Source organism: Callorhinchus milii, unplaced genomic scaffold (genome assembly GCF_018977255.1).
Source record: "Callorhinchus milii isolate IMCB2004 unplaced genomic scaffold, IMCB_Cmil_1.0 Scaffold5, whole genome shotgun sequence".
NCBI lineage: Eukaryota > Metazoa > Chordata > Chondrichthyes > Chimaeriformes > Callorhinchidae > Callorhinchus > Callorhinchus milii.
The window spans coordinates 45,731,093-45,950,438 of NW_024704746.1; the positions used below are offsets into that span (position 1 = coordinate 45,731,093).

Sequence of the window (219,346 nt, forward strand, 5' to 3'; positions counted from 1 at the left end):
CATGCCCAAGCAGGAGATTCCTTTTCCCCAGGTAGAATCATCCAACCTCTTCCCTGCTTTCTACTCCACTCTCATCCATCGTGGAGTCCCATGGTTAGAGCACTCACCTTGCAAGCGAGAGGATTGGGTTTGATTCCCGGCGAAATGTTGGGCAAGTTTCCTTACTCCACCCGCCTGTTTACTAGCTGTAAGTAGGAACCTGGTTAGTAGTTGATTGGTGGATCGCTTTTCCGGGGTAATAACCCCCTCCAAAAAAATAATAATAATTTGGTCACTCAGTCCACAACTTTGTGGGACGAACTCTCGTGGTCATGGCACTCAGTGCTGTACAGCCTCTTTCCTGGCACCCACAGCGAGACCCACATGGAGTGCACCTGGAGGATCATCAACTCAATGAAGGAGGCCCTTTGACTCCTGAAACCTGGTAGTCTTCCGGCAGAACGAGGTGAGAGACGGCCTGCCTCAGGCTTGGGCATGCTAGGATAAGGAACTTCGTGCTAAGGGCCACACTGAAGCGCAGCCATGGCAAAGGACAGATGGGGCCTGACCCCAGCCGGAGCTGCTCCTGTGCTAGCCGTGCCCACATCGGCATCACATCCCCATGCGCTAGGGCCCCTACCAGTGAGAGGGATACATTAGGGCGCAATCACCGGGTAACTCATGAGCACACCCAAAACTGAATAAACATCTATGTAACCATGTAAATGTACAAAAGGATATAAGATGTAACCAAAGAGCTTCCTGAAAATGTATGCATATCTGCCTTCCCTTATAAAGGGGGGAGTGGCAGTGAGTGAGGTAAAGGCTCACCAACCTGTAAAATGATGGCAGAGCCGAGACTAGCCCATCTGTGTAACTGCTCCCTGTAGATAAAAGGAACAGAACCCAGGCAGGGACGCCGCAGTGACGGGCGAGACTGGTTTGGGTTGTTTAGTGTATGGTTTTGTGTTTGCGATGTCTCTGGATGTTTATTATGTGTGTACGCGCAGTGCACATTGGGGCGTCATCTGAAATCGGCAAGTGTGCATCAGGATGCGCGGGCATGCACATGGATGCAGTGCACATGGGCGTTTCCTACCTGTTTTAAAGGGAGTGTCCCAAAAACATGTGTACATATCCTGTGTGCTGTGATCCTGTCCGCACTCCCCACTAAGAGGGGAGAGAATAGGGAGGGGAATACAAGACCCCATTTGTAACTGCGCCCTACAAAGGGTAGCAGAACCCCAATGTGGGGAAGCCTAGGTCCCTCCACCAAAATGGAGTGGGCCGGGTTTGTTGCGTCCTGTAACGAGGTAATAATATGTTGCGTCTTTTCTTCTGTGACGGGTGCTGATACTTTCTGAGATAAAAAAGTTTTGAGTATTGTTGTTATGTAACAGAATGTTAGAATTGAGTCCACCCTCTTGCGGTAGTTTTGCCTGAGCCAGGCAGGTCCACAGTACTCCAGGGCACTGCTGATGACGCTCCTGTTTATCAGCAGGATTTGGAAGGGTGGGCCAGTTACTGGGGGCAGGAACTCTTCCGGCTCAGCTCCTGTTAACTCTGCAAGCCAGGCTTTCCCCGATGCTTGTCCAGAAGTGACCACCCTACCCATTGGGGCTTTAATAATAATAATAATGTATAATAATATTAATAATAATAATATTAATAGTAATGTAATGTGAATTTGTGGAGTCCTGTAGCTCAGTGGTTAGAGCACTCGCTTTGCAAGCGAGAGACCTGAGTTCAATTCCAGGCAGAGAGCGAAACCTTGGGCAAGTTTCCTTACTCCACACAGAGCCTAATAATAATCCCTCCAAAACCAAAAACAATAATAAATTGGTCATTTTCAATCTATGACTGTTTGTGGGACATTGCTGTGCGCAATTGGCTGTCGCGTTCGCCCACAAATATACAGTTAATTCACTTTACAGTGTGTTCTGTGAAGCTGTGAAGCGCTTTGGGACGTCCTCCCGACGTGAAAAGCGCTATATCAAATGCAAGGATTATTATTATTATGTAATTCTACGTAAAATAAAATGACCACTCTTTGGTTAAACTAAAGTAACCAGCGTACGTTTATCTATATGAAGATGTGTGAAAATGATTCTCATTTGTGAACAAAATACAATCACTACACTTTATAGCAAATCATGTTAAGTGCTTTGAAACATCTCCCCAATTTGAAAGATTGTGGTCAAATGCAAGGATTCTTATTATAATTCTTCACACCACCCATGGGGGAATTCTACTCTGAAATGTCAAGAAACAGAATGTATTGCAGTGTTTTGGCAGTAACACGCTTTGTTAATGGCAGGATTCACTGTTTGCCTTTCCAATTGTTAATATCATATTTGTTATTTCATTACTATGGGAGAAAAAAATGTAATGGCTTTGTTGCAAAAGAAAAGTATCATTCCAATATGATGGAACCTTAGGGAATGCAATATTTGGTTTAGTGTTATAAACTTAATTAAACCCACTTTGGAATTTGTCAGCCATTCTACTCTGCTGAGAAAAAGAACAAGCCAGGGAAAGCTGGTTAGCAATCAAATCTATTCCTCCCTCATTTTATAATAATAATCCTTGCATTTTTATATAGAGCCTTATCGCATTGTTGAGATGTCTCAAAGTGCTTCACAGAATATACAATAAAATTACATTTGTATGGTGTCTTTCATGTCGGGAGGACGTCCCAAGGTGCTGGTCAGTCAGGGATTTGGATAAGAGCATTAATATACTATAATGTGAATTTATTCTATATTTTGTGGGCAAAACATGGCAGCTAATTGAGCAGAGCAGTGTCCCACAGTCGCGGATTGAATGACCAATTATTTTTGCACATGTGGTAAGATATTAAAGCTTATTGTTAGTAGTAGATTACACCTTTTGTGTAAATTAATCTTGATGCTCGCCATGTGAACAATGTGAAACTAAACATTGAAGAAAGAGAATAGAAACTCAAGACCAGATTAACCAATAAACCAGTTAAGCAATACCTTAGGGCCCTGAGGTTTGAGGCCCCCACGCCCCCGACTAGGATTGATACCTTTATCTTCCGGCTGTGCCTCTCTTCCGGTCGGTCTCTGTGCTGCCTCATATGAGGGAGTGCTGAAAGTGATGGGAAGAGAGGCGGTGTGGGATATATAAAATATAAAATGTAATTTTGTTGTTGTTGTAATCATTTTGATCATGTAATTGACATTGTTTGAAACTATGAAGCCATGCAAGGAAGTATTTTAAAAAGGTATTGTTGCATATTTTGAGGGCCCCCAAATGTGATCTGGTTTAGGGCCCCCAAGGTCCTTAACCTGGCCCTGGCGAGATTGTTAAAGTAATGTGAATATGTGGCACAAACGTCAACAAACTGGTTAAAAGCACTTTGAGCATCAAGGGCATGGGTGCTGTCTTTCAACTGCTGATCACAAAGGTGTGCAAAACTAATCATTGCCAGCAGCTCAATTGGACAGCCTAGGAAGGCAGAATACATGGAAGGCATTTGACTCGTAGCAAATACGAGAGGTAGGGAAGAAGCTCATTTGAAACCATGGTACAATAGTCTTAACCCAATAAATAATCCTTGCCTGTCAATTACCTGAGCAATGACTTGAGAAGCAGTGCGGGGGGGATTTGAAATTCATCAGGTGTGCACGTTCTGGTCCAACACTTGTCGGAACAGTCCCCTTTAGCCTAGTTTAGCCTAGGACCACCTTCCTCCATTGCCCGCCCCCGACTGTACCTTACCCCAGACACAGCTGAAACACTCATCGATGCATTCGTCACCTCCCGCTACGTCTATTCAAATGCCGGCATTGCCAGTTTCCCAAGCTACACCATCCACAAAATCCAGCTGATCCAAAACTCTGTGACCCGCATACTCACCCCATTAAACTAGTTCTAACCAGACTCCACTGGCTCCCTATCTCTGAACAGATCGGTTTCAAGATCTTCGCACTCGTCTTCAAATCCCTTCATGTCCCAGCACCTCCCTACCTCTCTGATCGGCTTACTCCCCAGCCCATTACCCGCTGCCTCCGCTCAACTGGCTCTGGCCTGACTCATGTCCCTTGTGCCCTCTGTTTCACCATCAGTGGCCGCGCTTTCAGCCACTATGCCCCGAAACTCTGGAACACTCTTCCTCTATCCCTATTGAACACTGTTCCTCTATCCTCTACTGAAGCGCTCCAGAACTCTACCCCGGGTGAAGTGCCCTATATAAATGCAAGCTGCTGTTGTTACAATCCTTCCCCATCTTCAACCATGACTATGGTCATCTCCCCCCAGTTCGGCGCTGTGCTCCATCACTGTCAAGCGCTCTGGGACACTACCCTGAGTGAGGGGCACTATATAAATGCGAGTTTATGTGAGTGCCCCTCCCTCCCCACCTTCGGTCACCTCCCTTCTCCCTCTTCCCTTGGCTCGTTGTCAGACTCCGCTGCTGCGACGCGCTACAGGATGCTACCCCGCATTAAGGGCGCTATATAAATGCAAGTTGTTTTGTTGGGTTTGCTTCTCGATCAACACTGATGCAGCTGAATCCATTCTTCATTCACTAGAATGAGGATAAGTGTGCATGTGAGAGAGACCCTGAGCAGCTTCCAGACACCCCGCAGGCTTGTGCTGCATTGAGGGGCTATGTTTTGGGTCCGGGCCCGAAAGGTTGACTCACTTTCCTTTCTCCATAGATGCTGCCTGACCTGCTGAGTTTTCCCCGGCTCTCTCGCTGTTTTTTTGTTTCAGATTTCCATCATCTGCAGTATTTCGTTCTGAATTATTAACAGTACTGTGCATCGTTTTACGTTATTAGCTTTGCCTGCAGGGGGAGTATGGACAGGCTGTGTGACCAGGAGCAGAGCATCGGAAAGACGCCCGCTAACTATCTATCTATCTATCTAGCTATCTATCTAACCAACCAACCAACCAACCTCTGCCTTGTGTCCAGCTCCCCCACACCCTGATCCCGGCCGAGACCGGTTGTCTTGTCTCCCCCCTCCACCGGCTCCTCGGAGGAAACCAGTTATTGGTTAAAACTGATAATAATAATAATAATAATTTGATATAGCGCTTTTCACGTCGGGAGGACGTCCCAAAGCGCTTCACAGAACACACTGTAAAGTGAATTGACTGTATATTTGTGGGCGAACGCGGCAGCCAATTGCGCACAGCAATGTCCCGCAAACAGTCGTAGATTGAAAATGACCAATTTATTATTGTTTTGGGGTTTTGGAGGGAATATTATTAGGCTCTGTGTGGAGTAAGGAAACTTGCCCAAGGTTTCGCCCTCTGCCTGGAATTGAACTCAGGTCTCTCACTTGCAAAGCGAGTGCTCTAACCACTGAGCTACAGGACTCCACAAAAAGATATATATATATATCTATAACTACACAACACACACACACACACACACAGTATATTCATTTTCTTGTAGAATTCCAACCCCTTCTCTCTGAGAAAGCACGAGTGACATTTGTGGTCTGGGGGTTTTTTTTTACAAAAAAATGACAACAAAACCAGGTGAGGGGCGAAAGCCGACGCTGAGTCGTGTCCGAGTCGGCAACGAGCAGCTGAGTTTTCCTTCCCCCCCCACCCACCACCGGTTAGCTTTCCTGTCACCGGGCTCTCCCCCAACCCACCGTTCCTCTCTCACAACACCTCACCCGGCCTCCGCTGACCCTCGGTTGGGCACATGGTCTTCACGTCTCCCGACAACACCTCCGAGCGTTTCGCCATTGGCCGGTTCACTTCCCTCTCCTCTCCTCTCCTCCCTCCTACCTGCCCGCAGCTCCCCCCGTCCCGTCATTTCCGCCTGTCAGTCCCGAAACCTGCGGCTGTCGCCTATTGTGGCGGAAAACAAACAAAACTGACCCCCCCCTCCCCTCCCCCCCCACACCCGCCAAAAAAAAAAAGGCGCCCGGAGCGTCGCCTCGCCTCGCGTCGCGGCCCAACCGCCACCGAACGTTGCGGCCCTCGGCGTTCGGAAGCCACTAACGGTCGAGGCTCGAGCATCGCCGCGAGCAGAGGTGAGGGCGAGTGCGCGCGAGCGCGGCACAGCGCAGCGCAGCGCAACGGCCGCCAAGGACGGCTGAGAGGGTCCAGCGGACGGCCGTCGCGCCCGCAAGGCAGTTCGTTATACCGTGTGTGTGCGTGTGTGTGTGTGTGTTTTTTTTTGAAATATCACGTGAGTACAGAACGGTAAGTCTGCGCGCAGAAATGGCTGTGGAGTTCAAATGGTTAAGAAGCCCTGAGGTAACTGACTCGCGAGAGAGAGAGAAAAAAAAACCGCCTGTCAACTCACTCGGCTTCTCTCTTTGCCTTGTGCCCCCGCGCGCTGTTAACTCACAGCTGACTGTCAGGGTGAACAGGGCCCCTGGAAAAAAAAAGTGGGTTGCGCTCACTCCTGGGAGTAAGTTTGTATTCTCTCTCTCTCTCTCTCTCTGTTCCCTCTCTCACGCCTCAACGAGGTTGGAGTTTTTTCTCTCTCTCTCTCTGTGCGCGGCTGTCTGGGAGGACGGGTCTCAGTCGGGCTTTCTTTCTGTCAACTTATCGTACAACTTGTGTCTTCGCAACAACTGTTTATTGGAAGCAGGTGCAGCCCACAACGAGCTTCGAGGCACTTATAGTCCAGTACTTTGGGAAATAAACAAACAAGTCTTTGCTTCCACTCTCGTGTTCATTGGAGGGAGTCAGTGCCAAGTTGGGTTGTGCGGTTTCTTAACTTTTTTAAAAAAATTTTTTTTAAAAAAAAGCCTGAAAGCGTGTGCGTTTTTCACAAAATGGAGCACAGCAGACGAGATGATCTACGGGTTTTTTTTAAAAAAAATGTTGTAATGTGTAATACATTCTGAATGTCTAGGAAGCAGAGGACTTTAGGCTGCACTTTCCACAAATTGAACCAAGAGCGTGGTCAAAGCACGTGCTGAACATTGCCCTCTGTGAGGTTTGTTGTCCCTCCAGTGCAAATAATATGTGGCACCGGGCACTGTTACACATCTGAACCACTAATTGTTGTTCCCCAATAAGAATAAACAGTCTCTTTCTTACTTAACTTGGTGGTTCAGCTCCTGTGTTTCATGTTGCACTCCAGTTTGGATTAGTATTTCACTGTATTCGTTTGTTGGCTGGCTTTGTATTTTTTTAAAAAAACAATCTTGTTCAGTCATCTGTTAGCACATGGTTTTCTGATTAATTTCCATAACTGCCTTTTTCCATTTTTGAGGAAGTTCCTCCTTGTTTCAGTTTCCATTGGAATTTTCTAGAACCTCAATTTTCCAGCCCATCATCTCAGTTCTCCATGTGGGACTTGTAGGGAAAGGCACTACTCTATACTCCCAGATAAGAGCCAAGTTAGATGATTTCATTTTCTCCATATAGCTTATGCCTACCTTCTAAGAACTGTGTCTCTCTTTTAAATGCCCCAGGTGGTTCTGCCTGTATGGGATTTTTTTAGGCAGCTAGTACTGCCCTACCCGCAGGGTTTTGGCTTGCAGGGTTAACGGGAGCTGAGTGGGAAGAATCTGCCTCCATTGACTGACTGCCTTCCAAGGCCTGCCGATGAGCCAAGCTGGTCGGCCTGTCATCAGCAGTGTCCTGAAGTAATGCGGACCCACTTAACTCAAGAACTGGACTACCGATAAATAAATAAATAATTTGGTCACTCAATCCACGACTGTTTGTAGGACACTGCTATGAGCAATTGGCTGCACGATTCACCCACAAAATATAGTCGATTCACTTTACAGTATATTCTGTGAAGTGCTTTGAGACGTCTCGAAGACGTGATAAGGCGCTATATCAAATGCCAGTATTATTATTGCCGAGACCACCATCACAGAGGATTGGTTTGATTTTTGACATTCCATTGCCAAACATGTCACCCTGGAACCAGTACAGCTCTAAGGAAATCTTGCTTGTTAGTTGGCCATTTGACATCTGACAAATGTGGGTTTGAACCCTCACTGGGTGGATGGGAGTACCGGGAACTCCTGCGAGCTTTCTGGTGGTCAACTCAGCTCAGCTTGAAATGTGTGAGACCATTGCCACCATCTTCTTGCCCACAGCTTGGATTCGCATCCCTTCCCCTTGAGCGATGGTTTTACCAATTGGAGGTGTGGGGCTCGAGCAGCAACTGCTTGCCTCTCTGCAAACCAATCGAAACAATAAAAGTCATACGCAATGCAGATATGATATAGATGTTTTAGATGATGAGAGGGTAAACTAACCATATGATAGAGATCTATAGAATATTCCCACTTCTACCCTGTCCCTTCTCCACACATCCACAAATGACAGACAAGCAATATATGCACATCTTTCACATCTATGCACGGAGTCATGAATAAGTGTAACACACCAAATGAGAGTAGTAATGCAGTAATGCTTAACTCTGAAATCTGAGCATCATAGAAACGTGGAGAAGTGATAATATTGTCCTGTGTGTTTTCAAATAATTAATATAAGTAAATGTTTAACATTTTAACAAACTAAATAAACAAATGAGATATGATGTGCATGTTTGTAAATATAGCAGATTAAATTATACTGGGCCAGTCAATTATATAAAAGAAGTTGCAATCATACATTGTTTGTAGAAAAGAGTTACAAGTTGGGTATTATTTCTTGGAAATAGCAGACTTCAAGCAAATATAAATACTAAGCAAAACTCTCCCTAGTTATTGGTTTGTCTTTTAGTCCATACAAAGAAGGTTCAGTTTCCTGTATTACTTAATTTACAACAGTGCACAGTATCTTCAAATTCCAATGGTGTTCTGTTTGATCTGAATACTTTCATATTTGCTTAAATAATTCCTTTGGTATTTGATTATTTATTGAACTCAGATTCATTTCCCTGAAGAAACATAGGTTGGCATTTTCAGTGTTCCTGAACTGAATGTCCCAAAATTCTTTCCTGATTTCCTCATTACTAATTCTGTTTTAATGGTGTTTCCACATGCTCTTACCACAGCTCCTCCATAGAATTACTCATCTCAGCTGGTTTGTCTTTTTGGCTCCAAAAGTGCCCCTTTGATCCAGGTTTCTCCACTGCATCATTTTATTTCCAGCAATTATGACAACATGGGAATATTTTCTTACAGAATCATATCTGTTTTTGCCAGGGTTACCATTGATTTCTTACTTTCTGAAGCTTCTCAAAGGCATTAGATGCCACAACTATTGACTCTTGAAGCAATAGTTCAAATTACAAATGTAATATCAAAAGATTTTTCTGGAGACCTTGGCAGACTATAGTGCATGATAAGGTTGTGTTCTTACTTGATACGTTTAATCTGAAAATCTGCTGAGGAAGGATCAATGGTTCACACCCCTATTCGAATTGCTGTTCTTGCTTGTCAAACAAATTGTGGTGAAGAATTTTGCGGTTAATCACAAGGATTGCTGCTGATCTCATCGTTGTCGTTTTTTTGTTGAAAGCAAGCGTGCCATTTGTCAATCTTTGCTAATGTCTCACCTTGGTCTCTTTATTACACTTGTATCTAGTCATGTTGCACATTAACAACAACGGTTTTAACTTTTTGAAGTTCTTCACCTAGCAGAATAATAATAATCCTTGCATTTGACATAGCGCTTTTCATGTCTTCTAGACGTCCCAAAGAGCTTCACAGAATATACTGTAAAGTGAATTGACTGTATATTTGTGGGCGAAACGCGGTAGCCAATTGTGCACAGCAGTGTCACACAAACAGTCGTGGATTGAGTGACCAAATTATTTTTTTTAAGGATTGTTATCCCTGAAAAAGCGATCCACTAATCGACTAACAACTGGGTTCCAACTTACTGCTAGGTAAACAAAGGCGTGTGGAGTAAGGAAACTTGCCCAACATTTCGCTCTGCCAAGAATTGAACCCAGGTCTCTCACTTGCAAGGCGAGCGCTCTAACCACTAAACTACAGGACTCCACAATGTTAATTTTACATGCGTTTCTGAGATGTGTATTATAAAATTGTAAAGTGCCTGTTTACAACAACATACGTACATTGTGCAAAAAATTGTGATAGATTAAAAGATCCAAATAATAACTACTCATGTCATTTGAAACATTGTGTTCTGTTTCCTTGAAGTTGTATCAAACTGTATATAAAGAAGAAACAGCCCGTGACTGGCCTGCTGCATTGTTAATAGGATAAAGACATAACAAGCTCATTCTTGCCTTTATCTCCAGAAGGGGGAAGCTTTGATTTATAAATGTAGGTCGTACTCAAGCATTGAATGTATGCTGCTGTACTTTGTGTGTTCCTCAACAGTTATTTGTAGGAAAGTATTGTGTTTTGCATTAAGAAAATCATTTCCCCTCCATTTTAAAGAATTTTCCTTTGGTGTTGCTATTTGAAGAAATTATTTTCAAAAGTTCTTGGTATTTTAGTAAACGGTTAAGTTCACAAGTACTTTGTACTTCCATGGTTCAGCCTTTTCCCAGAAGAACTGTGTTGCATAACCTTCTAAGAGTAATCTTAAACTATGCCGCATATGCAGCTTTACCATGCAGGTTATCCTTATTCCTTGGGTTTGGTCACTCTGGCCTCCAGTATCATCTTTTCACAGTACATTCAAAAGGCCTTTGTCAGGGGCCAACCATCAGCACAATACTTAAGTGCTAATTGGAGATAGGTCACTAACCTTATGTACTATCTCACTTGTATCTCAGGAATACTCTCTCTGCTCCATAGGGATTTCTGCAGTTCAACAAAAACACTTCCAATCGCAGAAAGTAATAATTTTCATTTGCCTGTCATGGCAGAGAACCAACCGTTAGTTGATCACAACTTATCACTGCTTTGCTTCCTCATATTCTGGACAGAATTTCCCATTCCCCAAATAAAATTAGTCTCTCACACCATTGCTGTTTGTCAGCTATTGCTGTGGGAAGTTGGCTACTGCATTTCACCCACGAAACACTTTACACCAGGATCTTGAACTATATCTGTGTGATGGGAAGCCAGCGAAGTCTGGTGAGGATGGGGGTGATCGAGTCATGGAGCCTAGTGCAGGAGAGGACACGGGCTGCAGAGTTCTGTATGATCTGCATCCCATGGAAGGAGGAGTTGGGGACTTTACAGTATATCCTGTGAAAAAAAATCTCAACGACGTGTATCAAATGCAAAGATTATTATTAATATTATTTCTAAATTCTAGTTTTTAATTCAGCCAACTAATTTTCATTTCATTCCTAAAGTTTTAAATGACTCGAATATGAAAATTCAAAAACAATATCTGCTGGATAGAAAGCACTCATTCATTTCTAAAACCATGTGAAATATAACCTTCAAAGTGGAGTTCAAGTTCAGGAACAGTGTCTCTCCAGAATGTGTTTAATTTACATGCTTATCATAATAGAGAATTATACGTGCAAAAGTAAAAATGCCAATTTGTTCATATTGTGTATAAAGTGCATTGATAAATATATTGTGGATGACAGTATTGTGTTTGCTATAAAGAGGATAATTGTAAGGAAAATTCAGTTGACGGTGGAAAGATGGAATTCTCAAGTCTGGAATTTATCCCGTTTCTTGTACATGTGAATAGCCTTTGTCTCTAGACTCTGTGCAGGGTCATTACATTTCAAGATAATGTTAACTAGGTGGGTATATAAGGAGAGACAGGTTGATCATATGCTCAAGATCAGTCCAGGATTATCCTGAAGTTCGATGAGGATAAATGGAATATACTGAACATTGGAAATAAAAATAGAAAGCACATGCTCACAATGGATGGGATGACACACAAGCTCCTTCAAGCATAATATCTTTTACTGCGTGCTCAATGCTAAATTAGTTCAGTATAACATATAACTTAATATTGCAAGGAAAAGGTAAACTAATGTATTCAGTAATTAATGTGTTGACTTTGAATGTGGTTTTGAAATATGACTGCCCACTCCAATGAGGACTTATAATGTTTGTCAGAATTTTTTGAAGAAAGAACTTTTGTACAATAAGAAATAATAATCCTTGCATTTGATATAGCACTTTTCACGTCTTCTTGACGTTTCAAAGCCTTTCACAGAATATACTGTAAAGTGAATTCAGTGTATGTTTGTGGGCAAAACGCAGCAGCCAATTGCGCACAGCAGTGTCCTACAAACAGTCGTGGATTGAAGTGACCAATTATTGTTTTTTTCTTGAGGGAGTATCATCAGGTATGTGGAATAAGGAAACTTGAACAAGGTTTTTCCCGGCCAGGAATCGAACCCAGGTCTTTTGCTTGCAAGATGAGTGCTCTAACCACTGAGCTACTAGACTCCAATAAGAGTGTTTTGGCATTTAAGTGGTTAGGCAGGTTTTTCTGCCTTTGCATTTTTAACATTGGAAGTTTTTCTCAAAAACAAATTTTCAGTATTTCAAAAATGACCTTTAAGCTTCTTTCTCTTTGTTCTGGGAAGACTTGTTCAACCTTTTCCCTTTGCTTTCCTTCCCTCCCCTTCCGAGCAATCCAAATAGTACTCTTGTGCACATTCTATTGATTCAAATATTGGGATTTTCAGATCAATAGTATTACACAATTTTGCCTGCTTCCATGCTTCACATCCAGGTTCCAAAGGTGAAACAACAATAGTGTGAGCTATTTGTGCACCCAGAACCTCAACTGTTTTGAATTCCAATAGACTTGTATGTGATGATTTTCTTATTGATTTTTGAACTGTTCAGAGGTAAGATGATCATAACCATTGAAGTTAATTCTTAGAAATTCTTTACAATGGATGAGTTAAATTGTATTTGAACACAGTTCTGTTTGTCTAAAAATTTTAGTGCAGCTCTACAGCAAACTATTTTAACCAACGGTTCGTGATGCACATGACATACTAAAGATGCCACGCCATCAGATTGTAAATATGTCGCTTGTGATAAGTCACTTTGAGTAAAACTGAAAATCCAAATTGTTATTTTTCTTGTACTATTGAAACGTTGATTTTGAACACAGGGTCGTTTAAAAATTTGTAGAGTTGATGGGTTGAGGTTGTGAATGAAGCAACAAGTGGAATCAATTTATTTTTTTAAAGAAGACTAATTTCATCATCAGGGGTTAGTCAGCTTTTGAAAGAAGACATCAGACTAACTATTTTCATGCAGACATTTTAAAAGTTTGGTTGTTTTGCACATTTAATGCTATTTCATAAGAGACCTGAAACAGTACAGGGCAAAGGGGATGCCACTATCATTGCTGGACTTAGTTGAGACCATGTTTGTCATCACATTGTTTTCATATGTGAAAACAAACTTGTCACATTTCTGATTGTGTAATGTCAAAGGCACCATTGGAACACACTTGTCACTTTATGATTTTTAGCAGAAAAAGATAAGTATAACAAGTAAATCAATTTGTTGCGTCATCAACTGGCTTGATTATGTGCAAAGACCATGGACAAATTATCTGACTGGTCTCTCCTTTTCAAAGAAACTGATATTTCTCAATGTGTTTGTTTTTCTCCCAATTCTCAATCTCAGAGAAAATAGAAAAAAATGAGGAGCACCGAATAGATTGAAATTGACTTCCTAAACCATGGTACCAAGATCTTGGAGTTGGATTGTGCCTGTCCAATTCCTGCCCTGTGAGAAAGACTTCTCTCCCAAGGGTCCTGGTTAGATTCATTTGGAATCTAGTTTTGCAACTGACAGTTTGACTTTTGAATGGTGAAGATTGAAAGGTGAAAGCTACTGTTTGTAGCAAATATACTCATTGTTCCTATATAAATCATAATCAGTATAAAGCAGGCATGTAATAAATAGACTGTTGCCTGGAGCAAAATGTTCTTAAGAAATTCAAGCCAAGGCCACAGAAACTGAATGGCAAATTGTGCCACTATAAATTTCACTATGCAGAGAAACAATGTTCTGTAGCATTAAGATACAATACTCCCCTACCCACTCAGGAGACAGAACATATTTGGCAATGGCTATGCTGAACACTTGCAATGTTTGCTTTTCCATGAACAAAAGGAATTGGATTTTATGTAAATCCATAGTGTGAATTATATTAAGATAAATGGACTAAAAATTCTGTACAGATTCTTGTAATTTAATTCATGGATGGAAAAATGAATGGATTAGCAACTTCAAAATTGCAGTAGCATTTTGCTGGAGTGTGCTGTGGACATTTATTTAATGACTTTTGTTTATGTTGGAGAATATAATTTTAGAAAATCTGTAGTAATTGAATGAGAATCTTCCATGTGTAGGGCTTGGGAAGTTGGTTTGTGTTGAGGTCATATGAAATTCCAAATTAAAGGGATTGCTAACTTTTATAAGTACATTGTTTCTCATAAAATTGAGGATTATTTTGTGGTCTTAATTGATGCTGTAGTACTATGCACTACTTTTCATGACCTTTCCAATGAAACAATGGTATACCACTGGTAACCTGTCTCCTCTGTTGTAACAGAAAACACCTATTTAGATTTCCTGGTAGTATCTATCATGTTATTAGCAGCGAAACTGGAAGAAGTGTTTTTTTTTTGCTGATCTCGTGCTATCTAATGTATTGGAATAATTCTAAATAAAATTTGATACAGTGATGGGAGAATTCATAAATTGCAGGAATGAGCTTCAGTGGGTCCTTCTTGCATTTTTTTTGTTCATACGAGTTGTTCATAAATAAAGCTCTTCTATCAGGACAATTTATTGTGAAATAAAAATTCTATGTCAATACAACTTCTATAATTTAATCATTAATTAGGTCAAATACAAGTTAGTAATTCATTTACTGTGTGATCTTACCTTAAGGTATACATGTGACGAGCACGCTTCACATTTCTACTAACTATTCCCAAATTAAATTGAAACTATTTTAATTGATGGAAAGTGCAATAATTGGCAGCTTGAAGCTATACATTTACTATCTTGTATTTTCTAATTTGTTCCAAAATTTGATTTAGTGGACGCCAGCTTGCTTCATATCCCCTGCCCCAAAATCTGGTGATCAGGCTTTCAGTGTGTCTGCCCCTACTCTCTGGAACTCCATCCTGGACTGCCATTAACTAACTCTCCCTTCCCCTGCCTCCTCCAGGTCTGCCGCAAGACCTCCCTATTTCACTGCACTTTTGACCATTTTTCTTCCCATCCCCAGTTCGGGTGCAAACCTTAGACTGGAGTGCCTTGGAATCTTTCCCCATTGTGAAAGACGCTATATAAATGTTGTTTTGTGTATTGCCAAGAACCAAACATGTGCATGAGGAATTGGTACCAGTCTAAACCTGTTATTTATGGAGTTGATCTCTTTCCTATCCTAGGTGAGTAATTTGTTGATATCAACTGCAGACAAGCTTGTGACTGTTGTATTTTTCTCTATTTGACACTAATGGTGGTTACATTTTTCTCTTTTTCCCACCCTCTCAATCTATTGTATTCTCTGTGTTCTGAACATCTTTTCACACATATGTATCCATATGCTTATGGTGGTACCTCGGTCTGAACTGGCAGCTGCAATCAGAATGCCCCTATGGATTGCATTGCTGAGCCCAGATTACAATACCAGATCTCAGCACAAACCAGGTATTTGAAGCAATTAGTTCAGTGTTGTGGAAAAGCAGTCATCCATTTGCAAATTGTATTCTGTAAGCTCTCTAAGTTTGGCCTGGGTGAACTGAAAGAACTATTTTCATGTTGCAATTCTTTGGCATACAGTTGTATCATTGCAGACTCATAGCCTGTCCCTTTACCAACCCCCACTTGTTTGTTCCAAGTGAACCTGTTCACCCTTATCAGATTAAATAAACTCATTCACCCTGACATGTCACTCCCAGCTATTTTCTTTAACTCTTTCAGCACAAAGTCCATTGCAGCTATCAAATGTTTTCTGTTCTTTAACATCTGCAAAAATAATTTACTGTAGTTCAGTTAGATAACAGATTTTCTCCTGAAATAACTAAAAGTAGATTACAAATATGAAGCTGTAGATTGCAAGTTAATTTTTAGAATGTTACATGCAACACTGTTCAGATTCAAATCATTTTCTTGGAATGGGGAACCCATCGTGGAGATTAGAAGCATTTCATATTATTCTCAGTGTTGGTTTACGAGTCAGAATAATAATAATAATAATCCTTGCATTTGATATAGCGCTTTTCACGTCGGGAGGACGTCCCAAAGCGCTTCACAGAACACACTGTAAAGTGAATTGACTGTACATTTGTGGGCGAACGCGGCAGCCAATTGCGCACAGCAATGTCCCACAAACAGTCGTAGATTGAAAATGACCAATTTTATTATTGTTTTTGGTTTTTGGAGGGATTATTATTATTAGGCGTGTGGAGCAAGGTTTCGCCCTGCCTGGAATTGAACTCAGGTCTCTCACTTGCAAAGCGAGTGCTCTAACCACTGAGCTACAGGACTCCACATGAGAGTGATGCAAAATCTTGGAAGCATTTTTGTTGAATTGGAATGGATCCAACTAGTTTTTCTTCAAGTCCCCAGATCATGTGCCATACTCCTGATTGTCTTATATGAAACTTTCACAAATTTGTAATGAATATTGACTTAATTTTTGAGAATTCTTCGTTCTGCTTCTGGAGTAACTGGCATAATTCCAATCTTTTTTTTATCACAGGATTCCCTTGAGTAACTTTTTAAAATTGGCCTTTAAACAATTTAACAATATATAACGTAAGTTGTAAGAATACCAGTCATTTCGAAAGTACTGCTGGTTATTTCAGATTCACAGTGCCATAATGCTATGGATTGCAATCTTGTTTAATAGGGTTTGCGGTTGAGCTAGTCCTGCACAAATTATTGAACACAGTGACTCACGATTACAAATTGTTCTTTGATTTCTAACCCCACATCCCCTCCCAGTCTTAGTAATTCATATTTAGAAGTGCCGCTGTTTGTGATAGTGGCTTGGCGGGGGAAGGTAATTTCGATATGTTACCTCAACAGACTTTTTTAATTTAGCTCAGAGGTAACTATGAAATGTGCATGAAAATATAAGTTCCTTTTTTGAGTTGGTGGACTGTATTCTGCATATTTTAACCTGGGTATCAGAGAGAAATGATGCTTAGAGTTTGATGTGAAAGGTGCTGCATAATATGCAAGTATTGTTATAATACCCTCCATCATGTCTACAATTTATTGGAACTGCTGTATTATTGCTTGCCCAACATTTTCTTGTAGGCCTCTCAAGTTCTAAATACTGTATGTCATTTGATGTACTTGAACATCTACTTGTATTTTTGTTATGTTGGAATTGTTATGGATTGGTGGCCAAGCAATGGTTAAAAATAATGAAGGGAGGGGGAAAAAAAGTCAGCTGAGATTGCCGATGTAGCCTTTTTTAGAAGTGTGGAATATATGAAATGCCATATGTCTCTTTGAAAGGTCACTCAAACAGTGTGACAAAAGTGTTTAATTGCTAAGCACTGAGGCAATGATTGAAGTTTTTCCGTTTCCTGATGATTATTAGACCTTGTGAATAAACTACCAGTGATCTTTGAATTATCTGGGCCTGATGGTACATTGCATTGGACACCAATCTTTTCCCTCGGCAACATGTTTTTNGAGTTTATTCCTGACTGATGGGAGATCTGTTGGCTGCAAGGGGCCTACATGGAATCAGTCTGGCAGTTTTTATTGGAAGTGTGCTCATAGCACAAAAATGTCACTAATTCTCTTTCTGCAAAAAATGGTGTCTGGGCAAAACTGGGCTAGCTGCTTAAACCTACAAGTGCTCCCTGTGAACCGTGCTGTAAAGCTTTTTTTGCATAATTTTAGGAACTGGTTTATTTCAACCATATATACACATTTGCACAAGCAAAGTCCCAAACAGCCGTAAACTGAAAGACCAATTAATCTGGAGGAATATTGGCCATGCTACTGAGACATTCCCTTCAAATTCTACACATGTAGAAGGTTTTATAATTACTTGTGCCATGTTAAGACTGCACTGTAATGCTTTGTTCAAATATTTATTATTACAAATAATGGTACATAAATGGGGAAGCATCCTGGAACAGAATCGAAAAGTATCTTACAGAAACCAACAAAGGGATATGAAAATCTTTTAAAGCATCAAAAAAAAATTTTTTAACAACACAGAACTAACAGAATAATAAATTATAATTCTTGCATCTGGTATAGAATCTGTCATGTCTGGAGTATGTCTTGAAGCGCTTCACAGGATTTACTGCAAAGCGGACTGCTTTGTATGTGAATGTGGCAGCCAATTTGTGCACAGCAACAGAACAAACTAATGAATAATTTTTTATGTTTTGAAATATTTTCATATAATTTTTATTTGAATTGAATTTTAAAGAGTGTTTTAAACAACAAATCTCAATACTAACATTTTAAAGGAAAATGCTAAGGTTACAGCTGTGAAAGAAAATAGGCTAAAAATCGTGTGAGAGCAATGGGATGTCACAGTAGTTATCTAAGCTGATGGTTACTTAGGGGCTCACGGTTTATTCATGTATACATTGCAGTTTTTTTAAATTTAAAATCATTTGCGTGGTGGGGAATCTTCATTGAGTAGTGTGGGGGTGAAGAGAGGTTGTAAAGTGTTTTCCAACTTGTCATTTTGTATTCACACTTGATTGATTGATTGAAATTTACATTGGTAATTTTTTTTCCATAGTCTAATGAGCATTATACTGCCAAACACAGAAAGCCAATCTTGTTCATTGTTGCTGCTGGAAAATGACTTTGATAACACCTTGGCTGGAGAACTTGAACAGGAAATGGAGGATGTCCAGGAGATTTCACAGTCTATAGGGGACAACAGCTCAGAAGGTTTCAGTGGTGATGAGAACCAGACTTCAGGAAATGGTCCTGGATCAAATGAAACAGTAACAGGTAGGAGTGTTTTTTCAAAAATGTTTAATTTAAGGTGAGATCTCTCTCACTCAATTAATTTATAATTTTAGTATGTAATGCTGTATGAACTACTTACTTAGCTACAGCTAATGGTAGCGTTCACTGGTAAAAATTATGTGCTGCTGTCATTGTAAATTCCATGAATTGATTTACATTGAGTGTTGCATTTCATTCTTTTGTCTTTGAATTGCTACATTTCTTCTTGCGATGAGATACTCAATGATTAAGCAAATCCGCACAGCTGAATGAATGCAATACTACCAATGGTTAAGTTTACATTGGGGTATAGGGTAACACTACCTCATAGGCCTGGTACGCAGCATTGAACTTGGACTTCTAGAACATCTAGGTGGTTGGCACGTCGCAATGTGTCCTGTATAGGTCATTCCACTCCCTGAATGCAGATGTCTGGTAGTTGATAATGAAACTCAAAAGCTTGGGATTACAGCTGCTGGAAGTGGGTTCACGAGCACATGCTTGTATATCTAGGGATTGGTGTCGATCGCGATTGGTATGCACAGAGGTTAGGCAGCTGCTACTGAATCTCTGCACTTGCAACTGTGGAACCATCCATCAGTTGGTAGGGTTGTAGCCAGACAAGGATTGTGTCCAGGCTGTGGGCAAGAGGATAGTGGCAATGTTATTAGACAATTCATGCTGAGTTGTGTGACTCATGAGTTCTTGGTTCCCACTGTCCACCTGGTAAGAGCTCAAACCTGCGCTTATCAGATATCTGGCTCAGTTGGTAGCACTCTTTCCTCTAAGTCAGAGCTTGTAGGTTCAAGCAATATAAAGCTCCAGGCGCTTTATAAATGGAATCTTGTTGTTGTTGTTGTTGTGGGGGCAGAGGTGCTGAATGCCCAAACACTAACGGTGGGGAGGAAGTGAAAGCGACCTGAAGCAGGCTGGTGTCCGCCGAGCGGAGGGAGCAGACAGGTTGATATGGGGTTAAGTAGTTCAGAGAGGCAGAGGGGAGTGTGGAGGGCTTTGAAGGTGAGAACGAGAGTTTTGTACTTGATTCCCTGAAGGATGGGGAGCAAGTGAAGCTGGGCAAGAATGGGGGTGATTGGTTCGTGAAGCCTGGTGCAGTAGAGGACACGTGCTGCAGAATCTTGAATAATCTGCAGCTTGTGGAGGGAAGAGTTGGGAATTCCAGCGAGCAGGCAGTTGGCTAGTCAAGCTGGGATGTAATGAAAGCATGGATCCAGGTCTTGGCAGCCTGCGGTGAGAGGCAGTGGTGGAGGCGGGCAATGTTGCTGAGGTGGGGAAAGGCGGAACAGGTCATGGCACGAATGTGGGGTTTGAAGGATAGCTGGGGGTCGAAAAAGAAACCGAGGATTCAGATTGGCTTGGTGAGGTGAAGAGTGCAGCCATGAATAGTGATAATGTAAGCGGCTGAGGATCGCAGCCGCTGGCGGGAGCCAAGCAGGAGGGCCTCTGTCTTACCAATTGAGCTGGAGGAAGTTAGTTGATGTCAGACAGACAATTTGCCAGGACATCTACGGTCCTGGAGTCAAGGGTGGAGGTGGCGAGATAGATGGGTGTCATCCGCATACGTGTGGAAATTGACCCCATGCCTGCGGATGACACCACTAAGCAGGAGCAGAAGTGGACAAACAGAAGTTGTTGATGTTTGCAATACCAAATTGTACTTTTTAGGTTGCTGACCTCCAGCAGTAACCCCCCCCCCACCATGAGCATTAGATGTTAGCCTGGCTCAGTGGTAACACTCTGGTCTCTAAGTCAGAAGACTGTGGGTTCAAGTCCCATGTTGGCACGCGGAATCACAGTCTAAACCAGGGTGGTCCAACCTTTTGGCTGCTGAGGGCTGGATGCCAGATTTCAGAAACATCCACGGGCCACATAAGCAATATTGTTGTGTTTCCCTTCCAGAAACGTAACCCGCAAGAATCATAGAGAAATCCTATGTTTGAAATTGTGTAACTGTATTGCTTAATTTCATTATATTTTAGTTACAATGCAAACTTTAATTAGACAATGTAAAAAATCATGCAAGCTTTAAAACAATAATACAGCCAGCACTGAGGTATTTGTTTCTGATTCTCTATCTGTCTGTGTCTGTCTGTCTGTCTGTCTGTCTGTCTGTCTGTCTGTCTGTCTGTCTGTCTGTCTGTCTGTCTGTCTGTCTGTCTGTCTGTCTGTCTGTCTGTCTGTCTGTCTGTCTGTCTGTCTGTCTGTTTCTGTCTGTCTCTATGTGTCTGCGTGTGTCTGTCTGTTTCTTTCTCTCTCTATGTGTCTGCGTGTGTCTCTGTATCTATTTAAGATACAGGAGTCTTGTAGCTCAGTGGTCAGAGAACTCGCTGCGCAAGCGAGAGACCTGGGTTTGATTCCCAGCAGGGCGAAACCCTGGGCAAGTTTCCTTACTCCACACGTCTGATAATCTCTCAAGAAAAAAAGCAATAAAAATTTGGTCACTCAATCCACGACTGTTTGTGAGACACTGCTGTGCGCAATTGGCTGCCGCGTTTCTCCCACAAAATATAGTCAATTCACTTTACAGTATATTCTATGAAGCGCTTAGTGTCAAATTTGGTGGAACCGTTAGTAATCTTGATTTGATTAAGCTTATTTTTTGCATGTATCAAATACCCTGCTGAACAAAGAAAAACATTCACTTTATAGTACTTTCACTGTTATCAGTTCTATCAGTCTAAGATAATTATTAAGACAAAAAATATCTCAATATTGCTAAACATTTGTATTCTGATAGAAAATTACAGTCATTAATTATGAGTGAAGAAATAGCTTAGTAATTTATTTGCAACATAATCTGATATATCCCAGTACTGTAGTTCTTATATGGCTTCTTGCAGAGTCTGGTGCTTCACGCTTAAATAGTTTTAACACTGCGTTTTGATGTGCAGAAAAAGAAACCAAATCTTATATTCATTTTCTGTCCTGCGAATTTTCGAAGCAGCTATCTCTGCTAATCACTATTGGAGAAGAATATGTTGACGTTCTTCAAAAAGAAGAGTTGATGTAGACTTTTATCAGCGACATTGTAATTAACTGCATCTATTGACCTGTATTGTAATTGTCCGTGTAGATTGACTTGTATTTGCAGTAGACAGAAACTTCTTTGCGTTTTTTTAAAGAGCTAAACAACATAAGAGATTTATTGACTCTGTTAAAAGGGCTGGACCAATAATTATTTGTCAACTCCGATTAAAAATTATAATATATCAATATAATTTTATTGTTTGTAGTTTAATAGATTCAGGTCCACAGTAGTTGGCCACATACATTTGATTCTGTTCTATTGTTTATACTATATTTAAAATGAGCCTTTTAATTTTGTATTTTTGGGGTAATATGCATCTCATAACTGCATATGGAGCTGTTCTGATTTTTGTGTATGATGCCAAATAAAAGAGTTTTGTTTAGTACATGGTGTGCTTGTTGAATCTTTTATAAACTTATTCCTGTAAATTTCAATACTGCTGGGTGGGATTTCTATTGTTTTAAGTTATTTTTATAAAGAAGCAAAAAGCCAAAAATGACAATTTTACCAGAAAATTAAGCATTCCTGACTAAAAAAATAGATTAAGTGTTTCATATGCCTCTGAGATATTGCACTGGCTGTCAATATCTCAGGAAATAATCAATGAGCGTAAAATGCTAATTCCTAAAGGAGAAACTCCAAACTAGAGCTAACTGGGCTTATGTAGAAAGTAAAGTATATCCAAGATGCTCTTCAATAATAATAATAATCCTTGCATTTGATATAGCGCTTTTCACGTCGGGAGGACGTCCCAAAGCGCTTCACAGAACACACTGTAAAGTGAATTGACTGTATATTTGTGGGCGAACGCGGCAGCCAATTGCGCACAGCAATGTCCCACAAACAGTCGTAGATTGAAAATCACCAATTTATTTTTGGTTTTGGAGGGATTATTATTATTAGTGAGAATTGAAGTATGAAATGAGAAAAGATAATTTGGGAACCTTCTGTGGCCAATGTAAAATCATTGACTTCACTCCATCTACTGTCACTGAGTAAAAATATTGTATAGCATTGTTCGAACCCCTAATTTAATAGAGCAGAAACTCAAATATTAATTTAACCCCATATCTTTACTGTATCTATTTCTAGGCCTTTTTTTGGAGTAGTTGATATCTGCTTTTCATGGGAGTCTGCCCCACATCTCCACAATCTTCTAATCTCAAATTTTCCTGGAGACCTTTTCAGTTTTAAATGTGTATCGTCTAGTTTTGCTGACACATGGGGTGAAAATCGTAGGTTGAAGTTTACTCTATTAATATAGTCTTTTAGAGCATCCAGACGCAGCCAATTTTTAAAAATTTCACCTTAATTTTGGAGCCAACTTTCTGAATGTTCTCAACTATTTCTATAGTTTGCCAAATTCTGGACACTCTAAAATGTTGCATAAAATACTCACAAAATACAGTCATTGTACTTTACAGTATATCCTGTGAAGCACTTTGAGATGTCCTCCCAATGTGAAAGGTGCGATATCAAAAAAGGATCATTTAGTATTAAATTTGACCTAGTTTAGACCTAAATTTAGACCCACAGTCCGTTCGCCTCACTTCCTCCCTTGCCTCCTTCAAGGTCGGTCTCAAGACCCTTCTTTATGATCGAGCCTTCGATCGCCCTCCCACCTCTCTGCCTTCCCCCTCCCCCGTGCTCGGGTCCTGACCCATGACTGTCCAGCGCTTTGGGACGTCTTCCCGACATGAAGGGCGCTCTATAAATGTCATTTTGTTGTTGTTGTCGTAGATAGTTTCTTTTCAGTGAAATATCCTGCTCACGTGCCTCATTTTCATGACAAGAATCACGTCACACATGGATTTTGTTTATATCACAAACCGTTCCAGCTCTTTGAGCTTCTTTTTTCACATTTGGAGTTATAGAATCAATTCATAAATCAATCTTGTTTCTCTTCTCTCCTCATTTTAATGTCTTTTTTGGAGGTAAGGAGTGGCATCATGAGTCATCTATATGAGGTTAAAATAAGTAAAACAATAGGATATATACTTTATATATATTTAGAGTATAACTAAATGGGTTAAAATTCATCTTTGTATTTGATTAGCTTTATATCATTGCATCTGGTCTGACCCACTGCATTACAGTTTCTGACAAGCAAGTAACTCCAGATCAGTAGAATTGTTTGACTCTGTACAATTATGGAACAATTACTGAAATATTGAAGCAATCTATTTTCTTTTTGATAAAAAGTGAGCCCAACCAATTCTCTCCACATGTCAAAACTATGTGAGACAGCAATGATCAGTGCTGTGGGACGGCACCCCACATGAAAGGCACTATATAAATGCCAGTTGTTGTTGATTATGACAAATTGGATGTTGGGTTATAATGCCAAATCAGTTGATTTCAGATCCCAGAGCCATGCTTAAGGTGTACAGTATTCTAGACACACCACAGCTGAAGTACAGTATAGAGTGCTTGTTGCCACTACGTGAGTGGACTGCCTCAAGAGAAAAAGAGCAACAAGGATCATCCCCACTTTTAGAGGAATGATGAGAGAAGTCAAGGGTCTTCAGGCCTCAGGGTCCTTCAGAGGTGACCAAAAGCTATACAAATGTTGAATAGAAGCAAGAGAGTAAACCCAAAATAATATTTACAAATAAGCCGAGGCACAAGTTCAATATTGAAAAGGGCAATTTTAGAACAGGTCCTTGAAATTATTTATTAACCAAAAATCATCATATTGGCACAGTTAATTACACTCTTGCCTCTGAGTCAGAAAGTTGTTGGCTCAAGACATAGGTAAGGACTTTGAACTCATATTGGCCAGGCTTGACACACTAATGCAGTATTGGGCAAGCATTACACCGTTGGAGGCTAAGCAACATCCTTTCTCTCTCTGTGACCACATCTGCTTCCTCGTACTCCTGGACTTCCTTGCTGCATTCGACACAGTCGCCACGCCACCCTCATCTGCCGCCTTTTCCCCCTCATCCACCTCAGTTGGAACTACAGTCGCCTGGTTTGAGACCTACCTAACAAACCACCTTCACTTTATCTCCTCAAACAACTTCTCCTCCCTCCCCCACCGGGTCACCTGTTGTGTACCTGAGGGCTCCATCCTTGGCCCCCTCCTCTTCCTCATCTATATGCTAGGTAAACTTCCACATTTATGAGGATGACACGCAAATCTACTTCTTCAGCTGTGACTCCAGATCCGCTGATGTTCGCTCGGCTTGTCTGGCGGACATCACGGCCTGAATGAGCGAAAACTTCCTGCAGCTTAATGTTGACAAGACGGAAGCCATACTCATTGGCTCCCATCGACACCTTCTATCCTGTGGCTCTGACCTCCTCAACCTCCCCAGCCTATCCCTCAGACTTACCGAACCAGTACGCAACCTCAGCCTCAGGTTCGACACAAAGCTCCACCATGCACAGGATCCAATTGATCCAAAACTCCGCCACGCACTTACTCACCTGTACTAAACTCTGTACCCCTATCACACCAGTTCTAGCCAGGCTCTACTGGCTCCTTATCGCCAAACGATCAATTTCAAGATCCTCACACTTGTTTTTAAATCCCTTCATACCCTGGCACCTCCCTACTTCTCCGAACTGCTTAACCCACAACCCGCTGCGTCCGCTCGACTGGCTCCGGCCTTCTGCATGTCTCTCGTGCCCTCCGTTTCCCCCATCGGTGGCTGCACTTTCAGCCACTAGGCCCTGAACCACTGGAACACTCTTCCTCTATCCCTCCGGCTTGCCTCTTCCTTCCCCATCTTCAGGCTGTGCCTGAAGACCTTCTTATTCAACCGTGCCTACTGTCATTTCCCCCTCCCCCCAGCTTGGCGTCGTGCTCCGCCACTATCAAGCACTCTGGGACTCTACCCTGTGTGAGTTGTTGTTGGAGGTGTTGTCCATCAGATGATGTCTCTCCTCCTTCAAGGCCGGTCTTAAAACCTTTCTCTTTGACCGAGCCTTCAGCTCCCCTCTCGACTCTCTTCCCCCTCCTCGATCCCTCCCTTCCCTCCCCTCACCCTGACCATTTCCCCCTCCTCGCTCCCTCCCTTCCCTCACCCTGACCATTTCCCCCCTGCTCGGGTCATGACCCAACTGTGCAGCGCCTTGGGACGTCCTCCTGACGTGAAAGGCGCTTTATAAATGGAATCTTGTTGTTGTTGTTATTAGCTGGATGTTAAAGAATCCATGGGACTATTTGAAATGAGAAGCGAATTACTCTGAGTGTGCTGGCCAGCAATCCCCCAGATTCAAATCAGTCGTTCAAAGTCATTCACTTCATAACTGTTTGTATAACATTGCTGTATGCAACTTATCTGCTGTATTTGCCTACAAAATATAATCATTAGACTTTACAGTGAATCCTGTGAAGCTCGTTAACTCGTGCTACTACCATGAAAGAAATTATATCAAATGCCAGGATTGTTTTTATTATTTACCAGATGGATGGTTTGTACGAGGATGATGTTCAACTCATGAGAGGTATAATGAGAAGGGGGTATTGTAGGTTGATGAGATCAAATGAGCCAAAGAGCTTCTTTATCTGAACCTCTCTTGTTAGCTTTGAGTTACAGATATGCCTGGCTGATTATTTCCGATTTTCCCTCTGTGACAAATTCTTCCTTAGAGGAAGATTTTTTTGTATGGAATAGGTAATAATCATTTTGGATAGGTTCAAAAAGCGTTATCAAAGTCTAAAGACAATTTTTGGCATGACTTCAGAGGCAGCATACCTTCCTTGGATTGTGTAAACCAATGAGCCAAATCACATCTAAGTTCAAAACAACTTAATGGTTTGGAGAACAAGAATCCCCAAATAAAAAAGGGCATATAATGCATACTATTTAGTGTATGAAACAACAAAAATGCAGAGAGCTCCAAAATATGGCTATATATAACACTGGTAATGAGTTGGCTAACTTTAGCTTCAGTGGGGAAGCTGGAGCAAATTAAGTACCTCTGTTGTCCAATTTATTCAGGTTAACATTACCTGAAAGATCAGTGGTATTATAACGATAAATAAATAATTACCTTTGGTATTGCACTTTTCACTCAGGAGGACTTCTCAAAGTGCTTCACGTGATATACAGTAAAGTGGAATGACCTCATGTGTTTAGTGGGCAAATACGGCAGCCAATTTGTGCACAGCAATGTCTCACAAAGAGCCATGAAGTAAATGAACAGTATTTTGGGGGGATTGTTAGAAACTTCCTTCTCTGCCATAGGATCTTTGACATCCATCTGAACAGGAGAATGGAGCCTCGGTTTAATGTTTCATCCAAAGGACAGCACCTTCAACAATGCAACACTGCACTGGAATGTCAACTGAAATTGTACAAGTTCCAATTCCTGACATGGGGCTTGAACCCTTAACCTTCTGACTCACAGAGACGAGAGTGCACCCAACTGAGGCAGGCTGACACAATGATATTATTAAACAATACAATCACATGGTCAGTTTATGGTTTCATTGTACCATTCTGTGGAAATGCTGAGCAGAGGCCAGATACCTTCCCATGTGGACAAAGGGAATATTGGAAAGGCCAACTTGTCACCTCACGGAGGATTGGGTCACCAGATCACCTACTTGTACATTGGGACTGACGATATGTTTGCGGTCATGTTTGTGTTAGAGGCTCTGAGTGGGTTTCATGAGCAACTCCACATTATTTTAAATACCTATTTTTAAATAATGTATATATTTTGTAAAGTTATGCTGGAACATCTCTGACAGCAGGAGCAAACTGGAAGTGTGAAATATCCTCTTAATTGTACTGATTGTACTGCTGTAATCTTATGCAAATCTCTGTCATTATTTGTTATTTTATATGTTTAAAAACAAGGCTGAAAAAGAGACAAATAATCACATGGCATTTGCTTTTATTTTGCACAATTGATTAATCACATTTCTTTACTTTATTTTCTCTCTTCCCTCCCATTTCTATTTTAGATACTTTAACCCCTGCCTCCAGTCCATCTTCAGTAAACTTCCCTGTAGCATTGTTAACCCAAGATGAAGCTTCCACCTCAGGGCTAAGTGTTGAGTGCCGTGTGTGTGGGGACAAGTCCTCTGGCTTCCATTATGGCGTACATGCCTGTGAAGGCTGTAAGGTACGTTTAATCTGATTCCCACCTTTTAGGGATCATTAGAATCAAAGTTTAATTTCTCTCCGGCAAGTGCATAGTGAAGCTACCTGGAGCTGTATGTGTGATGTATGAGGGTCTTGGCGGCGTGTGGTCTGAGACAATAGCGGAGCCGGCTGATCTTGCGAAGGTGGAGAAAGGTGGAGTGGGTCATGGCAAGGATGTGGGGTATAAAGTACAATTGAAACAATCGCCCATCTAGTTTTGTGTTTAAACTTCAGGACAGTCATCATTTCAATATAGATATTGTATTCTGTTGAGGCCTTGCTACACATTAATCTCTACATTTTATTTTGAAGGGATTTTTTCGGAGGACAATTCGATTGAAGTTGGACTATGACCAGTGCGAACGCAATTGTAAGATACAGAAAAAGAATCGCAACAAATGCCAGTATTGTCGTTTTCAAAAGTGCCTTCTTGTGGGAATGTCACACAATGGTATGTAAAGCTATACTTTAGTTTTTAAAATGCAGAACTGCAGTAGATTCAGAAAGCAACCAACTCGGTTTTGAGTTCTGCAAAAATCAAATAAGATGTATAGTTGTCCACTAGGGTGAACTGATTTATTTAATTTTATAAAACAAATTCTAATGATCTTTGCATTTGATATAGTACCTTATTACTTTGTCAAACCCTCTCAAAACACTTCACAGGATTTACTGTAGAGTGTTCTTACTGTTGGTAGATTTTTTAGCAAACAACAGTTAAACATATCTATATGGACTCACACCTTACACATCGCAAAAAGGTTTAACAATTTTGGCAGAGACCAACAGCAAATTGCATTTATATAGTGCCTTTCACATCAGAAGGATGACTCAAGGCCCTGGACAGTCAAGATTTTGCACCTGAGCTGGTGATTGGAATCAAGAGGGATTGAGGGCAAGGGGGATGAGGGTGAGAGAATGACTGAAGGCACTGGTCAAAGACAAAGATCTTGAAACTGGCCTTGAAGGAGGCATGGGAGGGGTGAGTCAAAGGGACTCAGGAAAAGGTGGAAAGGCTAAAGGCCTGAACACCGATGGGCAGGGCGGGGAATGTGGAGCAGGTTAGTGCCCCCCCCGAGTGGAAGAAACGAGCAGGTTGATGAAGTTTTAGTAGGTCGCAGAGGTTGGCAGGAGAAGGTTGTGGAGTGCTTTCTAAGTGAGGACAAGGATTTTGAACTCGATCCTCTAGGGGATGGGGAACCAGTAAATCCGGGCAATAATGGGGGTGATTAGCTGCTGGGGCTCCCGTTCAAAGATTGCAAATAGCGAAAACTTTTTGTGTGAGATTTGATGACTTTATGAAGAACTCAGTTGGCAATAGTGTACAAAAAGCTGAAGGCAAAGTAAAGTCCAGGTAGAATACTCACTCTAGCGGTATAACATCCTTACAAATAATCAGTTGCTCTAACTTTGTCACTAATGAAGAGCAACATGCTACTCAGGGTGGCTACAGTCATTTGAACACCTCTGAACTACCTTGGGGGCTCATCTTGACCCATATGGCAAGTGGAAAGAATGATTTGGGCTTTTAGGCACTGTACAGCGTCACTGCTGCATACTTTCTTTTCGAAGGATCAATCATTCAGAGGCTATCAGATCTGGCCCCCAGCTCCCAGGCTGGCTACCCTTAATGCAAAGGAGCTTCCCACCCTTCCTTTGTTTCCCCTCAACGTACACTGAACCATCCTCAGATATATGCATCTTTAGCCCCTCCATGACAGCCACCGTAGTGGCCTAGGTAAGAAGGAGGTGACAAGTTGCATGGTTTAATTTTGTAACATAACAATACTTTACACTAAGAATACTGCAACAATTACTAGAATGAGCGCAATTATCCCTAGACAAACAACAAAATTAGTGTGTATATAAATGCTTAGAAATTCCTATATTCTACCAGGTCTAACTTAAAGGTTGCTGTTGTTATCAGTCATAAACTATCCATTATTTTAAAAAGATTTTTCTTCTGCCTATGCAGCCATTCGATTTGGCCGAATGCCACAATCTGAAAAGGAGAAATTGAAAGCTGAGATTCTGACACTAGAGCAAGATGTACAGAATTCACAGATGGCTGATTTGAAATCCCTCGCGAAACACATGTATGAGGCCTACCTAAAGAACTTTAACATGAACAAAACCAAAGCCAGAGCTATCTTGACAGGAAAAGCTAACAACACCCCAGTGAGTATGGAGTTGTGTCTTTCCTCATTCATTTAATCTCCGTGTACAAATGAATAAGCTTTCATAAGTACAAATTGAGATGGAGGCATACTGTTAGATTCCAATGCAAACACTTGTTTCTCCTCTCCTTGTACAAAACCTGGATTTGGGATTGCACCACAGGCATTGTTTTCCTTGTTGATAACATGAGTTCACCTAGCTGGTTGGATTGAAAACTAGCTCAGTCGTAGAATGCAGAAGGTAATGATAAAGGACATGTTCCTCACTTATACTGATAGTATCATATAGACTGCATGGCTTCTGCAACCATCCATTGATGGCATTGATATGAAGAAGTTGGTTACCATCTCGTAAACTTTTCTTTTGAAGTTTTGTAAGTAAATGTTATGCTTATGCAGGACGTGGAGTCCTGTAGCTCAGTGCTTAGAGCACCAGCCTTGCAAGCGAGAGACCTGGGTTTGATTCCCAGCATGGTGAAACCTTGGGCAGGTTTCCTTACTCCACACGCCTGATAATAATCCCTCAAGAAACAAAACAATAATAATTTGGTTACTCAATCCATGACTGTTTGTGGGACACTGCTGTGCGCAATTGGCTGTCGCGCTTCACGCACAAATATACAGTCAATTCACTTTACAGTATATTCTGTGAAGGGCTTTGAGACGTCTAGAAGACGTGAAAAGCGCTATATCAAATGCAAGGATTATTATTTATTATTATTATTACTTAGTGAAGATGTTGGTGCTAGAGAATCTAATTGTTTTCCCATTATTTGAATCCTGCATCAAGCACTCCCAGGTCAGTAGTTGCACGGGTTAATAATAATAATAATCCTTACATTTGATATAGCGCTTTTCATGTCTTCTAGACGCCTCAAAGCGCTTCACAGAATATACTGTAAAGTGAATTGACTGTATATTTGTGGGCGAAATGCGGCAGCCAATTGCGCACAGCAGTGTCCCACAAACAGTCCTGGATTGAAGCGACCAATTTTTTTTGAGATTATAAATAATATAATTATAATTTAGGTACAAGATTTGTCTCAGTGATGTTAGGTTAATGCAGTGCAGTTCCTTTTGCACAGCCCCAACACTCCACCAAATGTCTATCACCCTCAGAACATTGCCACCTACTGATATTATTTTGCACACCAACTTATTAAATTTGGACAGGATTTATTTCAGATCCAAATGATTAAAGGACAGTATTGTGCTGTTTGTAGTGCAATTCGGCCTTGAAACCTTAGGAAAATATTACACATTTGAATCAACCAATATTAGATTTAAGAATATATTTTTACCAATTTTCTCCCTTCCTGAAGATCCTTGGGTAGAGTTATTATATTTATATCTAGAAAGGAATAAACTACAGGGTATGGGGAAAAGAAATGTAAATGGGACTAAAAGGATTGGGTTTTCAAAGAGCCAGCACAAATACGATGGGCCAAGTGGGTTTCGTTCTTGCTGTAGATTTCATTGGGACATTGGATATCGGGTGAGAAGAGATTTGTGTTAAGCCCCATACATTTGAGTAATCTAAACTTAACTGTGAAAAATGTCCACTTTGGAGAGGTATCAGTTAGTGTTTGGTTGCTATTGACCTATATTCCTGTAGTTTAGTGGTTAGAGCACTCGCTTCGCAAGTGAGCGGACCCGGGTTCGATTCCCGGGCAGGGCAAAACATTAAGCAAGTTTCATTATTCCACATGGTTGTTTGTCGATTGGCGGATCGCTTTACCGGGGGTAATCTTCAAAAAATGAAATAAATAAAAATTATTTGGTCACTAAATCCACGACTGTTTGTGGGACACTGCTGTGTTTCACCCACAAAATATACACTCAATTCACTTTACAGTATATTCCGTGAAGCGTTTTGAGACATCTCGATTATGTGATAAGGCGCTATACCAAATGCACGTATTATTATATTCCATTAAGGCTTGTTGGGGCGAAAATTGAGGGGTAGGGGGGGGATAAAACCATTCACTGAAGAATAAAATGTGTTCTTATGGTAACTATTTTTAAACAAACTTACAGCCTTTTGTCATCCATGACATGGAGACCTTATGCATGGCAGAGGAGAACTTGGTGTCAAAACAAGCTGTGAATGGGATGCAGAACAAAGAAGCTGAGGTTAGAATTTTTCACCGGTGCCAGTACACATCTGTGGAAACAGTGAGAGAACTGACAGAATTTGCCAAGTGCATCCCTGAATTCATAAGCCTGGACTTGAATGATCAAGTGACCCTATTAAAATACGGAGTTTATGAAGCCATGTTTGCTATGTTAGCATCCATTATGAACAAGGATGGGCTGCTGGTAGCCTATGGGAATGGTTTTATGACTCGAGAGTTTTTGAAAAGTCTGCGGAAGCCATTTAATGAGATAATGGAACCCAAGTTTGAATTTGCCATGAAGTTCAATGGACTGGAGTTGGATGACAGTGATTTAGCTCTCTTTGTGGCTGCCATCATTCTCTCTGGAGGTAAGAATGAGTAACATTTGGAATGTAAGATTTTTAGTGTAGCATATCCTTGATGTGTTGCTTTCACTTCTGTACCAACTATTTTCGAAGAATGTTATACCTTGACTATCATAAAAAGTAAGTAATCCTACTAATTTGACAGAATCTACAGTAAATTGTAAAAGATGTGCTTTGTCAGAGACATTTCTTTACAAAGTGCACCACAGATCAGTTTGACTTCACTGGACAACAAAAGATAAAGTTGGGTAATTTATACTGCAATTGTGCTTCATTATACAGTTTGAAATTGAATATCAGTATAAATATGGACTTTGTTGATATATTGCTGTAGCTTTCTCATTCTTACAGTATTGTAAGGTAACGTGAATGTCAGTGGTGACAAAAGCAGTGAACTGAAGAGTTTGGTTGTGGAAGAAGATAGTTCAGAAATTATTTTCTTACAAATTAAACGATAAAAGTTAAGGGTCAGCCAGATTGACATAAATTTACATGAATTGCACAGCACCAGGCCATTCGGAGCACTATTCTGAGTTAATGTTTATACTCCACAGTCTGCATCCACTCCTTACTTCCTGTCACACCCTTCTGTTCCCTTCTCCCTCATGTGTATATCAAGCTTCCCCTTAAATGAATCCATACATCTGATTCAACCACCGCTTTGGGCAGAGAGTTCCGCAATTTTCACTCCCCATCTGCGTGAAGTAATTCCTTCTAAGTTCTTTTTTAGATCCCCCAGTCACTATCTTATAGTTGTGTCCCCTGGTTACAGATTCCCCAAAAAATGGGAACAGCCTATTTATGCTAACCTTATCAAACTCTTTTATAATTTTGAATACCTTTACTTGGTCTTAAACGACTCTTCCCAACAAAAAAGGTCTAAACTATCCAGTCTATCCTGATTGCAGTAACCTGCCAGTCCTGGTATCATCCTAATAAACCTATGCTGTACGCTTTCCGTTGCTGCTATATATCCTAATTGTGGTGTGGCCACCAGAATTGGATACAGCTCTCCAAATGTGATTTATAGAAATTGAACATTACCTCCTCACTTTTATACTCTACCCTCTGGATATTAAGCCCATTGGCCTTTTTATGGCCTTATTTACATGTGTTGTTACTTCTAGAGATTTGTGGATCTGAATCCCCAGATCTCCTTGCTCCTCTATTTCTCTTAGGTTTCTACTATACCCTGGAGTCCTGTAGCTCAGTGGTTAGAGCACTCACTTTGCAAGTGAGAGACCTGAGTTCAATTCCAGGCAGGGTGAAACCTTGGGCAAGTTTCCTTACTCCACACGCCTAATAAAAATTTCTCCAAAACCAAAAATAATAATAAATTGGTCATTCTCAATCTACGACCGTTTGTGGGACATTGCTGTGCGCAATTGGCGGCCGCGTTCGCCCACAAATATACAGTCAATTCACTTTACAGTGTGTTCTGTGAAGCACTTTGGGACATCCTCCTGACGTGAAAATCATATGCTATATCAAATGCAAGGATTATTATTATTATCAGCCGCAATCGGCTTTCTTATTTTTTCTGCTGAAGTGAATTCAATATCTTTGACTCCAAGAAATTAAAATTCTTTGAAAGTGACATTACCAAAGTCAATCTGCTCAAAAGTGTTTTCTTTAAAAATACTAATTTTGTCTTGAATTCTTAGAATGTTGGTTCTTTAGTGTGTTATAAATAGAATACATGATGAAGTGCTATGGGATACAAAAAGCATTTCATTTTAGCTCAGTAACGTAAAAGTAATTATGATGGAGCTATGTTAGCACTCAATGTAGTTGTAAATAGCATTCAGTAGCTCTTTAAATATTCTTTATACATCATGTTCTGATGTACCAGAGTTCTGGATGATCTGCAGCCTATGGAGGGAGGAGTTGGAGAGGCCGACGACCAGGGAGTTTGCGTAGTCAAGCCTGGATGTTATGAATGCGTGTATGAGGGCCTCGGCAGCCTGCGGTGTGAGAAAGTGGCACTTCTCTTCAAAATATTGAGGAGAGTGGGAGAAAAGTGAACTTGGTAGATTGTAAAAAAATAAATTAGTCACTCAATTTACGACAGTTTGTGGGACACTGCTGTGCACAATTGGCTGCCGCATTTTGCCCACAAAATATACAGTCAATTCACTTTTACAGCATATTCTGTGAAGCATTTTGAGACTTCTCGAAGACATGATAAGGCGCTATAATCAAATGTAAAGATTATTATTATTGTGTTTTGTCATCAAAACCGACTAGACTGCGAATTAAAGTTAAAGATTCCATGGCACTATTTAAATAAAGGAATTTCTCCTGCTGTCCTGGCCAATAATCCTCCAGGTTAATAGATCATTCACCTCATAGTTATTTGTGGAATTTTTCTGTTTGCAAAATGGTTACATTTGTCTACAAAAATAGTCAGTATACATAAAAGTAATCACTATGCACCACTTTTAAGTCATTTTGACATTATAGGTGCTATTAAAAAAAACTTGCATTTTTAATAAATCCAACTGCTGGCTAGCCAGAAATTTAATAGAACAATCAAAGTCCCTTTCTTAGTATAGAAGTTAATAAAATCCAATTGAATCATTTTTGTCCAAAGCATTTGAAGCCCAAACAATATTTGAAGGGTGAATAAAGCGGGAAGTTGTTTGCTTAGAGCTAAACAGGCTGCATAAGATATTAGTTCTTTATTCCTGGACCACATTATCGTATTTTACAAAGGTGTTTTAATTGATAACAAGATGTAAAATTAAATGATTAATTGTGGTCTTGATTGAAAACTGAGAGAAGGAGAACTACTTATGCAATACATAGTAATTAATTTTGTAACTCCCAATTGGATATGGAAATGTTGAACATAGAAATTTTCTGCACAGAAGGTCATTTATCCTATTGAGTTTGTGTCACTGCTGCCACTTTTCTAAATCACCTTTTTTATTAATTTTACTTTACAGTTTTCTCCCCTTATCATTTCATTTTTATATTAATGCTCAAATCCTTTTTCACTTCTCTTTTGAGCGATTATGTTAATTCAGCCTCAATAATCACAATTTCCATCAATAAATATATTTTTTTTAACAGATCGACCAGGTCTGGTGAATGTGTCACAAATCGAACAAATGCAAGAGAGCATCGTTCAAGCACTTAGACTCCACCTGCATAGTAACCATCCAGATGCTGCCTACCTGTTCCCAAAACTTCTTCAGAAGTTGGCTGACCTCCGGCAGCTGGTTACAGAGCACGCTCAACTTGTTCAAAAGATCAAGAAGACTGAGGCAGACACTTCCCTACATCCACTTCTGCAGGAAATTTACAGGGATATGTACTAACACTAACACAGGCTCAAAACTGTATCAGAGTTCACAAGCTTGTGGCACTACTCCAAATAATTAAGAGTGCAAGGATTGCTTGATTAATCGGCAATTGTTTGTTCCGTTGCTCTTCACTCAGGTAACTATAACACAATTGGCTGGGGAAATGCAATCTGGGATTACATACTGTACCTTACCTTATTAAATGTACAGGAATTGATTTGAAGTAAATTGGTTCATCCTTCATGTAATACAAATAATGCACTACATTTGTTTGTTTATGATTGAAGCATACGTTTAATTCAGATTGTTTTACTGTCTGAACTGGTGTCTTTCCTTGATCAAAATCTTAGAAGATATCAGATCACAAGATGGAAATGTAAATTTGTTGAAAATGTTATAATTACTGTATCTTTTAATTTGACCAAGAAAGGCTTGGTATCCTAAGAGTGAATTAATCCAGAAATGTCAATCATTGCACTCCTAATAATGAACAAGTGTGAAAGAGTCCACTATTTTTTCATAAACGTCACAAACTCAAAGATTTAATGCCATATTGTCCTTTACGTTTCAAATAAAATGAGAATGCTCATTATATTTGAAGTCAGATATTTTTAGATGTGATTTTAACAAACTGATGTAAACTGTATACCTTTGTATATTTTGCACAAAAAGGGAAAAGCTACAAATTTTGAACAGCAAATGTTTTGATAATTATGATAGTCCAAGACAATTCAGTTAAAACAACAGTTAAAGAGAGATCAAACCCACTATTAATTAATTTAAAATAGAAGGATTATGATGCCTGGCTTGGAAATGCCTTCATCCACATTGTGGTGAGATTACTTGGATTTTTGGTTTTAGGGGATACTGTTGAAATTCTAGTTTTCCTACAATGTTTAATTTTCCATTCAAAACTATTTTTTAAAACTATGCTTTTTCTTAAAACTGGTAATTGACAAGAATCTTTGACATCAGCATGTGTTAATTACACACAGTGCCTTTAAGGATAACTAATCCTTATTTTTTTTTAATTATTGATCACCTCCCCTTCCCCCACCTCCTCAGCTCAGGCTCCCAGTCAGCTGTGTGAAGTGCTTCCTGGTATAAATGTAAATTGCTGTTGCCTTTCTCTCTTGATTTTGTGTATGTACCAAACAGCAAAAACTTCCAAATAGAGACGAGCAAATGCATAGATTATGAGACAATGCTCATATCGTGCAATCTGAACAGGATAGATTGCACATGTAACTTATTTTGAAGCCCACGTTGGAAGTACAGTAAAGGTTGCAATTTTAATACAAGGCATTTTTTTAAAAAAAGTTAACGTTCATAATCTAATTGGCAGATGAGTTGAGGAGTGGAGCAGTCTAAAGAATGCTACGTGCGCTACTGATTAATATGCATTATAACACATGATTTGGGGATTTTTTAATGTTTTGGAGCTAGATATCTATGTTGACTGAATCATTGCTTTGTCAGTGCTTTCATCTTATTTGTTTTCTTCTGATTTCAGAATAGGATTTAGGAATTGCAAGCTACAGATTTTCTTTCTAAAAAGTAAATGAAAAATTGACATTTATCTGAAAGAGGAGAAATTAATTTAATAATCTATAGCAAATGGTATATTTACCTTCAGCAATTTCAGAAGAGCACTGCCTCGCCCCATGGTGCCCATGTTTTTAACCTTTATTGACTCGAAGTGTGATATCAGATGATTTAAGATAAAATATAGAATCATAGAATTATTCAGCACAGAAGGAGGCCATTCGGCTGATCGTGTCTGTGCCGGCTCTTTGAAAAGAGCTTCAAAATCAATCCCACTCCCCCGTTCTCTCCCCATAGCCCTGCAAACTTGTCCTGCCCAAATAATTATCTAGTTCAAACATTTTTTATTTAATTTCATTTTATGAATCTACAAAACCAGAGTAACATTTGTAAACAAATTTATGGTCACAGTAATATTACTTTCAAATTCTTTAATGCCTAGGGAAGATGTGTCAAAGAGAAGATTGTGCAGATGTCACAAAATGTTTAGTTTAACTTGAATTTCCTTTCCTTTGGTACTCCCTGTGAGAATCCTTAGAAAGGACAACCGTTGTTCTGTTCAATGGATGTTCTATAAATGAGCAAAATGTGTGTAGTTATGGACTATTCCTGACTAATAAATAATTACAGAGGGGGAAGAGGGAGATGTCGAACTTACGTAAATGTATCACGATAATCCACCTCTTTAACCACCCTGAATACAAGACACAAAATGTCATTTCACATTTTGAAGCAGTTGTGGCAAATATTTCATGCTATGAGAGGTATGTGATTTCTAGAAGATTAGCATGAGTTTTACTTTGTTGCAGTAAACTATGAACAGTATATTTGTCATTAAATCATCTGAGTAGCTGCCGGATTATAGAATTTAGAAGCATTAGATGTCAGGAATCCTATTTGCAAAAGAGGCCCAGAAATTTAAAGATAATTTTAATAATACATGGCAACTTCATGTTTTACAATGCCTCTAATGGACATGATTTAATGACAGGTCTCCCGTTGAATTGCATTGTAACCGTTCATATCAGTGTATTTTTCTATCTTTCCAGTTACATTTTATCTCTTTTCTATGACATTTTCTTCTGACTTCTGTGGTATTAAGCAACCATTCCTGCTTCATAAAATAGGATTTTTGTGGCCCATAAAAGTAATGTCAACTCCTAGTTTCTGAAGTTTTCTATATTGAGGCAATGTGCCATATCTGATTTTATGTGAGTAATAAAATCTTCAGGGAATATAAATATATATATATATAAATCTATTTTTTCATATAAAGTTTTAAGCCTGGTGTTCAAAAATATTTTGGATGTGTATTTCAGCAATGCCTTTTACAAAAAGTCTAAATTGAGGCATGCATAGATTTTATTGAATGTGTGCTTATCCTGCACTTGTTCAGAACAAGAGCTCATTTGGGTTGAATTGTTAATGTCAACCTAGAATTATGGAGGTGTGATGCAATAATTAAACCATTTTTAGTGCCTATTTCATTGATCTTTATCCAATTTATTTTGATGTGCAAAGAAAAATTATTTTAAATAGCTAGTTTTTATTGCATAAAAATTAAGATCTGCAAGGGATTAATTAAAATCTTTATTGTAATGCCTTCACAAGTTCCTTCATCAACAAACCATAAATGTGGTTTGTTCACAAGAGAGCAAGCAATTTTTGGCAAATATGACAAATATTTGTAAATATTATAATTTATTCCAGAATAAACAAGTAATCAATTCTGGTATGAGATGAAATGTTACCTAATTTCTGGATTAAAAGATATCATGAAATCATTTCATAAGGAGTAAATTGTATGTGTGTGTATATGGAGAATGAGGGAGGCATAGTAATCTTCTTAACACTTCTGCAATAGGTGCTACGTTTATGTTAAGAATGAGTAGATGAACAATTTTAATAAGGTAATCTGTTAAGTGAGACGACTGGGCAAAACTCAAGGCTATCAGATCCTACTCACATGTTCCATGTGTAATAAGGAGGTGTTAGTTCCAAACTGAAATAAAACAAATAAGATTCAATGCAATGGAATACCCACAAGTTGGGGCAGCAGTTGGATGAGCACTGCTACTTGTCCTCCCAGGTTTTACTCCAGAGTTCCCAATTTGAATAAAATCTGACAAACAATAAATCAAAACTAATTTTACCCATAAGAGTAGCATTTTGGTGAATGCTTCTCTTGTGAGGGTGATTGGTAAGTGGCATCAACATGGTTAAAGTTATTTCTTAAAGCAGCTGCAAATGCCAATACTTATGAGGTTATTTCAAGTGTTATCAAGTGTATTACTACCAGGTAAAGCAATGCAATTCAGTAACCTTTCAACTTCTCAGATTCAGAGGAAGTGAATTTAATTAATCTGTGAATTAAATAATGTATCAACCAGTCTACATGATGAGACTAGTTATCTAAAATAATTCTGGCTAGATAATGTAACAAGGTACGGCATGGTCTGTAGTATTTGCAGTTGGTAAATAAGGACCATTAACTTGGTTAATGGGGGATAGAATCGTTATGCCAGGACTGGACCCCCAAACCATGTTTCAATAACTGTCCTCAACAGGAGCTTACTGTTGTCACCCAATATTTGTAGAGTGGTGAATGACATATACTCCTTTCTTAACAATGTATGACTGTTGGTTTTATGGATTTTTGTTTGTCTGTGTTGGAAATCAAATCAAATATAAATTAACTGAAAAAAATGTGGGACTAGTGAATTCTTTCACACATTTACTGTGACCAACATTAACTTGCAACTAATCAGCAAAAACATGTATTAAGAATGTATGAACTGAACTTTGTGTTCTTGGTATAATTTCAATGGTATGATCAAAATTGTACATTCTTTTACAAAATGCCCTTTCTCAAAAAAAAACTGGCTTCAGATTTGAGGCTTATTTGTTACCTTAATTCTTAAAGTTTACTGTAACCCTACTTGGTGGGTTGGTTGCATAAAAATCATATTTTTACTACTAAAACAAAAGCAATTGAAATGTTTGTGACATGTAGTTCAATATTTTTTAGAAATGAAGAATTGAATTTGACATGTATTTTGTCACTCCCTAGGGTATTCTTCTATAAGCACATTTCTTTCTTCTAGCTGACTTGAAGTGAAGATAGGAAATTAAGACTGACCTTTAGTGCAATTTGAAAATATCTATAAACTTGGATTGGGTATTGTGGGATTAAATTAAAGATAACAATACTATTTCCAATTTTGTTCATCATTCAATATTTCTTTGTGTTCCAAGAAATTTTAGTGAGTTCATTTTTGATATTTGTTATTTCTAATCTTATCTTCCCAGGTTTTACTCAGAGTTCCCAATTTGAATAAAATGTGACAAACAACAACAACACAACAACTTGGATTTATATAGCGCCCTCCACGCTGGACTGCGTCTCAGAGCACTTAGAACTATAGATCAAAACTAATTTTACTCATAAGAGTAGCATTTTGGTGAATGTTTCTCTGTGAGGGTGATTGGTAAGTGGCATCAACATGGTTACAGTTATTTCTTAAAACAGCTGCAAATGCCAATACTTATGAGGCTATTTCAAGTGTTATCAAGTATATTACTACCAAGTAAAGCAATGCAATTCAGTAACCTTTCAACTTCTCGGTTTCAGAGGAAATTCTGAAACTCTGTGGACTAATCTTCTAATCTATATTTTCATATTTGTTCTTTCTAATCTTTGGACCTAGAGCAACATAAAATCTATTCCTCTTTTAATGTGTAAGCATTTGCATTTAATGGAACAGGTGGCTTCTGTAGGGTGGCCATAAACATCACAATTTCTGCATAGCCAAAAGGAAGTTCAGGTAGAGAATTAGGTTTCATCAATTTAAATTTTATTTGATGCATTTTACATGTTATTAAACTAAACAATGTTTCTAAATAAATTAGAAAATTACTCCTTTGATGTATTATTTTTGAGAAACGTTTTACAAGCAAATTTCTACATTTTAGCACTCATTTTAAATTGATCCACACTCATATATTGAGATCAAAAATGCAACAAATTCAGTAGTCATTCAAATAAATGTGCAGATACAATGACTTTTTTTTAAAAAAAGTTTAGATTTACAGTTTGTTCAGGTACGTGTAGTTATATTTTCCTCAATCTTGCTTTTGTGATTAACAAACAAATAATGGAGTGAAATAAAAACAGAAGTTTCTGGGAACACTCAGCAGGTCGGACAGCATCTATGGGAGAGGAAAGTGAGTTAACCTTTCAGGTCAATGGAGTGATCTGGATTATTCTGCATAAACCGATGCAACTAAAATTTGTGCTTGTTTGCAAACATATGACTAAAACATTTTTTTCATCCTAACTGCCAGAAACTGGTGAATACAACAACACAATACAAATTTACTTTATATAGCACCTTCATGTCAGATGGATGGCCCAGGAATAACCACAAGGATGAGTTTACTTCACTGTTTTCTTGGAAGCCCAGCATTACAAAGTTTCAAGACAGTCAAGGATACCAACTAAACTGTCTTCATTTGCTATCTTTGTCCTAAGGATCTCAGGTGCTGTGGACTGAAGAGAAAGGAGTATAGAGGGAGAGAGTTGTAATTACTTGATGCACATTACACTGAAACTTATCATTTGGTTCAGATGGTGTCTGCAATTTAGAGGAGCTTTGCTTAACCAAACATTAAATTGTGCTGAACTGATGGATCAGCAGCAAGTAATTAACCCACTGTGTCTAAGTGAACCCATTGCCTATAAATCCAGTGTATGACCCAGCAAGCATACAAGATTCCTATTGAATAGCATTACAGAAACATACGTGATAATGATACCGTTCACATTACCAAAAACTACTGGGAGACAATTCTACTCCAGGTTTGATAAAGTAATGCATGTTTTTTTCGGTTAGGGCATTATTTTATCTGTTTTTGTCTGTTAACTCTTGAGAATTTTAAGATTTACTACTGGACGGAATACTGTTTCAGTTTCCTCTCATCCTTGTGGTTATTCCTGAGTACTACTACGCTAGAAATATTTTTGTTTCTATACGTGCAATTCATGGCGCACTCTGTGTGGTGCTTTTTCCAGACTAGCCTTTTAAACTTGGACTGCATTTCAAGTGTTCATTGTGTTACAAAATGAATGAAATTGCACAAATATTGTCAAATATGCTTCCACTGCATACAAAGATAATTCATAGCGGTCTTCAAGTATCAAATTACTCTGCCACTCGATACAGTGCACTGTGTACAGAACATCTACATATAATTGTGGTCTGGTTGAATATTTTGTTTTCTGCATATACAGAATTTCAAATGGTTACTTAGTGCATGAACACTGCAAACAGGAGTTGCTTTTTGTGCTGAATACCAGAGCCAGAAATGTGCAAGAAAGCTGTAACACTGTCCAATTGTTTGAATGACACTCCAAAACGAACAAGAATTGAGAGATATCCACCCCTCCTGACACAATACTGAAGGCCGCAAAACATTCAACAGGCACTATTTCAGAGAACTAGGATTTCAAGTAGGTTAATTTTATAATTAATAAATAATTCATAAATAATTAATCTTTTAATTCATAATAATGGTTACCTTTCCAAGTTTTTTGTTACTTAATTCAACTTTAAAGTACCAAGGCAGAACTTAAATACAAGTATAGAAATAGAATAATCATATTCAAAAGAACCTTGTGGAAGTGGCCCAGTGGTAAAGCATCACATGCTCTGTGTGACGAACGAACAGGAAGATGACGGTTAATGACTACCCTTACCTTGCAAATTTCAGATTTCAGAGGGGTTTTCTGGTGAAGGCAGTGATTTCACTCTGCACAAAAAAAAGCCTGATGCAGTCAAACTAGGTTTTGATGATACCCAACTCTATCTTAATGTCTAGGAGTTTGGTCAATATTTAATATTTCTTAGATAATGTTTTAACTGGGGCACTGTAAAATGCCACTGGCTAAAAATTAGGAGTATGCTATCTATACACCAGGTTTCCAGACAATTACAGGAGAACTTGAAAGTTTTTTTTATGCAGAGGCAGAAGAACTGTGATATCTCTGAGATATATAATTCCAGGCCTGCTTGTTGAAGCCTGTAATGGAGGATTTCATTAGAAACTGTTGTTTTGCCTGAGGTTGAATGAAGTCCGTAATACTAGGATAAACATAATTTTCCTAATGGCATAGTCTTAAGTGAAATAAAGTTGATAAACTCAATTCAGTTTCTACATCACAATTTGGCTCTGAAACTTTGTTCTTACAAACCACAGGGTAATTGGTTTCATATGTGATAAATGACACCAGTGGAATCATGGAGCAATTATGGGGGTGGGGGTGGGGGGGGTGAGCCCTATTATTGGGGTAGATTTGGAAAGATTTTCACTCTGTAGCGCAGTTGGCTCTCAGAAAACCTGACAGTGCTTAATGCTTGCATTGGTGTCAAAGTGGAACATTTTCCACAGGGATATTCCTCATTTAACCATATGTTCATCAAAAAAGTGAGTGCTTACTGTACAGTATATTTTTCAGAATAACAAACTGACATTTCCAGTCATTCATACAACCCTTGTGTGACAAAAACATTGGCATGGATATTTTAAGGAATGGTGTCTCCTCTCAGAGAAAGAAATTAGATTATAGCAGGCACATCCTCATAGTCCCCATTCTGAGACTATTCCTAAGATACTTGTAGAAAAACCTGCTTCACCGGTGCTGCTACACAGGTAAATATGTTGGTGTACATGTTGGTGTACATGTTGGTACAGATAGTTTGACACCAACCTTAAACTCAATGATATCTTGAATACTCATGTTTTTCTAGACATTGAATGACAGCAGCTGCATGACTGGAGAATAGCATGACTGAAACAGAAATGATTCATTTACCTGGGGCCTGAAATTCTATTCTAACCTGCAAGACTATTTTAAAGTTTAAGATTGCGCAGAATCGTGGAAAATTGTTAACTAGTCTTAATTTGCAATTGATTATTTGCAAATAAAGACCTAAACCTCCACCACATTGCCCTGGCCAGGACCTCCACCTCCACCACATTGCCCACCTTTGTCTGTACCTCATTCCAAAAGCCGCCGAAACCCTTGTCTACGCCTTTGTTACCTCCCGCTTTGATTACTTATCAGCTCCCGCCTCGCCGGTCTCCCCTGCTCCACTATTCACAAGATTCAACTAATTCAAAACTCTGCCACCCGCATTTTCACCGCACTAAATTCCGTACCTCCATTACCCCAATCCTTGTCAAATTCCATTGGCTTCCTGTCACAGAGAGGATCAATTTCAAGATCCTCACTCTTGTACTTAAATCCCTTCACGTCCTGGCACCTCCCTATCTATCCAACCTGCTCTCTCCCTACATCGTTACCCACAGCCCCCACTCAACTGGCACTGGCCTCCTCCTTGGCCCTCAGACGCTCCATCCTACCATTAGTGACCGTGCTTTCAGCCACTACGCCCAAGGCTATGGAACTCTCTCCCTCAATCCCTTTGTCTTGCCCCCTCCCCATTTTCATGTCCTCCTTAAAGACCTTCCTCTTCAAATTCCTATGGTCACCTTCACCCTTCCCCTGGCTCCGCATTGGGCTCCACAATTGTTCAGCGCTCTGAGATGCAGTCTGGTGTGAAGGAAGCAATAAATAAATGCAAGTTGTTGTTGTCTTAAGAATACCTTTTAAATTGTGATAAAATAGCACTGATAGAATAATACAATAACAGCAACAGATATGATTGCATTGATATCCTAATTTCCCTTCCTATTAAACATTGTAAATCTAAATGGTAGGAGTTGATGAGCAAATAGTGATAATGTATAATGCTGTGCAAACTTTTGGAGTTTATTCAATTACCTTTGCCAGTTCATAGGAGCTTTACAGATTTTGTTTTTCTCCTTTTAAACTGGCCCAGGTGAGATATAGTTGCTTCTGCAGATCATTATGTAGCAGTATTACAAAGTTGTTTTGTTAAACAAGTATTTAGAAAACTTGTGTACAAAAGTAAATCGATTATAGGTTGTGTTAACCATCTATAAATATAGCACAGTTGTAATTCATTAAAGGGAAACTGTACTGTACCTGTACAAGATAAAATTAAAAGGGAAGTTTACAGCCGAAAACGTAAAACCCATTTCCTTGAGTCAATAATGTATGATTTTTTCAGGTGTGGTCATAAAGAAGTGGGACTGATGCATTTTGGGTTTAGTGCCCCATCTGGTGGTGGGGAACACTGGAACTGATTGGATACATGATTGAGCATTCGAACAAAATTCCAATGGGTGAGATTGAATTTTGAATGAATAATTACATATCATTAGGAAAAAATGATTTTAATTTTTTGAACTGTATTGTTAGTGAAAACTAAGAGCCCATATCCCTCAGATTACTCGACTGTTACTATTATGTTTTTAAATATGCAGTTTACACAGTATGATGCAACACAACAAGGCATTTATTGATTGAAGTACAAGATGGCTATGCATTCAATGCAACTGGTGTAGTTGGCGTTTGGATGATCAAGACTACTTCCGTTTGCCTTTATCAACTTGTAAATATAAATTTTAAATGTTTAAAATTTATTTTATATTGTAAATTTAAATTGTAAATAAATATGGTAAATATTTATTTACCAGCTCGGGTCTGAAACTCTGTCTGTCCAGCGCCTTGGGACGTCCTCTCGACGTGAAAGGCACTATGTAAATGTAATATTGTTGTTGTTGTTGTTATCTTTGTTTAACTGGACAAGGTTTTTTTGTCATTACTAGGTTGATATATAGATTATACAGTTCTCGCCCCCCCCCGGTCTTGTTGTGGACTTTCTTTCGTTGCTACCCCTACGACACGACTTTTCATTCTATTCACATTGTTATGACATGGAATGTTATGTTGTTAGCTCTGACATCTACTTTGGAAGTGATCAGGTTTTGATAGTTCTTTCTGAGATCTTGGTTTACCGGGGAAAGACTGCTCAGAAGGAAAGCTGATATAATAATAATCCTTGCATTTGATATAGCACAGTATCACGTTGAAACAGGTCAAAGTGCTTCACAGGATTTACTGTAAAGTGAATTGACTGAATATTTTGTGGGAGATATTATACTGTACAATGAATTCACATACACACTCTTCAGGTGGTCTATTTATTTTATTCTTTTTGATGTTTTTTTACTAAAATAAGGATTTTCTCCCACAAGGAGTTTTTATTTCCGGATGCATTATCTGTTCAGGTGCATGTCAGATCTCAGCAATGTGTTCTAAGTATCAGTATGCAAGCCTGAGGCTACATTTGGTGATCCTTTTAACTTTCTAATTCTCTGTGCGCTCTTCCTTCTCGTAGTAGAGCTGAATTCTTGTCTCCAAGTATTCTATCTAGAATGTCACTTTCCTCACCAGTACCACATCTCCTATTACCGCCACATCAGCTTCAAATGGGCAACAGAGTAGCAACACCACCTCCTGAGTAAGAGCAAAAGGAATTGAGGGGAGTGGACTTATTGTTCTGTCCCCTTCTCTTCCCTCTCTCTCGACCCTCTCCCAACCATAGTCTACAGTATCTCTTTCTACAAAGTGGTCCAGCCAACAACCTCCAAAATACACTAAATGATAGACACTCAATAGCATCAGTCAATTTTGCAACATTAGCACAAATCTTTTTGTTCGGACCAGCGATCTATCATCAGAGCTATGGGGGCAATCCTCTTTCATGTAAACTTCACAAAGACTGCTCTTGAACTTGCTCCACATCTCTGACCATTTTCAAAGTTTTAACTAGGTTGTACTCAAGAATTAGAGAACATTGCTTCATAACCATGGTGAAAGGGTATTCAATGCAAAACTGGACTTTGATTAGGTCGCCATATTCAGCCACTTCACAATGTAGTAGTTTTTCTTCCCAACACGAAGCAGTGATAGGCCATTAGATAGAATGTGCTGCCCCAAAACCAGCACTTGTTCTGCTTTGGCTTCTCGCACATGGTTTATCCAAATTCCGCCATTTGTTATTATCTGATATCTGCAAGGAAAGAATCAACTTTTTTAGTGAATTCAGACTTTTATTGAGGGTCACCAGTCACCATCGGCAGAAAATCATCGGTTCAGGAATCACTTCAAGCTGTCCAGTGACAAAAAGGCATTAAGACAGGCCCAGTGTCAAAATCCAGATTCGATGATGTTGGGCTGCACACATTCATGCCAGCATGCGTCACTGCCTCTCAAATTCCAGAGAGGAGAAAATGTAGTGAAGACAGTTCATACTGCCAGACTGCAAGTGCCACCTAATGCAACCACACAGTACTGTCTCTGTTGTAAAGCTGCATTCATTCCCTGTGCAATGCACATAGGAGGCTGCTGCAAGAATTGTAAAATTCACAGGTACAGTTCAGAGAGCTTGACTAAGTTTATCATTAAGCCAGATTGTTAGAGCAGGTTCACAGGAGTAGGCCTGCTACATTTTTCAATGTTGTGATGGGAAGGAAATTTGCTGAGAAATAATGAACGTATTACACAAGTAGGGCAGCACTGGTGGGGTTTCGGCTATAGCACTGATTGGGATTATTTGAAAGTTGATGAGACACTATGGTTTGCACTGGACACGTACCCTGTGGGTCCATCTGGAATAGCATTAGCTTTACGACAAAGATCAAGCACTGATGTCCCAGGTTCGAGTAGTATCTCGGAGAAGGGGGCTTCTCTGAATAGCTCTTGAAGCTCCTTGTCTGACATCGTTTCCAGGGCAGCCACACTGCTCTGATACAGGGCATTTGTGCATCTGTTGTAGACAAAACCAATTACAATCAGGCCAGCACAATGTGTTGCACATCCCCTTGTTTTGGATTCCTGTTGTCATCCCCAGTGTAGTTTGTCAATTCACCTTCATTGTTTTAAATGCCTCAATCGGATCATCTATTAACTTTCTGAGCTCTAGGAAATATAGCACAAGGTGGCCCAACCTGTCAACACAGCTAAAACCCTTCACGCCGATGAATCATCACTGGGAGCCTTTCAGGGCTAGCAATTCTTAAATTTGGGTACCAAAGACTGAACGCAAAACTTCAAAGTGAGGTTCGAACAATATTCTATATAATGGCAGAATCAATTCCTTGTTAATGTATTCCAGATCCCTTGTTGTAAGGCCCAAAATCCATAAATTATTTTGCTCCCCCCTCAAACTAGCTTTAAACAATTTAATGTCTTAAACGTTGTTCACCAAGCCTCCTATTGTTTCCCTATTTAAAATGCATTTCCATCCACTTTGATTAAAATCAATATATGCTTCAAACTTAGCTTATTGAACTCTGTCTTTCATAGTCCTCTCCACCACTGAATTGGTGTATGTCACTTTGCAATGTTCTGCTCTCCACAATTTATGACACCATCAGCAAACTTAGATTTGTTCCCTTGTGGTATCCAGGTCATCATTTACGTATCAGTAACTGAGAATGCTAACTCACCAGAGAGGCAGAACCTAGAGAGAGAACTGGTTTGGTCAGTATACTTACTTCTTGGCAGACACAAGCCCTTCTTTGCCATGAATTAGTTTAGTGACTTCTGCTGCGAGTCGTTTTTGAGCAAGCCGCTTTCCAGGATCTTTCCTGTGGTTATCCATGAGATTTTCAATCTCAAGAAGCGGAATGAAAGTGAAAAGTTTCAGATACCTAAAGAAATCAAAACAATTGTTTTGTGAACGACAGAAATGGCTGAGTTAAAAGATCAGACGTTGTGCAAAAACAATGATCAGCTATCTTATCTTAATGTGGGACAAGATCACGAGAATCTTCGATCCTTCTTAAACCCACCTTTAATGGTAACCCTTCCAGCTATTGACTACTTTATATGTAAATAATTACTTAACGGTAACTATCCTAAAACTAATCAACACAACCATAAACTATTGAACTGTAGCATTTATTTCTGCAATTCATTTATCATCTTATCTAATGTAAGGTCTTCTCGGAGAACCAGGTTACATACATACAATTAGGTCATCTGTATACCATCCCAGGATTCAGACATCTTTTGTGAGCGTATATCAATCAGCAGGATTGTGATGCACACATATCCAAAAGTTGAGAAAGCCCTAAAGGGGATAAATATGTTTATTTTCCCCTGGAGAATTGTTTTTTTATTCGATTGACTTTCCCCAAATAAATCTTGAGTATTTATGGTGACACCAGGAGAAGCTCCCTTCTTTTTTGTATAGTGCTATGGGATCTTTCACGTTCACCTGAACAGGAAGATGTAATGTGTCATCCAAAGTATGGCACCTCCAATAATGCAGCACAACCCCAGCAATGCACTGGGGTGTCAGTTTAGACTGTGTGAGTCAATGTGGGGCTTGAATCAGCAACCTTCTGAGACAAGAGTGCTACCAACTGGTCCAAGTGGATAGACAGTTCCTGAAAGACTTTACCCTTGGCACTAGAATGGTTCACGCTGCAGGATCAAGGGCCAGAGAAACTGCATTGGATGAGATGAGTATGTCCAGATACAGAAAGCGAAGCACAAACAACTGAAAAGCAAGGAGGACGCACATACCTTTCCATATTGGAATCTGGCTGTCTGACAAAATACTGGTACAGTTCAAAGGGTGAGGTCTTCTTGCTATCCAGCCATACGGCATTTCCTGCACTTTTACCCAGTTTATCACCTGAGGTGCTTGTTACCAGAGGTATTGTGATGCCATAGACTTCTTGCCCAGTTACCCTAACAGATGTTTATGGAAAAGAAATGAGAAAATGTGAAACATTCCATCAGAAGCCAAGAATCTAAGCCATCACTGCATCTCATCCTATGCCCTCATAGTACCTCTGGTGTGATCCTTTCCAATGACTAATCTACAAAATACCACTTGACAACAACATTCACATGCATGGTGTTCATTTCCAATATAGAGAACAACACTATTATATCACCTGACTTCCATATTGTCCGATTGCCCCACATATCACCTTGTGCACAATATAGGATGGATATCGTCACTTCCTGCATGCTGTGCATGCATGTTATTCGCAGAAAGTATTGTTAACATCATTTCCTGTGCTTTGGGCAATAAGTAACATTATCAGTTTCCTGCATGTAATGTGTGTGTGTGTGTGCAGGAAGTGGCCTCAGCAATAAACAGACAATCTGAAAGTCATCCTTTTTTTGTGCTTCACTTTTGTCACATTCTCTGAGCTATTGGACCCAGATGTCCAGCTTTATAATGGGGGAATCCTGTACATTGATACCCAACTTCACCTGACAATCTCTGTCCTTAATTTCAAGACTATTGCTTATATGACATCAAGCCAGATTTCTGCTGCTGAATGTTAAGAGGACTCAAGACTATATCTTGTTAGGGTCTGTCCAGTACCTACATGGGTCAGCATTTTGCTTGCCTAAATTGAACTTCCAACTGCACATTTAGTTCATCAACCTTGAAATATTATTCACTTATGCCCCATTGCTGCTGTAACCGTTAACCATGATTAATCACAACCTCAAGAATAGATTTACCAATGCTACCCTTGCCAGCATCCTGAGCTTTACTCTCAACTGATCCAGAACTCTGCAGCCTGAGTTTTGTCCCACATAAGGCTCCACAAAGCTCTATCAGTTCCCATTAACAGTACTGGATTAAATTTAAGATCTTTGCTCTGTCCTTGTATTTCCCTGTATGGACTTACTCTACCTCACTTGCGCAATCTTCTCCAGCTCTCTATTTCCACCCTGTGTACTCAACTCTCGCTTCTCCCCATGATCCGTCAGTCACTATACTAAAGTCACCGGGAATTCTCTTCTGAAGCCATTTGCTTACTCTTCCCCCACCTGTAGAAATCTCTTAAAATAGCTGGTTCAACTGGACATATTGGGTGTGGCAGTTTTGTCCGGCTTAAGAGGTGACTTGAGGTTAGCCGAAATACCATTCCTGCCCAGCAGAGGAGAGGCTGTGGCGCCAACAGCACCATATAATCTATACTAATAAAGACAAAATGTCTGTTTGTCTGTCTGCCAGTGACCTAATTTATACCTTGTCGGAAAGGTCTTGCATGGGGCGTCTTGTACATATTTTTTTTGGGGGGATCTCCTATCGTTGATAAGCTATATTAAAAAATATATTTAAAAATGCTTTAATTAAGCCCCCCAAAAAAGTATGCATGGTATTCTACAACACAGTAGCGACATACCCTTCTAGAGAGATACATTTATATTAATAAGGACAAAATGTCTGTCTGTGTGTCTGTCTAACCGATTAACGTAGAGTCATCAACAGGAGTCCTCCCACTGAGGCTTCCCAATTAGGAGTCCTCCCACAGCAGTGCTCCCAAGGCCTCCAACTAAGCCCTCCCAACAGGAGTGCTCCCACTGAGTCCTCCCAACAGGAGTCTTCTCACAGGATTCCTCACAAAAGAATATGTGTGCAAATATTTGAACAAGGGATACTAACGAGTTCAATAGCACATTTTCTTAATCTTAAGGGATAAAGATGTCTAAGGAGCAAAGATCAAGCCTTTCAAGGACAAATAAAAATGCCAGATGAAAGAGAGAAGGCCGATTAAATGAAACTGGTTGTAAGCGTGGCTGTAATGGGTACGGCTAGTATATGATAATGCTGTTTCACTTGAAGCAATGTTGATTAATCAAACAGCATATCAAGTATTTTAACCTAGGAGTTCAAAATAAAATACTCTCATGGGATTCAGTAAAATATAGTAAGTTTTGTTTGGCTGCAAAATAGCTTCCTTTCACCCATTGCTACTGTGATTGGACAGGAAGGGGACCAAATAGCAGCAGCTCCTCGGTAATTGACAGTTTTGGAGTTGCTTGTGAATGGATGGGCTCCAGCTGTTCACAAACTGCTCCAGCCAGTGGGCAGGACTCAAATCAATCCTGATGTGACTCCTCCCTTGTTCCTACCCATCCCCCACCCCCCACACAGATTGACAACCCAACTCCAGCCACTTGTGAATGGCCAGAGTCTGCTGTCAATCAATCACAAGTAGACTCCTCCCATCTCCATTCAAGATACAGGAGGCCAGAGCAAGTACAATCAGCGGCGACCAACGGGCATTTTGACCGGATTAACTGAACTTTTATCCGAATCAAGCGGCATATTTAAAACAGGTAAAAATACAAATGAATTCGGGTTGGGCATTTTGTTTGACTTAACGGAGTTAACAGGCGGCCGGCTAAAGCGGTTTCCACTGTATAAATAATAATAATATAATAATCCTTGCATTTGATATAGCGCTTTTCACGTCGAGAGGACGTCCCAAAGCGCTTCACAGAACACACTGTAAAGTGAATTGACTGTATATTTGTGGGCGAACGCGGCAGCCAATTGCGCACAGCAATGTCCGACAAACAGTCGTAGATTGAAAATGACCAATTTATTTATTGTTTTTGGTTTTGGAGGGATTATTATTAGGTGTGTGGAGTAAGGAAACTTGCCCAAGGTTTCGCCCTCTGCCTGGAATTGAACTCAGGTCTCTCGCTTGCAAAGCGAGTGCTCTAACCACTGAGCTACAGGACTCCAATGTCCTATTTTCTTATTCAATGCATTTGTCATAGTGTTTTTTATGCAACGCATTTATACACATTTATACAAATGCAAGCTGCTGTTGAGTACTGCTCAAATTATCCACAAAATATATACTTGGGAAGAGAATTTAAGATGGTCTACTTTTGAATAAATTCATATCCAGACATCAGGTTGCCCAGTTGGTCTGTGCCTCCCAGCTGGATCCTGCAGCCATAATGTTGGTTCAAATGATAGAAATCGTAAGCTTGGAAGAGCTGATAGGTGAACTCTGTCAGGCTCATGCCCTCGGCGCTCCTCAGGCGGCTCTGCACACTGTGCCTGCTCAGCATGGTGCCCATGCGGAAATGTCTGCCCACAGTCTCCATGAAATCCACCACCTCTTTGCCCTGGTACCAGGACGAGTTGTTCAGGATGTAATGTGTGCCCAGAGAGTGAACCTGGTCATCGTTGCAGAAGCAGTGGCGGTGGTTGTGGAACACCTTCAGGATGTCCTCCTGGACACCTCTCGCGTTCTCCTCGATGCGGGAAGCGTCCAGTGGCTGCCTCTCGCTGTTCCGGCCGGACGGGTCACCCAGCCGCGCGGTGGCTGCCCCCAGCAGTGTGAGGACGCGGTGTCCGGCCCGCTGCAGGTGCAGGAGGCCGATGAGTGCGAGCAGGTTGCCGACGTGCAGGCTGTCGGCGGTGGGGTCGAAGCCGCAGTAGACGGTCTGAGCACCCGAGGCCAGGAGCCGGGGCAGGTCGCCCGCCTCCGGGAAGGTGTCCTTAAAGATGCCGCGCTGGTGCAATGAGCGGATGTTGCCGCTGCTGCTCCAACGCCTGGGGGCCGCGGGGCCTGGCGAAGCCGCGGCCGAAACCAGAGACCGGCCGCGCCGGAGAGCGGCGGCTCCTCTGGCCATGGGCGCCGCCATGACACCACCAGTGCATCCTGGGTATCCGCGCAGCCCCAGCCCCGCCCCCCCAGTCACCGTCACTGTGCGACACAGGGCGGCCCTCGGTGGACAAACCGCGGGGCAGACACCTGACCAGACAGCAGTGTCAGTGGTAAGCAGTGTCTGTGGGGGTCGATCTGCTCAGACTCCAGCAGTTACCCCCAACGCGCACTCCGGGGTCGCCCACCATCGGCTGTTGCCAACCTGCGCCTGGAGAGAGCGCGCATTCCCCACCATCCACCTCTGGGATTTCCACGGTGCCGGTGCCGGTGCGACGCGTGGAAATCTCAGCTCGGTTTGGATACGCCTCAGCGCGGTGACGGGTTTCCGCGCGGGTCAGACACAATCGGCTGACCCCCCCCCCCCCCCCAAAAAAAAAATATGGTGTCCCCTCCAGCCCCTGTTCACTCTCATTCCGGTCTGCCGGACACTACAGGAGTCCTGTAGCTCAGTGGTTAGAGCACTCGCTTTGCAAGCGAGAGACCTGGGTTCAGTTCCAGGCAGAGGGCCAAACCTTGGGCAAGTTTCCTTACTCCACACGGAGCCTAATAATAATCCCTCCAAAAAAACAAAACAATAATAAATTGGTCATTTTCAATCTACGACTGTTTGTGGGACATTGCTGTGCGCAATTGGCTGCCGAGTTCGCCCACAAATATACAGTCAATTCACTTTACAGTGTATTCTGTGAAGCGCTTTGGGACGTCTAGAAGACGTGAAAAGCGCTATATCAAATGCAAGGATTATTATTATTATTATTATAACTGTTTGCCCACAGTTCTCTCCAGGATATCTTGAGAAGTGTAGGAGGTGAACCCAAGCTTGAATTCAGTCATGGTTTGTATCATGCCTGCGATATGACCATAATCTATTTTCCTACATTGTGTTTTTGCTGGCAAAGTATAAAGACTGCCCCAAACATTTTGCGCGGAGACCAGATGCAGGCAGATAAACTTTACCACAAAGAAAACCAAGGAAAATAGATTTATTTATATACAGGACAAAAACACAAGCAGGTGACAGTTAAAAACAATAATAATTCTTGCATTTGATGTAGCACCTGATCACATCTTCGAGACGATCAAAGCGCTTCACAGAATATACTGTAAAGTGAATTGACACTATATTTTATGGGCAAAACATGGCAGACAATTGTGCAAAGAGGTGTCCCACAAACAGTCGTGGATTGAATTACCAAATTATTATGTTTTTAAAGGCATTATTATCCCTGGAAAATGGACTACAAATCGTGTTCCTACTTACTGATAGGTAAACATATGTGTGTGGAGTAAGTAAACTGGCCTAAGATTTTTCCCTGCGAGTGCTCTAACGAAAACACTACAGGACTCCACCACCATTGATTCCTTTCACCAAAACCTCGATTGCTCTCCTCCCCCACCCAGCAAGTGAGGATGTTGTGCTCTGAGACATTACCCTATGGAAAGGATGCTATTATAAATGCAAGTTTTTATTATTTGTGCCGAAAATATAAAACCTGGTATCGTTGCTCTGGATGCTTCCCACTGTCTCTGTTTGTAAGGATTACTAATATAAAGCACTTCATACGTGGTTATTCATTGTGTTGGAGGGTGAGTTTCATACTTGGTGACGGTCACATTTGTGTAATCCTGCAGCTCAGTGGTTAGAGCACTCGTCTCTCAAGTGAGAGCACCTGGATTTGATTCCTGGACAGGACAAAACGTTGGGCAAGTTTCTTACTCCACACGTCTGTTTACCTATCAGTAAGTAGGAACCCAGTTGTTAATCGATTGGTAGATCGTTTTTCCGGGGGTTATAATCCTTTCAAATAAATAAATAATTTGGTTACTCAATCCACGATTGTTGTGGGACGCTTCTGTGTGCAATTGGCTGCCGCATTTCGTCCACAAAATATAGTCAATTCACTTTACAGTATATTCTGTGAAGCACTTTGAGATGTCTGGAAGACATGATAAGGCGCTATATCAAATGCAAGGATCATTATTATAATCTTTCCCCCTCCCTCCGCACATGGATGCAGAGATGTTGAGATCAAATGTTCTGCAGCACTGCTCTGGCGATTCGCTAAGTTCAGACTCTCATTTAACCAATCCCTTCGTGGTATGTCTTTTTTGGCCATTGTGTTTCTTAAAGCTGCAACAAATCTATGTTGCTGTTTATGGTTTGGGTACATCTTTCTCCATTTTTAGTGTTTTGTGATTGAAAAAAAGTTAATTAATTTCGAATGGTCGCTGTTATCTCTATTCCAGATGCAGTCAAATGAGGAGCTAGAGCAAAAAGGAGTGTTTGAATGCAAGTTATGTGGCCTCACAGCTCCATACAGCTACTATGGTCAGAAACCACCAAATCCCCATTCCATTGTGTAAGTGACTTCTGAAATTTTTATAAAGTAATTACTTCAGTCTCTGCACATTGACTACCAATGGCTTACACACATATATGATAATCCTTGCATTTAATATAGTGCATTATCACATCTTCCAGACGTCTCAAAGCGCTTCACAGAATCTACTGTATGTTTCGTGGGCAAATATGTTTGACTGAGTTAAGTATTTCTATAGATTTACACCTAATGTGCAGCACGGAAGCAGGCCATTCGGTCCAACTTGTTTTCACCAGTGTTTATCTTCCGCATGAGTCTCTACCCATTCCTGACTCCCTCCCATACAGTTCTATTGGCTTCTTCCTCATGTTTACATCCAGCTTACTCTTTAATGCATCTATATAGTATCTGATTCACCACCCCTTTGGGCAGCGGGTTTCACATTCTCACTACCCTCTGCATGTGGTTCCTCCTAAATTTTCTTGTAGATTTGTATAGAGTAATTCAAATAATCCGAAAGTGAGACATGAGGGTCACATGCAATTTTCACATAGAACCTTGAATAATAATAATAGAAATAATCCTCATTTGTTTAAACCTGTCATTAACCAGATGTGAATCATGCAACAACAAATTGCATTTATATGGGGAGGATGTCCCAATGAGGATGCAGACCCTTGGGGTCTCTGCTCCGACATGCAGGGAATGAGATCAGAGTGGAGTTGTTGCAGGTCATGTTTTACATTTTCAAAGTTGAGCCTGTAGAGAAGGGCCTGTGGTTTACATTCATTCTGTGTGTGGGTTAGTTTCACAGCTCTGAAGATGTGAACTCATGTTTATGGATTATGTTGCCAAGGGGAGTATATAGATAGTAAAAAGGAGAGAACCGAGGATAGAGTGTTGAGGAACACCACATGTAGCTGTGCAAGGAAGGGAGGGGAAGCCATTAATTATACTTGAGCAGGTGTCTCTGAGGTAGAAGGTATTTTCTGTAGTTTAAAAGAATTACTTGGTCATCGGAAATTAAGGCAGTTGTACATGAGTTAACAATTAATTCTGGTCAAGGAGCAGAACTCCTACTCTAAAATGCTTGAACAATGTCTTTTTGCCATCAGGTTGTTGGAGAAATGCTACACAATGAAAGATCCTTTCACCCCTGATAAAGACAAATTCCTCATCCTGGGTGCCCATTGCCATTTGTGCAATACAACCGTCTGTGTTGGACAGGTAAATATGACTGAATACTGTTCCTTGATGTACTTTGTGTGTCGTTGTGCATAGTTTTTTTTGTCCATTATTTCTTTTATGATTTAGGAATGCAGCCTTTTCTATACCAAGCGTTTTTGCATCCCCTGTGTGAAAGAGAACTTGGAAGAATTCCCTAAAGAGATTCAGTCTGACTTAGAAAAAAAAGAAAAAACCCAGGCTTTGAAGTGATCAAAATACAAGTCCTCAGGTGGTCAAACCAACAATTTGGGTATGTGTATAACTGCAGAAGGATGGTTCAAGCAGTGTGTGAAAATACGACTTTACATTAAAATAGTGAAATGGTTCACTACGTGCAAGTGCTCATTCCCTTCACTTAGTCAACCCTGGCATTCTCCATGTTCTCCGCTCTATCCATCCCACCATCGGCAGGCAGGCTTTCAGCCACTCGGCACCCACTCTCTAGAACTCGTATTTATAGATCCTGCTGACCTGCTCCCTCCTTTCCCTTTCAAGGTACATCTCAAAACATACTCTTGGCCCATGTTTTCTGCCATTATTGCCTTTCAGCACTGTCCAAAATTGTCAATTGGTTTGGCATGTCCTCCTGACATGAATAGTTGTATTGTATGCTAATTCCAGTACATCCTTTGAAGCACTGTGAGATGTCCTCCACATCTGCAATGCCTTTATCAAATGTATGATTATTATATCTCAAAAAAATTATATCAGAAAATGTGTTTCTAAGTGTTATAATAACTCTTTTTTGCTTGCGTGAAACCTGTACTTTGTTGAATACAGATCAGGAAAAAATAGGGAATGTAGTTGAATTTAGATTGGTAGGAGAAACTCTGAAAGTGGTTTTAATGTCAATGAGCTGTGTGTTTTAAAGCTCTGCAGAGTCAAGTTCAGTTACTGATGGGCGTTGTAGGGAACATCAGCTATTTAAATAGGCCAGAACTTCAGATAACCACGAAGACTTTAACAATTTGATGAAGTCCTTTCAAATTGTGAGCCCACCAAGACTGCTTTAAGGATGGGTTCACAGCAGAGTTTAGGTAAAAATGTTTTTAGATTGAGGAATTTCCCTTCCACACAGAGCTTAGCCATGAGGGGCAAAGAATATAAGACAAGTTACTTTCTCATTAAGCTTATGCAGTATGGGGCATCATAAAATATATCCAATACTTAAAGGGGGAAGATTTACAGCTAGTATTAATTACCTATGTGCAATTTCTGGAACTTTGAATTCAAAGAGGAGTATAACTTTTTGGGGGAATTTCATAAATTTCCTTCACAGTAGAATATACAGTGGAAAAGATAAATATAAAATGAAAATTCACAGAATACTCAGATTTCTGCTTTACCCTACCGTTCACAGATTTTAGAGTTAGAGTAAATCTCCATTAGACCTCCCTATGGTGTGTCTAACTATAAGTGGCTTCTCTACAAACGTAAAGACCATGAGAAATGTATCTTTTCAGGTCAAATATACCTGAAAAGGTAGGCTAGGGTCACACTGTATGTCACACTGTGCTGTTTGGATCATTTTGTTGTTGCATCCCACAAAACCATTTCACAACAAAACAAAGACCATTATTTTTCCAAGAAGTATTCCTCACATATATTTTTTCTAAGAAATTTAATCTAGTATTCCAACGTTGGAGCTGGAAATGCATAGCAGACCCTCAGTATCTGAGAGGGGAAGATGGGTTAAACATTGGAATGTCGTTGTACGAATGAGATAACAGATTGTGGTGTTTTATGAAGGGATTAGTCTTTTTGTGTTCTAAGTTTGTTGGGGGGAGCAAGTGTGTCCTTCAATGTTTTAAAGGTGAACCGAATGAGCACTCTTGCCTTCTCTTCAAAGTCTCTCAATAGCTGCTAATAGATTTCTTTTGAAGAAAAGCTGAGTCTTCAGATAATTAAGTAGTTTATCTTCTTTCCTTTGATTTCCTTATTCTTTAATCTCAAAGTTCTTCCATGATCTTCTCCGAAGAACAATGTATTAGAATATTCAGTTTCAGGCTTTGGAGGCATTTTCCATAAGGAATACCAAAACCGTTTGGATTCATTCCTTAGAAAAATAGCCACATCGGCATCCTCTGATGGCTGCTCATAAATAACTGGTTTCATATTGTCGTAGGCCTGAATGAAGATTGCCTGAAACAAGTTAAGCAGGATACAGATCATGATCACTAGAAATAAACCTAGGAAGAGACCACCAAGAAACCTGCTATATGAAAAAGAAGTGTGCTGAAAAGTAGTTGCACAGTATGCCATGATAGTTTGTGCTGCATGAGGGATGGTGTTGTAATTCGTATCAAATTGACCAAAGACCAAATGGCCAAAGGACACAAAGATAAAAAAGTAAATTGCTGCTATTAAAGCCATGGAATAGATGCTTGGGAGTGCTGCAACAATGGACTTCTCTGCCAAGCGCACGTTGTAGAGGAAACGGGTGTACCTGAGAGTCTTCAGAATAGTTATGAGAATTAAAAATGCAACATTGAATCTTAACAGCTGATCCAAGGCAGAAATCACATGAAAAGGAATAAAAGATATTGGGTTTTTCATGTAATAGTTAATTACATTTCTTGCCAGTATAAATTTGGACACATAAAGTAATATTGTTACTAGCAGCAGGACTACTAGAACCAGGTTGACAAGATTCGCAACCTTTTTAAAATAATTTTCCCTATCTTGATACATCATCCAACATGCCACTGCAACAAAAATTAACAGGAGAAGGATGAGCACAGTAGTGATAGGGAGCCAATTTTTCTTATCTCTATCAAAAAGCCGGAGGGAGAAAGATTTCACATTCAACTTCCTGTTGACTGTACCTAGTGGAATCATTTCAAAGATAACTGAAATGGTACAAAACAAATCAGAATTTGGGTTGTAGATGGTGGTTTCAATGATAACAGCCCACGTGCTCCTATCTATCCAGCTGGCATTGTGGAGCGACTCCATTAATCCTACCGAAGCTTGCAAGTTTGAAGAGAAATAAACTGCGTAGCCTCCCAATGGATATGAATGATAATCACCCCTGGAAGAAAAGAACCAAGGGGAACGGTAATTTTCATAAATCCACCCTGTGTAGTTTAATGGATCTTTGACAGGTCCACTTTCCTTATCCACAACCGAAGTCCACGCCCCTTTGTATTCCCTTTTATCCTGCTGACTGATATCAAATAAAGCATGACAACGCTCCTGCCTCAGTGGTGTTTTGAGCATATAATTATACTTTCCAAAGCAAGGGACAGATTTTTGTTTTGACCTAATCTGGCGCATTCTTGGCAAACCAATCATATGGTAATTGTTTGCTGTCAAAAAATTGTGCTCCCTGTCAGTGTGGATCAATGGCAGAAACGTCGCTGTCATCCAGGTGTAGACTTGTTCAATTGTGTTGATGGTTAAAAACTCTTCAGAGAATTTTATCCGAATCATTTGGTTATAATGAAATGAATTTTTGTAGTCTTCGTAAGAGATTGCATATAACAGTAACACAAGGAATATCAAGTGAGTGACAGCCCGTATGCAAAATATTAAAGCTTTTGTCCTGATTACACTTTGTCTCTTTGCTATTATTAATTCATCAGGATTTGGTGCTCTGTGCTGACGCATTTCCTTGGGTATGATCGCACAACATTCATCCCTGATCTTGTACATTTTCTCCACATCTGTCTGCAGCCAGTTAGCCCCGGTTAACCAGTCAATCTCTCTGGCGTGCCTGGGACGCAAGGCATATAGGAGAGAAAAGCCTGCGATTTTCAGAGGTTGCAAAATAAATACACTCTGCAGGAACGAAGTAACGGAAGCAATCAGCCAATGCCAGGATTTCAGCAAGCCATAATGAAGACCATATAAGATTATGAAAACTGCTGCAGTTATTGAGATTGACCACACAATGAACCAAGCAAGATACAAGACATAAAAAGGAAGTCTACTGCTTGTTTTTTTATGAAGAACCATGTTGCTGGAATCTAAGGGGTCCTCCTCCAACTTCAGGGAATGTCTTTCTTTCTCACCTTGCAGGGAATGTTTATCCTCTTTCCACTGTAAAGAAACTTTGCCCTCGCTCTGTAGGGAATGCCTGGCTTCCTTGTTTTTGTTTACTTTGAGTTTAGTTGGAGGATGTTGACCAACATGTTTCGATTTACTTCTATATTTCTTTGTGTTGGTATTAGTTTCTGCTGCAGTATCATCAATGGTAATTTTATCTGCTACAGATTGTGGCATGGTGCAGTTCATGATCGCTTTCCTTGGTTGATTTTCCACCTTGTCCAGCCCAGCAGTATAAGACAGCAAATTATAAATGTCATCATCTGCAGCTTGTGTGGGCTCATTGAGGTTCCCCTCAGTCTTTGGATCAGCTTCATCATCCACATACCATTTCTGTAAGCGATCCTTCCAGTTCTTGTTCTGCACAGACTTATCCAGCTTTGGTTCCTGTTGTATGATTTCATAATGTGCTTTTTGAAATTCTTCGTATTGATGTTTTGCATCTGCACGTTGTGCATACTTCGCCTTTTCTTTTTGAGCATAAACAAACAAAGTAGCTATAAGAATCTGCACCGGCACCATTACTAATGCACTTTCAATGCCAATTACCAAAGATCGCCATAATCTTGTCCGAAAGGGTCCAGTCCCCTCTTTTTGGTAAAGCATAATGCTGGTGAGAAGGCTGCTCAACAACATTGTCAAACAGCAGGCCAGTCTCTGGTGTCTGGTGAAGCTCGGATCACTTTTGAAGCTGAAGACAGAGAACCATAAGTGATCGGTTTCTATATTGGTTGAAAAATCAATGAAGAAGGCATCACGGCGTGATATGCGAGTCTCAGGTTGTACAGCTGGAAAGGTCCTATCTAATAAACCATCACCCTTTTCAGCAGCAAACCACTTTCTGCACACAAAGAACCAGAGCTTTTTGGTGAACACATTTTGCACTTTAACTCTGCTGAGGTACCACGCTGGTGAGTGGCCAGCAGTTTTGCACCAGACCCTGATGGAGGTGAGGTCCCCGAGATCCTCCTCAGTGGTGAGAAGGAAGGTGTCCACACCAGCTCTTAGGAAGATTTGATGATCTGGATGTTTGAGATGATGGACGTCACTCTGGAAACATTTACTTACCAGGGTCAGGAAAACATCTGCTGTTGTGCTAGAGTCAGGCCTAGCCCCTGTGTAAACTGTCACAAGATAGCAAAAGGTTTCACAGGGATCATTGTCAAGCAGGACGATGACTTTGCTGACTGATGCTTTGTCACTCTTTCGCTTTCTAAAAGCCCATATAGCTATTATAAAGTACAGCAAGAAGATGATTATTACTGTAACAATCGTCACCACATTCCTTGGGAGTGTGTCAAGTAACTTCCTTGTATCGTATAAATCCACAAGTTCTGGGAGCACCAGAACACTTGCTGTCAGGAACCATGGAAATCTGAGGAGTCTACTTTGCCTTCTAGATATTTTCTTCCTAACACTCTTACAAATGCAGTGAACTCTCTCATTGTTGGTTAGAATACCAGTTTTGCAAGAGCTTGTGTGCCACTTGTCAGAGTCCCCTTCGAAAGTTAGACAATTTGCTGTAAAAAAAGAAATGCCTATTCCTCTTTTAAGTAGGCGACCAGCCTTGGGGTAGTTGGTTTCCACGGTGATGGTAACATAGTTGATTCCTGTTGCATTATCGGGTTCCTTCTTGAACAGATTGATTGGAATGCGAAAAGCATAAGGATCCCATATGTGAAAGGTCCTTCCTTTTAGTATAGTCTCACCTGATTCGCACTCTGGGATTATAAGTGTTTGTGCTGCACTCTGTTTGGTAGAATCTTTGCCCGAGTATATATTAATTTCAAAGATTGGGTTTGGTTCAGCAACTAGCTGAACAAATGCTTCTGAAACTTGGCTAGGGTCAATTCCAGCATTGAAATGGCCAATTATCACACCAGTTTTCACCGTATCTTTGGCTAGTTTGATGCGCTTTGGTTCCACTTTAACTTTTCTCATTAGAATTGTTTCTAGCTCCTCCGGATTCAAATCCTTTACTTGTCCATTTTTGTCAATGACAAACATATCAAAGGCGGTTACATCTGTAACAATATGAGCCGATTTTCCAAGCCAGGGCAAGGGATTATCTTTAAATTCATAAACCGCAGAGGAGACAGGATCTTTGCCTGACGAAGAGGTTTTCGACAATGATGGGTAGATGCAGTTGAGACAATTTGTATCGGTAAAGTACGAATCCTCGACTTCCTCTTTCTCGTTTTTCTTTATAGTTATTCCCCATTCTTTAACCTTCATGAAAGTGTTTATTTCTCCTGGTACTTTGCCGTTAGACACTGACTCCGTCAAAGATCTTAAAGTAGGGAAGACTTTATTGGTCACTTCTAGCTGGGCTGAAGTCAGTGTTACACCTGCATCCGTGCCGCCCTTTGGAAAAGGCAATAAGAAGGCAGCCATCACATTGGCCCCTGCAGTCATGATGCCAGCAGACAGACTCTCAGTGCTCTCAGACCCAATATTTCCTAACGTATAGTTATAGAGAGATGATGAAAGATCCTGCAATTTTCTCACAGCAAGCACCTGAGAATTCTTATTGACCTCGTTCTTCTTCTTTGCAATTTCAAAAATTGAAGCTGCTATTTGGGTGATCAACAAAGGGGATGTGATTTCCATGGCAACAGTTCCATTCAAGAGAGTTTCACGAAACTGGATGACTTTGGTCAGTTCTTTACCTTTGAAATTCCGATCGTTTAGCACAGAACCTATTATATAATACATCTGGTTGACTTCCACGTAGTCCGTCCCGTGGAGAAGAATTGTCAAAGGTGTAGTCTTTCCTTCCACAAAAGTCAACAGTTTGTCCACTATAGATCCGTGCAACCAATCCACTGTCAAATCGTCCACTCTGACCTTTAGGCTGACTGCTGAATATGCCCCAAGATCGTCAAAAACCTGAACCTGGATGAGAAGCAGACGTCGGCCAGTGGACACACCGATTGGAAGCACTATTGGTGGGCTGATGGGTTCAAATCCAAAATATACAATTGTACCGAGAGCTTTGTTCTGCAAAGTATTTATAGTGCCGCTTTGGTAAAATGCCACTGCTGTAATCTTGTACCGTAGCGGTCCATTTGAGTCATAAAACCCAGAGCATCGCACGGTAAATTTGGTGCGCAAGGCAATGCCGCGTTTTGGAGTGATGGAACAGGCACCTATTTTAGGGGGAGCATTGACATTGAAGACATATCTGGCTGTGCCAGACGTGCCACCGGCTCTTGTTATCTTAAGTTCAAACACATACAATGTGTCTTGGCTCCCCAGAAACGTTTTTGCGTTTACGGAAATGTACACTAGAGATCTTCCTGTGGCAGTGTTGGACCAGTCAAAGCTGATCTTGGTGAATTGGTCTCCTGAAAGCAGACTCCATTCGTACTTTAAGCTGTCAGAACAGTTTGTGCAAATGCCAGACAGAATGAAGCGTTCTGTTGGTATAATGTACTTTTCACAGTTCTCAATGCATTCAATGGAAGTCTCCGGAAGGGTGCCAGATACCACCTTGATGATTTGGTCAAAATAACTCTCTCTATTATCTTTTTTAATCACCAGCCGAAAATGGTATATCTTATCGAGTCTGAATCTTCTGGGAATAATGTTTAGAATCTGAGGTATTCCTGAGATCAGGTTAAATGTCCTTTGCCTCCTGAGGCATTGACTCCTGGGGATAAAATCATTTTTTTGTAATCTGAAGGGTTTGTGGTGCAATACCAGGTGAACACGAGACTTTCGTGCTGGGAAGCAGAGTCGGGGTCTGCACTCTCGTAGCCGTCTAGTACCAAGACGCGGTGAGAGGCGACAATTCTGTAGGAGCCGCCTGCGATCAGCGCCACCAGCTCACTGCTGGTCACCCGGACGTGGACTTGATCCGAGTTTTGAAGGAATGGTACGTTGGGGTCCGAAATCGTCATATTCACGTGGAAATCAAAGAGGTACAACCCGGTGTCGAAGGTGCGCAACGGGACGTGCAGAGTGGCAATGTTGGACAGCAGGTTGGAGGGCAGTGCCACACTCATGTTCTGGGCGGGCAGTGCCAGCAGGTTTGGCACCCGGTAGACCTGCCAGGTCAGGCGGACTGACACGATGACGCGGCAGCTCAGCCCCGCCTCCGCGTACACATCGAAAGGATAACCCTTTCTGGCGATGATGGCCTTCTGGGGGGGAAGCGGCTTCTGGATGACCGGGTGAGGGGTCTCGCAGGCGTCCCGGACGCATAAGATCTCCGAGTCCGCGGGCTGCGGGCGGTAGGAGCCGACACTGGCCGTCAGGCGCACCGACCTCCTGGCGGGGGCGGAGCAGCGGACCCGGGCCACGAAACCCGCGTACAGCCGCGGGTCGAAGCGCAGGGTCACGCGGGGGATGTGGGTCTGGGCCTCCCTGACCGCCTGCCCGAAGCCGTAGGTCGTGGTGTCGACGGCGCCCGAAGCGCGGCTGACGTTGAGCGCGAAGGACCAACCGCACCGGATCATCGGGTGTTGGGCGGGAATGAACCAGACGAGGCTGACGGTGCCGCCGGGCCGGGCCGAGCCGCTGTCGTACAGGGACAGGGAGGCGCCCATGGCCTCGGTGCCGAGGTAAAGGTTCGCTCGGCGGTTGAGGTAGAGTTGGACGGTGACGACGTACTGGTCGGCGCTCCGGTAGTCCAGTCTGAAGAAGTGAGTGATGTCGCCGTCCCGGAGCAGCAGCGAGTGCTCGGTCTGGAGCCGCGGGGGCACCGTCTTGGTGTAGTATAGGGCGTTCGTCCCGTCGACGTAGTACAGGGCCCTGACGCTCAGGGTGGGGTGGAGGGTGAGGGAGAAGCTACTCCCCCGGTGGTCGACGCTCAGGACCCCGCGCTCCAGGCGGACGATGCCGGTCGAGGCTCGCACGGTGTCGCTGTCCGCCCGCAGCAGCAGCAGCGCCCGGGCCACCTGCTGCCCGGCCAGCGGCCGGGGCGCCGCGCACAGCCGGGCCGGGGCGGCGAGCCGGTGCCGGGTCACGTTCCAGGCCTGGCTGCCCGGGGCCTGCGAGGCCAACTCGTAGCTCACCCCGAGCGGAGAGGCCGCGTCCAGGCGCCAGGACAGCCGCAGCCGCTCCGACCGAAGGTTCCGGACGCCCGACGTGGCGCTCAGGAGCCCCATCAGCTCGGGCTCCAGCGAGTGGGCGAGGCTGAGGTTGAGCGCGGGGCCCGCGGGGCTGCTCAGGGCGCAGCTGTAACTGCCGGCCCGAGGGAAGTGGACCCGGGCCACGTAGGCGTAGCGGCCCGAGCACTGCGCGCGCTCGTCGGCCGGGACCCCGCCGGCGGGCAGGGGGCTGTGGCTCGGGCTGGAGAGGTTGAGCGAGGCCGGGGAGCCGCCCGCGCAGCTCAGGAGGTAACTCCAGTCCTCGCTCTTGAACAGCGCGCACCAGACCAGGCCCAGGTCCTCGAACTCCACGGCCGGGCTCCGGGGGGAGGTCAGAGCGAAGAGCAGCACCGCCTGGGCCGCCAGGGAGACGCGGATCTGCCGGTAGCGACACTCGGGGCAGGAGGCCGAGGTGTAGTTCACGGTGATCACTGAGCTGGTGTTGGGCGTCGCCAGCGTCTGGGCCCCCGACCACTGGCGGGTGATGGCGGGCGGCGCGTCGGCCACCGCCCAGCGGCAGGTCGGGGGGTCGCCGGTGGCCGGTACCGAGGCGCTGGGCCGGTAGGTGAGGGTCACGGTGGAGGCCCACACACACGTGAGGCTGACGGGGGAGTCGAGCAGATGCAGCTCCTTCTGCGGACACTGCAGCTCCATAGGGGGGGCGACTGTGCCCGTCTGAGGCTCCACTCCCACCAGCGTCAAACACAGCACCAGCAGCACAGCGAGACCCATCCTCTCACTCTCTCACTCACTGCTCCTCACTCACTCACTCACTCACTCTCTCCTCTCACTCACTCCTCACTCACTCTCTCCTCACTCCTACTCACTCACTCACTCCTTCTCACTCATTCTTCCTTACTCTCCTCCTCACTCACTCCTCTCACTCTCCTCTCACTCTCTCTCACTTATTCATTCACTCACTCCTCACTCGTTCACTCCTCACTCACTCCTCACTCACTCTCCTCTTCACTCCCTCACACACTCCACTCACTCACACTTTCCTCTTCACTCACACACTCACTCCATCACGCACACTTTTCACCCTCTTCACCCTCACATATTCTCTCCACTCATACTCCCTCCCTCTCTGTCTCTCCCTCACACTCCCTGACTCTCAGGGTCACGGTTGGAGGCGTTGGGTTGTTGGCCGGTACACGTCAACGGGCACAGAGTGAGCCCCGCGAGGTGTCGGTGTGTGCGGGACATTCCGGTGTTGGAGACACCGTGTACTTAGTTAGAGATAAGAAACGGCCATTTGGCCAGGCTGGTCAGTTTAGCTCCTTAACCTGATCCAAATCCTGTGCCGTCTCCTTCTGAAAGCTTCTGGTGCATCTTCTATAAGTAAATATGTTATTTCTATGAGTAAACGTTACTCTATGAGTAAAAATATGTGATTCGTTTAGCATATTCTATTATAAACACGTTGTTCTATTACTGTTACTCTGAGTAAAATATGTAATTCTGAAAGTAAACATGTTATTGTACGAGTAAAACATTCTGTTCCTAAGCTTTGCATTCTATTTGAAAACATGGTCTGTTTATAAACATGGTTTACATGGTCTATTAGTAAACGTGAATAAAATATCTGTTCTATTAGTTAAATTTATCTGCTATTCTATTCATAAAACATGCTATTCTATAAATAAAATATGTGTTGATCAGTTCTTGTTGTTCTTTTCAATTTTAAGTTTACATTCACTTGGTCTTTTTTGGTTTAACTGAAGAAACGTTACTGTTTATTCTACCTGAACACTATAATAACCATGTAATAATAATGATCCTTACATTTTGTGTAGCACCTTTCACCATACACTGTAAAGTGCAGTAACTGTGTGAGTTTTGTGCAATGCAGAGACTGTGTGTGTGTTGTGGGCAAATGATATAATCCTGTATTTACTATACATCAAACTGATTCTTTCCAGACTCCTTCTTTCTAGCTTTGTCCCCACAGTGGTAGGATGGGGCGAACATTATGTAATTTAGCAGTGAGTACTGAAACCTGCTCAGCCATTAGGGGAAAAGTGTTTCCCCAAACAAGGAAAATACTGCACACAATTTAACTGTTCAAATACTGTCTCAGTGCTAATATCAACAGAGAGCTGAGATATGGTCACTTTTTCATTTTCGTGACTGGGAAAAGGATATTTGGTTTAAAGAGGAAGAAACAAATATGTTAAGGAGTTTTTCTCAGATATTTTACTCAAAGAATAACAAATATTTTACTCATAGAATAACAGAAGTGTGTCAGTCTGGCACTCTCTGCTCTGAGTCAGAAGGTTGTGGGTCAAGGTCCACATCAGGACTTGGAATCACATCGTCTAAGTTGATGCTCCAATGCAATGCTGGAGGAAGCACTGCATTGTCGGAGGTGCCATCCTTTGGATGAGATATCAACCGAGTTCCCGTCTGCCTGTTCAGGTGGACATTAAAGATTTCATGGCAGTGTGTGAAAAGAGAAGGGAGTTTCTTCCGGTGTTTTGACGAAGAATCCCTCAGATAGAATTGGTCATTCACTTCATGGCTGTTTGTGGGGCATTGCTGTGTGCAACTGGCTGTCGCGTTTCATCCACAAAATAATAATAATAATAATAATCCTTACGTTTGATCCTTGCCTTATCACCTCATCGAGATGTCTCAAAGCACTTCACAGAATATACTGTAAATGGATTGACTGTATGTTTTGTGGACGAAGCACAAACAGTTGTGGATTGAGTGACCAATATATTTTTAAGGAATTATTAACCCCCGAAAGCCATCCACCAATCGACTATTTCAGAGGCGTGTGGAATAGGAAAACTTGCCTAAGGTTTGACCCCGCTCAGGCATCGATCCTGGGTCCTCGCTCGCGAAACGAGTGCTCTAATCAATATGCTACAGGACGCCATAGTTCTGTAGGGTATTGGTTAGAGCACTCCCCGGTTGATCCACTTTATGACATAATAAGATGCTATAACGAATGCAAGGATTATTAATATTATCAAAGGTAAACTGTTCACACACCATATTATGTGCTGAACAAATAAAGTAGAATGCTTTTGACATGAACACAAATGTCGCACTTAACTATCGCTGCTATACAAATGTAATGTTGTCGTTATCGTTTATTACTTCTCACTCCTTCTGTCACACCCTGGGAAAAGTCTGCACTGCTTCCTCTCCCCTTATCTTCAAACCCCTCTTTAAAAATCCATCCCTTCAATTGTGCTTTTGGTCTTTAAATCTCCCTTTCTTTGCTCCGTGGTCTTTATATTTTTAAAATGCTTATGTGAAAGGCTGCGTGCAAGTAGTTATCCTCTTTACTAGTCAAACATCTGATCAAAAAGAATGAATGCACTCTTGCCTGCGAGTCAGAAGGTTGTGGGTTCAAACTGAAAGTTGGACTTTGAACTCACAGTTTAGGTTGATGCTCCGATGCAGGGTTGGGAGTGCGCTGCATTGTTTGAGGTGTCATCCTTTGGATGAGACATTGAATCGAGGTCCAAATCGTTCGCCTTTTCAGGTGAACGTTAAGAATCCTACAGGGAGTTTCTCATGGTGTCCTAGACAGGGTTCCGTTTTCACTGAGAAACCAAAAAAAGACAAGTTTCACAGGCCTCTGGATAAGATGCTTCCTGCAAGGACCTCAGGATATTTGAACCATTAAAAAGCCAGGGTTTGAGAGGTATTTCCAACCTAGGAAAATGGAAGGTCAAAGCCAGGAGGAGACTGTGACTGGCAAGAGGAAAGCCTGAGCAACTCTACCATCTGCTAGGAGCAGTATGGGAAAGCAGCAAGATTTTCTAAAATGCCCAAACACTGGTGAGAAATCTACACCTCTTCCTGTGAGAGTACGCTGAGATACAGATCTTTTGTTAAATTTTGATGTTGCCCTCTTATTCAAGTTAGAATGTTTTCATGAAGTTTGTAGCCGGCACTGCTGTTAATCTTTTTTGTGTAGAATAATGACATTTAGAAGACAAATAAATATGCAGAATGGAGTGAGCAACATGAGGAGATAAATAAATAATAATCCTTGCATTTGATAGAGCGCTTTTCATGTCTTCCAGATGTCTCAAAGCGCTTCACAGAATATACTATAAAGTGAATTGAGTGTATATTTGTGGGCGAATCACGGCAGCCAATTGCACACAGCAGTGTCCCACAAACAGTAGAGGATTGAAGTGACCAATTTTCCAATTTTATTATTTTTTTTCTTGAGGGATTATTATCAGGCGTGTGGAGTAAGGAAACTTACCCATGGTTTTGCCCTGCCGGGAATCGAACCCAGGTCTCTCGCTCGCGAGGCGAATGCTCCAACCACTGGAGCTACAGGACTCCTACGAGATATGAGTGACTGATTAGCAGCAATGCCCAGCCTGGTCTAAATACTTTCAAAGGTAAGAACCCTCGCTGTAAATCAGCTATGGTGCTTCCTTCGCGTCGCACAATTTATTTTGGTCAGACAGGTGTCTGACAACATGTGGAAACCTATCACCAAGCTTATGAGTATCTAAATCAAGCTGAGATTTCTATGCACTCCACCGATACATGAAAACTGCAGAGATAAATTGGTGGAATGGAATGCGCACTCTCTCCCAGTAGTGATACATCCTGCTTACCTAGTTTGTCGTTTGACATCCGACACGTGCGAGTTCGAGCCCTCACTAGATGGATGGCAGGCACATGAACTCCCTGCATGAGAGCATCGCCACCGTCTTCCTGTCCGCAGCTCAGGCACATCCCTTCCCGTTGAGCAATGGTTCCCACCGATTGGAGATGCAGAGTTTAAGCAGCGGCTGCTTGCCTTTCTGCAAACCAATCCTGGTGGAGTCCAGGCACAACCTGCACTGACTTTGAGATCACAATGATCCTTGTATTTGATAATAGCGCCTTATCACGGCTTCAAGACATCTCAAAGCGCTTCACAGAATATACTGTAAAGTGAATTGACTATATATTGTGGGCAAAATATGTAGTAACTGAGAGGAGGCTGCAGCATAAGACTAATATATACTCTTAGATCAATCTATTGCCATTTTAAATGTATGCACTCTGCATTGACAACAGTTTACCACAGAGAATACCACATTCCAACCTTCCTTTGTGTAAAGAATTGTTTTAAATCTCCCCTTTAATTCCTTTGCTGATTATCAAATTTGTTCCGGACTCTCGAAGCCGTGCAAATAATTGACTCCTATTCATCTCCTCTAACCCTTCAACATCTCTGAGGTCACCTCTTCATCTTATCAGCCTCAGTGAAAAAGATGGGCTACAGAGGACATCTAGTGGTCATAAAGCAGAATACAGTTAAGAACGAAGAGGATTTTTAGCTCAATTGTATCAATAACAACAATCGTTGCATTTGATATAGAGCCTCATCATGTTTTCGAGACGTTCTCAAAGCACTTCATAGAATATACTATGATACTCTGAAAAACGGCAGCCAATTGCGCACATCAGTGTCCCACAACCAGTTGTGGAATGAGTGACCAAATTATATTTTTTGAAGGGATTATTACCCCTGGAAAAGTGATCCGCCAATCAACTAACATCCAGGCTCCAACTTACTGCAAGATAAACAAAGGCGTGTGGAGTAAGGAAACTTGCGAGTGCGCTAACCACTTCCAACAACAACAAGATTCCATTTATAGAGCGCCTTTCACGTCGGGAGGACGTCCTTGCACGAGAACACTCTGATGCTCGCAGTTTTGATTCCCAAGTTACTTGGGGAAGCTTGTGTTCAAAAAATGAAAACATCTGGGCAACAGAGATTGGATTCTCCCGCTTAGAAACTGTATTTACTGTGAATAGCATATTTTTGGCACCATGTAAAATCTAAGCATTAATAACTTCTATTAATTTATTGATGTCGTGTCTTGAAGGTTATACTGTAAACCAAATCCTCTATAATTCAAAGTGAATCTTCTTCAATATCTTATGAATGAATGAATAAATGCCACAAATGCAAAATCTTCAAACATTTATTGTAGAGTGCAGAATCTGTACATGGAGAAAACAGTCATATAACACAGAAATCTGATTGACATCTCATTTATTATTGCTCAGTGGTTTGTGATTATCAGACTTTTGACTATTATTTTAATATTGTTAGCAATCATCACCTAATACATCATAACATTCTCAACACTAGGAATAAACTGTATGTGTGTTACCTACTGCTAAATGTACAGTATACATGACCACAAAGTGCATAGACTTGCATTTCTGTTTCTTAAAGCACATTGCTCAAAAACATATCATTTTTCTTGATTTACTTTTTATCTCATGTTTTGCATCTTATAAAGTAAATGCTACAAGATGACATCACATCTAGAAAGCGCCCATCATGTTCGGGAGAACAGATAAGACCTGCTGTGTTTTGGTGGTAACATTTGCTGACCCTCACTGTCTGAGTTCATACGTTTAGAATGGTTACTTGGGTGAAGTGTTGGTGTTCGGTATCCCAGGGGTACCTTCAAAAATGGAGAGGAAAATAACGTTTTCCTCATCCCTGAAGGTAAAGCTTAAGGATACAAGTCTTATCAATAAAACCTACACTAATCATGGACAGTTTGGCTTTAGACTGCAACTTTTAGACTGCACTTGTCATATTTTACTTTGCCAAATAGATAATTGCATTATACTGAAGTGGAGCTATGCAAGAATATTAATTTTTAAATACAACTACTTTATAAGTGTGTCCATAGAGAGAAAATTCTATGGACACATTTCAAAAACATCAGAAAAAGTAGAATTGTGAATTACAAGTGATAATTTGCAGACCTATATTGTGTATTTCCCCAATGTGTTGAGGCAGAACAAAAATATCCTGACCTAAATATCAATGTGAAGTTCTCCAAAACAAGCAGTGATTATTACAAAGATTACAAAAAATGTAGAGGACGGAAACTAGCCACTCGGCCCAACCAGTCCACGCTATACTCCACACAAGCCTTCACCCATTCCTTATTCTCTCCCACACTCTTCTATTCCCCTCTCCCTCACGTGAAGGTCTAGCTTCTTCTTGAATGCATCTACTATCTGATTCAACCACCACTTCAGGCAGTAAGTTCCACAATCTCACTGCCGTAGGCGTGAAGTAGTTCCTCCTAAACTCTGTTTTAGATTCCCTATTTGCTATCTTATATTGGTGTCCCCTGGTTACGGACTCCCTATTCTGCTGTAAAAAGCAACACACTTTTTCCGTTCCTCGTCTTGGATTCACTGACTTCACCAGCATGAGGGTTGCTCTATCTTTAGTTACAAACAGACTGCACCGTGAACTCCAGAGCACTAGATTTCTTAAGCTAAAATGCTCAGCAAATGGCTGTGTGAAGCTTGATCCACAAAAAGCATTTATTGATCTGCCAAATGCAGCTCAAATTAAATGACTTCTTTCTCATTCAACTATAACACTATATTAATGTCTTACTATTATTTAAAAAAGCGCACATGGAGGATTACTATACAATCTCAAGGAATGAAAAATATGTACGTGTAAAATATTTAGTGACAAAGGTGCTGGACCCATCTATTAGGTTCACAATGAAGTTCTTTGCTTTATTAGGCTCTTTCCTTCATGAAATCCCAATGGCATTTCTTGAAAACTTACCATTGGTCAGGACAATATAGTGGCTTTCTTTTCTTCTTTCGTGTTGATCATTGACTGTTCCCAGTGAAGTTCTTTGCTTTATAATCAAGTTGCTAGATGTCATGTTGCTCTTCAGGGAAGGCAGTAGGTTGTATAGTTATCTCCTGATGGGGCAAAAATCACTACCCTGAAACTACACAACCTACTACCTCACTCTGGCAGAACATTGAGAAATAATCAGTCAAATGCGGAAGGATGCTCGAAGCCAAATTTGGTGCAGAGAAACCTGTAAAGTTTACATTAATCTCAAAATCATCGCAAGAACATCTGTAACACAGGATTTGATCCAGAAACTTTGCTGAAGGTTCTGATCCATCAGACTGTGTATTATACATGCTGTAACTGCACTTACATTATGATTGGTGTGATTCTACACATAGCATGTAACCTACCTAACTGTAGATGGTGCCCGACATAAGGTTTGAGTGAATGTTCCATCCTTATGAGTAACTAAATCTGAGATGTGCAGAGACAGGTGGAAGATCTGAAAAAAATCTATTGTTTACAAAATGAAGGAAAATTGATTGTGGTGCCTTCATTGACAGTGACCTCCCATCATATTTAAATAACATCCATTTTGGGAGAGGAACTGGTTGCTGTTAGAAAACACCCCAGAGAAAGTGACCCGATAACCAACTGCATGACTTGGCACGGTCAGGGTCAAAAGTTCTGCTATGGATGTGCATGCTGAAGTAATAATTTGTTTTGTGAACGGATCACACAATATGACGGTATATTTGTAATAACAGGTGTGATGGGTGGTGACATTTTTTGAGGATAGGAAAGAATGAACTCAGGTAACTTTGCCACTCATACAATATGTAATTGTGTCATTCAAAGACCAAGTTCCACATCTTAAAAGTGGATGAAACTGAGTGGACTATTTACTGAAAGCTTTCACTGAATACATTGTACAAATGATGGGTCTCTGGCCCACCTCCCACATTGCCATAAATCTTGCCAGAATATATTTCATTCCTTCTTTTCATTTCCAATATATATCTGGACAGCTGAAAATACACGTGGTTTTGAACCTTTGCCCGTCCAGCGACGTTCTGATAGCCACCTCAGGAAAGACAGTAGATTGTATAGTTATCTGACCGGAAGGGTGTAACCCTAAAACTATACAACCTACTACCTCATCCCAAAGGACACATATTCTGCAGCAGGAACTGGAAAGGAAATTGAGTTCCTCAGGCCTGTGGTGTGCAGGTGGTACCTGCAAAAAATGAAGAAAAGAAACCAACAAATTGAGAGCAGAAAAACACCAAACTTTCTCTACTTATTCAATAACTGGATACCAACAGCAGCTGTGGCATGAGTACAAAGTGTTAGTAATGGAATTATCTCTGTTCCAGGAAAACAACAAGAGGATGCATCACCACACACATTAGAACTAGATTACTGCGAACCCCACAAGTTATTCTATCAGATTATTCAATGAATGTTAAAGCATATTTTGAGGTGTATGTGAAGAAGTGTATTTTGTTCTACAATTTAAGAGACAATAAAAGCTGACTTGTAATTGCATTATACAAGCCTTTGATGTAATCAAAGGACGTGAATAACATTGAGATCATAAACCACAAAAATGAGCCCGTGACACACTCCCTATTTAATTTTTAAAAATCTTGTTTTTTTCCCCACTCGTGAGATTTAAAGGCCATATCTTGTGTACCAAGCTATCTTCCATTACCCCTACTTCTGTGACAGTTGAAACATACTGTAAAGCTTTCTATCATGGAGCAAGCTTTAAATGATAAATTACCACACATCATCTCAAAAAACAAGGAACAGCTCTACTGAGTCTTACCACAGCAGTCTTTACCTTATGCATGCGTATGTACTGCATAGAATACTGTGGATATCATTTGCTGTTTTAAACTGAACCATGATGAACACTCCATTTATTTCACCAACATTTGCAAATGGTAAAATAAACAAGGCTGTCTAGTTCTATCAGAGATGGTGTGCACCACAAAAAGAGGCTGCATTCGCTCATTTGCATGTATAAAACAAGTTGACACATGCAGTTATTTAACTGGAAAATACATTGCTGTAAAAAATCAGTACAAAATTCCACAGCAACAAGAGCTGAATCTGTTCTGAAAAATAAATGCAACACGAAATTCTCTTGAGAAATGACAAAGGCACTTACTATTAATGCACGCCACAACAGATGGAAAGTGAGCATTTCTAATTCTAATGTAGCATCTGTTTAATTAACCAGGCCACCCACCCTTTGTCTTTTAATGCAGGCGCAGGCAGTGTTCTGATGTATCAACATGCTGAACCACACAGCACTTGCCAAGGTTCACTCTGTGATTCACTGGGAAGCAGGTTCCTGATCTTGATTACACAGAGCAGTTATTTTCACTTGATAAGAAAGGGAAAATATATCAGGAAAATTTGTTCAGGAACAACATAATGTTTTTTTGGAGACCACTGTCCAACCATCACCTGCTTCTGCAATCACAGAACACCAATGGAGGTTGTTCTAAGACGTTGCTGACCCAGATACAAGGTGCAAACTGCAAGCAGCTTAACCAAGGAGGAAACAGAGTGAAAAGGTTGTTTTTTTAAAGTCTATCCTGTTTTTGAAAGGATGCACCTGTTTCTCTAGAGCACTTGTCCTGCTTCTTCTTCACACAGAATGTGAAAAATATTTTTCTAGCATAAGCACTTCAGAAAACAAAAATACTGTAAATCAACACTGGAGAATAATGAATGAAAAACCTATTACACTGCCAGATGTGCATTAAATTGCAGCACAAGTGCTAAGAGGTCAATACCACAATGAGCATCTCCAATTCAAACGGGTGCCAGGCAACCCATTGACTTTCTCTTGCAATGCTGTTTCTCCACCCATCTCACCCAAATGAGTTAACAAATATATTAATACCCTCCTACTCAATTATAATCCCCCAAAACTCACAAAATCATAAAGCCACATTGAAAACAGTACCTTACCTGACTTGCTCTGTCCAGGCTATCAGAATCTTCCTGTGTGTCAGCCTGAGTCAGTCACAGTTATGCAGGTGCCACAAAGCCATTCTACTCTCAGGGTGCCACAATACCAGCTTTCAGACTGTTTAGTTGTGGTCTACTGAGAAATCTGCTATTCTCTGTCCATTAGACCAGCATTAATGTTAAACCCTCATATCATATAAAATAACAGATGGTCAGGAAGGCATTGGAAAGGTGAACACAATTCCAGCTGTGGTTCTGGTTTAAAGCTGGTGTGAGTGACTGCCTGGAGCTGCTTGCCAGCAGCCAGACCCTCCATATACCAGCCTCGAAAACATGAACAAGGGACATGCTTCTTGATAATCCATCCCTTGCCATCTGTTATCTGTTATATAATAAATACTATGTTCCCTGTTTTATTTAGTTAAATAAATAAATCACGGCATGTCAAGTCACGTAGTACACACATGGGAGTCTGCCCATTCCCGACCCCATAACATGCTTCCACTAAGAGGTTTTTCAATCATGGAAATACGAAGAAATTACATTTTTATCCATTATAAAGAATAACAATGTCTGGATCCTGTTCCAAGGTAGTAACATATGGGGTTAATGTAGCCATTTGAGAACATCATCATCTCAAAAGCTTGATGTGCTAAAGTCTTGTAACACATTCCAGATTGCATGTTACTCAAACCATAAGCTATGTTTGAACAAATTGCAAAAGATTTTACTGAAATACAGTGTGTGAAATGACTTTCTTTGCAAATTTTAGATTAGAGATGAGTGAGCGCCAAAGACAATTTGAATTAGAAGCAATCGAGAAATAAAGTGCATTGCAACGATAATGGCAGATTGATGCTCTGCTCCAGCCTCAGTCATGTTTTAAAACGTTATCTATAATCTTTATAATTGAACGGGGTGGGGGGTGGGGTGGCTCTACTTTTCATTCAGGCAAATTTTTCTGCGATTGTTGGAGCACTCGCCTCGCAAGCGAGAGGACCCAGTTTCCATTCCCGGGCAGGGCGAAACCTTACGTAGCTTTTCTTATTCCACATGTCTCTGTTTATCTAGCAGTAGAAACCCGGTTGTAAATCGATTGACAAATTGCTTTCCAGGGATAATAATCCCATTAAAAAATAAATAATAATAATTTGGTCACTCAATCCATGACTGTTTGTGGGACACTGCTGTGCGCAATTGGCTGCCGCGTTTTGCCCACAAAATAGTTAGTCCACTTTACAGTATATCCTGTGAAGCGCTTTGAAATGTCTCAAAGACGTGATAAGGTGCTATATTAAATGCAAAGCTTATTATTATATTATTATTATTTAATCTCCTTGATATCTTGCAGCCATAAACCTGTTGGTTTGCAACATAACTCACCCTTGAAGGGAAAACAGATACCTGAAATGCACAATAATATTTGTGCTAATAAAGTATTGCCTGGATAACACGGGCACAAGCCACAAGTACAATGGTTAACAAATACAAACACAAGGAATCTGTTGAGGGCTACAGTGTGCTGAAATTTCTCATAGCTGAAGAAACTGTGAAACCCATAGAAATTTAAGCAGAAAAACTCACTCCCCCAAAAAAATTATGTAAACAAATTAAACTGTAGACACTTTTAATTAACGTTACCTTATTAAGGAACTGTTCATCCAAAAGCTTATTTACTTGTGGCCAATTGCAATTATCTGTAATTTGATACATTTTTCCTTGGCAAATGATACTCTAAAACAAAACAAAGCAAATTGTATGAACACACGTGCACACACTGAAAGTTGCCACATTCAAGAAAAGTAAATAAATAAAATAATTTAATCACTTCAATCCACAACGGTTTGTGGACACTGCTGTGTGCCATTGGCTGCCGCGTTTCACCCACAAAATCTCCAGTCAATTCACTTTACAGTATATTCTGTGAAGCGCTTTGAGACGTCTCAACAACTTGATAAGGCACTATATCAAATGCAAGAATTATTATTATTATTAACTGAGCCCAACCTTCACCTTGAAAAATTCCGGATAGAAGACAATCACCTGGAGCAGTCAAAGAAGAGTTCATCTTTGGCACATTCCTTGATTGAGATGATTGCAGAAGGAGATGAGAGAGGGCAACTGACGATGGCTCGTGCTAAGCAAGGTACAGGAACGGGGCCTCTTTATGACAGGATCCAACAAGGTGATGGCTGAACGTTGTGGAAACATCTGAGCTGGTATAATTTCAGGAGGAATCGTGTATGACTCGTAGTTAGCTCCACTTTAGGAAATGCCTTGATTGAGATTATTTCAGAAAGAAATTATAAATGGCATTGAAGATGGCTCATTGTTTAGGAAACCAAGGTCCTTGCCACATTCTTGCTGAAAGTCACAAACCTTTGTGGAAGCAAATCCAAAAGGTGTAGTGTTCAGTTTAAGATGAGTAGAATATGAGCCCATTGTATCTGCTGGTAAGGAGACCTGAAAAACAAGACAAACAATTTTACACACATGTCTTAAGTTTCAAATCTTGCATTGGTAGATCAAAAGCATTGGTCATTTCCTTTTAATCTATTTTAGTAATGTCAGCATCTTTCAGAAAAGCAACAATGAAGAAAATCATCTGCTATAACACTTCAATTGACTAATGCACCAGATTCCCCTCAACCACATTCAAATACCTTCCAAGTTATAAAGGATTTCATTTTGTAGAAAGGGGTCTTTACATATGGGTTCTCAAATGCAAGTATTAAAAGAATGAAAAAGCAATGAAACCCTTACATTCTATTAGTTGCATTTAAGTTAAACATACAAGACAGACTTGAACGTGAGTGATTTGGTCAAGGAACAGAGGTGTATGCGAAAAATTCCTGATAATTGTTGGAGGGGCTGAAATGAGATATATAGACTTTGACTATAGACTTCAATCCTGCTGCTGTTCCAAGAAATTCAGACTATGAATGACTTTGAGAATGAATTTAGCCTGTTGACAGCATAATGGGGTTCTAATAGGAGTATTTCGGGTTATTCTTTATTGACTATTATGCTATGTGCAGTACTTCGCTGTTTTCTGGTCATACGATACCAACAGAACTAACTCTTCTCTCCACGGGTTTATTAACTCTGCAAGAAAAACACTTTGTATTTTCTTTAAATAACCACCGGCAAGTTACTCTAATCTTATTGCTATGAAGTTGTGGTTCCTTTCCTGCACTACCTTGCACAGGGCTTGTTCGACCACGAGCAATCAGATTGAACTTGATTAATCACTTGAGAAGGACCTGCATGGCTCTGGACAAACCCTTACCTCTCTCTCTGGTATCCCTTCCCACATTTCCTTGTTTCTCCCTGTATTGTATTGATCAGAGTATGGTTTTCTGCCTGCCCAAAATCAGATTATATTGCCTGCTCCCTCCAGTAAAGATCAAAGTGTTGAAAGCTTTGGCTTAGTGTCTCTGTGGTCCAGACAAGCCCAGTTCAATGATTATTTTTCAGAGTTAATTTTCAGGTCACATAATGGAAACCTCTATGTTTCCAGTTTTGATATCACCAGTTCCATTAGTGCAGTATTACTATATTTTTATTTGAACAGCATGTTAATTCTGTTGTTGCATTTATAAAATTTCAATTATGTTTTCAAAAAAGTTTTATGGTTTTCTATGCACTTTGTGAAGCTCATTTGTTTCTGCGATAAGGTGAAGCTTGCATCTGTCTTCAATCATTTATCAGGCTTGAGTAGAACAAGGGATTAAGTGTGCAGAATGACAGGCAGACTCTTTGTTGTACGTGATGTTCAATGATCTGTTAGATTATCTGTATACATTATTAATGATAGCATTGCTTAAAGTGGTCACTACTATACTTGAAAGTCATTGAACATCTGGGCTGCTCTACAATCATGTGCCCTCAAAGTTGCATATTTAAATATGCAGACTGTTTCCAGGGAGTTCAGACACAGACTCCAGAATTTGGTGTGCAATCCATTTCTCTTATGTTAGAAAATAACGTCATTAAGGTTACATTTTAATCACAAATAATTTGAGGGAGTAATATTCCTATATTTTCAGAAAATTATAATCAGAGTTTGGATGCCTGTTATAAATTGCTTGAGCTTTGCTCCTAGTTTAGAATATTTCACACTTCAATTAGATTCACTCCTCAGTATTCATTGTTTTAATATATATGTTATACATACATTATATAAGCAATAATCTGAACCACTCTATTAAGATTCCATCTTAAATCCATTCCTGGGTACCCATAGCTTTATCTCTTACATTCTATGAAAGATAGCATATTAACTCCTTGATCAAAGTATTATTATATCAGAATATTAATATTAGATTCCAATCTACTACTCATTCCATTTGTTGCCTACATGAAATGCTGCTTCTAGCTGTGAACCACTTTTGATTATTTTCATATCTGTGGAAATTGTAATAATTTGCATTTGTAATGTTTGACTCAACAATCTTAAGCACAGTCAAATGTTCATCTCTGGGTAACATGAACAATGTATTTGAAAGTCGAAAATCCTGATGCTAAAGGAGTTTAATAAATATGGGATAGCATTGGTTCATTAAAACGTGTTTGGACTTATAAATGAATGAACAATCTCCCACTAAAGAATCTGATAAGAAATTATAATTACCCCATGTGTCTGGAAAAAAATATTTTTAAGCTTCCATTTACTGCCTCCGACACAATGACCTTGAATTTACAAACTCATATCATAATGGAGTGTGGTGAGGCAGAGCTGGATAAGCTTGCATTCACAAAGCAAACTTGAGAGCTCTCAACATGTCACAGCTTGAAACAGGCAATAAAGAAAGACATGTGCTTTATTTCCAGCAGTTTTGCGACACCACAGTAAAAATATTTGATTTTCAAAAACATGGGTTATAGAGCAATCAGCCACTAGATGGTGATCCTTCTGCACACATGCCAACAATCTTCCTTTAATGTATTCAGGAGACTTTTAAAAGAAGAATAAAAGTCTGAATAGTTCAATTATCATTCCTGCAGTCCACAGTCTGTCTTTTTTATAATAGTTAAAGATTGTACTCAGTAAAATATCAGGATTTTGCTCTGTTCATATCTCGTATTCAAAGAAGAGTTAAAATAAATGCTCAATACAGAAAAGAATCACATCAAGCTTATTAACTCTTTCATCGGTGCAATCTAAAAATCTGTAGCAGCAACAACAGAGCAATGGTGTCACAAACAAACAAATATCTGAAGCTATGTAATAGATAAATAGATAAATAATATTCTTTGTATTTGATTATAGCGCCTTTCACATTGGGAGGACATTTCAACCTGTCAGAAGACTCTGTAATTTTTAGGCAAACACATCAGACAATTTGACACAGTAATGTCCCACACACAGTCATGAGTGAATGACCATTTTTTGTTGGCTATGACACTAGGAAATATTCCTTTCTCTTTTCAATTTGTCCCATGGAACCCAGCTAAGCGGGCAAACGGGACCTCGGTTTGACATCTCATTTGAAACACTGCACATCAAACAATACAGTGCACCTCTAGCACTGTACTGGAGTGGGCGCCTGGATTGTGAGTTCAAAGTTCCACAACCTTCTGACTCAAAAGTGAGTACAGAATTATCAGCATTGACTGGCAGAAATCATAAAGCAATGTACAGGGTGTCCTAAAAGATCTGTTACCCCCATGTTTTTTTTAAAGTGCACTGACCAACTGAAACATGTGGAAGAATTGTGATAATTGTATTTAGAAGTACTTAATTGTATTCAGTACAATGTTTAAATGTATTTAGATGTCCAGAGGATCAGTATGAGTGCCATCATTTTCATGGCACAAAATAACCAGTCACCATGTTCGGTGACATGATGGACTGGTGAGGAGAAATTAATCTCCAACAGCTTGTTTCAGCTCCTCTGCAGTCTCGTATCACCGTTTGTAACGGGGATAAGAGGACTTTGTGAACACTCTGTACGATGGTATATCACAACTATTAAGCATCCAAACTGCAACACCGCATCTGAGCACAGAAATGCCAGCACCTATTGTAATGACATCTACAATACAGTAATATCAGGACGTTCATCAAAGTAATATCAGGGTAGAAAGCAGAGTAAGATCCAGCACACACAGTACAGTGACGTCAACAGCTCAGTACAGTGACGTCAGCACCACAGTATAGCGACTGAGTGTTAATCTGAGATAGGACAATATAACCGCTTGAATTACATACAGCAATGACGTCAACACCTACAGCACAGTGACATCAACACCCACAGCACAGTGACATCAACACCCGCAGCAGAGCAATGCCTACAGCACAGTGACATCAACACCTACAGCACAGTGACGTCAACACCCACAGCACAGTGACGTCAATACCTACAGCACAGTGATGTCAACACCTACAGCACAGCAATGCCTACAGCACAGTGACATTAACACCTACAGCACAGTGACATCAACACCTACAATACAGTGACGTCAATACCTACAGCACAGTGACGTCAATACATTGGGGTTGATGGTGATTCTTCTCTCAAACAAAAATTGAATTCAATCACATTTCATGTCGAATTGACACAGGTAAAGAGCTAGAGGATGATTCTGCCCATGGTACATTATGCAGAATAAGCTTTCACAAGAGGAGATGGGGGAGAAAGAGATGAGGCCAGGTGATGTGTCCCCTTGCAGCTTATCAGCCCTTTCAAACATCTTCCCGACATGAAATGTGTTATATAAATTGTATTGTAAATTGTACCACTTCTTGTTCCTTGCAGCCTTTTCCTTCTCATGCCTTTTGGACTGTGAAAGCTGTCCATAGGCAGCAACTCACTTTATATGGAAGCAATTCTCTTTCAAAAGTTTTACAGGGGTATCAGGTACAAAAAAGACAGAAAGAAAGATACGAAGAAATATGCTAAATAAAATCATGTTACACTGAGGCTATCAAATATGTTATACCCAGCCTCATGCTATGGTTATTTCAAAAATTACATTCACAGAAAACTACTCTGTGGTCAAAACCACAAAGCCTCAATCCCAGGCTTTAACAGTGTGGTTGACCATACAACTTGTAAAGTGTGGGTTAAAAAAAAAAGATTTCTCACAGTTGTGTATAACTTACTTTCATCTCTGAGCACTGTGTGTGAGACTAACACACAGCTGCAGCAATGCAAAGTCTAAGCTTTTAGATTCAGTGCTCAGGACCCCACACAATAACTGGTGATTGCAATTTAATGGTGACCTGTGTAATCTGTAGTCACTTGTATCCTGTCACAAAGCTCTTCTGCAGCCTACAGATCAGGTTACTCTGAGACTCCAAACATCTCTTTTGCCATTGATCTCCGTGTTCAGCAGGATGCGATAGGGCTTCCATTCCACTGAATAATGTTTATCTGTGGTGGAGCTGGATGGATGAGAGTCAAGCCTGTGACTTTCATAATAATCCTTGCTTTTTTGATTTGATTCATCAAGTTAAAATGTTTCAAAGCACTTCACAGAGTTTTCCATAAATGTGAGGTCTGTGTACTTATAGGCAAAATTGGTAGCCAACCTGTGCAGGAGAATGCCTCACAAACATCCATGAAATGAAGGACTAACCTTTGATCTGGACTATTTGGGGGTAGAACACAGGGAATTACAACTTTCTCTTTCTGAACAGTGGCATGGGATCTTTAACGTCCACCTTATAATAATCATTTTAGACAGAAATAGACCTTTGTTCCATTTTACCACTTCATCCAACTTCCCACAAGAGTCCCTTGATGGACCTCTGTCTAAATCAAATAACTCAGAATATTTTTTTATTTGACAGGAACTTGTCCAGTTCCTCTCTTGTTCCACCACCTGCGCTGATAGACTGTTCCAAAGGCATGTTACCCTTTTACAGAAAAATGTCTCCTGCATTTCCTTCCTGATCTAAAGCCTCAGGATTAGCTGCTGTGTAGCACTTTAATCAGTTCTTGGTCCTCTTTTCCAATATCCAACCTGTGTGTTCTTTCCCCAACCTCATACTGAGCCATTGCCTGTGAGATAATTAGCTCTCTGTTCCCAAGTCCAATATATAATCTGCGTATTTCCTACACAAACCTCATACTTGGCTATTGCCAATTGCTTTAATTAGCTTCCTTTTCCCCAGCCATGCAGAAAGCCTGTATGCTCTTATATTTGAGTCATACTGGAAGTTTCAGGATAAACAGGATAAGCTGGGGAATCGCTTAAAGGATGAGGAATAAAACGCATAATGGTATTTAAACAATTAATTTTTTGATGGAACGTGTATTTTCGTGAAGATGAAGTAGTCTTGTGTGGTGTATTTAAGAGATGTATGCACATTCCGTCATTTAAGAGCAAATTACAGCTGGGGAAGGATTATGAGCAATGTTTTACTGTATGTGGATCCAGTTTGTAACCAGATAATGTAACATAGTGAAACAGATTGAACAAAAGTGCTTTCACCTGTTAGTCCGGCAGACACCTGGCTCATCAACACATGCCTTATTTCAATAAGACACTATTTAGAAATGTAGAGTGAATGGAAACTAAATTGCACGTCTGAAAAAACAGGTAAAAAAAGCTCAAGCGCAGAGGTTATGAGGCAAAATAAATGTACTACAATTGTGAGATAAATTCTCTGACCATCTTAGACAGATGCTTTAGTTTGCTGCTGTTTACTAAATAAACAACGATCACTTAAACACAGCAGTGGATGGTAGCTTCAAATGCAAAGAACATTTTTTTTAAAAAACAAAGATGATGCCAAATGCTTTTTGTGATGGCTTATTTTGCCACATGTTGGCAAATTGATGAGAAGCGAAGCCCCATCAGAACCCAGGAGATGAACTACAGTTACTATTCCCGGCTTGAGAAAAACAAATCTCGGTGCGTGGCCTCAGCAGAATGCAATTGCTATGTTTCCCGATGAAGAGCAATACGTGTGAAATCATCGAAATCCCCAAGTTAACAAACTAGCTACGCAATGAAAGGCTTGTGGTGTGTAACTTCTCCTTGTTTCTGAAGGCAACCAAGAAGTAATGAATTGTTAGAAACTGATAAGATAGTGGTCTGAGCCTTTAGATATAGTATTCTTGTCTACTTGTACATCTGGCCTCTTTCTCAGAAGCTAGTTTATGTAAAGTGATTATGTCTCGTTAGCTATTAGACTAAAAGTCTATAAGAATTTGGGAAGTGCTGGAAGTTTTAAATTTGTAGTGCACAAATCTATTGTACAGCAATTGCCTAGTTTCACTATTCACTATTCGTTCACTGTTCATTTTGTAAAATCCTGGATGGCACTAGGCATTGCGAACTATTTTTGAACAAACAGCAGCAAACAAAAGTACACTTCTAAGATTTGCAAGGTGATCCTGATGTTACAGTTGTCAACAGGACATTAGGCCCTTCATTTGTTTTGCCTCAAAAGATGTGGCCTTAACATCCTCTTTCCATGGTGAGCACAAACAGATGTGGAATAGGAATGGGGAGGGAAAGAGAGTGCCTTTGGCTGACTTGTGCCACAGAAGTTACCTTTGAGTTTTACATCGCTTCAATAGAGTTTGCTGTTGGCCTGAATGCAGCCTGAAGATCTCTGTCAACCAAGATAATATAAGGACGGTGTTGATAAGATAACTATCAGAACCACACATCTGGTTAGCGAAACAGTTCAGGGTAACAACTCAGCAATGTCTCCTGTTTCCATAAGAGAGGACGAAGAGCAACTAGTCACTCTTGGCAGGCATTTTTCACCAATGATAATTAAAGGAACAGTCAACAAAAAATAATGCTGAAAATCTAGTAGCAAGTGCAATACCTGTCTATGGCAAACAATACAGTACAGTATAGTAAGATTGCAGATTGCAATTTCCATACTAACAGGGATTGTTTCAGTACTTCGCTTCACCAAGAGACACAGAGCTGGGTCAGATAACAAAGGAAGATCCTGGGCCACATAAAAGCCCCGGCTAAACCCACCTTCACTCTTTCTCAACTCTTCCAAGCGTCAGTCTCTGGTGGCTCCTCAGGGGCAGAGGCAGTCCTTTCATCATTGAACATCTCTGAGATCTGAAGAAGCTGACTTGAGCTACAAGATTTTCCTGCAACTCTGTCACTGCTCCAGACAGCTTATGTCCTGCACCAAGGATATCTACACCCAGCACACACGTGGGAGGCCACAAGTAGAACCCAGCAGCCCAATATCAGCTCAGGCCGAGAGAGATGGGCAGTGGAAATCCTGGTGTCAGAGATAATGGGATACCACAGTAGCTTGCCTCGCGACTGCCATCCTGTTAATTTGTTTGTTCCTTCAAAGGCTCATGATGAAGACACTGGAATCTGACCTCCTTCTGTTCCAAAGGGAAGTTTGAATCATGTCCACCTTAGTTTGCTTTTTTCTTTAAAGGGGCATGCGATACTGTGATATAAAAATTCCCCTGTGTATTAAGCCCCCGCTAGATGCCAATCCTTAACTCTCTGAGTTATGCCTCAATAGCTTTACAATACCTTTATTTGCACACAATACATGGCTCAGGTAACATCCACACAAAAAGCATTTGCATAGAGTAAGACTGTAAATATTATACAGCTGCACTTCATTTCACTACTGAGGTAAGATCTGAGGTTGTCATGCGAGTAAATCACTCGTGTTCAGACTTGAACATGAATATCAGAAAAGCTGATCCCAACTGACGAGCAATCCAGAAACACAATGGGGGGAAGAGGAGAGAATTTCACAGGCTCTAGATTTAGTTTATTTACTGAGTATTTTAGAGCGTGCAGAAATGGCAAATTGTTGGATTTGGTCTCAACTTTTAAGCTGATTTTCTGTTGTTCTCAAAAGAAGTAACAGGAAAATGAAGACTGAATTCAACAATTTGCCAAATTCTGGAAGTTATAAAATGCCACATAAATAGAGTAAATCTAGACCTAGGTGGACTTTCATGGTATATCTAGAATACAATGTAACTGAAGAGATCTTTGAAATGGTTCTTTGAAATATGTGCACATTTGCTTTTCAACACAACAACAGTGCAATCTTTCAAAGATCAGTATAGTTTAAGTTTCAAGCACATTCTGGTTTCTTTAGTACAAATGCGACCAGCAGAGGACAGAAAAGATAATTTCCTGAAGTTGCTTTATGTCTCCTCATATCGGGGACAGTTGCTACTGTTCCAAAGGCTACATTATTTTATTACTCAGCTTCGTATTTGCATACGAGATGCTGTACTTTCTTTTGAATATAAACATTACCTTTTAATGAGCAACTAAGTGTTTGAATACAACTGGCTCTAGGTTTTAATGAAACAGCGATGAGGCAGAACACTGTACTTTTCACAAAGAAGCTTTCATATATTTGCATGATTTTTGTTATGTGCCTTTCATATCTAGATAAGAGACACTGCCCCTGTTACAAAATCCAATGCTTATTTCAACAACAACAACAAAATTACATTTGTACAGCGCCTTTCACGTCGGGAGGACGTCCCAAGGCGCTGAGTCCTTTCAGTCCGAATTTTACAATTATAATAAAAGTTATGATGGATGACACAGTGATGAGACTGCACTGCTCATCCTCAGGTGAGCATATTTCTTCAGTGACCCTGAGGTCATTCAGAGCTAAAATTGCAATTGTTTCATTGCATCATTGACATATGAAATTCCATTATAAAGCCCTAATTAACAAATCAGCTTATGGTAGATCCCAGTGTTCTGCCCCAAAAAAACTATTAGTTGCATTGAACAATTTAGCAAACAGTTAAGGGATTAAATATTTACCATCTCACAGTTATAAGAACACAGTTGATGAGAGAGGGAAAGAAAGAGGAGATAAAATGCAGCATTTCTCACTGAACTGAGCAGACATCACTCAGGTGCTCCACTTCATAATGTTTCAAAACTTGAACTTGATTTTCTATCCTCAGCAACATAACTCAATAATTATCTTTACCTTTTACCTCCTCTACATGTTGTTCTCCTATTGCAAGACGCAACATACGTGTCTTGGAATTTCAACTGTCAAAAATGCAACTGAACTGATCCCGATCACCTCACCCACCCACCCACGCACTCCCACCATGAGGGGCCACTTTTTTCAATTTGCCAAAACATTCGACGGAATGAAATGGTACCAGAGAAAGAGAAAGCATTTCAGCAAATGGCATTTCAGCAAATGGGATGATTTCTTCGAGACCAATACTGCCTGAGTAAGTGCCTGAGTTTGCAAATGTAAAACCCATGCCCAAAATGTTTTCCAGAGTCAGTGTTGAAAAAATAAAATGATGTAGGAAAACACAGTTAAAATCATACCCCCATCCTGACCTTTGGAAAAATTACTCAGAAAATCCTTCCTGTCCCCACCCCCACCCCATTCAATAGCTAGAGTTACAAATATATCCCTCCCCACCCACCCACAGCTCAGGTGTCAAGCCGGGGCTGTCCAGCATCTTAGGATGTCTTCCTGACATGAAAGACTATATTATCATTATATGAATGTAATTTTGTACTGTATTGTGCATTGCATCAATTATATTACAGTGTCACTCTGTGCACAATGTTATTGTAAACAAAGCTGGTTCTTGCCTCGGTCGAGTGAAGACCAGATGTGCCCAGGGCTGCTTCATGAGGGCAGGTGTCCTGCTGAGACGTGCAGGGGAACGATTAGAACCCACGATCAACCCAGGTTCTCAAAAAGGATTCCTGCTATGCAAACAAGAATTGAGTGGAAGGCTGTAAATTGTTGCCTGAGCTATCTGTGCGAACCTCAGACAGTATCTCCCTTGTGTCACGTTTGCTGGCTGGCAGCCACCAGCGCCGTGCAATACTCTCAATCGTCTGGCCCCGTCTCATGGGAACCGAAACCCAGCGACAACAATGCTTGTGCACAAAGCATTTGTTCAGTTTCAAAAGAAAGGCAGGCTGCAGCGGGGGACATAGAGAGAGTTTTAAAAATACTGAAAGGTGAAACTAGTTAGCCACACTGACGCAGAGGGCTTGGTTCTATGGCCTTGTGCACAGTTAGTCACAGTGATTATTAATTGCTGGAGACGATGGAGCCGCACTGGGCCTGCCAATGTCTTTGTGCCGCTGGGAAGGAACAGTTCATGGCCACCACCCAAGGTCAGCTCCTCGAGTACAGGATCTGGGCTCCATCCAGACACTGCAAGCTTCTTGTTTGTGGTGCGCTGCTGTCTAATGCTGTCAGCATTACCTGGCAGCCTCAGCACAGCTACAAAATGGCTGCCCAGGCACAGGCAGCCATTTTGTGTGCTAAACAAATCCTCCCGTTTGTGACAGCGCAACGCGTGTTGAAATACGTCCCCTTTGCACTATATCTCTGTGACCAAAATAGAGCACATCACATGGATCTTCCTGTTCCCACTGCCCCCAAATAAACCTGATTAAAAATAAAAACTTGTCAACAAGTTTCAATGAAAATGGTGCCCGTTAAAGATCTGGACTGGGAACACGGTGAGTCAGGAGAAGGTGAGGCTATCACGTGGCTCAGTGTGTGGATCCGAGGCTGCTCTCTGCCTCATTTAGAAAGTCCTGATTGTCAAATGAGTTCTCAGGAGAGGGAGAACAGAAGCCACAAGCTTCCTTACCCAGAGAATCCAGGGTTGAATCATCCAGGGCGTTGCTCAGTGCCAGAGAAACGGACGCCTGTGCCATCAGCTAGAATCGGCACAGTGCTGGGGGACTTTGAGGAAAAGAAATAGGGGGTAGAACATATTAAAGTAACCGAATTGTAGCTTCTGAAATTTATTTATTATTAATCGGAAATTAAAAGTAAATCTTTAGAGATTAATTTTAAAATTCTATATCTTTTTTTAAAAAAGTTACAATTCTGCATGCAGTATTATTGAGATTTTGTGTACAAATACTTTATTTAAAATGTCACCATTCCTAAAAATAACCCAAGTTTTTTTTAACATTTAATTACAAATGGAGCTGTAATTTATGATGTGCCCATTTTGGGGTCAAAGCCTTCCAGTTGTTAAAGTATCTGTGAAGACCTTTCCCCCCCCCACCCCACCCCTTGGATGTACGGCTGAGATTCTATCGTTATAATACAGGTCAGAGATCTTAAAAATGGCTGTTTTTTCTCCTCTTCCTACTTTCAAGATGAGAAGCTGTGTAAATAGCACCAGCATCTCTTCTCAGTCCCTTGACATCTTCTCTGAATCTCTCTACCGCCTCACCCTGTCCATGTGCCATGGCCTCATGATTCATAACCACATTCTCTAATTAGCCTGTTGGGGCATTCTCAACAACCACTCTTTAGATGACTTCAAGAAGTTGTGAGAGTAATTTGTGGAAAAAATTACTTTCTGTTTCTCTCTCCCCCCTCCCCCAGCCCTTGATATTGATACTGCAACTATGATATTACAGATCTTAGAACGAGAGTTATAGCTCACTTACCTGCAAGCTGTAAAATGTCCTCAGCTAGTTCATGTCAAAACTTGGAATTGAAACTTAATTCGGAATTAAAAATGTATTTGCAACATATTCTGTTTTGATACAATTTCAATGTTTAACTATGCAACGTGGGCACTCAAGTATGTTTGTATACGCTAACAGAAACCCACTGATGCCAATTCATGGCTCCTTTAAGTAACTGTAATCACTTTCATAAACCCTAGATGTCATCTAAATAGTGGTGGTCGAGAACAACAAAACTGAGTCACTGAAGTTTATTAAAAGAAAGAACCATTCGGTTGTCAGGTTTCATTTCTGGAAGATGTCAGTCGCTTGCCCTCTATGGCTTCACGCAAACTACATATTAGGATCTCTGCTGTGCTCACCACAAAAATGATAACAATAAAAATTCTTACATTTGATATAGTACCTTATCACATCATCCAGACATGTCAAAGCACTTCACAGCTTTTTTTCACAGGAAGATTAGTGATTGTGTATTTATTGGTGAATACAGCAGCCAATTTGCATGCAGCAATGTCCCACAAACAGCCATCAAGTGAGGAACCACTTGTAACATTTTTAGGATTGTTGGCCAGGACATAGAGAGAAACTCCTTTCTTGTTTCGAATAATGCCCTGGGATCTTTAATATCCAACTGAATAGGCAGACGGGACCTTGACTTAATATCTCACCTAAACGAAGTTTGCTCTGACAATGTAGTACACTGCAATTGGAGTATCAGCTTAGACTGTGAGTTGCCAATCCTGATATGGGGCTTGAACCCATCCCTTCTCACTCAGAGGTGAGGATGCTGCTAACTGAGCTGACATCTGACATAAAATCCAGCAAAAGTTACAAATATAAAACACTGGACCAACACAGGAACAGGTACAAATACTGACTTGCATGTATGTAGCGCTCTTCACACAGGGTAGCGCTTCATAGAAGGTACAGGCATAGAAGGTTATAAAACTGAGCACCAGGATAGGCTAGAACCTTATACTAATAATACATATAAATAATAATAATCCTTGCATTTGATATAGTGCCTTATCATGTTGTTGAGACATCTTAAAGCACTTCAAGGAATATACTGTAAAGTGAATTAACTATAATTAACACGGCAGCCAATTGTGCACAGCAGTGTCCCACAAACAGTTGTGAATGAGTGACCAAATTTTTTTTAAGGGATTATTAGCCCTGGAAAGCAATCCGCTAATTACCAAGCAACCAAGTTCCTACTTTCTGTTAGGTAAACAGAGGCGTGTGGAGTAAGGAAACTTGCCTAAGGTTTTGACCTGCCCGGGAACCTTGAGGAAACAGGGAAGAGAAACATGGAAAGACGTCAAAATTGAGGAAGCTTTTATCACTCTTGTAATAAAGCACTGAACTGGTAACCTGAGAGCTTTAGTTTCAATCACCTTGATTTCCTTTCCTGCGTGACAGACAGTTCAGCTTCCCTCACCTCAGTCAGTGAGTTCAGAGAGTTCTTCGCCCACCCACCAGAGGGTGCAGCTCATGACAGCACAAAACATACAGGATGTACCTCACCAAAAAATGCAACCTCTTGAAGAGTCATTACTGAACCCTGTCAAAAGTAATGTTTTGCTTTGACCTCTTTAGTTGGAGGGAGCAGCATAAAAAGGCTGAACGAAAAGAGTGAAAGGAGCTGCAGGGGATTTCAACAGCAGAAGAGGTGGATTTGCAATTCTCAGAGTGTGAGAAGCAAATTCAGGGTTGGGGAGAAGAGAGACCACTTTTTCCTGTTAATAAGTGGAATAATGAGCATGGTCAGGTGTTATTTTTCTTTCGTCAGCCAAGTGTCTGACACATCTGGAAACCCATCCCTGTGCTGAAGAGAATCTCAACCATACTAAAACCTCCACATATGTGTGCTATCTATAAATGGATATTTCTGTGTCTGAAATGGAAATGGAAAGCACACTTTCCCTGGAGGGGCACACCCTGCTCACCTAATTCCGGAGAGGATTTAGGCGTTGGTTGGAAAGAGTCAACACTTGCTGCATTTTATGTTATCCTGTTATCCATAGTGCCCGACAGTAATGGTAGCCATAATAATCGTGTCTGCAATCATTACAATCCCATTAACAGGTGCTTTGAAAGTGATCATGTTTCTTTGACACTGATGCCCAAGTTCTTTGTAACAGTATCCTCTCTCCGATATGTGGCTGAATCTGGACACTGAGTGTGTTACCTGTGGAAACCCTGGTTAGTAACCTTGTGACACCCTGTCTGTATCTATAGACTTGCTGTCCAAACAACTCTCTCCATGTAAATAAAAACAATCAGTTTAGAGTCCTATTGAAATGCCTACAGAAGCCACAACCTGCACACAAATTTTGTCTGCTCTCTAGCACTGCCTCAACTGAAGACAACTACATTCAGAAAATGATTTTTTTTACTTTTTGGGGAGGGGGATTTTATTTTAATGATTCAAGCTGAATAATTTACACCTTTAGCCCTCACTGTACAGTATCACGCATCCCCACCTCAGGTACTTCAGGGAATATCCATCTACAAAACGCCTCAAAGAAATTCACCAACTTGACCGTGAAAGTACGTGGCAATGGAAGATCTGTATAAAAAACAAACCTCAGACAACGAAGATACAGGGTGCAACAATTACATGATCCACTCACCACAGTTGGTTGAATGGGGAACATAGTTCTGGGTTCGTCATTCACTGAAGACACTTACCCAACGAGGTGCTTTTGCCTGTTGTGTATTTTGTGGGACAGGACCACAGGATGCGTGGGAAAGAGAAATCTTACATTTTTGTGATTCCATAATTGAAAGGTTCCTTCACAAACAACTCAATGACAGAAACATAAGAGTGTAGAGGTCTGCCCCTGTGGGAAACTTGAAGGCATATCAACTCACAAGTTCCCTGATGGAATGCTTGAACTCCAGAGGTCCAGGAATCAGTTCAATGCCTCCCCCTTCTTTATTCAGGAATGATTAAAAAATCAGGGCGACTTACGATATCGATGCTAAGCAAACAGTTCTGGGAGCAGCACTACAAAACCTAGGTGAGACATTCAACCCTGAAGACACCAAGTGTCAGATTTACAACCAAGCTCCTCCTTTCACTGTCAGACCCATGCTCTGTGTGACCAATCTCTAAGTCTGACAGAAAAACGCTGTCCTTTCAACAATGGTGGATTGATCTGTTCCGAAATTGCTGGGACGCGTTCCAGTTACTCATGAGTCAGTTGGTTACAGGCACCTCGGGAGCTGGCACAGAATAAATTACAAGCTGTCTCAACACACCCCACAGCTGTGTCGGCCTCAAGAAGAGAGGCTGCACGATCATCCAACAAAGATTGCATATCGAAAAAAGATACCTGTCTACGTTGTCTTACTATTCTCAGAACTGTACTCCTTTCTAAAGTTGAGCCTTGGTCATCCGAATTTTCCAGACTATCCTGGGTGCTGATAACTAAACACAGTTTCAAATCACCTTTTAGAGCAATCCGTTTCAGTTTGGATTGGAAAATGGATTTTTGTAAAATAACTATTTTGCACTCTCCTCTACAGCTGAGCTATTTTTCTTTGTCTGTCACCTTTTAATATCCTCATTGTTCATGGTGGGAGGGTTGTGTAAAACATTACACGTTTCAAGTATGAAACTATCCAACTAAATCATGATATCACTCATAAAGGTCAACTTTGTCTTCTAGATTAAAAGGTCTGCCAAAGTTTCCGAGACTTTGCAGAACAACTTAATGCAAGGTATTGTAGAGGACACCACCCATTGTGTTGCTGATGAAAAGCTATTAAACACCTTAACAGCTTTCAGTAATTCAGCCCATGACATCAAACAAGATAAAACAAATAATTCTTGTTTTAAAAAAATTGCAATTTTAGGGGACTGCTGTTTTGCTGCTAGGATTTTTTTTCAGCTGGGAAGCCCATCACCATGCTTAAGAGTATCCAAACCAAGCTGAGATTTCCATGCATCCCACCTAGACTTGGAAATTCCAGAGCTGGATTGTTGGGATGAAATGCACACTGTCTCTCTGGAGGGACACATCCTGCTTACTTAATTCCAGAAAACATTAGGCACAGGTTGGCAAGAGCCAAGGCTTAGGAACCCTCCAACTGTGCATTAGGGTCTAACCAGCCAAAACTGCATAGCTTGCCATTGAGAGCACTGTCTTTCAAGTTTTCCAACTGCTTGTCCAGCTAGGACACCCTATCCATTGGGATTTTGACTTGCAGGGTTAATGGGAACTGAGTAGGAAGAGTCCCTGCCCACAATCACTGGTCTGCCCTTCCATGTCCTGGTTGTGGTGTCATCAGCAGGGCCCTGGAATACTGTGGACATCCCTGCCTCAGGAACAAGACCGCCACCGAGGATTGCCTTGATTCTGACATTCCATTGCCAAATATGTCACCTTGGAGCCAGTTGAGATCCAAAGAGTCTCTGCTTACATTTGGAAATAAAGTGGTATGATTTTAAATTTAAAAATATTTAAAATCACATTATGAAATAAAATAGTGTTATTTTATTTTTTAAAAAATCTGAAGTTACACTAACAAAGAGAAATTCTATGCAAACTTCTAAATGATAGGGTACTCTCCGAAGTGAAACCTATACACAGCAATCAGTCACAAAGCAATTAATTACCATGTGTTCGAAGCAAGGGAGGCAAGCAAACAAAGCAGAATCTTACACTGAGGAACTGCTACAACTTGACTTTAAACCCTAAGCCTCCATCATTTGTTCATAAGCTTAAATTCATAAAAACAGGATCGAGTGAAAAAATTGAGCATCTATGGAAGAAGTAATACTCATTGAGTTTCAGTGAATGCAACTTGAGTACTTGCTTTTTACCACAAGGACCTGAGTTTCAATCCACCCCAGAATTACAGGATAGCTTCTTCTCTCTGCCAGCACTACAAGTTCAGAATGGAGACAGTTTGGGGGCAGTTTCAACTCAGTGGATGTGACTTACTCAGCATGCATTTACCTAGTGCTCAGTGGATGTGAGTTTCAGAACACAAAACTACAAGTAATTGAGCAAAAAATTTGAAATAAGTTGTCAATGGTCATCAGAGGTCACTGAGGAGGAAACTGGTACAGTGGTGGAGCTGTTCAGCAAAACTGTTCAACCAGAGCTGGGTCAAAATGGAAGAATAAACTTGACCTGGAAATGCTGAGCGTGTGACACGCACATGTATAAAGTAACGCTTGCATCCACATGGTAGCATTATTCACTGAGTATTCTTATTCTGTAAATCCTATGCAAAGTAACTTAAGAGTCTCCAATTGCTAAGTAGGCACAGTGAACCTGGATAAAATCAAATCTGAGTTGAAATCCCTTTCATGATTCTGACCAGTTAAAACTCCAGCCGAGACTGTTTTTTTTACCATGAGCAGGAACAAATGAGAAATCTTTGAAGTAACGCAGTTAACATGCCAACTCTCATCTCCCTTCCTTGCCTGAACACCAGCCCCAGCTCAACTGATGAAAGGCCAACCCTGGGTCCGATCTCGCCAACTTTTCATTTATTACTGACATGGACAGCTTGTTTTGGTTTCATTTATTTTGTTTTAAAAATCAGCGTGGCGCCTTCCTATATTCGTCTGCAGCATCTCCGTGCGCATAGCGGTATGCCAGTGTTCCGCTTTGAATAAAGTTTTGTGAACTCGGTGGAAGGCGTCCAATGGTTTTAGACAGGCAGCAGCTCAGTCTTCAAACACCTATTGTTCCATTAGCCTCATCTTTCCCACACTGACCTACATTCCCCCCTCCCAACTTTTAACATGATTTGCTCTCATACACGATGCTTCAGTCATACCATGTCAGGCAGATCTTTCTCACCAAATAAATAACTTCTGCCATCGACCATCTGTTAACATTGAAATAATAATCCTTCCAAAACCAAAAACAATAATAAATTGGTCATTTTCAATCTACGACTGTTTGTGGGACATTGCTGTGCGCAATTGGCTGCCGCATTTGCCCACAAATATACAGTCAATTCATTTTGCAGTGTGTTCTGTGAAGCGCTTTGGGACGTCCTCCCGATGTGAAAAGCGCTATATCAAATGCAAGGATTATTATTATTATTATTATTATTATAAAGTAAAACTAAACAGGAAATTGTTACAGATAGGAAAACTGTACAATGGTGGGACCCATTTAACACCGATCACTGAAATCTCATCATAAATCCCATCAACAAGATAACTATTTGCAACTAACAATGTAAAATAGAGCCTGGTGTAATTTAATTGGCAAGGTCTCTACCCTGACACATCACAATGTTGAAATGAAGATTCATAGGGAGACAAAAACAGAAATCGCTGGGAACACTCAGCAGGTCAGGCAGCATCTATGGAGAAAGGAAAGTGGGTCAACTTTTCAGGTCCATAACCCTTTGTCTGATCTTTGTCCTTAAAACCTTTCCCTCCCAACATCCCCCAGTTCTGATGAAGTGTCATCACTGTTGAGTGTTCCCAGCAATCACTGTTTTTGTTTCAGATTTCCAGCATCTGCAGTATTTTGCGTTTTATCCATAGGGAGACATAGGAACAAGAGTAGGTCATTCAGCCCTTTGAGCCTGTTCCACTATTCAATTAGATCATGGCTGATCTGTACCTCAACTAATCCTGTCAATTCCAATTTCCTGCTTTTTCCCCATTTGCCTTGATACCCTGATGTACCAAAAATCTATTAACCTCACTCTTGAAGGTATGAATGAATTCAGCATCCACAGCCTTTTGGGGGAGAGAATTCTAGATTTCTACCCATTTTCAGTGAAAAAATGCTTCCTGCTTACTTTTTGCACCTGGGAACTAGTTTTTAGTGATTTGTGGATATGGACACCCAAATCCCTTTGCTCCTCCACAGTTCTTAGTCTTTCCCCATTAAGAAAATATTCTGCTTTATCTTTTTTCGGTCCTTAATGGATGACCTCGCACTTCCCTTCATTGAACTCTATCTGCCACAGCTTTGCCCACTTATTGAATCTGTCTGAGTCCCTTTGTAACTTTCTACTCCCATCCATATAAATTACTGAGCCTCCTAGCTTAGTGCATATGCAAACTTGGATATAAAACTTTCTATTCCTTCATCCAAGTCATTTATATATGTATGGCGAAAAGCTGAGGTCCCAGTGCAGACCCCTGGGGAACACCACTTGTGACGTCCCACCAATCAGAAAACATTCCCTTTATCCCTGCTCTTGTTTCCTGCCTCCAAACCAATTACCAAACCATGTCACAAGTTTACCTCCAACTCCATGCACTTCCATCTTCGCTCATAATCTTTTGAGCAAAACCTTATCAAATGCCTTCTGAAAGTCCATATAAATGACATACATAGACACTCTCTTATCCACCATTTTATTGACCTCCTCAAAAAATTCAACTGGATTAGTCAGACACGACCTATCCTTCACAAACTCATGCTGACTCTCTTTGACTAGCTCATACCTGTCCAAGTCCAGTCACTCTGTCCCTGATGATGGATTCCAGTATTTTCCCGACAACTGACGTTAAGCTGAAAGGTCTGTAGTTTCTTGGTTTCTCCCTCCCTCCCTTCTTAAATAATGGAGTGACATTCACAATTTTCCAATTTAAAGGCACAATTCCCAAATCTAGTGAGCTCTGGAAAATTATGACGAATGCATCTGCAATTTCCTCTCCTATTTCCTTCAACACCCTGGGGTGGAAACTATCAGGTCCTGGAGATTTGTCTATCTTCAGTCTCATTATTTTCTCCATTACCATTTTTTTATTTATATTAATTTTATTAAGCATTTCACCTTGACTTCTTTTTAGGTTCCCCTGTATAGCTGGTATTTTTTACTCATCCTCTACTGTAAAAACGGTAGCGAAGTATTTATTTAACAAGTCAGCCATTTCCTTATTTTCCGTTATTGTCTCACCTACATCTGTCTTTAATGGGGCCACATTTCCCTTGACCACTCTTTTTCTCTTAATATATTTATAAAATCTTTTACTTTTTTTAATATCCCTTGCAAGTTTTTTTTCATATTCCCGTTTTGCTCCTCTTATTACTTTCTTTGTATCCTTTTGTAGTTCTCCTAGTCCTCTGCGTTCCCACCTTTTCTTGCTATGATATGGACATCATAGACATATAATTAAAGACTTTTTGTGCTATTAGTAAAATACATGGATTATTTTCCTTCCTCCCTTCTTTCTTTGAACATGTCTTCGTAAACATCTCTTCCACCATGCCTTGGGTCAGCATCCTTAATTCTCTCCTTCCCCTGTTTGATACTTACCATTGTATCTGCTGAATCCTGCAACATGTTCATTCTGTGTGAAAGACTATAAGTGCAGGCTGCTGTTGTAATAAGTGCTTAGTAAGAAGACTCTTCATGTATGACCCTTACTCATTACCATTCAAGGAATGTGTCTCAATAGCTGACCTTCTTTCTCTTTCAGATGTCAATTGTTCTCCTATGGATTCCCAGCATTTCCAGCGCTAGTAACTAGTGTGGGTCGCATTTCTTCCAACACATTATTAAACTGTTTTTTTATTAATCACTTACTGAAATTTTCACAGCCTCGAAATGATCAAACAGAAAGTTCTGCCACTACCACAATCTCCAGGTGTTTTTTTTACCTAATCGGCAACTAGGAGTGAATTCATTCAACTGGAAGGAGATGGAGTGAAGAGCAGCAGTCATAAACTGCTCTGATCCATTACACAACTCTCAACAAACACCAGTTCTCCAGATAGCTTAACAGCTCTGTAATCTTTTTGTTTTCATTAATTTTCTTAACTTAAGAATATTCTTCAATTGGAAGTTAGGATCAATTTATTAATGTGAAGCATCACAGTACTATTGAGCAGCAAATGTAATGAGCTGAGATGGGATCTGCAAACTGCCTCCACTGTATTTGATACCTTGCGAAGTCTTACCGAAGTACGATGCTTTTCAATAAGTCGGAGATGATGTGCAATAACTCATTACCTGGGATAGGCACCTGCTCTCCATTATGTCTCCGCACTCATCCTAAATCCATTCTTCAACTGTCTTCTGACCCATGCAGCCCTGTGCACTTGCAATTTTGATTTTTTTCCTCTCTCCTTAAAATAAACCACAAAATAAAACGGTTATCTAAATCTCAGCATTTGTCGTTATTTGCACAGGATGTTACATAGTGAAGAGACAGCAGCATGAACATAATCCTTGCACGTTCACCACAATTCTAAAGGTTTCTCGAAAAAGACAGCCTGACCTTTGTTTTCCTACTCCGATATTTTGCCCGTTCAGTTGAGGCACGGCTCCCTGCACAATCTCAATGATGTCTTGACAAACAAACATCTGCTGCACTGCGGGTCGCTGGCATCAAGTGCCACTTCACGCATGGGGTATAATAAAGCAGGTACCCCATCACGTGTGAAATGCCCATTTCACCAGCAGTGAAACCATCGGTCATGCTCAAACAATACGTGACTGAACTCAGCTCACGAGAAAACCATAGTGAGTCAGGAGAACTGTGCACTGTGCTCCCAGACTTCAAGCTCTGCTCATGCAGAGCATTCAACAGACTCTCACTGCAGTCCACTCTGTGCCAGTCACTATCTCACTTGCACAGTCGGCCCCATCTTCTCCCCTTCCAAAGTCGGCAACAACAACAGACAAAACACAACCAAAGCTGCAACTGGAAGACAGACTGACATTTCCTAGCTGTCCATACGTTCTCTCTTGCCTTCCTTCCCTACAACAATTTGCATTTATATAGTCAACTGAGGAAAGCTGACTATTTCATTGAACACAAGCCCAGTGATGATGTGAAAACAAGTGTACAGTCTCATTAATCCTTTGACTTTGTCATGCTGAGTTACGAACAAACATAAAAAAAATTACACATTTAAGTGGGCACTCGCTTTTCATTCCTGAGAGAGGCAAAAACTCTGCCTGAAATGTTCTGAACAGGGAAGCTCAACGCACGGCTTTTTGTTTTGCAATTACTCTCTGTTTGCATTTATATTGCCGTGCATTGGCTTCATCTATTCACATCATGCAACAGCATACATTTAAAGTAACGCATACAAAGCAAAAAAAACAACAATAATCCCTCTTCCCCCAATTCACATGGAACAATATTCTATTCTGAATATTTTAAACTATTAACATAGGATTCTTCATTGCGCTTTGGTTTAATTTCCATAAACTCTAAAGAAGCTGCATATTGGATTATAAATTTCCAAGTTTCAATGCAATTTTACATTTGATAATTATGGATCCTGTAGATGGGGAGACCAGCACCCCATACACAATCGAAAAACAAAGCCCTACACTTAGAAAGACAGCTGCTTTTTGTCAATTTTCCAGTGAGTAGTGAGTAGTCTAGTGAACGCCAATGTAAACTATGGCCAGCAGATAGAGATGATCCCGGCAATACACGTCAAACAATACTCTTGCAGTGCAATCCCTTCCTATTAGGTGTCGCTGAGACACTTTTAGAGTACTCCTATCAGCTGCTTTGTATCGTCCTTCTTCCCATCATGTGCTCGCAGCAGAATGGTAACCACAAAGAGCAGAACCCATCACAGTAAGATGAAAGGAATGCTCATAACAGCTTTTTATTTTTAAATCGCACATGCAAAAAAATGCAAGAGATTTGTTTTTACAATTGGACAGCAATAATTCAAGAAGAATTTTACTATCGCTGCCAAAAAGACACTTAAAAAGTTGATCTGAACACCAGCTGCTGCCAGCAGCAGAGGTCGAAGCTCGAACCATTGAATGCCCAACTGAAAGCAGTGTACCACCTTACCAGTTCTCTGTAATACAACTGTAGTAAGCAAACCCGTCCAACACTAAATCACTGGAATCAGGGATACGGCAGGCAGCTGGGAGTGTGTTGCCCGGCTGCTCGAGGGATCCCCGTGATGATGGGAAATGCCATGATGATGCATGAAAGGCTTCTGCCTGAGATCAGGTTACAGCGCCCTCCCAGCCATCTGCGGTTCCGTGCTCAGCTCATGCAAGAGCCCTGTGTCTGTGCAAACTTAGGTGGCACGTTGCTTTTAAGCACAAAGCTCTTTGCCTCTTGACTCATTGCTTTTCCAGCTCCAACTCAACGTTAGACTCACGTAAAATTCAATGAATCTTTTTGACATGCAAGAGAAAAATATCCTACCTCAGAAAGCGATGCTGGGCTGTGGCACTTTGTTTGATAACTCTGGTAGGAGAGAACGGAACCAAAGCCAGTGGCAAAAACAAGACCCAACAAACTGCAAAATAGTACAATCTATCTACATTGCTTTGGGGATATGGGCGGCAATTAGAGGCTCCTGTGACTTTGTATTCATGGAGTTTACGGGATCTTCGCAATTCTGTGGAGATTTGAGTGGCACAATGTGGATTTGGGTGACAATTATAAGCTGCTGTAACTTTGTACTTGAAGGTTGATGACTTCTTCCGAATTCCTAACAGCTGCATCCTCCTATAACAACAGCCTCCTGCTCTAAAGCTATTGCTCTACTCTAACACCAGCCACATTCAGATGGCTGAAATTCATCAAAGTGCAGGTCACAGAGGCTTGTAATTATTATTAATTATAGTAAAAATACTTACATTTGATATTTTGCCTTAACACACTGAAACATATCAATGTGCTTCCACTCTGAAATATTGGGACCGTTATGCAGGCAAACACGCAAGATCAAACTGCACCACCAATGTCTGTCTCAATGAGCAACGAGATGAACAACCAATTTTAATCTTTACCTTTTCCTAAGAATGTGGATGAGAGTGCAATATTGGCCAGGACACATTATCCGCAAGGATGTTAACCCTTTTCAGCAAGCTCACCATTAGCTAACAACAACCAAGCTACTGTATGTGTACTGAAGAGTTGGCAAATTCAAAAGACTGTTCTTTCTGTTAAAAAAAAGTAATTTAAAGAGACGGTTACTTGTGCCTATTTTAGACAAACAGTGGCAGTCAGTTCTCAGGGGCTGTTGCAATACAAAGGCGAAACTCAAGCAGGCTTTCGATGCCACCAGAGAAGCAAGATCAGACAATTGCTTTGATGTCGCCAACAACCATTTGTTTTACACACACAGAGTTTGTTTAACGTGTAAATAACATTCTTTTTGGAGTGTTTCTTTATTATTCGGGCAGCATGGGTCAAGTGGGATAGAGACCCTGTGAAGGAGGCACTGGAACAATGAAGGCAAAAGCCTGTGGAACAAGGTAATTTGGATACACACCTTCAATACACACTTGCTGAGGAATAGTATTACCAGCCTTACTCGTGCGTGCAGCAGCTTACCAGGCAACATTAAAACGACATAAATATGGAATATATTTCAATGATATAGTTTACAGACTATCTATAGTGTAGCTTACACACATACAGTATATATTGTAAGATAATGCTCTCAATATTATGAACGGAACATATATTACAAACAAAATCACTGTAAAATCACACTCTAATATTCTCTACACATTATTATGCACATGCTTACATTAGGTATAGAGGTGGGAAAATTCCACTTCGGTCTAGAGTTACTCTATTTATTTGGCATTATTGAGCATCCAGGATTTGGCAAATTCTTAAATAAAATTTGAAACCGATTTTTGGTTTGTACTTTTATACAATATACAAAAAAAACTTTGAAGTTAAGATCGAATTCACCAATTTGTAAATTTCTGGACACTCGTATCCAGACCCAGGTGGAATTTCTCCCTAAAGTGTGCAATATATAGCCTATTTGCGCAAAATGGGTGTATTATAGCAGTGTACAATATGTAACAACCTATTTATTTGTGTGTATCTGTATGACACCACTTTTACTTTAAATAATATCAGTTTTACATGGTACAGCCCCGAAGTTGAGTTGGAATTTGAAAACTCACCTTCTGAAGCCTCCTGAGGTTATACGTGGCTGTGTATGGTCATCACAGGTAGCTCTTATTGCTTCTCTGTATATCGCTAGATTAGAAGGGAGAGAAAGAAAAATAAAACAGCAGCAACAAACTAAATAGCTTTCCCATTTCATAAGCTTCTACATTGTTGACGTCAAATTAACAAATAACTGGATTTTTTTGGACGTTCAACCTGCCTTCAACTTGGTTCAACTCCTGCAATTGGTATTTAATGTATACAACAAAATTATTAAACCTATCTGAATACAAAAATGTATCTCGAGCAAGCTTCAGTGCAATGTATAGGCTGAATGCTACTTTTGCAATAAATGTTTTAAGATAACATTAAGATGAGTGTTTTAACAAAACGTGTTCCATTAACACGAATAAATACACTTTCTTTTCTAACAAAAAATGGCTTGCTTTATTTAAGCAGATTTATTTATGAATCCAGTTCAAATATTTACTCAAATGCCACCTGACATTCTTCAAAAAGGTCTTTGCCACAAAGTGCTGGGGCTGCATATTGTGGAGCATACTGGAAATGGAAGAAAAATTCTCATTTTGAAAGATAAATTCCCCCGAAAACAAATTAAAAACAAAGCTGACAGAATAATTTGGAATCGGGTACTGAATGAAGTGAAAAGCTGCAACTTTATTAATGTAACGTTTACGTGACGCAGCCAAAGGCCAAAGACTTCTCTTTTCACTAAGTGAGCATCCATCCCTTCAGTAACAAGTTTCAGTTCCTGGTTTCAGCATCACCCGATGGGCAGGTTGCAAAATAGGTGCAAATAAACTCCTGCCCTTTCTGTTTGTAGCATATCAACGACAGTATAACTTGTTTACTTTCAAAAGTTGCAAAATATGGGGGTAACCCACTCAATTTCCCCTTTGCAAATTTCTAATTTAAACTTTTTTTTGTAGGACATTTCCGAATATTAATTGTCTCTCGAAAACACCTGAATATTTAATATTGATTTGCAAGAACAAACGGCTTAATTTATCTGTTTGTCGATGCTCCCCCGAAATAAAATTTTTGTTTTGTTGTAGCTCTTCTCATCTCTGAATGTAATAAAGGAGACACTGTCTTCATTAAAAAGTGTTCACTAAGCCCCGCAATGTCATCATGCAATTTAGATCAAAATGTCATTGAATCACAAATATATTACTGGCTGTGCCTGAAATATTGAGGCAATGGGGTACTTTGTTTTAGTGGTGTCTCTTTAAAACAGGAAAAATTGTGCCTTTCCTGTACTAAAGCTGAATTTATCATGAAAATCTCTAAGAATTGAAGTGAGTTTGGATCTCTGGAAAAGCTTATCATTAACTACAAGTAGCTCCAGTTGAATCTGAGAATGTTTGAAATGTTTCCACGATCAAATATAATGGCGGGGTGGGGGGGGGGGTGAGAGAATCTATCAACGAGCCCATTACTGAAATACAACAACAACAAGATTACATTTGTATAGCGCCTTTCACGTCGGGAGGATGTCCCAAGGCGCTGGACAGAGTACAGCATTTCAGCTAGTCATTTCAGAAATACAAGCTCTCAGTTCCCAGACCTCGCATGCCGCACAGTCACCATCTTGCTGCTCTTTCTCTCCTAGCATGGACTATTCTCGGGTGAACCTGCAGCAATGCAATCTCAAAACCGTTGCGCACCTTTCACTGAATGTCCCCTTGCACTGTACCGTGACTACAGCAACATTCTCTAAACACACCAAGGAAACTCAAGAACATTCACATCACTATATAACTAATACAATGGAGACCAAAAGTCTGAGATAGGCAAGATTCATAACATCATCTCAACCATAAGATTAGATTGCAGCCTTGTAAATGTGTTGCCATCTGCAGAATGAATAGAGAGACAGTGTGCACTGTATATTGTACAGCTAGAAAATGTTGTATGCTGTATTTGGCTACAAAATACAGTCACTACATTTTGCACTAAATCCTCTGAAGCACTTGGAGATGGAGATTGACGATGTCCTTCCAACGTGAAAGACGCTGTATCAAACGCAAGGATTATTATTATTTATTAGCTAAAATTTCCACTTTTGTTCTTTATGAATATAAATACATAATTTCGAGTGTCACAATATCAGCTTTTCAAAATGTTTTTTTTTAAACCAATTGCCAAATTTATTTTTAGTGACGGTGGGTTCGGGAATACAGTAAAAGCAGGGGGAGTATTAAAAAAAATTGAAAAGTAAATATTCAAAATATTTTTATATTTATAAAGCTCAGCTGTGATCTTCCTGTAATACAGCTGTGGGGTGTCGAGTACGCAAACGCTGCCGAATGCGTTATCCTGGATTCTTGCTGGGTAACTGATTCTGGAATCGAACCCTGGCTGGTTTTATTATAGCTCAGGTCCACTTAGTGCACCCGGGTTGTTCCTTGCTTGATGAATCTCGGAGCAAGTTAGATTTAAAAACTCCTGCTTTCATTGACTATATATTTTAAAGTGACCATTGAGAAAACAGTCACCGCCAGTGGCCATCACTGATCAAGAAAGTCTGCACATCCTGGCAAAAAAAATAAGGAAAAATTCCACTTTAGTTCTTGATGAATTTAAGTTCAGAAATGTTGTATTCTGCATTTGGCTAAAAAATAGTCTCTCTGAGTGTCACAAATATCAGCTTTGCAAATTTTTTTTTATTCTGTTCATTTTGTTCGAAGTCCTATCTCACGAGGCTCAAGACATTGAAACCACAAATTGTGTCTCATTTTTAGTAAATGCAAATTTGTGACCTGCCTTGCCCTCCTCCCTCTAAAAATTATATTTTTTGTGACCGGTTCAGTGACAGCCGCTTGCAATTCAAACCATCAGCTCTTGGATTTACATGTATGTATTGTACGAGAACTCACTTCTACCCTTTCCTCCACTCTCCTTCACAAACGAGACAGTGCAGCTCATGCAAACAGTTCCACGTCACCAAACACTCAAATGCCGCCCATTGGCCAACCCAGCAAGAAATCGCGATTGAGCCGTAAATATTTTAAACTTGAAAAAAAATCGGTTTACCTTTGCTGAGTTTAAAAAGGCACCTTTAAAATCTGGTAATTGGAGCTGACTGAAATGATCTCGTTTCCATCGTTTCTGACTTTGCACTGAACACAACGTCAGGTTGGCAATGGCTGCTTTAACTCCTCCTGCTCCTTCCCTGCAACGTCTCATTTCCTGATCTTACAGAATGGCTGCTGCCATCGACGAAAAAGTCCTGCCTGCCACCCACCAGTGGGGTTACTTTTTTTAAAAAAATTCTCAACACGCAAGCGAGCGCCCCCTCCCCCCCCACCCCCGAAGACTTTGCTGGCAACACAACACTCTCGGTCTTTTTTTAAAGTCTGCTCACAACAACCATTGCGTCGTTACTGATTTCTCCAAGGCATGTGAGACAAGGTCAGTCCTTCACGACACAGTGCTTATCAACGCTACGCAAAGTGGAAATGTGACATTTACGTTCAGAATAGACTCACCGCCTTCTCCAACCGAATCCCGATCGCTTCAAATCATTTTCAGGTGCCGGTTCCGATGTTCGCTCCCCACGATCAACAGAGGAGCGAGTTCCAATTGCAGGGTGGGGTGCACCTTCGGAGGTCTGGGGATGACAAGCGACCAATATATTATACTGTATCCTCTTTGCTCCCTATTCCAATTTAACACATAACGGACCCCAAAACGAAAGGTTTAACTGTAGCAAACGGCTCAGGAACAAGACCTGTGTCATTCCTCTTCTGGCTAGTGAGAATGAAGGTTTGGGCTGACACTGCTCCCTCATAATATGTCATCTCTATTGTGTGTGTGTGTGTGGGGGGGGGGGGGGGGGGCGGGGGGAATGAGGTGGTTGGCGAAAGGGGAATTTACCCCGCAATAATTAAAGTGGGACGTTCCCAGAACATTTGATCCTGCAAATGCAACGTTTGTCCTTTTATCTGCCCAAAGGTTCGGTTGCACAAAATCCGCCTCTGCAAATGACTGCAGACCGAAGCAGTTTAAAACTGATTGTCAGGAACGTACGGCAAAGATTTCACTTCAAACCACCGTTGTACTTTGGGGTTGTCGTCCCAACAGCTTCCTCATCATAAATGCAGAAAAAAACAACTTGCGTTTCTCTCCCCCGTTTCTCTCATTGCCCCCTACCCACCACCCCATGTATCTTAGCAATTCTGAGCTGCTCTCTGAATAAAGTATCAGGTAGTCAGAAAACAACTGGCAATATAAATATAATATATATATTGGTTTTAAAAAAATCATTCCATCACATAAACTGAAAAATGTGAGATTCTTGAACAAGCATAATTTCGTAAGAGAAAGAGGAATTAAACAAGCAGACAAAAATAAATTGAAATATTCTACATTCTAGACCCAGCTACACTATATATTTTCTATTGCTATGTACTCATCTAGATCGTATTTATATCATTTTGAGACTTTGCTCAAAATTATATCAATAAGCCAAAATATTCTTAAGGGAAAATAAAACAATATGAGGAAGGGTTGCAATCTATGAAACCAGCGAACACTGCTTTCTGTAGACTGTCACTTATTTTCATGATAACAGACTATTTGCAGGCGATTAGTTTAATTACCGACTATCAGGAGTTTTCTATTAGGATTAATGAATACGTTTCCTTCACAAACCTGACATCAGTATGCAAAACGATTTTTTAAATGAAAATATACAATAGTGCAATGCAGTATAATTAAATAAAGGAATGTAAAACACCAACAAATACTTTAAGCACAGAGAAGAGAGAGAGAGAGCAAGAGAGAGACAGACAGATAGATCGATAGACACAACCGAAAGAACGCCCTTTCAGCTCTGCTGGGATGGATTCAATTAAATTAAGTCTGTAAAGACAAATACCAATACTGACCTTTCTTAATCACTTAAAAAATATCAACACCGATGAATTATTTTTATAATTTGCTTTGTCAATTGATACAGTTCTGTCCTCTCTTTTGTGGAGGAGGGCAGGCCTGGACTGAAAGCCACATATGTAATATGGGAGCTGCCATGTTGACTGCTGCACTCATCGCTATCTGAGAAAGACCTCGTACGTCTGTTTAGAGAGCAGATCATGGCAATGGTTAAATAAGCAACCGCACTTATTTTCTTCCTTTTTACATAAAAAAAAGCAAACGGCCAGGATCAAATCCCATGCGGGAATAATCCCTTAATTGAGGATAGTTTTCATTCCAAACGAGGCATTCCGGATCCTCGATGGGAGTAAAGTGAACACGTCTAGAACCTGATGCAGCCAATTGACAAATGCCCCGAACAAGGCCATATTACAGGATAAGGAATATATGAGTGTACGCAGACAATGGCGAAGGCTTCACCCACTCTCCACCTTGGGATTGATCAATTCTCTCTGACTAACGCAGACTCAACTCATTCGATTTTAATGATAATTTTTAAAGAGGCCTCTTAAAAAGAATAAAATGCCCACAAAGTTCCTGAGATATTAAGGTTTCGATTAAATATTTTGCAATAGTCTGGCTGGCACAACCCTGCAACACAGGGTTAAACTATCAACGTGTCCTGGGCGGTCTCAAACTTCCTTTTTTTTCCCGGACCGCGAAACATTTCTTTGCAGCGTTATGGCTGGTTCCGAAGTGAGCTGGTAGGAAACAGACAACGCATATTTTTTTAAAAAAAACAGCTTTCAAAATCCGTTCGGCAAAAATATTATTTATTTTTTTAAAAAAAAACATCCAACGGGCACATGGAAAAGTGGAATATAAAATGTAATCCTGAAACAGCAGAACCAGGAGCTACAGGAAGGGTTCCTGCAGCAGCAGCAGCAGCAGCAGTAACCCAATACAGGGTTAATGAAGAAAAGGGGAAAAAGCCAAAATGATTCAAATGAATACCAGCTTGTTTTACATTCTAGTAATTTCATGCTTCTTGCCAAATAATCATTCTGAAAATTCGGTGGTTTCTAAATACATTCGGTGTTAAAGAATAAAAACAGACACACAAACAAACACACACACACACATTAATCAGACGATTACAATATCTCCCACTTCCAAAAAATGCAAACTGCAGCATTCCTTTATACAGTGAGCGCGCCAAAAAAATGCACTATACAACGACCAGGCATTTTCTAAAGAGCTCGTTCAACTTAAAATCCGTCCTAACAAAGCACAAAAATAGACTAACTTTACCAACTAAACAAAACCAGGGAAAATCCCCACCGAAAGGTCAAATGAGCCCAGAGACTCAGACAACTCGCTGCTCTGCAAAGGACGAATAAACATGTGCCGATGATGAAATCCCACAAACATCAGCACAAGACACACTCACTTCAAAATACTTTCAGGAAAGAAAAAAAAACTTGAAATTCTCCACCCCCCCCCCAACACACACACAGATCTTTCATACTCACTTGTTTCAAAGAAAAAGCGCCAAATATCTGTTATGTTTGCCTTTTGGGAGTTCATTAAAAAAAAATCCAAATTAAACTCCCTTTTCCCTCTCCCTCCCCGCAGCCCCCCCACACCCCGCCCCACCCCCCCCCCCCCCCCCCCCCCCCCCACCACAAAACCTCTTATTCTCTCTGCTCTTTCAAGCTGCCTTGTGCCGCTGTGCCAAAAAGGGTGGTAACGGGTTGAAACGCTGTGTTATAACCTCGGAAGAAAGACTGGCACCGATCCTGGAACATGTGCACTTTGAAATAAAAGAGCCAGGAAATAACCCCTTCGTTGATCAACAAATTGAAACTTCGCACCACTCACTTGACAAAGATTTTCTTTTAAAAGAAACGTGACAACAACAAAAAAAAGGTCAACTCGTAATTTTTTTTGTTGCTGTTCGCACGGGTATGAGGCAGGAAACTGTATCAAACGGAGAGAGAGAGAGAAATAAAAAGTGATAATTACAACAGCCACTGCCATCTTTAAGGAGCAAGACAGCAGCACTCATTCTGTGCTTTCCACAGACACACGGCGAAGATTAAAACTTCCTTTCGCCGGCCGGCAATGCGCTCACATTGCTCTGAGAAGCCGGAAACACACCGGACCATTATACTACGTCACTCAAAGAGCTGATGGATGAGAGGAGAGAGACGCCACCCCTCCCACCCACCCACCCCCTCCCCCCCGCACCCCAACCCACCTCCCCACCAAAAAAAAGGGAGGGAAGTCGACAGGGACGGACGTGGGAAAGCCTTCACGGTGCAGCTTGCAGCCTGTAAAGCAGACAAGAAAACACTCAGCTCCATTTTTACAAGTACTCACAGGCCTGAGTAATGGAAGGCGGTCCCTACCCTAGCAACCACTTCCAGCCTTCTCCTGCACGCTTTCCCCTGCCATCCGTGCCCCCTTTGGCTGCCAACACTGGCGACAATGGGAGGCCGTGAGGATAGCTGACAACCAGTGTGTTAAGCTCGTCTGGTAGTTAACAAGTCTTTGAATGAAGAATGTTAGCAAAGAGACAAACAGCATGTCTGATGCATGCTAATAACGTTGCTGGTCCAGCCTCACAACCAAAGCTATGAATTATTCAACGGCCAGAAAGGACCCCCCTTTCTCAACTCAAATGCCTGCAGTGAAGAGAAAGTATTTTTTTAAAATTATATTTAAAAAATCATTTTCCCCTTTTTTTTCCTTCCAAATTGAAAGTGAAACTAACGTGCCTTAACGCAAATTATTTATTACTCTCATGCCACGATATCATCAATAATCCTTTCCGTACTGATCTGAAAATTTTCTTTCACATCCTATTTTATGTCTTTTGTCTGGATTTGGCACCTGTCCCAGGCAGCTCTCTATCGCACACACTGCTCCCTCCCAATCAGTAAGTGAGAGACAAAAAAAAACAGAAGTGCCGCTACTTCCACACAGCCCTCGGCACATCAACGTCTAACGCTGTTCTTTCACACACAGATCCACGGTGCAATCACACAATACAGCTGGCATTGTTTTGTTTTTGAGTGGCACAGAGCACTGGCATTTTTAAATGAAAAAAACACCTTAACCCGTGCAGGATTAGGCTGGCACTTAGAGCGATTCACTGCTCAAATCAGGGAACAATTCATTTTTTAATATATATAAAAAAACTAAATTCCAACTACACAAACCTTTGCATCACTTCACAGCAGAGAGAGGAAAATTAAACACAAAATCTGAGTCGTGCTTCTGCCAATCATTTTCAATAAACACACAGAAGTAGGCACATATTAGATAAATAGGTATATAAATAGAAATAAAAGAAAAATACAGTTTGTGGAGAAAACTTCTGCTCTTTCAAAGGACGTTTGAGGGGAGGCCCTTGCAAGAGGAACGCAAGCAATGCAAACTCAGCACAGTCGCTCTCTCAAGAGTGACTACAACTGTCTGTCAAGAAGGACGGAGGAGAGGCCTGAGCAACTGAGGCAAGCTTCCCCCTCCCATTCTTCCTGCTCCCTCTGTCTGACTATCTGCCCCACCATGTAAGAACCAGCGACTTTCATCACACAGCTTGGAATCGTGCAGCAGCAGACACCGTCCCCAATTCGAGGTCCTGCACCAGCTGCACTGTGCCACTGTACAGAGACCCTCCGTGGCCCTGTCCTCTCCACACAGACACATGATTGAGACAAGCAATGGGCTTCAAGGGGTGAAGCTCCAGATTACCCCACACAACACACACATTTCTTATAGCTGTCTTTGTTAATTAACTTTCCACCTTGTAAAGCTGCTCCCCTCAGCATCGACCAGAATAAAACACTTTTATTTCCAAAACATTTTTTTTCAAAGAGGAAAAAGAGTCTTGCGAGATTGCTTACGAGCCTGAATGTATCAAGGGCTGTCGAGTCGTCATTGTTTAACTTGGAGAACAAGTGCAGAAAGGTAAAATCCACAAGCAATAATTGAATAATTCTGTTCTCATGTCCCTGCTCTTAACCAGCTGCTCAACCAAGTTAAGACTGCTCGACCCTTACAACTATCCTGGCACAGAGTCAAGGGCTGATAAGCATTTGGGCGAGACAGCAACTGCTGTGCTGGAAGAAAAACAGCTGCCATGATTGCTGTTTGACTGCGATCGCACAGAAAGCAAGCCAGGCTGTAAGGACTGCACAAACACCCTGCGCTCAACACAACGCTGCTCTTCCAGACAGAAAAAGTTTTTTTTTTCGCTTCTCCCCCCTCCCCTTCTTTTAACAAAAGAGTGCCTTTAAACTTTGCTGGGGCAACTTGCCCATCCTCCCCGCCACCCCCCCGCCACCCCACTCCCCCTCCCTCCCCTGTAACCTCAAGCAAACTTAGGGAAGCGTGCCAGAAGTCACGTTGCAGCTTTAAGTGCATTTGTTGGGAGTTTCATCTGAGCCTCACCAGCAAATTGAAATTATTTCTCTGGTAGGTCATCATAAACTGCGAGCGGTACTCTCTCCCCTCCCTCACCCCCCCACCCGCCGCACACACCACTCACCCACCTCCCTCTAAAAAAATATTTTACGACCAACATATGGCATTTTCCCGTTGTGGCAGATTACTGTAACTCCATTGTAAAACAACTTCCTGCCTCTTTTGGCTCAAGTTCCAGAAGCTGCTAGCATACGTTCACAGCATATACTCTCTCCCCTTGCCTTACTACTGCTGCTGCTGTACAACCAAGAAGAAGTTTTTAAAATTTTCCTCCCTCTCTCCCCCTCTCTCTCTCTCTCTCTCTCTCTCATTCTCTCTCACGTTCTTCCCCCATCACCACCCACTCCCTCCAATTTGCCAGCTCCACTCTTATGGATTTTAGAAAAAGGAGGAACAACCCTTTACACGGATGGTCCTGTTGTTGAGCATGTTTCAAGTAGAGGAAGTCAAAAGTTCATCTCGGCGACTTGTGAAGCTAAAATAAGGTGGGGTTTATTTCTGAACGCTATCTGTGACAGCTCAGTTCTGTTTGCTGCCTTTCTCTCCTGTGCATCTCCACTGGAGTCTGTGTGGTTCTCTGACCGCCCCTCTCTCTAAAAAATAACTCCCTCAGTCACTTCTTGCCGACTCCTTTCTCTGGACTAACCTGTCTTCTTACTCTGACCCCCGCGTATTCCATTCAGCACTGGGCCATCAAACCAAAGCCCCCTTGCTAAAATGGAAATTGCTTGTGTTCTCGTCAGTTCTTGCCAAAACAAAACAAAAAAAATCTCTACAAGCTCTCTTAGCAACAACATTTCTTGATACGCCTGCTTTGGCACAGACTAACGTTTCTACTCAGCCAAGTATCCTTTGCGTCACATCTCGCCATTTCTTTTGACCAATAGAAAACTTCCTGATGTGAATTTTTTTTTGAAAAATAATTTCTCTCTTCTTCACCTCCCCCCCACCCCCACACACTTTCCCCCACCACAATCGGTCACCGTGCTAATTTCGTGTGGGTAATAAAATCATTTCTTTTAACTTGAATTTGAATGCGCTGAATGAATCAGAGGAAAATATGAGGCTGCAACTCGGAATGAGTGTCCACTGGCTGGAGTATAGAATGAGTGTCCACTGGCTGGAATATAGAATGAGTGTCCACTGGCTGGAGTATAGAATGAGTGTCCACTGGCTGGAGTATAGAATGAGTGTCCACTGGCTGGAGTATAGAATGAGTGTCTGCTGGCTGGTGGAGAAGGGATGAGTGTCCACTGGCTACTGGAGCTATACCTGAAGTGAAACGTGGACATGTGCAACTCCACACTGAAAGGGAGACATTCTTGTCTTACTCGAGCCTGCCAGCTTACAGTCATGAAATCTCATATCAGGGTTTCAAACAATTGAAAACCAAATGGTGCCAAGTATGCAAAGCTCCAGTCTACTCATGTCCAATTTGAAAGTGCCTGGAATTAGAGTTTGGGATTGCTTCTCTGTGTTCTCACAGTTAAAACAGCAGCATTTCAACACTGCTTTACACACGACCTGATAACCATATATTTCAGAATGGGAAGCAGAAGTAAAATTCAAAGAGGTTTCTTTATAATCAAACACAAAACTGCTTTGATTTAACCAATAAATGGTTTCACATGTTGCATTTCTTGCTCATTTAGGCCCAGTCTATTTTAATAATATGCAAACTTTAATTTCCAGTTTTGTTTTAAGAACAGAACCATTGATTTGTCATTTCACTCGCAGTAACCACTCCTTCTCTGGGCAAGCGTTCTTCATAAAATTGGATTTGCTTCAATTGGAACAGTTATTTTTAAACAAAAAAAGCTAACAGATTCCAAGCACAAAATTTACAATGAATTATTTTTCAAAAAGAAGCTGTCGTGATGACGGAACAGGTTACACCTTTGTAAAGGTGAAGAAAATGATTCAAGATAGCTAGTTAAACATTGCTCATATCGACAGATAAGTGCACAATGCTACAGTCTATACACAAATCTTTTCTCAAAGAGATACAGTGATTATATATTACAAAGTACCTCGGAAACTACAAGGACAACACGTTTGCCAGTCACAAAAACTGAACTTAGTTCCCATTTTGAAAACCCACACCCCATTCACAATTTACTGTTTGCATGGCTTCTCAGAGTGAATATGACTGAGAAATACGCAGGGCCATTTTTTTCCTAAAATACAACATATAAAAGGGACTTTGATAAAACATTGCTCTCATTCTACTACATTACAAATTGGTGTTGTTGCTGTTTCTGCCCTGTAACCTCCTTCGGATTCAGATTCAGATTCCTTTTCCGAGGGACACAGCTGCAGTGCCACAAGGGCCAACCTCTCTCTCTCTCTCTCTCTCTTTCTCCCCCTTCAATTCGCACTCTCCTACTTTTCTCAGTTTTATTTGAAAAATCTGAAATAAAACTGTGTTTGCTGAACAAAAGGATAAATATGTGTTAAAGACAGAAACTGCTAAGCTTTGAAGCTTGTACAGATTGCTCGAGAAAAGTCGACGTTTCAGATTTCCATTTTCCACTGATCCTATTTTTTGTGCACTGTAAATTAATCCAATTTCTAACCATTACAATACAAAGCATTTCACTTTTCAGCTGACCTTTGAAATAACCTCTGTCATTGGCCTGTTCTGATCTGCTTTGCTATTTATTGTCCATTTATTGTACGTTCCTACGTGTGTTCAATTTATGCATTTTCCTTAACTTCCGATGTCCATGCGTTTCAATATTTACCCTTTGCTTCCTTTCATTTCAAAGCCTAGTTTATTTTGAAACTGCTGAGTACTGTGCACTTTTATTAAATACAAACCATTTCAAGTGCTGCTTTTCAGTTAATGTTTTTCTCTTTTCTCTCGTGCATATCTTTGCTATTTAAAACATTGTGAATCTTGCAGGAAAGGAGGGATGAGAGGCAAAAAAAGAGGAATTTTGAACAAAAAAGGCTTATGGTAGAATGTAGAGTGAAGCCACGTGGAAAATTACCAATAGATTAGAAGTAATAATTCCTTTCACATATTTATCTTTGCTGACACAGCAGAGAGTATGTCTGAAAAACTAAGGGTATTTTGCAGTGATTTCCTTCTCTTTCAAAAGAAAGGAGGCAGCCTATCCCCAAACTTAGCCACGAATAAAAGTGTGAGAGGATCAGACTGATGCAAGTATCTACATCATTAGTTCCACAAGTATTGACTTTTCGGAATAATTTGGTCATGTTGACGAACATGGTAAATAATTAACAAATAGGAACAATTTTATAAAACAAAGTCACTGGAAACTGCTCCTGCCTGATTTCCACTGTTCTGGTGTTCCTGACCCCATAGGGAAACCCAAACGTTTAACACTTTAAAGCAGACCTGTATACGGTGGTTGATAAAACGTAATGTTGCACAATGTTAAAAAAANTCCCACGAGGCACTCTTTTTAAAGCACACACACAGACTTTAGAAGCAGTTTAACTCTTCTGAGAATTGTGAAATCATTTCAGCTTAAAAAATAATGAGTAATGCATTTTAAAAGATTGCCCTGCACACCAGAGTAATATGCTCTGCTTTCAAAGACCCTCCTTGTTACCAGTTTCCAACACTCAGGATGCACTCTCATTAATATGCTACACATTACAAATGGATCTCAAAATTTACTGGGGCCATTCAGTACACAGAGGGTTAAGCAATCTCATGATTTTTTCCATCAGTTGCGACCTGAAAAGTTTGCTTGTTCGGTCCCTGCCTTATTGGGGATTGACATTGCTACACAGCAAATCTTACCCACGGCCAATTTATTTTCATACTCACACAGCAATTGTTTGCACAACGCATTGAAAAAAAATTGCTACTTTGAATAATGCAATAACATTCACACGTAAATTACTTTCGCAGGCACACAAACTAACTTGGGATCACAGTTTTTAGTCCATACGGAATCCCAGACGATATTCACAAATATATTTAAAAAATTCAAATTATTTTCAACATTTCAACCAACTAATGCCTGTGCATTGATACTCAGCACTGCAAATTATTCAGCAGATTTTTTGTTAAAGTGCCCAGATAAAACCCATCCAATTCCTGGATTTTAAACTAACATCTCGGCAAATGGATACTGTAGTTAGTTCTGAATGATGCTTCAGCACAACACAGCCAACTGAATTAAGGCTAACAAATGGATGCTGCTTGTCAGGGCAGTCCAGCAAACTGGCCTCTTTAACATGAAGCCCACTGCAAGTTCCACACTTCAACCCTTTCGTTACAACACAAATCCCCCACCATCAGAACCAGAAGTAAAGCTACACCTTCAATCCAGGAATTTCAACCTTAATAAGAATTACTAACAACTATTTCTCTTTAGTGGATCTCTGATAATAGGAGAGGGAGGGTATGGATCTTGTATCCAAATTGGAATTCCAGAACCTTTCCTTATTTTGTTTTTTGTTTGTTTAAATGAATCAATATTACTGTCCAGAAGGCCAACCGACTCTACCTCACACGGCTTTTGCAGTTTCAACTCCTTTCTAGAGTGCATTGCATGATGGTCGTGAAAAGCTGTCCTTTTGAAAGGACAAAAAAGACAATGTTTGACAGAAAATAAAATCAAAAGATATTTGCCTTGTGCTGCGAGATCCAGTTGGTATATTATATTTATTCCTGCAAATTTCCTGGATTAGCAAGATGATAATGCGTATTGTTAACCCTTTCACAGCAAGACATACATCATGCATCTCTTTAAAGATCATTGTAGGTTTTTATGCGCAGATGATTTCCTGGCAGATTTCTGGTTCTGAATATTACTCAATGTAATATTTCTACAGTAAAATAGCTCATATTTGTCTCAAAACAATCTGTGTTAATACCCAAAATGCTAATTGGATAACCATTGATTACACCTCTCTGACAAAGTATAACAAGATTTTATTTTAAGACACCCAGGGAAACAGAAAATAGCATGAAATAAGCAAGAAAGAAGAAATATTTATCACGTTGGAAATATTTACAATATTGAAATATTTACAGCCAACGAAATGGCACATAACACAAAATTTCTTTGCCTACATTTTACTAACCTCCACCTCCCTTTTTTAAAAAAAAACAGCCTTGGTTGCATTTGTCCTCATTGTGATAGAAAAATATCACAACTGCCTTGAATGTTTCATTTCTGTAAATCAAATCCAGTTACAGTATTCCAAACACTGCTGCCCAGGGTCATGTATTAGTGCGGCACAAACGCCACTTCTTCACATTTTGCTTAAACATTTCTTCCCTTCTAACTTTGATTATTTTCAGGCAGGAGACTGGCTGCTTCGAAACACTACAAAAGGGAGTTTGCATTTTGCAATTAATTCAGTTTATGTACAATTGGTGCAATCACAATTGTATGGACAAGCCCAAAACCCACACAGGAAACCTACAGACCTGAGGAAACAATTCCTTGATCAATGCATTTTAAAAGCAAATATAATGTAGAACACCCCATGTCTTGTAAATTTGAAAGGAGATCAGGTAAGACAGTATTCTATCCAATACTGTAACACATGTATGCAGTGATACAGTACTACAACTATGAGGGGTTATTCAGCTCCGGCATGCAAGTGGTGGGGAGAAGGAAGAATAACATATTTGAATGCCAACTATTTTCTATCCCTAAACTTCAAGCCAATTTGCTTGCATAGCAGGGAAGGATGTGATACTGTTGGAAACCATGTGCTTGAAATCCATCATTGGCCTTCAGTTAGAGAAGTGCTTGGAACACATTCAAAATGCGCACAACGCAAGTGTAGTATGTGCATGAAAGCTTTTAAATGCACATCAAAGGCCGAGTGATGTGCCTAATGTTGTTCTTGTCTTTTAGTGCGTAACCCATTCAAACAAGTCTTCCACAGTACAGACGTCGCTTAAAATGAAAATAGCTCAAAACAGTAACAGAGAAAACATAAAGATATCACTTGAGAGAAGAGCGTTCCATTTTTTTCTTCAACCTTATTGACCTCAGTTGTGCAGAGCCTTATTGATGAGACAGCTTCAGTATCATACGTTCTTCCAGGATAAGTACAAACCTTTCCTGGAATGTACTTTGAACTATATTCTGTATTTGGTGTAACATGATGCATCAGTTTTATAGCCAAAAATGGATGTGATACTGTTGGAGTCTTTTTGGATCACCAAAGATCTAAGCTGCAGCTCTGTAGGTTCTCAAGACACATACAGCACAACTGCAATTTGGGAGCTTTCCAAATAAAACAAACGGACATAAAACAACAGCACTTACTCTTTAAAAGTTATATGTGGAGTCCAGTCCTGCAGGCCCTGCGGGGCATAACCGAGCCTTGTCAGAACTACCGCCTGCACGTCCACAGAGCTTGCATGTCTGCTTCAAGATGCCATGTGACAGGCCTGTGTCTGCCGTCCTGATGCTCTACATAACATACTTTCTACACAAACCATGAATAGTGAAAGGCCAATTCTGCTTTCAGAAAAACTCTCCAACTTTTTATATTGAATCTTTTTTGTGTTCCGTTTCAAGGCGTGAATGATATATTGTTTTTATTAATTATAATAGATGCTTCCTAAAGAGGTGCCGTCTTCACTCAGAGTGTTGAGGGATTTTTTTATATGCTGCACTAGTGAGAGAATAACCAGAGAGCCGTGGCTCATTCTCCTTATTACGATGTCACAAGAAACAGAAGCCACGGTGTGTTTCGATATGACTTGCATCATGCTGCCTAGTGTTTGCAAACAAACAATCAAAAAAGGAAAACGGTTTGCCAAAAAAATTTTTTTTGAGTATTTTGAGTATTCTTGAGAATAAAAGCAAAACAAAAGCAGTTTGATAACTGTGATTTTGCTCCAGAAATGTTACAGCATTTTGAAAAGGGGAAAAAATGGCTTTTTGCTAAAAAGAAAAGCTGCCAAGCAAACTGAGCTGAGATGAAAGGCAAAGGATTTGTGGTGAGAGTTAAGACAAACAGAGATAGAGGAAGACACCATTGCCTGCTTTGATTTAAGCAAATACAGCAAACAAAGGACAAACTGCAAAAAGTGCAGGGAGAACCCAGGACCCCTGACTGGATGGCATTCATTTCACGCTCCTGCTTATTTTATTGATCAGTCGGGTGCCTGACACATACAGAAACCCATCAGCATGCTTTAGAGAATCTAAACTAGAAAACGAGCTCCACCTATGTATATCAGCCCCATATGGAAATGTTCCTGTGCATGAGGTTCTGCACGATATATGGCTTCTCCCTTTTTCTTTACTTTGATAGGAACACTTCAAACAGTCACCAGCTTGTTCCATTGAACAAACTTTTGGTCCGAATTATATTTGTTTTTGAGGAAAGTAAAGGTAACACTATCACAATGAACAAGTGTGAGGCTCTTTGATTCCTGACACCAGATGAAATCATGTTGGAAAGGCTCAAAGCTTCCCCAGGATGCAATGTGAGGAAAAGGATGCATAACTCTTCAAATGAGAAAGCAATCGGCCAAGCACCTTTTCATATAAAAAATATTCTACTATATATACATATATATTCACCCACATGCACATAAACAAGTATATATGTATTCCCAACTGTTCTGTATATTATGCCATAGAAAAGCATCGATGCATTGTGTCTGTTGAGCAGTAATGGACTAGAAGCAGAGATAACTTCTTGGGGCACGCAGATTTTCCTACATCTAGAACTGGATTTACAAAAGGCAGTCAGACATGGACAGCAACAAGGGTTGGCGTTCCAGAACCATGTCTGTATTTCACATCTCCCGATTACAGTGAGACCAAAATCAAACCCAGATGCGCTGTGACATTCTTGTTAAGGAACAGTGCAATAAAGACGCTACTGCTGATGAAATAACATGGAACACTAATTAATGGGGTGTGGGGGGGGGAAGCCACGACATTCCTGCCAGCAAAAACAAAACAAAGGAAACTTGTCAATAAGCATCAACTCTGGTGTGCATTTCCAGCCAGCAACACATCTCTGGGAGCTCAGTCACATTAATAAATTGCTTAACCTTTTTTTCTCTCCCCCTCTTGGTTTGTCACTGCAACAATGAGATAAATATATACTCCTGCCTTACAACACACGGCAAAGTGTATGATATCCTATGATTATATACAAACAATTCACTTACTCGAGTGAACAACACCACTCCTGAGGTTAAACCTAAATTGATTCTTTCAAACACAAATTAGATACTTTTCTTTTAGGCAATAATATTATGGGAAATAGCATATGGGTAGTTTGGGGCACATGTGCATATGACTGCTAGGAAGGTGGAAGACGAACTAGATGGACCTCGGTCATTTTTCGTCTAGCATTTCTTATGTTCTTATGTAAATCAACAGTAAAATATTAGGAATATATCAATTCCATTCTCTACCTAAAAGTGACAAAAGTAGATTGGAACTGAGCCAAGGAAAAATGACATAGCTGTAGGGAAAGAGCACACATTTTGAGTGGGTTAGAATTAACCTCAACGTTCTCGAGCAATTATCGATAGTAGAACATATCACCATGGGTTTGTGCTCCTGTTGCTGTCTAGTGACTCTTTCTGATGTCCACCAGCACCACTCAAAAGCTGCCGATACTCATTGCTCATGTTTGCTCATTAGGAAAGGTTACTGCAGAGAGGTGCCAGCGAGTAACTGATATCTATGGAAGCATAACCCAGCAAGACTCATTGACCTCAATAAGGGCGAAAGATCTCAAACTCGGAAGGAGGAGTCTGAACGAACAAGTTAGATTGAACTGCTTTACACAGAGGATGATTAAGACGCCAATTTGCTTAGTGAGTAGGTGCAGAGATTTTAAGAGGAATAGATATTTGAGTTAAGGGTGGGCATATGTGAGATAGAGAGAAGTGTTTGAAAATGAGACGGGCTAAATGGGCTTCAATGATCTTTAACCTGTCCTGCTCCCTCCTTGTGCTGCTTCAGGGGAGTAGAAGTGGGAAATAGACAAAACAAAATGATGTAAGAGATGGGAGAATCTGAAATACTCGGAATAGATTTTCCTGCAAATGACACGATCGTCAATCTCTCAAGATTCTGACACTGGTTTCTAATTTTGTATTCTGATTTCCGGTGTATTCTTGGAATAATATTTCTATGTTCTGCTGTAACCTTCATCTGCAAATTGTACAGACACCGTTTCTGCTGGAAATCACATTGAAATCAATAAAGAAATACGTCTTCATATATAACAAATGATTTAGGTCTTGAATGGAACAAAATAATCGCAAACGCGTTCTTTGTTTGCAAAGTCCTTTGGGGGAAGAGAACAATTTTCTGAGCCGAAGAAAGTCAGCTGCTGGGATAAGCCCCTGAACACAGTGAGGCCAGTTCCCTTCCAGTTTCTAACGTGCACAGAGCATCAGCTCTGAGTGCCAACGGGAGTTAAAGAGCTGCAGTCTTTCTGCCTGGGAGGAGCAACAGTGGGGCAGCTGCTTTCACTGCGACACTGTCACATCACATGCAAGCGGCGCCATGGCACGTTTTAATATAATTTGTCGTCGGGATGCGGCAGCACGGTTTGGCGAACACAGAGAAACAAAAAAATCCCTTTTTTTTCATAAAGGCAGCCCACCTTTTCAGTACAAACGAGAGCCAACTTTGTGGCTCGTTGTTTTTCAATAAGCTCTCCAATCTTTGAAGAAAGCCTGGTCTTTCAGCTCAGGCTCGTGTTTGCCAAAGCCTCCTATTTGAAGCTGGTACGGCATCAAAAAGATAGCAACGAACGGCAGAAGAAACACAAATATATTGAAGCAAAAAATAACAGAAGGTGGGGGAAGAGTTCACTGTGACTGCATTAATCACAGTGAGGTGGTAGAGGTAAACAGAATCACAGACAGTAAGAGAAACAATGTACAATAATACCTCTGGGTCTACAGTAGATTACAATTTGAAATCATGAATGAATTAATTTCTGGATTGGTTCATTTCTAGTTTTGATGTACATCATTACAGTGTGTGTTGGGAACTGCCAAATAATTCTCTTATTGTACCTGTGAATGATGTGGCTGTTGTGCCACAGTTAATTCACCACAATAGTCCTCACAGCTTTCAGGCATCTCAGCTTTACTCTTCAGCAACATCATTCTCCTTATTCGATTGACACCAGCAAATTTCAAAAATGTTAAGCATTGGAAGAGAGGAAAGAAGACAGAACGCTGTTTAATTTCAGGGTTCAGGCAGCCTCCAAATTCGCACATAACCTGAACCTCAAGAGACAATTATAGCCACCCAGTCACCAATCTTTCGTTGCTAGAACCATGCTAAATATATTCCTATGAATTGTGTACCATACACAAATTATACACAGTTGGTGAGAGGATTAAATTTCCTATTATGCTTCATAATAGTTTTATGTAAGAAACATATCATTTTCACGAGCATCTGTATGCTTTGAGGGATACACAATACCACATATATTGTGGAATAGTGTAAGGAAACATTTCTTATTATAACATTCATACAGATTCCAAACAGCTAAGGACACACACTTCATATTTAAATGATATACCACTGTTTTATCAAAGGAACATACACAATCTATATTTTCATTCCCATATTGCAAAGGATACAACACAATTATGTTTACACTAAGGATTCACAATGGAAGGGACAGGCAACATGTATATTACTCCTAGCCATACCATAGTGGATATTGCAGTAGTTCAATTAATATACAGTATTTACCGTCTGTAATGTCAGGTATACTGACACTCTATTAGAATGCAGTGTGCACCTGTACTTTGCACACATATACTGTTAATATAAAATGTATGTACACCGACACAAGAATACAAAATTACAAAGTAAACACAATTACTGTATATGTACTACAAATAAACTTGTTTGACATTATGGTTGCTGTAGCTTTCAGTATGAATACATGAATATGTTGCCATCTCTTTCAGTGCTAGATCTCTAATAAAAATCTTTCATACTGCAGTATTTATGCCATGAGGGGCATAAACAATTTTGTATCATAGTGTACACACACCTTTAAACTGAATTATTTATACACCCTATATTAAGGAATCTACAAGATTTATGTTATAGTATCCAGACAATTTATGTGATGGTATAAAAACAGTAAAACCCATTTTGCAATGCAGTAAACACACACCCTATATTCTAGCATTCACATAATTCATATTATCGCACTCACCCAATTTAACTTAAAATACCTACACAATAAAAACACATTTTAATTATATCATTTATACATAATATTATTGACACAATTCATATCATACCATCCACATAGTGTGGACACATTTTATTTTACAGCATTCATACACTCTATATTATATCATACACACTATTTCTGTTAGAACAGTCACACATTTTACAATGCAGTATTCATAGTCCAAGTTTACTGCTTCCACGGAATTTATATTCTAGAATGTGCACAGCAAAACTACATTTTATAGTATAGTATTCATACACTACATATATCATCTACACAGTTTATGTAAAAGTCACCACATAATTTATGCTATAGTATCCTAACAATACATTTTGCAACAGTCTTTACATATGTCACAACTTGATTAATACAAAAGTATCCACATAGATTAGACCGATTTTGTTGCAGCATTCCTACCTCTATTTTATATCACTCCAAAAAAGTATCCACCTAATATAGACCCGTTTTAGATTTCAGTATTTATACTTTCTATATGATAATATCCTCATAATTTATTCTGCAGTGTTAACATATCTTACATTATAGTAATTATTCATTCACATTACAACATCCACACAATTTATTTTCCAGCACCCCCACTGTCTGTCTGAAATTATGTGGAAACGTATTAAGCATAGAAGTGGCCCTCCTGAAACAACCGTTGGCAGTGGTGACATTGCCTGGCTGCACGTGGCTAAATTGCTACTCCATTTTGCGGCAGTGTTGTGAGGGCACTTCCCATTGTAATGGGAACAAAGGGCATGCCCCAGAGGTCATAGTGTTACACTGGGAGTGCAGCTTTTCCATTGTTGGGAACAGCACTGTTTGCTTTGTCTAGGTAAAGATTTGCTGATACATTAACTAACAAGGATTAAGCATTATCCGTCCGAGGTTGTCATTCACCATGCATCACAATGCTAGTCACTGCATACTATTCCAAGACAACTACACATTAATAAAATATTTGTTCCCACTGCACAGGGAAGAGGTGCATTTCCATATTTACTGATGCAAAAGGATACTTGGATATACCATAAAAGGAAAAGTGTGTAACTGATGTGATATATACATTTCTCTAAAAAAAAGCTTAATAAAAAAACTGTTAACTAAATAAAATTGTCTTAAAGTCTTTAGTCAAAATTAAAACCTTTTTTTTATTCCTGATGGTTTTTCTTAAACGACAACAGAAAACCACATTTGTTACACCATCAAACACGAACTGCAGGGGATTTACTTTCCCAATAAATTCAGCTCTTTTTCGGAAGGGTCCTGGTTACTGTTTCTAAGAGCCAATGTTAGATCAGCCTATAATGATTTACACACTGTAATGCACTGACCAGATTATGGGAAAATGCAACATTGATTATTAATTCGGGCTATCAACATTTTCACACTGCCCACTGAACAGCAGGGCTTCTGACAGTGAACAAAGCAGACAGTGCACACCAGAACTCCCTGTGTGTCGCACTCACTGTAGAGCGAGGAGGCTGGCAGGGTGAGAAGAGACATTCACATTGTTTGATGGCAGACATTTATCCAGCAACAGAAGGAGCGGCTGGTAATTAGCACCAAATCTTATTCTGGTCACAATATCACTGTGATTTGTTCAAAAGAAGAAATCTTCAGTGCTTTAAGCTCTTACAACTGATAATTTATCAAAACATATCACTTTTAAGCCAGATATATTCCCAATGTAATGATGGAACACTTCCACAACATCCAAACTATTCTGAAAAAACAGTTAACTTTTTAGGAATTCACACTGAATTATTAAAACGCATTATTTGATTCACCCACAAAATACAGTCAATTGACTATGTCTTGAAGACATGATACGGCGTTATATCAAATGCAAGGATGATTATTATTATCTATGATACATTAATTGTCATGAAGATATTCCCCATCAGTTTAAAGCATAATGCAACGTCAGACATGGTTTTGCTTCCTGAACTATTTAATGACCATAAAGTCACTTTCTGTGGCCAGAGCATGGTGAAAGGGTTTGTAAACGAGAGTTCTTTGCAGGGGAATTACAAAGATCCAACTGTTGAGTGAAATGCTCCAAAATGTCTCTGTTCATTTGTCACTAACGTAGTTTGAAGCAAAAATCCTTAACAGTGCTAAATTCACTTTTGTTCTTTATTTCTGACGCTCACTGCTTTTCAGCTCAAAAATTAGAACATTTTTGAAGGAACTCGAATCTGAAAAAGTCTGAAAACTTTTGTGAGCATGATTTCATACATTACTTAATGTAGTTGGTGTTTCTTGGGCGGTGGGGGGGGTGTGAGAAGGGGAGAGAAGGAATCAAGCCTAATTTTTTGCTGCGCTCCCACTCGCCCCAGCATTTGGGTGCAGACGCAGACAGCCTGTTTTCCCAGCATGCCCTTGCTACGGCACTGCAACAAACAATATTAATTTAAAAATGTGGTTTTTAAATTTTAGGAACAAAAATGGATATTGCTGCTAGCAAATGTTAAGAACTAGCATTCCAGTAAGTTCTTCGGGCCTTAGGTCTTAGTTAGGCCACATTTTTGGCACAGAACTCCGAGCTTTAAAAAAATCCTTTCTGGTGAGGCAAAATGACTTCAGTCTCGCTCATACAACTCCCTGCCTTTGTGCACCCACTCTGTCCTCTCAGGAGCATAAACCTGCTGCATATTTACACGAGGCCATATTCTTTCCTTCTTTAGTTGTGACTTATTCAAGGACATTGCAAACAATATGGCATAAGTTAAGCTGTTGATCCTTGAAATATTATTTTCATAGTCAAGCCAACTTGTGAACAACTCACTGTCAGTGGGTTTACAACCTTGATTCCCTCCTGGGTCCAATAGTGTGAAATGATTGTCTATGTCCCTGGTTCCTTCGTCCATACTGCACACTCAGTCATCTCAGACATAGATCTGGTTTTATAAGCAGCTTCTTGCATTAACTTGGCCTGAACAATCGTGTGTGCTGAGATGCCCACAGTGCAGTTTCATATGGACATCTTATAGTTTTTATTTAATTCAAGTGTTCACGATGTGCGTGCGCACATTCAAAGAGTAACTTTGCTACAAGTTCGAGTTTGGAATTGAAGCAGCCCTGTGCTCGAAGGGTTACCCAGACAGAACTCAGTGCATACTTTAACAGAATTAGCAGCAGCGAAATGCCAACCCAAACCACACTTCGAACATCAGTTCACAAATAACAGAAAGTTGCGGCGCAGTTTAAAAATAATTAAAGGGGGATTTAGAGAAAGAAACAACCTGTTAAAAACCTGGAATTGAACAATTTAAAAAAAAGCTTCTATTCTTCTCAACAACACAATCATGTGTCTCCCCCCTCCAAGTAACCTGCACAACGCACACTCATTCGTTCACTTGCCTGCTTCCAGAACAGAACATCTCAGCCATTTTCCCAGACAATCCTCCAAATTAAAAAGTAAGAACACGATAGAAGATATTTGAGATCAATAAAATAATTTAACTTGATATTTTTAAAAATATAAACTAAACTCACTAGTTTCTGTACAGGAGCAAAATCAGGCTTTTCATGAAAAACTGCACGATTTTTGTCAGCAAACAATGAACAAAAATCTCTTCCCCCTCCGGCATTCAACCAAGATCGAAGGGCAATAAGAATTTCCAATGTTCAAATCAGAAACTGATTTTGATTTGAAAATTCAATATTCAAAAAGTCAAGCAATATACAAAAAGGTACGCCGGTCTTCTAAATTTTTTTTTACTGCCGATAGAAAATATTCTTTTGGGGTTTTTTCATTGTTGATTGTGCCTTAAAATCTGACCTGAATCTTTGCAGTCTATAAAATATATATTCTCCTATTTTGTACAATCAAATTGAGCAGTGAATGGATGAATAAAAACAAATTTATGCATCTTGAATATCGCTTACATACACAATTGTCACAAAGTTGCACAGCGTCTGCATAAAACAGTGTTATTTTACTCAGAGAGAAATGAAACAGAACTGTACGCTCTGGCCATAGATGCAATTATACTTGCTATTATCTGTGCATTTTAGCAAAACAAAAATATTTAAACAAACCAAAGCATGTTTAGCTATCTTGTATTCATAAATTTTCTTTCTCTATGCAACCTTTAAATTCACAGGATTCTTTGGAAAAAGTAGATTGAAAACTTTGATGCCTTTTTGAACTAAAATCTTTTATTCTTGAAATAACAAATACATGTTGCAATACGGGAACTAACTGTTAGTTTTTTTCTTGTGTTTTAATTGTGGAATGTGAGGGTTGTCTTCTGCAAACGTTTTCCCTCGATTCCTATTTCTCTACTTTTATTTAATCTTGCCTCCAGTTCTCCCATTTTTTTAAAAAAACATGGGAGTGGGGGGAATAGATTAAATTCTGCAGTTAACTTCTTTGTAAGTTGCAGAAAACAATTTCATGGAATTGATTTGGAAAATGGACTGTGATCACAACAGAAAGTAAAGGAAATCACAAGTAATCTATTAAGTTTTAAAATTCAACCCCACTAGGCTATGACACTCATCCCTGTTATGTTATAAAACTCATCGCTGTTATATTATAAAACTCATCCCTGTTATGTTGTAAAATTCACTCTTGTTCTATTTTAAAACTCATCCCTGTTATATTATAGCATTCATCCTGTTATGTTATTAAACTCATCCCATCCCCACTATGTTATAAAATTAATCTACATTACGTTATAAAATTCATTCCTATTATGTTACAATCAGCTTCTAGAAATTACGAGAACTGAATGCCACGTCTGACCTGTGCTAGCACAAACGCAGCATCAGCCACATGTTGTAAAACCTGCCATGGAGTCACCGTGTGGGCACAACAACCGTCAAGTCAACAAATACAAAACAAAAAAAGAATCTTCAGCTATTTTATTGGGAACACAAAGCTCCAGTTCTATTTTTAGGATTGGTTGCTGTTCATGTACAAAAACAATGCTCAAGACATGAAAACAACTCTGTAAGTCATTCACAGTACTTTCTCCTGCACTTGAAAACAAATTCCTGTACTGTTAATAAAACCAAATCATATTTCAAACGGTAAAGTTCGCAACGTGTATCCTAACTAATGTTACATTTTTCATGGCGCAATAGACTCAAGTCCATTTACTATTTGTAGCTCAAATCTACCAAGATTAGATTTTAAAAAATGACTTTATTCACATCCTTGAAGGATTGTTATCAGGAAAACTTTACTAAATTCTCCCTGTCACAAGCAGATTTTACTAAGAGACAAAAAGAGAAACTCACACAGGGCAGCCGTTGACCATTTACCCTTCAGGTAGTTGCACCCTCTCTTGAAGTTCTCATGCCAAGTCTGAAAAAAGTCATGTCTTCTTCAACTCACGTTTGCCAACCGTTCAGTGCAGGTCCAATCAGAGAATCTGGGACGGGGCTCAACTGAGAAAGCTGGTTTTAAATGAGTGTTGACCTCAGTCGCACGATATGCTCTCAGCATTAATATCTTTTGTTTATTTTGCAACAAAAACATAAGTAAATCTGTTGCACACATCAGATTTTTTTTCTTTTAAAACTATCGCCACCAATAGAACTGAAAGGCATCTCAGTGATTTGCATACGTCTCGCAAAATTAAAATTTTATTTTTTTCTGTCTTCTTGCTGTTTAGGGTGGGCTCGTAATTGTGTATTAAGGGACAAGTGATCCTTCCTACCATATCTTTCCAATTCAGTGAGAGTTCATCACACCCCCACAAAGTCCCTTCTTATTCACCACCAGTACAACTGATCACACAAAAAGGGTTAAAGATACATGATACAGCAGAACAGAGACTTGCACTGGCTGCCAGAACTGAGGAGACTAACTCCGCGTGCGCCAACCCACAGATTTTTTTTCCCTCTAAAAGATTTCGCGACAGAACCTCTCAGAAAAGAACTGAAAAAAATAAACTACCTGCACATGGACAGTAACATTTGATTTCAGCTTGCATTCCCACAACTTTCAGCTAAGTATCTGACAGCTTACAGACTCTGAGCTGCGGGCAGCAAACTGCTTCTACCTTGTTGTGTGTGAGGAAACATTCTGGATCGAAACCATGTCTAACTACCTCATTGTAATTTTTCCTGCCTCTTTTATTTGAAAGAAATGCAAATTCCTTGGGCAGTGTCCTGAGCCCGACACCAGTGGGGAAAAGTTGGGAAAAAAACAATAAAACTCAAAGTGGGATTTACAGGTCTACCTTGTGCAGTCTGTGCACCCCAAAAGTAGAGCGAGTTGACTTTTTTAATCAAAGGAATGAAACCTTGTTACTGGAAGGATTTTACAGACGTTAATCATTAGTGTACTGTATCTGCTGTGTGCCACTGAGGGCTGTGACAGGATTTTGTGCTAGATACAGCTGCCAGTGCATCACAATCATGAAAGACAAAACACTTGCAATTCGGCAATACTTTTGAGTATTCTCAGGAGGAAGAGGGGTGCTTTTTTCTCTCACACACACACTCTCTCTCTCCCCACTCCTTTTTTTTGAAGAGACAGCTGAGGACAGCAATTCATGGGCCTTTCTCCAACTGTCTTTGCCACGCCCTGTCTGATCCCTCCCCTCATCTCTCATTAAAAAAAGCGCCAAACTGGCACCAGGCCATGTGCTAAACAAGTCATCTCCTCTCCAAAACAATTTGCCCCACCCCCACTCCCGCCTTCAAAAAAAATTCAAGACCTATTTATCCTCACCCTGAACCTGATGCCACAAGTTCCTTTAAATGGTTAAATAGCCAATCCGGCATTGCTTTTGTGACCGTATTACCTCTGGCAGTTGAAGCAAATGCTAATTTTTAAAACTACAAAGCACAGGAGCTTTGCTCCTCAACTAACCTCCTCCTCACTCTTATCGAGTCAGAAAGCTGGCAGCTCTCCAAAACCACTGTCGCAAAGCTAGTGTCAGTCAAGGTCATGAATATCCGTGCTACGCTCCCCTCGATAACTGGTGTTGTAATAAATTGCTCACAGACTAAGACTGTGTGGTTCAGAGTACACCTGGGTCTCCCAAAACCCAGTGCAAATAGGGTCACGATATCCACAAGGCTGCAAGAAGCCAAACCAGCCTCATGAGCTCAGTCTGCAACTAAAGCTTCTCTCCTTCACTGTTCCTCTTTCTCGCTCCTTCCCCCTCTCCCCCCCCCACCACATTTTCTCATTCCGTTCACATTCAGATATGGAGCGTCCTTTGTGTGTATCATTTCACACTCATCAGGAAAGAAAGATGCCATACTGCTTTCTGCCGGCTGACGCAGCTCATCTGACATGCTTCAAGACTGCCCAGAGGCTCATTAATAATTGCAGATGGCTCTCCCATTCCCCAAACTTTAGACTCCAAAGCATTTCTTGGTTCATTAAGAGTAATAGTGAAAGATGTCCGCTTACCTTCTCGGACAGTGACAACAGGAGATACTTCAGCTATTTGCTGAGGGAATGTTATATTAACAGATTGAAAAGTAGACAACTGCACTTAGATTTTTGAAAAATATCTTTGAAAAGAGAATACAAATAAGATTATTCATTTATATATATTTTTAAATATAGATTAATAAAGAGGTTTGCGGATTCACATAACTAATATGGAGTTCAACTGTTCAACACTTGTAATTTTTTCAGGTGAGAAAACAACTGTAGACCACCATAGACCTGGTATTGAACTATCAATGAGTTTTAAATGGCAGGTATCAGGCAGCATTGCAAAGCGACAATGCCCATGAGTTTTGGTCAGAACTGTCAGCACGATGCACCTCAGAGTACCTGGTGAAAGAGTGTTGCTAGCACATCGCAAAGCTCATTGCTCCAAAAGTTTGGCAAACCTAAAATTAAATATATACTTTACATTAAAAAATGTCATCAAACGTCTGATCCTGCGCCAAGATTGGTCTGGGCGGGCGGCATGGTGCAGTCACTGTGTCAGGTGTTTCAGAAATACCTTTTTTTAAAAAACAACTTTGGTCACTCAATCCACGACTGTTTGGGGGTCACTGCTGTGCACAATTGGCTGCCACATTTTGCCCACAAAATACACAGTCAATTCACTTGATAATATATTCTGTGAAGCGCTTTAAGGCATCTTAACAACGTGATAAGGTGCTATATCAAATGCAAGGATTATTATCACCTTCAAAAAAGTTCCCTCTTTCTCCTCTTTCCTCTTTCTCCCCCACCCCCACCATACCTTTAAGCTTTCCTGGTCACAAGAACAATACAATGCTCCCTGTTCTCTGTCAATGACAGGGTGAGAGAGAAAAGGTTCCCACAGCTCTCTCTCTCTCTATGTGGGCAGACAACACCCAATCCGTTGATCTCCACAGTGATTCACCTAAGACCTGACACTCACCCTGACAGATTCAGTGAGTGGAAAAATGAGTCCAACAATGTGTCGTGTCAAAGTGCCAACCAACTCCCCCTCATTCTGCGGCATCCCTAAAATGTCTCCTTTTAAACGGGCAATAAGATGAATGGGCATTCCACTAGGATGGACCTTCAGCAATATTAAACCACAACACTCAAAGATAACCGAGGGTTCAGGTTAATAAAATGAGCCAGACATTGGTGAAACTGTTCCATAGGTTCTTTATGCAACTGCAGTAAATCTATACAAATCAAATGTGCACGACCTCATTGAAAAGCCCTGACAAATGAAATATAAAAATTTACAACAAGCCCCCTGCTCTCCCACCCCCACAAAATTAAACTGCACTTGAAGACTGCTCTATGTGATACCACAGCAGATTTCTCATTTGAAGAGCTTTGCTCTTGGTTGTCCTTGGAAACGGCACTGGCTGGGACAGTAAAGAGCTCTACAGCCTGGCTCGGGATGCAGCTTCTGCTGGTCCCTGCAGTGGGAAGGATCCCGCTAGGCACAATGCTATGTCCTCCATCTTAGGTGCAGCTGGCACTCAGCAACGTGAATAAAGCAACTGCGGTCATATATTCATTGCTGTGAGAAAACCGGAATGTTTAGGCTCCTAACAACCACATAAAAAGTTCACTGCCACTTTTTTAAAAAAAACTCAGCCTCCACTGACCTATAAACCTTTGTGGCTGGAACAAATGCAAATAAACCTGACTGACATAGACAAAACACTGAAGGGTATTCAAGTTGCTCTCTCCTGGTCTGCCAACATCAACTTGCTGCAGCAGCTCATACAGACTTTTCAAATATATAGATATTTAAAATACATGTAGCAAATACAGTTTGTATTTCATGCCTGTGAAACCAGCAAAAGGATCTGAAGCTTTTGAAAGTAGATATTGTATCATGTGCTGGAGGATTGTCAGGAAATGAAGCAGCACTTTCTGAAAATGTTTCAACTCAGAGGAAGGTTGTTCAGCAGCACAAACACCGAGCTGCAAACGCTGATATTTTTAAAGAGATAAGGTTAAAAATAAAACAGACATCCGTGCATACAGCAAAAATAACCCAGCATAGAAAGAGCACAGCATCAACACAACCTCAGTGGCAGGACTGGCACTAACACATCCTACTGGCAGGATATTACTGCCGAGTTTAGTAACAAGAGCACAGACAGTCATGAAGCGAGTGACCAATTTTATTTTTGAGAAACTCCCTTCACTTTTTGAATAGTACTATGGGATCTTTAACGGCCACCTGAACAGGGAGACAGGAACCACAGAAATGTAGAGCACAGAAGAAGTCCATTCGATCCATTGTGATTGTGGTGGCTCTTTTAAAAAGCAATCTTTTCAGTCCCTTCCCCCTGCCCTTTTCCCATACCCGTGTAGTTTACTCATTTTGAGATATCCTGTGGAGATGTCCTGTGGAGGTGGAGTCCTGTAGTGTGTTGGTTAGAGCAGTTGCCTCGCAAACAAGTGGAACTGGATTCAATTGCCAGGCAGGGTGGAATGTTGGGCAAGTTTCCTTACCCCACACGCCTCTGTTTATTTAGTAGTAAGTAGGAACCCAGCCATTAGTCGACTGGTGGATCGCTTTTCCACTTTTGGAGATAATAATCCCTTAAAAAAACCTGTAATAATAATTTGGTCACTCAATTCACGACTGCTTGTGGGATTTGATTTCTTCTCTCCGAAACCCAGGACAGGGAGATGTCCTAATTAAAAGTTTTCAATTTTTTTGTGGGTCTGACCAGGTATTATGTGTACATATTGTTCTTTATAATACAGTGCCTAAACAGAAAGGGACACAAATTAAACATTTGGAATCAATGAGGAGAAAACAACCTTCACACGTGTGGAATTTGATGTGTGGAATTTGTTACTGTGGAGCATGTTAAGGTAGAGAATATAAATGGATTGAAGTGTCAAGTGCACTTCTGGAGGGAACTGGGTTGAGGGAAATGGTGCAAAGGCAGGCAACTTGGGTTGTGAATAAAAGAGGGATGGATTTGTTGGACCTTTTAGCTTTTCTATAACTTATGCTATTAATGAGAAAACCGATTGCAACAAGAGTTCCTTTCGGCTCCAAAGATATTACTTGAACGGGAACTCCGTGCTGATCATAAACTGGCACAAATGAAAGAAAAGGTTAATCGTGGTCCCACAGCTTCCAAATGTTCAACTTGTGTCCACTCCTTTTTGGACACTACATTATGTAGAATATTATGCCCGCATAAAGCTTCACTGAAATTAATGTCTCTAATCTCAATTCCGGCTCCACACCATCTTAAATTCTTAGCTTGACTCCCTTGACTTATATCCTCTTCAGAAACTCAAAATGTCATACTTTCACTCACCACAAGCACAGTGTCTTCCATGTGGCACTGTGTTCTATGTTCTAATAACCTCTGTGTGGAAAAAAATCTTCTACTCTGCACCCCCACCCCCACAACTCTTTTTTTCCTTGTGCCTGGAGGAGGCCATTCAGCACATTGAGCCAGTTCCAGTTTATTGAATCATGGCAGATCTTTTAATCCCACTACCCGTCCCTCTTGCCATACAACATTTTACCTCTGCTGCCCAGTTATCTGAGTAACTCTCTTCAAGTGAGTTTATGTCCCACTTTTAACCAATTTCAGCACTTGGAATAATCTCTCATGACTTCTCCTTTTACACTTGGTGACAACAAATTGTGCAATTGGTTGAATGCCTTAAATTCCTCTCCTTCAAAATAATAATAAATAATAAAACAAGCATCTGGGCCATGATATCTTCAGAAGACCCATTCTGGGAAATTTATTTTCCTGAACTCCCAGATTGAAAAAATTGCATTCAAAAAGACATCATGAAAGCAATGATCATGTCTGACACTTCTGTAAGATACCTTGCTGTACACCACTGCACACCGAAATCACCATTCTCCTGGGAGTGGTGGAATTTCAGGAGAACCACTTGCAAAATTAAAAGCATTTCCCTATAGTTCTCCCACCACCAAAAACAAAAAGTTGTTCCATATCTCAGAAATATTTTGTATCATCTGGTTACCCAGATGGGCGGGACAGAGAGGAGATGTTGAGGTGTCAGAAGTTGGTGGTGACAGCTGAGCATGCTGAAGAACACAGCTACTGATGATTTTGCCTGGCTTGAGCATTGCATTCCCAGACAGGTATGCAGGTAGTGCTGATCCACATATTATTTCTCTGGAAATGATCCCTGACACACCTGCAATGTGTGCAATTGGAGACCTGAAATAGTAGGAACCCAATAAGACGCAAAGGGAGCAATAAAAACGATTGTGCCTTTCAAACCAACGGCTATTTCCTTCACCTTTTGATACATTATATCTGAGAAAGCATTCCCTGCTGCCTCTTGATAATTCAGCATGCCCATTTCTCCAGACACCTACCTAAATCCAGAGGGACACTCATGTACAGGTTTTCCTGTTGCTAACGCATCTGTGGTTGCAGGAGTTAAATAATTAAATAATTAAAAAGAAATTGTTTTAAGTGGCTAAATACACCAGGTCACAATCGACAAGGCTCAATGAATCCATCAAAATAAACAAGCTGAGACGTTAAACTGGGACCCAGCACATTAAATACAAATTGCCCTCGACACTGAAGGTCAGAAGTTACCTGAAAACAGACATTAACAGTAATTACTTCAGGAAACAATTGTTGGTAAATGAATACAGGCTGTGGTCTCAGGGGAGTCTGCCCCTCTCCTCGACTCATTCTAATAAAGTTGACTCAGGGTCAAAGGTCTAGCATTATGACTGAGGCCTTTCTACTCCTCTTTTAGGTCTGTCTCAATCATGGCTTTTTTTAAAAAAAGGAACAGAGTCCATACTGCTAAATGTTTGCTCTGATCGCAAAAACCCGCACTGTGTTAGGCATGCATTATTACAGGATAGAATCCTGTAAGACAGAAGCAAGCTATTTGCCCATATCGGCTCTCTCAAAGAGATATCCAATCAATCCCACTTTCCTGCCCTCTCCCTTTATATATTTTACTTTTTCAAATATTTGTCCATTTCCCTTTTAAAAGCTCTTAGGAATTCTTTTCAGCAAAGACAAAAATGTTTTTTTTGGTATTTTCAAAAAAATTATGCCCTTTGGTCACTGACTCACCACCCAGAGGCACACTTTATTGAAACCAGCAATGAAACGCTTTGGGGCAAGAATTACACAGTAAATGTCCAATCTGCTTGCTGTTGGTGGCATTCCTGCAATGTATAAAAATGGAAATGGAATGAGGCAGTCCACTAAAATGACACGTGTAGGGGTGCAGCTCTGACTGTGTCCTCGCTTCACTGTGGTTTGTGGTTTGATGAGAGCCACAAGTCGAAATGGTGATTTACTCTGATTGATCATAAATCTCCTTGCTAATATTTCCCTGATGTTGACGGCTAGGAGAGTCCTGTGCCGTGCTTCTCATTCTCCTTTCTCTATCATGCATTAGGGTGGATCTCAGCCAACATCAGTTCACAGGGCAAGCTGACCAGGCTCAGGTAGATCATAGTGAGAGCAACTGTGGAGACCGGGATCTGAATAAGCAGCAAAATGTACCTCAGCTTGGAGTTGATCTTATTTTTAACATCTGTAAAGTTTGATTGCAGCCGAGAAGCTTTGTGATGTCCAGCAGGATATCGGTGTCTGAGAGGCACTCTGGTGAGTTGGCATGAGACACATCTGGGTTTGTTTTAAGAACTCCAAATTTACAAATTCCTGCATATTGGACCCAAATGAAAGCATTGGCCTGTTGCACTGTGGTGTGCATTTCTGAAGGATATACCTTAAGGCAGCTGGTCAAGGCAGTGCTCGACTTGAGTGGCACAACTGAGAAACATCTGATACCAACACAGTGGTGGGGGGGGGTGGAGAATTTAGAAAAGTTCTCCTTTTCCACAGCAGAGCAACATTTTTTGTCTTTGCTGAAAACAGCAATTTATACTTAAACAGCGCCATTCATGTGGGGAGAATGTCTCAAAGTGCTTTACAAAGGCTGAGTGGGAGATCAAGCTGAGAAGGAGGAAGGGGCTGGAGGTGCTCCATGATTAAGAAGGAGCAATCAGGAGGGTTGTTATGGTCAGTGCCTGAGGCGAGGAGGCGCTGATGGAAGCGAAGCAAGACAGCCTCAGTTATAACCACTTTGAATGCAGAAAGTTACAGTTCATCCAGGACTCGATGTCTCATAGGCAGTCTGTCAGAACAGAAGTGGTCCCGAAGTCGAGGATCGAGGCAGAAAGATAGAGTTGCACATACATGGGGAAGTGGATCCCATGCATGCAGATATTGTCACCAGGCGGAAGAAGAATTAAATAGAGGGTAAAATACTTAAAACTTCCTTGTAAGAGGTGAATAAAATGTACTTTTTGTGATCTATGGGTGTTTGCTGCAGTACTTAATATCTTCCATGGGTGGGAATGGGTAAAAGAGGACCTGCTGCTCCCTTTCATTTTTCTTCTCTATCTGTGGATTTACACAAAGTGATTTTCCACTGATTGCATTGAAGAGAGACAGTAATTTTCCTGAGCCTCTCTGCCTTTACGATTACAAGGCAGCTAATTCGAACTCTTCTCGCTTTACATGCTCCCGTGTATTCATTTACACCTACCCTCAACTCAGTATATATGACATCCGAGGCAACTTTTTCCCTTTCAGGTCATAATTCTCTCTCAGTGTCACTCCCACAGACCTCTTTACTGGATGATTTAGTGTGCACACAAATTACCAAGCCATAAATCATGAACTAGTCCAGGACTTCGGAGCACAGCCCAGTTTAATTAGCTGCCATTTACAGGATACGTTCCATTTCTCCACAAAAATAGCATAAATAGTTTAAATAAATCACTTCAGATTTTGTCAACCTTGCCCCCAAGAAACTTTTTTCTTTGAAACAATAAAAATATCACATTCAATTACTTGTTCTATTTTCTGCGGAAAAGACACTGACACAGAACTCACTGCACTTCCGTGCTTCAGATTCGCTGAAGATATTAATTTAAAAAATCCTTGGTTATACTTTTCTCTCAGCTCATTTAAACAGAGTAAATGCAAGTCACTGCTCCTTTTAACATTAACTTTCTTGGTGGAAAAAAAGGGTACCTGCACATGGAGATCAAACATGCTCACTTATTGAGAACATGAAAACATACATAACAGAGTGACTCATACAGTTCATTTTGCACTGAGGAGAAAGCCCAAAGCATGTTGAACATGTGCAGTGTCATGTTCCACCAGTGGGAATCAAATAAACAGTTCGACCACAAGTCTACGAGCTCTTTTACTCACCTTTTCAGCATTTTTCACAGGCCAATTCAAATGACCGCTGTTTGCAAAAAGGAACAGTTGTTAAAGAGTTGCTCATCAAGATCAGAGATGAAGCGCTGGGTCAACATAGCACTTTCCATCCTCAGGCACCCAATATCAGCAATCAAGCACTCCATGACCAAGCACTTCAAAGGACAAACATGCTTCACGTCAACTACACCAGTGAGACAGTCCCTTTTCTCACACTAGCCAATCTTGCGGCTTCTCGACCTGTGATTGCCAATTCCCAGTGCCCACGAAATTGCAACATAAGCATTTTTGAGTTCTAGATCACGATTGATTGAGACTGTTCAGAACACTTGAGAACCTTATAGTGAGCGTCAGAGAACAGATTGGTCTATGCTGCTCTCAAGACAGGATCGAAGAAGTAAACGGGTGGGATTCTAATCCTTTATACCACCCAAAAGATCCTTAGTCCACTTTTTCATCAACTGAAATGATCCAAATGATAACAGCCCTTCAGTATAAACATATACTTTGCCAAAACTTAACTCACACACGTTCAAATGCAACACCTCATACAACTTTCGGCTCAATTCTACTGTGCATAATTCCTTACTCTCTTTTCTGCACAAAATCATGATCCCAGTCTAAAATCATCACAAAAAATACCATCAATCCAAAGTAACTTACTGTTGAGTAACTGCAAAGCGCTCGCTTTATGAGTCGAATCACTTTGTGTTAAAAGCTGGGCTTCTACTAAGTGTTTTCTGCTGAATTAATCATTCAATAGATGATTTACAGATGGACTGCATTTACAGAGCTCAGAGGTAGCACTCTCGCCTCTGAGTCAGAAGGTTATGGGTTCAAGCCCCACGTTGGGACTTGGAATCACGTTGTCTAAGTTGACACTCCAAAGAGATGCTCAGGGTGTGCAATGTTTGAGATGCTGTCCTTCGGATGAAACGTAAAAGCGAGTCCCCTTTTGCTTGTTCAGATGGACGGTAAAAGATCCCATGTCATAATTCAAAAAGAGAAGGGAATTTCTGCCGGTGTCCTGGCCAACAAATCCCCCCAAATAAAAAATTGTCACTCACTCCATGGCTGTTTGTGGAATATTTCTGTGTGTAAACTGGTTGCTTCATTTTACCCACAAAATACTCACTTTACAGTGTATCCCTTGAAGTGCTTTGAGACATCTCGACAACGTGATAAGGCACTCTATCAAATACAAGCATTATTATTATTCATTTCAGTATACAAATTCAACTGCCTCTAAAGTAAAGAGGCACAGTCTTCGAGATACAGCACGTTATGGTTCATACACCAGCTCAAAGCTGCCTCTTGTTTGGGATGGGAGAAGTGCTATAAAACCATTTTTAACAGGATGACAACACCTGCAAGTTATGTAACGATTCATCTAAACGCGATTTACAACACTCCATGTACTTGTAAGTAAATTAAAATAAAAAAAGCTTTGCCCAACATTTTCTCATGCAGACAGTGCCATACCCATTTAAAGAGACACACAAAGTGAGGGTGAAATTTTACAGTAAAATTACGTTCACACCCTTTCCAATGGGCTCAGCTGTCAGCAAATTCAATTGACTGCCATCTGTACTGAACTCAAATGAAGGGTGAATACTTCAGACATAAAGACTGAAAATAGATCCTTTGTAAAACATGTGCCTGACAAAATCTTTTATTGTCCCTGTTTAAATATATATAATTCCCACGCTCTCTATACATCCTCCCCTCTCCCCCCCACACATATCATGTCTCGGACAAGAGGCTGGACAAGTAAACTACTGCCAAGCCTTCACTAACTACACCCTTGAGGCAGGAGCAGGCTGCAGTGGGGTGTCCAATCTTGCTTGCCTGAGATCAGAAACATAATACAGTGGAACGATGGCGAACCCAAACCCATGTCCTACGCACAGTGGTGCTATGCATAGCTAAATTTTTGCTGCTACCTCCTTTACAGTGAATACTTTTTACTTGGGTAATTCGCTTTACAGCCTAAATTGTACATTTTCACTTATTGCAGAACAAACTACTGTATTTCTACAACCAACAAAATAGTGTTACAACAAATCATTTTAAACAGTCTGCCCTGGAGAAAAATATTTTTTCTCCACGTGCACCTGATCCATTCTTTCTTCGAGACCATTTCAGAGGCTGTGTGTCTGACCTACCTAATTTCTCTGTAGGTCTGAGGAGTAATGCTACTGATCCATCAGATTTTCACACCAACTGTGCATCCAGCATCCACGCCACCCCCCCCCCCAATTGGTCACTCAATCCACGACTATTTGTGAGACGTTTCGAAGATGTGATAAGGCACTATATCAAATGCAAAGATTATTATTATTATTATCACCACCACCAATACAGTCACCAAACCACAAAGGAAAAATTTCACCTGGTGTTCACTGGCAAGGTACCTAAAGGTAGGCACTCTGATTTGTCAAAATCAACATCTTTTGGTTTGGATTATATTAAATCAAGACGCACTGTATTTTGGAAGGAAAGAAAAATTCCTTTAGGGTTACAGGTAGACAAGTGCCTTTGCATTTCAACTTCCCCTCCCTCTAAATGTTCTCTAAATTGTACTTCATGACATTTAGAGATAAATGAAGCTGACACTGGATGATTACACAAACCATTAATTTGTGGCTATTTACTGGTTCTTTGGTAGTGAGACTCCATTGGATCAGTGCCTGAAAATCACTGTCAAACTCATGACAGCCTGCGCTAATTTCTAATAAATTAGCAATATCCCTTCACGTTTCTTTTTCTTCACCCCCCCTCCCAACAACCAAACCACAAAAGAATTTTTTTTTTCCAAATATTTTTTTCCAGCGCTGTTGTGTCTCCATACTCCTAGTACAACAAAGTTACAGTTTGGAAAATAAATTGGTGAAGTGCATTCTAGGTGAAATTATTCCACATTAAGTCCAAAGGTACAGGTGATTGTGAACCAATGCTTGTATATTGCACGGTGCCAATTTCAGTCTGCTCCCACACGTTTCTGTAGTATTGCAATACTAATGAACTGTTTTGTTGTTGACTTGGCACAGCAATCACAGTCATGAGATCATATTCACATCTAGTGTAGAGAATCATCTGGGGCAACCCAAGTCTGATATTAGTGCTGAATGAAGTTTGGTGACATCTTCCTGGGCATGTTTCCTTTAAACATGCCCAACTTCAAAACAAAATACGAATAGCCTAGCTCTGAAGACAGTCGATGCGGGTAACCCACTTCTTCAGTGAGAACAAAATGAGTCTAACCGCTTTTTTCTCTGCACCATTCAATTTCACCAACTCAGACCACCTCAGAATGTTAGAAATGTTTTTCAGTAAAACGGTTTGCCCACAAAGTATACAATCAATTCACTTTATATTATATTCTGTGAAGCGCTTTGAGACATCTCAAAGACGTGATAAGGCACCATATCAGATGCCAGGAATATTATTGTAATTATTATTAACACCCCAAGTATTTCCAATGAAGCAAAGAGGCAAACTGCATTAACAATATCTCACACAAGAAAATAAAAAGCAGAATTGTGAGAATCTTTTTGGAAACCTGTGGCAATTTTTTTTAAACCTGATTTATGAATCACTTTGTTTTGTGCACTTTGTTGAACAATGAGGCATGGTTTCAGTAACAGGTAACGTGTTCCTACATCGAAAGCTCAGATGGGCTGAGGTATTGGGGGCCACTCTTCCCAGGGGCTGAACTCAGGCATGAATGAGTTATCACACAGTGTGGGTTGTTTCAGCCGCTAACGTCCACTGTTGTGTCAAACTCAATTCAAAATCAAATACGTTTCAATCCATAGTACATTTTGGACACAGCTAAGGACACAGTGAGTGATGGGAATACTAGTGAACCCTGACTGTATACATTGCTTTCACCCTCAGTAGCACAGAAATAATAATAGTAATACTAACAATAATAACACTTGTATTTGATATAGCACCTTATCAATTTGTCAAACCACCTTGAAACTCTTAACAAGAGCTTTTACTCTTAATAATAATAATAATCATCCTTGCATTTGATATAGCGCTTTTCACGTCGGGAGGACGTCCCAAAGCGCTTCACAGAACACACTGTAAAGTGAATTGACTGTATATTTGTGGGCGAACGCGGCAGCCAATTGCGCACAGCAATGTCCCACAAACAGTCGTAGATTGAAAATGACCAATTTAATTATTGTTTTTGGTTTTTGGAGGGATTATTATTAGGCGTGTGGAGTAAGGAAACTTGCCCAAGGTTTCGCCCTGCCTGGAATTGAACTCAGGTCTCTCGCTTGCAAAGCGAGTGCTCTAACCACTGAGCTACAGGACTCCCTGGAAACATAGATGAATGTGTCCTTACCAGGCGACCACATATACACACCTTCAGCCGGGATTCAGGCACAGCATTCGGGGACAGGAACTCTTAGTAATTTTTTCCTTCTCTTTATATGGGGACAGCAGCAAACTAGATAAGATCAGTTAAATTAACCTCATTGAAACTTGGAATTCTGGGGGCTTAGTACCAGACTGAGGTGGCATTTACCCCCTCAACCAATAAGGAAGACACTGCAAATTCCTAGACCAGATTACAGAGCAAAATTGTGATCTCTGGAAATAACAGCGTCTGAGAGTGAAAGTTTGAAGAAGAGCTTGTGCATGGCACTGGTGCAGTGGCAGTTCTACTTCTGACAAAGAATCATATTAGGGATTGTCCCTTTCAAATGGTGATCGACTTTCAGTGCATTTCCAGCCTGATCTGATATCCCTACAAAATACTCAATGTTAGAAATGTTAGCAGTTATTGGGATACAATCATTTCCTGGGATCTCCCAGTCATCTGTCATTTCCTGCCACCAGGTTTTGCATTCCTGATGCCAGGAACGTCGACAAGAATGGTATCTCCATCAGACTCCAATCCAGAGACACAGTGTGGCCCGCCTCATCTTCTTCCGCGCCCGAGATCCCTGAGACAACTCCGCACAAATCTCTTGTTCTCATACTGCCTCTGACCATCCATGTTAATGCACTTAACACACTGCCTGAAGTGTGCAATATAGTTTCCAAATTCAATGCATTTGTAAACTTATGAAAAAAAGTCCAGCAAACGTTTTTTGTCAAATATGATCATTTTTCTTCTTCAGCACAATGCTCAGAGAGAGCGAGAGAGAGACAGCTGTCGATACATAAAGATACAGAAAGATACAATCACACCTAAAGAGAGAGACACACACACTTGACTATTCTGGGATTGTGAATTGTCTTTCAGGAATGCATAGCCCTCTAACAGTCTGCTTTTCCAACACTTACAGGGCACACTTTTTCTTGGCTTTCCTCCATCACTTTCTGACATTCCCATTACTGACGGGCTTCCTCGTGGAACTCCAGACCTGGAAGTGTCTCGATGGTTCAGCAGGAAGGAGCGTTTGGGCCTGAAGGTTGCCTGGTTATAGGTTCTGCATTTGGGTGGGTTCAGCCCATTCGCATCCAAGACGCGGTGTGAAATGTTCTGAAGGGACATGATGCTCCATTTTGGGAGGGGAAAGAAAAATGATCAGATTTCACCCCAGGCTACCTTCAAGAAAACTAGTTCTGAACATCACTCATTAAAAATGCATTTTTATCATTGCTGCATGAAGAAGAGCAGCAGAGACCCGCACCTCTAACATTGCTCTCCAATCAAATCATTCAAATAGTAAGGTTGCATCAAGATCATAAGGTGCCATCAGTGAAGTCTGTTCCCACAAAGAACCACTACGAGACTGCCAAGCAGTAAATATCAGCTTAACGCGCACAGGCACAAGCGCGTGCACACACACTTTACATTCAAGCTGTACTGCTACACACGTACAGTGCAAGCCAGACATTACTTCAGAGACTGTCTGGAAGAATGGCAAATGGAGATGGGGGTTGGGGGGGGGTGTGTGGAGAATGGAAAGTTACGCGTTAATATATGCAGGAAAAGGGCCTCCTTTCAAACAAACACGCCAGTAGTTTAATGGTCATTAGTGATGAGAGGAGTCTGTGAGCATCAAGGAGATCTGAATCAGGCTGCAGCATCACATGATCGATTGTGGTGTGGCGAGGCAAAACAAAAGACGCATTTTTCAAAAAGTTAGGGGATGATTGAAATACAAAGACCTGCAATGATTACTGCCGATGGCAAAAAGAATCATCAAACCACAAAGTGGGTCAAGTCTCCCTTCGCCCTACACTGAAAACATTCAAATAAGACTCATGTGCGAACAGTGTAATGTTAGAAAAGGCTGTCTGCGCCAGTACAGAGCAAGCAGCAGGAGAAAAGCACAGCACTGGCTGGAAGGATTCAAAGTGGCTGCAGATAAATTAAATTGGCAGGTTCCCAGATCCTACAACGATAACCAGTTGGGAAAGAATGAGGATAAAAACGTTCGTTTTTAAATCTTGCTACTTCAGAGCATGTCCTGAGAACTGAATTTCTGCTGAAGGAAAAATAGTTGAAATTAAATCATTCCAGGCTCCTGTCCCCTCAGTTGAGCCAGGACACCTTGTGGATTTCATTTTGTCACGTACTTATTAACCCTACGTGTGCTTCAGCAGTTAATCTGCGTGGTAATGATATGGTTCCTCAGGGAGTTAACATACAACACTTCTGATTTAGATGTTACCATGAGCTTATCATGTTGGTGTGGTTGAAGATGTAGGATGTCGGAAATCAGGTTATATAAGTATTCTTCAGACATTCCAGAAACACTATTGGCACATGGAGAAATTTTGGAGAACATTTCCCTCCCAATGAACATTATAAATTGTATGATTGATTGTGGGAGTAATGGGCTTGATGGACCTTTTTCTCATTCTATACCTCCTACCAAATTTCTTTTGAACAATGAGGGTCAATGAGGTGCTAAACCATTGGATAGCCCAACTTCTGTGAATCCTTTCAACTGACAGTTGAGTGGCAATGATAGAGAGCAATGATCTTCCAACTGCAGTATTCAACACATAAATCATAACTACAGAATGTGCTGATCTTAGCTAAGCATCTAACAACTGAAGTATAGCCATGTTGGTATTCTTTAAGAATTTCTAAGCTTTAATTTTATTGAAGTCACTGATCTATGGAAGGGGCATATTTGTAAGTGGAGGAAATCAGTGAAACCTGACGAGCAGCAATGTACATAATGTCTGCAATTCTTCTGTAACAGAGGAAACACAAGGCAATCGGATAAACAGAAGTCAAACAGGAAGTTGAGATTTATCAGCAGAATATGATATGATCTTTGATCCCCACTCTGTCAACATAGAAACTGCAGGAATTTTTGATTGTGAGGAAAATATAAGCATCTTCCACTCTCTCCTGTTTATTCAATGATAGATTGAGTGCGGTATAACTGTAGCATATTTTCTCTCTTCCACTCCGTCTCCCTGTGCAGAATTCCAGCTGCGATCAGGCCTTGGTAATCTGCTCCAGGTGTCTACTGTAACCGTTTAGAAAGGCAATGGGAGCAGCCAGGAGCATCCCTCCCTCTCACCTTTCTCCCTGTGAGTCAGTGCCTGGCCTCCTCTCAGACCCTGCCAATGACAGGAGCCAGGTGTTCACTGTGAGGGCAACTATGAGGTCAGAAACTTACACCTCCCAGTTCATAGCATAACATGTTGCACTGCACTACGACTCAACAATTTTCCATATTCATTCTACACAGGGCTGTACAGTGGTACTACACAACACCTGCTGATCTTAAAACAGATATGTTTTCAATTTTTGCCTCAGTTTCTATCTGCTTTGCATGATCATAAGAGGGGTTTGGTCTTAAACAGTCTATTAAGCCCATTTCAGCTGATCCTTTCACAATACTAACCCCTTCGATCTTCCAATTGCAGTATTCCTCTAAATAAATCCCTTTATTCTTCTGCTGTGTTGCATTTATTTTTCATTTCTCATGTGTTCTGAAATGCTATCAACCATTGCACATAGTTACAAACTCAATTGGATTGCAGTCCCTACTTTAAAATAGAAAAAGCAAGACTGAAGTACTTATAGCAAATATGGAAATAAAATACTGGTTCTAATCAATCTCTAGCATGTCTCAACACACATACTCCTTCCTATCCAGCCCCAAAGCCCCAAATGGCTTCTCCCCTTCCGAAAGCTCATACTGCTATCCGCCCTCTGGCTTCCTCCATTCCTTTTTGCAAACTTTTTTGCAAACCCTTCCCCCACCCGAGGTAGTCATCTCCTTTCTCTTTAACCTTACAAGAATGGATCCAAATGCTATTACTCTTGCGTAGCCCACTGCTGCCCGCCACCACCCTACCATACCAATGAGGAGTATTATACAAGAGCCGCAAAATCACTGGAGTTGCTGATTGATTGCACATAAGCATATCATTCTCAATGTTCCTTTCACCCGCAAACAGCCTGCCTTGTGTGGGAAGAACTGCTTTTTGGATTCACTCTCAACTGACTTAGCTTTAAAGAAGGGACAGTTTGACCATGCAAATTTGAGAACAGACCTTATCCTGAAGCAACCCTTTAAATGTGATTAAAAGTGCCTGCTCAATCACAAGGTCTGCTTCCTGAGTCTTGGAATTTGCCACGCAATAGCTGAGACTACTTGCATTGGATGGACGAGGTCAATGCCAATTATCAATGCAATTCCCCAGCTGTCAGGAAGTGTGACACAAAAGCGCGCGTTCCACTTTCCCACTTGGATTTTTCCTCACACAAAGTTAAGAGCTCTGTGGTGAATGGTATAAAACCTGTGTGTACCTCCTCCACACCAGCCTTTTTCTAATTAACTTATTTTTTTATATATATTGACATTTTCAGAATCTTCCAGTCAGCTGACTATGCATCATTAAGAAGTAATTTACATTTTTGCCCAGATTGATTCTACACAGGGTTATGGATCTGTGTGTTTTATATCCAGACCCTTTTTTTTAAAGGGACCTTGAGCAGTTCCATCAGTGTTATGGTAATACAACCAACTGCATGGTATTTGCTTCAAACAAAATGTATATTTTTGACAAGCTTACGTACACGCTTAAGTAAGGCATACACATAGCAATTCATCAAACTGCTCTTCCTCTATCTTAAACGCTTTCACTTTGCAGATCAGTCAGTTTAGGAGTTTGCAGATCACATCTGTAACACTGTGACACACAGCCAAACATTTTGTGACCCTCTAAGACCAAATTCTTACCAAAGTCTCATACTTAATCCTTAAAAGACTTTGTAGCATTAATTAATTAATGGTGCATTAAAGCCAATGGAGCAGACAGACAAGGTGAAACAAAAGCATTATTTAACACTATGAGGTCTGCATTGGCATTTCTCCACCAAAAAGCAGACAATCCTTTTATTATAAGAAAATTGTGAAGTTCTGCAAATACTTTCAAAGAAACACATTTCGCCTACAAAGTATACAGTCAATTCACTTTACAATATATTCTGCAAAGAGCTTTGGGATGCCTTGAAGATGTAATAAGGCGCTATATCACATGCAATGAGTATTATTACTATTATTATACTTCCATGACTTTGACACCCTCAAAAACTGACCTTTTTGTGTCAATTTCAATCAAAATAATTGCTTATGAAAACAATTAGTACAGTAGTATCAGTTTTGATTATTATTGTGCTTTCCTGTTTACCAGTCTGGTAAAGGCACTTGCAGATTGATAGTTCCTTTATTTGAATACCATGCAATCAAAGGCCATCTATATGAGATGCTAAATTGGATTAAGAAAGTAAACCAAGAATCCCACTTTCAGATACAGCAACGCAGAAAGACACAATGTCACAGGTTCCTGTGAAGGGCAATTTAGGACAAATAACAGAAATATTTTGTTTTCTGCACATATCTGAAAGTTAGAGAAATGAACAGTTGTATTGGGTAACCAAGAAGCATGGTAGAGGCCAGGACTCTGGACTTATTTAAGAAAAAGCATTGAAGCTGTAATAGGAGTGTAGTTGGGTGGGTATTTTGGAAGGGTATGATCAGATGGGTTCAGAAGATGCACGATCAGAAGATGGCCTTCTTCATCCAAACCTCTCTTGTGAGGTGCAATAATGGAGGCAGAGAGTGGACGGTGATTAAGGGCTAAACCTCCCTTTTTCTGTGATCTTCTTCTACCCTCATCTTCTGTTCGTGCATTCCACTCCCCCACCATCATTAATACCTTAGTCTTTAACAACTACGTCCCACCCTTTGGAACTCCCTTCCTCTCCCCCACCATCTCAACCAGTGGATAATCTTTAATTCCTGCCTAAAAAAGCTACCTCTTTAATCGCACTTACGGTCAACTCCCCGACTCCTCCTCCCCTGCTCAGTGACCGACACCAGATTACAAAATATGTGTTATGGTTTGAAATTTAGCCAAATGGATCTCAACAGTGTTTTCCTGTACATTCTTTTGTCCATTGATATGGTCTCAGCAGGCACGAATAGAACCTCACATTGCCATGTAACTCCTACGAGGACCTTTATATTTCATTGACATAATGTGATGGTAAATAGTCAGGCTCCTCTACAACACGAACAGGCCCTTTTAAGAAAATTCTTGTTCCTGGTTCTTTAAAGGTACCTGTCCACCATCCAAACAACATTTGACAGCCATGGTATCAAGCAAACAAAGCACTACAGTTCCGATAACGCCCTGTGCTTCAGCCTCTCTTACTTGTTAGATTCGAACTATAATGCCCACTTTCCTACGCTTCATTCTCTTTGCTTCGTGAAGAATGCCAGCCTCAAAGGTTCATTTTTCAATCATATTTCTATTGCGTTGCCATCTGCTGGAAGCAGCTTTACACTACAGTGTTTTTTTTCAAAATATCAACGTCACGAACAAATCACTTCCCATTGAAAGTGTGAAACTGAACCCGATTTCCCATCTTGTGAAGCCCAATGGTCACACACCACTGTACTTCCGGGTCAAATGCATTGAAATGAGCATAGCATCAAAGCACAAGTTCATCACTAACAGTTTTGGCTAAAGTGAAATCAAATTCTTTTTTCCACATTTATTTATAAATGCCACCACTTTACTTTAAAAGACTATGTTACAGATATGTTTTATTTTATTCTTAAATTACAGTATTGGTATTATCAAAAAAGACAATTTTCTAATAATAAATGCACCATATAATGAAGACACACAAAAGATCTGACTGACAAACACCAGCATTCTGCACGGAAGGTACATGCAAGCCATTGGATTTCAGCACCAGCAAATGCCTGCATAATCCCACATTCAGGTCAGGATTATTGAACATGTGAAATGATGATTCAGTTGCCTAAAATGTTAGGCCTTGCCCACGTATCTGGCTTCATTGTTTTCCTTGCTGTTCCTTGTGGCTCAAATTGGCATTGGGCCTTTTTCTCTCCCAGAAAGTGAAAGTGTTGCCAGCAGCTGGAGAACTTTGTGAACGAGGGAGTGAATGAAGAGCAATTTGTGTGAGGGTTAGAGCAAGTAAAACAATTCAATGTGTACGACAACTGACCCACTCACTGCTAGAAAGTGCCTTGTCCTCCAACACATCCAATGTGAGATATTGGATATTTGAGAGAAGGGAAAGATGAAGGTGTTTTAAATGAAGCGCAAGTCCTAGATGACTTCTCTAAGTCTTCTTGCCTAACCCAATGATAATTAGACTTTAGCACTCCAACTGCTGGCCCAGCCAGGAAGATTTTAACCTAAATGTTCTGGTCTGTTTGGATGAGTGATGCACTGGGCAGTACCTTACTCCACGAAGCTTGTAGAGAAGCAACAGGATTTTTATTCTCCCTGACCCCTGCTGGAAAGTTTTGGGTTTCGGCGACCTGAGAAATGAGGCAGTGGTGGAGTTGGACAATGTTGAGGGGCGGGGAGAAGCAGAGCGGATCATGGTACGAATGTGGAGGAGAAAGGACAGTTGAGGGTCAAACAAGATGTCAGGATATCAGGTACTCGGAGGATTAGGATTGGCTACATAAAAATCTTAACACTCCTTTTCCAGGCTCGCACATGAAGAACATGGGGAGAGGTCAGAGAGGAGAAACGGAGAAACCTGGGGGGAGGGGAGGAAGGAAATAAAGGATAACTAACTAACCCAACTAATTCTTAACGTGCAGGCTCTACATCTTCACCGCTGAGGCTGACTCAATCAACCTATTATTATATTTATATAATTATGCCTAGCCTGAACACAGCCTGTGCGTAATCAGCAATACACTTGAATTAAAAAGAATTCAAGGAATAGGTCAATGAGACAAAATTGGCTCAATGGGGATTGTTACAATTCATATGCCATTCTGCAACAAAGGGGAGCTGATGTTGGATAGTCATTTTCAAGCAATGAATGAGTTGTAAGCACACAGACCTCAATGAAACTTGCCAGGAAACAGCTTCGAACGTGCCATGTATCTGCAATGTATCTGCTCGTACTCTTGTCAGGCTTTTAGATTTTTGTTTCCAATAAAGACATAATTGTGATCACATTGCAACAATATTTCAATGAAACAGTCATTGGGACACAGCTAAGATTCAGTGGGAAAATATCAACTCAATCAAGAATGACAAGAATAACATTTCAGATTACCTGCTTACCTTAAACATTATTTTGAGAAAACTAACTACAAATCCAAAACTTTGTTTTCTCTAAAATAGAGACACAGAATGAAAACAGAGTGGATGTAATTATCTCCAGTTTCTTTTAGCTTTCACACCAGGCGTCATTAACTGCTATTAAGAAAAATAAAAACTAAACAATAATTTAAAAATGTATCACAGTAATTGAATTAAATGCTAATACCACAGACTCCAGAGGTACCTGTCTTATTGAGACACTTGTGCTCAGTGCTTTAACTCCACTTCCATATAATGACAAACAGATTGGTTAAACCCATCAATCTACTCGGCCCAGAGACACGACAGCACAGGTCTGTGACATCGCAAACAATCCAACAAGGTCTAATTTGCACGATTTGTAAATAGGATTCCTAAGTATTAAATCCCACACAGATGCAAATGTGCCTCATGGCGACCCTCCGGAAATCCGCTTAGATGCTGATCTTCCTTTAGGACCCCCCCATAGCCGCAGACTGACATAATGAATGTCAGAAATGATGTCGGATTCCATGCTAAATTGCAGTGAGTGAGACAAGTTTGGGTATGTGTAGGATGCAATATTTGTGAAGGTTTACACAAATCCCTGCATGTGTACAAAGAAGGTTGCTTTTGAGCTATTACAATTCACCTGGAAGAACAATCAAAGGCAGCATCTGTCTTCTCCTCGTGGTTGGTAGCATGATCTCCTCACACACCCTGTCAACACAGATTGCTGTAATTAGTGCAAAGTATTGCATGCACTGTTCCTTTAACTGAACATACAGTAAACCCCTGGCTTATCAGACTCCAGATGTCCAAAACTTATAATTAGCTGGAAAAGGCCCCAAACCCCATTTTTTATTTTAATTTCTGCAGGTCCATGCACATGTAAACTTCTAAGTCCTAACTGTCCTAGCACACACCAATACCGTGCTGAGCCTCCACAGTGGCCCGGGATATCTACTTTGACTCAGATTATTTGAATCCCATTTATTCGCTATCTTCTTCTCGTGGGATCCAAAGAATTACACTGCCAGTACCGGCATTTTCCAGCATTTTTGAAAGATGCGAGTACTGGCATCATAGCTACACTTAGATAGAAGTTCTGCTCAGTGGCCCAGGTCTCCTGCCCCATTCATGTGGCTAGCCAGGGTTTAAGTATATATCCTTGAATCCAAATCAGGATTATATTGAGAAGAGCAAGGTTTTACAGGAATCTCATTGTGCAGAGATCAAACCCAATATTGGTTCAAATGGTTATGTTCATCAGTTGGGTTTTTTTCCGATTTTATTTTGATTCATAATTATGAAATGCAGTAAAATAGTAGTGCACTCTCATATTGATTAAAAAAGGGGCATTGTCAAGGCAAAAGAATCACCTTTAGGAATTATTTTCTGGAGGGCCTTTTGTGTGAGGTTCTAGAGGACAGCCAACAACTTGGAAATACAATACTAAATTACATTTGTATAGTGTTTTTCACATCAGGAGGAAACAGTTTTAACGCTTTTTCATTCTCCTAACATTCAGCCACTTTGCTGCAATGTCATACTATGAGATACTTGTAGGTTATGGTTTTAAGCCTCACACCAAGATTTGAATTCATAATCTTAGCTGACATTCCAGTGCACTATGATGGAGGTGTTCCTCAGTTTTTAGATGAGACGTTAAAATTAAAGTGTTGTCTGTTGGTTCAGATGGGTGAACACATTCAGAAACAGCTTGATGTCATGATGTGAGGACTGCCGAATTGATATTCTGGAAGTTTTAGATCAATGTCTTTAGCTGAGCCTCTCTATGATCACAGCAAAAACAGGATTCAACCTAAACCTGGTATCTCCGTGTGATCATGGCAGAGCAGTCAATTGGGGCATTTAAAAAAGAATCAGAAAACAACATACAGGTGTGGGAAAGGGCAGAGAATTGGGATTAAGGCAGATGTCTTTGCTCCCAGCAGTCCGAAATACTATCCTGTGTGAAGAGCGCTACATAAATGTAAATTGTTGGGCTTGGCGGAGCAAACACCAGCATAAAATTATGGGCTGAATGGTCTCCTTCCCTGTCTTACATTTCTGTGGTTCTTTTCTGGTTGTGGGACAATGTTGGTGCTGATTAGCTACTGCTTTTGCCAACATAACAGAAACGACACTTCAAAAAGCCACTTATTGTGTGAAGTGCTTTGAGGCAATTTTGACTTGACAAAGCGATATATGAAATGCAAGTACTCATTGTTTTTCTGTGTTGTCACAGAACTCCCAATGGTGCAGAAAGAAGTATGTGTTGTATGTTTTTCAGGGTCATTCTGAAAAGTTTGCCATATGTCTGTCTAACTTAACAGCCCAATGGGTTTCCCTTCTTTGTCAGACATTCAAATTCCCTTTCAGGGACATGCTGCCAGAGGAATAATGATAGCTTGAGCTTGCACTACACAAGATATTCCATACAAGAACACTCAAAGACTTCTCTGCACAAACCCCCCCCCCACATACTATATTTTTAGTTCATAGTTGGAGCTCCTCCAACTAATGATTCACCACACAGAAGGTAAGATCCTTAAAGGTAAGTGTACATTACATGTAAATCATTATATAAGATTCAGAATCATGTGGAAGCTGAGAAACGAGCCCAGATGTGAATGTGTAGAACCTAACCAAACACTTGAACACTACTGACGCAGTGGCCCTGTCAACATCCTGTACCTCCAAGGAACTATTTGAGATAAAGGACAACACCAGATCCTGGCTGCGGTTTTGGAGCGACAAGCTATGGTGATGAACAGGCCAAATGCCACCTCCTGCAGTGAAATTAGTCAGACTTGCTTTAGGATTACAGTCAGAATGAGGGGAGGATTGAATACATTTGTTGATGGTTGTACAATGGAGATTTCTTTGGGCATCTTTCTGTGGGTGGGACAAAAGTGGCTGTGCTAGAGATCTGCACTTTGGAGAAAAATAAAATTCTGCTGGAAATACTTCTCTTGGGCCACTGTGGAACATTTTACGTTAATATCCTACCAAACAGTCTTTCTCACACAAATATTTCAATAAAATTATTCCAGAGGTGAATACAGTGTTAACCGGTCAAGCAAACAAGGTAACATTTATGTCAAAGTACGGTGATTCAAAAGGTTGGAAAATTCCAGTGCCAACCAGCCAAAGACAGGTTAGTTCCTCTCCTGTTAAAGAGAACTGAGTGGAAGGGGCTTGACCTTTTTGCAGTTACTATGCTTCCATTTATCCTTCATGCTCCAAACCTTTCCTACTTCATTTACTGTATTCTCACTGCATCTAAGCATTTGCAGCTTTCTGAACCCCAAAGCCAAGTTTCTCACATGTTCCAAAGAACTATTAGACTCTTTTTCGGGATTCATTTAATCTGGATACAGCTCAAGTGACAGCTTTTTAGTAAGGGGGAAGTTAACTCAGCTACAGTCTAACAAAACAAAATCCGAGGTGCCAAGCCAACAGGAGCAGTGGGAATGAAACAGCAGGAATTGGAGGCCGGCACTCCCCATCTGCTGCTCACAGAACAACACTGACAGGTTTGTGAGATCTCTGCAACCTTCCAGAGCAAATGGAAGCCTTGTGACCCTGGATCATGAAATAGAGACAAGGGGAAAAAAAGCATAGGAGAAATAAAAATTCTTGACAAAGTTGCTGCACCAAAATAGACAACCCACTCATGATTCATTTTTAGGTCTTCTAGAGAGAATAGGAATACAGAAATACTGCATTCTGCGCTTCCACACAATCTAATTCTGTGAAGGAAAACTGTGGTGCAGTAATATAACGAAATATTGATAGCTCTTCCATCAGGATCTGGTTTGTTAATTATATCAGTTACTAAACAATGGTGCAATTCCTTGTGTGAGTGACAGGTATCTTTTGCATTTATTAAGCGACATTGTTGTACTTAGTGACTGTAATGGTGAGAAAATATTCAGTGAGGTCCTTGCTCATGATTAATAGACAGTCTGTTGTGGTGAGGCTCAGGAGTTCAGAAGAGTATCATAATCAAGAGATTTCTTTTGCTGGAAGATTTGAGGCTGCATTACTGTGGCTTTGAAGTGACAAGGACACAATGAAGGCATCAGATTCATGTGGCACACACCTATTTTCTTCATTCATTAATCACAAGATTTGTACAATATTAAACATTATTTGCCAACGTTACGTATACAGAAACTGCACATTTTGAAAGTAAAACGAAGATTGTGTATATATGAAGAGTAAAGAAAGAAGTACCTTTGTACGCAGTCAAATTAAAATTTAGAACACAGAATAAATACAGTATTTTAAATTTTCAGCCTCTCATCTTTCTCTCTTGCACCTGACAGGTAGCACAATCACAGGGAGCAACTGTGTAAATGGAGTCATGCAGCATGTGAAGAATAAATAAGATTATGGATGGGGTGACAATAAATGCTTAATAAAATGCCCGAGTGGAGAGGAAGCTTTCCACATTCATTGGGTTGTGAAGATGTATTTGAGTAAGCCCTGCTCTATTAATAGAGTAAGCCCTGTATTAATAATCCTTGCATTTTATATATCACCTATAACATCGTGCTGTCAAGTATATTTGTTGGAATAATTATACTAATTGAATTGTGTTGCTTTACCTTTGCGTTGCTTCATGAATTATGCACCAAACAAAAATACTCTTGTTTATGTGGCAAATACCTGCAATAAACTTTATTAACCCTTAGATTCCCAGCAGGTCTACAAAAAATCAGAGTTAAACAAAAATGCGGATAAGTGAAATCCAGAAATTGTTGTCCAGTTAGATATTAGGAAGGTGATCAATAAGACAAGAGGCTGCGACCAAAATAAACGTTCATGTTGCAAAGATAGTAAAGTGGATGGAGGAATGTTTGAAAGGCAGGGTAGGTTTGTAGAAATTGAAGTTCAAAATAGTTAGAATGTAAAATGGTGCACTTTTGGAGAATTAAATAGGCAGCAGAATTATACCCTGGATGGTTGAATTCTTCATTGGAATGGAGGATCAGAGAGACTTGTGGGTACAAATACACAGGTTGCGAAAAATGAGATTGCAGGTAGAGAAGGCCATCAAACGGGCAAATAAGATTATGGGTTTCATACACAAAAGTAAGGAAATGATGATAAACTGTATAAGCTACTGGTGAAGTCATCGCTGGAATATTATGTGCAGTTTTGGACACCACAATGCTCATTTGAACTATGGAGAAGATGCAGTAAGGTTTAGAAGGATAATATTGGAGATGAAAGGATATAGCCTGAGGAGAGACAAAAGGCCCTTCCTGTTGGAGCAGGGAAAAAAGGGTTTGCAAAACTTAATCATAAAAATAACTTTCTGCTGGTACAGGATTTGAGGACAAATGGGCATGAATTCAAGATTTTGTCTTGGGGAATAAAAGGAGAGATTCAGGTGAACTTCTTCTCCCAGAGGCTGTCATGGTATGGAATGATTTTCCAGGCATGACTGTTAAAACATCAGTTGGAACACTGAAACAAATTTGGATAATTCTCATGCAGAAAAAGGATTTTACATGGATGGATCAAGAATGGGGAATTAGGATTAGGATGGGTAGGTTTGTGGAAGAGCAAACACAGATATGAAAAAATGGGCCTAATGGCCTCCCACTGTTCCATACATTTCTATGGTTCTTTAGTCTGCCCAGTTCAATAAGTTTTCGGTTTACACACTGGAATGCTGAAAACAGTACTTCTGACAAAAATCAAGGTACTACAATAGTAGGATTCAAATTATAACTACAATATTAACTATACCTGACTAAAAACAAAAATAAAATATTTTAAAAACTTCAACCATGCTTGTTCCATTCTTATTACAACTTTATTTGTTTTTACAATTTTCTACTTTAATCTTTTATTCTAAGTTTAAAACCTAATTCCTCACATTTATTCTGTTCTTTGTCCGCCGACATCCATTTTTGCAAGCGAGAGAAGCTATCTATATAAAAAAATATGAAAACTGAAACCCAGAATCTTGTTTGCCCTTTTGATGGCCTTGTCTACCTGTAATTCCATTTTTACAACCTATGTATTTGTACTTCCAATGTGTTTCCACTGTCCTGACTGAATACTGAAAGAGTGAAGATTGACAGAGCCACAAAAATAGACACAATCAGGTCAATCTTTGAAAAGCCAACTTTGTTGACCTATGAACAAGCCACCCCACAGGGACAGACAATGTGTCCATTGCACTTTATTACTATCACTGACACATAATGACTACGATACCCAAAGCTTGATCCCAAACTGACTCAACTGAAATGATTCTGAGATGAGTAACCAAAATCTTTCAAGTCAATTCTACTGTTATTAATAGTGTTGTTGTTATGTATTGGGATTTCTCTCAAAGACTAATGACTATTCATTGAAAGTAATTATTTAAGCACCATATAGACAATTGGTGAGACCAAGATATTTATCTCCACCTCCAAGAGCAACTGATTATTCAAGAGCACTTACATAGAAATGACAGGGGTGAACTTCCATTAGGAAAAAGATTGACAAAGGACTTGAGCATGGTTTTGAAAAAATAATACTTGTATTTTATTCACAACAACTTGTGTTGAAATGACTCTGAATACTTCACGCAATTAGTTATTTTCTCGTGTGGTGACTTCTATTAGATATATAGGCAAAAGTATCAGCTAACCCACACCTCAAAGGACAACGAGATGAATGGTTCGTTTAATCTGTTTTTTCGGTGAATCTGAAAATGCTAAGAGGCATGAATAATGCAGAGGCAAGCATATTATTTTGCTTGTACTGTGAGCACAGAACTAAAAGACACAAGTACAAAATCAACACGCCTCAAGCAAAATCAGAGACAAGAATGTTTTCTTGGCACCAGAATAGTAGAAATGTGAAATTGACTTGAAGACAAAGCTGTCAATTAACATCTTTAATAAATGGAATGTTTACTGGGACTGGAACAGATAGTAATCAGGTTAAGAACAAATAGAGTGATGATCAATTACTTTGTGGGTCCTAAGGTGCCAGCTTCTGAAATGTCACCCCATAAAATGTAAACTAGAGAAGACAGCATAATATAGGTTATAAGGATAGATAAGCCATTTTGGAATTTTGTGTAATCATCACTTGGAGTCAGGAACTTTGCAGAACTTATCTTCCAGAAATGCAATGGGTGCTGGGGAGTCCACAAAAGAGCAGGCTGTTGTACATAGCATGTGGAAGGAATGTATTTGGTAACTTTCTCACTTCACCTCTTCTTCGTTTTTAAAACATTTAAGGGGGATCTTACTTTTTGTTTCTTGAATTTCTGATTAAACTCCCTCCATTCTGCTCAAAACTATAACCTATTCATTTGGGCAAAGCAACGAATATCATCTATCATCTCCAAACCAAAATGATTTGTGCTCCTTTCCGCAGTAGTATGCTGTGACACACCATGATGCACCTTTGCAGGAGCGTGCTGTATGGTTGCAACACAACAACCCAGACCACAATACAACCTGCGCAGTGCACCACTGAAAGCCTGCTGCTTCACTGCATTTCACATTCAGAATCGGTTTGCTGCATGTACAGTGGAGGGGGTTTTTGGAAAGGGAGGCAGTACTTCACTGGATATCAGTATCTCGGGCTATGGGTTTTGATTCCTGATCCCTAGGCAGTAAGCTCATGTGCTTGTGGACACTGAGTAAAGACAATTTCACCCTTGGTTCGGACAATTATGATTTGTGCCACTGACCAGTTCACAGCATTACCACTCTGTGTATACAAAGAGGCAGTAACTCTGACATTGGGACTAATTAGCAATGTGCAAGCCAAATTTGTTGTGTTAATTGTGCCTTAAAGTTGGCGAATATCAGAAGCCATTTGAATTGGGAGATTGCCAGCTTTCACAATTAGCCATTTTGCACATCAAACGGCTTCCAATATTTGCAAACCAGAAGCTGCAAATAATGCAACAAATCCTCTTTGAAATATTGCTAATTAGGCCCCGTAATTTGAGAAGAAAAAAAATGGCAGAACAAATAGTGTGGTGGGTTAGAACATTGTCCTTTCACTTCTCTGGGACAGGGCTCTGAATGATTCCCATGCCTTCAACTAAGAGAAATAACAATGTGAAAACACTTGGGCCAGCCCAAAGGATCTATAATCTATTCTCCAATCTGTAAATCATTATCAACCTCATCAGCAAGTTTATATTGCGATATGGTCTGCATCCCATTCTTGGGAAAGAGCTGTCACAGCACCCTGCCTGGAAAGTTCATGTATCTCTCACCTCATTCCACGTGACAATCGCATAACAACCTGGCAAACATTTTGACAGAAACAGCCATTATCATTCATGTTGATTCTTTTGCAAATGCCAGGCATGAACATTTGCAGAACCCACTTCAATGAACAGAAAGTGCAGCCTGTTTAGTATGAACCATTTGGAAAATCAGACATTTTCAAAGTTGTAGTCGTGAATGAGGGCAACAACAAAATTACATTTGTATAGCGCCTTTCACATCAGGAGGATGTCCCAAGGCGCTGGACAATCAGTGTTTCGGTCCCGAGCTGGGGGGTTGTGATCGGGGAGGGAGGAATGCGTGGGGTAGGGAGAAAGGAGGGTGACTGAAGGCACGGTCAAAGAGGAGGATCTTGAAGGAAGGCAGGCCATTAAACCTATTTTTTAGGCTCTATTTAAACGCTTATGACAAAAATTGTAATTTTAAAAATGTCAGACAAAATAAAATGAGCATGCATAATTTTTTTCTATAGTTTCTCAGAAGACTTTGAAGGGTTTTGATTTAGAGAGACAACATAGCCTTTGAGGTCCAGTGCAAAGCATGACTGCAAGCAAGAAGCCAGAGGCAGAAAGAGCAACAGTCTTGTTTCTTTCCAGTGAGAGGATTTATAAAGAAACTGTTTTAGCAGGGACCCTTTGTGAGACAGCGGATTGTTTGATTTGCATTGAGACAGGTACTTGCGACAATGTCCAAGTGGGAAGTTGGGGAGCACTCGAGCAAAAGCATCCTCAATATCATTAAAAATTCCACAATGGAAACCGAGACCATTTTCAAGGGTTTAACTTTGAAGTCACAGGGAACAAAGGAATCAACCTAAATGGTAACATTTTCATGGGTATGTTTACAGACAGTTTAAATATAAAGAAGCAGGAAGTTAATATAAGACCTTCAATGAGAGGGTTAAAACTGACGGAATTCAATCTAGAGGAAAGAAACCAATTGAATTAAATAATGAAAGGAAGTGGGGAAAATTGAAAAACAAACAAAAGGAAATCAAACAAATCAACTTAGGACATAGTAAAAAGATAATTAGTAAGGAAACATAGAAAAACACATTACAGTGACCTTGAGGTAAAATAAGGGTGTTCACACTTTCACAGTGATTTTTTTAAATTTTGAATGTGTTAAATGTATTATTTCCTGTCACTCTTCAGCTTCTTCACAGATGTTGTTCCCATCCCAATGTCCACACACAAGAACTTTCCACCAGGAACCAATGGATAGCCACCAGAAGCAAGAATTTTATTTATTCATTCCCTGCAGCAGGATATTGAAAGCAAGTCTAGTGCACCTAAAATGTGATCAGATAATCCAGCACAAAACAGGAATCGAGCTTGATACCTGTTCTGCGTAACTTTGTGCTGTGCAGAACGTTTATGTACAGAATAATGAATCATTGTTGTTGTTGTATCTGGGAGTGAGCTATCAGCTGGAATCTAATCGAGGGATGCAAGTGATTTATTTATAAGTGGTCATAAGGGGAGTGATCTAATGAAGGAAGTTGTGTGAGGTTGTAAACTTTAAAAGTGAGGTCTAAGTGGTTTACAATCCTTATCTGAAACTCTAAATGAGATTGTACACCATAGCTACTGCCAGGTGTTCACTGTTCATAATACATGATGTAAAACTGGTGGCAGGAGCGGCATTCATTTTCTGCTGTTTTTGGGAATAGTGGGTCTGTTTGGTTATAAATGGTTAATTGTTTAATAAGTGAAAAGGTCCACTCTGAAGGATTAAAGATTGTGACATTCATTGTAAGATCATCGGATAGTGACCTGCAGTTAATTTTAGGTTAATAGCAGAATGTGGATGCACAAGTTATAACATGGTAGAGTAGAGCTCTTTAGAACATAGATTCCACACAAACCACTGAAGCCAAACATGAGAGGAGGCAGGAGAGGAAGCTAAACGGAAGCAGAAGGAGGGGGAAGGGAAAGGGTGAGTGGGAACCTACTTCTGTATAATATGAACAAACGATAGCTACTCAATCTTGTTGCGCAAGGCTGCTTTCATAAGCTTTGAAACAGCCACACCCATAAACACACATGAAAAGCATACATCATGAGAGGCAGACATCCGCTGAGGATTGGGCGGTTTAGAGAGGAATGCTTGGCTCGAGATCCTGCTCTCAATGTCCTTAAAAGACCTCAGGATTTCTATTTTCCCCCTGTTATCAATTCCACTCTTTCCCGTTATTCAAAGGATTAAAATTATTCTCATTAATGGAACTCAGCTGCAGACTTTTCACAATAAACCAGACTTATTACTTTTTTAAAAAATTTGCTCTCCTGATGGCTCATTTGATAATGACAGATCCCTGTATGTAACTGAACCAAATAAATGGTATCAACTTGGGCAGCATTTGGAGCCCTACAGTTGGCTTCAATGCTCCAGGCTGCGGAGGAGAGAGATTTGCCAGAGTTTTGCTTCTGATCACTGCCCACTGTTTTTTGTTGGAAAGTATATGTGTGAGTTTAATAAGTAAATGTTAGCAGCAAGCTGCACAGTTTAAACAAGTTTAACTCCAGCAATAACCCAATGCCCTCTCTGGGACTGCCAAGGCTTTGGTTTTGCCAACCTGCACCTTGTATTTTCTGGGATTAGGTGAGCAGGGTGCGTTCTCCAGAGAGTGCAAATTCTATTCCAGATACAGGGAATTTACAATACATGCGTATAACTCTCAGTCCAGCTTGGATACTCTTCAGATTGCAAGCGGTTTCCATGTATATTTGTCAGACACTGGGCTGGCCAAAAATAAATACGTAGAGGAACGTACTTGGCTATGATGCCACTATCACCATAGTCAGATGCCCTGTTGACATTAATTTTTCTTGGGTAACATGGGATGAATGGAGGCTTGCTAAATGAAGATTGAAGTACTGGGGGACAGCCAAGGTCTCTGGATCTGCATTCCAGCTTATATCAACACCTTCAGTTAAGGAGGGGAAAACCAGAAACGTGTAGTGGGAACTTTCTATCCTCCACAAAATATAATAGTTGGATGTATTTAAAGAATTAGTTTGCACCCAGTCCTAGATCCCCATTTTGCTGAGTAAAACATTTCTAAGATACACGGATTGTCTGAAATTCGTGCAGAGGTACTAGATCTGCATTGCCAGCCTAAAGAAGCTGCTTCCACCCTCTCAGCGCAAACTCACTGAGGTGCACTGTTCATTACTGTTTACTTGGGCTGTCTGTCATAACTGTGGAAATGCTTTCCACATTTCCATCTTTGTAATACAAAATGTTTTAATTTGCCCCAAGAAAATAAATGTGAAAAACAAGTAAAAATACTTACTTTAGAAAGAAAAGTTGTCTATGAAATGAAGAGAATACTGAATTGATCAATGGTTCTGAAGAAAGGTCACCAACCTGAAACATTAACTCACTTTCTTCTCTCCACAGATGCTGCCTGATCTGCTGAGTGTTCCCAGCGACTTCTGTTTTTATTTCTGAATTGATCATGCAGGTTCAATATGAATATTCACAAAATAGAGACAACTTTACCAATATCAGTTGCATTATCGTTCTACTCATGAAAATATTCTTCACATTCTCTCCTACATTATCCTCTCTATCCATTGTGATTGTCCCAAATGCTTTGCTTTATTTGTGCTAAACCATCCTCTTAACCCCCCAATAATGAAAATACATTTGCAAAAAATATACTTTCCCTATCGGCAGATAGGAGTCATTCTGGTAAGGCCCAATTTGGATCAAAATAACAAATCCTGATTTTGTTTTTAAAAAAGAATCAACATGAAAAGAAAAGAACAAAATGAAAGGACTTTCCAAGGACACACTCCAAATTCCAAGCCAGCCACAGAAGGAAGAAGAAAGAAAAAACAAATCAGAAATTCAAAAAGCAGCACTATCATCATGCAACCTGAGATACATCATGCTGTGACGACACATTTGTTGAAGTACATCATCACATCCCAAACTAGCTATTGTTCTGTAGACTCAGCAACAGCAGCATTACTCCTTCAGTGGCACCAACCAGAGGAAAAAANCAATGTCAATTTGGTTCCAGTGGGTAGCAAACATACCTTTGAGGCTAAGGTTGTGGGTTTGAGCCACTCACCTGGACTTGAACTCTGAAAAAAGACTGACAGGGAAATTCTGAAGGAGTATGATATTATTGGACAGGTTTGCCCTCAGGTGAGATATTAAACTGAGGTCCTGACTCTGGTAGCTCAGGTGGACTTGGGGGGTCTGAGCCAGCATACCCAACTTATTCAAATTCACTAAACAGAATTATTGTTTTTCTCAATACTGGTTGTGGGATATTGCTGAACAGATGACTTGAACATCACTACCCTCATAGAAATCTTCCAACATGGAAATGAGGTGTCTAGAAAACATGAAAAACGCTATATCAAATGCAAGGATTATTATTATTATTATTAACTTGATAAGCTACTGCATTAAACAAAAGTACAATTATAACTGGACTTTTTTTTAACATCTCACACCAAATGTTGGTGGAATCCTTAATTAGTACTATTAAGATTGATCAGCAAGTTTTATACTGAAATATAAGAGCAGCTCTTGCCACGTTTTCTCTCTTGCTCGATCATTAACCCGAGGGCTGGCAAGCCTGAAACAGAGTAGTGCTTCTACTGTTGCTGCGGACTCTGTTGCTTTCAAACAGCAGCTATAATTAAACTGGGTGAATTTTATTTTAAAGAAGAAACAAGGAATGCAAAAAATCTTTTTTTTTAAAAAGGTAAAATTGGCACTTGTCATGATGGTTTCTACATCAGGTCCTGCTAGATATCCAGCAGAGCCCTAAAAAAAATACATAAATCTTACCATGAACTCCCCACACACTGTCAAACATTGTACCACAAGAGCATATAATGGTGAATACAAAGTTGAATAAAATTTGAGAGCACCTCATGTGTCCTGCATTAGATAGCATAGTATCATAGAATTTTACAGCACAGAAGGAGGCAATTCGGCCCACCAAACCCATACCAACTAGTCCCGCTCATGCCCCATAGCCCTGCAAATCTGTTTCCACCACCCTTTCAGACAATGCATTTCAGTGGACTGGAATGAACTTCATGCAATGAAGTAGTTATGGCTGAGTAGATCAGAGGATGACCACCAATCAAACCAACATACACCAATCAGACTTCTGGTTTGAAACCCCCCTCAAATTCCAAGCTGTGGCTTTTGCTTTACCAAAAGCCTGCTCACTTTGCTAGTGTTATTCGATCTCCTATTTGCATTTTCCAATTCTGCCCAAGTTCTCCCAGAGAATAAACATAATTTTCCTGGAATTGCTTTCCCTGACCTGTGTGGTAAAGGAGCAAGGTCCTGTGCTGTTGTTAAAGAGGCAACAGGAGCAAAGTACTCGATTTTTATCATGATCTGAGTTTTCACTGCTGAAAGCTCAGGATTGCCAAATAAAAATCAGCACTTTCTTTGAAAGGAAAAATGCTTGAAACATTTCAAGCGGTTTTCTTAGCGTAAGGAAATAAAGCTGCTTTTCACTAATTCCTGCACGCTTCTGTTATTGAATATTTTAAGAAGTTAAAGAAAAACTTGCAATAATAATTGAAGCACTTTGAGATGTCTAGAAGACATGTTAAGGCACTATATCAAATGCAAGGATTATTATTATTATTAAGTCTAAAGAGAGATTTAAGGAATAAAAAAAAATTCATCCGCCCTGCTCTCCCTGATACATCAGAATAAAGGTACAAAACAGAAAAATACCCAGGAGCACATTGCAGCCAATAATCTAATCAAAGTGTTTGGATGGTGCATATTTAGAATAATGGATACTTTGGAGTAAATTACAGGCTGGAATCAAATCAAAGAGTTTGGATAGTGTATATATATAACATGATACATACCCTGGAGAGAGTTACAGCCTAGAATCTAATTGAGCAGTTCAGAAGATATCAAACGGAGACTAGTTTAAGCAGTTTATAACTAACTAGCAGCTGTAACCAGCAATTTGATTACCCTCTTACACATACACTGGTTAAAATAACCTCCCACATCAGTTCTGGAACAATATTAAGATTTTGTAGCTCACAATGTCACTTCAGTACTAGTTTGTTGCCTCGTCTGTACTGAATTTACTGACTTCCTAATAATACAACTTGTATTGGAAAACCATAGTTATGAATAAGTCGCTGAAGATTTTTTTTAAAAAGCAGCTGCTGGAGTGCAAGCATTCCAGCCCTTTCCATGATGTGGCTGGCATATTCGCTTGGAAGATTTAGAAGTAGAAAAATCTAATTTAAACAATAAAACACTGATTTTTTTTCAAAAAGCACCCCAGACTGAGATCTAGTAATGCAATATTCCTGTTGATCTGGTAGTCTGTCCTTAAACCCAGCAACAAGCAATCATGGATAGAGCAAAACGTTCTGGATAATCACCATCAGCTTGAATCTGCTTGGCACGTGAACCGCCTGGCACCATGTAGCACAAAGGAACTCAAATCCTGTTCTTTTTTCCCCCCACTTGATAAAAGCAAACATTTGCAATTGTCTGAAATCATATATGTGTGGCAATTTGATATTTTTAAATCTCAATTGGTGCAATACTTCTGCTCATAAAACTATAGCTTATTATATTAACAGTCACTTCAGCCTCTTGTTCATCCAGCTATCCAGTGTTCCTGACTTTTCGTAAAAAACGTGATGTGGAACATAGAGTTCAGAATCCCTGGAGCCGGGCGGTGTGGGAGGGGGGCGGGGTGATGATGAATGCATACCTTAGACTGCTTCCACCAACACAATTTGTTAATTAGTAATGGATTTGTCACCATCTGAATTACAATTTTCAAGAAAAAAGTGAATATTACTACCTGTACAGGATGCTGAATTTCATGCAGTTGTCCTGCCAATGGGGTCATCTGTTTTTTAAGTGAGGAATTCTTCACCTGCAGAGGAAACACAATGCACGTGACTGATCTGTCAGCAATCAAATCACACATACCAAAGTCTGCAATTTTATTAAGACTAATCAAAGAAAGGCAAATCAATTTCTAACTCTTCCGAATTAAGTGAGCAGGATATATCCCTCTGGGCAGATTGAACACATTCCATTCCAAGCATGGAAATTCCCATGTAAAGGTGCAAAGCACGGAACTCTCAATTTCAAATGGATGCTCTTAAAGCAGTTCGACAGGTTCCCACATGTCAGTCACCCGGCTCACAAAATAAAAATTGATAAAGGCAATTGACCCTCCAGGTACAAATGTATTGCTGAATTCTCCATGATTGTGTTTAAACCCAGTTCCTAACAATTACCACAACAGGGCACCAAACCCTATTGGGTAGGCACAAGCAAGGGCACATACTGCTACAATGACTTCCTCATCAGCTTGCTGCTGTCAGGTAGTGGCCTAGGAATCAAGCTGATGAATCCTCAACACTGCAATCACTGGTCTCAATGAAAATCGCAAAGATAAGTGGATGAAATATCTGTACTAAGCCTAATCTGTCTGAACCAACCAAAACACAGATTAATTGGACATTCATCTCATTTGATCTTCATGGGACGTTGCTGGCACAAATTAGCTGCACTGCTTGCTCATGTTGTATCAGGCACAATACATCAAAGTACCTCATTCTTTGCAGCACTTTTACATATTTTCAAATAATAATCTAACATATAAATGAAAGTATTTATTTATAAAATGCATTATGAAAATTCAACGGCATACAACTTGCCTGATGACTTGAATGGTTAAATTAGGTCTTAGTATGAAATTCAGCCATTTCCCAAATTCCTTTACTGGTTTATTGCTGTGATAAGGAACCTCAAACTTCACTTTCAAGGCCATCCATGGCCTTTCCCCCTCCTACCTCTCTGACCTGCTGACTCCCTTCCAACCTGCCCGCTCCCTCCATTCAGCGAGCTCCGGCCTGCTCCATATCTCCCACTCGACCCCCCCTACCATCGGTGGCCGGGCTTTCAGCTTCTCTGCCCCCACACTCTGGAACTCCATCCCACGGTCCCTTCACCTCGCTTCCTCCCTTGCCTCCTTCAAGGCCGGTCTCAAGACCTTTCTCTTCGATCATGCCTTTGGTCGCCCTCCCACCCCTCTGCCTTCGCTTACCCCTACACCACCCCTCCCCATTGCTTGGGCCCCGACACCTGACTGTTCAGCACTTTGGGACGTCCTCCCGACCTGAAAGACGCTCTATAAATGTAATTTTGTTTTTGTTGCCAGTGGAAAATGCACTGGATTGCATTGGGAGATAACAGAATCAGAACAGACTGTGATAGCCTCCGCTAGGATTGAAATTTCATCTTGTCCTAACGTATAAGCTCATTTTGTCCAAAATTTAAGATCATGCAAAATTCTGGAAAATACTTAAATTTCAAATTAAGAAAGTGTTTAACAATTTCTCACAATTCTGAGCAGCCTTAAATTTTAAAACAAAGTGGTCTGAGTGGCAAAGACTAAGTGAAATTTCATGCCTTCAGTGGAATAGTCTGCTGAATGCACTGTGTGGGCTCAGATATGAATAATGGTCACTTGGCTGTTGGAGGGCTGCCATTGCCTGTGAAATCATATCCCAGCAAGAAATAGTACCTTCAGCAGAGGAGATAAAAAAAGAAAATATCCTGTGCGTATCAGAGATGATTTCACTTTCCTCTGGATGAACTGATGAATGACAGACATGATGGCAATCCAATAGAGGCAGTCGCTCACGATATTCTACATGGGAATTGGGGCAAGGGCAGGAGAACCTAGTGCAGCAGCACAGCTGTTCTCTAAAGCTGTGGAGTCCTGTAGCTCAGTGGTTAGAGCACTCGCTTTGCAAGCGAGAGACCTGAGTTCAATTCCAGGGCGAAACCTTGGGCAAGTTTCCTTACTCCACACGCCTAATAATAATCCCTCCAAAACCAAAAACAATAATAAAATTGGCATTTTCAATCTACGACTGTTTGTGGGACATTGCTGTGCGCAATTGGCTGCCGCGTTCGCCCACAAATTTACAGTCAATTCACTTTACAGTGTGTTCTGTGAAGCGCTTTGGGACGTCCTTCCGACGTGAAAAGCGCTATATCAAATGCAAGGATTATTATTATTGTTATTATTAAAGGAAATTGATTTATCTTTCAAATATAATCACAAGTTTAAATGCATAAGTGTAATAATGAGGGCAGGAATGTACTGAAGCTGTTCTTGGTAATATCTGTCAGTCACGTATGTCACCCCGAGATTTGTATGGCATTAAAAAAATAATAATCCTTGCATTTGGTAGAGCACCTTTCATGTCAGGATGACTTCTCCAAATCCTTCACAGTATATCCTGTAAAGTGCAGTGACTGTGTATTTTGAAGGCAAATGTGGCAGCCGATTTGCCACAACAATGTCCCACAAACACCATTGAAGTGAAAAGCGAATGAACAATTTTATTTGGGGTATTGCTGGCCTGGACACCAGGAGAAACTCCCAGCTCTTTTCGAATAGTACCACGGGATCTTTATTGTTCACCTGAACAGGTAGACAGGACTTTGCTTTAACAATGCAATGCAAACCAGGAACTGCATTGAAATGTCAACCCAGTCTACAAGAGTTCAAAGTCTCAACGTGGGATATGAATTCACAACCTTCCGACTACAGAGGCGAGAGTGCTACCAATTGAAGTAGGGTGACCATTAGTGTATGAGACTGAACCTTAAATGATTAAATCAATCTATGATTTTCAAGAAGAGCATTTAGCCTTTAAACCGATCCTACGTATCCACTGAGGAGTTTATTGGGATAAGTTCAATCTGATTGGGTCTTTTTTTTGTTATCACCAACAGATGTATTGTCAAACAGTGTGCAGTTGATGTGTGATGATGATCCAGACTGTGACAATCTAAGATTTCCTGAGTGACAATGCTCGTAATGACCAGAGAAGTAGTGAGGAAGCATCACACATTTTAATTGGCTGATTGCTGATCAAATACATGTCATCCCCCAGTATTGACAACCCTGTTTCTACTGGGAACCACTAGCATCACATTTCACACATCTGTACATTTGTACATTTTCAGCTACATCCTGCTCTACCATCAGATTCAGAGCAACGTATTTCAAATCACCTCTGCTCTAAGCAATGACCAGGGCAGGGCACCAAAACATATTGGGTGGGTAAGAGTAAATGGCACATTTTGCTTGCAATGACTTGATTATCAGCTCGCTGTATCAGCGGCAGGCAGAACCAGTCAAACTGGCTTTCCCCTCTTGTCCTGAAGACAGTTCGGTTATTTGACAGAGTGAAAACAAACGTGTTGATATTGTCTTCCTGGCATCATAACTGCAGGTACCAGAGTCGGCACCACATGGCCTCTCACTGAGAGATTCAAAGGGTGTGAGGTGACTGGAATAATGAATCGCATATAATAATAATAATAATCATTGCATTTGATATAGCGCCTTATCACTTCATTGAGACGTCTCAAAGCGCATCACAGGATATACCTTCGAGTGAATTGACTGCATATTTTGGGGGCGAATGTCATCACGGTGACACGTTAGTGAACAATATTCACCGCCACTGCCACCACCAACAGCAAATTACATTTGTATAGTGCCTTTCAGGTCGGGAGGACATCCCAAGGGACCCCGAGCATATCCATAATAAATGTAGAAACACGAAACTCTGGAGTGTTGTGACTGTCGGGACTATTAAAATGTTCACTGAAACGAAACGTTTCTCCACTGTCCACAGACACCCCCTTTGATCCACGAGTATCGATTAACGCAGAAGGCGTTCCTTTGATCGGAAAAAGTGTTTCGTGGACATTCACAACTTGTTTGGTTTCCTGCGGCGAGTTTCCAGCCACGGATCCTCCATTCGCTGGGAATAAAACGCGGTGCCGTGGAATTCATCGGGAAGCGACCCGACCGACAACGTCTGTCAAATTATCCGCGCGTCCATTTTACACGGACAGGACCCTCCGCCCTCGTGGACCCGTCACCCCACGGCCGCCCCTCTGTACCTGTCTGGGACACTCGCAGTTGGTTCCCTGAGGAACGGTTGGCGATGGCTGTGTCAAATCTTTTTTTTTTTTTTTTTTTTTGGAAGCGAATACCGGAGTCTCCTTCTCCGGGAGTGGAACCCAATTCGATTCCGGGCGATCGATCTTCTTTTTTTTTTTCCCCCCTTTTTTGCTCGATGGCTACAGCCCTCGGGGGTTTATTTCCTCGAAGGGTTTTTATGGTTTCTCCAATTCCTTTTTAAATGCCAACCCAAGGCGCCCCCCCACCCCCACCACCCCACCACCCCACACACACACACCCACACACACACACCCACACACACACCCACACACACACCCCCCGGTGGTCGTTGCGTTTGGGTCGTTTCAGTGATCCGCACGTTTGAAGCGCGGCGTCTACGTGGAAAGGAATTAATATCAAGAGGGCGGGGAGTGGGTGGCGGTGGCGGTGGCGGTGGAAATTATATTAAAAAAAACAATGCAACTCACGCTGTTGAACACGTTGCGTTATGTCCCAAATGGGTGGGAGGGAGGGAGGGAGGGAGCGCCTCAAGCCGGTGCCGTCGTGTCTTCTTTGGAAGCGAAATACATTTCGGGACAAGGGGATCGGCAACAGCAACTCTGGGCAATAATCCAGTTTGGAAGTTCCCGGTGTCGGGGACCGGGTCGCAGAGATGTCCATCCAGGGCTTGTGGTAACACGTGCAATCTAACCATCCTTTGCAATGCAGTGCAGCGCTGTCCGCTTCGCCCATTCTGAGCAACATTTTAAAATAAAATATATATATATATATAAGATATATATATATATATATGATATATACGAGGAATATGATTAAGTGAAGCTTCAGTCTGTCTCGGGATCTGGTCCGCAGGTCCAGGACACACTAATACCATTAGACATGATGTGACAGAGCACCAGTCTGCAGCAGCCGGACCAGCTTTCTGCGCTGTGGGGAGTCCAGATTTGCTCCAGATTTGCTCCAGGTCAATTACCTGATTGGTTTTTTTTTCGGGGTGTAGGGGAAGGGAGGGACTGGGTGGGGTGGGGGTGGGGTGGGGAGAGAAGTGGGGTGGGTGGGGGGGGGGGGGGGGAGAAGTGGGGTGGGGTGGGGGGGAGGCGAGGAGGTGGACTTATTTTTCGCCACTAAGATAAACAAAAACATGAAAGGGAGCAAACGATGAGAACCTGTAGGTTCAAGCGCACTTCACTGCGATCATGTCCACTTCGCAAAGATTGCAGTCGGGGTGGGGGTGGGGGTGGGGGTGGGGGTGGGTGGGGAGGGAGGGAGGGAGAGCCCATCTGCTCCCACACTCGCACTGACCTGTCCCTGAGCTGTTGGGTTTCGCGATCAGCTTCTGCTTCTGCTGATTCCCCGCTGCAGAAAGGTAGCCTCACCTCAGCCGGTTGCCGGTGGGGCCGCCCCTGCGCTGCGCACCTGGTGTTAGCCGTTCATCCTCGTTTAGCCGTGTAACCCGCACCGAGACAAAGCCGCACACAAATCGCGCTGTTCCGCACCGCGGGAGAGAGGCAGCACCAAAGCATCGATCTGCTCAGGTAATTGACGTCTTTCTCTCGGGTTCTTCCCTCTGCCTCTCCTCTCCTCTCCTCTCCCCCCCCCCCCCCCCCCCACACACACACTCACATACTCACACACTCACATACTCACACACTCACGCTTCTCCAAAATAAAACCACACACAGATCGCCCCTCGCTGCCCTGATCTCTTTAGACCAACTCTCTCCCCGAACTCAAGAGAGAAGAATACTGCCAACAGCAAAAGGGGAAAAATAATTTCCTCTCTGTAAAGCCCCTGTGACAGACCGGGCAGGTCTCCCACCATCAGTCCAGCGCGCACAACAAGTGCAGGGATTTGCTCGAAACTCCCAGTTTCAACCATCTGCTTTTCGGTGTCGGGTTTGTTTCTGTATCTCCCATCAACCAGCGATCTCCCCATGGACTGAGAGTGTGTGAAAGGTGTAGGTGTGTGTGGTGGTGGGGGTGGGGGGGGAGAGAGAGAGAGAGAGAGAGAGAGGGTGGTCCCTCTCAAGAGATCAGTGACATGTGAAAAAACTCTAATAATCTGAATCTGACTGAGTTCATGTATTCACGTTGTTTGGAGTTGCATCTCATCATTGGGCTTCGTTCTACCATCGACGTTGAACAGGCACAACTGATGCAACAACAACAACAACAACTTACATTTGTATAGCGCCTTTCACGTCAGGAAGACGTCCCAAGGCGCTGATACACATTACAACGGGTAAGTATTTAACATTCAGAATAATAGTGTTGTTGCCTGTCTGTCACTCGTTGTACAAAAACAGTCAAACATGATAAATCAGAACTCCAGAGGGAGTAGCACAAAATTCTATGCTTTTAAGTAAGCTAAGACCATGATGCCAACAACTTGCATTTTTTAAATTATTATTTAAAAAAATACTATTTTTTTATTTTAGAGCTAGTCCTGTAGCTCAGTGGTTAGAGCACTCGCCTTGCACCTGGGTTCAATTCCAGGCAGGGCGAAACCTAGGGCCAGTTTCCTTACTCCACACGCCTGATAATAATCCCTCCAAAAAACAAAAACAATAATAAATTGGTCATTTTCAATCCACGACTGTTTGTGGGACACTGCTGTACGCAATTGGCTGCCGCGTTTCGCCCACAAATATACAGTCAATTCACTTTACAGCATATTCTGTGAAGGGCTTTGAGACGTCTAGAAGACATGAAAAGCTCCATATCAAATGCAAGGATTATTATTATTATTATCTATAAAGCCCCCTTCAAATGGGGAAACATCTGAGCGCTTAACTCTGCTTAATTCATGAAATCTGAGTTGCATATCTTCCCCCAGTACGATACATACAATAACAACATGGTATGACAGTTATTTTAGAAAACAAGTCAATATTATCACATTGAAACTGACACCATAATATAGTACAGCTGCAGAGAGTCATCCATGTTCTGCTTGTGCTACAGGAAGGGGTCTGTCTAACTTGTGGTATTTCTTAATAAGAAATATATAATCGTCGAATTTCTAAAGCATCAAATGAGCTGAAGAACACATTCATCAATAATAATAATTGGTGCATTTGATATAGTGCTTTTCACGTCTTAGAGACGAAATGTGGCAGCCAATTGCGCACAGAATGTCCCACAAACAGTCGTGGTTTGAAGTGACCAATTTATTATTGTTTTTTTTCTTGAGGGATTATTATCAGGCGTGTGGAGTAAGGAAACTTGCCCAAGGTTTTACCCTGCCGGGAATCAAACAATGTATTCAACATGGTGTTACACAGGGAAAATATGGCTGCTCAGGAGGATGGTGTCATAAACAGGATGAAGAATATGTCTGAGCTCTCTCCAGCAGAAGCTTGCCCAGTGTGGTCTTTGCTCAGTACAAATACTAAATACTGTGATTCAATCTCAGGATTCGGATGACAAATTCAAACTACTTAGCTTCACTTTCGTATTTCATATTGTCATCTGAACCCATGATTGTATTACCATCGTGTAATTCACTAAGAGGTTCCCATCATCCTCTCTCGGCACCATCCGAATCCCTTGATTGGATTTCTGTCCTGTAATTCACCGAGACGTACCAATTAACAACATGAAAAAGCATCAAATGAGAGAAGAGCATTTGGATCACCAATCACACACATATCCTAGGTCCTGTGTAATCTGCCCAGTTGTGGATTCTACCCACATTTAATCTTCTGAGGGAACATTCTCTAAACCATCACCTTTACTTCCAAATGTGATGTAGGAAAACTCCAGAGTACAAACTCATCTGCACATCACTATCATTCATCTCTGCTCCTTCTGTTCTTCAAGGTGACTTTTCCTTGGAGCATGTGAAACATAGTATTCCACTATTGCTTTCTATATACCCCAACTGAATCTTTCCACTGCCTTGTAAATCATTGAGAGGTAGTAATTATCCTTTTGAATTAATTCTTTCAACTAAACTTAAATCATTGCATTGACAACATTTTCTCCATGTAGATATTAGGTAACCACTGCATGTTCTCTTACTCCCTCCTGGAATAACAGGATGACATTTGGCAAATACATGTTTGAAGGATATTAAAGATAGAGTAGTTTACAATACATGTGCATTTTGGGACTGACCAAATGCACCAGAATGGTCCAGTTGTGTATATGTATTATGTTCTAATTAACGTTGGCCACCCTCTTGTGTTCACAGAGCTGTTAAAAAATATTAGGCATCACTGCACAAATTTCCAACAGAAACTGAACACAAAGTTTAGTTGTTTATTTTTGGCATGAAAGTGGCCAGCTTTGAAAGCCTTATTCTGCAGGCTCAGTGTAATCCTTATGTCCCATGGATTAGTCAAGGCTTTGCAGACAGTGACGTGGTTTGAAGAAAATGAACTTTTGACCTCATTTCTTGGTGATCATTTTATTGGATTCCAATGTCTAAAGTGGACCAGAAATGGTCAGGTCATCGACCTATGACTCATTTACTGAGGTTGAGCCTGTACTGTTATTTTAATTGAAACAATGTTCCAGGTCATTAATTACCACACACCTCTGTAAAGCTTCCAACTTTTCTCAGTCTTTCTCTCATGTTTCCTTACTCTTCATTAAGTTTTCTTGCCTCACTCACACTTTTTATTCCATCTCCCTCACCTTTCAATATGCTCTGATGTTAGCCTGATTCTTTCTCACAGCATTTTCTTGTATTCAATTAACCACTTCTCCACTCTTCCCTGTCTCATACTTAGCCTTGGTCTGCCTTTTATGTCTCTCTCACTGTCTCATCTCTCCTCTGGTTCTTTTGCCAATTATCCTGAATCTGTGTCCTCTGGTTACCGACCCACCTGCCAGTGGAAACAGTTTTTCCCTATCTACTCTATCAAAACCCTCATAATTTTGAACACTTCTATTAAATCTCCCCTTAACCTTCTCTGCTCTAAGGAGAACAATTCCAGCTTCTCTAGTCTCTCCACATAACTAAAATACCCTCATCCCAAGTGTCAGAAAGTCACACTTTGTTTCCTGATCTGTCAGCTGAATTCGCTGAGGGCAGCAGTGGAAACACTACAGTTAGTCTCAACACCTCTGGGCCAGGAAAGGGAAAAATATCAGCCTGTGTGCGGCATTAAATGGAAACAAAAATCAACTGGGCTCTGATGCACCTCATAGCCTGTTAAGATTTACAGTCGGGGATGACGTGAAAAATGTCCACTTGGGTGAGTTACAAGACAGTGGTCAGCTCCCATGAACCTGCCCTGCAGCAAGAAGTCAGAGCTTTCAGGAAAGATGGGAAGAAAATGGGAGGCGTAAATTTTTTTTTATATATATAATACAACACATACTGTGATCGCAATAACTTTATGCATTCAGCATTAGTATGAAGAAATTAATACTATGAGTAAATAATTCCCTCAGTAGTTTGCCGAGATCCATTCTGAAAACACAAAGCAACAATAATAAATTGGTCACTTCAATCCATGACTGTTTGTGGGACACTGCTGTGTGCAATTTGGCTGCCGCATTTCGCCCACAAATATACAGTCAATTCACTTTACAGTATATTCTGTGAAGCGCTTTGAGACGTCTAGAAGACGTGAAAAGCGCTATATCAAATGCAAGGATTATTATTATTATGTTATTATTTGATACATTTTTTCACCGTAAACACCCAGTCGACACCGAGCTGACCAAAAAAAATTTCACCATCACTGGTGACTAATAGTGACTCAAGTTTTGGTTCTGTGGTTTTCAACACATCATATGACAGTGAAGTAGGTAATTCCACTGCGGGAAAGCTAAAAGGATGAAACATGGCTGGTCACACTTTAAATAGACTGAAATCTCCCAGAACATCTATGATGCCCACTTTTATTTACAACGTTTACAGATAATAATCCTTACATTTGATACAGTGCCTTCCTTTCACTTTGGGAAGATGTCTCAACACGCATCACGGGATATTGTGTAGTGTATATATGGTGTTGTATATATAAAATGGATATGGAGACCGTGTAGTTTGCAGGTGAACTTATAAACATGCCTTCAGAGGCTTCAGGATATCCTTTTCTGAATAGAAGTTTAGCAGCCCCATACTCTCTCTCTCTCTCTTACACCCACACTCCCCTTTAGTGTGCTAAGGCTCCACTCTAAGTTGAAAACAATCAATTTCTACAACAACAAATGTCAGCTCTTGGCATTCAGTGTGGTTTACAATTTTTAAAATTACTGACAGATGGAACGAGCTTTCAGACTCTCACAAATAAACCAGAGCTGTTAAGACTTGGAGAATTCCTCACAATCAGCACTGCGCCATCTCAAATTAAGCTATTCATTTTTTTACAAAAAAAGGATTAAGTCAATTATACAGTTCCTTACAGATCATGTGACTGTAACCTGATAACTGCAGGCTTCCAACCTATGAAGATCCAACAGCACAATATTTAGTTTTTCCCTTTCAACAAAACATCTCCCCTAAGCCATGGTGTACGGTTTGCCAAGCATCTTAATAATAACCCTTGCATTTGTTATAGCACCTTATCACGTCTTTGAGACATCTCAAAGTGCTTCACAGAAAATACTGTAAAGTGAATTGACTATATATTTCATGGGCGAAATCTTCTTCCAAAAGAGGTACAATTATTAAGTTGAATTACAGGAAAGTAAAAATCTCTTTCACGTTCCTGACTTCCTGCTAAGCCTCTGAATAACAAGAGTACAGTCACTCCTGAAAGAATGAAATCCTCTGATCCCAAACTCATCACATCTTATTTTGACTTTCCAGTCAGAAAAATCACAATGGTAGTTTGACAGAGACGTCAAAACCGGTCCCTCCCATCATTGCCTGTTCATGTGAACCTTCCCAGCTTCGGGCTACCACCTGCCTTTGGACGGACAGTTCGGTTTTACAATGGGCTGCTTGTTGTTCTATTAAACCATCTTTCACAATGCTGGGAACATAGCTAGTATTTGTGGCACGACCAATTTGCCAATTGACAACATAATAATAATCGTTGCATTTGGTACAGCGTCTTATCACGTCTTCGAGACGTCTCAAGGCGTTTCACAGCATATACTGTAAAGTGAATTGACTGCATATTGACAAGGCAGCCAATTGTGCATAGCGTGTACTGTGAAACGTACGCGAAAAAAAGTCCCACTACTCATCACCCATTCCTGTATTTCCTCACCCTTCCCAGTTCTGCCCCCCTGATTTTTGGACAGTTTGATAAAGTATTAGCGCAGTGACACATCTTATGCCAAATCCGGGGGCTGTGTGACTGTAAAAGCAGTGCTCTGTGCTGGATGAGAATGGTGCAGTACCAGGGCGCCTCTTCCCTGTGACAGATACAAGTCATGTCACAGCAGCATCTTAAGTGCCACCTTGCAATCTCATACAGAAAGTACAGCGCCTACATTTAGCTCAGTGGGTTTTTTTTTACACACACACGAGCTATAAATACTGTTCAGGGAAGCGCATGTTACTGGGTACCCTCTGCACTGTGCCCGCCGTTGGTTGATGCCCGACCAAGGAGCTGAGAGACTGAATTACACACAGCTCAACTTCATTAATGATGCTCCAGTGTCCCGCAGGAAGTGCAGTCAGACGGAGAGAGGGGATGGAGTGGGAGGGGGGGATTCACATTTATTAACGTCTGCACAGCTACTGGATAGTACTTTCTTCAGACGCCCCACTCCAGCACTCTTTTTTTTTTGCAGTTTCTATAGAGATTCAGTAATTAAACAGTGAGCCTCTCAGTTTCGGCAGCACTGCGGGAGGAACTCCTCCCTGTAATATGCTCCAATTACTGGCAGCGACCACAGTTGATGAAGGATTATCCCCTCGCTGAGCCACGGCAAACCCCACTGCATAATCTTCAATTAGTTCAATTCATGGCAGCACACTCGCAGGCCAGCCGCTACCTTTCCCACGATTCACACAGACAGCCTTTATTTAACACCCACCACTGCACAGATGGTGCTAGACGTGCCCTCACAAAGTTCATTGCATCTGCACCCGTTACTTCCAACACAACACCCACCCCCACCCGACAGTCACATACGCGCGCACAAAATCCACCTAAAATACTGAAATAAAGAGAAGATGGCAAACGCGTTCATACAGTACCTGTTTGTTCTGGTGATTAGGAAGCAACAGGTGGAATGAACAACAAGAATTCACACAGCCAGCATTATGCAAATGTGCGATTTGCATCTGAATAGTCCTCACTTGTGGTAGCGTTACTGTAGTTTTCTGTCTGAGGGTAGATCAGTCGGAGACGAGCATCTTCTGCCAATATTTTATGCAAACACAACTAGCAGACAGAAATGCTGAAAAAATACGATCGCATTGAAACGCTACAAAATTAGAAATAAACATTTTTTTCAGTTAAGTCATCGATGAGAACATCGAACTGTTATATTCTTCCCTGCAAAGGTTCATGTAAATAATTTGCATTTTAAGTCCACTTATGATTTATTTAAAACAAATCATTTGCCTAATACTTGCTTTGTGGTTTATGGGCTCAGTTTTTATTCATATCACTGAAGGGAACAGACAGGAGGAGAAGGTTAATCAGTAATTTAACCAGTGTACTGATGTTAAATGCTTTGTAATTAGTTCAAAACTTGCACTTCACAGTAATATGTTGAACTGCATTTCCAATATGACAATCCAGTATTTAATCCAAAATTATGCTTGAGGCGTGCAGTTATTGATTGTAGAGAAAATTACAACAAAACCACTGATGATATTTTAACTGAGATGAGGGGAATCGTTTAATTTAGGAGGTGTGATCTCCTCAGCATCCCGTATAGTCATTCAAGTCAGTCTTAAAATAAGTCGAACGGTTTATATTTCATAGAAACCTCCACAAAACGAAAACAGCAAATACTTTCAACAACATCCATATAGATTTTTTTTCTTGCCAAGGGCAAGGGGAGGCAGGCATCGTGCAGCACTTTCCTACTTTGCATGTGAGTACTTATAAAGATGAAAAACCATTCTTTTACTTCTATTGTAACAAAGCTATTTTCTGTACCCCTTCTCATCACACCATTCACAGCCGAAGGGCACAGTGCCCACTCCCAGACAGTAGGCAGCCAGTTCCCAGATGGCTCCCCCGCCCCCTCCCAACTTTAAAACTGGCTGTAGGGTGTTTGAGAGAGCTTTGAGGGGATTGCTCTTCATGGACTGCCTTTGCTTCCCACCCTTGTTTTTCATTACCCTCAAAATGCAGCTTGGGACTATTAATAATCTTTCCCCAACAGCGGCTCGCATAATGCGACACTGTACCAAGCTGTCGTACTTCAGTTCAGATCCAAGCTTTACAAAATCAAGGAAAAGATTTTACATAGAATCACACAGAATTAGGTCGAATGATACAGCATGGAAACAGGCCATTCTGCCCGATTAGTCCATGCTGGTATTTATACTGCACACAACTATCTACCCTTCCTAATCCCGTCTCCTATATCCCTCTCTTCCATTTTATCAATTTCAGTGCCCTCTTGTAAGTATACTCTTACACATGTTGGACGCTTTTTGCTCCAACCAAAGCTTTCGTTGGCGAGTTCAACATTGTCACCACCCTCTACGTAAAGTAGTTCCTCATTAAACACTCTTTTAGATTTGCTGTTGGCTATCTTGTGTTTATGCCCCACTGCTTTGGATTCACCAGTGTGGGGAAATAGCCTGTTAACATCTACCTTCTCAAATCCTTTCACAATCTTAAACATTTCTGTCAGGTCTGATCTCAGTACTCTCAATAATCTCAATCTCCAGAGAAAAAAGCTGCACCCAGTCCAGTCTTTCTAGGTAGCTAGCCATACGTCCTTATCAATCTTGAAAAATAATTTCAGAAGGGAAATTGAAGTCTGGTTCACTCAAACCTTTTGCACTTTGAACACAGAGATTTGCATACGTTTTAATTGTTTCTATGATTATATAGATTTATTCATTATTCTTTGACTGCATCATGATAACTATGATTTTCCACCATATTAGTGTTTTGGTCCATACATTCCATTAACCCGTCCATTTGCATTACTACAAGTATAATCCTGTTCATTACTGGAGCAATATGTGCATTATAATTAGCTGCAACGGGTACAGCTAGTGATTTATAAATATGCGGGGCCATAGAAGGTGATGACAAGGCTGAAACTTGATGGAGGGATTCAGATCACAAAAGCAAAGTTCAAATGGTTCTGGATTTGCTATAAAGTATGAGATTAAACAATTTACTTTTCACCATCTATGACTTATTATAACACCGTATATATACCCTGTGGTCACAATCCACAACCCAGGGGCAGCATGCAAATAAGTATATAAAACTCACCTTTTGGTCAGCTGTCAGATATTGAAACTCGTCTCCATACACAACAACACCTTTGCTTTATTACAAGTGTTTATCTGTTCATTTACACAACGCCCTTTATGACAAGAGGACATTCAACGGTGCTATCAAGCGCAGCATTTGCAATAATTGGTTATTTACTGAGAACTTTTGCAGAGAATATTACTGCAGTTGGATGTTCTCATCGATGATTTAACTGAAAAAAAATGTTTACTTCTAATTTTGAAGCGTTTCAACGCGATCGTACTTTTTATTGGTTAACAGAAGCCAAGTAGAAATAATCCCTATTCCCAGTGTTCGTCCAGTCTGCCTCTCCAAGTCCTGCCACCAATGCTCTGCAGAACTGTGGATCCACATGGTATTTTAAGAGTTAAAGGGGTATTGCTTTGGCAAACTAGTCTGACTGGGATGGGAGAAGGGCCAGAAGAGCCGTGTGTCCCTTTTATTGCAATCACGTTACGTGCATGTCATGCGATGGTGCAATTTGATTCCTTTCAATCCCCTGCATTGTTTGGTTATAAATGGAAAAACATTTGCCAAATGCTTTTTCATGCAGATGGTGCCCCTTTAAAATGAATTACATTTACATAGTTAGCACAGCTTCTTTTTAAATAAAACATTGTGCTGAGTTAGCAGCAGTTGAAGCTGCAATTGGCCTTTGCGCTCACTGTTTTGGAAGGCGGAATTAGCCAGGTCTCCTGCTCCTGGTTGCAATCCAGAGTTGCAAGGTGTGTGTGCAAGAACATAGATGGGGACAGGATTGGGCTTGACAGTGATGCCCTCTCACGGTTGAAGAGCCTGCTGGCATTCAGTGTCAAGCTTCAGGCATGAATAATGCCCACCAGGGTGAGGTACCATAAGGTATCTGGCAGCTGTTGAACCATACCTCAGTGGAAGGAAAGAGGAATCAGGCAAGGGATAAAATTGTCAAGGAAACCTATTCCCAAAAACTATTCAAGTTATCGTATACTGCAGATTTTTGCAAGCAAATCTCCCATCTTATTGGTCAGATGCTATCACCTGTTATTTTCCACATTACCTTTAGACAAATAACAATGTTCACTTGAGAATCCAAAATACTCCACTAGTGATGTCTGCTTGAAGTTTAAAAAAAAGTTTAAGGCCACAGCAAAAATCAAATACGTTGTCAAGAAAAATCCTAATTGTGTGACGTAAAGAAATTGGCTTTGCCAAGAACCGTAGGACGACAAACAATATAGAATAAGAATCTCAACACATCCCTACCTACTACTATAATGCTTACACAACAAAGTGATAACGTGCAGTTGGTTGCAACACATTAAGCCTGCTAAATTGAAGTGCTTTGTAATGTATTATGTGCCTGCAAATTATTCGGTGTAAAATCATTATCGTGAATACTGAGAATAAGGAGAAAATAAACAGCACTACATGACACACAAAGCTGGCTTTGTTCCCATAAATAAAAGAAAGCTAACCTTAGTGACCTTCCTTTCAGGAACTGAATAGGGAAATATTCTTTCAGTACTCAAGGAATGATAAGAAATCATTATATCAAAACAGTTGTTTATTGAGTATTGGGCATGGGTACCCCAAAAATCCTGTTTTAATCACTTAACGTCATGTGAAATCAGTAAAATATTACAACTGAGTTATGAAAATTATTGCTATGTTCTTTAAAATTTGATTGCCTAGAATCAAATGATTCAAAATATCCATTTTAAAAAAAACATTTGTTGTAAAAAAAACAGCAAGACACGACACCCACAATTAGATTTGTAAGAAATTTCTCCTTACTACAACCTGAACCTTTTTATGGTTTCTAAAGATTTTCCTCCAAAATTCTACAGGAATATAAATGTTTATTCACCATGGATTGAGTGGCACAGTCACTCCACACATGGCAAACTGCACCACCTTTCACTCTGGTATGTATGTGTTAAAAAATAATCCTTAAATTTGACATAGTGCCTTACCGTGTCATTCGAGATGTCTCATAGCCTTTCACAGGATTTCACTGTGAAGTATAATGACTATTATTTGTGGGCAAACACAGCAACCAATCTGTGCCATAATCATTAATGAAGTGAGTGACCAAATTTATTTGGGGGATTGTTGGCCTAAATACTGGTAGAAACTCTGTTCTCTTTTCGAATAGTGCCACCGGAACAAATAGACAAGGCCTCGGTTTGACACCTCATTCGAAGGACAGCACCTTCAACATTGCAGCATTCCCCAGCACTGTATTGAACTGACAACCTGGAATATGAGTTCAAATTCCCAGGGTGGGATTTGAACTCACAATCTTCAGACTCATTTAAAAAAATCACTTTATATTGCAGGAATAAGAAAACAAATGCAATGATAATAGCTTAAACCACTTTACTTTGTTGGAATCTTCCAAAGATGCAAAGTGAAGGAAGGCGATGTAAAGAACCAATATTAGCCAAGGATTTTTTTGGGACACTTAATTGAAGGGAATGGATCAAGCAATCCATGACAGGGAAATAAACATTACCAGAAAAATACACTTGACACAAGTATACAGATGGCAATGATTCTCAATAGGACATCAGTGTGATGCAAACGCTATAAATATCCAAAAGGCTTCTGGCAATATTTGGAAAACTCAACAAATTAACAATTTTTGAAATTCAAAATACTTGAAAATCAAATATATAGGACATATGTTAATAATAATCCTTGCATTTGATAAAACGCCTTATCATGTTGTTGAGACATCTCACAGGATATATTGTAAAGTGTATTATCTGTGTATTTTGTGGGTGAAACGCGCCAGTCAGTTGCACACAACAATGTCCCACAAACAGCCGTGGAGTGAGTGACCAATTTTATTTTGAGGGATTGTTGGCCAGAACACTGGGAGAAACTCTTTTCAAATAATGCCATGGGATCTTTAACAACCAGTGAATTGGTAGATGGGACCTCGGTTTAAAGTCTCTTTCTACCATGAAAGGCACCATTTAAATGTAATTGTTGTTGTTGTGATCCAAAGGACAGCACCTCCAACAATGCAACACACCCCCAGCACTGCACTGAAGTGTCATCTTAGTCTATGTGATTCCGATTCCCGATGTGGGCTTGAACCCACAACCTTCTGACTCAGAGGCAAGAGTGCTATCACTGCGCCAGGCTAGAACTATGTGAGTAAATAATGGACTGGTTTTGGCTGTCCTGGCAAGTAAAAACATCATTCACAACTAATTTTCAATGAACAAACTGACATACTGTATAGGCTTCAATTGTGTGTATTTCTTAATGGATTTCTTAATTAAGACATTTCTTAATTAAGAAATCCCAAACTCCTTGATGCCAACTTGTGAAAATATCATTCCAACTCGATGTATTTTCAGAGCTTGTTTCCCTTGAGTCAGAGTAACATATTTCCAGTTACTGGATAGCATCCCTGCTCAGATTTCTTTCTTAAAAAATGAACAAATCTGTTGAGGAATACTGTAAAACTACCCCATTTTAATGTATTTTTTAAAAAAAATACAAGTTATTAAACAATCAAATTTGAATTTTTATCCTTTTTCCTTTCTCCACAGTCCAAGTAGCTTAATAAGTAGTGGCCGCTCAGCACCTTAAACATGGATCCATTCTCCATAAACAAGACAAGAAAATGAATGCTGTCCAACAATTGAACCGGAGAGGTATTTTAGCCAAGCCTCATCCTTCATTCTCGTAAAAAATTGCAGCGGTCAATTCATAGCAATCAGAAACACTGAAAACAGTTCTCATGGTGGTCAGACTCTGATCCACCAACTTAAATCAAACCATAGGTGAAAACTAGTCTGTATAATTAACAGTATGGCTCGCAGTGCAGCTATTGCTAATAATAGTAATAATAATCCTTGCATTTACTATAGCCCCTTATCACGTCTTCTCAAAACTCAAGACTTCTCAAAACACTTCACAAAATATACAGTAAAGTGAATCGTCTGTATATTATGTGGGTGAAACATAATATTTTTGATCGATTGAAAAAGCTCCATTAATTTCTTTTCAAGATGTCTGATAATTCTCACACCAGCAAGCAGACAGGTGACTTGCTCCCATAACTCATTCTCCTCCAATCTCACATTCTCCAGGTCAGCCAATTCTCTCCAAAGGGACCAAAGACTTTCTTGGAGGTCATGTCATAATATTTGCAACCATTCAACATCAGCTTCAGAGTTGCATCTCTATAAATACATTTTTATTATGGTTTCTGAAAAACAGACATTTGAGGATTCACTAAGTAACAAATCTGGTACATTATAATAATCCTTGCATTAACAAAGCACCATATTATGTTATTGATATGTCTCAAAGCGCTTCACAAAATATACTGTAAAGTGAATTAACTGTATATTTTGTGGACAAAACAATGGTGATAAAGTGAAGCTAAATGCAGGTCACTTTACAGATTGGAAAGTGAGTAGGTCCCGGAAGAGAATATCACTGCATGCTGGAAAGAAACTGGATTCAGTTTTTCTTCTACAGCTTGATTTTAACCCATTCAATTTTATGAAACTCTGTAAAGCCTTCGCCTATCTACAGACTACAATTGTGGTAATATTTTTGAAATGTAATCCGTAACAGCAAACTCACAGATGATCATTCACCACAAAATTACTACCTCTTGTAACCTCAGCAATAAAGATTATGGCTCACACTGGGCTTTCAACACAATGTGGCTAACCACTAAACAAAGATAAGAAACCAGGTATACACAGTACATCAATTCATTACTCCTCATCAGAAGTACATAGGAATGTAGAGGACTGGAAAAGACATGGCCAGTTCTAGTCATTACCAATTAGTTTGACCAAAGTTCTTACAAGGTCCCTTTTATAATTGGTTTTAACAAGAAGCTCATTGCTAACAGGGACCAGCAAAAAACTAGAAGTGGAGTCCATTTTCAAAACTGACTCTAAAAGTCTCCACAACACTGATCCTGACACTGAGGGCGGTTCTGAAACAGAGAGTCCCACCATCATACAATAATTTTGACCACAAATGTACAGTCAATTCACTTTACAGTATATTCTGTGAAGTGCTTTGAGACATCTCGAAGATGTGATAAGGTGCTATATCAAATGTAAGATTATTATTATATGGTGTGTGTAAAATTACAGATGGAAGCCCCTTCCTTAGCTGAGTATGAACATGCTGCACTGCACCACTGTAAAGAAGTTAAAAGGACGGTGATGCTGATAATCCCTTCTTTAATTCAAACACATTTTTTAAAATAACATTTCCACTCAGTATCAAACCTGAACTTGAATTCCATTCTCCAATTATGTTAGCAACACGCCTAGGTAAAGGGTTTGTAGACTATATTGCTCAGAATTACATTTGTGGCTTTAAGCACAATTTTTACAATTTGAATCTACTTTCTCATGTAAACAGCAAAATGTGTTCATGAGCAATTCAGATTAGGTTCTCACCTGCAACATCTGTCCGTGATGCGTGTGCTTTGTATGAGTTAAAAAGCATGTGAGCTTTACAAGCACAATTATTTCTGATCCACTTACTTCAACCTGGTATTTTTAGTAACCATTAATTGCAGTAATACAGCAAAGCAATCTTGTTAGTTATTCACTGCAGAGTATTAATTACAGCTCAGGTGCTTTACCTCTGGTTCATTAGGTTTGCCTCCAGCATCACACCATTTGTGCCATCATTACCTCCTCACTGTTAAGGGATTGGAATAACACCTAATTGCTTCTGATTACCTCAGTCTGCAGAAATAACAGATCCAGTTTCACTCTCCAACTCCCTTTTTCTCATCTCACCTGTGAGCTGGACACTGTATTCACAAAAAGCTGTTTCCTCCACTCCCTTTCTTTCTCATTTCACTAATCCTCTTGCATTGTTGCATTACATCATTGACATCTGCCACCTTACACTATGCTTGCCATATGTGATACCTTCAGCAAACAGCAGGATGTAGAAATTGGTTGGAAAACCGTGTGCAGGAGGCAGAAATAATTCCAAACGTAACAACTGCCAATAATAGGATAACAATGTACAAAAAAAGACACTTAATGGAATGAGAATCATAAAATTTAGAGAGAAAGATAATAATAATCTGTACCGAATGAACAGTTATCCAAAAAAACAACAATAACAACTCACTTTTGTAAAGCGTCCTTCATGCGGGTAGGATCTCAGAGTGGTTAAGAGTGGCGTGGCTTGATCCCAAGCCACAAAGAGAGGGGGAGGTGACCGAAAGCACAGTCAAAGAAGAAAGTCTTCAGGTGCAATTTGAAGACAGGCAAAGAGGGGCGAGACTGAAAGATTGAAACAAGGAGTTACAGAGATTTGGGGCATAGTGAATGAAAGCACAGCCACCAACTGTGGAGTGGAAAGGGCAATATTTATTGCCGAAAACAATCTGAAGTTTGTGAGGTGCTACATCACATGCTATTACTTTTATGAATATCAAGATACAGAGGTGCAAGACCGTATATAGATTTCTCCAATGGCCTCCTTCCTACTTTCCAAAGCTCCATCAATCACAAAATCCAATTGATTAAACACTCTGCCACCTGTATCCTCACCACTACCAAAATCTGCATCCCCATCATCCCAGTCCTTGCCAGGTTCCACTGGCTCCCTATTGCAGAAAGGATCGATTTCAAGATCCTCACACTCACGCATAAATGACTTCATGCCCGAGCACCTCCGTACCTCTTCGATCTGCTCACATCCGGTTCCTCTACTTTCCCCCTTTCCCTCAGCCAGCTACATCCTAGTGCAGATCCCTTTTTCCCCGCTCCACCTTCACAGCCTTACTTTCAGCCACTATGCTGAAATTCTCTGGAATTCTCTGCCCCATCCCTTCCACCTTGCCCCTTCCTGCATATGTTCAGATCCCACCTTGAAACCTTCCTCTTTGACCATACCCAAGGTTACCCAACTTTGGTGGAAAGCTCTGCCAATGTTACACACTCCGAGAAACTATCCCCCATGGAGGGGCTATATAAATACAAGCTGTCTTTGTTGTTGTTGTGTAAAGTAGCTGGAAGCAAAGTAAAACTCTGCCCCCAAAATGTTGCTCTTCAAAAGAAGGCCTTTTCATAGCACCAGAGCATTGAGTCTATAGTCTGCTTGAGGTTGCACTAGACTACTTGAAGCTGACAGATATGTATCAATTTGTTTTGAATTTTGGATGTTCTGTGCAATGGACATGTGCATTGGTTTTAGTCTCCCCAAACTAATTTCACAGTTACCTTATAGCCAACATTCATTTTCCCCCTCAGTCTGCAGTGGATTCAAAATCAAATCCCAGAGGTGACAATACATTAACCCACAACTCCAACAGTCCCTCAGGAAACTGATTTATTACAGACTGAATTACATTTCATCACAGCAGAGTTTGTTGACATCTTTGTGTGATAATTGGTTGGTTCAAAAAATAATCCCATTTAAACCTGTACAGAATTCTCCATCCCTGGATAAAAATATTTTTCCCAGTTGTGGCGGCTCATTAAATCTGGGAATTAATCAGTATGTTTCTGATTTAAAGATGAATGCAACATCTTTCTCCTAGAATAAATTACTTCATCTTCTCTAAATTAATAGTATCCAATTATTTAACTTTTTGTCTTGTGGAAAACTCCTTTTTTAAAAAGATTATTTGGTTATTGTGTGTGGAACCTTGACTGTCCAGTGCCTTGGCACGTCCTCCTGACGTGAAAGGCACTATACAAATGTAATTTGTTGTTGTTGTTATGTCATTTCTTTACAGTGGGAAGGCTAGAATATAATTATAATAATCCTTGCATTTGATATCATGCCGATAACATCATGAACATTTCAAAGTTCTCACAAAGATTCCATAAAGTGCAGTGACTATGTAATTGCAGACAATTTCCGCACAGCAATGTTGCACAAACAGCCATGAAGTGAATGACCAATTTATATGGATAATTGTTGGCCAGGATACCAGAAGAAACTAACTACCTTCTCTTTTCAAATTGTGCTATAGTATCTTTAACATCCATTTGAACAGGAAGATGCAACTTGGTTTAATTTCTCATCTAAAGGATGGGACCTCTGACAATGCAATGCTCCCCCCAGGAGTATCAGTCTAGATTAATGGAGTGTCAGTCTAGACTACGAGCTCAAAGCCCCGATGTGGGGCTTGAACCCACAAACTCACACATTCTGATCCAGAGGTGAAAGTACTACCAACTGAGCCAGTAGACTTTTCATGGACATCCCGCTTCCTTCACTCATTAATCCTATGTTGAGATATGCAATAGGAATACAGGAATGTAGAGGAACAGAAGATAACTTCAGTCTACGTGGCCAGTCTTAAAGTGAAAGCAAATCCTACCTGACTCTCAGTCATATCCTCAATTGATTTATTTGCCAAATAGCTCTCTAATTTGTTCTTGAATTTTCTGGCAATCTGAATCCACTGCTTCCTGGGGTCTATTCTACATATGCACCACTCTCTGTGTAAAGTAATAAAATCTGAACTGAGGTTCACCTTCTGCCTTTGTGAGCTAAAGTCTAGTACTCTTGTTGACCATATTAAAATTACAGTTACAGCTCAGTTTAGCTATATCCTTAAGAATATTGAATATTTCAACAATAGTTGCCCTAAGGGTTCTCTTCAAAATGGGTTTCTATTTGGGATACTTCATACAATAGGGCAGATTAAAAAAAAGCTGATTAATTTACCTAAATATGTAGTGAATCAGAGCATCAGATATCTCTAGAAATTAATAGTAATAATAATAATCGTTGCATTTAATATAGTTCCTAATCACATCATTACGACATCTCAAAGCGCTTCATATTCTGTGAAATGGATTGACTGTATTTTGTGGGTGAAAAGCGGCAGTTAGTTGCACACAGCAATGTCCCACTAACAGCCATAGAGTGAGTAACTAATTTTATTGTTGGCCAGGATACTGGGAGAAACTTCTTTCTCTTTTCAAATTGTGCCATTAGATCTTTAAATATCCACCTGAACAGAAAAGGAGACATCAATTTAATATCTCATCCGAATCCATGAGTCAAGCTTTTAACTCTTCTAATAGACATGCTGCACCATGGATTCTGGGGTTTTATTTTCAACCGTTTCTTCTCTTAGCAACTCTTAATCTGTTCCCAACTGGCTCTCTGTCATTTTGCATTTCTTTAGCTAAGATCACTGAACATAGTAACTTACTTAATGCTTTATTAATGTATCTTAAGTACACAACTAGGCATCTACCACAGTGTTCAGGCAATGGAATTTAGAAATTAATCATCTCTGGGTCCCAATGGACAAAGAACCCATGTCTACGAATGCTTGCTCATCACATCAAGACACCTAGGTTTAATTTGATTAATTCCACCAAGGGTATAAATCAGGCTTTGTCAGGCACTGCTTTATACTTGGTCTATTTTAATCTCAGAAAAATCTGACTACCCCATGTCACTGGATACACAAGGCGACTGCACTTCATGCTGAAAATACGTCATACGTAAGAGGGACAGGGAGAGGGAAGGAGGGATGAGAGTGGTGAAAAAAAATTAAATGCTACATTTTTAAAATTAAATCTCTCCCCACTCCCTGCCCCCCCCCCCAAAAAAAAAAAACACGCTGAGTCCCATAATCTCTCAAGGGGGGAGAGGGGAAAGGTTATATGAGGATGTGTATGTGTGAGTGAGTGCGTCAGGAGGGAGGAAGGAGAGGGTTAAACTGAAGCCTGAGGCCTGCTCAGACTGACCAAGCACCAGAAGCCAAGGGAGAGCGCGATCCCGGCACAGCTCACACACGGCATGTGTGTCTGTCTGCCAATAACTGATTAACGTTATATACCTCATTTATACCTGATTGACTTATACCTCATTGGAAAGGTCTTGAATGGGGGCGTGTCATGGGCAAATATTTCTTTGGGTGGCATCTCCTATCGTTGATGAGCTATGAGCTAAACAAGCTCATCACACATGTATGGCAGTTTTACTTAAGATGTACACAGTGTTTATGGCATGTTAAACGGTTTGTGAGTGGTATCACTGAAATCTACATTGCATATTGGATCCTTTGGTTGCAAGTGTAGCTGCAATGGATACAGCTAGTCCCAAATAAACAGCAGTTACAGGAACTCAGAATGGGTGGTTTATGAACTGGCTGCATGACACTTGCATTGAGTCAATCCGACTCATCGATGGGACAGTCTTGACTAGGGATTCTCAAACTTTGTCATCGTGAGCCGCCCTAAGATGAGAAAAAAAACAATTCCGCCTCACCATATCAAAGAACAAATGTCATTCTGTCCATATCATTCACTTGTTCCACAGAATATGTTCCAACCTTAGTTCCACCATCATCTTATCTCTTCAAGAAAAAAAACTCTGTTCGAATAATAATGTCATGATATGAGTATGAATAAGATTAATAAGAATACTCCCTAATCAGCAAACCATGTGGTGAGGGAGAGCTGCATTGTTGGAAATGCCATCTTTAAACCGATGATCCGACTGCCTGTTTTCAGGTGGATGTCAAATATCTTGTTGCACTTTTCAAAAAGAGCAGGGAGTTTCTTCCTGTGATCTGCCTAACAAATCCTCTAGAATACTTGGTCAGTCAACACGTGGCTGTTTGAGGGAACCTGTTGGTGCAAATATCTGCCACATTTGCCTGCAAAAACAATCACCCGACATTTATTTTGTTTCCCCAAACTCTGTCTGAATACTCCCTAATCTGCAATATGAATACTCTCTAATCTGCAAACCAAAACCAAACCGCAGAGTATGCATCCATTCCCCCATATCGGCTTTTCAACGTCAGCCTGCTTCCCCTTCAGTCAATCTTGCCCAATTGTAAGCTCTCTGGGATGCTAGCCTGTGTAAGGGGCACTGAAAAAATGTAAGTTGTTGTTGTTGCCCACCCCTCCCTATCCAAAGAACTGCAAATCCTTACCTGTGAGCGCAGGAAGCATCTGGGATGTGTGTGCGCAAGTGCCAGCATCACGAGATTCAATTCAAACCATTCTCGTGAGGCTTGTGCATGTGCACACAAGGCCAGCTGCTTCCCTGCGTGACTGGGCTGTATGGATGAACCAAGCTCATCACCAATGGAAGCTTTTTACATTGGTGGAGCATAAACATACTTCCGTCCCCAACGTTTTAATTGGGAGGGCATTAGCATTAGTTAGTAGCACTCTCATCCATGAAAGAGAAGATCATGGGTTCAAGCCCCACGTTGGGACATGGAGCTCATATAGTGCATGCTGACATTCCAATATAGTGCTGGAGCTGTCTTGCATTGTCGGAGAAACCGTCCTTCGGATGAGACGGTAAACTGAGGTCCTGTCTGCTTGATTAGGTGGATGTTAAAGATAGCAATATTCAAAACGGGAAGGGAGTTTCTCTTGGTGTCATGGTCAACAATTCACTAAATAAAATTGATCATTCGCTTCATGGCTGTTTGTGTGTGGGTGTGGGTGGGTGTGTGTGTGAGAGAGAGAGCGAGTACAAGAAAGATTTGCTGCAGGGTTAAGTCAGTAATAGGACACTGCTGTACGTGTATGAGAGATGTTTTGCATCTCTGCTGGGATATTGCTGTCTGCAAATTGCCTGCCACATTGCCTCATGAATTACAGTCATTCCACTTTACAGTATGTCTAGTTAAGCACTTTGAGACATCCTCCCTACGTGAAAAGCGTTTAACAATAGTAAGGATTACAAAAAAATACAAAAATAGAAAATACATATCCCTAACAATCTTATATACTTTTAAACATTTTTTTATTCATTTTAAGCCATTGTGTTAACGCTGCAACAAATGTATCTTGTATACATAAACTTATAGCAGTCTCCGAACACTGCAGCAAATGTCACATACAACAAATAAAAACAACAAAAAAGCAACTGGCATTTATATAGTGCCTTTTACGGGGGGAAAGCATCCTGGAGCATGTCTCTCAAAATGCACCTTTCACACACATACACCAGTTTCCAGACACTGCCACAAACATCTCTCTCACCCACACATACCCACCAGTGCCATAGCACTGAAATAAATGTGACTCTAAGGGTTACACATACACCAGTGTCCTAAGAATACAAAACATCTCTCTCACACATACACCAGTGTCCTATTACTGTCTTAATCTGCAACAAATTTCTCTTTCTCGCACTCTTTCTCTCACACACACACACTTCTCACGGCTACCCCCTACCTTGCCACTGAAACAGAAACTAGAACAAGAAGTCTTTATAAACAAAATAAAAAGTGTACCTCCTGTAACAATCCTATGTACTTTAAAATTTTGATTTATTTGTTTTAAGCCTTGGTTAGTTTGTTTTGAATACTGTACCATCATTAGAACCAATGGGAATTCTGACAGTTCAGTTTTATTCACCAATTATAATTCTCACATTCATTCTTCACCACAAGATATTACTTCACCTTCACTGGTCTGGAATAAGCTGTTTTTTTATTTATTTATATAAACGCCAAACTGTCATCAAATAAGCTCTTAAATGTATGCAGATGTCCCGGGCAATTCTGCCGTTCTACAAGTGAACAGCTTGCAGCTGAAATTAGGCTCCAAGAACAATTGAAGCATAATATTCAAGCTGGCTGCAAAACAGACAATGAGACAAGGTTTTGTGTCATGTTAGCCTCATTAATGAGAGTTGGCACACAGATGTTCGGTACTACTAAACACAAAACATTTTTTTGGGGGGGTTTTAATCGTTTCTTCTTTCCAGTCCTGGAGTAAATATTCGGACTTCATGCGTTCGTGTGAAAGTGCCCCAAAAGTAACGTTACACTGAACCCTCATTTTGATTGCTTCTGAACACTGTGAAGCTGTTTATTGGGACCTCGATCAATAAACAGAGGTTTTGGAAAGCATCGAGGATGATTGTGCTTACCTGCAATTAACTTAATATGGAGAGACAAAGACCATAACAGGTTGGTTCAGCAACTTTTAGTGGTGACCTTATGTTTCAGTACTATTTCAATTCATAATTGAAGAGCCCAGTAATTTACAGCTGCAGAGAAAAGCAATTACAACACCTTCACTGCTTGATGAGGGCTTCTTAATAGTCATCGTGAGTCCAGGCTCAGGCTTCATCCAGATAATGGGCTCAATGCTTAAATAACCCCCCCACCCCATGCTCACCCCATTAAATTAGTATTGTTTAGAATAGTCTCCCCTCCCTCCAAATCCTTGTATACATGCAAACAAACACACATATCAAAACTCAAACAGGGTTTCCTGTTTCTGTGAGCTAAGACTGCAGACAGCCATTTTGTTCTGGAGAACATCAATCTTTTTTTCAAAACATCCATTCCGACTTGTTAAATGTTCCTCAAACACAACAGAAAAGCAATAAATTCCTTGTTTTATATAAATATCTGCCATTCATTGCCGAAAACAAAAGAAAACCTAAACTTGATAAAAGAAGCACAAACAACAGTCTCGGCCATATGCAAATGAGCTTTTTTTGTAAGGTTTTCAGCAGAGTGGAAGGTGGAGAGACACTTTTATTGAATCTTTTCCAGTCAGCAAAGTCTTAACACATGCCAAATTGTTCCAAAAAACAACACTGTCATTTATTTCAAGTATTTCTTAAGACTAACACAAAGCATTAAGGCCAGTGAGGATTTATGGGTAAGTACACTTATACGCAAATTAAAGGCCATTTTACACTCTCCAAGTCTAGTTGTGCTGAAATACTCTATTCAGGAAAGACTCGGCAGAACCTATTCAGCATTTCCTTGCTATTTTAAGCATTTTAATAAGAACAGCAAGTACCGTATAAAAGGTTGCTAGGATTAATAGCTCCATGTGTACATACAAACAGCATTTGACTTAACAAATAACACAAGGCTAGAATTCAGATGATGAAGTACCAGAATTAAAAACTACTTATTATTTTTTATTCTTTCCCCTTAGTTTCTGTGAAAAGAACCAAAATATGGGTAGAAATTGCATCTGGGTCTAGATTTACTCCAGTCTATAGATTTATTCTATAGCATTTCAGAGTGTGCAGAATTTAGCAAATTGTTGAATTCAGTTTTAACTTTGGAGCCCGTTCCCTGCAATTCTTCAAAGAACTTACACAAAGCTTACTTTAAAACTCTGGCCCCTCTAAAATGCAACATTAACAGAATAATTCTAGAGCCAGCTAGAATTTCGACCCAATAATTGGCCAAATCAAGTTCAGAGTAATCTCTGAAAATTGAAGTTATCAAAATTTCCTAATTTTGAGACTTGCATCAAAAAAAAATAGACTTTACATACAAGTGTGAATAAGAAGCTGTGACAAGAGTTCAACTTTTTATTGGAAACATCTGTGGTATATTTTGTGATGTCCACATAACGTGCAGCATCTGTTAAATTTAATCTACGGATCAGTGTTGTTTCCATGAAGTAATTCATGCAGATTATATTCCAGTAATATGTCACAATTGCTTGTAACATCACCATGCACTAAGTAATGGCACGTCTAGGTACTAATGTCTGTCATTACACTCATTGCCAGAAAAGGCAGCAGAGAAGAATTAACTTCCATAGACAGAAGTGCACGACTAACAAATGTAATGTTTATTGTTAAATTTTTACATTCCATGAAAGTCATATATGGAAACCTGTGAATCCAACCAAATTGGAATCAACAAAACTCATCCTTTCAATTTAAGTGATAGTCAGGGCCGGATATGATCTAATAATAATAAATAATTCTTGCATTTGATATAGTGCCTTTCACAGCAGGAGGGCATCTCAAAGTGCTTCATAGGATATACTATTAAATGTAGTTACTGTGTATCATAAGGGATCATCTACAAATCTTGGGAGCCTTCTAAAAGTAAACCTAGCCCTTGTATTTGCTTAAAGGTGCCGGCCTCTGATAATGAAAGCTGAGTACTAAGGGAATCTCGGGGATTAGTAACAAATATATGAAGACTAGCCCCCAAAGTAATGTTACACTGGACAATTCACAGATTTCTCGGATTCAAATTGTCAAAAATTTTATTGATACCACTTGTGATGGAAGCTTGCCAACCTTTGAGTTTGACGTGCTGAGTGGCCTTTTCTCATTTACTGCTTTATTATGCTCCCATGTGAAGGCAAATATCATGGTCAGTGAATACAACTGGGAGAGATAAGTGACTGTTTTGTAGGGTTCTGGTTACATTGAATGATAACATTGGGAGGGATGACATAATGGCTAATGGATACCCGGGAAAGATCACACATCAATAAACAGATGGCATTCCAAACAAACCATTGTATGAACCTTAAGATCAGGGTACTACTTTTCAACAATTCAAACTATTTTGTAAAAATACTGCCAGCCAATACACTATGTGGTTTTTGATGTGTGACAATTGATGATTTTGAAGTGACAACTCCAGTACACATTATGAACATTTTGCTTCTGATTTTGTTTGGTTAGCTGGTTGTCTGAAACATGCGCAAACCTATCACCATGCTAACGAGTATCAACCCAAACTGAGAGTTCCATGCACCCTACCTACACATGGAAATTCCCATATGTTGGAATGGACTGCGCACTCTCTCCCTGGAGGGATGTACCCTGCTTACCTAATTCCAGAATATAAGGCACAGGCTGGCAAGAGCCAAAGCTTGGGTCCTCCAGAGCGTGCATTGGGATACTGCTGGAATTTAACCAGCTAAAACTGTTTAGCAGACCCAGTGACGGGCCTGCCCTTCCAAGTCCTACCAATGAGGCCAGACTGGCTGTTCTGTCGTCAGCAGTGTCCTGGAGTACTGCAGACCCGATTGGCTCAGAAACCTGACTACCAAGACTGCCACAGAGGAGTGACTCAATTCCAACATTCCATTGCCAAGAATGTCACTTTGGAGCCAGTTCAGCTCCAAGGAGATCCCACTTACCTCCTCCCGCACCCCCCCTCCCCGCACCCCCACCACCTTCCCCTCCAAGAAAGATAGTCACTAGTTGGTCAGTACTTTTCTTTATGGGTCCAGCTACACCAGTAGGAGCTTTTACACTGGTATGTAAAATTTAAATCATCTCACTTGTGATTACGATGCAAGACAACTCCCCTCCACCCCTCTCCTTGTTCAAATGCAACAATATCATTAACAGCTAAACAAGGGAAGAAAGGCAGGTACACTGACCCCATGATAGAACTGTTGATTAGACGGTCATCTTCTTTGAATGACACTCAATGATTGAATGTGAATGTAAAAATGGTAAAATTTATGGGTGCAAAAAACGTTTATTTGTTCCAAAGATATGGGATATTGTCTGCCGTAGTCTACCCAACCATCGCACCATCTCACGAGAAGGAGATTGTTGGGCTATGCACAGTTTCTGTGAGAGTAAAATAGGAACGGAATGTCAGAGCCTCTGTGCATTGACTGAAAATATATTTGATATGTATCAACATTCAATTAAGTTGTCTTCAGTTTTAACCAATGAAACAGCATAAAAATCTGTAATGAATTTCAGAAAGACTTTGTAGGGGATTTGTGATTGAGAAACAGAGAAACTCAACTTTGGTAGAGAATTTAATATCTAATTGTTTCACATTTAAAACAGATTTTGATCTTTTCTTCTGAGTTGAATAAACAATATACTCTGTATGCTGGAGATCAATAATTCACTTCTAACCATTCAGAACAAAGACATAGTTCCTGGGGATATCATTATTTCCATTGGGAAATAAGGCAGAACTCTCATTCTTGCATGAACAGATTTTACCATTGGGAAAAGCATTTAAACAGGTCTGCATTAACCTAGCCAAGAACTGGATGATTATAGTTAAATGGTTCAGCAAGAATCATTACACAAAACTTATTTATCTTAACTGAACAGTGGTTTGCATTAGGAAGTGCATATAACCTTCAGAAACAAATCTTGAAACAGGGAGACTTCATAAAATGAACATTTGCAATATTTTAAGTTGCTCTACATTTATTATTGGAAGTCCAGAAACCCAGCCCTAACACTCTAAAGTTCAAGGAGGAAATGCTCACTTTGCAAAGTGAGCATGTTTCATGCTTTGGGTCGTAACTATGTCAGATTTCTCCATTATTCATTTTTATACATATGCTCTTAATAACCAAGTGGTCTTGTGCACATAGTTTCTGTTTTGGAGCATTCCCATGTGTTCTATTCTTAGTCAATATACCATATTAGAGCATTATTTGCACCCAATCAAGCAGCACCTTCATTATTTTTTCTGATATATTTTCTGTCAGAAAAAATAGAATATGTTGTCTGAAAAGAGGCTTTGGGAATAAAGTACCGTCCAATGGTGAGGTTAAATGATAAAAATGACTGTTGCAGTTTATTATTTCAAAATGTTTCAAAGAGATTCCCATAATGCAGTGCTTTTTTAAAAAGTAGTGACAGCTAATTGGTATCAGCAATATCCTACAAATAGCAAGACAATAAATGGCCAGTTCACCTTTTTTTTAATGAATTTGAATAAGAGAGGACAACCCAACACTCCCTGTTCTTCTACAAAACTGCAATCTGAATTTAAAGTCTCTCCTGGATCTGAGCCCATGCAATCTTATCCTATTGCCAACTAAGAAAGGAACCCCTGCTGCCCACAAATTCACACAAGTCTTGCTCTTAGCGTGTATCAGATGTGGTACAATTCTACAGCAAACATTTGGGTCAAGCACCTGTGGCACATCTGCCAGTTAGAACAGGTAATGCACAGACTGTCTGGAGTGGAGCACTGAGAGGTGTGGGCCGCTTTCTGAAGGTTTACTCCAGAACTGCCACTGCAGGATCCTCCTCTCCTGGTTCCCCAACACAAACAGAAAAGACCCAACATGAACGACTTCCAAACTTAAGAGGATATGGAAGCCTGAACCCACTCATTCCCAGAAATTAAACATCTCTTTATCCTTTGAACGAATCAGACCAGGAAAGCTCACAATGCCTTCAATGGTCAATAAAGTAGCAATATACAGACCTCTGCAAAATCTATAATGTACGTGTATCTCCGAGTTTGTTAAGTACAATCAAAACATGATTTGCAACATTACCAAGACTTGCCAAATTGTGTAACCTTTAATGTATTAAATAAAACTCCAAGCATTGTTCAGTCACAAAAAAAAGCATGGGATAGGAATAACAACAACAACAAAATTACATGGAGCACCTTTCACGTCGGAAAGGACATCCCAAAGCGCTGAACAGTCAGGATAAATAATCCTTAAGAGCAAGACACTGTATCGTATCACAAATAAACGTGCAGAGATATTGGATTATCCAAACCTTGTTCACGTTTTTTTTAATCCAAATATTGTGCATGGGAACAAACCTGCACAGGAGGAACAATCCTCATGGCATAAGAGAAACGCTTCTAGATATCAAGTTCTGCAAGTATTTATTTTAAAAAAACAAGCTGAGCATGTGGTATGCAGGCCAACTAGGCTGTTAAAAAACTATTCACCAGCCAGAACTACTGGATTCTGAGGAGTCTGAGGAGCTGCAGAACTTGAGGAAGTGAGTTTTGAAACCTTATAAATTGTAAAATCCAGTATTGTAAAATCCAGTACAATTTTCCTTTGCTTTTTTTGTTTATTAATCGCTGAACAAAATCAATGAATAAACATGTTTTTTACTTATTCTGAAACATTGGATTGATTTGCTTGAAAACCCTGAATCTGGCAAGGGATTTTTGCATTTCTCAGGACACATTTGTTTCAAAAAAAGTCATTGAAAAAAATCCATTAAATCTTTTGCTTTATGCAACTATTAAATTGACGGACAATAACTATTTATAGCTTTTGTATAGGTGTATCCCAGTTTCTTATAAGAACTGTGTCTGGATCTTGTGGACTGCAGTAGGAATAAAATATCTTGGAGACAATATCAATTGTTTGAGCCACATAGCCCCTCACTCAGATTCGCTAAATTAGCTTGGACCCATTCATTTCCATTTGCTAGGTTGTACATTATGTACAGTAGCAAATGAGAGCAACACGTCAAAATGACCATTTAACAAAACAAGATCAGAATTTTACTTACCTTCACTATCCGAGCAGAAACAAAGAAATAACTATGATTTGGCTTTCGAACTGCAAATCACTTGCAAGCAGGGAACGGAGTTCTTTTTAAGAAAGCATCACTGAAAGTTAGAGCAGGTGAACAGGTCAACTGCCCTTGAAACCAATCTGGCATTGTTCCAAAGGTACTTGGTCCCAAAGAACAGGGTGGAATACAAAAGGGAAAGCATATTTCACAGACCCAACTTCAAGAACAATGTACGCTTCAGCAAGCCAGGAGGGGCAATTTGTGCATCACCATCCCATATATGGCACTGAATAAGGCAACATAACAAGGTACTTAACATTTAAGTTACTTTTAGTTAATGTGTACCTTTTATTTGTTAATAAATTAAGAAGACTGGCAAAAGTTTTTTTTAAATTTTGACCAGCTAAAAGTGAGCAAAACAAACCCAAAGCGCACAAAGCACTTGCTCAGGATCCACATATTCTCACCATATAAGAGGGGTAAATAATAAGATAAAAACATTCAATTCACTCATCATTTTGCTCTGTCATGGTATGCAAATATTAACATCTATTTCCTCAGAACGAAGAGACTGGGAAACATCCCAGAGGATAAAATTCTCTGAGATTTTACCCTGACTTTTCCCCCACCCCAAGGTTATTAAACAAACTCCAAGAAATCAATCTAACAAAATGCAGGGTGCTCCACCCTGAACAGATGAATGCTATACATGACACTCTCGCCTTTGGTTTCTGTGTAAATCGTGGTGTGAAGGAATTCACCAATGCAGGACTCTGGTCCATCAGGATTAGTAGAGCACCAATCTTAATAAATCAATGGGACTTTACAATCCTTTAAGACTCTAAAAGTCTGCTATCTTAGAAATACTGTACAGTCCTGTAGCTCAGTGGTTAGAGCTCTTGCCTCGCAAGCAAATTACCTGGGTTTGATTCCCGGCAGGGCGAAATATTGGGTAAGTTTCCTTATTCAACACGCCTCTGCTTACCTAGCAGTAAGTAGGAACCTGGTTGATAGTTAATTGGTGGATTGCTTATCCAGGGGTAATAATTCCTTCAAAAAATAATAATAAATTGGTTACTTTAATCCACGACGGTTTGTTGGACACTGCTGTGTGCAATTAACTGCCACGTTTCATCCACAAAATATACAGGCAATTCACTTTACGGTATATTCTGTGAAGCGCTTTGAGACATATCAAAGATGTGATAAGGCGCTATCAAAGGCAAGGATTAATATTATTATAAGAAATAAAAGTGTCCTCCTCACAGGATAAGAGTGGAGTCTTTTAGTATAGTAGTTAGAGCACTCACCTCTTGAGCGAGAGGATCCGGGTTCGATTCCCGGGCAAAGTGAAAATTAAGGCAAGTGTTCTTACTATTCTTGCCTCTGTTTACCCAGCTGTAAGTAGGAACCCAGTTGTTAGTCGATTGGCAAATCACTTTCTAGAGGGTAATAATCACTTAAAAAAATAATAATAATTTGGTCACTCAACCCATGATGGTTTGTGGGACACTGCTGTGTGCACTTGGCTGCCGCGTTTTGCCCACAAAATACTCAGTCAATTCACTTTACAGTATATTCTGTGAAGCTCTTTGAGACATCTCAACGATATGCTAAACCAAATGCAAGCATTATTATTGTTATAATAGTTATTTTACATATTAAATACAGTATTTAGAATTACTGTGTATTAAAGGTCTTGCAAATTCAGTGAAATATCATTGCATTTATCCTGTGTGTAGTTCTGTATGCTATCACACAACTGAAACTTGAATGGCACTGAGCAGGCACAATACACTGATACAGGTGGCAGCTTTGTTATATTTCCCCATGAATGTAGCTAGCATTCAAAAACAACAACTTGCATTTATACAGTGCCCCACATGGGGTAGCGTCCCGGAGAGCTTCATAATGGCGGAGTTTGACAACGAGCCAAGGGGAGTGGGAAGCACGATCAAAAAGAAAAGTCTCTCAGTGGGACTTGAAGGTGGGGAGGGAGGGGGCAAGGCAAAGTGATTGAGGGAGAGTTACAGAGTTTCAGGGCATAATGTCTAAAGGCACGACCATCGATGATGGAACGGAGGCACAACGGACAAAAAGGAGGCCGGAGCCAGCCGAGTGGAGGCAGCGGGCGGTGAAGCGGGGAGTAAGCAGGTCGGATAGGTAGGGAGGTACGAGGGAATGAAGTGATTTGATTCAGGAAAATTATCCTATTATATCAATAAATTGCATCTCCCAGATACTTTCAGAGTTGATTCTCCAAGTAATTCACACTTAGTAATCTGTAACATATTAACATAAATCTAAAGTACCTGTCAGCACTCGGTGAACCTTCAAATCCCCTTCAACCCTCAGTTTGACATTTTCCTATGAAGTCAAGATCAGAATTTACAGTTCAAGAATGTTTACAATATTAAACACGTTTATATTCCTCTGATCTTTTTTTAAAAATACAACTTTGTAACATCTCCGGATGTTTTGCAATTTACTACATCTGGTATTTTCAAAAACAAATGTCTCAGAACTGTAATAGAAACCAAAGAAACATTATAATTTACAATATTATGCACAGGAAGATTTAAAGGCTATTCTTTTTCTTGTCTTTCTACCCTTGCAGTTGTAACATGAGTGCTGTCCTTTCTACCTTGATCCAAATAATAATTTAGCTACTGTATTTCTGATGTGCACAAGTTCCAATAAAATTGGCCATTGTAGGTTGGCAACTTTGCACATCCTGAGAACTGAGCTTTTTAAATGTACAAGTTTTGAAGAGAAAAAAACGGAAAATCCACGGCTTAGCAGAAGCTAATGAATTATTCAACAAAATCCTAATTAATTGTTGCTGATTATGCATAGACATGTAACTAGAGACAAAAACATTACAGTGCGAGTCTGAATTTAACAAGAGTAAACAGTGACAAATCGTCAAACTCAATCAACGAATCAAAATAAAAAACAACAGAATAGAAAAGAGAGCAAAATGAAAGAATGGGCAGCAGATTTATTCTTTGCCAGCTGATCACATTGCCAGACAGTCACAGGCACAACCAATACAATGCCAGTTTGCATCACCATCATGCTGCAATGCATTGCATTATTTGCATCTCATTTCTACCCTGCACATGTGGGAACTAGGTGCAACCTACAGAACTCATTAAAGATTACCTTCACCTTCTCTTCCCGTGCCTGCAGAGAGATGGGGGAACAAATGGTGGTAATCTAAGGTCATATTCATGATGAGGCCCCAATGCCAGCATTCCCAGACAATGGAAGTACAGGTTCTTGGGAAATAGCACTGAAACTTAGAAAGAGAATGGCACCATTGCAGCGCCTTCAAACTGCAACAAAGAATAACAATTAACTATGTCTTTTCTTCCTGTCCATTTTTTTTCCCTTGAATGCATTTGTTTAAACATTAAGTACTATGACAACAGGGAGCTACTGAGAAGAGTTATTGAGTTTAATGGTGCAGCAGAGCTGAAATAAATGAGACAGTTGAAATGACACCATCGCTGAAGCACCCTGTTAATGACCGTCTCTCTGCTGGCATTCATTCAGCTCTCTCACACCACACTGTCAGACTCACAAACTCCTCCCAAACAATTCCACCAATGATGTCATCAGCACTCACCATTCAATACTTATTTCCCCTTAAAAAATCCCAATTCATAAAAGCCCTTTAAATACAATATATACTACTAACTGTACTATTTGTGGACTTCACAAGCACATATGAAATCATTTTTTGTCTCAGATGATTATAACTTTTGATGTACATGAATTATGTACATCAAAAGTTATAATCATCTGAGACAAAAAATGCCCCATATTTTTGCCTTGAGGATTTATGTAAGATAAATTGAATGACTGGTTTAGTGAGTTGGCAAAGTCTGGGTTCATATGGATTAGAGTGAACATGATAAATTAAGACATATTTGGCTTGAGTCTTGAGTCCAAACTCAGCCTGTGCTGTCAGTTTTCTTCCTCAAAACAAATACTTCATTTCCACATGCTGGCCTGTGGGTGAAAAAAATTATTAAAGTATAAATTTGAAGTATTAAATGTATTTCTTTGCTATCTGCAAGTAAAAATTGTTTGTATAAGTCCCCAAGAAAACAGGGGTCATATTCCTTATGATGTTTTGGAAGTTCACTATTATCTAAAAGCATCACCAGTGGATTTTGGTGGTGACCTTTGCATCCAACCAGATAGTTATCCCTAAAATATGAGCTCTTCAAATCATTCCTGGTCAAAAGAGAGGAACTGCTCAATAAGCATTCTCAGGTCTTGCCATGGGCTGATGCAAAGACATTCCACACCCAACACCGGCGTAAATAAGGCCATTTCAGACTTGGCCAATTCAGACTCCTGCACTACAAATCTCATAGTGCCCTTGAATATCCTTCACAAATCAGTGGTGCTTTTTGACAGTTGGCCCTCAGTCTTCTCTTTCTTCTACTTTCCAAGCATGGCAACAACTAAACATTATTTCTTGATTAATCTCTTTTCTCCTACTATTTTCCAGCTTGTGAAGGTGCTCTAAACTGTGGGTCTTGACCCATTTTGAACTAAATTTCACAAATAAAGTCTTCTTCTAGTAGCTAGTCTGGCGAAGCAGACAAATGTTGACAGATTGGCTCCCAGGTGGGAGTCTACCGGGGGAGTGGGGGAGAATATTTTTTTTTACTTTCTAAAATGAACAACAACTTGTACTTATATTTTGTACACAATTTTGTTGTTGTTATGTTGTATCCTCCACGCAGAGTAACATCTTAGAGCGCTTAACTGTAGCAGAGTCTGACTCCAAGCTGAGGGGGTGGGGGTTGGAGGTAGCCGGAAGCACAGTCGAAGAGGAAGGTCTACAGGCGGGACTTGAAAAAGGGGAGAGAGGGGGCAAGGCATAGGGATAGAGGGAGGGTGTTTGAACTTTGCTGCTTAGGAAAGGATTGGAACAACACAGGCCTGGCAGTGTGAAAGAAAAACAAATTGGTGGTGACTGGTTTTGCAGGCAAATGTGGCAGATATTTGTACCAGCAGGTTCCCTCAAGCAGCCTTGCCTCGACTAACCAATAATGCTAGAGGATTTTTTTTAGGCAGGACTCCTTGCTCTTTTTTGAAAAATTCCACAAGATATTTAACATCCACCTGAAAACAGGGAGATGGGACATCAATTTAAAGATGGCATTTCCAACCATGCAGCACTCCTTCAGCTCTGCATTAGAGTGTAAACTAATACTATGAGTCCATGTCCCAACGTGGAGTTAAAAACACAACCTCTGACACAGAAGTGAGAATCTACCAACTGAGCAAAAGTGGGAAGAATTAAACCAGAATTATCTTTCTGGAATGCATTTGAACGAAGCAGTGAATTGGAGGGAATTTCATGGGTAGAACAGCCTTTTCTTATTTCTATTCTGATCTTGCATTTGCCAATAAACTAGGCAAAGGCAACATTGCTAAAGTGATAAATTACATTCCATGCAATTCATCAGTGCTGTTTACCAAAAAGTAAATCACAGCTCTGACCAATCGGTTTTATATACAGGGACAGTATCGCATAAACCTTTCAAAAGCCATGGCAGGCCGTCCTGAGAAAGTACAAAAAGCAAACCCCCAGGACTGTGCCAAGAACCAAAAAGATTTAGCTGACTGCACAATAAAATAAACAAAACTTGAAGATGATGAAGTAATAATCTCCTTCAAACTGGTATCATTAAGAACAAACATTCCACCGAAGGACACAGTGTGTCTCATTGATAAAACCCTGGATAATGATGAATTTGTCTCAGATGAGACAAAAATAACAGGACAAAAACAACCTCCCATCGATTGCAAAAGTATGCCTAACAACAGCATACTTTTATTAGCCAACGTATACTACCAATAGGCAGGATGGAGTTCCCTGATTTCCTTCATTACTGCTGAACTACACATGGTGTATTTTAAGGAAATCAATAAAATGCACACTACACCAATATCTCAGAAATGTGTGCACAAGCCTCAAACAAAACCCGTGTTGAGTATTTCCACATGGTCATCCACTTTAAAATATAAAAGCAATGAGGTCAATGGTTAATTTGTCAGGAGGATGTGATGACCAGGACACTGACAGAAACCTCAATTTCCGTAAAGTGCCACAGGATCTTTAATAATTTTAACATCCTTTTGAGATAGGGAAGCTGACTACACACAAGCTGACTACACACAAGCCACAACAATTCTAAGTAATTATATCTAGCTTATGCCTCGGTAATCCTTCCAGTTACAATATTCCAACTGTTAAATCAAAGCGAATATAATCAGGTATTGGTGACACAGAGCAAACAGACAGTGCCAAACAAGCACACTGAATATAAACCAACTTCATAAAATGTACAGTTCATATTGTCAAAACAAACAATAGTGGCTCTCAAAGTAACAATCAAATTTTAAAGTCTATAGGATCCTAAGGAGTTACATGAGCTTAGCTCTTTGGGTTTAGATGTCACGTCACCTTCTCAGAAGAATCACAACTTGCAAAGGAATCAACAAGTATCCATACATTCCGATCACACCCATATATTCATTGTTCCAACTTAAGTTAACATAAAAAGGTTAAACAACTAATAACTTTCCTCCCATCTTCCGCTCTCATTGTGAATGGCAGTCCCAAGTTTGCCTAAGTGAAGCTAGCAGTGATGTAAGTCATGCATCAGAATGTAGTATAAAGTACCTTATACAAAACAGAATATATTACAAATGATATTTGGATTTTGAGAAAGGCTGTCATGTGTAACTTGCACTTGTAATTGTTACATGTGGCCATAACACGTCTCAGAATTCCCTTTGAAGACCTTCACCAATATCCTCATGGGACATCCTGTGTGGTTATCTGCAATCTAACAAGCTCCAGTCTAGCTCTGACAAACTCTGCAGAAAAAAAAATTCAAACACTGAGCCAGAAATCATGCATAATTTGGGTTACTTCATAAAACTTGATGGAAACAAGCGAAATAAAAAGAAGCTCACATTGACGCACAAAGACACTATTTGGAGTTGCTATACTTTTGCTACTCAGATCACAAAAGTAACCGGTGGGTGAGGAAATCTTAATCCTAGACTAGTGCGAACATTCAGGGGCAGCTTCTTGATGTAGGCCACAGGTTGGCCAGCACTGGTCTAGGCTCTCCACATTCACATCTAGGGTTATTTCTCTGTTTCCACTTGGTCATATTGTTACCAGTCTTTGCCACCCAGCACTTGCTTAATTTAGGGTACACCTGTGTTTTTGTTTGAGGTCAGTGCCTGGAGGCAATTGTCCTCTTTAATATCTACATACTCCCCTTGGTGACATCATCTGCAGACATGGGATCAACTTCCACATGCATGCGGATGACACCCAGCTCAATCTTTCTGCCTCAAGTCCTGGATGAGGGCAAATTTCCTACAGTTGAATGTGAACAAGACTGAGGCCCTCCTGATTGGCTCAGGCCAGCGCCTCAGCACCTCAGGCAACATCAACCTCCATGGTTGCACACTACAACTCACCAAGCCAGTCAGGAACCTAGGTGTCTTGTTCGACCCTCAACTGTCTTTTCTCCCCCACATTCAAGCCATGACCCGCTCTGCCTTCCCTCACATCCGTAATATCGCCCAACTCCGCCACTACCTCACGCCTCAGGCCGCTGAAACTCTTGTTCATGCCTTCATCACCTCCAGGTTCAACTATGCAAACCCCTGCTTGTCAGCCTTCCCAACTCCTCCCTCCACGGGCTGCAGATAATCCAGAACTCTGCAGCCCGTGTCCTCTCCCGCACCAAACTCCGTGACCCCATCTCCCCACTCTCGCTCGACTCCACTGGCTCCCTATCCTTCAGAGGATCCAGTTCAAGATCCTGGTCCTCACATACAAAGCCCTCCATGGACTCGCCCCACCCTAACTCTGCGATCTCCTAATCCCCTACCAATCCGCCCGTTCCCTCCGCTCAGCCGGCTCCGGCCTGCTCCACGTCCCCCGACCCACCTGCCCCACCATTGGCGGGAGAGCCTTCAGCCTCTCTGCCCCCAATCTCTGGAATTTCATCCCCCAGTCACTCCACCTCGTCTCTTCCTTAGCCTCCTTCAAGTTCCGCCTGAAAACCCTCCTCTTCGACCATGCCATCAGCCACCCCCTTCTCCTCCCCTCCCTTACCCCCCCAACCCCAGCTCAGGTCTGAAATGCTGTACTCTGTCCAGCACCTTAGGACGTCCTCCCAACGTGAAAGGCGCTATACAAATGTAATCTTGTTGTTGTTGTTGTTGAAGGAATCAGGTTCTCCAAGATCATTGGCTTTTTCTGCCATTTTGTTACTCCAAATAGAACCACCACAATAAAACTCTGTGATATATCTGTGGTATGTCTCTCATTTAATTTGAGGAATGTAGTTTTACCTGAAGCAGTGTAAGACCATTTTGAGGAGGTAGTCTCAAACTACGATGACTTTGCATCTGCTGCAGCACAACTGCAATGTTCGTGAACTTGGATGCTAAAATTCATAAAGTTCTGTAGGAGCCTCTTTTTTACCCTTAGATGTGTTAATGTAAGCAAAGAGCCAGCTCCTCACTAACATTAAAAAGTTGATGAGGCATTCACACGCTGGTCGGTAGTCATACGCTGGCTCAGCATGTTGTGCCCAGGCTCAGAACAATACAGATCTAACGTAATGGACAAGGCTCTGTTTTACCCCAGTACACAGCAACAAACAGAAAAAAGTCAATAGGCCCAACAAGCCTGTGTCGTTCTGACTGATCTAACAACCTATTTGCTTTCACAACTTACCCTTTTCAATCCATTCTCTTTCCAGAAACACACTCAGTTGTTTCCTGAAACCACTTTACACTATATGTTTGCTCTGGTAATTTATTCCATGAGCCCATTGACCTTTGTGCAAAAAAAGTTTTGCCTAACTTCTGCCTTATTCCAGAACTTAATTTCTAACTTGTGCCCCTTCACTTTTCAAGCTTTTTCATGAATAATTTTACCACATCAACTTGTCAATTTTCTTCAAGAGGACTCATCTAACTTAAGAGTTGGCACTGTGTCCTCTTTCTCCAGTCACTGTTAAATGTATACTGTGGGAGGTAGAGCTTACCCACCTCCCATAGCATTATTGAAATTGCTCTGTAACAACTGTGGATTTTGGAGCAAGTTCACTTACAATGAAGAAAGTAAAGCTTCACAACTCAAATCTAACACTAAGTGCCAGAGAGAGGGAGTGATGAGCAATAGTGATGGCAGCAGTCATTGATCACAGAATACAGGAACATTCCGTTTCTGAGGCAGATGAAGGCCTCTTATCGTTACGGTCATTCTTGGTCAATCCAGAGAATCCTGGCTGGTTGGTAACTGGGAAATGGTGTGGGACAAGGACAAAATAAACTAGAAAATTACAAAAACTACTTTTGACAGCTAACAGTTTAACATTAATATACTGTAGATCTGGAATAAATATGTTACTCTACTTTTTTTCTGGTTACAGTGACCTTGGATTAATATCAACGCACTCTGCTTGAGGCATCTTGTCCCTGATCTTAATCCTTGGTCAATTTAACAAGCAACGTACATGAGGAACTCAGAACATAATTTACCATATAAGTAATTATATATAAAAATAGAGCATCTGTTACATCTATCTATTCCATACATGGGATAGGTTATTCCCTTGGAACGTGCACTGAAAGAAAATCAGACACGAGTTCAATTCAAATTATGTGCTTTGACCGCAGAAGTCTGCAGCCCATAGCAGTCCTGCCGGCAACAAGAAACGTCTGAAAGAGAAATAAAACTGGGTTGAATTGGACAACTGCTTTTATAGTACAAGCTGAGACTTATTTCAAAGATAATGCACTTTGGGGTTCAGAAAACATGCAGAGGCAACACTGGTGCAATTCAGAATTCACCTAAACCTCTTGTGTGCCCTCGCTTCCCAAAGTGTGACCATTATTCTTTTATCCAAAGATAGTTGCAAAGTGTTTCTATGTACCTGGCAGATTTATTCCAAGGAAGGGATGCCTCTTTCTTTAAAAAAAACGTGAACAAGCCCCACTTGAATAACTGAATAGTTTGAAATACAAATAGGCAGATTAACTCTTGTGTTGCATTGAAATAGATGATATTAATTGAACACTGAAACTAATGCACTGCTTGACAAAAAAAAGTAGATATGCAGAACATGCTGCAGTAAGCCAGATAGTTTAGTTAACCTGGTCAAATTTATATAAGTGGTGCTCTATAAGTGATATTCCATTACAAGCATGCAAATCAAAACCAACAGTGAAACCACGTTCTTTTCTGCTTCTGTGTGGACGTATATCACCCAGACCAGAGTAAAGAGTGCTAGATCTGCCTTTACTCATGAGAAAGATAATAAGCAACATCCAGCAGTGTCATTTGAGACCCGTGATCTTTGTTAAATATGGCCAGGATGTCAAAACTTACCACATATGAGGTCTGCTTTGTATGCAAGAGTGCGCCAGGTCATTTTATTTTCACAATCAAAAACTTATTGTTAGTGATTTTATATTACTGCTTAAACAAAATAATTATTGAGTGATATTTTTGGTGATTTCTTTGCATTTTGTGGATGTCAACACATTTTTCCACTTTCGTCATCAGCATCAAGCATTCTTAGATCCTGAATAGCTTGGGACACTTTTGGGGGGCAGGCAGCCATCCGTCTGACACAGGCATAAACCCAACACCATGCTTAAGAGTATCCAAACCAAGCTGAGAATTCTCTGCATCCCACCTACACATGGAAATTCCAGCGATAGATGGTTGGAATGGAGTGCACACATCCCAGAAGAGAAAGGGCTCATATCCAATAATTCCCAGACAATTTATCAAGGAATGCCATCAATACAGTAAGTAATGTCAGCTGTGTCTTAGACCAAGGTATGAGCAATTTTAAACAGATTCATATATTTTCCACTTTCTACCATGTCTGAATGTACCCTAATTGTTTTTTTCAAGCAAATACATTGAGTTGTTTAGTTATCATTAGTTGTAGATTGAATAATGTCATGTAACAAATGTCTGAATGCAGTGCATAATTAACCTTATCTAGGGGTGGTATGAATTATATTCAAAGATTACTTTAGACCAAGTGCAGATATACTGCAGTTAATCTAAGGCAATCCCTCCCATATAGTCTCCAATTGCTTAACAAAATTGTTATTATGAATCTTAAAAGAGCATTCATCTGAAGGATCTGTGCTGTTTCAACAGGAAAATTGCATAGGACTGGCACAAGTTCTCTAATAATTTTTCAGTATGTTTTGTACAATTTAAATTTGCTTAATTCTACAATGTTGAAGTACACATTCTCTGAGTGCCATCAATGAAGCTTCTATTCTGGTGGTCAAAAAGATTATCGAGTATAACAGAAATGGGAGGATGTGGGTTCATGCTTGCAATATTCCTGTGTGATAAATTCCTAGTGCCTTTTATTGTCACAGAGAAGAGTAAAGAAATCCCAAAGCCAGGTCACCCTCATGCAGAGCCAAGCAACTGACTAAAGAACAGCACTGGCAGACGTCAGTGCTGACGACAATTTATTAAGTCCAGGATAAGAGATGGTTGGCAGCAGGTTTGTTAGAAAGCAGGAATTAAAATCATTCAAAAATGCCTAACAATTATTCTGAATGTTTCATTCCAAATTCTTTTGTGCCCCTGCATTGCTATTTGTTTCACACAAAAGACCTTCTTTTAAATGTAGAGAACATAATAATCTCCATATCCCAGTTGGCAATACTTATGTCTGAATACAATATCTTAATTGGTCTTCAACTGCTGAAATAATTATGTTTCTGCTGGCATGGTGCACTCCTCTTAGTAAACCCACATGCACGTTAAACAAAAACTTGCTTAAATATTTAGAATAATTTCTTTTTTTGTACAGAATTACTTGTATCAATTGCATGTAAAATATAACTTGATAAGGAACTTTAGAACCATAGCCTACTTAGTTGCAGATCAGAATTTGCTGATCGGATATCAATGACCCGAGTGCTTGAGGCATGCTAGTTTGTAAATTTCATGCTTCAATTCTAAATCATGCATTTTAACTGAGTGAACCACTACCACAAGATTTGTGAAAAATAATATGAACACTCAGAAATTTTATTTTAATTCTGTGCTACAAAATCCTTTTAGGTACTTTGCAGGGACTGTGCTACTCTCTGGTTGTGATTTGTTGTATTGATACATAAAATGTGTATTTGTGTTATGGTATCCACAATACAATGGGAGTCAATGTTACATGTGCTGATACTGGCAATAATTATGACCAGTGATAGTTATTATTTTGACAAAAAATTAATTTAAGCAGTCAATATCTTTTATTAATCACTGGGTAACAATAAGTTTGATCTGAATTTTTTNAAATAACAAAATTGTGATCCTCTCTCACAGGCACACAATCAGAAGCATGATGTTAATATTATAAGTAATATAACAATTAAAATAAAAACACTCCTCATTAGATCAAAATCTTCCATTTTAAATGAATACTTTTTTAAAATATAACACTGTGTTGAAAAAGAGCAGTTTTACACCACCATTTGTTGCCAGTCATTTCTGATTCCAGCTCTGCCTGATGTGCAAAAAGTAGAGAAGACACCGAAACATGTAAGTTGTCTCTCACCAAAATAGTTCAAAAGGAGCATTATACACAAATCCAGTGGCTAAGTGACTGAACTCAATTTTGGTTCAATTCTCACCTCCTGTAAAGGCAACTTTGCCATCTGCCCTGAATATTAGGTTTGCTAGATATGAGTTAAATTGTTGAATAGGTTCAGGAATGCCTCTCATTAACGCTTTGTTTCAATAAAATATAAGAAACTCAGCCCACCCTCACAAAAGGCACCCAAAATACGTCAATCTATGAGGAGTGGCAATGCTGGTGTATCCATAGACATCCACTATTTTATAATTTATACAGTGAAAGGACAGTACAAAAGAAAAATTATAGTACAAAATTGTGTTTTCGGAGCAAAAGTATTGGATTAAAAATGTAAAAATAGCTCAAATGGGAATAAATATTGTTTATGTACATGTACATAAGTTTCAAATATTTTCAAAATGAAACATTTATATTAGGTATTTCCTTACACCAACTGAATGTAAAGACTGTTTTACAATATATTGATCTTTTCAACACACTAAGGAAAATACTTCTCTGAAACTAAAATACTGTATATAAAGATACATCTTTATATTCACAGCCTCACTGAATCGTTTGATTTCATATACAAAAAGCATACATAGGTGCTCCAATCGTGGTAGAATTAATTTACCAAAAAAGGTAAAAATCTTGTTGTTTTTAAAAGGTCAGAAGAACCTCTCAGATTTGTATCCTGAATTAATACAAACCTGGAATTGTGTGCCCTAAAAAGTATAGGATATTATACTTTTATACGTTCGCACATACATTGTTCAATAGAGTTAATTGCTGTGTAATTACACACTTAAAATACACATTTATCTCGTCGATTGAAACAGTTTATTGCAATACATTTGTTGTAATCTCATCTGAATAAATTGAAGCCTCGATCATTGTTCCTGTCCTGTTTATAGCAGTGTGGCTTTCCCAGTGACAAACACACCAGAGGGTAATATATTCTTAAAAATCATCCCAAACTAAATCGTATCTCCTGATGTATCTCCTGATGTATCCCCACACACACACACACACACCACTCCCACTCCCACTCATTAACAAATTGTTGCAATCGATCGGAAAGTAAATCTGCACCAAAACGGATTGAAAAGCGCGTCTCAAACCCCCTGTTTTTGAATGACGGGACTTGCTCTTTTTAGCACTTTTTTTTAAAAAAAAGTATATATCTATATAGATATATATAAACACAGCTCACAGATTGAAATAGAGATTTGGTGGAGGAAACAAATTCACGCACCTTCCTTCTGTGGTTGGGACCGTGTGCGTGGGCTTCAGTTCAGTGTTTTCTTCGACGGTGTTTGTCTCAGGAAACAGGTCTCGGAAGCTCCTGTTCCCCCTCAGCGCTTCCTCTCACCGACACAATGTATCTTTAAAAATAAAGTTCAGAGGGGAAACAACATTAAACATTCCTCACCGGGAGCTTCCATTTCACCTCATCCCCTCCTCTCCTCTCCTCTCTCTGCCTCTTGAGCTCAGGCATTTATTTCCACATCCACTTCTTGTGCCATTGTAAACTTCAGCCACTGCGTTTCCAACCAAGTTTGTTTACCGTATATTTCTATATATATATAATATATATATATATATACACATACACATGTGAGGAAAAAGATTTTTTTTTAACCCCCCCCAAAAATAAAACTTTTGCTCAAATAAACACGTTTCCCCGTCGTAAAAAAAAAGTGTGCGGTGGTGGTGGTGGGGGGGGAGGAGGAGGGGGGGTGGAGGGTGGGGGGGGGTCGTTTCTTAATGATACCAACACCAACGACTTGATTTTTAAAAAAATATTTCGTAGTTGGCGGACAGAAAGTTATGCAAAGAAGCTTGAAAAGAGATACTTCCCCACCTCCCTCCCTCCCTCCCCCCCCAAAAAAATAAAATAAATAAAACCCCCAAACCAAACCAAACACACAAAAAAAACACACACACACACACAGGGCGCGTGTTCTCTTCGGGAGTATGGAAAGATGACATTTGCACACACACACACACACGCACACACGAAAAAAAAAGTTTGAACCTGTTGCGATAGTTTGTGTGTGTGTGTTTTGTTGCAGAAGCTGCCAGCGCTGAGCTTGAACTTGACTTTGTTGTTCTTGAACATGGCGCCGGTTGGAGAGTGAGGAGCGACACACACACACACACACACACAGAGAGAGCGAGCGAGAGAGGGGGGGAGAGAGGGAGAGAAAGAAGAGAGAGTGTGTGTGTGTAGATAGAGAGAGAGAGAGAGAGAGACCCCCCCCCCTCCCCAACCCCTACCAAAAAAAAAACTTTTATTTCTTTTATGTTTCACCCGTACTCCAAGGGCAGAGAGAGAGAGAGAGAGACACACACACACACACAAACTCTCTCACCGCCGAAGGTGAAACGAGAGCTTTCCTACGGAAAAAAAAATATACCCTTCAACGTGCTGCCTCGGTAAGTTGGCGTACTTTCTCTCAATTGTGGCTGCCTTTCTTTCTCATTAATTTTCCCTCCCTCCCTCTTTTTTTTCTGTCTCTCTCTCTCTCTCTCTCTCTCGCTCTGGCAAAATCCGTCCGACTTGAACTTGAACTTGGATTTTTTTTTCCCTTCCCCCTCCCTCCCTCCTTCCCGGGTTATTTTCTCCCTCCACGAAAAATGGCGCCGGTTTGAGGGGTGGTTGGTGGTTGGTGTGGGAAGAGAGAGAGAGAGAGAGAGACAGCTCTCAGCTCCACAAGCAGATCAGAGGCAGGTTCCCCCCCCCACCACCCTTTTTAAAAAAAATTAAAACGCAGTGTTTTCTCTCTCTCTGTCTGTCTGAACACTCAAGAATTCTGTTAAAATATATATAAAAAAAATTTTTTCTGGGGGGGTGGGAACTGGTTCCCATTTGATGTCGCAATAAAAGTATTTTGCAAATTTCTGTCTTTTTTGCTAAAACTTGTGTAAATGCCTGACCTTGTAGTGAGAAAAGGCAGTGATTGTTTGACTCCCCACCACCACCCCTTCCGTCCTTCCTTTTTTTTGGGGGGGGGGAGCAGTGTAATATCGCCGATGTGTTGTGCCCGCATTTGTGGCTCTTAAACGTAAACTTGACTTGTCCCTGTCGCTCTCTCTCTCGTTTTTTTTCTGGGGAGAGAGAGAGAAACTGTGTGTGTGTGTGGGGGGTTTCTCCCAAAGATAATTATTTCCCAAACTTTTATTCAAGTGGTTGTTGGCAATCTGCAGTTCCCGGGAGAGGGGGGAGGAGGAGAGAGAGAGGGGGGGGGGGACGGAGCTGAACACGGCGCCATTTTGTGATTTCAAGTCTCTTCTTTGTCCGGTTCTTGCTCACCTGAGAAGCGGAAACGGATGGAACCGCTTTTGGCCCCGTCCCCACCGCGGACCCCGCCAATAGCAGGCACGGGCTCAGCAACGTCAGCACAGCACAGGCTCCCCACTCACTGTTTGAAACACTGCATTGCACAGAGGACACAGGCGCACTTGAGCACTGCATACAGTGAGTGTTGCAGTGCAGGGCACAGCACACTGAGCACTGCATACAGTGAATGCTGCAGGGCATAGCATGTTGAGCACTACATACGTGAATGTTGTGTTGACACACTGAGCACTGCATACAGTGAGTGTTTTTATTGTGTTGACACACTGAGCACTGCATATAGTGAATGTTGTGTTGTGTAAACACACTGAGCACTGCATACAGTGAGTGTTTTTATTGTGTTGACACACTGAGCACTGCATACAGTGAATGTTGTGTTGTGTTGACACACTGAGCACTGCATACAGTGAGTGTTTTTATTGTGTTGACACACTGAGCACAGCATACAGTGAATGTTGTGTTGTGTAAACACACTGAGCACTGCATACAGCAATGCAGGGCAAAGACACACAGCACTGTATGCAGTGAGGTTTACACACAGGGCAACAGCACACTGAGTATTTCTCACGACACATAGATTGCTTCAAACGGAGCACACGCACACTGAGTACTGCAACAATAGGATATATCAAGACAGAAGAACACGATTTAGGTTTAATAGTTGTAAAGGACAATTTCAGGATCGATATCAGTAAGTTTTTCTTAACCTAGAGGCTAATCAATACCTGTAACAGGTTATTAGGAAAGGTGGTTGAGGCCAGGACAATAGATTTATTTTTTTAAAAACTTGATGCTGTGTTGGGGGGAGGGAGAAATCGTAAGACTGCGAGGCCTTCTTCATCCAAACTAATCTTGTGATTTAGAGGGGTATGAGTACAAAAATCAGCATTGGCAGGCATAGAGGACAGAGAGTGAACAACACAGAAAGAATCAACTTGCATTTTTATTGTGCCCATCACATCCAAACATCTCAACACTTTTGTAAATAATTATTAGTGTAGTGGCTATGTTTGCAAGCTTTAACTAACATGCCCCTGTAAATTGCCATGAGCTGAATGACCATTTAATCCCGAGGTCTGTTGGCAAATTCACTGGGAAGATACTTCCTTCTCTTTTTAAATAGTGTAATCTGATCTGTAAAGTGGACCTGAAAATGTGCAACTGGAATCTCTCCTTAGCATCCCAGAGCGCTCGACAGTGGTAGAGAGTGATGCTGAGCCGTGAGATGGTGACCCCAGGCACGGCCAAATAGGAAGGACTGCAAGTGTGACCTGACAACGGGGAAGGAGGGGGCAAGGTGGGGGGATAGAGGAAGAGTATTCCAGAGGTTTGAGGCATGAAGGCTGAAAGTGCGGCCATCAATGGTGGAACGGAGGGCACGAGGGACAAGCAAGAGGCTGGAGCCAGTTGAGTGGAGGTAGTGGAGTAAGTTAGGTTGGAGGGTTAGGGAGGTGCCAGGGCATGAAGGGATTTGTAGACAAGGGTGAGGATTTTGAAATTCAGAGGTAGGGAGCAAGTGGAGCCTGGCTGGAGCTGGTGTGATGGGGGTGTGAAGTTTAATGTGGGTGAGTGTGCAGTCAATAGAGTTTTTGATTAGGTTGATGTTGTGGATAGAGGTGCTGGGGAGACCGGCGAGAAGGGCATTTGAGTAGTCGAGGCGGGAGCTGACGAATGTTTCAGCTGCGTTTGGTACAATATTTTAACATGAGAGGAAAGGGTGCTGCCGAATGAGTCAAACTGAATAACATTGCAGGAACAGAGAGAGAGAGAGAGAGAGTCACATTTTCATCATTCTAAACAGACAACATTCGTGCAGAAGGGTGATTTCCAAATGCACACTATTTGATTCGAGAGTTTCAGTTTCAGATAAACAACTCCACATTGTAGAGAAGACCACACAACGTATGAATAACGGCATACGTTAGGGGGAAGACTAAATGCATTAAAAGGAACTGGCTTCTAAATTAAGACTGAATTCAAGGATTGTCAAATTATGCAAAATCTTAATTTTTAAAACAAGATCTTACAGGCTAAAACACGGTGGGATGTCGAGCCTCTGGACTCCCACACCCCGTTTTTGCCACTACTCGTTGAATGCTGTGGTGCCCTTTTCTTACTAAAGTGTGCACACTGAAACATTGTTTTAGATGAATGGCATTCTATAAATGCAAGTTGTTCCACTTCTTACTCCCGTCTTATATTTATTTTTCCTTTATCTGCTTCAGTCATTTAGCAGCTTTTTGCAGTATTTCACAATTTGTTCTGCTGGATTTAGTTTACAGTATACTTGAACTGGTTCTAAACTAGCCTGAGGTGGCTTGTCGGCTGGAATCTCACTCGTTTACATATGGTGCTGGAATCCAAGGCACCAGCAACATGAACACAATTTACGGCCATCGTCTCTGAACTAGGATCTTAACTATATCTGGGAAAGCTCGTTCCGTATGGCCGTCAGCAA

General features: G+C 40.5%; 4 protein-coding genes and 1 long non-coding RNA gene across 11 annotated transcripts; 2 read left to right on the top strand and 3 right to left on the bottom strand.

Moving 5' to 3' along the window:
* The first annotated feature begins 5,927 nt into the window (after positions 1-5,927).
* LOC121848014 (peroxisome proliferator-activated receptor alpha-like) lies at positions 5,928-36,950 on the top strand. Of its 2 annotated transcripts, none has more exons than XM_042335199.1 (7): positions 5,928-5,999; positions 18,556-18,773; positions 27,740-27,900; positions 28,233-28,371; positions 29,896-30,098; positions 32,135-32,582; positions 35,655-36,950. In XM_042335199.1, exons 2-7 carry the CDS (start codon positions 18,560-18,562, stop codon positions 35,900-35,902), a joined length of 1,413 nt encoding a protein of 470 aa, XP_042191133.1. In that variant the 5' UTR covers positions 5,928-5,999; positions 18,556-18,559; the 3' UTR covers positions 35,903-36,950. The 2 variants fall into 2 exon arrangements, with proteins under 2 accessions (XP_042191133.1, XP_042191134.1); XM_042335200.1 differs by lacking the exon at positions 5,928-5,999 and adding an exon at positions 6,328-6,382.
* Positions 36,951-37,747: 797 nt separating this feature from the next.
* On the top strand, positions 37,748-59,609 carry cdpf1 (cysteine rich DPF motif domain containing 1). Of its 5 annotated transcripts, XM_042335967.1 has the most exons (7): positions 37,748-40,920; positions 42,723-42,941; positions 45,586-45,700; positions 56,120-56,232; positions 57,309-57,420; positions 57,508-57,670; positions 59,546-59,609. In XM_042335967.1, the coding sequence occupies exons 4-6, from the start codon at positions 56,120-56,122 to the stop codon at positions 57,628-57,630; spliced, it is 348 nt and encodes a 115-aa protein (XP_042191901.1). In that variant the 5' UTR covers positions 37,748-40,920; positions 42,723-42,941; positions 45,586-45,700; the 3' UTR covers positions 57,631-57,670; positions 59,546-59,609. The 5 variants fall into 5 exon arrangements, with proteins under 5 accessions (XP_042191901.1, XP_007892877.1, XP_007892878.1 ...); XM_007894686.2 differs by lacking the exon at positions 59,546-59,609 and having other exon boundaries at positions 57,508-57,748; XM_007894687.1 differs by lacking the exon at positions 59,546-59,609 and having other exon boundaries at positions 39,620-39,632; positions 57,508-57,748.
* yars2 (tyrosyl-tRNA synthetase 2, mitochondrial) lies at positions 46,548-53,858 on the bottom strand. The gene is made up of 5 exons (XM_007894690.2): positions 53,083-53,858; positions 49,956-50,123; positions 48,920-49,075; positions 48,019-48,189; positions 46,548-47,433 (listed from the first exon to the last, which is right to left on the bottom strand). Exons 1-5 carry the CDS (start codon positions 53,847-53,849, stop codon positions 47,268-47,270), a joined length of 1,428 nt encoding a protein of 475 aa, XP_007892881.1. The 5' UTR covers positions 53,850-53,858; the 3' UTR covers positions 46,548-47,267.
* On the bottom strand, positions 59,317-67,292 carry LOC103179432 (polycystin family receptor for egg jelly). Its single transcript, XM_007894723.2, is given in 2 exon segments — positions 59,317-65,123; positions 65,126-67,292. Coding segments are annotated over 2 exon segments (7,974 nt in total).
* An 11,823-nt stretch (positions 67,293-79,115) lies between these two features.
* Positions 79,116-216,137, bottom strand: LOC103179407. Of its 2 annotated transcripts, XR_006085134.1 has the most exons (8): positions 215,948-216,137; positions 214,783-214,912; positions 167,345-167,419; positions 152,895-152,962; positions 107,938-108,059; positions 104,440-104,515; positions 100,534-100,649; positions 79,116-79,623 (listed from the first exon to the last, which is right to left on the bottom strand). It is a non-coding gene; the product is annotated as an uncharacterized LOC103179407 (long non-coding RNA). The 2 variants fall into 2 exon arrangements; XR_006085133.1 differs by lacking the exon at positions 79,116-79,623 and having other exon boundaries at positions 99,754-100,649.
* Between the last annotated feature and the right edge of the window lie 3,209 nt (positions 216,138-219,346).

What these genes read in the sequence shown, in the direction of transcription:
- LOC121848014 (XM_042335199.1), top strand. Translation starts at nt 18,560, where the DNA reads ATGAGCATTATACTGCCAAACACAGAAAGCCAATCTTGTTCATTGTTG. An exon ending in TGTGGGAATGTCACACAATG is followed by an intron (nt 28,372 to 29,895) that starts GTATGTAAAGCT and finishes CTGCCTATGCAG; the next exon opens with CCATTCGATTTGGCCGAATG. An exon ending in GAAAAGCTAACAACACCCCA is followed by an intron (nt 30,099 to 32,134) that starts GTGAGTATGGAG and finishes ACAAACTTACAG; the next exon opens with CCTTTTGTCATCCATGACAT.
- yars2 (XM_007894690.2), bottom strand. Translation starts at nt 53,849, where the DNA reads ATGGCGGCGCCCATGGCCAGAGGAGCCGCCGCTCTCCGGCGCGGCCGG. An exon ending in GGGCTTGTGTCTGCCAAGAA is followed by an intron (nt 48,190 to 48,919) that starts GTAAGTATACTG and finishes TGTCTACAACAG; the next exon opens with ATGCACAAATGCCCTGTATC. An exon ending in ATTCCAGATGGACCCACAGG is followed by an intron (nt 47,434 to 48,018) that starts GTACGTGTCCAG and finishes CTTTCCTTGCAG; the next exon opens with ATATCAGATAATAACAAATG.
- cdpf1 (XM_042335967.1), top strand. Translation starts at nt 56,120, where the DNA reads ATGCAGTCAAATGAGGAGCTAGAGCAAAAAGGAGTGTTTGAATGCAAG. An exon ending in CCAAATCCCCATTCCATTGT is followed by an intron (nt 56,233 to 57,308) that starts GTAAGTGACTTC and finishes TTTTGCCATCAG; the next exon opens with GTTGTTGGAGAAATGCTACA. An exon ending in CAACCGTCTGTGTTGGACAG is followed by an intron (nt 57,421 to 57,507) that starts GTAAATATGACT and finishes TTTATGATTTAG; the next exon opens with GAATGCAGCCTTTTCTATAC.